Here is a 279,592-nt window from a genome sequence, read left to right on the forward strand (position 1 = left end):
TAAAAGTTTTTTTTTTAAAAAAAATCTTTAATTGTGTTTGTCTGTGTCCTTTATAAAGCTTATATCTCTGCTACCTGGCATTACATTTTATGACACACATGGCCTGGCCCAACAAGATGTCATTTATGTCAGATCCAGCCCTCATAACAAATGAATTAGACACCCCTGATTTATAGATTCAGGTGGGTAGCCATGTTGATCTCAAGCAGCAGAACAAAGTTTGAGTCCAGTGGCACCTTTAAGACTAACAATTTTATTCAAGATATAAGTTTTCGTGTGCCCACACACTTCTTTGGATACATTGAAATGGAAGTTACCAGTAATAGGGAGAGGGTTGAGTACTTTTATTATACTGGGTGCTAATTGTCTGCTCACCCTCTCCCTATATGTATGGACTGGTAACTTCTGTTTCAATGTATCTGAAGAAATGTGCATGAACACAAAAACTTATACTTTGAATAAAATTTTCTCAGTCTTAAAGGTGCTGCTGGACTTGAACATTGATTATAGTGAAACTACCAAAACAGGATACAAAATCCCTCTCAGGGCTTTCCAACATATTTTATTCAGGCCCTGAAAGCAAATAAGAAAAGCTCTGTTTGAAATGTGCACCCCTACCCACCAAAAAGAAGCCTCCAGAAATGTCACAGCTCTTAGTGAAACTCTTTTACCTCCTCTCGAAATTCCTCAGGCATTTTGCCTATGCAAGAACTGAAAAAATTCTCCTTGAATAGACAAAATTTGATAGCAACGGAGAGATATATGAAACAGCCCTAATGTGTTTTCCCCCACTGTGCCTTAAAATTCCTCAGAGAAATGGTCTCTCAGCCAATCACTGACCATGCACTAGGGTTGCCAGCCTCCAGGTGGGGGCTGGAGATCTCCTGTTTTTGCAACTGATCTCCAGCTGGCAAAGATTAGCTCCCATGGGAAAAAATGGCTGCTTTGAAGGGTGGAATTTATGGCAGTGTACCATGCTGAGGCCCCTCCCCTCCCCTCACCCCACCCTCTCCTGGATCCACCCACAAAGTCTCCAGGTAGTTTCCAACCCAGACCTGGCAACCCTTCCTGTGCTACTCTGGGTAGGGCTACCAGGTCCACATTGAGGAAATACCTGGAAATTTTGGAGGTGGAGCCTAGAGAGGATTGGTTTGGTGGACAGAAGGGACTTCAGCAAGGAATGCCACAGAGCCTATCCTACAAAGCAGTCATTTTCTCCAGGTAAATTGGTATCTGTTATCTGGAGATCAGTTATAATAGCGGGAAATCTCCAGCCACCACCTGAAGGTCAACAACCTTAGCTGTATGGTTGCTGCAGCATGCTGGCTTAATCCATACTATGAGTCGTGCTCAGAGACAACTCTGAACACTAGTGAAGGACTTTCAGCAACGGCATAGTATGACCAGTGCAGTGACTCCCAGTAACCTGACTGCTGTATTTTGAACCAGTTCATGTTTCCTAACATATAACACTTCTTGCAGAAATCTCAACTGGACATCTAATGCATAGTTAACAGGGGCATCATTATGCATTTTCAGGAGAGGATGCAGCCGGCATAGGAACCACACTTGCTACCATTTCTAACTATTAGAAGATGGAAACTGGAATGATTATATTTAATTGAGTCATATCTATGCATCTCATGCTGAAATCAGAAAATAATGTTGCTAGGTTTTTGGGTTTTTTTTTAACAACTCAGTGGATGACAAGTCTGGCTGCAAGGGAACAAAAACAAGGGAATCACAGAGCCTTGTGTTTGGAATGCACATTGTCTAGCTCTGTCTAGGCCCCTAGTTTGGATATTAGTGGCAGACTAGTTAGGAAGGGGAATAACTGTATTTGGCTTGGACCACAAAACCTTGAAACCACTGAAACTTAGGCCACAAAACCTTGAAAGCTTTTTTCTTTCTTCCGTTTTGGAATCATTCAGTCCAACAGATATCCAGCCCTTCACAAGAAATAATAACCAGGGCCTTTTTTTTTAGCAGGAATGCACAGGAATGCAGTTCCGGCTGGCTTGGTGTCAGGGGTGTGTGTCCTAATATGCAAATGAGTTCCTGTTGGGCTTTTTCAACCAAAAGCCCTGTGTAGAACAATGGTGACATCAGAGGGTGTGGCCTAATATGCAAATAAGTTCCTGCTGGGTCTTTTCTACAAAAAAGCCCTGATAATAACCATAGCAATTTGAAGAAATGCACTAAGGCAAACAAACTAAGTGGCTATAGAACAGTGTTGCCCTGTGTTCTCCATTTTCTCAAGAGATGAAAAATTCTAGGAGCTGTACTATTGGTGGCAGTTTTCTTTTAATGAAACAGCACTGGAATCTTCTTACGGTTTCTTTGTAATATTTGCTTATTTATAAATATACATCTGAAGGGTGGTGGTGGAAACACATGCCAGCCTTCAGGTAGGGCCTAAGGATCTCCTGGAATTACAGCTCACCTCCAGACTACAGAAATAGTTTTCCCCTGGAGAAAATGGATGCTTTGGAGAGTGAAGCCCTTGTACGCAGGGCTTTTTTTTTGAGCAGGAACGCAGTTCCAGCTGGCTTGGCATCAGGGGGTGTGACCTAATATGCAAATTATTCCTGCTGCAATTTTTCTGCAAAAAAGCTCTGTGTGAAACAATGGTGATGTCAGGGGTGTGACCTAATATGCAAATGAGTCCTGCTGGGGTTTTTCTCTACAAAAAAAGCTCTGATTGTACCCCACTGATGTTCCTGTCCTTCCCAGGCTCCACTCTCCAATAGTTTCCCAACCTGGAGATGAAAACCTTACCCCCATCACCTGCTGGTGGCTGGGGTGGCCTGACAACCCTATGGCAACCCCATGGCATTTTCAAGGCCAGAGACGAACACAGGAGGTTTGTCATTGCCTACCTTTGACTTCCTTTGTGGTCTCTTATCCAAGTACTAACCAGGCTGACTCTGCTTAGATTCCAAGATCTGATGAGACTGGGTTAGCCTAGGATAGCTGTAGATTGGATATTCTACCTATAGAGAGCCAATTTGGTGTAGTGGTTAAGTGTATGGAATCATATTTGGGAGAACTGGGTTTAATTCTCCACTGCTCCATATGTAACTGCTGAAGTGACTTTGGTTCAGTCATAACACTCTCAGAGGTGTTCTGCTCAAGAGCAGTTTCTGTGAGAGCTCTCTCAGCCCCACCTATCTCAAAGGATGTCTGTTGAGGGGGGAGGAAGGGAAAGGAGATTGTAAGCTTCTTTGAAACTCCTTTGAGTAGTAAAAGGTAGAGTATACATCCAATCTCCTCTTCTACTACTACTTTAAAGGTATTTTATCTTTCTGCTACCTTGCAGCTGTTGCTCTGCTTTTAGAGTTGCCAATCTCCAGGTAGGGCCTGGAGATCTCCCACTATTACAAGTGATCTCCAGACAACGAAGATCAGTTCACCTGGAGAAAATGGCTGCTTTGGATGGTAGAAACTATGGCACTATACCCTGCCAAGGTCCTTCTCTTCCCAAATTTCACTCTCCCCAGGCTCCACCCTCAAAATCTCCAGGTATTTCCCAGCCCAGAGCTGGCAACCCTAGTTTCTCTCCAGTTTCTCCCCAAACCCAAACCAGACGTGATGCTGGCATTTCCATTAATGGAGATACTGGTGTTTCATTTCCTTTACATAAGGGGTTCCCTTTTAAACCAAGATTGTGCCAAAAAAGGAAGGTTGGGCTAAGTTTTTTCCTCCACACTGTCTTCCTGATGTGAAACAGTTCTATGGAGCTGTTACTTGCCATGTTGGGGGGGGCATATAAATATTGATGCCTATGGTAGTGTAGGAGAAGGAAGTGAAGGGCAAGTTTATGCTTGGTACTAGACATTGCCACTGACCAGATATGAATCGAGCAGTCACTGCTGTGTTGCCAGCACAGCTGGGTCTCTGGGTCTGGCTTGCTCCCGGCTACTAGCAGCCCACTGGAAGCTTTCCTGGTAAATTAAAGGGCCAACCTGTCCCTGAAGCCTGCTATTGTGTGTTTAATCACTCAAAGCCAAACTTTTTTTTTAAAGGAAGATTATTTTTTTGGCCCACAGTGGCCTTTATTACAGATCAACCATTCCAAGAAGAAACCCCAAAAGATCACAAGCTACAGGAGCACACAGCCCAAAGGCCGCTGGTTTCTGTGATCAGAGAGTCATGGAGTTATCTACAAATAGAATAACCAAGGGCATCACCATGTATGCATTACTTGGTATCATGACCCAAAACCAGATTATGTTTCTATGACAGTTTTTTGTTTAAACAAACACAATAAAGCAGACCCACCCCTATTTTTTAGTGCACAAAGACACGCTGGATGTTTACAGATACCATCAGTCTAGGCTCCTTCCTTCTTAAGAGTAATCCTCCTTAGCTTGCCTCGTGTGCATTGGCATTAGGTGAACAGAGCCATTTCTAATCTAATAAGGGATTATTACAGCATGGAAATCAATGGTAGCCTTCGGGGGAGGGAGGAAGGAGTGGATGCGTTAAGTACATTTCTCTTCTGAACACAAGCCCAGAGCAACCATCAAAGTCTACGCAGAAATTAAATGCTTTATTTCCCCTCCACTCTCCCATATCACTATTCAGCCTTAGATCTGAGTTATGTACTAGTCACAATTGAATGTGTGATTCATGCTTGTAATTATTATTCATTAAAAAGGAATATGAAGGATAATATAAACATCTAGAATTTAAAACATAATTGCCTAGTATTTAGCACTCGGCAATGCATTTTCCTTTTCAAGTGTGCTTCCGGGATCAAGCTCAGGGAACTCCAATGAACTTGTCACGTCAGCTGAGGAACAGAAGTATTGTACTTAATGGAACATCTTGCTTTGAAAGTAGGTGCAGCCCTATATTCATATGCAGAAGCAGCATGCCACTGAATACCAATTGTGGGGGGGGGGGAGGCTGTTTCCTTCTTGCCCCAGTTCTGGGTTTCTCGTGGCAACCAGTTGGCCACTGGAAGCAAACAGGATGGTATATTGAATAGTTAGAACCAGCAGAGCTTTGCCAGTGTTCTTATCTTTATTCTTAACGGATAGTACTTATAGCTATTATTATTATTATTATTATTTAAGATATTTGCATGCCACCTCTTAAGAGCTCTGCTCAAGGCATTTTACAATTAAAATGTCACAACATTAAAAACAAGCCATGGAAAAACATAAAAGCTAGGGTTGCCAGCCTCTAGGTGGGGCCTGGAGATCTCCCTCTTTTACAACTGATCTCCAGCTGGCAGAGATCAGCTCCCCTGGAGAAAATGGCTGCTTTGAAGGGTTGACTCTGGCATTCATTTCTTAAAGGTAATCCCTCAGTGTGTTATTTTGTTATCTTTGTTTTAGTGTGCTTGTTTGGTGCTTTTCTTTGATTTGTGGAAGGATCTGTCTTGTTTGTTCATCATGGCTCCAGTCTCTCAATTTAAGTAATGAATGCCTTTAAGAAATGAATGCCTTTTGTGCAGTGGCATACCAATGGTGGGGGTGCACTATGCCCTTGGTAGGGTTGCCAAGTCCAATTCAAGAAATCTCTGGGGACTTTGGGGGTGGAGCCAGGAGACTTTGGGGGTGGAGCCAGGAGACACTGGGGTGGAGCTAGGAGCAAGGGTGTGACAAGCATCACTGAACCCCAACGGGAGTTTTGGCCATTGCATTTCAAGGGACGGCACACCTTTTTAAATGTCTTCCTTCCCTCCACCCTCCCCTTCTCTGATTTCACCTCAGAGGCGGAGCAGAGTGGGTGACGCCGCTGCACGGCTGCCGCCTCTTCTCCGCTTCACCGTAACTGCTCCTCTGAGATGGGCTCAAGCTGAGCCCATCTCGGAGGAGCAGCTACGGTGAAGCGGAGAAGAGGCGGCAGTGCAGCGGCGTCGCCCACTCCGCTCCACCTCTGAGGTGAAATCAGAGAAGGGGAGGGTGGAGGGAGGCCAGGAGCGTGGCGAGCCGCGAGTCCGGGTCCTAGAAGGACCCAGATTCGCAGCTCGCCACGCTCCTGGCCTGCCTCCATCCTCCCCTTCTCTGATTTTACCTCAGAGGCGGAGCGGAGCGAAGCGGGCGATGCCACTGCACTGCTGCCGCCTCTTCTCCGGTTCACCTTAGCTGCTCCTCCGAGATGGGGTGGCTCGCCACGCTCCTTGGCGCTGTTTCCCCCCTCCCCCCGCTTCCATTTTTTTTGAGAGCGGGGGAAGAGGCTGTAAATCCTGGGGTCCCCCGCCAGAGCGGGAGGGTTGGGAAGCCTAGCCCTTGGTGTCGCTTGAGGAAGGCACTTGAAGGAGAGCCCTTGAGCCAGTATCATGTCTTTCCTTTTATTTTTAAAATGCAGTTCTGGCTGCAGCCACTAGGGGAGCAGCAAAAAGCAGTCTAGGATCAGCTGGACTTTCCTTTCTCCAAGACTGAAGTGAGCTTACTTAAAAGATCCTACACCCCAGCATGCAGTTAGCTGCTACAGTAATTGGCAGCCTGCAGGCCAATGTCAAATTCAAGAGCAAACCTGGTATTGACCAACCAGGAGTCTCTGGTGTGCAGCACAATACAGTTAAGTCAGCAAATAAATGCCATGTTCAGGGCAGAGCCTAGCGATTTTTACTTTACTCGGGAATTCTGGAAGGCACCAATGCAAACACAATTGGGCAAGAGATGAGAGCAAGGTCACAAGTTCTGAGTCAGAAAGCCAAGGGTTCTGTCCATAGGTCTGGGGAGACAAGGAAGACAAGGAATTCAGAATCAAGGCTTGGGTTTCAGCACAACAGACAAGCTCTGGGTTCCCAAACTGAAAAACAAGCATAGGTTAGTAAAACAGGGTTTCAAAGCAGCAAAGCCCAGGCAAGGCAGAAGTCTGTTCGCTAAATAATCAGCTCACAGCAGGCATGGTGGCAAGGTTGCTTCCATACTGGATATCACTTCTACATTGCTTTGCAGTTCTAGCTCCTATAACAACTCTGCGTCAGCAATTAGTGCTGATCACCATTGTTCAATTAACTGGGCACTCCTCTCTCAAACTGTCAAACATACCTGCTGTGTCCTATGCTCAGCTGGCCTGGGAGATTCAAGTGGTGAGTGACAGTCTGACCTCTGTTCAGTTTCATTTGTCTGCTGCCAGAATGAGCAACCCGCATTACCTAATGCATCTTTTGCTGGCTCTGCCTCTAGTTCCAGCTGGTGCAAGACCTACCGTTTCCTCATGCTCAGAGGAGGTAGCTGACTGGCTCACGACAGTCATTTTCTCCAAGAGTTCAGCCTTTTTCTCTTCCTTTCCTTGCACCCAGCTCAGCAAATCTTGCAAAGCAGTAGTTAGGGTGTTGCAGTAAGATAAAACATCCTTTCCCTCTCAATTTCTGTCCCTCTTTTCCATACATTTCTCATTCATTTCTGTCTCCCTTCACCTAAGTTTTCCATGTCTTCCCCCTCTATTTTTAAAAAAACATCTTGGTCTCAAGACCTTCTCATCCCTATCCTGCTTGGTGACAGAATGTATTTAAGAGTAAGACAGTAGCAAACCTTTATTAATATTATGAACAGAAAGCAATGGGTTTGCTGGGCACTGAATATTGCACTGGTTCTGCTGGGCTTCCAGCACCCTCCCTTGCTTGGGCTGTGATCCTGTGCTTGACATCAGATGGCATTGCCACAATGGCACTGCATTCTGCTGGACACTCTGTAAATGCACTGGTACTGTTGGGTACTCTGTACATTGCACTAGTTCTGCTGGGCTTGCAAAAATGCCCCCACCTTCAGTTTCTTCTGCAGAGATTCCTTGGTTTTATTTTAGTCCTTTGGAAACATTGGAGGATGGGGGCGCCTTCTTTGGTAGGGGGTAGTGTGTTAACATCAATTCTGGTGAAGCTTGTGATCACTATTTTACACTGCTTTGGCTAGTGTTATTTAGTAAAAGTTAGTGCAAAGGCAGATCCCTAGTTCTCAAAAATGCCTTGTAGTTGTTTGGGATATCAGCTCTTAGGCTTCGCAATGCAGACCAGAAACCCTCCCAAGTATCTCCACCCCAGGAGACAAATAGGCTAGGTATGTCACTGCCTCTGTGGCTGTTGCTAAGCAACCAGAACAGTATTGCCAGTTGAAGCCTTGGTTTCTGTCAGTAAAAGGCAGGGGAGGGCCTTTCCAGGGCTGTTTTTGGCCTTTGAGGGAGGATTTATTGGGACTAGGCCTGCCAGAAACCACTGGGTAATTTGCTACCACATGACTTACATGACTCACCCAGGCCCAGCTGCTGGCCACTGTTCCACAGCAGCCACCAGATGAAAGCCAGTGTGGTATAGTGGTTACAGTTTTCAACTAGAATCTGGAAGACCCAGTTTGACTCCCTAACCTGCCTTGAGCTTGCCATACGTTCTCTGTCTAACCTACCTGTTATGAGGATAAAATGGAGGAGAATGATGTAAGCTGCTTTGGGTCCTCATGTAAAAAGATGGTGTTTAGATAAAATAATAAATATAACTGAAGATGAAGGGCAGATAAAAGGTAGATTGGTGAGTGGGTGAGAAGGAGAAAAGGAAGAAGGGAAAGGTGAGAATATGGGGGTTGCCAGGAGGGAAAAACAAGAAAAGATGTGCAGATGATGCCAGATGATGTCCAGATCTTGCAGGATCTGCTACAATTCCTCAGGGCCTGAAAGGCAGAGATGTTTCACCAGGCTTTCGATAGAGGCTTTTGACAGAGGACAGTGATGGATAGCTGCCTATCTTCTTGTCCACCCCCCTCCAGAAGTGTTCCTCCCTCCCGCCCACCCCATATGCCCCAACAGAATGAAGGAAATGAATATAATTAGTAAAATGCCATTGGAGATTGGAATTGCAAAAAAGCCTTTGCAGGTCTGCCACTTTTCCATTTGTGAAACTATGCCTGCAGAGTAAATGGGTTGCAGCATGGCGATTTGAAAGGCATAAGCCAAGAAACTCACACAAGGCATTATGCTGACCACATCTATGCTACTAGTTTATGTGAGCACAATCCCACTTAAACTGTCATGGCTGCCCCCAATGAATACAGTTCCCAGGAGTTTGGTGAGATGCTGAGAATTTGTTTAAACCACCAAGTTTTTCTCATAGGACTACTGTTCCCACGGTTCTCTGGGGAGACAGACAAACGATTAAATCAGATTTACTCTATGAGATACATGCCAATGGGAAATACTCTCAAGTAAACCATGGTTTTTAGCCAGTATGTAAACCTTATGGGATAAGGAGTAATCTTTTCTTCAGAGAAGAAGGAACCTTGCCCTGTGCTTCCTGGCATTTATATGGTAATATAATATATGTTTATATGTTTAGAGATTCCAAATGTGTTCAGTTTGAGGTTTTAGAGCCTTGAGGTTTGCTGCTGCAAATATGTAAACAGGATGTTATCTTCACTGGATTGAGAACTCTGACTTTGGTTGGTGGTTGGAAATTGGTTTTTCTGAAGACTACGATATACTTTTATAGCCCAGATAAAATGTTTGATTTGTCACTGCTGCTACTTTAGAATCATTTACTTTCCCTAAGGAAAGCAGCCAAGCAAAACAGGAGTGAATATCTTTTCTGAGAGGGTCACTCCCTTGCTGAATTTGTTGCATTGTTAAATCGCCTGGGGAACGTTCACCCCTATCTCTTTCCTGCAAAACCAGGGAGGCAAAAGAGTGTGGGTGGTGGAAGGACTTGTGGTCACCATATGTGTGAACTGCAGTCGACCAAGGGCTACAGAGAAAGCGGAAAGGCACTGAAGTGTGCATACATGAGGCCCCTTTGAGAGTGTTTGCGTCAATGACCATTTCCGTTTTCTGTTTTATCTTCTGATCTGGACATTTCAGGTTCCTCTCTCCCCGCCCCCTTCACCTTGCCTTGATTTAGTTACTTCTAACACTTGAAGGAGGGGAATGACAACCCAGACTCTCATGTATACTTTTTCATTCCCCTCAATCCATCCTTTATAGAAATCTGGCATATTCCATATTTTCTGCCTCAGAATTTTATGGTCGCATCCATACGGACATTTAACTCTATTGCACCTCACAAACTGCAGTGGGGGTGGAGGAGAGGGGTCTTCCACATGAGATTTTCCTGCAGTCATTTGTGCTTTCCTGCATTTCCCCAAAACCTGATTTGGGACGATCTTTGCAGAAACACCTTACTCAAGGCCGATTTGGTCACCATGCAGACAAGAAGGTGTGGATTTTCAGACTCCCCACTCTCTCATTTACCATCCCTATCCCCTCACACCTACCATTCCTCACCCTCTGCCATTAGCTGACTTTTTGCTGTCTTTTCATAAAGCACTATAGTGATACAGCTGCTACCATTAAACAAGAAAGCTGACTCAAAGCCCAATGGGAATGTTGGATGAGAGGGCAGAGGGTAGGAAAGCCAGTGAGTAATCCTGTGTGGGCACTCTGTGGCTGTCTGTGTATTCACAGTGGTGAATAGTGTGCAATGAGGAATCACCCACATGTGGAAGCAGCTTTAGGGCATGTTCACGGGAACCCTTGCTTTCATTTAGTAAATTTTCAACAAATTTCTGTGCCATTTTCTTTGAGTTTCTTTGACAAATTTTTGTGCTATTAGTGCAGCTGCAGCTTGGAAACAAATATACATGAATATGCTACCACTTGTGAAACAGTTTCCATGAACTGCCTTTCTACATGACTGTGGGTTTTGCGTGCCTAAGCGTACCATTATATGTGTATGTCAGTGCATCAGGGAGAAGATGGCTTCACCTTAGGACATGCGCATCTTCCCTTGATGTCCTTGTGAGCATACATGGGAGTGTGTTTATGCTTGGTGTGTATGTACATATGTGTACACTTGTAAAATATGTATGTAGGTATAATGCCAAGAAGCATCACATTTACAAAGAAGTAGATCCAGTAGCAAAGAGAGGAAAAGAGATTGAACTGGATATGCAGTCTAGTATTCTGCCAGTTTTGAAGATGTGAAGAAATAAAACAATAAGTTTATAGCGGTCGATGGAGAAAGTGCTAGGGGAGTGCAGAGTCAGCCTGCCTTGGAGGGAGTTGCATTCTCTCTGAAGGAGCAGGTTCATAGCTTGGGGATCCTACTGGATCCTGGCCTATAGCTGGAAGCTCAGCTCTTCTCTGTGGCACGCAATGCCTTCTATCAGCTCCAGCTGGTTGGCCAGCTACACATGTTCCTTGAAAAGCGTAAGCTGGCCGCAGTGATTCGTGCTCTGATCATATCCAAGTCAGTTTACTTTAATGCACTCTACATGGGGCTTCTTTTGACAATGGTCTGGAAACTTCAGATTGGTCCAAAATGTGGTGGTAGTGGCACCTGGCCTCTGGAATGCCTTCCCCCTTTAGGCTCACCTCGTGCTAAGTCAAAATGTATCTTTTCACCCAGACTTTTAATTAGAGATTTTACCTTACCTAACAGTCTTACTCTGTTTTATCGATAACTTTTATTAGGGTTGCCAGGTCTGTGTTAGAAAATACCTGGAGAAAATTCCTGGGGGTGGGGTTTGGGGAGGGGAGGGGCCTCAGTATGGTAGAATGCCAGAGCCCACCCTTCAAAGCAGCCATTTTCTCCAGGGGAGCTGATCTCTGCCAGCTGGAGATCAGTTGTAAAAGAGGGAGATCTCCAGGCCCCACCTAGAGGCTGGCAACCCTAGCTTTTATGTTTTTTCATGGCTTGTTTTTAATGTTGTGACATTTTAATTTAAAATTTAAGTATCCAAAGATTTGGTCATGCTGAGAATTAAACATATTGATGTGTTCCAGGTTTGTTTGGGGGGTTTTTTGCAGAAAAAGGCCAGGGGGAGCTCATTTGCATATCAGGCCACATCCCTTGGCACCAAGCCAGCTGGAACTGTGTTCTTGTGCATTCCTGCTTAAAAAAAGCCCTGATGTGTTCTGTGTCTGTAACACAATGAGGTCCAGATAACGTAGATCAGTTTGTGATTGCTGGACGAGTAGTTGGTTGTGTTAGTGCAGCCTGGAGACACCTGTGTGTGGGAAAGGGGAGATAGAAATATTGTAATTGTTTTTAAGTAATATTAATTTTCTACTTTAGATTGGGATAGTTTGGGATATTATAGTATGCACCGAGACAGTGATGTACATGACACCAGTTTATCCACTTTTCATGCACAGGTCTGTTATCCAAAGGAAAAACTTGCACATCTCTTTTTTGAAGGTACAGCTCACAGTATAAGGCCACTTCATGTGGTCATCTGCTTTCCCTTTGGAGAGACTCCAGAAGCATGAAAAGTGAATGTGTTTCTCTCAGCTACTCCTCTGCATTTCCTACAGTGTCTAGTTCAGAAATGCTCAGAAACCTACCAGTTTGTCTCAGTGGCTGTCAGGAAGCCAATAAATTGCCAGACTGTTCATGATGACAACTTACAGGCATCAGACACTGACTCCCAGCTGTTGCTGAGAAATTTAACTTTGCATCTGGCAAAGGGTTTTTTTGGGGGGGGGGTGGGGGGGAGACGGAATCAGAAGCTGGCTCCCAGCTAATTGTGGAGGTAAGCTAGAAGTTGAGTGTAAGTGATTACGGACTTGCTAAGTTGCAGTACGTTTTGAGGAGGGTCTCAAAAGCTCTGCTGATTCTCCTTCTCTTCTACCCTGCCCCCAGCTGTCAGGTAAGGCTGTAGAGAAAAGGTGATTATACCTGTTATCCTCAACCCCAAACCTCGGTAGAAGAAAATAATATGTTCGGTTTGGAGTAGAGAGAAAGAAACAGATTCTTTTCTTCTACCCCAAAACCTCATAAAAGTCTACAGCCAGGCTTCCTTCTGCCAACCACAATTTTTTTTTAAAGGATAGCTGCAACAGATGCAGAAGTCCAGACTGACATGACATCTTACAATTTTATCAACGAACATGTGCATCTTTGAGTTTGTGAAACTCAAAGAAGAGAACTCTCTCTTCTTATTCTATCAAGCTGGCATATTGATGCATTCTGACCAGGCAGTGATTTCACACTGAGTCAGAATGACTGCCACCATATGGCAGCTGTAGAAAAAGCAGCCATAAAAACATAGGTGAGAGATGACACATTGATTTCAAAGCCATAGAAGACCAGGGAATGAGAACAGTTCTGTGCTGTACTCTCAGTCTGTGCAGTCCTTCTCTCTCTCTCTCTCTCTTTGGTGCATTTCTGGAAATATTTCTGCTCTCAATACCTCACCCTATGGGAACTTTTAGACTGATTTCTTAATAAAGTGGCATATCAATGATCACCAGATAGGAATTATTCCGCAGCTGAAAAGAGACAAAACCGAGTTACTGAATTGAACTTCCACCAGAACTAGACAGTATGGTGTGATTTACTGCCTGCATGGAAAGGAAGATCAGCATGACAGTAGCAGGCCCCAGACCTTTGTGTGCTTGATGTTCACACATGTGGAATAACATCTGCACAAGGGTCTATATGCAGTTTCAGTGTACAGATCAGGCAATTTGTGCATATTCCTCCTAGCCTGCTGTGTAAATGTTCCACTGTACATGTGAACATCAGGTGCATGGAGCAGGTAGGGCCTACTGCTACAATAATGAGTCCTTCATTCTCCAATTTTAGGGTTGCCAGTTCCAGTCTGGGAAATTCCTGGAGATTTGGGGGGTGGATCGGGGGGGGCTGGGTTTGGAGAGAGTGTAGCAGGATTTAATGCTATAGAATCCACCCTCCACAACAGCCATTTTTCCTGGGGAACTGATCTCTGTATCCTGGAGATCAGTTGTCATTCAGGGAGATATCCAGGTCCCACCTGGAGGCTGGCAACCTTACCCAATCCATAAAGAACATCTGCACAGGATAATGGCTTCTATAAGTCACATAACCACAAAATGCACCATAACTCCTTTGAATTCTGTATTTGCATGCATAACTGATTGACCATAAGATTCTACTGTTTTAAGTATGCAATCAGAAGTTTCAGAGTATGTTAAAAAAAGAAGTTTCAGAGTAGCATACCATCAACCACAGATATTTTCTATATACAATAACTATCATACATATTTTGTAATGTAGATATTCACATAATGAGGTTTTTTTGCACCTTCCTCCAATACTTAAGATTTGTTTGGATTAGCTCAGTGCCAAGTTTACCTTCCTGCTCTTGTACTATTTTGGCTCTCTTCTTTACTCTGGTGAACATAGCATGTGAACCATACTGCATCTGAGGGCCACTTATTCATGGCTTGTTTTTATATGAATGAAGAAAGCAGCCACAAGGCTTGGTTATTAGCTCAGTGTAACTCAGTCTATGCAACTTCCTTTTATAAGTAAAAATAGAAGTTCTCCCATTGACTGCATGTGGTTAAAATCAACACCCCCTGGTCTTCTGCTTTGTCATAGCATCCCAAGAAGGTCAAAATGCATACATTCAAGACATCACTGCCATGTAATCTTCTGCTGTGTTCTAAGTTTACCTGTCTAAGCCTTCTGTATTCAGGGCACAATCCAATTTTGCATGTGTTAAGTGTTGTCAAGTCCCTTCAGACTTACTGTCACTCTATGAATTATTATCCTCCAAAAGTCCAATCTTTAACAGCCATTCTCATGTATTGGAAGAAAGTACCATTGAATGTAGTAGGGCTTACTTCTGAGTAAATCTGCATAGGATTGCATTGAGAATTATCTTGCTTTTTGTTCCTTCATGCAGGAAGGAGCAGTTTTTCCATTTCTTTAGCAGGAGCAGCTGTCCATTTCTTTAGCAGAGGAAATGTTACAGCAACACACCTTTCTGTCCTTGGTACATCTCATACCTTCTCAAACCACTTAAGCATCTTCTTCTCCTCTTTGGGTTTTTGGTGCGCCTTGGATCAAATAGCCTCTTGTCTGCATTCTACACACCAGTTTTATCAGTGTGTATTATGGCTGCTGGTAATTAAAGGTTTCAGCCACAAACGTCTTAACTTGAAGCTGAAGATTCACTATCTGAGTCACTCACATTGCCCCTGAATGGCGTTTCATGCAACAAAACCTTGGGAGGCTTTTGAAGCTGTGCACAACTTCTAGAGGCAAACAGAAAACTGATATGAATAGAAGCTGACCTTGGGGCTGAGTCCTACATAGATCCTTATCCTGGGACTTTCACTTTGATTGCAGGGGCACCTTGCAGTCAAATTGTGCTCAAGATGAAAAATCATGTGGTAGAAAAGAGTAGATAAGAAACAATATACATGGTCATCAGCTTAACAGCTTCTTTCTACCAGGCCCTATTCCTATGTACAGTATATCTTGACCTGTTTGATGTGACCATGTGGATCCATGCCATGGTAACCTTGATGCTATTGTAACACTCTACATAGGTCTGCCTTTTTAGAGAGCCTTTCTAATGCCCAGGTCTAGGCAGGGGATCCCTTGGTTTTGCAGGTTCCTTCTTGCTACCAGTCAGCTGGCTGGAAGGGGAAGCCCTGCCCCAACCACCACCATGTGCCTTTAAATCTCAGCAGGTTCTTCCCAATGAATGTGTGAATCTGTGAGAAAGTAAGAGAGCACAGTCCCTCCATTTGTTTTGCATTCGTTTCAGAAGTTGTTCGTTTAGTAAAATAGATAGTAAAGACTAAACTAGAACCTGATTGTTGGATGGAGGAATCTCCACCCCTTAGACTGCTTTGTTCCTGACTTTTGTTCTCCTGTGTTAGTCTGAAGAATTGGTTGAAATACAGCAGACTGTTACATCCAGCAACTGAGTAAATTGCCCCAGTGAAATCACAAAAGTGTGGGCATGCAAACTGTCTTATTTGGCTGCTTTGTGAGTATATGTGTGTGTCCCTTAATAAAGCCATGGCAAAGGACTTGCAGGGTTTGACAAATTTCATTTTTTATTTAATGGAAGTGCAGCTGCTGGGGAAGCCTTTGAAGGTAAAAAAGAGGATGAGGAAATGAAGACTGTATTCAGGAAAACTGTTGTTGTATTTTTATTTATTTATTTACAGTCTTCTTTATGTACAGCCCTCCACATTCTCAGCACCTCAACACTCATGTCATTGACCCTCACCAAGATCTACAAATCCTTTGAAAGGTGGGTGAGCCAAAACAAAAATAGAATTATAGAGATTTTTTTTTTAAAGGAAGCAGAATTAGCAAGTGTGCTTACCATTGCAGCCTTAAGCACTTAACTTTGGTTGGTTCTTGCCCATATTTTCTGTCTTGCTTCCTCTGCCTGGTGTACAGCTTGGGGGCTGTCCAAGCACAAATGTCTTGATACCTATCATCAGCTGGTATCTCACAAATGAATGTGCAAACTGGCTCCATCAAAAATTGTTGTGTCTGAAGTGATATGAACAGGGCTTTTTTTTTTTTTAGCAGGAACTCCTTTGCATATTAAGCTACACTCCCCTGATGTAGCCAATCCTCCAAGAGCTTACAAGGCTCTTCTTACAGGGCCTACTGTAAGCTCTTGGAGGATTGGCTACATCAGGGGGATGTAGCTTAATATGCAAAGGAATTCCTGCTACAAAAAAAGCTCTGGATATGAAAGTTCCTGTCAGTGGTTATGTACTTTAATTTCTCTCTCATCCTTTTACCCATTGTCTCTTGGCCCATCCCTAAGGCAGTGTGTTCTGTGATGACTCATTCAATATGGAAGTCATCACCTGATGGAACAATCCTCAAGTGATGTGCATGGATTTGCAAATGGGGCCTGGAAGTAAGACTTTCTAGGTTCTCTTCCTAGTACTACAGCTGAATCGCTGAGTCAGTGGAATGTGGAGCTAGTAATTTCAAAACCTCCTTGTCTACGTTTTTGTTTTTTTAATGTAAACTGGGGATTACCCCAGTTACAAGGCTGGTTTTTGACTCAGTCAATCATTAAAAAAAAAATCTTGCAGTTCTTCAAGTGACACTTCTCTTGGAGTTCTGACATTTCTTCACATATAAAAGACTTTGCTCTAAACCAGATTTTCCTAGTACCCCAAACATCCACACATATTGCTGCTCAGCCTGTTCTTGAAAACATACCATAGAGGACACCCACAGCTCTCACAGGTAAATTATATCATAATTATGGAATAGTCTGGTCACCAGATGCCACAGACAATGATGAGGGCATGGCTACCATATAAACAGATGAGCCTGCTTCATATCAGGTCAGATCACTGGTCCATCTAGCCTTGAATTATCAATGTTGGCTCTTCATAGCTCCCCTGGATCCCACGCCAGGGCCTGTCTTTCCCAGCACTGCTGCCTCACTTTTTTTTCCCCTTCTAAAGATTGAACCAGGAACATTCTGTATGCAAAACATGTGCCCCACCACTCAGCTATATCCCCTATCAATACCATGCTGACAACGTGAGCTTCACAGAGTCTGCTGCTTCAGAGCAGCTAGAGACAGTATTTAGAACACTAGAAAGGGGGAAAGTCTGGAAAACTTCCTGCACGGTCACTATAATATAGTGGGTTCAACGCAAGGAAGAGGTGAGGTGCTAGTGATCATAGCTCTTTATTAGGTACAGCATAGTATAGGGCTGCTGGGGAACTGGGCCAACGGGGCCAACTTATATACACTTTAAGAGGCGAGGTGGTAGTGATCATAGTTCTTTATTAGATACAGCATAGTATAGGACTGCACTCTAAGACTGGGGAACTGGGCCAACGGGGCCAATTTATATACACTTTAAGGTTCCCGCGCTAGCACGCCATTGGATCATTCAAACCAGCAGGGGGCCCTGATTGCAGCAGGGCAACAGGTATTTGGAACCTGCTGTCCATTGTTCCAGGGTCCTCAAGCTCAGTCCATATGGCTCCAATGAGCCAGGCAGAAACACACATAGTAGACTTCATTTGGGTCCACATACATAACAGTCACTTTCATTTTGACCATGGGGCTTTCAAAGGTGTCCTTGAGGCGCACTTCATAGAACTCTGGGATTTGGACAGGGGATCATGTGAAAGGGTAAACACAATGGATCATTTCAGCCTCTGTCTAGTCTTCTGTACTCTACAAGTTTGGCACTCCACCCCTTCACATTACCTTTACAAATCAGGAAGTGGTATGAGGTCGTGGTCTGGTGCTTTCACACCGCTGGCCTTGCAAGCCTGATTGATACTTGGGGGCCTCAATCTCACTATGACACAGTGAAGGAACTGCAGCTTCCTGTGTTAAGGTAAGGTAAGAGATGAGAGCCAGCAAGAGGCTGCATGTTCCCTACTCACTCAGAAGTGATTCACTGTCAACAGCAGAAGGGCTGGCTGTTCTGCATTTGTGCCCAGAATTTAAGAACTACCCAAGTAATGAGGGAGCCTAGACCTCCAAGGGCAGCATTACCATGGCTACTCCACCCTGAGGCATGACTGGAAGACAAAGAAGGCTATTACACAACCAAATGAAGTTCAGGTATTAAATTTAATTTTCCATTGGGGATGGATTGGGGGGCTTAAGAGAACAGCTTTTAAAAGAGATGCTCACTTTGACAGGATTTCAGTGGTTCGTTGATTTATATCTGCTCCGGACAGGAGAAAATCCGCCTAGGGCCTTTTTTCCTCCCTCACTGCTCTCAAAAGTATGGAACTCCCTCTCTAGGCTAGGATTGGTTAACCAAAAATGTAGGCCCTAACCCAATTAAAGTTAGACATGATGGAAAGCCATGGGACTCAAGTTGTCACAGCTATTGAATTCCATTGGTTTTAGCACCACAGTTGACTTTATCCAAACCATGACTCGGATCCAGTAGAATTGCCTTAGGTCTTTCTTCACAGTATCTTGAGGCCTTGAAATTAATTCCTTTGCACCTTAAACTGTGCCTGCTTTGAAGTAAGTCAAGCTAGGTTCAAAGGCACTTTACAAGTAAGTGCAAATAGGACTACAGCCTTAGAGAAATTCATTGAGTTTAGGTTTATCAATGGCTATGATCTACCTTAGCTGAGGACAGAACTTCTCAGTAGCAGTTAATTGATACAGGAGGGAGAAAAAAACCAGGAAGTGCTGTTTCCATTATGCCCTGCTTATGTGGCATAATGGAAAATTACGTGAAATAATGGGGGGGGGGGGGGTGGAGTTGGAGGCAGAATACTATACCTTTTGACTGCTCCACAAAGCTTTTCTAATTCTTATGGTCTGAAGCAGCTTTTTAACCATCATGTTTATGTTTATGTTTAATTCAATTTATACCCTGCCCTCCCCAACGAGGTGGGCTCATCCATGAGACCAGTTCTTGATCATACCTCTGTTCCCTTTATGGTACAAATTCTAAGTACGGCATCCACAGAAGAGCTGCTGAAATTCAAGGGGAAAGATAACCATTTCATGTGAAGCGTTTATGTAAGCAAATGCAGGGTCTTTATTATCTATGTTGTATATAACCATTCTGCATGATATGGCATGAATGAAACAACAAAGTAAAATGTTTGAATGGCAAGTACAAGCTTAAATGGTCAGGAATGGCTGTATTATGGTTGAAATAGGTAAAGCCAGGAATGGGTAATGAGAATCCAAATAAATGTTTTCTTTTGATCAGTCTTGGGAACAGCCCAATTGCATGAAGTTGGATTGGAGATGAAATTTCTTAGTACTTTATACTTTACAGTATAAGCCTTTCCAACTAGGGTTGCCAGGTCTGTGTTTGAAATGACTGAAGACAAAGTAACATGAGCTTTTGCCAGTTGGAATTTTGTAACTGGGACCTTGATGAGTAATACTAGAATTTGGATTGACATTATTTCCTGAAGAAGGGTTTAATCCTGAAACGTTGAACTTATCCGGAAGTCAAGTTGTGTATTATATTTTTATAAACTGATCTACAACTTTCTTCCTGGAACAGGCCCTCCATTTCACTAGCTACTTTGCTTGGACTTTCATTTTCAAGATTGTATCATTCATCAGCAGGAGAAGTCATAGTATATTTCATAAGAACATAAGAACATAAGAGAAGCCATGTTGGATCAGGCCAGCGGCCCATCAAGTCCAACACTCTGTGTCACACAGTGGCAAAAAATGTTATATACACACATACACTGTGGCTAATACCCACTGATGGACCTGTGCTCCATATTTTTATCTAAACCTATTTGGTCTAATCAGGAATGTGACAATGATGAATGTGATTATGCATACAATTATGATATAAATGTTTTCGTAGCATCTTAGAACACAGATTTGGTTTTTGTTTCCTTGTTCTTTTCTGTGTTCTTCTGGTTTTATATCCCACCTCAGGATGGCAACCCTATTTCCAGCACAGATCTGACACCAGGAGGCTGGCATCCCTCCTGCCCACACATCTGACCAGTTCAGGCACCCTTAGATCTGACCACCTGCCGTTAGCTAAATAACTAAAGCAGGATCCTGTGCTTGACAAAGGAAGTAGGTCTCTACTCTGTGGGATGTCACTTCTGAGGCTCACAATGTAGAAAAGACAGAAATCCATAAACACCATAAGTATGCCATACAGGGATGGAGGAAAGGGAGACAGGGACTGGAGATGCCTCAGTTTGGGGACTGGCACTCTTCCCACAGTCAGTATAAGGAAACTCCCTTATGCTAATGCCCCCCTGACCCTTACCTTGTTTGTCATAAGATCTAATCCTTGCTAGTCAGGAGGCAAATGAACTCAGTGAGCTCAGGATATGCTCTGATGCCCAGTGAGCTCTCAATGGTTGTACAGTCATTCATTCCAAGACAGCTTTTACAGTAAAACCTTTCCACTGAAGAGTTCAAATATATAATTACTGAGAAACATAGAGAGGAAAGGAGATAATGCATATCTGCATTATCTGCTGAGTCACATCTCTTAATAAATCCTGCCTATGACCATCTAACCTCCAACTGGCAGATGTATAAAAGAGCAGTCCTGGTGGAGAATGACTGGTAAAGCTAAAGTCCCTTGTGGTTGCCACCCTCCAGGGTGGGGGGCCTCAAGCTCTCCTGGAATTTTAACTCATCTTCAGGCAATAGATATCAGTTTCTCTGGAGAAAATGGCTTCATTCGAGGGTGGACACCATGACATTATACCCTGATGGGGTTCCTTCCCAAACCCTGCCCTCCCCAGGGTCCATCCCCAAATCTCCAGGAATTTCCCAATCCAGAGGTGGCAATTCTGCTTCCCAGAGATGTGCCTATGCTTGCTATTGATATCTATTTGGATCGCCTCTTTTTCTCTTCCTCAGTGCAACCCTCTATTGAACTCTGCAGTCATGAAGACAAGTTCTCAGGTGCTGCTCTACACTTTGTCACTGTTGCTAACATCAGAAGCCTGGCAGGGTAAGACACGATCCATCACCTATTTGAACCCTAGTGTTAGGAGTGTGGGAGGGTAGTGGGGGGTGGAGCACTTTTATTAGCTCCAACTCCTCTGAGCAGTGGGACATTCCATTGAGTGTGTTACCTGGGTTTCATTAGAGGAGAGAACACTCGTATCTTCTTGGGGCATCTTCGCAACCTTTGCTACCTTTACAAATATTGCCCAATATTGTGTATATTATATAATGTACTATACAACACTTGAAAGAATTTTAAATGTGATTTTGTTCGGGTTTATTTCATTCTCTTCCACATTTTTCTCTTTTTCAAAAATAGGATAATATGTGTTTAATAAATGAATATATCAGTAGAATGTAAAATGGAAGCAACATGGCGCTCTTCTAGACCTTGGGGCTACCCTTCATTGGATCCCCAGATAGAGACTCTGCACCCCAGGATGCTTCACCTTCAGCCCTCAGTCTACCTCTCTGCCTAGAGCCCTTTTCAGGCATTATATTTTTGGTACTCCTTACTGGAACAGTGTGCTACGCACAGGTCTCCCAATACGCACAATCACTATTTTGTGTGAACAAGGCAATGACTGGGAAGCCAGGTTTATTGTGGCATCAAAGCCTGAAAAAATTATGTGTGTTGTCCTATTCACATAAAATAGCAACCATGCTATTGTGAGGATTGCAGGTAGCACGCTTCCCGAGTACCAAGGCAGGATCATCCAAAATGTTATTTATTTAATTAATTTATATCCTGCCCTCCCCGCAAGCAGGGTGGGTCACAATGGGTCATTTCACAATAAAAATCATCATTAATATATACAATTTAAATCCAGTTTAAAATCAATTCAGAATAAGATGGCAGACTAGTTTGTGGAAGTCCAGAGTGCCTCCTGCGTGGGTGCTGGCTAGATGGTCAATAAGGCATTCAATTCATTGGAAGATGCTGTGCAGATCTCTTTAGCACTGTAGGGAGGCAAAGATGGATTGGATGTCCGCCGACTTGGCCAAAATGTTAATGCCTGCAACGGACTTGTCCTAATCTGCAACACTTGTCTTTCTTTCTCTCACAGACACATCCTTCCTTCATCTAACATGGGAGATCACCAGGGGTGGAATTCTAGTAGGAGCTCCTTTGCATATTAGGCCACACACCCCTGATGTAGCCAAGAGCTTACAAAAAAGCCTTGTAAACTCTTGCAGGATTGGCTACATCAGTGGGATGTGGCCTAATATGCAAAGAAGCTCCTGCTAGAATTCCACCCCTGGATATCATCTTCTCCAGACTCAGATGGGTATATCCTTTAAAATAAGGAGAATTCCCTAACCATTAGCTCTCGCTGATAAAACATCAGCATATCCTTCTAGGTAGCAATCTAATACAGGAACAGTATGGCTTCAATCAATGGTTTTCAAGCCATGCATAGGAACGTTAGATTCGCCATGCTAGATCAGACCAATGGTTCACCAAAAACACCTGTAAAGATGGCCTGTGGACAACAGTCCTTATGAGCTGATTGCCCCTCAACATTTGACTATAAGAAGCATTCTGCTTTAGAACATAATGTGCAGGAGTTCATGGCAAAGGCTCTTCAGCGGACAAGCTGACATAGAAGGGGTTTAATTGAAGGTAGAATGTTGAAAAACTAGTGGCTTGCATTATTTCATAAAATGAGGTGGCTACATACTTGGTAGTCCTACTCCAATGTACTGCCTGCCTCTTTCTTTTCCTCTTTTCTTTTTCACTTGCACCTGCTGGAATGGCCTTGGGTCAGCCATAGCTCTGACAGGGGTTGTCCTTGAAAGGGCAGCTGCTGTGAAAGTCTTCTCAGCCCCACCCACCTCACAGGGTATCTGTTGTGAGGGAGGAAGATAAAGGAGATTGTGAGCCAGTCAGAGACTCTTAAGATTTGGAGTGGAGGGCGGGATTTAAATCCAATATCTTCTTCTTCTTATCTACATTGAAAGTTCAGGTGGCTGAGGTAATTTCAAGTGGTAGTGGGCACTCTTCTAAAATATTTTCATTATCCCCATTTAGCTCTCTCAGCTTTCAGTTGCCGTGTGCTAAGGACCTATAATGTGGGTTCAATTTTATTTACTTCCATTCTATAAAATTACTTACGTATAGACACCTTTGGTTTATTGAGGTTAGTATTGTCCACTCTGACTAGAGTTCAAACTGCACAATATTGTCCACTCTGACTGGAGTTCAAACTACACAATACCTCTGAATGGAGAATCTTTGTCAGCACTCAGAATTTTGCCCAATTCTTGCTACAAAATAAGCCAAAGGGGAAAAGGGATCATCTCCAAGTTGTCCTGTGAAGTGATGAGGCCATATCAGGTTGGGTACTGCCAGCTTTTCTATTCAGCCTGACCCAAGTCTCCCCCTTACTACACTCCCTTTCTCACACAGCTTTTGTCTATGCAGGTCCCACAATCTTCATCTTAGTCTTCCTTCCTTCTTTCCCAGCTTAGCCTGCCTGCCTTCCTTCCTTCTTTTAAACTAAGCCATTCCATTGTTTTATTCCCAGGCTGTTACAGCTGTAATAAAGAAAGAATGATCATTAGATATAGTCATTGCAGTCCTTAGAAACTGGATATGAGGTAAAGATTTAAAGATATGATTACAAGAAAGCATTATTTAGACTGAACTGAAATTAAACAGAAACAAAAGACATGTTGTAGGTGGCTATATAGGTTGCTCCCTACCCAAATCCAAACCACAAAAGCCATAAGATATCACATGGCTTTTGTACATAGAAACCAGGCGATGATGTGCCACATTTTTTCATTATCTTTGTAGTTATATATACCATGAGTGTTAATGATGGGAATTTTGCACAACCCATTTTTAGTTACACATATATTATTAGTGTAATATATGAATGGAAACATGTAGGTCATAAGAGGTATGCTCAGCAGAAAGCCACAATTGAATGGGGTGCCTTATGCAGTATATAGTTAGTTGCAAACCCACTTTTTTGTCACAGAATATGTGGGAAGACCCTCCATAATTCTGGCTTCTCAAGGTTTGCTTGAAGAGTTTCATATCTTCCATTAGCAGAAGTGACTCTTCATTCAGCACTGAATGAAATATTATAACTGTCAAATATCTTTATTATCTTACCAGGATCCTCAAACCTGACTTGCGTATATGACTCAGTGGAAACTGTCACATGCAACTGGACCCAAAGTCGAAATGCTGCAGAAGCTCAATGCACACTCACCGGTCACGTTGAGTCAGAGTGAGAATTACAGAAATATATCTAGAAACAAATAGCAATGCAGACTTGGTTACTTTACCCAGCCTGATGTCCTGCCATTTACATGGCTAGAGCCATACAACCTACTTGTGAACCAAATGTTTTATTCTCAGGAATATTTGCCCATGGTAGCTCCAGAATCCTTCAAAAACTTTTAATCAAATACCACTGAGCTATTCTTCCTGTTTAGCTACCATATGGGGGAGTAGGAAAAAGAATGAACCACTATGATTTGGAGCCAACTTAAAAGACTTTAGAACCACACTAGAGGGGATGCTGGAATATCCATGTCAAAATCTCTTGGGCTTCCTATTTAACAACCAAAGCTGCTTGGGGGACCCATTAACAGATCTCTTAGCATCTCATCTGATTTGGCTCTCAGTGGATACTCTGAGCCTATGTGTGCATACGGCTCCATCAGGTCACAGACTCCAAGCAAGGGGCTTTCAAGGACAGTGAGAAGGAGAGGCGGTTTGCCATTGACTTGCTCTGCAGTCCCTTGGAGGTTTCCCATCAACATACTAACCAGAGCTGACCCTGCTTAGGCTTCCAAAATCTGACAAGTTTGAGCAATACCATGCTGCCTTCCCTCACATACTGAATATATTTTCTTTGTGTGAAATCTTGCAATTCCTCACCATAATAGTCAACAAGGAATTCACATTTCAATACCATTAAAAACACTAACGATGTCCAGAGAAAATAGCAGTTCAAATGGCACAGCAAATACTAAAACCTACATTAATTGGGTTGCCAATTCCCAGTTAGAGGCAGAGAATCCCCTGGCTTAGAGGCCCTCCCCCCCCACTTCAGGGTCATCAGAAAGGGGGGGAGGGAGGGAAATGTCTGCTAAGCACTCCATTATTCCCTATGGAGATCAATTCCCATAGGGTATAATGGAAAATTGATCCACAGGTATCTGGGGCTCGTGGGGGGAGGCTGTTTTTTGAGGTAGAGGCACCAAATTTTCAACATAGTATCTGGTGCCTCTCCTTAAGATACCCTACAAGTTTCAAAATGATGGCACCAGGGGGTCCAATTCTTTGAGCTCTCAAAGAAGGTGCTCCTGTCCTTAATTATTTCCAGTGGAGGTAAGGCATTTAAAAGGTGTGTGGTCCCTTTAAAAGTGGTGGCCAGAACTCCCTTTGGAGTTCAGTCATGCTTGTCACATCCTTGGTCTTGGCTCCACCCCCAAAGTCTCCTGGCTCCACCCCCAAAGTCCCCAGGTATTTCTTAAATTGGACTTGGCAATCCTGATTGAGCTAGAAGCATTTCCCCCCACCCCGTACTACCACCTAACATCACAGACCTGAGAAAACATTACCTGGCAGCTGAAACTCAGAAGAATAGGCAGCAGGTGAATGGATACAGGGAAGGCAATTCATGTATAAGGCAACAAAACTGAGAAAGGCCCTTTCTCTAGTCGCTCCCTTGCCAGACAGCTATTCTTGTCCTCTAAGCTTCCGCCCCAACCTTGGACAAGGTCTTATACAGGAATGTTTATCACTTGATGACTGTGACACCAAGTGATGGTTTTCATGTATGAATGGATCATCATAGGTACGGTAGAGCAGATATAAGAGTTTTTTTTTTTAAGTGCTACCAACACAAAGCTATGTGCTGGAGGGTTTGTACTTTGTTCACAGCCTTGTTTACAAATGTATCTTCAGCATTTCATTCCTTGATGATTACAGTACTTGTTTACTTCATTTATAGTCTGCCTTTCTTGCCAAGACTCAAGGTGGATTACACCGTTAAAACAATACAATAAGAACAATATAAAACAACCAACCAAGAGTGGATAAAAATGAATTACAAAATTAGAGAACAATGCACTAAAACGGTGTCATGCACCCAATATAACAGCATAAGGTATACAAAAATGCAACACAGCCAGATTTCAAAAGTGCAGAACAAAGCAATAAAACAGGAACAAGAGAATGAAAACCACTTAACATTTCTCAAACTGATCAACGTGGGTAGCCATGTTGGTCTGAAGCAATAGAACAAAGAGTCCAGTGGCATCTTTAAGACCAACAAAGTTGGTATTGCAGTTTTGGTCACTGATGATGAACAGCATGCTTGAACTTCGCCCAAATGACTGGCACCTGAATGTGTGAACTGACTCCACTACAAAGTGTTGCATATGTGCCAATGCAAGATTTAATGCAAGTTCTATTAGTGGTATTGTATCATGCACACATGCAAGTCAACCCTCAAACTCAAAGCCTTCAAAAGCCATCTTGAACATACATAGCTAAACCTAGCTCAAATATACAGCAATCATGTAAAGAGGAATCAAGACATATATAAATATGTGTGAACCACTGGTGTCACTTCCAAAGACTATTTACACATTTATAAACAAAATTATGCCACCACTCCAAGGAACCTGCCTGGACTAGTAAATTCCATCCAAACTATTGATGCTATAAACTTGTAAGGTCCATCTCTCTGATTGTTAACAGAGACAACTTCTGAGTTCTGGTATAAAATAGGCAGCTGGACCTGGACTTCCAACTAGCATATTCTGTTGCATCTTACTGGATGTTCAAATTGTAATGCTGATTTATACTTACAGGGGGGCTGAAAGTCTCACTACACACCATGTTTTAGTCATATACACAGGGCTTTTTTTAAAAAAGCAGGAACGCAATTCTGGCTGGCTTGGCATCAGTGGGTGTAGCATAATATGCAAATGAGTTCCTGCGTGAAACAATGGTAATGTCAGGGGTGTGTGGCCTAATATGCAGATTAAATCCTGCTGCATACACATAAAAAATGCCAAAGGTGGAAGAACCAATAGTAGTTTGCAAATGTATGCACATATAAATACACTTGCCAGGATGTAGAACAAGCTGCAGCTCCTTGGTCCAGACCTGGATAGTCCAGGCTAGCCCAGTCTCATCAGATCTCAGAAGCAGAGTTAGCCCTGGCTAGTTTGGGGGTGGGAGACTACCAAGGAATACCAGGGCTGTGACACAGAGTCAAGCAAAGGGAAAACACCTCTGAATGTCATTTACCTTGAAAACCCTACAAAGTCACCATAAGTCAGCTGTGACTTGACAGCACTTTCCACCACAATAGTTCCTTGAGTGTCCACACAATGGTAAACATAGGTTTGGTATCTCATAACCAATGAAGTCCAAAATGGCTTAAAAGGACTGATCTCAAAGTACAGTATCCCATGAAATCCAATCAGGGGGAATTTTGCAAGCCCAATACAACCAGTTACAATGTACAGAATGCCAAGCAGAACCCAGTGCCACTGGCACTGCAAACTGAAAAGGTCACAACAAATTCAAGTGCTCTATGTAAAAAAATGGGAAGGGCACACAAAGGAACGTTGGCAAGGGGGGGAAACTCTCTTGGAACTGACAAGACTAGTTTGAAAATGACCCTCCTATTGCTTTGAAGATCGAGATTGAGAGGAGACAGTCTGTCTGGAAATATATCTGCTCATGAATCCCAACATCCCTCCACAAACAGCTTGAAAGTTTGTGGAAAGTTTGTGCTGGTTGACCTGCCATAAACTTTGCTTAGTGAAGCATGAAGTATGGCCAAAATCTGTCATGAGCTTTAGTTCATTAGCCGATTCATGCCCATCCCTAGTTTCCACCTTTGGAGACAAGGCAGATGATAACATAGAGCAGGGCTTTTTCAACAGTGGCACCCTGCTTGTGGAATAGCCTTCCAAGTCCCAAGTATTACTTGTTTGGCACTGTCTTGTAAGTGACAAGTTAAAATGGTCTAATTTGTCTGGGTCTTTGATATTTGACTGCAGTCATTGTTCAGCTACCTTAATTATACTGTTTTTGCACTGTATTTTAAGATTTCAGTTTGGGATTTTATATTACTGTTTTTATTCTGCTCTGTAAACTGCCTTGCAGTTTTCAAGATAAATAACGTGTGAAACTTTCTTCAGGTACCAACCCATGTACTTCCAGCCTAATTCATTACCTCCTCAGACATGTCAGCTGCATGGCGTAGGCACCACCATGAAAAACTGCAAGTTGCTCTTTGTCGAAGAGGTGGGTAACCTAATTAGAAAATATTGGCTAATGAGGAAGCCTGTTACATTTTAATTGTTCTCAATGTTATCATGGGATAAAACTAGAGCACATGATGAAATAAGCCTCTGCTTTAATAAATTAGCCTCTAAGCAGGTTCTCCATTGTGTTGCTACAACAGATTAACAAGCCTATTCTTTGTGAATTTCTCTAATACAAAGATTGCACTGCAATAGCAGAGAAAGACTCTCGGTTTTTTAAAAAAACTTTTCAACTTTATTAGGATTCTTGGATTTTGCTGGAATGGAAAAAACTAAAGATGTTTCCATTATTGCCCTTCTCTGTGCCATTTTGGTTTACTTCCTTTCTCTGGGCAAAGAGAAAGGAGATTATGGTAGCACCCTTCAAGCAACAAACTTCTTTGGAGAAATTCAATCAACATTTTTTTTATTTATTAAAGCATTTATAGCCTGCCTTTCCTCATGGCTCAAGGAAGATTACAATATATCATGGAAGCATCATATGTCAATAAACGCCCCATTCCCACCCCTAAAAGCCTTAGACACAATAGGCTGCCTGCAAGCTATACTCCCTTAAGAGTTTTAGTAAACAATGCAAACTTGTAGAGCCTCATAAAAGTTTCCAAGGGCAGTGCCCCCTCACCTGCTCACATAATCTGTCCCATAAAGTGGGAGCAACCACAGGAAAAGCACAGGTGCCTAGGAATACCAGGCAGTGTCAGATCAAGGGCGGTGTTAACAGTTCATATACCAAACATGCTCAAACTACATGCTAGAGCACCTCAGTGTGCTTGAGAGCTCAAAGTGCACATTAATTTTAATAATGAAAGATATCTATGATGTTCAGGTTATGCTAGCCAGCCTTCAATGAGGGCATGTAATGCTGCCTACATCTCTGGGTCTCAGAGATGTGCCTCAGAAAAAGTCATTTACTGTACCTCTGAGCCAGTCAAGCTCTGAATGTGCCTGCTACTAATCGTGAGTCAAAGTGAAATACCCCTCTCCTCCTTTAATTCAGAAAAACCAGATGCCTCAGTTATCAAAAGTCCAGAAAATACTGGGCCTGTATATGACAATTAGGGCACCATCCTTTTCCTGTAATGATAATTACATAATTGATTATGATCACAATACTGTTGTGTTTGTCTGCAGACATACGCCTTGACTGTTTCAGATTCAATTCATCTGGCCGTGTCTTGTCATACTGAGGAGAACTGGAGAAATTATTCAGGACACATAAAACCTTTTGAGAACCGTGAGTTGAAAACACGTGGGTCATAGTTCTTGAAGTTGTGCTTATACCCTCAGATAACTCTTCCGCTGGTTCTCTGCATACAAGCCTCTGCCTCTGTGCAGCCTCTGTGCAGCTCTGTGCAGCCTCTGTGCAGCTCTGTGCAGCAATGATGAAATGGCTTTTATCCCAGGGTTAACCTTAGGACAATATGTGTCTAGCCAGCGGGATGTGAACAAATGGTGACACTTGCTTGTTGAGGTGGTCAACAAGTGGGACTCAGCTAGCATGAGCCAGCCATGAGAATTCCCTATAACAAATGCTACCATCTGGAAATTATGAACAGGAGGACCCCAAAGAGAAGGGGAACCCCATAGCCTAGTGGTAGAATGAACAAGGCTTTATCTCTGATAGCCCTTCAGTGCAATTCTGAATGAGGTTACATAGAACCAGAAGAGTGTAAGACCTTTTGGGATTGCACTGCTATTCTGCTAAGGCTGCAGTGCTATGCTTGTCCGTCTGGAAGCAAATGTAATGGAAACTGACTGGATTTATCAGATGTGTCTAGGATGAGTCTGATAAGAACTAAGGGTCAAACTACACATCACATTTACACAAGTCCCCAACAGGGAGTGATAGCCATAATGCAGCTGCGAGTGCCCTGTGGCAGTTTTGGATCAGGACGGAGCACAGTGGGAGGAGAAGTTCCTGCCTGCCACCTGTACCATTTTCCAGAGCTGAAATGCTCTGTGGATATTATTTGCCCCACTGCGGGCACAGGCACTGAATACTTCCTTGTATAGCCCTGTTCAAGGCAAATACCCCACCAAGGCTATTTCAGCTTAGGAAAATGATGTGTGTGGGGTAAGGAACAGGGTTGCCAAACTGCCCTGGTAGAGTCAGATGTCCCCCACCACCAGGCCAGTCAGCTGGCAAGTGGGGGTACATACCAGGTAAGAATGAAAGGCCCAGGCCTCGTTGCCAGCATTGCACAGGAAATGACATCATCACACCAGTGATGTCTGGATGATGCTCTGATATTTGGCAAAAACTCTGTGGTAAAACTGGTTTCTACCATAGAGTTTCTTCCCAGATACCAGAGTGACACCTTGACATTGCTAGCATGATTATTTAACTTCCTGTCCTATGCTGGCAATGCTCTTGCTTATTCCTGGTAAGTTTTCTCCATCCACTGCTGGCAACCCTAGGAAGGCAGGAGCCCCTTCTCATGACCTAGACCTGATCTCAATCAGTGTCTGTGGGACTTTTACATGGAGTTGTCACCAAGGACTTGCAGATGCCATGTGGCTTCAAGTCCCCATTGGGAACCCATGTAAAATGTAATGTGTAGTTTGGCCTCAGGCAGCAAATTTTGAAAAGTATGTACCTTATTACCTTATGAATGCCGAGTATAAAACCCACTGCTATGCCAGGCTGACAGCAGAGTAAACTAGATCTAATTCTATACACTCAGATCTGTTTCAATAGAAGGAAACTCTTGTCTGTTCCCCTCCTCTTCAAGAGAAGGCTGAGCAATTTGTCTCAGTAAAAACTTCTGTCAAGTTGATCAGGCTGCTCCTTATTGAGCCAGACATTTCGACAGTAAGAAAGACTAAAATCAAGCAATTTATTGTTGATTTACACTTGCTGGGTCTTTGGAAGAAAAAAGGCTTATTCAATTATGAGGTATCACCAGAATGAAATTGCTGCTGTTACTTATCTATGGCCTCTAAAGAAAACAACAAAGTCGGGGCCCATTGTGCAAAGATGCATCAAGGCAGCCATAAATGATGTTCCCTGTTGCTTTTATATTTAAGGGGGGAAATCCATTTCCTCAGATCTCTTTATTTCATAATATAGTCAGTCTTTTGGCACAGATACTCTTGCAGACTGCTTTTCCATGTCACAGGAGATGACAGGCACAGACCAGGATGGAATCTAAGATGAAAGTGATCAAAAAGTTCTGTCCTACAAGGAGTATGTGTCCTAACTATAAATATGATTATTTCCAAGTGCCATTGTGCCATCTACTAGAGTTTCCAATCTCTAGGTGGTGGTTGGAGATCTTTTGCATTTACAACAGTTCTCCAGGTAGCAGAGATCAGTTCAGCACCCCCAAAACTTCCAGATATCTCCAGGCCCAGAGCTGGCAACCCTATCATCTACCCACCAGCCATACACAGATCAACTTCTTTGATACCCACCACAGTGTACTAAGGACAGACTCAACATAGAAAATAGCTTATAGAGCAAACACATAGGGAATAGGTACATTCTGGAAGGTGTCCAGACAGAAGATGGCCATTCTCTGTAGCATCTGACTAAAAGTCCCCAAGACCATGGTAGGGTTATCTATCTCCAAGTAGAGCCTGGATATCCCCCATTATTACAATTGATGATGGAGATCAGTTCCCTTGGAGAAAATGGCTGCTGTAAAGGATGGACTCTCTGGCACTGCACCCTGCTGAGATTCCTCCCCTCCCCTTCAGAACCAGTTTGGTGTAGTGGTTAAGTGCATGGCCTATAATCTGGGAGAAATGGGTTTGATTCCCCACTTCTTCACATGCACCTGGTGTGTCCTTGAGTCAGCTACACGTTGTCAGCACCCCCGCACCTCCCCCCTCCCCGTTGCAGCTCCGCCCCCCGCGCCTCCTCCTCCCTCCTTTCAGACCCTTTCCCACCCACCCCGTACCAATTTCAATGATGGAATTGGCTCTAGAGCCATGTTCTGGCTCTCTAAAGCCCCCCCCCCCCACTCCCTGGCCGAACACTCGAATTGCGGGTAAAACTGCGCTGTGGGGCCGGGCTGCGCTCACTGTCTCTCAGGAACAGCGTCCTCCAGAGGGGAGGAGTTCAGTGGGGGTCGCCCTTTCAGGATGCTGTTCCTGAGAGACAGTGAGCACAGCCCGGCTCCGTGATGCGATGCGGTTTTACCCATGATTCGAGTGTTCAGCCGGGGGGGGGGGGGGGCGGCTTTAGAGAGCCGAAACATGGCGCTAGAGCTGGTTCCGGCATTGAAATTGGCATGGGGTGGGTGGGAAAGGGTCCGAAGGGAGGGAGGAGGAGGAGGCACTGGGGGGGGAAGAAAGGAAAGGGAATGGAGGGGTGGCAGTAGTGGCGGGGGGCAAAAGGCAAACTAGGTGCTTGCCTGGGACACCGGGAGGGGGGTGGGGAGCCCAGTTTTGCGCCCTCACCCTCCTGGTGCCCTAGGCAGTTGCCTAGTTTGCCTAGCGGGAGGGCTGGCCCTGGCAACAGCAGTTCTTGAAAGAGCTCTCTCAGCCCCACCCATCCCACAGGGTATCTGTTGTGGGGAGAGGAAGGAAAAGGAGATTGCAAGCTGCTCTGAGACTCCGAGTGAAGGGTGAGGTATAAATTTAATCTCCTCCTCCTCCCCAACCCCACCAGCCTCCATCCCACCCCCAAATCTCCTGGTACTTTCCTACGCAGAGCTGGCACCCCTAGCCATGTCGGTTTAAAGTGTACATGTGTTAGGTTGCCAGCTCTAGATTGGGAAAAATGTGAGAATTGGGGGGGGTGGAGCCTGAGGATGGTGGGGTTTGGGAATCGAAGGGACTCTAATAGGGTATAATGCCATTGAGTTCACCTTCTACAATGACCATTTTCTCCAGGTGAACTGATCTCTTGCCTGGAGATCAGCGGGAGATTCCAGCCACCACCTGGAGGCTGGCAACCCTCAGGGGAGTTACATTTATATATATGTGTGTGAATCAGTTCTGAAGACAGTCCAGCAGTTCAGCTACCTGGGGTGCATCATCTCCTCAGATGCCAAGATTGAAAAGGAGATTGACAACAGGCTGGCAAAGGCAAACCGTGCATTTGGCCAACTGCACAAAAGAGTGTGGAGCAACAAGCATCTGAAAAAAGGCACAAAGATCAATGTTTACAAAGCGGTTGTGATGACAACCCTCATCTACGGCTCGGAATCGTGGGTTTTATACCGTCATCACCTGCGACTCCTTGAGCGCTTTCATCAGCGCTGCCTTCGCATCATCCTCAACATCCACTGGAGTGACTTTGTGACCAACACTGAAGTCCTCAAGTGGGCAGAGGTTACAAGCATCGAGGAACTGCTGTTGAAGACGCAGCTGCGCTGGGCAGGGCATATTTCTAGGATGGAAAACCACTGCCTTCCCAAGATTACTCTGTATGGCGAACTTTCCACTGGCCATCGAAATAGAGGGGCACCAAAGAAGAGGTACAAGGACTCCTTGAAGAAATCCCTTGGCACCTGTCGCATCAACCATCACCAGTGGTCTGACCTAGCCTCAGATCGCAGAGCATGGAAGCACACCATCCACCAGGCTGTCTCTTCCTTTGAGAACGCACGCATAGCTGGTCTTGAGGACAAAAGGAGATTGAGGAAGAATCGCACTGCTACAGCACCAACCTCAAATCAGACTTTTCCCTGCAGCCACTGTGGCCGGATCTGCCTGTCCCGCATTGGTCTTGTCTGCCACCAGCGAGCCTGCAGCAGACATGGACTACTGCACCCTTCTTAAATCTTCGTTCGCGAAGTCAACCCGAAAGAACATAAGAGAAGCCATGTTGGATCAGGCCAACGGCCCATCAAGTCCAACACTCTGTGTCACACAGTGGCAAAAATTTTTATATACACACATACATCCCTGTTGCTTTTATATTTAAGGGGGAAAATCCATTTCCTCAGATCTCTTTATTTCATAATATAGTCAGTCTTTTGGCACAGATACTCTTGCAGACTGCTTTTCCATGTCACAGGAGATGACAGGCACAGACCAGGATGGAATCTAAGATGAAAGTGATCAAAAAGTTCTGTCCTACAAGGAGTATGTGTCCTAACTATAAATATGATTATTTCCAAGTGCCATTGTGCCATCTACTAGAGTTTCCAATCTCTAGGTGGTGGTTGGAGATCTTTTGCATTTACAACAGTTCTCCAGGTAGCAGAGCAGTGAGAGAGAGAGAGAGAGAGAGTGTGTGTGTGTGTACCCACACACACACACAGAGATGCTCTGCCCATTGAACCATGGTCCCTCCTGACCCTAGATCTTCTTTTCATTATGCACAAGATTCTAACTGTAGGCAGTCATGAAATCTATCACCTTCTGGACTGTATTCTACCAAATTGGTTATGTTCAAATACCTTTCCCAGAATTGCAAATCATAACCTAGGGAGGGATTACCAATAGTTTAGAAACATTGTGTGAAACACCGCGCCCCCCCCCCCAAAAAAGTGTTAGCAAATATTCTTCAAAATATTCGTTTTAACCATTTATAAAGCCCACCTGCTAGGCCTGCTAAATTGAAGTTTTGATTCATGCTGCATGCAGTGCACTTAATGGATCAGGAGACAGTTTGGTTGGAGACAATAATGCTTACAAATATACCCTACAAATACTGCACACAAGCTTCAATTACTTTTCAACTCAATCTGGAAGCAAATGGAATTTTCATCTATTTCACGCAGGCTGAAAGCTTCTTTAACAGGCTATTTTATTACAACTGTAATGTGAGTGTGATACCAAGTCATAGTAGCTCTATTTTAAACAATTTGAACAGACTGTTGCATGAATATCTGCACAAAAAGAAATTCATTACACTTACACAGGGCTTTTTTTGAGCAGGAATGCACAGGAACACAATTCCGGCAGGCTTGGCATCAGGAGGTGTGGCCTAATATGCAAATGAGTCCCTGCTGGGCTTTTTCTACAAAAAACCCCCCAAAGCCCTGCACTTTCACGTTTAACCAGCAGACAGGTGTTCTTTTAAAAATCTGGGTTCAATATAGGATTAATGTTCAAAGTAAAAATTGTTTTCTTCCCAAAAGCTACTGGAGTTAAGACTGCACATAATGGCTGAAAATGCTAATCTGGAGGAGGATTTTGGAAAGATTTTTAATCTTTGTTGCTTGGCTCCTTCCTTGCACTCCCTGCTTGCCTCCCCACATGCACAAGCACAAACATTGCTGCCATCCTCTTCATTTCAATGATATTTTATTTATTTATGTGCATACATGCTATTGACTGCAAGAGAGAATTTAAACTAGACAATGCAACTCCTGCAGTGACAGCCGCAAACAAAGGTAGGGCAGCCTCTGGTTTACTTTTCCTCTGTTTTTCAACCTGCCCCTACTAAACAAATACAAACAAATGCCATTTTTAATGTTCAGAAGCCACAACTGAAAGGCACCATGTACAAGGAGGAAGGCAGTAAAATCCACTGAATGGCCACAAACAGTTATGCTGTTGTGCCACCCTTTGACAGAGCTACGCCAAGAGAAATTGTTCTTTTTAATTATGACCACTCTGGGCAGAGCCAACACTGACTAAAGAACATGTGACAGCAGGGCTTTTTCTACAGCAGAAACTCATTTGGATATCAGACCACACCCCCTTACATCACCATTGTTTCACACGGGACTTTTTTGCAGAAAAAGCCCAGCAGGTGTAGTGGTTAAGTGTGCGGACTCTTATCTGGGAGAACCGGGTTTGATTCTCCACTCCTCCACTTGCACCTGCTAGCATGGCCTTGGGTCAGCCATAGCTCTGGCAGAGGTTGTCCTTGAAAGAGCAGCTGCTGTGAGAGCCCTCTCCAGCCCCACCCACCTCACAGGGTGTTTGTTGTGGGGGAGGAAGGTAAAGGAGATTGTGAGCCGCTCTGAGACTCTTCGGAGTGGAGGGCGGGATATAAATCCAATATCTTCTTCATCTTCTTCTTCTTCTATTAGGCCACACCCCAATGCCAAGCCAGCCAGGACTGCCTTCCTGTGCATTCCTGCTAAAAAAAAAGCCCTGTGTGACAGTGGTGAGATCACCTGGACATCTTTCTTCTGCTTCCCAGACTATAGGCTTGCTTTAATAGCACTCTCTAGAGTAGGGACTCTGCTCAGCTTAGAACCCTTGTTTTTATCGCAGGGGTGAGGAACCTCCATCCTGAGGGCCGTATATGGCCCTCGAGGTCACTTGGTATGGCCCTTGGGGATTGCTGGACCAAACTGAGCCATGTGGCAGCCTCCCAGCAAGGATCACAGGGCCCAGATGTACTGTGCGGCAGCCTCCCTGGGGCCTGGCTGGCCAGCCAGAATTGCTGCAGGACCTGGAAAAGTTACTGTCACAGTTCAGTTTACACTTGATTATCCCAAATGGTGTGGCCTAATATGCTAATGAGTGTGTGACCTAATATGCTAATATTAGGGGATGTGGTCTAATATGCTACTGAGTTCCTGCTGGGCTTTTTCTAATAAACGAATATTTTAAAGAATATTTTTCCTGCTGGGCTTTTTCTATTGAACTGTCATTTTGTAGAAAAATAGGTGGTGGAGCTCATCCAGGGATTGTTATGCAGCTGCACATACTATTCAGTGAAACAGGAGGTGGAACTCTCAGAAAGGTTCAGGAACTGCTTCTGTGAGCTCCCGCTGAATCTGAGGCCTACCTGGACCTATGCATTTGCCTAGGGCGGTGGGCCATGTGTGTGTGTGTGCCAGATTAGGCTCTCCCCACATGACTTCAAATAGAAAAACAATTATTTGCATTAACGTTGCTGTCCTGAATCATTCTACCTCGGCAGAGCACTGTTTTTTAAATTGATTTTTTTAATGTATTTATGCAAATATCCATATGGCCCTTGACAGAAAAAAGGTTCCCCACCCATTTTATAGGAGATTAGCGGTGTAAATCTGACATCCTGCTCACTACATTCCAAACATGGTAGTGCTTTCACTTATTGTAGTGTTGTGCTAAGGCTGTCAACCTTCAGGTGGTGGCTGGAGATCTCCTGGGATTACAGCTGATCTCCAGGTGACAGAGATTAGTTTCCTTGTAGAAAATTTTAATTTAATTTAATTTTTCGATTTATACCCAGCCCTATCCCCGCAAGCAGGCTTTGAGTGGCTTACAACATTAAAACCTTACAGAAACATTAAACAATTTACATCCAGACTAGACAATATCATGATTACAGAATCTGTAAAATTACAGAATTATCAAAGTAGTTTTCAACATAATTTAAGTACCTAGATGGTAAGGTGCAAATAAGGTGCTGAGGGAAGCAATGACTTCAAGGGTCACCCGCTGGCCATCACTTTGGAAGGTGGATTCTATAGCATTGAACCTCACTGAAGTCCCTCCTCTCCTCAAACTCTGCCCTCCTCAGGCTTCATCCCCCAAATCTCCAGCTATTTCCGAACCCGGAGCTAGTAACCTTAGTTGAGACAACTTTGTTCCTGCAATCCAGACCAATGTTTTAGACTTCCCAATTTCATTTGGATGGTGTGGGCAGGAAGGAAGAGAAAGGAAGTTTTATTCCCAATAGCTCCAGACAGAAAAAGAACTGGACTTATTGAACTGTGCTCCTGTTGGAAACCATGCTGCCCACTTGTTTTGGATTCCAAGCATTAAGAACAGAACACTTATCACAATAGGAGTCTGCAGTGTATACAGTTTTACTTCTTGCTGCAGGAGGATATATAATGTTGGAGAGCGTGCCAGCAGCAGACACACAAAGGCCTTCAGGGAGGTTGACTTCATATGCTCAACGGTTTGTTTCTTGGGGGCAGGAGATTGCTTTTTGTGCTCACAGAACTCTATAAACCACAGTCTAAATCACTGTTATCGACATTGATCATGCTGCCATATAAATAAATCGATAAATCGGCTTCACCATCATTGCCATCAAATTATTTGATAGAATATATTCTATAAGCAAACCCCCAAACTACACAGGAGTTTTTGCAGGAGGCCTCTTTGCACTAGGCTTCTGGAAAGCAACTGATCAAGGTGGCCTCATTCTGTTTAGGGCTCTGCTACATAGCTCCACAAGGTCTTAGATACAATGATAAAGAAAAACAGGATGGAGACCCATAGGGAATTGAGGGTAGGGAAGCCGCTGATGGATCTCAAGAATGTAAGACACTCTCCCCTGTGACCCCCATGCACAAACAGAAAGCCAATCATATTAACAATGGCCCAGGATGATTGGACTTTAAATAAGTATTACCACTGTATTTCCATACTATGAATTATATTATAAATTAACAATAGCTACAAAGTACATCAAGGAGTTGAATTAATGAGATGCCTAATCCCCCAAAATATAAGATTTTGTTTGGCCACAGTAACCATGCTCACCCTGAGATGCTCCAGATTAGCAACCAATGGAAATGCAACTTCTTCAATTAACTTCAAAATGAAAACTTTGTGCATGGCTGGAATGACGGGGAGGGGGAAAGGACCAGGAGTGGGGGGAAGAGGGGTGCATCTATATACACAAGGGTTACCAGATGTCCTCTTTTTTGTGTATGTCCAGCCTCTTTGGGGCTCTTTATAAAAAAAAGGATGACAATGTCCTCTTTTTGGGTTGGCAAGTTAGGAAGATTCCTTGTTAGTAGCAACCACAGCTTAAATAGTAAGGGTATTTAAAACTAGATTTGTCAGAGTGATCACTGGTTTAAAGTAGTCAGTTGGGAAAGATGTCCTCTTTTTTGCTTTTCAAAATATGGTAACCTTAACATACACACATTCACTCTTAAGATTCATTAAATTCCTTTTCTTTATAGCCAACAATATATATTTCTATATATATTTTCTTGCATACATACAACTTATCTTCAGTCACACAGGAAAGATCCTTCTGCTGGGGTAGCAGCTGTTGCCAATACAATTTATAAAAAAAAATCTTCACAGTCAGATTTCCAGCGGCCAGTCAGAAGAAGCCCTGCTTGGCAAAAGCTCCACCCACTTTCTTAAAACACTTGACAGGCGCCAGGAGAAGTGTGGGCAGGCATCACCTTGTGGACCCTCCAGCTAGGAAAGAGAAGCAAATAGCCCTGTGTTTTTAACAGAACACTCATAGCACCTAAAAATCATCCCTACTTATGCAGTCCCATGTACCTCTAGGTAGAAAAGTCGGGTGTATGCTGCTTGTTAGCACTGTGGTACAGATGGAACAAAAAGGAGGACATGACAGATAGCCACCATAGTTGAGGAAATTCTGCATTCTGCTGCCTTCCTACATGACCACTATCAAATGAAAAATGCAGGTGGGGTGTGCACATTTTTCTGTTTCTATGGCCCTGGTGCATAAAGATAAGGGGCAAGATGAAGGCCTGTGAACTGAGGCTCCAGGACCCAGGAAACAACCCTTGTTGTAATGAAGAGGGTTTCTGTGCTGCCCCAGGATTTAACAGTTCTGTTTCTGTTGTGCTAGTGATAGTTACAGTGCCTCACTTGCTCTCTTCCTTTCCAGTTCAGCTCAGGCCTCCTCATAGAGTCCAAATGGAAAGTGACAGGAAGCCTTCCTACTGTTTGTCATGGCAGCTCCATAATGTCTCTCATTACTTAGAAGGACTGCTGGAGTATGAAGTAGCTTACAAAAAGCTAGGAGATCTTGATAAGGTGAGTATGAAGCGACACCCTACAGATGGCAAAGACTTGTAAATATTTGTTATTTCTAGGGTTGCTAGCCCTTGGTTTGTAAATACCTAGAGAGGGAAGGGTTTGGGGAGAGGAGGGACTTCAGCAGAATATAATACCACAGAGACTACCCTCCAAAGCAGCCATTTTCTTCAGGGGAACTGATCTCTGCTGCCTGGGGATCAGTAGTAAAAGTAAAAGTAGTAAAAGGAATCTCTAGATCCCACCTGGAGGTTGGCAACCCTAGTTGTTTCTCTGCATAAGTGCAAAGTAGTATTGTCATTGTGATGGAACCGGCCCGATTCTGCCTTCAGACCCGGTCCCGTCAGCTCCCTATTGAGTCGCCAACTCTTGGAGGGAGCTATTTCTCCTCCTGCCCCTTGGGCTCGCTGCCACCACCTGCTCAGTCCCGGGGTTCAGATTGAGAGGAACAGGACTCCCAATCCCCCTTTCCAGCTATGAGGCCAGGCCTCAAGGTCCTCTGCCACCCTGCACTTGGGTTTCACAGAGACCTCAGCGCTTCTTTGGGGCACCCCTGGAGGATTGGCACCTTATCCAACTGCATGCCTTCCCCCTTCCCCGGGGCCCCCTTCTCAACACAGCGTGGTCTAAAGCGGTCTGAGGATCTATGTGGTACAGAGTTTGACTGCCAGTATTTAAAACAGAAAAAACATTTATTTAAAAGAGAAAACGATAGGGAAAGAAAAACAAAACAAAAACAGTTGCCTTTAAAAAGTTAGCACAGCACAGCACACGCACAGCAAACAGCATAACAAAATAAAGGTGGTTTTTAAACGCATTGTCTTGTCCCTGGTCTAAACTTGCCCTGTCTTGTGAATTACTTACTTAGTTTGCCTGCCTGGGGCCTCCCAGGCAGGAGCCTCCATTTCTCACCACATGCTCGCTCGAGCGCTGGCTTCCAACTGCCCTTCTCTTCCTGCTAACACACATGCCAAGAACAAAAGCACTTCCTGCCTCTCTAGGAGATTTCCCCCCTAGCGTTGTTGGTTTGGCTCTGGAAGGGAGGGGGGGAGTGAGGGGAAGGCTACAAAGCCTGCTGAGGGATTTACTGACCCCTGCCAAATGAAGCACCACCACTGACTAAAATGGCGTTTCTCCACAGTCATGTTTCAAAAAGGGGAGGGGGAAGGACATTTTTAGAGTTTAGATTTACTATCAGATGTGTAGATTTGGTGATATTCCACACAATTCCAGTCTGTTTGGAGTTTAGACCTCCAAAAATCTAGGCACTACCAACATTTTCATGAGCCGTCTCAGAAGTGTGCAGAAAATGCAGTTTGGTACAAAATGCATCTGACTGGAGCTTGTTACTTCCACTTTATTGTACCAACTCCTAGCGTTGCCAGCCCCGAAGTGGTGGCTGGAGATCTCCTAGAAGTATAACTGAGCTCTAGGCTACAGAAGGTTAGTTTCCCTGGATAAAATGGCTGCTTTGGAAGGTGGACTCTATTGAATTATACCTTGGTAGGTTCTTCCCCTCTCCAAACCCCACCCTTCCAAGGCTTCATCCCTAATATCTCCAAGAATTTCCCAAACCAGAGTTAGCAAATCTATTTCCTAGTCCACTTCAAATTGCTGGAGTTTTACATATAAAGCCCTAACAAGTTTAGACACACTCTTGTGATCAGCAGAGGTCCAGCGGAGACATGGAGGGGGATAGCATGCAAGGCAGGGCCTTTTCAGCAGTGTCACACAAGCTCTGGAATTCTTTCCCTTGGGAGGTCCAGCTACCTCCTTCCATGACCACCTTTAAGTTCCAGGTCAAGATGTAATTATTTTAGCAGGCCTTTGACATGATATGGTATTCTTTGTAGTTTCCCTGCTGTTGTTTATCAGTGAGCTTCACTGTGAACATCTTTGCTTGTTGTTCATGCTGTTTTTATATCATTTCATTTTCCTCTTTCATTATTTTTATTGTCTGTGCTAGCCACCTAGTGAGTCCCCAGAGTAGTCTGGAAAGGATGGGAAAGACATGGCATCTCTCCTTGTGCTGCCTGGTCCCTGGGACATTCGCCTGGCATCCACTAGGATGACAGCCTTTTTTGTGGTGTCCCCATCCTGGTGGAACCAACTGTCAGATGATACACAGTCTCTGAGAGACTTACCTACGTTTCGAAGGGCCTGTAAAGCAGAGCTCTTCTGCTTGACTTTTAGTTAGTTGGGTTTGGTTTAGGTGGATTGCTTTCTAATTTTATTAGGATTATGTTTTTAAACTGAGATTTGTTAATGTTTCAGCTTCGGGACCACCTCTCATGGTATAATATTATGGGTTTAATGCAAGGAAGAGGCAAGGTGGTAGTGATCATAGCTCTGAACTCAAGACTGTTACGGGAAATGCTTGGGTCTCCTCTTCTAGATGGGGAAATTAGCAACAAGGAGACTTAGGTAGAGCGAATTAGGAGTGTGGATCTTCACTGATTATACGAAGGTCCAGTTCTCATAAATGAAAACTCTGGAGCGAATATATTTTATAATGTTTTACTGAGAAGTAATGAATAAAGCAGGGGTGTCGAACTCATATGTTATGAGTGCTGGATCTGAGATAAATAAGACCTTGTTGTGCTGGGCCATGTCGAGTTGGGCCAAGCCATGCCGGGCTGCACCATGTGTGTACCTATTTAAGATTAGGTAGCAGAGATATAAATTTTATGAAGGACTCAGACAAACACAAATATATATTTTTTAAAAACTTAAAACATGCTTAAAACATTAGCACTCATTGGTTTTAAAGATGCTTTCTTTGTATTCTCCCATGGGATCCAGGGAACTGGGCAAAGAAAGCTCTGGCTCTTTCCTTCCTTCCCCAGGGGACTGGGGGGGGGAGCTTCAGCCAATAGAAGGAAGAGAGGCTTGGCTCAATAGCTCTGCTGTGCAATTGAGAGAACCTGGCAAAAGCAAGCTGTTCCTCCCCATGGGAGGAGCCTCAGCCAATGGAGAAAATAGAGGTTTTGCTCTGTAGCTTCTGTGCAATTGAGCAAGCCTTGCAATGCAAGCTGTTATGCAGAAGGAAGCAAGATATAGGGAGAAGGATGCAGATGACAGCCAGTTGCTTGAGGGCCTAATTGGAGCCCTATGGCGGCCTGATTTGGCCCCCTAACTGCATGTTTGACACCCCTAGTATAAAGGGGTACAATCACACACACAAGCAATAAAACATACAATCAAGAACTAAGAAACTAGAGATTATCGATAGAGAATTGAAGGGTTTGGTTGAAGTTGGTTATACTACCTGTCCTTGAGTGCAGTGAAGAGAAGCGGAGGAGAGAACTTGCCTGACCAGCAAGACATACTCTAGAGACCCAATTACTAAGAGTAACTGGGGGTACAGACTGTATATGGCGCCTTACAGAATGGACCATGGGCTGGGATTTGGACACAGTTCTTATAGGGTTTGGAGGGGTGGGGCCCCTCCTGTAACTAAGGGGGCTTGATGGCCCAGTGATGTGCTTATATTGGTCACTTGAATGGATTTCCAGGCGGATACAATAGGGTGTGTCAACACAGCCGTGTTTGTCCAGATGAGTTAACAATAGGTCAGAGTGAGTTTTAATGTATTAATTAATTTTGGGTGGCACCCTGAGGAAGAGTAGACTTGGAAGATAAAGGAATTCCATAGTGTCAGACATTACCACAGCAGTAGGGAAAGAAGATAGTGGAATTCAGGTAATAAGTCAGGAAGGTGGTGACTTAATCAGATAGCCAGAGGTTAAGACAGAAACAGTACTCACCAGTTGAACTCATAGTGTTATCGCTCAGTTGGGATTGGGGTGAGCAATCAGCACAGGAAATATGTCTATGTTGCAATCTGAGCAAAGCCTCAACATTTCTCTGCTATGTCACATAGAGTGTTTCAGTTGGCCTTTTTATTTATTGATTGATTTGATTTGATTTATATCCCGCCCTCCCCGCCGGAGCAGGCTCAGGGCGGCTCACAACAATAAAATGAAAACAATTAATTTAAAAAATGTATAACATTAATACGACAATTTAAAATTCAATAATTAAAACAATCATTAAAACAATCTGGTGCTGATATCATATGTGGTTGTTTCGCTTCCAATGGCTTCAGTATTCTTACATTTTCTCCCACTATGACGGTAACTCTAGATCAGTTAAAGGCTAACCGGAAGAGTGTGATTTTACAGGCCTTGCGGAACTGGGCAAGGTCCCGCAAGGCCCTCAGTTCCTCCGGTAGCTGGTTACACCAGTTTTCTGATCATTTTGTTTCCTGGTCTTGGGATCCCCTTAGCTCAGATGCCTTTTGGATATTGGCAGGGCTTCTGGCCACAAGACTGAGAACCTGAGCCACCCAGGCCAACTTATATACACTTCAAGGTCCCCGTGCTAGCATGCCATTGGGTCATTCAGGGTCTCGTGATTGGAGCAGGGCAACAGGTATTTGGATCCTGCTGTCCATTGTTCCTGAGTCCCCAAGCTCAGTCCTTGCGTCTCCAATGAGCCAGGCAGGAACACACACAAATAGTCTTCACTTTGGTCTGCATACACAACCCCCAAAGAACATTACGCTCAGTCGATAAGAACTTGCTGGTGGCTGGTGGCCCAAGAGACATCCGGCTGGCCTTGACCAAGGCCAGGACATTTTCAGCCCTGGCCCCAACTTGGTAGAGCTCTCTCAGGGTTGCCAGGTCTGACTCAAGAAATATCTGGAGACTTTGGGGATGGAGCCAGGAGCAAGGTTATGACAAGCACAATTGAACTCCAAAGAGAGTTCTGGCCATTGCATTTAAGAGGCTGCAGACCTTTTAAATGCCTTCTCTCCATTTGAAAATAATGAAGGATAGGAGCACCTTCTCTTGGGGCTCATAGAATTGGACCCCCGGTCCAATATTTTTGAAACTTGGAGAGTGTTTTGAGGAGAGGTACCAGATGCTATGCGGAAAATGTTGTGCCTCTACCTCAAAAACAGCCCCCTGAGCCCCAGATACCCATAGATCAATTCTCCATTATAACCTATGGGAACTGGTCTCCATTGGAGTGCCCAGCGGACATTTCCCTCCCCCCACCCCACTTTCTGATAACCCTGAAGTGGAGGGGGGAGGGCCTCTGAACCAGGGGATCTCCTGCCCCCAACTGGGGATTGGCAACCCTAATTCTCTGCCAAATTAATAACATCCATGCCCTGTGGGACTTAATGCAGTCCACATGGCATGCAAGGCAGAGTTCCGCCAGGCATTTGGCAGAGGCCAGCAACAGCATCCATCTGGAAGGCACTCCTGTTTCTCCTGCCTCCCACCCCCCTACCCCCCTCATGAGGCAATGGTATATTTTTTGCAGCTTCACCACCATCTCATTGGTTATAGGTTATTTTTTGCTGTAATATGATAGGAATTTTAAATATGATTCTCTTACATATATGTTTTATATAGATGTGTATGGTCCTGAGCCCTGTTCCACAGGGAAGGGTAGTTTAAAAATTGAATTCAATAAATCAACTTTTTTAGCTGCCTCAAGACCACCTGGTTGTGAAAGGGGCATGTAAATTTAATAAATAAATTAAACATGACTAAATCAAGAAAAGCAAAGTGTGGAAATCCCATCAATCGACTAATAAGCCCAAGTGGTGAACAAGGCAAATTAGATGAGGGCTGATTTTAGGAGAGGCATCATTACAAGTCTTACTCTCATGGAACCTCTGGACTGGGTCTGGGAGCTCTAGATGTCAGGGCTGTCAAAGAGCCACTTAGGAATCCAGCCAGTGTCATAACAGGGAAACAGAAGCCTGAAGTTTCACCCACTGGATCAAGGAAGTCACAGGATGAGGTGCAGCAGGTACCACAGTCCTTATGTAGAAGTTTGCTCTGCAGATCCCTGTACAGTCTAGAATCTCCTCACTCTAGATATGAAAAACCAGACTTCCATGATCAACACATAAAAGAAACAGAGCAGTTTGAAACAATATTGATAAAACAGTCCTCAGCCTAAGAACAGTCCATAAAACAGCTTTTTTTAATCAAAAAAGGACCCCTTTCATTAAAGTGCAAAGATACAGCAGAAATACCTGGACTCAGAGGTGGTGAGTCCAGTGCTGCAGAAACACACAGACATGAGCTCCTCCAAACAAGGGTAGATCATGAACACATTCAAGTCTGAGTCCAATAGCACCTTTAAGACCAACATGAACACATAAGTTTATACCCAGAATTCAACTTTGTTGGACTTAAATGCACTTCTAGACTCAAACTTTGTTCTATTACTAAATCAACATGACTACCCACCAGAATCTACTCTCAAGTTCAGCCTTTTCAGCACACCTTTAGAATTCAAATACAGTCTGCCTTGGCTATCAGAAGTTTTGCAGAACAGGGATAGGAACGGCACATATAAAACCTAAATCGGAAAAGAACCTACTATGCTCCTGGCCTGGTTCTGACTTACTACAGGACATTTGCTTTATAGAGATGCTACGCAATGTTGTGGTCTGCACTGTTCTGTCTTGAAAACAGCAGTTTGTTTCCTTTGTGCAAACAGAACCCAGGGGTTTTTATTTTTGTTGCATTTCCTGGTTCTTTACGCAAAAATTGTCCTGTGAAATATGGTTAGTATTCAACATGATTCTTGTTACAATTGCATATAAAATGTGCATGACATATGAATGGCTTTAAAAAGCTGTAAGAATGCTGTTGGGAAAAAAATGGATGAATTTGGAACACCAATAATAAAATGAGGTAAAATGAAGAAAGTTAATGACAACAACATGCTATGCTAAAAAGAAATGAAAAAGTGGTACATGTGTACATCCCTGCTCTATACAATTGTTGGACAACCAGTTGCTCAGATGGAAGAAGTTATCTAAATTATGAGATACCCTGATGCGCTAGAAGGCAGCAAGGTACAAAAATGTTGTATAGTGACTACACCCAGTCATCACTTTCCTTTTGACTTCACTGCAGGCTGCCGCAATCTTGCCCATTACTTATGATCAGCAGTGGATAGAAATTGAGAATCTTTCTCCTGGCACAGAGTATGAGGCTGTTGTTCGTGTCAAGGTCCAAGATTACAGTGGTTACAAGAGCATATGGAGCCACTGGAGTACAACGTTAAAGTGGAGAACTTACCCAAAAGGTAGATTTCATAGTCTTTGAAATATATGACCCTTTTCTGGCATTATCATACTAGAAGCATGCATACAGAGAGTGTGCCACCTGCAATTAGGGTTGCCAACCTCCATGTGGAGACGAGGTCTCCAGTTATTACAATTGATCTCTAGATGACCAAGATCTATTCTCCTGGAGAAAACTACTGCTTTGGCAGGAGGGCTGTATGGCATTACACCCTGCTGAGGTCCCTCCCCTCCCCAGGCTCCACCCCCAAAATCTCCAGGTATTTCCTGGCCCAGAGTTGGCAAATCTACTTCCAGTCCTCCCAATATGCATGGCTAGGGGTCATTTCGTAAAAAAAGAGATGCCGGAGCTCATTAGCACAACTCATTTGCATAACTCATTTGCATGTGACACACACCCCTGACATCACCAGAAGGTGTACTAAATTATATCAGCTCAGCAGCTACCTTAAAATGCTTCTTGAATTATAACTGTCACAATAAAACCTTACTCCCATCATACTTTTTCAATTACTTTCTCCTATGTGGCCACAGTAGCATGATGAAGATTTCCATCTGCTTTACATGTTTTGGTTATTTCCCCATTTTTGTGGGGGAAAATATTAGAAAGTTTGTCAAATCTTAAGAGTTCAGCCAAATTCTCACAGGGGGGTTGAACAATGGAGCCCAGAAGCAAGGGTTTTTGTGTGTGTGTGTGTGGGGGGGGTGTATCCAGTATCCTTGCCAAGAAAACCCCATGAACAGAAACAAAAGGCTAAAAGATATGGCGGTGAAAGATGAGCCCCTCAGGTCAGAAGGTGCCCAATATGCTACTGGGGAAGAGCATTCAAGTAACCATAGAAAGAGTGAAGCGACTGGGCCATTGCCGAAAAGATGCTCAGCTGTGGATGTGTCTGATGGTGAAAGAACAGTCCAATGCCGCAAAGAACAATACTGCATTGGAACGTGAAATGTAAGATCTATGCATCAAGGTAAGCTAGATGTGGTCAAACAAGAGATGGCAAGACTGAACATCAACATTTTGGGAATCAGTGAACTAAAATGGATGGGAATGGGTGAATTTAACTCAGAGGATCACTACATCTATTATTGTGGGCAAGAGTCCCATAGAAGAAATGGTGTGGCCTTTATAGTTAACAAGAGAGTGAGGAAGGCAGTAATGGGATACAGTCTCAAAAATGACAGAATGATCTCGGTCCGTATCCAAGGCAAACCATTCAATATCACAGTAATCCAAGTCTATGCCCCAACCACTGATGCAGAAGAGGCTGAAGTGGACCAGTTCTATGAAGATCTACAACACCTTCTAGAATTAACACCAAAAAAAGATGTCTTCCTCATCATAGGGGACTGGAATGTCAAAGTAGGAAATCAAAAGGTGACCGGAAAAGGTTTGGCCTTGGAGAACAAAATGAAGCCGGGCAAAGGCTAATAGAGTTTTGTCAAGAGAACAAGCTGGTCATAGTGAACACCCTCTTCCAACAACCTAAAAAGGCGACTCTGCACGTGGGCATCACCTGATGGGCAACAAAGAAATCAGATTGATTATATACTCTGCGGTCAAAGATGGAGAAGCTCCTTACAGTCAGCAAAAACAAGACCTGGAGCTGACTGCAGCTTAGATCATGAGCTACTCATTGCAAAATTCAGGCTTAAACTGAAGAAAACTGGGGAAGCCATTAGGCCATTCAGGTTTGACCTTGATCACACCCCCTATGAATATACAGTGGTGGTGAAGAATAGGTTTAAAGAACTAGATAGCCAGAGTGCCTGAAGAACTATGGACGGAGGTTCGTGACATTGTACAGAAGGCAGCAATCAGCACCATCCCATAGAAAAAGAATTGCAAGAAGGCAAAGTGGCTGTCTGATGAGGCTTTACAAATAGCTGAGAAAAGAAGGAAAGTGAAAGGCAAAGGTAAAAAGGAAAGATTCACCCAACTGAATGCAGATTTCCAGAAAACAGCAAGGAGAGATGAGGAGACCTTCCTGAAGGAACAATGCAAAGCAATAGAGGAAAATAACAGAATGAGAAGGACAAGAGATCTCTTCAAGAAAATTGAAGAAATCAAGGGAACGTTTTGTGCAAAGATGGCCATGATAAAGGACAAAAATGGCAGGGACCTAACAGAAGCAGAAGAGATCAGGAAGAGGTGGCATGAATACACAGAAGAATTATACAAGAAAGATCTCAATGTCCCGGACAACCATGACAGTGAAATCGATGACCTTGAGCCAGACATCCTGGAGAGTGAAGTCAAATGGGCTTTAGAAAGCATTACTAACAACAAAGCAAGCGGAGATGACGGTATCCCAGTTGAGCTATTCAAAGTCCTAAAAGATGATGCTGTTAAAGTGATGCACACATGTCAACAAATTTGGAAAACACAACAGTGGCCACAGGATTGGAAAAGATCGGTTTATATTCCAATCCCAAAGAAGGGTAATGCCAAGGAATGTTCAAACTATCACACCATTGCACTCATTTCACATGCCAGCAAGGTCATGTTAAAGATCCTACAAGCTAGGCTTCAGCAGTATGTAGATCAGGAACTACCAGAAATTCAAGCTGGGTTTCAGAGAGGTAGAGGAACTAGAGATCAAATTGCCAACATTCGATGGATTATGGAGAAAGCATGGGAGTATCAGAAAAATGTCTATTTCTGCTTCATTGACTAAGCTAAAGCCTTTGATTGTGTGGATCACAACAAACTGTGGCAAGTCCTTAAAGAGATGGGAGTACCAGACCACCTCACATGTCTCCTGAGAAACCTGTATAAGGGTCAAGAAGCAACTGTCAGAACGGGATATGGAACAACTGATTGGTTTAGAATAGGAAAAGGAGTTCGACAAGGATGTACATTGTCACCATGCTTATTAAATTTATATGCAGAGTACATCATGCGGAATGCTGGCCTGGATGAAGCACAAACCGGAATTAAGATTGCCGGGAAAAACATCAGCAACCTCAGATATGCAGATAACACTACTCTAATGGCAGAAAGTGAGGAGGACCTAAAGAACCTCTTGTTGAGGGTGAAAGAGCACAAAAGTAGACTTGAAACTCAACATCAAAAAACCTAAGATTACAGGCCATGGCTGAGTGGCTCAGACTGAGTGGACTGACATTGAATCCTGCGAAGACAGAGGTCCTTTGTTTGGGCCGTCGGGGGCCGGGGGGGGAAATCCCCCTGCCAGCTTTTGGCGGTGTCCCGCTGAGGCCGGCGGACAGGGTCAAAAGCCTGGGGGTGCTGCTGGAGCCGTCCCTAAATATGGAGGCCCAGATAGCAACCACTGCCAAGTCCGCGTTTTTTCATCTTAGACGGGCAAGGCAGTTGGCCCCCTTCCTGGACCCCGACGACCTAGCAACAGTGATCCATGCTACGGTCACCTCGAGGTTGGATTACTGCAATGCCCTCTACATGGGGCTGCCCCTGTGCCGGACCCGGAAACTGCAGCTGGTGCAGAATGCCGCAGCCCGGCTGTTATTGGGCCTCCCAAGATGGGGGCACATTCGGCCGGGTCTTCGGGCTCTGCACTGGCTTCCAATAATATACTGAGTCCGGTACAAGGTGCTGGTCATTACCTTTAAAGCCCTATATGGCCTGGGACCTGCCTACCTGAGGGACCGTCTCTCCCCACACGTTCCCCAGAGAGTACTGAGGTCTGGGACTCAAAATCTTCTCACCATCCCCGGGCCCAAGGAAGTGCGCCTCAAAATAACTAGGGACAGGGCCTTTTCCACAACGGCCCCTATGTGGTGGAACCAGCTACCGGAAGAGGTGCGGGCCCTGCGGGATCTTACTCAGTTCCGCAGGGCCTGTAAGACGACCCTCTTCCGGTTAGCCTACGCCTGACTAGACAAATGTAGCTTTCTAGATCTTAGATTTTTGTGATTATACTGCACAGTTTTAATGTAAAATGTAAAATTTTAAGGTTTTTAGGTTTTAAATGTTTGAATTTAAATGTATTAATTTGTTCCGATTTTATTGTTTTATTATTTGTTGTAAGCCGCCCTGAGCCACTTGTGGGAAGGGCGGGATATAAGTTACGGAATAAATAAATAAATAAATAAGATCATGTCATCTGGCCCCATCACACTTTGGCAAATAGAAGGGGAAGACATGGAAGTAATGACAGACTTCCCGTTTCTGGGGTCCAAGATCACTGCAGATGGTGACTGCAGCCATGAAATTAAAAGACGTTTGCTCCTTGGGAGGATAGCTATGGCGAACCTGGGCAGTATAATAAAAAGTAGAGACATCACCCTGCCAACAAAAGTCCATATATTCAAAGCGATGGTATTCCCAGTGATAATGTATGGCTGTGAGAGCTGGACCATAAGGAAGGCCGAGTGCAGAAGAATAGATGCTTTTGAGATGTGGTGCTGGAGAAGACTCTTGAGAGTCCATTGGACTGCAAGAAGTTCCAATCAGTCAGTCCTACGGGAAATCAACCCAGGCTGTTCCCTGGAAGGTCAGATGCTGAAGCTGAAGCTCAAATACTTTGGCCACCAAATGAGAAGGGAGCACTCCCTGGAGAAGATCCTGATGCTAGGAAAGACAGAAGGCAAAAGAAGAAGAGGACGGCAAAAGATGAGATGGCTGGACAATGTTACTGATGTAACAAACATGAATTTGAGCAGACTTCAGAGGATGGTGGAAGACAGGAGGAACTGGTGTGACTTGTCCATGGGGTCACAAAGAGTCAGACTTGACTGTGCGACTGAACAACAACAAAGAAAGAGCACAATAAAATTTAGAGATTGCAGAGTTCCACTCTTGTAAGCTCCTACCCAAAATGAGGCCTGTACATGGCTATTGTGTTGTGTGAAGAGGAGAGGGGGCTAGGTGTATTTACCATTTGTGTGTGGCCCTAGTGTACATGAACACAAACCTTGAAAATCAGTGGTCACCTCACACACACCAGAGCTGTATGTGCATGATGTTGCCCCTGATCACACAACATGGCAACCAGACATATCAGGGGCATCTATACAAGGTTGGGAGGCTCCCAGTATGTGTGATCATAATGCCTGAATAGTGTTTTTGTCTTCAGTTAATGACTAAACAAAGAGAGGTCAGAAATCTCTCTTCTGCTGATTTGTACTTTGTTTTCTTTCTAGTTATTCCTGAAGAACTATCCTTACTTAGCTTCCTTCCAGCTCTTCTAGCCTTTGGCATCAGTTCAATCTCCATCTTCCTCATTGTTGCTATCTCGCTGGTCAAAACACGGATACCAAAATGGTAACATTGAAATCTCATTTTTACTCTTCTCTTCTGGAATATTTTGTGTTTTTTAGGCAACTGATAGCTGTCCACCACACTGACTGTTCTCAAGAGCCCCTACCTCTGAAGCAGCTGTAGATCCTTAACCTGATTTGCAAGCACTGCTGTTATATGTGCTTGTCCAGTGGCAACCAAATGACTAGTCTCTGCAAACAGCCAACAAACAAAAAGGTGTAGAGCTGGGCTGATATATAGCCAGGGCCAGCTTCATGGCATCTGGTGCTTGAGCCAAGGTCCCGCCCCCCTGCCCCTTGACCCACCACCCTTGCAATGCCCAGCCATTTCATGTTATTCTAGGTTCAGAGCATTTTATATTTTTAGTTTCTGCTGTGACCCTTGTGCTTTTTCTTCATGTTTTATTTTAAAAAATAGCATTGCCAATTCCCACTATTCCCCCACCTTTCCATTTAAAAAAATATATCACAAGGGTTTTAAGCATGTTTATATTTTTAAGTTAAAAATAATATCTTTAATTGTGTTTATCTGTATCCTTTTTAAAGTTTATTGTTAGGGAAACTGCTCTCAAAATGAGATTGGGGAATTAGATTGAGAGACAGCTGGCCCAATAGGAATCTTTGTTATCTGTGTATACCAGGCTCAACCATTCAGATAGTCAATGCTCAATAAACTGGACTCTAATTTAGTAAAATCAATTGTAATTTATTTGAGACAATAGTTCTTTCACACAAGATACAAAAGCAATCTCACATTCACACAGGTCTAAAGAAATATAGAGAGATCGATAGGGGAACATAAAAGGATGGACATACAGGGTGATACTACCTCTCGCAGACTCCAAGGAAGGCTCCGATGGCGACGAATGAGGGAATGGGGGAATGGACCCGAAACTGATCAGGAATCGGGGATGGATCTATACAGCGGAATAAGGGGGTTGCTGAATAGAGAGCACACCTGTGGGTAGCTAGTCCACAGGTTATATAGTGTCACCTTAGTCCTGAGGGAATGGGAGGTGACTGGGAGTGGTAATGGGAGGTTCCGCTGATGACCAAGAAGGCTGGACACCGGCTGGACCAATGGCGAGTCTATGGCGACACCTGATTGGGTGCATGCTTCAACCAATGAACATCACCTTCATCCTGGGCATCCTGGAAACTTCCAAGTTGCGACAGGGCCTGGGGCGGCTCCAATGATATCAGTATGGGAATGGTTGGGTGATTGGGAGGAGATGGGATTAACTGGGAAGGTGACAATAGAGAATCAGATATGGACCTAGGTATTCCGGTGTAGACAAAAGGGCTTGGAGATATCAGGAGAGATCCTTCCTCTTTCTCATCATCTCCTGGGTGAAGCCTGTTGTTCAGGATATTACTTGGCAATCAGGATTAATAGTGGAGCCATTAATCCATTCATAAACGAGATAGGTTGCTTGTGGGCTAGGAATGACTCAAGGTGTGTACGTGTAGTTCCCACTAAGAAGGAATGAAGCCCAACCAGACAGGAAGATGGCTACATGTGGCGTTAGCGAAACACAGTGGCTTCCATGCTTAGCGCTTCAACACCGTTCGCCTGGACAGCTCCGTGGCGGCGTAGCCTCCTCCTCGCCATGGCGGATTCCACGCGATAGCGGGGAAACGTTCGTGTGCGTCTGCAGACACTCTGTGCCTGTCTCAAGCACTTGTATACTTGGTAGTTGGTACACAGGAGTCTTACGTAGTTCCTGGATAGCTTTACTCGCATTCACTGGCCAGGCGGATGCAAGCTCACTTCTCCAGGCGCCCTGGCAACCATGTTTGTGACAGAGGGGTCATTTTCTCACAGTTCCCCCCCTCGAGACTGACGTCACCGTCTAGTGGCAAAGTCTCGTATACATAAAAGATAGAAAAAGAAAAACGGGGGCTACGGTAAGCGGGCGGTGAGCCCTTGAAACGGGGGTGTCTACTAGGGAATACCGGCTACCTGCAAAAAGGTTGGAGCCACTATCTAAGACTACTCAAAACACAATTTTAAAAATGCCAATGGGCCGTCAGATCCTTCCTTGGCGTTCATGCTTACAGGGAGGCCTGTTGGGATACATTGTGCATACTCAGCATTTCATGTAGCATTATAAAATCCATAAAAACACATGGTAAAATCACATAATACAAAGTATTTGAATCAAAGATTACTTAAAAGCAAAATCATGCGCGCAGTCTAGGCCAGCTAGGCTGCAATAGTTGATTGGGTAGGAAATAAACATTACATATTATCAGCGGATCCACGAGGCAAAGCAATCCTTCGGGATCTCCATATTACATTTCATACTCATAAAATCCTAACACTATGCTAATACATAATTCATCTAGCTATTTTCTGACCTTTGGTCTTCAGGCTTCTTCTTCTCCCCCCCCCTCGATAACCTTCCGCGCTGGGGACAGAAGAGGCTTCCCTTCTCATTCGGCTTGTCTGTAGTCTTTTCCTGGAGGGGAGGAGGTTGGCGGCGCCGAGTAGTCTGCTGCGGTTATCCCCCCCCCCTTGTATCCAGGCTGCCCACAGTGAAGCCAAGTTTCCAGCGGAGCATGCTCAACACGGAAACCTCCGACGTTGCTCGGACCCCGTCGGGGGTTCGTCCACATGACCCGGGGAGACCCTATCTGGAGGGGTCTCCCATGCACTCATGCAAATGAAGAGGAAAAAGGATTCTGGGAGAAATTTTCGCACGCTTTTGGTTATGTTTATACATGTTTTGGACAACATTTAGCAAATTCTGGCGAAGCATTTCTACACAACCAGATTTCCTAATGAGTTTACAGTCTTCTATAGTTTGACTTTAGATTGCTTCCTTCAACCTTAAAGCATGTCGCTCCTCATGCCTTCCCGGCTTTGCGGAGGGGGGAAGCATGCGTCTGGAAGTGCGGACCCATGGGTCACCACCCCGAACCGGGGAGCACGGCCGCGGAAAGGCCTCTCCTATTGCTGTAGGTTCGGGGAAGTTGATCCAAGGGTCGCTTTCCTTATTTTAATCGGGAGCCCGTGTGGGCTCCGGAGAGCCAGCTATAAGCATGGCTCTCTTTTAGGGCCTATTGGAGTCCCTCCCTGACTGGGAGGGGGGGACTCCCCCTTTACTTGGTAAAAGATAGATAAAAATGAATAAATAAGAAAAACATACACACAAGAAAACTTTAGTCCAAGTTGGTATTTGGCCTAAGGTTCCCTGCCCGTCAATCAAGGTTCTGACCGGCAGGGGTGGGATCTGGGTTGCATGGTAGTTCCTACTTCCTGTGAGGTCGTGCCCATATCATGATGCCAACAACCCGTCGGTGGGCGTGGGAGATGCAAATGACCCTCTTGAAAGGCAGTTTAGGGGATTTTTCCATTTCCCCACACTAACCTGGCTGTACAGTGGAAATCATGGAGAGAAGTGTGTCGAGTTGGGCCAGTTACTCCATTGGGTAGGCTTCTCCGAACCTACACCATAAGGAGAGGCCTTTGCCTCGGCAACTCCCAACCTGGAGATGCTCCTTGGGAAACCGAGAAAGAGCCCCTGCAAAAAGGGATAACTTGGTTCTCACACCCTCCGTCTCCATACTCCCTGGTTCGGCCCTGCAATTTTTCCGAAAAGCCTGCCCACCCAAGGGCGGGCACCCTTTCTTTGTATAAAAACAGATCTCTAAATATACACACATGGGTATGACCAGTCGAGAACCCCTCTTGTGTTACCCCTCCCGCCCGGGAGATGGCAACTGATACACTGCCACGTCACTTCTTCCGCATCGCACCGCCGTCTATCGGCAGACAGGGCGGTTTACAGAGGCGCCAGGCAGGGATGACATACAGTTTCTTACGCAGACCAAGTGGGAGGCACATATGCAAATATCCTCTTGCTCTGAAGTGGGTCTCTTGAATCATTGTGGGGGCACCCCCTTACAAAAATACCCCAAAAAGGCTTTCGTCACCCTCACATGGCTTTCCTATTATGGGGTGCATCTTTTCCTTAGGGAGCAACCGAGTCACTGTGACTTGGGGGTGTCTCTGTGTGCTTAGCTTTCCCGGTGGGGGCCGGGCTCAAACATTCCGCCTGGGTCCGTGTGCGCCTTTACAAACTCGGGGTGCCCCTGCACGTATGGCACCTGGTGCAGAGTCTGTTCTGGCCCCCTGAGACCCTAGGTGGGCGGAACTTTTAGCTGGAGCTCCGCGCTCCGGAGGGCAAGTGTCACCACCTGCCCTCTTTTAACCCTCAGGGTCGCCTCGGCGGCCCAACTTCTCTGGTAAAAGATAGATAAAACTTAAAATCAACAGTTCATTGCCAATATGTGGCGTTGGAACTCCAAGTCCCAGATGTCCCTAGCCCTGCGCTTCGGGTTAGTGCATGCGCAAAGTGCCTTTATGCAGATGAACTAAGCCTAAGATGAACTAAGCCTAAGCAAGGTATTAAAAAGCATTTTCCAATAAGTGGACCTGGGTTCGGCCCGCTCCTGTGGGAATAGCGGCTCGTGGAAGGGCCACTGTTCAGGTGTGACATTGGCCCCAAAATCGCTCTTCACCTGTGTTGCTTTTAACCTAAAAGATAGTCGATGGACGCGGGGCGCCCGAGGGAGGTGGTTTCCCTAAGCTCCTCGGTTCGGGTGCTCATGCACAGCCTGAGTCCCTCCCACAGTTATGTGGGTAAGGGCTGCACGCTCGGGCGTCCCAATGGGTCAGAACAGAGGCTGCACCAGGTTCCTGATGCTTTGAGTGTCTGCAACTTCTTCCCCTCTCCGTTCCCTGTGTTCCTTCAGGATCACGGAGCGCCGGAAGAGCCACAGAGCTCAAACACTGGACTACTGGGAGTCTCTCTGGGTCAGAACAGGTTCTGTCTCAGAGTCACTTTGGGCCTTGTAGTGATGGATCACTTGGTGGGACTGCAGCGTTTGAGGACTGCTATCTAGACTACCAAGAAGTGATTCAACACTTGCAAGGATACCCTGAGTTTGTTCTGCTCAATTTGTGCTTCTCTCACCCTACCCCCTTGGGCTAACAAGCCCACCCTTTACATGGTAAAAGATAGAACCTTTCATGGGAGCAAAGTGAGGGGCTATGGGATACTGACATTCAGAATTTTAAACTGGCTGTGGGGACTACATTTCCCATCGTCCTCCGCTTCCCAGCCCAAAAGTTGGGGCATGTGCAGAAGAGGTTTATGCAAATGCCTCAAGTTCAGGGTTTCCTGGGAGCGACGGGGCAGTGGGGTTTTCAATCACAAAAGCTTTATCCCTGGGTGAATAAGGAGGGGGAGGTTTCCCAAACCCATAAACATGATGCAGGGATTTAGAATATAGTGTAGGCTGAGTTACCATTTGACTTATTGTGACCTTTTAGTTAGTTGGTGGGATCGAGGCACCAAAGGGGGAAGATCGGGCGGCTTTATCCCGTGACCCGGCCGGTCCCCGCTGTTGTAAAACATGTGGGGCTGCAGAACCGGGGGTCTCAGCGGGTCAGTTGAACTGAAGCGCCTGGCACAATCCAGTTCAGATGGGAGCCTGAAGTCGCACGGCTGACCCCGCGAACATGCGGGAGTCTTCCAATGAAGACTTCTGAACCCTCGAGAGGCATCTCTTGTCCTCCCTTGCAAGTGCTACCTTGCCACTGCTGGTCCGCAGTCCACGGTTCGGTATTGTCGCTTTTCCCCTCTCCCCTTCCCCTGGGCTACACAGCCCTCCCTTACAAGTAAAAGAAAAGCTCTTGGGAAAGGGAATAAAAGGGGGGAAACCCCCCCCCCCCCGTGAGTGGGGAGGGGATTCAAGGAGCTCTTAGGGCTTCTCAATGACGAGGGGACGATATCTCCACATGGTTTGGAGTTCGTCCACCTTCTTCAGCTGCTTTCTCAGCCAGCACCCCAGGACAATTATTACAATACAGAGAATAATTTGGAAGACCAAGATAACTACAATAGGGTGCAGGGCTACATTTAGTATGGCTGACCCAGTCGGACTCCAGCCAAGAAGCGTGTCAAGGAATGAATGTTTTCCCGTGTCCTTGATTTGTGTTAAAAGGCTGGAGATTTCATGCCCATCGTGTTTAACCACCATGGCTGCTGTATCTCCACTCCTCTTAATGTCTTGCAAGGTTTGCTTTAAAAGGGGATGAGACAACAAGGATCTAATCGCTCGTAGCCCCATGCCCAGAAAGACTGGTTGAATAAATTTAAATAGGCTAGGGGCCAACAGGATTTCTTCCCTAGTCCATATGGGGACTGTGAAGTCTATGTCACATCCTACAATGGAGGATAGGTTGCAGAAACATCTGTTGACACCTGGCAACATGGGTTGGATGTGGAAGGTATTTATGATGAGATACTCACAGTGTGTCCTCACGCAAGCACACCCCCTTCCTAAATACACAAAAGCGGAGGCATTCTCTTGCCTAAGCGCATATTTGCATTCTCGAGGAAAGTCCCTTAGGGGGTTCACACAGGGGTGGTGAGTTTGTAGAGTCTGCTCATCACAAATAAATCCCAAGTTGTCTTTATGCACACACGCCTGTAAATCTACTGCTTCCCAACTTCCGTTGTCATTCCTAGCCCACTTATCTGAGTCTGAGGAATACAAGACTTCGGTTGGCCCCACTTGCAGCCCTAGCGGCACAACGGGGTGTACATAAAAGAACCTTTTTGCAGTGGGCATCAGGATGAGAAGTCTCCGTTCCTGCCTGTCCACAGAAAAAGATGTATTAACCAGAGTCCACCAGGCTTCCAATTCCAGTTGCGGGGCGGGAATTTCTGGTCTAATTAACTGCTTGATTTCTAAAGGAATATTTCCCTCCGTGGCCTGTCTGATCATGCCCATGGTTACTGCCAAATTCATAGCTTGAGCCTGGGTGCACGCCAGTGCCAAAGAAATATTGACCTGTAGAGATTGAGTGCCTTTCAACAGCAAGGCAAAATCCCTTTCGATTTGGTTTTCCCAATTTACTAAGATGGAGCTGATAGAATGCTGGACTTCAGAGATGGTGTGGAAAGAGTCATTAATGGGTTTTCCCAGCTGAGAAATATAGGAGGTAGCATAGGCAAATTTATTTGCTAGCGTTTCTATATTAATAGAGTCTAAGACCGCTACTCCTCCAGCAACTGGTGCTACCCAGTCTCCTACAGATCGTTTCGATCTGCGAGGTGTGTTCCCCACCCATAACTGCAGCCAAGCTTCCCAACCCTTTTTACTGGGTTCCAAGTAGGGAGCACATTGTGGCAACTTTTCGACGGTATTTAATCCCGTCAGGCTGACCCTGATTTCCTTTAGTACCATCTGTGGGCGAATTAAAACTTGCTCCCTTATATCTCGCTTAATCACATGGGAGCCAATTATATGAGAGTTGGCATTCAGAGTGGTTTCAGCGTCTACGATGAGAGGATTAAATTGGAGCTGAGTGAGATTTCCTATAAGGAGGGTGTAGTTTCCTTCCTCCGATTGAAGTTTTGTACTGAAAATACCTAGTTTAGTAAATTTCGTAACAGTCATTTGCCCCTGCTGGCATAGAGGGTCTATTACCATAAACCAGTCGGGGGGTCCCTGTGTTTCTAATTCTGAATCAGTAACAACCCAATTTCTATTTGTCCATGTAGTTAGCTGGTAGTGCTGCGTCTCTCCACTAGGTGTCTGTATCGAGAACGCAAGTGATTTTTCTATTCTAGAGCCAATGGATAATATAAATTTGAAAGAGTCTCCTGCTTTCCATACTGCGGTCGACACAATGGCAATTTCACAGTATGGCCCCATATCCTCAGTAAACCCTTTAGAGGCTGGAGTAGCGCTAGGAGTTATCTTAGGAATTGTTGTCAATTTCCGTGGGCCCTTTGGAACATAAACACAATGCATTGGCACTAAAGGTCTCATGGTATCCTCATGAGAAAAGCAGTACAATTCCTGTGTTAACATTCTGGTACCAGCACATAGCAAAATCATATTTGGTGGTCTAACCCATTCTTCGTCACAGCTGCAAAAGTCATAGCTGTTTCTGGGAAGTCTGCTGTCATTTTCCCCATAATTAGACTTTATGACCTTACATAGCATGACTTCTTTGGGATACTTTGGGAGTTTTACATCTCCAATGAGAGAATGGGACTATGGTGGGCAATACTGCCCTATTAGCTGTACATTCCTTGTGCATTAACATTACATATATATAATACATTGTTCCCCATAACAACCTCACCTTTGTATTCTGGTAATCCATATTGTGTACCTAGAATAAAAGATAAAATTGTGCTGTAGACCCTTATTGCTATATCTACAGGCTTAAAGGGGTTACAGTACTAAAGCAAGGTTAGGAGAGAGAGGAAAGGAAAAGAGCAATTCACAGAAAAAAAACTTGCTGCAATTCTAAAATTACATGGTTGTGTTCTGTGTTCTTGTCTCTTATACCCCCCCCCCCCCTAGATTACTGTGTACAGGTCTCTGTCTCAGGAATCTTTTCTATTTTTGACTTGTTCAAGTTACACCTAGAGTGAGGAATGTGTCGCTTAGGGAGAAATCTACCGGTTCGGGGCATGGCATAACAGAGATCTGTCGGATTTCAGTTCTTTTCTGCGGCGGTGCCGCCTCAAGTTGCTGAATCGGGTTAGTGGTGGCGGGAGCAGTCCCCTTCCATTCCTTGAGTTGGGAACAGTGGAAGTACTTTCGCCAAGCTTCTCCGTTCTTTTTCTGGATCTCCACTTGGTAAACTGCTGGACTGATCCTCTGTGTTATTGGGACCGGACCTAACCATTTGGCTTCCAGGGAGTGCTCGTTTTGCGAGAATTTCCTATATAGCACTAGCTGTCCTGGATCCCATACCCGAGGGTTTTTAACCCAGCCTAGTCTTTGATCCATTGCCTGTTGTGTTTTTCCTAGTTGTTTAGCTACCTCTAGGTGGATATTGTGGACCTCCGTGACTAGTGATTGCACCCACGCGTCATTCACAACCACCGGCATCCAGTCAGATGTAAGTTGTGTTTTGAGCCAGAAGGCTTCTGGCAACACCATTTTCCTTCCTGTCATGACCATATGCGGTGTGTGACCATGGACGGCGGTAGTTCCCCTCAGCGCCATTAGGATAATGGGCAGCTTCTCGTCCCAATCCCTGCCTGTGGATTTTACTACTTTCCGTAAGGCTTCCTTGATGGTCCGGTTTGTCCTCTCAATTGCTCCTGAGGCTTGGGGGTGTCCAGCAATGTGAAACCGCTGTTCCACCCCCAAGGCTTTGCACAATTCCTTCGTGACCTCTCCGATGAAGTGTGACCCCAAATCCGAGTCCATGACCCTCGGGATCCCCCATCTCGTCCATAGGTGGTTGAATAAAATTTTAGCAGTTGTAGCAGCAGTGTTATATTTACAAGGGAAAGCCTCCACCCATTTGCTGAAAGGATCGATCACCGTGAGGCAGTATCGATTTCCTCTTGCTGTGCGGGGAAGGGGGCCGATAAAATCAATTTGTATTCGAGCCCAGGGTCCCTCTATTCTTTGGTGTTGGATAGGAGCTTTGGGTCCTGATGTGTCGGCATTAACCATAGCACACGCAAGGCAATTAGTCACCCACTGTGTGACTTCCTGGCGCATGCCCGGCCACCAGCCCGTCTCCCTCACCCGTTCCAAAGTTAGATTTGCACCGCGGTGTCCCTGCTCGTGCACGAACTTGATTAAATCCCCTCTGACCTGCAAAGGCACAATCCAGTGTTGCTCGCCCTGGCTATCTACTGCCCAGTAAATACCATCTTGCTGAATAATGGTGTATTTCCCAGTTTCATCCTTCTGGGCCTTGGCGAGCTCTAGGATCTCTGGGTCGTCTTTCTGGAGCTCGCCCAAATCCATCAGAATTTCTCTCCCTTTGCTCCGGTTCCGAGTGGTGACCGGATGCAGAGGAAAGGTGGGGGGTGAATGGAAAGGATTGGTGTCCGCGAATGCAGCTTCCTTGGCAATAGCATCTACCCTGTTGTTCCACATCCCTTCCTCTGTATAGTTTCTCTGATGTCCCTTGACGTGCGTTACATAGGTAGAGTCAGTTCGCGCTTCTATCCTTTCAGCTATTTGCAGCCATTTCTGGGAATGCGCGACCGGTTTTCCCTCGCTATTCAGCCAATTCTGTTTTTTCCAAATGGGTAGCCAGGCTGTGATCGCCTGCACCGTCCAATGGGAATCTGTAAAAATGGCTAAGGGCACATCCAGGGGCTCAAAGCAGAGGATGTTCAGTACCGCCTCCACCTCGGTGGCTTGGCTGGAATGGGGGCGGACTGTTCCTTTAAGAACTAGGGAGTCCTGCACCCTGATGGCTCCGTAGCCAGTTCGAGCTGAGCCATTTACATGGAAGGAGGACCCGTCACAAAACCAACAAACAAGTTCTTGTTGTCGGGCTTCTGCTAAGGTTATTCCTCCATTAACCGGCCAGGGTATATGTTGTACCACTGGCAGCGGGCACTCATGCTCTTCCCCTTCAACTACGAGGCCATAGGGCGAGGGCGGTTCCTTTTGCTCCTTCTGGAAATCTACCCCTCTGTTAGTTAGCGCCAGTGTCCACTGGGCAATCCTCTGGTTCGAAACTTGCCCATCTTTAACTTTCCCTGAGAGGATATACTTAAGAGGGGAATGAGTGGTTTGAACTATCACCCTTGCTCCTCCTATTATAAACTCCCAATGGGTTAGACTCCAAACCAGAGCGAGGCAGACCTTCTCACAGGGGGAGAATCTTTCCTCCACGGAAGAAAGGTTCCTGGAGGCATAAGCCACCACCCGCTGAGATCCCGCCCTTCTCTGGATCAGAGTAGCCCCCAGACTGTGCTCCGAGATAGCCAACTGAATGAAAAACGGCTGGGTAACATCGGGGTGGGCGAGCGCCGGAGCCTTTGCGAGGTCGCTTTTAAGCTCTGCAAAGGCCCGCTGCTGTTCCAGTCCCCAGTACCACTGCACGTCCTTCTTCAGGAGCTCATAAAGAGGTCGGGCTTTCTCGGAGAACATTTCTATGAAATCCCGAGAAAAGTTAAAGGTGCCTAACAGGGCTCTTAGTGAATGGGAGTCTGTGGGGGCGGGGAGTTTGGAAATCACTTCTACCCTCTGCGAGTCCGGTGTTCTCCCTTCTGCCCCTAGTGTGATGCCGAGGTACTTCACCTCGGTCTTCACTAGCTGGGCCTTTTCCCTGCTTGCCTTAAAGCCAGTTTCTTGGATGAGGTTGAGGACCTCCTCAGTGACCTCCCGGACCTTCTCCTCTGTTTCTGCATGGATCAGCACGTCATCTACATAACTGAGCACGCAATCCTTTGATCCAGGTAACAGTCGGTCCCACATCTGTACGACATGTGCGTGACAGATGCTTGGGCTTGAATGGAATCCCTATGGGGTCCGCTTGAATACGTACTGCTGGCCGCGGAAAGTAAACGCGAATTTATACCAACAGGACTCATGCAAGCAGATCGAGTGGAACGCGTTGGCCAGGTCCACCACGCTGTAAAATTTAGATCCCGCTGCAATGGCTGCCACTATCTCGTTATATTTGGCGACCACCGGGGCCACCGGGGGAGTCACTGCATTAAGGGCTCTGAAGTCTACCGTCATCCTCCAAGTTACTCCATCTGCCTTAAGGACCGGCCACAAGGGGGCATTGCAGATGGACTGCATTGGGAGGATGACGTCCCACTTCAACAGACCCTCAATTGTTTTCCCTATTCCTGCTTCCGCTTCCGCGGGATATTTGTACTGACGCTGGGGAGGAGGATCTTTGCCCTCTATGAGAACACAAGCGTTCCTCACAGTCCCACACTCCGCCTTGTCATTAATCCATACCCCGGGGAACTTTTGGGTCCATAGATCTCCGGTTACTGAAAACACAGGGAAGGGCGCCTTTAGGGCAGCACATCGGTGTATGGCATTAATAAAGTCCGGGCCTCCTGGGATGTGCCACAGGAGTCCGTTGGCCAAATCCACAGTTAAATGGTTTTTCTTTAGGAAGGGAGCCCCAATCATTCCATCATCTTCTCCTGCATTAGCGCAGGCTGTAGTGGAGGTTTTAAGTCTCCCTATAGTAATGGGAATCTTCTTCCAGATGTGCGAGAGGTGACTTCCTCCCGCATACCCAGCCAGTTCCAGAGTTCTGTCCGTCTGAGTTCCTTGTGTAACTAACTTCGGGTGGAGCACGCTAATCGACGCCCCTGTATCCACTAACAAATTGGCAGATTTCATCCTCCCGGGAGCCCCAATGCCTGCCTGTACCATTGGTCTCCCCCAGGTGTCTGGCTTAAGCTTAGCCATTACTCCCTCGGGGAGATCAGTGGGTCCCGGGCACCCCTAGCGCAAACCCTGGTCCTCATATTCAGGATCGTTGCAGACCACTTGTTGAGTAACTGCGGCAATTGGTGCTGGATACAATTGCACCGTGGGTTGCATTGGAGGAGGTGGGTTCTGGTTTACGACTGCTATAGGTTGTGGAAATCCTTGCGGTGCTGTAAAATAGGGTTGGGTTGGCGGAGGTGGGAGCTGGGTTATAGCGGCTGTGGGTTGTGGATACCCTTGCGGTGCCGCAAAATATGGTTGGATCGGCGGTGGTGGGGGTGCCGAGTGCTGCGGGTTTCCCCACCCCTGCACTATCTGTTGTTGCCTCTCTATCAAGTGTGCAGTTGGTGCTCGATCCAAATCGCTCATGTCACACCCCGCATTAGCTAAAAAGCTCCAGACTGCTTTACGCTGGGCCTGTTCTTCGGGTGACAGGGAGTTCCAAAAACGAGCCCGTTCCGCCCTTCGCGAGTTGGAATTTTTATACCCTCTCCGCTGGTCCTGAGGACCTGGGTATGCCTCTCCATACGGACCCGCCATTACATTGGAATGTGGGGCCGGATATGGCTGTGTCATTGGTGGGGGTAAGGGAGCCGAAGGCTGTGCGGGTGGAGGGAGAGCTCTCTGGTGGTAGCTGGGGTTCCCTCCTTCCACTCCCTGTCTTTGCTTGGCATTTTTCCCGTTATTTCGTGCCTGAGCATTCCTGTTTTGTACTACCGGAGGATTTGTTGCCATTTGCTGAGGATTATATGGGCTGGGATTAATTTCCCTCTTCTGGTATTGAGAGTGCGGGCCGTTGTTAGCATAAGTGACAGTATGGACTGCCTCCTTAGCCCGGTCCTTTTTAGTACTCTTTTTCCCCTGCCCAAACGTGTCTATATATCTACTAAGATTTTGCAGGTTGGCATGAAGTGTGCTCCACTCGGGGTTAGGTGCATGGGTGGGTCCCAATAGCTGCCGCGTTTCTACATTGAGGCCCTTAATGACATCTGTGACAAAATCGGTGTCATTGTAGTCGGGAGCCTGACCCTCCTCCTCCGGGAATATTACCTCGGCGGCTAAGGCTAAGAATTGTTTTTTTGCTAGATAGACCAAAGGGTCCTCATCTGGACCTTGCACGGTCTGAGCATATACATATTTAATATTCTCTTCATTCCAAGTGATTCTTAATAGTTCAGCCATCCACTCCAAGGTGGTTACGGCGTCTGCCTTTGAGAGTATCAATTTTTCTCTCACCTTCTCTACATGAGGGCCGGTTACGGCCAATCTCAAAACCTGATTCAACTCCCTGATTGTTATGTCCGGGTATTCGCGGTACATTTGCATCATCCATCGTATAGAAGTTTCCCGATTATATGGGCCGAGAATTTGGTGGGCCATTTTAATATCTTCGGTTTTCCAATCTTTAACCTCCTTAGTTACCTGCACTGTCTCTTTGCCGTTCCCTTGTCTAGTGGTGGTTTGTCGGGTAACCACCGGGCATACTGGGGCGGGAACAGTCTCACAGGGTTGTACTTCCTCCTCATCCTCACTTTCCTCATCTGATGTAAAATCATAGAGGCCAGAGGGCGAGACGGTGGCTATAAGAGCATTTTTGCGGTCTATCTTATTCTTCAGGAGAGCGATCTCCTTTTTGCATGCCTCATGATTGGCTGCTTCTCTGGTTTTCTGGCTCCTTTCGGCAGCGATTTCAACGGCATGTTGCAACTTATTATTGCGGTCTCTTGTTTGCTCCAGCTCCTTGTCCAATGCTTTTAACTGCACTTGGGCCTTTTTCAGAGCGGACAGGGCATCTTGATGCGCTAAGGCTAGGGTGTGTTTTTCTACCTTAATCTCCTCTATGGTTCGACTCGCATGTTGCCAGTCGAGATCCAAGCTATTGTTTTCCGCCGCCAGTCTATTTATCTCTGCGGCGTGTTTTCTATGCAATTCTGCTTTTTCTGCCTCATGGGTCTGGAGTATGAGTTCCTTTTCCGCTGTATGCTTCCGGAACTCATCCTCCAGCACCTCTGCATGTCTCTTAAGGCTTGCCTCCAATTCTTGTTCCTTCTTTTCTGTCTGCACCTCTTTTTGTGTAAGCTGTTCCTTGAGTTGTTTATTCAAGGTAGTGCTATCCCGCAGGGCTTCAAACAAGCCCCACGTGGCAAAAAGATCTCTCTTGCCGGTGCTAATTGTTTTGTTGCTGCAACCCTCTTCAAAAATGTCCCTGAGGGATTGGAGGGGATCAGAGCCTTGGTTAAAGAGTCCCTTTTTCCAGGGATTATCTCCTTTCTTTATCAGCCACTTGTCCAATTTGGGGATCTCTTCCTTTTGGGCAAGAATATCCATTGTGGCGTGTGGGAATTTCTCTTTTTGATTCCCTTCTATTTCGCCTACCGCCAATCTCCAATTGAGCTTCGGCTACAAAAACTAAGATCAACGAGTTCGCCAACGGCTGGGTCTCGGCCAAACCCTAAAATCCACGAGTCAGCGTAAGGCTGCAACTCGGCCAAAACTAAGATCAACGAGTTCGCCAACGGCTGGGTCTCGGCCAAACCCTAAAATCCTCGAGTCAGCATAAGGCTGCAACTCGGCCAAAACTAAGATCAACGAGTTCGCCAACGGCTCGGTCTCGGCCAAACCCTAAAATCCTCGAGTCAGCATAAGGCTGCAACTTGGCCAAAACTAAGATCAACGAGTTCGCCAACGGCTGGGTCTCAGCCAAACCCTAAAATCCTCGAGTCAGCATAAGGCTGCAACTCGGCCAAAACTAAGATCAACGAGTTCGCCAACGGCTGGGTCTCGGCCAAACCCTAAAATCCTCGAGTCAGCATAAGGCTGCAACTCGGCCAAAACTAAGATCAACGAGTTCGCCAACGGCTGGGTCTCGGCCAAACCCTAAAATCCTCTCCAACAGTCTGATCACACTGGTTTTGTCACCCCTGCGTTCTCAGGCTTGTCGGGTGCCTTATACTCGCCTTGGCCTAGGTTCGTGTAAGGACTTAAGATGTGTGTGTGTGTGTGTGTAGGTGTCTGAGTGTGTATGTAGTGTGTGTGCGTGTGTGCACTAAGCTCTAAAGAAAAGGGAGAAAGGGAAGGGCGCTCTTTCCAGGTCTTAAACAATCCTAGCCTATCCTGACATTCCCTCCCACGATAGACGCGTTTAGAAGGCCTCGGGACGGCGGCCAGACTTCACGGGACTTCCCCCTTGCGTTCTATCGGGCTCAGTCCTCTTGCGAGGTGTCTGGCCTCCTAGGTGCGGCTGAGAAGTCCAGTTGAATGATAGAAATGGGGGCAGCCCAACCCACAATTTATAGAAATGCTCGCTAGAGCCGTTCACACAGAACTCATTCACTCAATCACTCACGCAATAGCCTCGCTAGCAAGACTTTCTGAATGGTGCAACCTTACGTCTGTCTGTATGAAGACACGCGTGTCGACTCGCGTGCGTTCACACAAACAGGATAATGCCCAAGCTTTCTCCACCAATTTCTGTTAGGGAAACTGCTCTCAAAATGAGATTGGGGAATTAGACTGAGAGACAGCTGGCCCAATAGGAATCTTTGTTATCTGTGTATACCAGGCTCAACCATTCAGATAGTCAATGCTCAATAAACTGGACTCTAATTTAGTAAAATCAATTGTAATTTATTTGAGACAATAGTTCTTTCACACAAGATACAAAAGCAATCTCACATTCACACAGGTCTAAAGAAATATAGAGAGATCGATAGGGGAACATAAAAGGATGGACATACAGGGTGATACTACCTCTCGCAGACTCCAAGGAAGGCTCCGATGGCGACGAATGAGGGAATGGGGGAATGGACCCGAAACTGATCAGGAATCGGGGATGGATCTATACAGCGGAATAAGGGGGTTGCTGAATAGAGAGCACACCTGTGGGTAGCTAGTCCACAGGTTATATAGTGTCACCTTAGTCCTGAGGGAATGGGAGGTGACTGGGAGTGGTAATGGGAGGTTCCGCTGATGACCAAGAAGGCTGGACACCGGCTGGACCAATGGCGAGTCTATGGCGACACCTGATTGGGTGTATGCTTCAACCAATGAACATCACCTTCATCCTGGGCATCCTGGAAACTTCCAAGTTGCGACAGGGCCTGGGGCGGCTCCAATGATATCAGTATGGGAATGGTTGGGTGATTGGGAGGAGATGGGATTAACTGGGAAGGTGACAATAGAGAATCAGATATGGACCTAGGTATTCCGGTGTAGACAAAAGGGCTTGGAGATATCAGGAGAGATCCTTCCTCTTTCTCATCATCTCCTGGGTGAAGCCTGTTGTTCAGGATATTACTTGGCAATCAGGATTAATAGTGGAGCCATTAATCCATTCATAAACGAGATAGGTTGCTTGTGGGCTAGGAATGACTCAAGGTGTGTACGTGTAGTTCCCACTAAGAAGGAATGAAGCCCAACCAGACAGGAAGATGGCTACATGTGGCGTGAGCGAAACACAGTGGCTTCCATGCTTAGCGCTTCAACACCGTTCACCTGGACAGCTCCGTGGCGGCGTAGCCTCCTCCTCGCCATGGCGGATTCCACGCGATAGCGGGGAAACGTTCGTGTGCGTCTGCAGACACTCTGTGCCTGTCTCAAGCACTTGTATACTTGGTAGTTGGTACACAGGAGTCTTACGTAGTTCCTGGATAGCTTTACTCGCATTCACTGGCCAGGCGGATGCAAGCTCACTTCTCCAGGCGCCCTGGCAACCATGTTTGTGACAGAGGGGTCATTTTCTCACATTATATCTCCACTGCCTGGCATATTTTATGACATGCATGGCTCAGATCCACAAAGTCCCACTTGTGTCAAATCTGGCCCTTGTAACAAATGAGTTCAACACCCCTGAGTCCTAGAGGTATGCAGTAGTCTTTTCAAAGCTTAGCACGTGTGGCCTGCAACTATGGCATGGAGAGACAGTCTGTAGCCTGGGATCATGTGCTTATGCCTAGTGATGCTACATTTTCCTAAATTTCTGAGATTTTAAGTGGCTGCCCTGATGGCTTTCAGTCATTCTAATTCACACACGCCTCTCCCCCCTCTGTTGCATTTTGGAGGTGGAAATGTCATGTCCTGAGACTTTATTCATGCTGTTGTGGAGCACTAGGCTGAGTATTTAAGTAGCTCCTTCTACCTCTTTATCACAACAGCTGTCACAGCAGTGCTGTCTTCTGTTTGTACAACTGCTTTACAACCCTTCTTCATAGTTTGTTTTGGTTTTTTTGTAATGCTTGGTGGCTGTTGTTCTTCAGAGCTATATTAATTCCCAAATTCTCCCTGCTATAGGCTTCAGAAGGCACTAAAGATCCATTTACCAGACCCAGTCAAGTTCTTCCCCTCTCTCACAGCTGTCCATGGAGGAGATGTTCAGGTAAGGAGGCTGGACATTAGGGAAATGAGGATAACAGACCTAACCAAGAAGAGGACAAGGAGAATATAGATAACTGGAAACCTGTCTTCTAGGGTTGCTTGCCCCCAGCAGGGGGTCCCCCACTTTTGTGAGCTTAATTTTCAGTATTTTGTGGGGGGACATTGCACAGCAACACTCTGGTTTTGGGACAAACTCTATGATTTTGAAAGCAAAAAACTATAGAATTTTGCCCCAAAATCAGAGCGTCATGCACCTTGACACCTTCCAGGCGATGTCATTGTATCAGGGATGGCATGTGTGACTTCCCACCCACCTGTGGAACAGCTCCCTAAATCTCCCTGCTGTTACTACAACCCTACTGTCTTCCATTATAGGCTATGGCACTAATGCTTGTAGGACAGTGTTACCAAGCCTGCCTCTCACAGGGATATTTGTTTAAACTTGGTTTGCAATGGCCTGCCACATTTAGCTAAGTTGCCTTTAGTTGTAGAAGCTGAAATCTCTTCTCTGTGTATGGCTGTGTGATAGGAAAGTTTCAGGGTGACAGGCAAATCAGTTGTGAACTCAGGGAAGCTGAGGGCTGATCTACACATTGCAGGAAAATCCAGGCTCAGATCTCCTGCCATGCTTGTAATTTTAAAAAGCAACCATGGATGGAGAAGACAGTGATCAGGATGCAGGAGGAGGGAAGCTTTAACAATCCTCCATTGTAGCAACACCAATTCCCAGGCAACTTTTATTACCCTTTATGGCTATCCAGACCAAATGGCCTTCTAATTTGTCACATTGTTCCACCATGTGATCCCAGCTTTGTATCAGTTTGCCCTCTTAACCCACCAACTACATCTATTTCAGCCCACTGTACCTTATTCCCTCATCTGAAGAAGTGTGCTTTTAGCACATGAAAGCTTACATTCTGAGTAAAACTTTGTTAAAACTTTGGACTTAAAGGTGCCACTTGACTCCTGCTTTGCTCAAATCCTTCATTCTGCCATTTTCCTGAAAGCAGCGCAGGAGCACATGATTTTATCAGGAAAAATGCAAGGGGAAAGAGTTAACCTACCCCCCCCCCCTTCCTCCATGTCACCCTATTTAAAAAACCCAAGTCTCCTCTCCTGCCTCTGTCTGCTTTTGAATATTAATAGAAGAAACACCATGCTATAAGTCAATAAAGATTAATTTCATTCAATATAGTGGATTTTTAATTTTTAAACTCAATGCACAAATTTCTGTATGGACAACTCACTGCAATAAGCAAGAGGTATTATCATAATGTATACAGAGTTCTTTTCAAGAGATACAAGAAAATCTTAACACAGCTCCAAATGGATACCGCAGTTTCTCAAAAGTCCCTTGTTAGTTCAAGATGCATCCGAGCACTCAACACCCTATTCTGGAATTGCAGGGGTTTCTTAATCTTCCTCAGGACTGCATAATTCAATAGCAGAACCAAATCCTTAAACCATTCAATCTGACATAGCAAAGTCACTTTTTCCCAACTGCAGCTACTGCCTAGTCAATTTCAGATCAGCTGTAGGGTTCTTGCCCTCCTTTTATCTCTTTAACAGCAGGATTGCAAACCATGCTTCAAAACTAGCTTTCAGTCTGGGGGCATGAAGTAGCCATACCTTGCCACTTTGGATGTAATGGCAACTTATGATTTGCACTAAAAACAGAAAACAATAAATTGAATCTGAATCCAAAGTTGAGGAAAAGGGAAACTTGCAAGCACCAGACTCACTCTTCAAACAGTACAGTGGAGTTATGTGTGAACCTCATGCTGAAAAGAAATAGTGGAAAAAGCAGAAGAACAAGGGGAAGCAGCTGCCAGGTAGAAAATTTGGGCCTGATGGATTAGGAGAAAACCAGGATCTAAATATTTTAAATTTGAGGGTGTGCCGCTGATAGCGGAGGACAAGGTCAAAAGCCTGGGGGTACTATTGGAGCCCTCCTTAACGATGGAGGCTCAGATAGCAGCCACTGCCAAGTCTGCATTTTTTCACCTTAGGCGGGCAAGGCAGTTGGCCCCCTTCCTGGAACATGACGATCTAGCAACAGTGATCCATGCCACGGTCACCTCAAGGTTGGACTACTGCAATGCTCTCTACATGGGGCTGCCTTTGTGCCAAACCCGAAAGCTGCAGCTAGTGCAGAATGCCGCGGCCCAGCTGTTGTTAGGGCTCCCAAGAAGGGAGCACATCCGGCCGGAGCTCCGGGACCTGCACTGGCTGCCGATAGCTTACCGAGTCCGGTACAAGGTGCTGGTTATTACCTTTAAAGCCCTATATGGCCTAGGACCTGCCTACCTGAAGGACCGTCTCTCCCCGCATGTTCCCCAGAGAGTACTGAGATCGGGAACTCAAAATCTCCTAGATATCCCCGGGCCAAAGGAAGCCCGCTTAAAATCGACAAGGGACCGGGCCTTTTCTATTATGACCCCCTCCTGGTGGAACCAGCTGCCGGAAGAGGTGAGGGCCCTGCGGGACCTCGCCCAGTTCCGCAGGGCCTGTAAGACAACCCTCTTCCAGCTGACCTATGACTAGCTGGTACAAGAAACTGAGCGTAGTTATACTGGATGTCTGCTGCCCCCAGTGTTTTAAATGTTTTAAATGGTTCAATGTTTTAAATGGTTTAATGTTTAAATTTAATGCTCTATGTTTAACGCCTATTTATGTCAGATTCCTGTGTTGTAAGCCACCCTGAGCCACTTGTTGGGAAGGGCGGGATAGAAGTCATAAAATAAATAAATAAATAAAATAATTATAGCCTCCCATGTTTAGACTCTGTCAGGGCTTTTTTTGAACAAGAACGCACAGGAACGCAGTTCTGGTTGGCTTGGTGTCAGGGAGAGTGGCCTAATATGCCAATGAGTTCCTGCTGAGCTTTTTCTATAAGAAAGCCCTATGTGCAACTATGGTGACATCAGGGGTGTGGCCCAATATGCAAATGAGTTCCTGCTGGGCTTTTTCTACAAAAAAGCCCTGGACCCTGTTAAGGGAGCCAGCCCCACATAGCAGTGTCTTTTCTGAGACTTGGTTCAGCAGCACAGAGCATCTGCAAAGCCTTCTCTCTGTCATCAATGCTTCCCATTCACTTTTAGTGTCATTCTTTTGGCCAAAATACTCAGTACAGCTGCATTGGAACACAGAATGAATTCATTTCATTCTTTCATTAATCTTTGAAGCGGTCATTGTTACAGGTTCTTAATTCTGTGATTCGGCAAAAGCAAGGAAAAACACAGCCATGTCCACACCTCAATAACCTTTCAGCATTTTTGCTCTGCTAGCTTAATTCAAGTCTCTAATACCAGATATAATAGAGGAATTGGATTACTGTAATGCCCTCTACTTGGGGCTGCCCCTGTGCCGAACCCGGAAGTTGCAGCTAGTGCAGAATGCCGCCGCTCGGTTGTTATTAGGGCTCCCTAGACCGGAGCACATTCAGCTGGAGCTCTGGGGACTGCACTGGCTGCCAATAATATACCGAGTTTGGTACAAGGTGCTGGTTATTACCTTTAAAGCCTTATATGGCCTAGGACCTGCCTACCTTAGGAACCGTCTCTTCCCATATACTCCCCAGAGAGTGCTGCGATCTGGCTCTCGAAATCTGCTTGTAATCCCCGGGCCAAAGGAGGCCCGGCTGAAGTCAACTAGGGATAAGGCCTTCTCAATCTCAGCCCCTTGCTGGTGGAACCAGTTACCGGAAGAGGTCAGGGCCCTGCGGGACTTTGGACAGTTCTGCAGGGCCTGTAAGACAGTCCTCTTCCGGTTGGCTTAAAACTGACCGGCATTGAAATATTCTGAAGGAAGATTGTAAGATAGCACACTGACATTGACCGATATTGATATTTTAGTTGTTTTAATTATGTAAATTATTATGTATTTTAATTCTTAAATTCTATTGTTAGAACTTCTATGTTGTAAGCCGCCCTGAGCCCGCCTCGGTGGGATAGGGCAGGATATAAATCAAATAAAATGAAATGAAAATGAAAATGAAAAGAAATCTTGAAAATGCTTCCCAGAGATGCTCAGGGTTCATTCATGCTTTGGTGGACCTGAGGGTCCAACCAGCCATGAGTTAGGAAATCTGTAATTATTAGAATCTCCCTGATCATTTTTTAACTAACTAATGGTTCCATCTAGCTGCTTTGAGGACCAGAGCACTGGAAGATGTTTGACCCTTTTTCCAATGTTTCCTAGTCTAAATCACCATCTTCCCTTCCCCTCAACTGCTATTTTTTTCCCCCATCAGGGAAAAAGACAGTGGCTATTGATACAAATACCAGCTTAGATAATGTACCTGTCTCCCCACTCTCCAGGCTAATATCAATTTTGGAGAAGACAATGATTTAGATTAGGAAAATTGCAGGGCCAGAAGGCATCCCCCTGCATAGTGGCCAGGGGAACTTGGCAATCCTACCCAGCAGCAGGGCTTTTTTTGAGCAGGAATTCACTGGAACGCTGTGTCAAGGGGTGTGGACTAGTATGCAAATAGTTGCTGCTGGGTTTTTTCTACCAAAAAAGCCCTATGTGAAACAATGGTGATGCCAGGGGGTGTGGCCTAATATGCAAATGATTCCTGCTGGGTTTTTTCTGCAAAAAAAGCCCTGCCCAGCACCATTCTCTCAGTCTTCAAAGCATAAGACTGATAATTAGCAAACAAAAAGGGTGTGGGATTCTAATTATGGATCTTCTATGTCATATCTAGTTTGAACTCAGAGAGGGAAAGAGTTCAAGAGAATATGTCAAGGGAAGTTATTGTCTAAGGCAGGGTGTGACAGATTTCAGGTGCCAGAAATGTGATTATGGCATCTAGTATTTTCAACAATGATTTTATCATAGTGTCTCTCAGGATTTCTATGTTAATAGAAAGCTTATTTATCATTTTGCACCAAAAGTGTTGCATGACATTAAAATAAACATGCATGAAGCTCTTACAATTGCTCATTTATATGTACACAGACATGTATCCCTTTCCTTAGCAGTCAGTGAATTAATTTATTAATCCCATATTTGATAAAATAGAGCTTTTAAAAGCAATAATGGGATTTTAAGAAACCGTGGGGAAGTTAGGCTAGGGTTAGAAGTCAGCTTTTTGTTGCAGTGATGATAACCAGGCTTACCCCTATCTTACTTGTATACTGCAGTACATTTGTTGTAGCATTAATAAAATTACAAGAAACTGCAAAGAGGTTAGGATTAAGTTTTGTGGTAGCAATAATTTAGAAATATGGTCTTTAAAAAAACAAAGTTCTAACAGTTGAAAAACAAGTCCAGTTTCTAAATTGTTGGACCAGTTTCTAGGGACAAGGAAAACTTGTCAAGGTCTACTGTGTGGGAATATCATGCAGCAGCATTATGACAGAGAGTTCTTAAATCTGAGCATTAGTCTTGAGATGTTTTGAAGGTCATCTTTTGTATTTTGTATATGTTTCCCCCTTAAACTTCACAGAAGTGGCTCTCCTCTCCATTGTCCATGGATTCCTTCCACATCACCTCTGCATCCTCAGATGTCTCTATGCTTGAGGTACTGCAGAAAGGCAGCCAGGATCCTTGCCTCCTCCTTCCCAAGGATTGTTTTACTTCTATGGATGCTCCAGAGACCAGTGGACATTCCTTATCCAGCTGTTTTATCAACCGTGGCTACTTTTTCTTCCACCACCTTCATTCCCTTGAGATTGAGCCCTGCAAGGTGTACTTCACATATGACCCTGTTGCTCAAGAAAACAGTGGCAGTGAGGATGGTGACTCCTACCAAGCACTCCACACAACAGACAGTCACCCAGTACTGCCTTCCTACAGCCTCATGGGGAGCCAAGAGAGTGTTTCACTGCTGCCAGAAATGAAGGACCCAACTCAGAAGGTTCATCAGATAATCAGCCCTGCATCCACAGGGAGATCCTCACCTGTATTGGCAACAGAACAGGGTGAGACCCAGAAAGAGAGCAAAGCCATCTTTCCGGGCTCCATTTCTCTGTATCAGTCTTCTATGGGTGTATCAAGTGTCCACAAGCAGCCAAGCAGCAATGCTAATGAAATGGAAGCAACTACAGACGGAGCAACTCACACCCACTGTGTAGGAAATAATACACTTTCATTTCTCCAGCCTATGATACTGAAACCAGGCAAAGCCAGTGATGTCTGCAGAACTGAATCCTCTAGCCAGAAAGTCCCTAACTCTGAGGCCTATTTGTCCTTGAAAGAACTCCAGAGCCAATACATCCATCAGTCTGTCTGAATTCTGTTGGAAATACTTGGCCACTTCACTGCTGACTTCCATTTCCAGATCATCTGTGAACAAATTAAATAGCGCTGGTCCTCCTAACAGCGGGCCAGAGCAGTTTCAGTTCACAGTTTGTGGTTGCCATAGATGAAATGCAGATAATTTTTGTGTATTTGTTTAGGGTTTTTTCAAGCTGATTTGCGCATTGGTCGCGATTTTTGCCCTGACCTAGATGGTCCAGGCTAGCTCAGTCTCATCAGATCTCGGAAGCAGGGTCATCCCTGACTATTATTGGGATGGGAAACGACCAAAGAAGTCCAGGGGTGCGGTCACACTCACCATTAAATCCATCTGCAACACGCCTGTATTATAATCCGCACAACCAATTTTCTGCTCAGACAACAGCCAGGCTCTCATTCTATCCCATGTGGGTCCCGTCGCTGGTCGATCAGATTGCTCTACCGGACCTCATTTCATGAGACGTCAATCTGCATTAGCGCAGGTGCGGTGATGCCCGCTATCTGCAGCGCGTCGCTTTTAAATGGGTCAGATCATTAAAGTTTTGCTAGTCCGTTGGCACTACTTTTCCAGCACGAGCACTACACGTGCAGAAAAGAACCCAGGAATTCAAATCAGTTCACATCTAGTTCACATCTACTTCCAAAAGTGATTTTTGTTTCCGGACATAAGGGCGGGTAAACGATTTATCGAGCCAACATTTGCTCGTTCATTCACTGGTGCAGTGATATCACTTGCAGGGGCTTTGGGAGGGAAGCGGTGGTGCGCTTCCGACGAGTCGCCAATGATGGAGCGTTCAAACAGAGAAACTCCGCTCAGGAACCGTCAGAAGCATTTCGTTCCTGATTTAAAGCAGTATCAAATTAGTCCGCGCCCCAGTCGTCTCAACGCGGGATTCCAACGAGCTAACTACCATTCGCAGATGCTGACGTTTGGACAACCGCTTAAAATCCGACATGCTTCCGGACTCCACTCATGCTCGTAGCGGGATTTTATGAAGGTCTGACCTCACCCCAGGTTTGCTATGCAGAGACAGGCAATGGCAAACCATCTTTGAATGTCTCTTGCCTTGAAAACCCTGTAGGGTTGCCATAAGTTGGCTGAGACTTTCCACCACTAGGAACCTTCCTCGTACAAGGGCTTATGGCCCCAGATGACAAAACTTGCAAACAAATTTTTCACACTCAAAATGCATAATATAAAAAAGACCTCAACCTTTAAAAAAAATTGCAGTAGAAAAATTGGGAAATTTTGGAAAATACTGGAAAAACATACCCTCCCATGAAATATTTTTTTCTTTTTGTGAGAAAATCTTGTTTAAAAAATTTCCAGTGGAAAAACTGGGAAATTTGAGGAACACGGGCGGGAAGGGGGAACTATTCTCCCCCCTTTGGAATGGAATGAGTAAAATAAAAGATAAGAGGCATTTCCATATGTGTTATTGTATCAGTCCTGTCCCCAAACTGCTTTTGTGTATTGCATTGCTTCAACATGTTCTCTTCAACCATTAGTTTTTACTTTTGGAATCACTTTTATAACTGATATTTTCCTAACAACCAGTTTTGAGCCACATTTATTCCCGTGTGTAATGTTTTCTTGCATTTTTGTTGGTTCCTCCCACTTTCCATGCAGTTTCTGCAGACTGGACTGTGGGGTAATCTCACCCTATACTCTCCCCCTCCCTGGTTTTGGTAATATATAATTTTTATGCCTGGTGCCCGGAAATTTTTCAAGTATTTTAAACCATTCTTGCCTGATAGCAATATATTACTACAAGAAGACACAGAGATACTTGTTGCCCTTGCCACAATTGGTACCTCCCCGCCCCCACTCTAGGGGGGGGAAACTGCTGCAGACATTTGCTTTCTAGCACTCTCAGATTTCTTTCAACAGTAACCAAAACCAAAACAAAGTACAGATATGTAAGAAGGCACAAAAGCACTTGTTGCTCTTTTCAGCCAGTCATTCCATTCTTTACATTTGTGTCTGACTCTCTTGATACACCCTGACCTCCCTTTCTCTCCCAAAGAACTTTTTGCCTGGTGTAGAAAGAAAGAAAGAACTTTTTGCCTGGTGTAGGCAAGTCTTTGATTTTTCATTTTTAAGAAACCACCACTCCCTGATAGAGATATATCGCTATAAGATGTGCCTGTGCCTTGGCATCCATTCCCCCCTCCCATTTATTACCTTTTTCTGTGTGGAGGGGAATTTAATATCATATGGGTTTGGGGGTTATTTATTATCATTTTATATTTTGATGAATAGTGTCACAGATTGGCCCTCTGGCCTGCTTCATTGTTCTCAGCCTGATATTTATATGACTAAACTGGCTGCTTGAAAGCAATTGGCTAGATGGGTGAGCCATTGACTCTTCTCTGTTTGGCTGCCATTTGTTGACCAGAAAACTTGCTAAAACCAGTTTGCGGCCCCAAACGTTCAAACATTGAAGTGAATCTTAGAGTGGATGGCATTTCTCCATAGGGACAGTATGGCTATTCTCATGGATGCTCAGGGAGAAGGAGGGCCCCTCTTCTCATGGTAATCAATAAAGTGCACGTTCATTTTAAAGAAAAAAGCAAAAGAAATGCTGATGATGACAGCAGCCTCACTCAGAAAACCTGATGAAATTTAAGAACAAAAAATTAAACAGAAGTGGCAGCTGCTATTGGATTGACAGATAAGAAAATGCAGAACAAAAACTGTCATGTAGAAAAGCCAACATTTCTACTTAGAATGCATAGTATTTTTAAGACAATCTGCAGAATTAGGTAATTGTAATCTCTGTGTTTACTGTAGACATGTACAACATTGTGATATTTTTAAAAATGTAAATAATTTTAGCAACAGTGTGTTTCATAATACATTGAAGAGTTCAGAGTTTTCAATGCTATTTAGTTTAGATTAAGATGTAGACATACTGGTAGGTCTATTGATTGTGACTGTATCAATCCTCAACCTTTATATTTCCCTACCTCTCAGATAACAAAAACTAATGACTGATGTGATAGATGTGCTATGGTAGCAAAGGGTGCAGCTGTTTGGAATGGTCATTCAAGTAGTGGGTACATTTGAAATTATTCTAAGATAAAATGTAGACTTTTACACTTCTAAATCCCATAAATATGCCAAATAGTATAATTATATATGCTATTAATAGTGCATTTTATATTGTTAAATCGGTAAAATAAGTTTCAGTTTGATAGAAAAATAAATATTACATATATTTCAATTTCCCCCAAATTTTTTGTTCCCCCACCAAAATGGGGAGGGGCGGCAGGCTTCACAAATTCCCAGAAATGTTAAATCTATAGTTTCATGTAACCTTCACAGTGCTGCTATAAGGAATTAAGTGAACTGATACACCATGAAGTCATCTTCCTCTTCTTTGGGATTGCTCCATCTTTTGGCTTAATAAGGTAGTTCACTAACATTAATATATTGAATGTTCTGAAGCACTGATGAACATTTTGATAAAGTAAACTTTGAATTATGGTTGCCAACACTAGGTTGGGAAATTCCTAGAGATTTGGAGTGGAGCTTGGGTAGGGCAGAGTTTGGGGAGGGGAACAACCTCAGCAAGGTATAATGCCATAGAGACTCCACTTCCAAAAGCTGTAATTTTCTCCAGGGCAATTGACCTCTGCAGTCTGGAGATCAGTTGTAATTCTGGGAGATCTCCAAGCCCCATCTGGAGGATGGCAATGTGGATAAACTAACTATTGGATATTTGGCTGAGGATCTAAATTTGGGATGCAGTATTGACAGACTAAGGGACTTTTTCCACTGATTGATGAGCTAACATAAGTATATATTTGATAGGTTGACTAAGATGAACTAATTCCTGGGTAGATCCTCTGAGAAATTAATTACCTATCTAAATTAGTCATTCATAAAGTAACTTTTTAACTTACTTAATATCCTGGAATCTATAGAGATAATATACTGATGCATCAACTTTGGGGTGATAAATGTACTTATCAATTCATTATGCTGTGTACAAACTAACTTTTTGATGGTTTGACCTATTATTTAAACTACATTTTGGATTGATTAATTAATTATTTAAGTTTTGGATTGAGGAAGTAATTGACAGATCACATATTGATGTGAAATTTAAGTGATATACCCTTGATTTTATTTTAATCAAATATAGCAAGTTATCATGTGCAGTTATGAATATATTATCACACTGAAGATCTAGTACTATAATCAACTGATTATTACTTTTTGATGCACTGATTTTCAGTGCTGCTTAACTTGCTATTTTTAAATCAAGTTCAATGAGTTATGGAGACAAAGTATCATAAGAAAAATTGTGTCTTCCTTGGGAAAAATAGGGCCTAGAAAAGAGAATAAAAACTAAGATCAGAGAGTTGAGCACACTTACATTTAATATAATCACAGATGTGCTGAAATGAGAATTTATCAAATTTAAGGAAATTAGCTTTTAGGTCTTGAATGTAAAAAAAATATTAAAAGATAGAGTTTTTAAAAGAGAAAAAAGAAAAAATAGGGGGAAAGTTAATAATTAAGATCAGGTAAGAGAATGAAAGAGCAAGATAGGAGAGGACTTGTGAAAAAAATTATTTTGGATCAAGTAAGATTTAATCTTAGGCTCAAAAGTTATTGAGAAAGGATGAGGCAAAGACTGGGGGACAAGCCTGTCCTGCATGTTTGATTAAAATTTGCCTGGATCTAGACATTTATGAATCCACAGCAGTGGCCCTCCAAGTAACTGCCAACTTTACTTAAAGGCAGTTGCACTGTACAAATGCTTAATTTAGCCTTATTCCTGCCAGGTTTTGGAAGCAGTCATAGCCCATGCCCCTGATGCCCAGGTGCTCCCTTTGGAGTGCTACTTAATTACTAAACCTCTATAGGATGATATTCCTTCCATGATAAATGAAACCCCCAGAAATAAAAGTCTTGTGATTTATAAAATTTTAAATTAAAAAAAACCCCTCTACTAGCAATAAAACCTATACTGAATATCTTTCCATGTCTGAGTTCAAGAAAAGGTTTTTGCAATAAAAAGTAACCTAATTTCCTATTATAACTGGAGCACTATAGTGATGCCTACCGGCTCTTTGCCTTGCAGAACAAAAATAAGCCATAATTCGATTATGATATGATTGCTGGGTAGTGCAGCTCATAGCCTTTGCTAATGGAAAATTGTCTAATTGATACTGCCTGTAGCTTCCCTCATTTGAGGTGATCATCACCTAATTGGCAGCAAGAATGGATGAATGAGTTCATCCAAATTGCTATCTTTGCCAAAAATTAATTTTCAAATTATTTATTCCAATCCAATAATAGTTCAGTTACTATCTGCCCTGCTTCTTCCTTTGAGGCAGAGATACTGTGACTGCAGGTACAGCAGTGCAGAAGTACTACATTTACACTGATTCAGCAAAGAGTGGGCAAATGGCAAGAGATCATTCTCAGATCTATTCTGTCATCCAATTTCTTTGTTTCTTGGTCTTCTGCACTCATGTTCAGACTTGAGGAATCGCAGTGCTAATTCCTTCCATTAAAGATTTTCAAAAATATATCAGCAAGGCAAAGTTCTGAGGATCTTCTGCAGTCTTTTGGGGGCATGTCTCCCAGTTTTCAGAAATCTACACAACTTCCACTTGGCGACTGTGCTCATTTTTAAAAATTAAGTTGCTCAGAATTATCTGTATATTTATTTGTGTTAGACTCTTGCCATGTAATATTTGTCTACTGAATTTCAGTTCTGAAAGGGAAAAGAAGATACTACAAAAGACAAAGAAAAAGAGTTTGTCCTGATTATAGAACAGGAAACTATGACATACCCAAGCTAAGCTATGCTGCCACCTCAAAAATGTTGCATTGGTTGGTGGTTCTCAGTCTAATATTGCAGTAGTCTGCGTGCAAGGCAAACCTCACTTGTTTGGTATGTTCTTTGTTTTAACAAAAACAGGAAATGAATAAAATCTTTTAATTGTTTATTAAATGATCTGACAATGAGATACACTGTGTACAGGTCTGGCTTCATTTTTGTTTGCATTTCTGCTGGGCTGTCAAACTACTATGGGCCTCTAGACAAAGACAACCCTGGTGGACCCTTCTCATTCAGAACGACACACACAAGATGCTTGCCTAGAACAGACTTTCTGTCAGTGTCCCCCAGGGGAATCTATCCTAGGGTTGCCAGGCCATACTTGGCAACCAGTAGATGGTTTGGGGACAGGGGTGGGGGTGGGGTCTTGTATGTACCATTATTTTATTATACTGATACTGTGTGCACTCTTCATCACTTCCAGATTTTCACCAGGAGTGATGTAATGGCACACACAATGCCACCAGGTTTTGTGTGTGCTTTTTTCTCTTGTTGCTACCCCAAACCTTTGTACATGGCTATCTGCTGCCTTGGAGTCCCTGAGCTGCTTGGCTGGTAGCTTCATTTCTAGTGTTCTTCCTAGTTTATATTTTATTTCTGGGACAGAACAAACTTTAACAGGTTGAGGTAGAGATTAACTTGGGATATTTTTCATTACTCAAAAGTAATTCTCATTAAAGGTGGCAACCACTGCTATAAATGGCTTGGACTAAAGTATAACGGTTTGGAGGAGCCAGAGACTCTGACAAACAAAAGGTAATGTTCTAACTGACTGCCAGTATCTCCTCAATGGGACTTACAATAGCTCTGTCTAATGGCCCACCAGTACTTTGAGAGGGGTGACCCTCCAGGCTAATGAAAGGGGGGTAGGTGTGTGTTTTGTGGGTAGTTGAGAAAGAGCAATTGTACATTCTGGAATGGAGAGATTCTTTTCAGACTGCCTTTGTATTCCATTGTAGTAACTGGTTGCTGGTCTCTGGAAAGTTTCTGCCAGTCAGAATAAACAGTATAGGGATAGTTGGACCAATGGACACACTTAGTACCATAGCTCCATACCTCCATAACTCCATATGAGTTCACTATGAGTCCTTGCATCCTCTCCCCCACTGCTGGTGGAATCTGACCTAACTGTTGCCTGCTAGTTTCAGATAATGCCCTGGGACATCTGTTGGAAGGATTTGGACACTCATCATTTCTCCAAGCAGTGAGATGTTTCAAGGTTAGCAGGGTTTTTTTTTTTTAGGGGAAAGCACTGGATATTTCTATTCTTTTGCAATATTTGCTTTATTTACAAAGTATACAAGTGGAGAAGAGATGGAGGCAAGGAGGAACTCCAACAAGCAGAGAATCTCCTACCATATACTAGATCCCAGAGGGCGAATCCAGACAGGCAGCCTGTCATAGGACTATATAAAAAAAGTTTGTGTCCAGAGGCAGCTTTAAGACCAACAAAGTTTCATTCTGGGTATAAGCTTTTGTATGCATGTGCTGTGTGGATTCTCACTCACTGCCTTGTTTCAATATGTTACCTATCAAACACAGTTGTTGCAGTATCTGCTTGCATAGTTAAATCAGAACAATAAAAAATTACTTGATGGTACAAAGAGACGGTGAACAAAAAACAAGCTAGCATTTTATAACTGTAAATTTAAAGTTTAAGGGAAAAACCACAACCATATACAGTAAGCAATACACATGCACATTTAGACATGCACATTACATTCCTCTGTGCATCAGATTTGGAAGTCTACTTCCTCCCCCCCCCCATATACACACACACACACACACAACCCCATACAGGGCCTGCTGGCCAGTGGTGGACTGGCAGGGTGTCAGCTTGCTTGATGGCAAGTGGGCTCTGTGGGCCCCTGATGAAATGGCCCCCCTTAAAAAATAGACAATGTGTTAAAAGTTAATGACCTTTTAGTAGCTTGAAAATATAATAGAAGTTCCAGTATTATTACTGTAATCCAACTAAAATTTATACTGTATTTAGGGTTGCCAGCCTCCAGGTGGGGCCTGGGGGTCTTCCACTTTTACAACTGATCTCCAGTTGGCAATCTGTATTTACATTTAGTACCTACTGTATACTGCCAGTAATTGTACAATATATGTACACTGTAAATACGAAAATATATTTATTTCTCAAAAGTTTTAATAGTATCTTTTCCCACTTACGTATTTTTTGAAAATTTTATTTATTTCTTACAAAAATTAAATGATAGCCTTATAGTTGTGGGTGGCCCTCCTATGTCTCCTGGCAACCAATATTTTTAGTCCTAGTCCACCACTGCTGCTGGCCCTAGGAAGCAGGGTGGCCATCTCACTACTTCAATTCTGTCATTACACTGCACCTCTCAGGAAGACAGGAAGCAACAGCACATGCATGTCACCCCACACACAGCACATTAACTTCAGAAACTGCTTTATTTCTTCCACTTTCCATCATGGCAATCTGTGGAACATCTACTAACACCAGATATGATACACTGTGCAACAATTGAAAGTGTGCTAATGATGCAGCACCAGTGGTTTAATAATCTGTCAGAAGACAACCAGGCAAACAGACAACCCTTCAGAATACTACCACAGTGGGAGAATCCATGCATGACTCATCAGGAATGTTTCAGCAGATGTCCTCCAAGTTCTCTGTTACTGGAGCCTCATCACAAAACAGTTCTTGGGAAAGCACCTCACAGAAGAAGCTGGCTTATAATCTTCAAAGGTGATGCTGCATGCCAGTCTCTTAGGCTTCATACTGGCATCTCCTTTCAGGATGCTATGTCACTCCCTATAATAGGGATACGCAGTTGGTGAATTACTAGACCATGAAACTTGAACTACCACTTGCTTGTACTCAAACCACAATGTTTTTTGTGTGGCATCCCTTAGGTGTCCACTTATGGCCATCTCTGGACATCTCCTCTGAAATTCTCTCATAACACCTATAATTCCTATGAAAGGATCACAGGGCTTGCTGGATTCTCTCTTCTCTCCAAAATGCAAGGAGGTCAAGAGTTCCTGCTCCTTTCAAGCTCCTCACCCCACTCATCCCTCTCACAGCTGACAAACAAAACTAGCCTCCCAGATAAGCACACAAACCACTCACCAACTTCGACCCACAGATACAAAAAGTTTGCCTTTTGAAAGGTTTTGCCCAGGTTCAATAATGAGACTTCTTGAGTGGGATCAAAAGAAGTTTTAATGCTGATACTTAAAGCAAATATTACATGGTAAGTGATCACTAGCCCAGATCTTGCCAGACTGGAGTACAATCAAAAGTTATCAACTATTCTAGAGGAGGTGGTGACAGCTACTCACTTTCCTGCACCTGCCAAACATCTTTTGAAAGTCTTTGGGAATACTATACAGTTCTTTCTCAGGCCTCAGTAGTCAAAGTCACATTCTCTCTTCAGTGGGTGCCTATGAGCATTACCCAGGGAGACCAGATTAGAGTTGTTTCCTCACAGCCTCTTCCCACCTGCGAGGCACATCACACAACATACTGAATATTCAGAAGAAGGCCTAGTGATTGTTAATAGCTAAAAGCAAGTCTACACAGATAGTATCAAGTAGAATCCAAAATATGCTATATTTATTATGAACATTAATAAGCAAGGATAATAAGACCATAGCAAAAACATTAGCAATCCCAATGAGAGGGAGGCATCCAGAAAGGCTTCTAAGCTCTTCACAAGTGGCCTTGTATTAATGGCTCACTGTCAAGGACTGGAAGATCCCCCCAGCTGGGATCCCCCCAGCTCAGCCACAGGACTTCTGCCTTCAATGGATTTAGTTTCAGCCGGCTCTGTTTCAACCAACCAATCACAGACTCTACCCTTGGCCAGATAATCTGCGGTGGCATTCAGCTGGCCATCCATCAACAGATACAGCTGAGCGTCATCAGCATATCAGCTGGTCAAGGAGTCACATATAGATAGTACTGGGGAAAAGATTGCCCCAGGGATTCCACCAGCAGTGGGAATAGTATGCAACAACTCATAGTGAACTCATAGTGAAGTATGAGGTATGAAGCTACAGTACTAAGTGCGTCGATTGGCCCAACTAGCCCTATACTGTTTATTCTGACTGGTTGCAACCTTCCAGACCTGCTACTTCAAACCTTAAAATCCTAGAGATGTCAGAGTTTGGATCTTTTGCATGCCAAGCTAGCATGCAGTGCGCTACGGCCCCTTCTTGGCATTCTAGAAAGCAAGGACCCTGAAATCTGGAAAGGATGTCATCACTAAAAGCCAAGAACCTTAGTGCCTGAATGCTGTCAGTTATGTCATATCGAAGTTTCATACATAAAGGCCCCAAGGACTCTAGCCCTTTCAGGATACAACAGAATGAGCAAAACTGCAAAGAGGAGGACCATGGCACAATGCCTCACTGTCCTTGTCACCTTTGTTTTCAACACAACTGTAGCACAGAATAACAATTCCAGAGACGGGTGCCTCTATTCATTTTGAGACAGGTGCAGTACAGGCAGAGGCGGTGTGGCCTTCCCATTTAGTAACACCTTGACATCTTTGCCAATGTCCCTCGCTGGTGGTTTATTTAGTGACGTGCAACATCCCCATGGAAACATGGCTGTTGAGAACCAAATTCAGCTCCAGTGGGTGGGTGCAACTCCTTTGCAATCAGGTCTAATTTTGGCCTGTTGTATCCTTGTCTTATTCAGATGCTCGGATGCCATGGTGATGATGATGAATTTGGTATGAATGTTTAAATGGATTCATTTTTCTTTCCTTCTTCAAGTGGCAAAGCCCAAGAAAGAATGAATTCCATGAGAAAACGTCTTCTGGGGAGTCGGCACACATGCCTGGCAGGCTGTCAGCATGGAGATCAGTTTCTTCCTTGCTCTAGGTGAGGTTTTTTTACAAGGTTCCAGTCTGTTAGACAAGAGATGGCAAGTATCAGCTCCTGGCCTATATATTTTTATTTATGTAAAACATTTTCATCCCATCTTTCTGCCCAATCAGAGCTATTGAGACAGTGAACAGTTAAAAATATATTAAAAATAAACTTTCAAGGCAAAACCTGATATCTGTCTGTCTGTCTGTCTATCTTCTTCATCATCCCTATCTATCTATCTATCTATCTATCTATCTATCTATCTATCTATCTATCTATCTATCTATCTATCTATCTATCTATCGTCTGTCTGTCCATCTGTCTGTCTAATAAAACAACAGGAAGGAGTAAAGGAATGCCAAGTTTTAAAAAAAAAATCTTCATCCATTAATGGAAAATTCACATCATTTCTCCCATAGATCCATTTGGCTTCCATGGCCATTCATATTTCCCCAGCTCTCTGAACAGCAATAATTGGCAGAGTCTGTTTTGGACCGGCAGAACATTGGAACAAAACTGTGCACAACTGAGATTTAAAAAGAAAACACTGCTGAGGTTTCCCAAAAGATGTTAGGTCAATTAAGATAAGGTTGTGAGTCTTGTTCAACTGAACTAGAGAAGCATTTGACAGAAATTAGTGCAGCAGATAATCAAAGAGTTGAAAACTGAGATGGCACCAGCAGTGGCACTCCAGGGGCTCTGGCACTGAAATACAGATACCTTATTTGTTGTAGAACATCTAGATTTGAGTTCAGTAGCACCTTAGAGGACAACAAGATTTTCAGGATATAACTTTTTGAGAGCCAAAGCTCCCTGGAGCTTTTACTCTGGAAAGCTCATACCCCCAGAATCCTGCTGGGTTCTAAGGTTCTACTGAACACAGATATAGTTGTTCTACTTAGAGTTGCCAGGTCCCCTTGCCCATCCAGTGAGAGGATTGTGGGGGCATTCTGGGGGTGGGCAGGGACATCAGAAGTGACATCATTGTGTCAGGGACATTGCCAGGGGTTGTTTTGTAGAAAAATAGGAGCTTATTAGCATAATCATTAGCATATGCCACCACCCCACCAGCCAGCAGCAACCTGACACAAGAAAGGAGAGCCCTGGGTGAGCAAAGTCTGCTTGGGCTGACTAGAGATCCAACCAGCCCAAGCAGTCCTTGCTCACCAGGGGCTCTCCTTGGCTACCCACCCCCCAGTCAAAAGGCCAGCTGCCGCCCAAAATTGCATAAGTGGAGAAAGGATGGCATGGGCTTCTACAGGGGTTAATAAGGGCTGCTGGGGTTGTGGGAAAGCTCCTGGTAGCTGGCTGACTGCCCACTCTCTTAATCCAGGGATTGTTATGCAGCTGCACCTACTATTCAATGGATAAGATAGGGGAGGGGGAAGGGGACATCAGAAAGATTCAGGAGCTATGTTCCTGTGAGCTCCTGCTGAATTCAAGGCCTGGATGTCTCACTGTGATGCCCCTGTTTAGGGGAGAGGTTTCTCCCGATGGCTGGCTGGTCCATGGTGGAGAGGAGCCCCCAAAACTGGAGGATCTCTCACTGGGACCTGGGGGCTGGGAACCTCAATTCTACCCCTGAATGTATTTGTTGTGGCAGCTTGCTAGAGGAGGAAGCTGCTTGTCAGCACTCTTTAGCACCACAAGTGCAGATGGCCAGAGAAAGTATTGCAGCTATCATCTCAGGATGGGTCTGGTGATGTCCATTATATGCATTATGAAATCTGTATATTTTCTGAACAAGCATGCACAGTAACAATCTAAAAGTAGCCCCTCTGAGTCAGACCAAAGTCCCATCTAGCCCAGTGTCCTAGTTCCTGCAGTATTCAACCAGATGCATTCTAGAACCCTGGAAGCATGACCTGAAGATAACAACCCTCTCAGCAACAGCCATTCAAGGTATGCTACCACTAATCATGGAGGTTTTTATTTAGTTATTGTGATGAACGATGGCCATCAAGAGGTCTCCATGAATTTGCCTAAGCCTTTGTAAAGCCATCTAAGGGCCAAACCAGAGAGTACGCAGGCAGATCTGTGAGTGGATCTCCGCAGCATTTTCAAAAGGGGAATAGCAAATGAAAAGGGCCTCAACTCAAACTGGGCATAGTATATGAAGAGAGAGGGATAAAGCTTCTGCCCAAAAGCAATTTGGTCAGGTAAAAGTGACACCCTGCCAAACTCTCATTAGTCCTGCAGGGGGGGAAAGACAGGTGGCATCTCTTAGCCTGTCTTTTTCTTCATTTCCAGAGATAATAACCACACTGGGGTTATTAGTTCCCCAGGAGAAAATGGCAGCTTTGGAGAGTGCACTGTATAGCGTTATGCCCTGCTGAGATCCCTCCCTTCCCCAGACTTGGCTGTCCCCAGGCTCTGCCCCAAATATCCAGGAATTTCCCAAACTGGGGTTGGCAACCCTAAGAAATACTTTATCTGCTGTATTTCTGTCAGCAAAAAGGAGTACATCAGACCTTCAGGCAATTTCCAAAGTTCTCTGAAATAATTATGCTGTTGCAGGTAGTCCATAAATATCATGGGGAACACAAATGATTTATGGCAATTACAAGGTTATTTTGGTGTCCTCATTCAGGTTGCATCTGTCAGTTGAATAAGAAATAAGAACAGCAAACAGATCTCATACATGATAAGTATATCCAGGTTTTGTATGTAGAATGGAAAATAAGAACAAAGAAAGCTCAAAAGCAAAATCTAGAGGGGCAGAGTTTGGCCCTATTCTTATCTGTTTGGTCTGTTAAAATGGCACTCTGTCTGCCTGTGGTTGCCGGGTCCACCCCACCACTCACCCCACCACACATATTTCCTGCTTGCATCCAGTCTTGCAGAAAGACTGCCATCCTTGTCCTGCTTCTCATATGGAACAGGGTTGTTGGCTCTGGGTTGGGAAATACATGGAGATTTGGGGGATAGAGCCTAGGTTGCCAGGTCTGGGTTGGAAAATATCTGGAGACTTTGGGGGTGGATCCAGGAGAGGGGAGGGGCCTCAGCATGATACAGTGCCATAGAGTTCACCCTTCAAAGCAGCCATTTTCTCCAGGGGAGCTGATCTCTACCAACTGGAGAGCAGTTGTAAAAACAGGAAGTCTCCAGGCCCCACCAGGAGGCTACTAAGGAGAACCACAACTGTTATAGTGACTAAGGAGAACCACAGTGGTTATTGTGATACGGTACAAAAAATAACTTTTCAACATCATACTTTATAAATTGCAAATTACTAATTTATGCACTAATTGAAGTGGAGATACTCCAATGTGATCTAATCAAACAAGGTTCAAGAATCACAAAAATAATTATCTAAGTCCTCAGTATAGAAGGAGTGTTTTCTTGCTGAAAAAATGTTTTCTGGTTGGAGAATTGTTGCCATATCAAGCTATTCTTCCATATCAAAAGGGTGAATACACCTCATAGCATGGGATGAATAATCCCAGGAGATCTCCAGGCACCTCCTACAAGTTGGTAAACCTATGGAAGACAGACATTCTAGAGATGAAGTCTTTCTCATCCCACTATCTCCATGTTGGGGAGAGCTGCATGTGTCAAATTTCCATTTGACTCCTTTGGTTGAGAGATGGGGTATAAAAACAAGCATATAGTTTCCTAGCACAGAGATGCACATTTCTTGCACAGGAGGTTTTTTTTCCCATCCCCAGTTCAATTTTGGCTTTATTCCCCTGAAACCAACAGGTGTAACTAAGGCAGGGAAAAGTTGCTGGGCAACTCAGTCAGCAGCCCTTGAGGAGGGGAGACCAGAGGGAGGAGGGTGGTGGAGGAGGCAAACGCTGTGTTAGCCTTGCTCTTCCCTGCATCCTTCACATCCTGCGAGCCATTTCCCTTTGCTCCAAGCCCTCCCCTCTTGATCGCCTCCATTTGGAAAAAAATGCATTTCCTGTTTGGCACATAGAACTGCAGCAATGTTTTCACCAATCCTAAATAGGTAAGAGAATTAATGCCTTTCAGTGGCCAGATTTCAGATGTCTTCTTTAGACGGAGCAGACCAGGATATCCTGTCTGGGACTTGCGAAGCTTTCTGTGTATAGCTGCAAAGGGACAAAGGCCAACAGAAGAGGGCAGAGCCTCAGATTATTGATTGCAGCAGAGACCTTAGGCCTGAGTAAATAAATCTGGTCCAGTATTTGCGTGTGGTTATGTGTCTCTGTGTGCTTTTGCATGAGCCCACCAGGCCTGGTCACAAAGACAGTGGAGGAATCAAAGGTAGGCCTGTAATTTTACCGCCTTCAGATTTTTTCCCCCTCTTGTGATAGTATATGGTCAGTGGATGTACTATTTGTGTGGTATTTTTGGTGACTGTACAGAACAGCCCAGCCTTTTTCTTACGGCTCCTTCGGGGAGATGAACAGTCGAGGCAAAATAGAGGTCTAGGCATTCTAGGGTTGCCAGCTTCAGGTTGAGAAATACCTGGATATTTGGGGGGTGGAGCCTGAGGAAGGCAAGGTTTGGGGAGTGATGGGATTTAATGGGGTATATGCCACAGAGTCCATCTTCCAAAGTGGCCATTTTCTCCAGGGGGACTGATTTCTGTCACTTGGAGATCACTTCTAATAGCAGGAATCTCCAACCATCGTCTGGAGGTTGGCATCCCTAAACTTGGGAAGAGAAGAAAACTGTGTGGTAGGTTCCTACTGGGAGCAATAGTATTGTTGCTTCAGGCTTGTGTTTCTGCTTCTTTCATGTTGTTTGCAGTAGAAACCTCTGGTTAGTTAATTATTTTCTGACTAAGCAAAGAACTGACTGGGCAAAATGAAAAGTCACTGAAGGGGAGTGAGTGATTGATATTTCTGCCTTTTGCTGTTTTGGCACACTCCTATCTTGCATTTATTTATTGCATTTCTGTTCTATGTAAATAAGGTTTCCAACTCTATGTTGGGAAATTGAGGCTGCCAATCCCCAGGTGGGGGCAGGGGATCCCCAGTTTGGAGGCCCTCCCTCCGCTTCATGGTCATCAAAAAGCAGGGGGGGAGGGAAATGTCTGCCGGGCACTCCATTATTCCCTATGGAGATTGATTCCCATAGGGTATAATGGAAAATTTGATCCATGGGTATCTGGAGCTCTAGGGAGGCTGGCTTTTGAAGTAGAGACACCAATTTTTTAGCATAGCATCTGGTGCCTCTCCCCAAAAGACCTTCCAATTTTCAAAAAGATTGGACTGGGGTTTTTAATTCTATGAGCCCCAAAAGAAGGTGCTCCTATCCATCATTATTCCAAATGGAAAGAAAGCATTTAAAAGGAGCATGGTCCCTTTAAATGTGATGGCCAGAACTCCCTTCGGAGTTCAGTTGTGCTTGCCACACTCTTGCTCCTGGCTCCACCCCCAAAGTCCCCGGATATTTATTGAGTCAGACTTGGCAATCCTATGGGAAATTCCTAGAGATTTAGGATGGAGCCTGGGGAGCGTGATGTTTGGGGAGGGGAAGGAGCTCAGCAGGGGGGTGACCTCAATCCACCCGCCAATCCATCTCCAGAGGAGCTGCTCGTTGTAGTCTGGAGATCAGTTGTAATTCCAGGTGAACTCCAGACACCACTTGGACACTGGTAGCTCTTATCCTACAGCAACTGAGCAACCTAACAACAACCCTACAAAGAAGATTATGCTTAGACCACTCAATGCAACGGAGTCGGGATTTGAACCTGTATATCTCTAAACACCATGAAGCACTGGCTGGGAGTCAGATGCCTTGGCATTCACGCACTCACAAATGTACGCCAGCCAGTTTTCATGCAGTCACATGACCACAGTCACCTCAGTAGGCTTAATGTTACCAGGGCAGCCAACTCAGTAGGCTTAATGATACCAAGGCAGCCAACTCCGGGTTGGGAAATTCTTGGAGACTGGGGTTTGGAGCTTAGAAAAGGTGGAATTTACGGAGGGTAGAAAGCTCAGCATAAGGTTGCCAGCTTCCAGGTGATGGCTGGAGATCTTCCAGGATTATAATTGATATCCAGGTGACAGAGACCAATTGCCCTGGAGAAAATGGCCACTTTGGAAGATGGAGTCTATGCCTAATCATTAAACTAAACTCCCTCCTCTTGAAGGAGTGTGGTTTATTCAGGATCAGGTAGTAAGTGAAGTAAAAGACCTCTGCCAGGGACCTTGGGAACCTGATGCTAGTCAGAGTAGACAATACTGATTTTGACAGTGTGATCACCCTAGCCCCTGGATTTAATGTGTACATACATCTGCCCCCCAAGGCCTGCCCATCCTTACCTTGCCATAGGACGAGCTGGGACCAGAATAAATAGCTGCCAAGAACTTCCCAGTAGCAAATAGCTGAAGCTCACGCATGACGCATTTCTTGGCCATCTGAATGGCCAGGGCACGCCATGTAGGTGTCCTGCACACACAGAAGCAGTGCAAATGCTCCTCTCAGTGTGTATGCACACCGTGCCTATCGTGGGGGCATCTGATCACCATGGCACGCCTCAACCCGAGGCGGTGTTTTGAAAGCAGGGAGACCTCCCTGGCTGAATCCCCATCTGATCCCACCCCAAGAGTCTGACTCAATGTTAAGGCAGCTTCTTGGGGAGAGAAACCTTTAATGCAGGGTTGGTCAAACTTGCTTAACATAAGAGCCACATAGAATAAATGTCAGATGTTTGAGAGCTGCAAGACAGGAAGGGAGGGAGGAAAGCAAATAGATGGGGAGGGGGAGAAGTGGAAAGAAAGCAGTTTTAACTTTAAATACATTCTCTAAGTGCTAGCTGGCTTTGTGAAGTGATTTAAAGAGAGAGAAATGCCTTCTCCAAGCCGATTGATGGGGTGGTGGGGGCTTCAAGAGCCACACAATATGTGTGAAAGAGTCACAGTTTGGCCACCCCTGCTTTAGTGTGTGCACATGCCACAAAGGGTGACATGCATGCTTCCCACCTCCTGATTTAATCAAACTGGGCCATGAAATAGAAGCTCAGCTGTAGATAACAGAACCTGTTATTGGATCCCTGTTTAACTAGATTCCCATGATGGAAGGTGAAGACCAGGAGGAGGAATCAAAAGAACCATCTCGAGATGAATACACCTACAGACGGCGCAACTGCCGACGCTACCTCTTGTTCTTGGTTGTCTTGGTGTTGTTGGGTGGAGCTGGAGCAGTAACCTGGTATTTCTTTGGTAATTATTATAATGTTTTGCTTGTTCTTGTTGTTCTAATGTTTTGATTCTGGGGAAATGAGGTCAGGATCAGCAGGCTGCTAAAAATCTGACTGCTCCCAGAGACAGGAGGATTGATTCACTGCATTTTTTTTTGCCATTAATTAACAGCTGACTTCTGGTGACCCATTGAGGTTTTCAAGGCAAGAAACGTTCAGAGTTGACTTGCCACTGCCTGCCTCTGTGTAGTGACCCTGGACTTCCTTAGTGGCCTCCGATCCAAATATTAACCAGGGCCAACCTGGCCTAGCTTCTGAGATCTGATAAAATCGGGCTAGCCTGGATTAAGAGAGAATCTGCAGACTTGTGGGTTGTTGACTGATTCAATCTTTTCCCCTTATGATGAAGACTAATGTCAGATGCATCAAAAGTACACCAAACCCACTCTGATACTCAGTGTGGCTGCTTTTGTTGCCTTACGTCATTATGTACAATACCAAGATTGGCTCTTATGTTTCTTACATCACACTATAACAAGTGTTATGGTTTTGTATAGTTTGTTATGGGACTAAAAGAAGCCAAAGAATATCTGTTCTTGCCTGTTGCTTGTAAAGATATTCCCATTCCATAATAATATTCACAACTCTGGGGTGCTCTCTGAATGAATGTGGCCAAACTTTTTGGGGGTAATTGGACCCTGCAAAGTATCCTAACAATGAAGACTAAGACTGATTCTGCACTCACCTGTCTCCAGGGCAGGCTTCCGTTTCTGGGCAGAGGAAACTGGCAATTTCGCACCAGTTGCTCCGCGCCGGCATTTTGCGCGGGGCAAACCTGCGATTTGCCCCGCTGCAGTGTAAACCTGTTTTTTCAGGTTTACACTGCAGCGGGGCAAATTGTGGGTTTGCCCCACGCAAGATGCTGGCACAGAGCAACTGGTGTGAAATCGGCAGTTTGCTCCGCCCAGAAACGGAAGCCTGCCCCGGAGAAAGGTGAGTGCGGAATCAGCCCAACAGTGTGATCCTATGTGGAGCTGACTTCAGTGGACTTAGAAGGGTGTTAATTCTATTTAGAAATGCACTGTTAATTATTCAGGAGAGATAGATCCAGGTGGGCTGCCATGTTGGACTGAAGCGGTAGAACAAACTTTGAGTCCAGTGGCACCTTAAAGACCAACAAAATTTTAGTCAAGGTATGAGCTTTCGTGTGCACACACATTTCCTCAGATAAATTAAAATGGAAGGTAATAATTCAAACATATAAGCAGAGGCTGACCCAGCAAATTAGTATGCAACATGATGATGTTTTAAGATATACAAAGACAATACAGGAATAACAAGCTATGTTTATATGGTCAACATTTATTTGGATTTAATTAAGGGAAGGAAATAATATGTCAAAATAGGAGATAAATGTATAAAAGTATCCTTCCTAATTGTGGGAAGTTAAGAGTTTAACATTCGTCTTCTCTCAAACATGGAGGTAACTAATAGCATTTTTTTTCCTTTGGGGTTGGTACAGTGTTATGTCAGAAAAATACATTTCAGTTTCCATTTTTTGTACTGAGGAAGTGTGCCTGCACACGAAAGCTCATACCTTGAATAAAACGTTGTTCTTAAAGGTGCCACTGGGCTCAAACTTTGTTCTACTACCTAGGACAGGACATTGAAATCAGGGAACTTTCTCTTATTTTTTTGTGAGGTGCATTCTACATTTTGTCTACATTTTCCCACCTTTAATGTCTAATGCAGATTATAAACCACGTTTTTGGGAGTCAGCTTCCCTGCATTTCTACTCTGGTAGTTTGAGGATCCTCAACCGACAGTATTCCATGGATCATGGGCGGATGGAATCCAGAGCCTTCTGGACAGAGACGGCCAAGACACAGAAGATGGTGGGGCACTGCTTCCTGAGTTGCAGAGAGTATTCAGTGTGAGGGTGGCTAGCATTCTTATTGGCCCAGCTCCTGTGTCTCGCTCAGCAGACAAACGCATAGAAATAAAGCACATATCCCCTACTTTGAATCCCTTCCAGAAAAAGTTTCCCGTGCTATCTGGATGCCAAGTGACAATGACATGGAAGCACAGTCAGTCAGAAACATGGCAACTTTTGTGGAAACTAAGTGGTTCTGTGTACTGAATGATATAGCTAGAAGAAGAAGAAGACCGCAGATTTATACCCTGCCCTTCTCTCTGAATCAGAGTCTCAGAGCAGCTTACAATCTCCTTTATCTCCTTCCCCCACAACAGACACCCTGTGAGATGAGTGGGGCTGAGAGAGCTCTCAGAGGTTGCCCTTTCAAGGACAACCTCTGCAAGAGCTATGGCTAACCCAAGGCCATTTCAGCAGCAGCAAGTGGAGGAGTGGGGAATCAAACCCAGTTCTCCCAGTTAACTACTACACCAAACAAAGAGCAGGGAGGGGTATCCCTCTGTGATGCTGATGGTAATCATTGACGATAATTTCTTTATAGTTGAAAGAACTCATTCATGCCACTGAGCTGGCTCCTTACTACAACTCCAGCACCGTCTATGCCTTTGGGTGAGTATTACTTTCACACCAATTTACTTTGCATAATTATTCAGCTATTTGAATGTTACCTTAGATATTGCAACCTGTTCATCTAAAAACACTAAACAAAATTCCTCTGTGTGATTTGCTGTGACTCTGTCATACTCTCTTTGCTGGAAATGTTTCACTGCTTCTATTAGCATCTACAGGATATGCAAAAGAAAATGGACAAGTGGCAGTAAGGATGGTTGTTTGTCTTCATAATAGGGAGGGATCTTTGACCTGCTTCTTCTGGTTTGCCCTTCAAGTCCCAAAAAGCTATCACAAGGAGATGACTGCTGAGAAGGTGAATACCATGCTGTATAGGACACTGCTTGTCAGCACTAATCAAACAGGCCACTTTGCCTATCGGACTGAGTACCAGATTGAGCCGAAATCTTTGGTTCTGCTAGGTAAGAACTGGCCACCGATATGCAGTAGATATTTTTAAGGCAGGTTGAAAAGATGTGTCCATTTGCTATCAAGGGAGGAGAAGGAGCACGCAAGGAGAAAGGATATATGGTGCAGAGCAAAAAACAGTTGATTGGCAGAAAAGGGGGATGGAGGAGGAACTGTGATTCTGACCACAAATGAAGGAAGGATATTATGTAAAACAACCTTTTGCAATTAAAGATCCAAACTGCATAAACATTCAGAGCAAGTTTTTGCCATTATTTATTTATTTATTTAGTAGATTTATAGTCCACCCTTCCCCATAATAGGCTCAGGACAGATCACAAGCACGATAAAACAGTAAAACAGTAAACATCCAACAATAAAACCATGAAACAATCAACGAACAATCAAAATATGCAGCATGGATGGTACAGTGCGTTATATAAATTAAGATATAAATATCATAGGTGTCATAGATGTCATAGCTGTAGGCCCGATATCTAGCAGTCCAAATAGTTGGTCAGCACAGGGAAATCTGTTAGATGATATGAGCAGTAAGGTAAGGACGCCCACTTGCCTCAACCCAAAGCCTGGTGGAATATCTCCATTTTGCAGGCCTTACGGAAGGATAATAAGTTCGGTAGAGCCCGAATTTATGTAGGGAGCTGATTCCACCAGGACAGGGCCAGGGCCAAAAAGGTCCTGGCCCTGGTTGAGGCAAGCCGGACATCCTTTGGGCCAGGGATGGTCAAAAGATGTTGATTTGCTGATCGTAGCAATCTCCGGGGCTCATATGGGGAGAGGTGGTGTTTGCCTTCTGTGGGTATTTGTGTGAGAGGACATAAGTGATACAAAAGGTGGTTGGCACAGGAGACAGATTTTGGCAGTGCAGATTTTCTGTTAGATTGAATTGTTTCCCCCAACAGTGGCATCTTTAAGAACAACAAAGTATAAGAAAGTTTGTGAAACTAAAAATATACAGCTTAACATTACTGATACCTGACATGTTTATTCACAATCCTTAAAGTTTCTGCAGCCCAAATACTGGTTGCTGTCAGTGTTTTATTAGGAAGTGACACACACACACAAAGGCTCACAATAAGTAACAAATTTACACAGGAGCACCCTGCACAATCACTTTACTGCACTGGCATAAGTTTCTAGTATTTCCTTTTCTGTAAAGCATCTCTAAGAAATCATTAAGTTTTATAAAAATCTTTTCCTACTGTTTCCTTCACTTACCAGTTATTCTACTGTTTCCTTCACTTACCAGTTATTCTTACCCCTATAATATAGCTTTTATTATTTGATTTTCATTTTAAAAGAGCCATGTTGGTTCCATATTGAGCTACATTTGGCTCTATGAACACAGGCTGCAAACCTCTGTTGTAAAGAGATGACTTCTTATGAGTCCCAATTAATCACAAGAGAACATTGTAATACTCCCCCCCCCTCAAAAAAATAAATAAACACATGCTCATAGAGGCAAGATACTACATGAGGCATGATCCAATCAAACCCTTTTAAGACCAATTGATTTCAATGGGAAAGTATGTACTCCTGTTTATGTGAATATAGTCTGTACCAGAGGCGGCCAAACTGTGGCTCCAGAGCCACATATTGCGTGGCTCTTGAAGCCTCCACTGGCCCATCAGCTGGCTTGGAGAAGGCATTTGCCTCTTTAAATCACTTCTCCAAGCCAGCCAGCAGCTTGGAGAATGCATTTAAAGTCAAAGGTGCTATCTATCTATCTATCTATCTATCTATCTATCTATCTATCTATCTATCTATCTATCTATCTATCTATCTATCTATCTATCTATCTATCTATCTAATCTATCTATCATCTATCTATCTATCTATCTATCTATCTATCTATCTATCTAATCTTCCTTCCTTCCTTCCTTCCTTCCTTCCTTCCTTCCTTCCTTCCTTCCTTCCTTCCTTCCTTCCTTCCTTCCTTCCTTCCTTCCTTCTGGCTCTCAAGCATCTGATGTTTATTCTATGTGGTTCTTACATCAAGCAAGTTTAGCCACCACTGGTCTGTACATATTGAAAGCTCTTTGGGTTTGGAAAAAGGAGGATGTATTATCTTTCACAAGGAGATCAGGGTTGTTTTCATGATTCTCCCTTCTCTCATTTTCTCTTCACAACAATACTATGAGGCAGGTTAAGCTGAGAGAATGACTGGCATACAGTCACCCGGTGAGCTTCACTGAGCAAGATGTAAAACTGGGTACTAGAATAAAACACTAACCAGTGCGCCACACTAACTGTAATGAGAATCTGAATATAACATAGGTGTCCTCTCAATGTTTTGAGGTGGTGTTTGCCTTCTGTGGGTATTTGTGTGAGAGGATATAAGAGATACAAAAGGTAGTTGGCACAGGAGACAGATTTTGGCAGTGAGTGCAGATTTTCTGTTAGATTGAATTGTTTCCCCCAACCAGTGGTCGACTAGTTGGTCAGTCAGATGAATTTGAGAATATGTTAGGGGATATTCAAGGGGTCCTGATCCACTATCTGACAAAGGAAGCTTTGACTCTCAAAAGTTTATACCCTGAAAACCATGTTGGTCTCTATGGTGCGAATGGACTCGAATCTAGCTCTTCTACTGCAGACCTACATAGCTATCCTCTGAACTTGACCCACCATGAATCATTCACATGTGCAGATCACATGGGGGTGTCTTTTTAAAAAATCCCAATACAACATTCTGCGCTGGAGCACATTTCTTGATATGGATTACACTAACATGGTCAGGGTGCATATAGATAATCTAAAGAACTGTTGAATCTTTTTGTAGTGCAGATTTCCCCTAAAGTGTACAATCTCTCTTGCTGTTGCAAGTATCATGTCAGAGTTAGCAAACTTGCTCTTATGATTGCCTTTGTTAGCTCTTTATCTATTAGATGTTTGTTTCTTTGGCTGTTCTCTCTGTAAGCAAATGATTTTGGGGTTTTAATTTCTCTCTCTGAGCATTAATGAAAGTCCTGCATGAGATCAAATCGATCATGCTACTCAAAGTCTCTCTCTGCCAATAGGCTACTGTCAATCACTATTTTTTATTTACAGCTTCCCTCCCATTTCTGATGTCTCCTGCATGACAGTGCTGTGCTCTAACTAATTTGTTCATTACAATATTGCAAATCAACTTTGACAAAGACTAGAAGAGAACATTTGAACTGACCAAAGTGGCAAAAGCTTTGCATTGACATGGAGGGGCATATAGTTAAGTCCCAGAGTGATTACAACAGATTGCAATTACCAATGCATGTAAATGATCTTCAGGGGTAGCCCCATATAAAGTTCAATGCAGTAGTCAAACCTGGTCTTAAAATTGCTTTAGACAATATAGTGAAAAAACGTGAGGACCCATGTTCTTTCATTTTAGCATTGAACTTTTAATGTATTGAAATCTTTCTTTTTAGCATTTAGCTTCTAGGCCACTTGCATACAGTTGAATACATATGAACATACAAAAGTGCCTTATAATGAGTGAGACCACTGTTCTATCAAAGTCAGTATAATGAGTCAATATGATCTCCTGTGGCTGCTGTCCAGGGTCAGGTAGAAGTATTTTGTGTGACCTCCTATTTGATGATTTTAACCAGAGATGCTCGGGATTCAACCTCAATTTTCTGCATGTGTAACGTCACCTTCTTGTGATTTGCTGCTTATCTCAGAGTGCCTCATATAAGGGCTATCATTAAGAGACTACAAAATGGTAGTACACCTCCTACTAATTCTCAACTGAACTGTCCATTCTGCAGATATATGATGTTACCAACAGGGTGTATCGATTAGAAGTTTAGACAGAACTTAAACTTTTAAAGAGTAACGTTCCTCTGACGAGGAGTTGGATCCAGTGCAAATCTTCCACTTGTGCTGGAGCTCTTGAGCAAGTGAAAATGCAAGAAAATGACCACAGTAGCTGCTTTCACTAAGCCAAACTTACTGTAACCCCACTGGTGTTTCCACTTGTGCAAGACCTTGTTCAACAATTTATGGGCACTTAATATTTAGGGAGGAAAGCACTGGGTGTCATACAAGATCTCGTGCCAGCAGAACTGTGCTAAGCCCTTTTACGTTTTTTGCTTGTGTACTGCTGGATCCCAGCCAGTATGTGGGTAATGTCTACAGCTAGGTTCAAGTTTTAAAGCAAAAGCTTTAAAGTCCAGCTTGCTGCCTCTTCTACTTTTTTGATTTTTTTCAGAATTTATCATATGCAGTATTTATGCCTTTACCTGCACTCTGGATTCATGTAAAGGCAGGTAGTAAAAGCAAATATTAAAAATGTGATTTCTTCTGCCTTCTATGAATTTAGATAAGAAACAGAACCCATATATCTATTTAAAAGCCTCTTTCCCAGCAGCACCTAAGTCCCCTTAAGGCTTCCTCTTGTATCCTCTATATTTCTATTAACCATGGGAATGTACATTCATACATCAGCCAATCAAAACCTGCAAGCTTTTATTGGTTCATGTAGTTATGAGGGCCCTTAGCAGCCTTGATAATAGACTACAGTTCTTTAACTGTGCCCCCCCCCCTTTAGAAGATGCTCAATTAGAACAGGTGTTCCCCTGCTGTCCTCCCATCGCTCTTTATCTGGGTCTGTGGCAACCTGAGCCCTGGGAATTTTGCATCCTTAATCTCCCCTCTCCTGGCAGCTCTGGTTAATATACATATTCCAGATTGAACAAATAATGACCATAACCCTTTACTTCTTTGGATGTGGCCATGATTGTAGCACTTGGCTAAGTGGTTTAGAGTTCATGAAAGTCAGGAGGAGGAAGGGAGAGTGGACCAGATCGCACAGATCAGCTAATGATGGTGCCCTGGCATTGGAGGAAGGCACCACTATCAGTGACACTGTAATGTACTCAGTGACGAGACGTGTTGAAGGCAACATACTTTATTAGTGGGTACATCACAAGAGAGGGAATGGCGGGCCGGGTCCCGATTATATGCATGCCCCGGAACAACCCTCAGTGAGGCCAGGTCCAATCCTGGTCAGTTAAACTTCCCGCCACAGATCTTGATTGGCGGTGTGTATTAGCGAGCTACATCCGGGGACCAGTGGGGTTCCACTGGTCGCCTCTGTAGCGTGCGCTGTGCTGTACATAGGGATTAGAATGCAGGCTATAACAGTCACTGAACTATGGGATCCCGTCTCTTCCCTTAGTGTAACCCAGAAGAAGCTTGACTGCGTCAATCCCTCTCCTAAATGCTTGCAAATGGCGAACTGGGGATGATTGAGGTCAAGAAATGACAGACGTTTGTAAAGTTGTTCCAAGAAAAGTATCCAAGATGATACATTTAGGATAAACTTGAATCACATGTATACTGAGACATAAATATTATGAACATAGGAGCAACCTTCATAAATACAGGGTCTTCAGTAACCTTCAGCCACAGTACTCTGAACAGAGGCTAATTCTAATAGGTGGTGTCCAGTAAAGCACAGAAGGAAAACATCCAAAGTATTCACTTACAGGAATTATGTATTTATTATTTATTTCACTATTTATAGTCTCACTGAGAATCAAAGTGGATGGCACAGCGTAAATCGATAACAATCCATATGAAAAGACATCTAATAAGCACAGTGAAGGTCAATACTGTCAGTATGATGTTGACAAGACATCAAATTAACAATGTACTAGGACCAGAAATACCAAAATTTGACTGAGCATAGCATATTAGTTAGATGTGTGGATATAGTGAAAAAAAAGTACGACATCAGTACACATAAAACTGCTTTATACTGAATCAGACCATTGGTCTACCAAGGTCAGTGTTGTCTACACAGACTGGCAGCAGTTCTTCAGGGTCTCAGGTAGAGGTCTTTCACATTGCTTACTGCCGGGTCCTTTTTAACTGGTGATACTATGGAAGGAATCTGAGACCTTCTGCATGCAAAGGAGGGGCTCTTCCACTGAGCCATATCCCCTCCCCCTAGAAAGAAAACAGTGAATCGATAGTAGGGTGAAATGTGCAGCTGGAATGTGAATCTCAAATCTGGCAGGGAGGATAAGGGAAGTTTACAATTCCAATGCAGCTTCATTCCATTTGTATGTAGGGCTGCCATCCTCCAGGTGGGGCCTGGAGAGCTCCTGGAATTGCAACTGATCTTCAGACTACGGAGAAAAGGGCTGTGTCAAAATGAAAGGTAGAAAACAAGGCAGTAGAAATGAAAAATAAATTGAATATCCAAAACTACAAATGCAACAAAAGAGAACTGAAGTGGGGGGAAACCTAAACACACATACAAAACCTTTTCTGTTTCTCCCAAACAAAAAAGCATCACTAAGCAGGCATGAAGTCTTGCCTTTTTCTTTGCTTCCTCCCATCTTTTGCTCCCTGTATTCAACCAGTTGCATCATTCTTCATCAACCAGTTGCACAGTAAAGGCCATGCACATTAGTGATGCCACATAAATAATCATACTGATGTCTAAAATGCTGATGAACATGGTAATAAATGCTTTCCTCCTTGACTGGGTGTAGAGCAATCTGAAACATTAACTGGGGATGGGTTTTGAATCTCATATGGCAGGTGGTACAGAAAACTAATTTCAGACAGCAGATTTTAATGCCCTAAGCACTTTTGAACTAGGGAGATTTGTCCTGCATTAACTCTCCTTATTTTGATTTTTAAATCAGGAACAGGCATATCCATGGCAACAAAAAGGGACAAAGAAATCCAAGCTCAGTTCTTATGTATGTTCCAGTTGTATATAGTCGTTGCAAATCCAAGTTGCTTCCTAAGAATGCTAAGTATGCAAATGCTGAACTATCCCGGGAGTACTCCAGACAAAAGACTGGGATAGATTCAGGCCCAGAGCAGATGTTGTAGTAATCATGTAGCTGCTGCAGAAAGCAAGAGCAACAGCCTGTGTCTTCATGATGCTGCCTATACCAATGATAATGGCAGCATGTGTGATTTTACATCATTGCATTACAAACTTCCCCATCTCCACTGAGTGTGCCCTGACCTGGGCAGCCCAGGCTAGCCTGATCTCCTCAAATCTCAGAAGCTAAGCAGGGTTGGCCTTAGTTACTATTTGGTTGGGAGACCACCCAGGAAGTTCAGGGTTGCTAAGCGGAGGCAGGCAATGGCAAACCAGTTCCATTAGACTCTTGCCTTGAAAACCATATAGGTTGCTAGAAGTTGGCTACAACTAGATGGCACTTTAAATGCACAGCACTCAGTGTATTGGTTGCCATTTTCTGGGCCAGGGAAACTTGCAGCATCGCTCATTTTGAATTATTTGACATTAATGGAGAGACAGGAAAAAGCTGTACAAGGCTGCTGTTTTCAGTGGCGGCCACATATGCCCCATAATGTTTCTGTATGGCATAAAGGTGACCAAATGCAAAGGAGGCAAAGCTCCTCCCTACATTTTCTTCTGCAATTGTGAGAAAAGCTGCATCTTCTGAAACCTCTCTTTCTACACACCATTAAATATATGTGCCCTGTCTTCCTTTGCATCTGTTTGGTATTTTATAGCTCTGGGCAAACACAGAACAAATAGACTTCTATATCAGGCACAGAAGTCTGCATCCAGACAATCCTAATATCCAGCCAAAAGATAGGTACACTTGGGTGTGGGCAACATATGGTGAAATCTTCTTTGGAGCACAGGAGGGCTTCAGTGCCATATATTTTCAAGATAATAGAAACAATTGAATACCAGGCCAGTGTATGCAAATAGGAAAGGCTGGCAACCAATGAGAGGGTAGCCCTCACTGGTGATGACATTACCTCACTGAGCAGCAACAGGTCTATCAACAACTATTCACCTCTGGTAATAGATGAAATTTCCAAGTTCAGAATCAGTCCACTTCTGATGACTAGATACTGGGGATACTCAGCGCACACAGTTTATGTTGCAGTCTAAAGGTCTTTCCAGAGAAACATGTGTAGGACTAGGCCATCAGGTCCATATGCCTGATCATGTGATGAGAAAAGGCCCCTGGTGCCCAGTGGAAGATGAAAAAAGTAGATAGGCAGGGAGCATTTTTGGTTTTAGCTCTTGCATCATCTCATGTGTTTGTTTTTCTTTACGTATTTTCTTTTCTGACAGAATCCAGTGTGAAAGACATAATAGTGCTGAAATCCACATTGGGTAGGCTGTTTATTTCCCACTTTTTTTAAAAAAAAATTGTTATATTGGGATGGAGTCTAGGTCATAGGAAGCTTGTAAATGAATGGGGATGTCAGGAACTGAGGTGAGCTCTTCCGAGCATTCATGCTTGCTGTACCTCAGGACCAGCACAGACATGGTGAGGGAATGTATGCAAGGCACAGGCTCTTTTTAACATCCGCTACCTGAGGGAGGATCCCTATATGTACTTTACATGCTTGGAGTGCTAGGGAAATGGCCTGTGCTCATATAATATGCTGAAATGCATACATATCATATGCATATCCAGCAGTCATTGCTCTTAAATCTCAGTCATATGCCACTGGAAACCAGGCTATTTTCAGGTGTCTGGTATATTATCCTCTCCTAACAGGGCTTTTGGAACAAATAGGGGTACACATAAATGCACATTATGGTTAGGGCTGGTTCAAGGTATTTTGTCATCCCAGGCAAGGTGCATGCATTGTCTTCTCCTGTGCTGCTTCTGTCTGTGTCCAAGCCTATAACAGCACTTGGACCCAGCTAACCGTGAGGCAGCTCCAGGAACAATGCCTGTCATTTCCTGCACTGTGAACAGCCGGGAGCAAACTGAGCCCTGTGGCGAGTCGGTGCCTACCTTGTTGTGAAGCCCAAAGCAGTTTCTTATGTCGCTTGCCTGATTAATGGCCAAAGTCACCCTCATGTGTGCTGCAGGGAAAAACTACTTGCATGTAAATATCCATCCCAACAGCCCAGGCTTGAAAGCTGTATACTAGAGAAGACCGAAAATTGCCAGTGGGAGATTTATTTCTAAAGAGAAACACTCAGAGAATTTGCAATTAGGAAAGGTATCTATTGGACTGTTTCATACAGTCAAAGGTCTAGGGGATTGCTCACATGAAGGGAGTTGCCGTCCATTTTGTCTGTCTGAGTAGTATCAATGGCACATTGTGAAATACCTAACTTAATGGTATTTACACTTTATAATTTTAGGGATATAGATACTTTAAAAAATACGTAAGGCGTGCACCGGAAAAAAACCTAATGCGTGAGGCAACACACAGATGAACAGACATATCCAGCCACAGTTAAGCACTTCAATATTTGTGTCCAGTAGAAGTTCTGATAGGGTTGCCTATTCTGGATTTGAAAATATCTGAAGATTTGAGGGTGGAAATCGGGATGGTTGGATTTAGGGAGAGGAGGGAACTCAGTTGAGTGTAATATCATACAGTATGCCTTCCAAAGCATGCTTTTCACCAGGAGAAGTGTAATAAATGTGCTAGATTAATAAATACTAAATAAACAATCTATGTAGTCTGGAGATCAGTTGTAATTCTGTGAGATCTCCATTTCCCACCCCACCCCTGGAGACTGGCAAATCTGGATATGTGTCTCTCTTTTCCCTCAGAATTAATGGGCCTTAAATGTGTTTAACTTTGGGCTGGATCATGTACAGAATTTGAGAATGGGAGGGGAGCTGATTAGCAAGGCTCTAGCTAGTAAGAGTAGACTGGGGCCACTGTGGAATGGGCCATATCAACAAGATACAACCACAGTACAATCAGCTGGCTTAATGCAGAACTTCCAACATCACTGTATCCTTTTGCCTTGATTCCTTGTATTGATGGGGAGAGCGTCTGAAGGAAGATCAGAGCCTTTTCCTCCAAGTAATTTTTTTTGTGCTTTAGCAGTGCTGTGTGCAACTCAGTTTGTCTTGTCTGGTCAGGTTGCTACAGATACAGCTACATCATTGCAGACAAAGCCCTAAAGCTGAAGCGCCCAGATTACCTGGCCTCCAGTTGTCTGTGGCATCTTCATGCTCCCAGAGGACACATGATCAAGCTGCGCCTGGAGTGGACCCTCTCGGAATGCAGGGACCGGCTAGCTATGTATGACGTCGCTGGACCACTGGAGAAACGACTCATCACTTTGTAGGTAGCCTTGATACTGTGGGGACATTCCTGGCAACAGGCAATAGAGTCCCAAGTGCCTGCTCTCCAGTTTTCCACTCACACATAGAGTGCAAAGGTGGAACCATGCATGACATGTTGTTCTGTGAACATTTTAATAGACATCTTTCTTTTAATTTGCAGAAGTAGTTGGAGAAGTAAAGGGCTTTTTAACCCTTCCCCATGCTATTCCCCATCATCTTCCACTATTGGAAAAATATGGGTAAATTTCCCCTAGCATAGATATAAGCAACTTGAGCGTAGCAATTTTCAAATTGCAGGAGGGTGGAATCTACATTAAGAGCCCTTCCCATTGATGTCCCCCTGGAAATTATTGACCTAAGAGCTGTAATCTTTAAGTGGGGGTGGGGTGGGGAGAAAACATCCTTTTAAACAATTGAGGAACTCTCACTTAGGCTGGTTCAGGCCTGATTTAAATGGGAACTTGCCAGGGCAGAAGTGGCCATGCATTTTACAGATAGCCAGTAGCAGATTGAAATTGGGCATATTTATTTATTTATTACTTTAGATTTCTATCCCGCCCTCTCCACAAGCAGACTCAGGGCAGCTTACAGTCAGTTCAAACATCTACAAATACAGTTTAAAAATGATATCTACAAATGCAGTTTAAAAACAATATTTAAATATGGCTGCAGTGTTAGAATGCCAGCAATGTGTAGCCTGCATTGGGTTGATGTTGCACCTACATGCTAATGTTGCACACCTTGAGTGCATAGCAGTCTAGTTTAGGTCCAGTTAAAGCAAAACTTTGTGTATGTGCAAACCCAGACAAGCTACCAGCATCATTTTAAAATGAAGATGCAGTGCTGTTCTCCCGCTGTTCATGGTTGTTTATAAATATATGATATAATTCTCATAGTTGACCCAAAGACATGGTTTATTCCACTGTGAAGCCTTATTGAAGAGAAGGTCTGTGATTCTTTAGGTCAACATTAATAACAGGATCTAGTGCTTAGAGGAAAAATTTCCAAATCAAATGTGATTCTCTGTTTGGAGTATTTCCATATCTGCTCGATTAATACTTTAATTTCAGTTCAGACATTTGCAACTCCATATAATTTAAGTATTTCCTCTTCATTGGTAATGATTGGTCGTTTTATTTATTTCATTATTTAAAACATTTATATACCTCACACTTCAGTAATTTTCAATCATAGTTAAAAAGACAAAACAGTAAAGATGGCATAAAAATCAGATTATGGACGATAAAACCAGCTCTAAAACTTCATAGTTCATAACCCTCAAAAGTATTTGTGAATGTAACTAAATTACAATATGCTAGGTGAAGGACTGGCTCTTTGCCCCACAGGCAAGCTCTGCAAAGAATTTGGAAGAACATGATGATCAAGTGGAATCCTAGGAATCTCAACTTTAATAAAATAAAATAAAATTCTAGCCTTTAATCGAACAAAGCAGGAGTCAAGTTGCACCTTTAAGAGCAACCAATTTTTATTTAGAACGTAAGCTGTTGTGCGCTTTTAAGCACACTTCATCAGACGAGGAATCCAGATGAAGTGTGCTTAAGAGCACACGAAAGCTTACGTTCTAAATAAAAATTGGTTGGTCTTAAAGGTACACTTGACTTCTGCTTTGTTCAGCTGCTTCAGACCAACACGGCTGCCCGCTTGGATCTATCTAGCCTTTAATGTTTGAATTAAGAGTTGAAGTTTCTATATCTAGTATAACTACATGTGCCTCCCTCATAGTTAGCTTGTTTGTATTCATTTATAGACTGCCTTCCAGGTCCCAAAGGTGGTTTACAACACAATTAAAATACAAGAAAAAAACAAATAAAAGCCAGTAAAATAGCATAAAATTTCATTTAATTATTTTAATTGTTGTTTTTATGCCTTGGTATGTTTTTTGGCTCTGGTTTTAAATGTTTAATGATAATGTTGCTTTTTTTTGGTTGGTTGATTGGTTTTAATGATTTTAAAATGGGATTTTTCTATGTATGTTTTAATTTGTTAAGCTGGCTTGGTAGCTGTTGTGAAGGAAGAAAGGCAGGATAGAAATGTTGTAAAATAAATACATTAATTAATTTGAAGTACAGTAAAAATCAAGACAGTGCAATTTCCAGTTGTGCCACTCCATTTCTTACGAAGCCAGTTTAGAGGCTCTCTAGGAAAGGCAGGTCTTCAAACACCCACCGCAGGTGGCTGTTTTCAGCTTCTTAGGGAGAGAGTTCCCAGATTGGGCGGCAACCCCTGGGAGACAACACCTTCCCTCTGCTAAGGCTGGTTCCTGAAGGAAGGCTTTCTGGTAGGGGTACCAACCTCCAGGTGGGGTCTGGAGTCCTCCTGGAATTACAGCTGATTTCCAGATGACAGAGATCAGTTCCTCAGCAGAAAATGTTTCATTTGGAGGGTGGACTTATACTTCCAAGTCCCCTTCATCTTCTCTTTAACTCTTAACAGCTTGTTAATACAAAATGTTCCTATGTTTTCATGTTCTGCCTCAGGCTGTATGGCTGTAGTCGTCAGGAACCCGTGGTAGAAGTGCTTTCTTCAGGACCTGTCATGTCTGTGGTCTGGAAGAAGGGGATGTACAGCTACGATGATCCTTTCATACTCTTAGCCCAGGCTGTGCCCTTTAAAGGTAAGAAAAGATCACAGTGACAGAACGACTAAAGCAGATGAGGGCATGGGTATGTAGAGATGGCACAAAGAGAGCATTTATCTAGCTATTAGCTCCCCTTGCAAATCATTGTATTTATTTTTACAGTCTGTTTTCAGCTACCAGTATTATAGCTGAGATTTCACAAACTGATGTTTAGCGCAGTGCAGCAAGGTTACACATGCTATGGGAATTCACTCTTCTCTGGAAGATAACACTAAGATAGGGACAGCCATTCAATACGAAGACAGGATATCTGGTTACCTTACACTAAATCAATGGGCAAGATGAGAGTGACTTTCAATCCTGTGCGTGTTCAGGGCTTTGCATTTCACGTACTGTTCTGTCATCGCAGCAGGTATTATCTTTCCAAACTGGCATAAGGATACATATTTGCTGAAAGGAGAATAAATGGACTTCGGGCCATTCCTTCATTACTTAGTGGTTTGCTTTATTTCTGTTCGCCAGAAGAGAACACTGCTTCCTTTTTGGCTGTACTGATAAGGAAGGTTGCCAGCTTTTAAGTGGGTCCCTTTAACTGTCCCTGTAATATCAGTTTGATCTGCAGCACATAGCAGGGAATGATGTTATGCTATGAAAAGCTTCAGCTGCCCATTTCCATGCATTAAATTGTAGTTAAAGGGACAGGACATTTTTCTTTTGGCTCTATTGCAGGGGTGGCCAACAGTAGCTCTCCAGATGTTTTTTGCCTACCATCAAACCCAGCCAGCATGGCTGATGGCTGAAGCTGATGGGAGTTGTAGGCAAAAAACATCTGGAGAGCTACTGTTGGCCACCCCTGCTCTATTGGAAGGAAGGCTCTCCATACCTCCTGCTTGCTGAACTGGGATGCAAAGCTGGGAAATGAGGGTGCTGAAACAACAACCTTGCTTCTGTATAAGTTTAAGAACATAAGAGAAGCCATGTTGGATGAGGCCAATGGCCCATCCAGTGCAACACTCTGTGTCACAAAGTGGCCAAAAAATTATATATATTGTGTGTGTGTGTGTATATATATATATATATATATATATATATATATACACACACACACACACACACACACACTGTGGCTAATAGCCACTGATGGACCTCTGCTCCATATTTTTATCTAACCCCCTCTTGAAGCTGTCTATGCTTGTAGCCACCACTACCTCCTGTGGCAGTGAATTCCACATGTTAATCACCCTTTGGGTGAAGAAGTACTTCCTTTTATCTGTTTTTACCTGACTGCTCAGCAATTTCATTGAATGCCCACGAGTTCTTGTACTGTGAGAAAGGGAGAAAAAAACTTCTTTCTCTACTTTCTCCATCCCATGCATAATCTTGTAAACCTCTATCATGTCACCCCACAGTCGACGTTTCTCCAAGCTAAAGAGCCCTAAGCATTTTAACCTTTCTTCATAGGGAAAGTATTCCAACCCTTTAATTATTCTAGTTGCCCTTTTCTGCACTTTTTCCAATGCTGTAATATCCTGTTTGAGGTGCGGTGACCAGAATTGCACACAGTGGGCATTTTCGCACTGACCTTAATCGGCAGCGACGCCCCTCTTCACCGCGCAGGATCTGCGCGGATTTCGCACCAATTGAGCGGAGCACCCGGAAGAGCCACAAAGTCCCGCGGCTTTTGTGGCGCAAATGGAAACCACCAAAAACCAGTTTCCGTTTGCGCTGCAAAAGCCGCGGGACTTTGCAGCTCTTCCGGGTGCTCCGCGGCAATTGGTGCGAAATCTGCGCAGATCCTGCGCGGTGAAGAGGGGCGTCACTGCCGATTAAGGTCAGTGCGAAAATGCCCAGTATTTCAAATGAGACCGCACCATCAATTTATACAGGGGCATTATGATACTGGCTGATTTGTTCTCAATTCCCTTCCTAATAATTCCCAGCATGGCGTTGGCCTTTGCACACTGTCTTGATATTTTCAGTGAGTTATCTACCACGACCCCAAGATCTCTCTCTTGGTCAGTCTCTGCCAGTTCATACCCCATCAACTTGTATTTGTAGCTGGGATTCTTGGCCCCAATGTGCATTACTTTGCACTTGGCCACATTAAACCTCATCTGCCACGTTGACGCCCACTCACCCAGCCTCAACAGATCCCTTTGGAATGCCTCACAATCCTCTCTGGTTCTCACCACCCTGAACAATTTCGTGTAATCTGCAAACGTGGCCACTTCACTGCTCACTCCCAACTCTAAATCATTTATGAACAAGTTAAAGAGCATGGGACCCAGTACTGAATTGACTGAATTGACTGTCAAGGGAAAGCTGTTCCTTGAGCTTCACAAAGGGTGTTTTCGCACTCACCTTCAGCCGGCGCCGCGACCCTCTTGACGACGGAGGATCTGTGCTGATTTCCCACACGAAGCGCTGGAGCAACCAGAAGAGCCGCCAATTTCCGGCGCGAAGCCCGCTCAAGCGTTTTCCTGCTTCCTGGCGATTTACGTTTGAGCGGGCTTCGCGCCGGAAATTGGCGGCTCTTCTGGTTGCTCCAGCGCTTCGTGTGGGAAATCAGCACAGATCCTCCGTCGTCAAGAGGGTCGCGGCGCCGGCTGAAGGTGAGTGCGAAAACACCCAAAGAGAAACACACCAGTCTGCTTTTCAGCTGAAGGTTTGCTCCCGATGACAAACATTGGTAGAAAAAAACCTTCCTACATTCTGCAGGGCCTGTAAGACCGAATTGTTTTGACAGGCCTTCGATGCCTAAACTGAGAGAGAGCTGCCACCTGACATCAGCTAGAGTTCCCAGTGACCAACCCTCTGAAAAGCAGAACTGCCAACATAGTAATGGTATAGCACCGTGGAATAGTTTTTAAATTTTAATTGTATTAATGTTTTATAGATTTTATTGACTTATTGTTTTAAATCATGTAAACGACTGTTGAAAGCCGCCCTAAGTCCGCTTGTGGAGAAGGAGGGATAAAAGTCTAATGTAAATAAATAAATAAACACCCTGGATTCTGCCCAACGTAGGACACGGAGGGTGTTGCCTAAAGTGAAATTTTCACACCGCATCCTTAGAAGCTTCCTCTGGCTGTGAATCAGGAGAATAAACAAGCAACATGTTTTCTGCAGTTCATCTGGCGTGAGAACATTTCTCTCTTTTCAGCCTGCCAGACGAATCTGATGCTGCGGGAAAGCCTGGAAATTCAAGGGAACATCAAGACTCCCTGCTACCCCAGTTACTATCCGCCCAACACGCAGTGCACTTGGCACATGATGGTGAGATCTCCTTGTCCCTTTTCCACACAAAAATAGGCTGTGTGTGTACTTTAAAACATAGTACTGTACCAAGGAAATCATCATTTCATGGACAATCTACATTATACACTTTTTAAAAGGTTCCTGTGTTTCCTTAGCACTTTCCTTGGCATATGAAGGTGCCTTACATGGAGAGTCAGACTGTTTGTCCCTCGTGTCCTGAAAGGTCCATTCTGGCTATTCAGGGTCTTCCCATACCTGCCCCAGAGATCAGCTGCAGACTGCTGGAGACTGAACTCAGGGTCTTCTGTAACACAGGTGCTTTTGAACTGTGGATCCTCTCCTTTTTAGACCTGCTAGACAAATGTCCAAGAAAACCTGGTGTTGTCTGGAGCAGCGCCTGACAACCACTGGCTTGGACTGTGTCTCTATATTCAGACCTTGCAATACATCAAACTGCGATCAGGCACAGACGGAGCTTGTTCCTGCATGCTCCCCTCGCTCTTCCCCTTCCTTCTACCTGGGTGAACTGGAGCTTGTTTCCCCTAGCTCCAAAGTGGAAGCCCAATTTGTGGGAAAGAATACAAACTGTAGTTCACTCAGGCACCTCTGTTCTTTAGACAACACAGCAAGCTTGACTCACGGCTTCCCAGAAACCTTCACTTGTGTTTCATGGAGTGAAGAAAGTGTGCAAGCATGTGAACATGTTGTCTGAACGGTGCCACACATGAACTTTCCACCTCTCCTTTATGAGTTCCTCTTATGTCTCTGTGTTGTCACTGGGCTGAATGGGGAATACTCCTCTTGGGCACTGTGATGTCTACTCCAGTCTTGGACATTTCCATTTCTGCAGGTTCCATCTTTGGAATATGGAGTTGTCCTTTGGTTTGATGCTTACACTCTCAGCAGACAGAGAAGTGATCATCCATGTACACAAGGACAGTGGACCATCCAGAACAGAAGGTATACAGATATCACTTTGGCATGCATGCTTAACGGTCCTTTAGTGAAATGGCCTTCTTCACGTACAATCCAGTTCATATCTTGGTGGGATGGAATTCTCTCTCAGGCTTCTGTATTTCTTTTATGTTTATTAACCGTCCTTCAAGAAGGCAGCTGCTAGGAAATGGTCTCTCCATCTGCTCCTACTGCGTCATCTCCTGGGTGTTTTCCTTTCTGACTCTGTTCTTTTAAGGGCTGCATGGCAGACAGACATTCAAGAGATACAGCTTGCCCTTTCCTTGTCCAAAGAAATCTGCATTGGTTGGATTTCTGCCAGCAGTGCTGCTTTTTAGAGGCATCAGGCTACTGTTGGGAGAAAAGGGGGCATCCTTGATTGCATGATAACCTGGAAAAAGGAGGTGCAACTAACTGAAAGCTTTTGGTCTTCCCTTCGTATGTTTTTTTTTTTTAAAAAACCAAGCCAAGCGGTGCAGTCTTATGTAGAGTTTCTAAGGTTACTGAAATCATTGGGTTGCATCCAGATTGGCAATTTTCACAAATTTACCCTCCCCATTGCAGACCCCCAGCCCAGCCCTTCCTTCAAATTCCTTATCTCCAAAGAGAAGCATTTTGTGAAGATCAGTGAGCTGCAATGGGAAGAGGAGGCAGGAAAGTTCCCTCCTGACCTGTGTTCCCTCTAAGCTGAGTTAGTTTGAGCTAGCTCACAGTTTTTTAGGCTCCGGAAAAATGGCCTTGGAACAAACCGATCTATGCAGTAGCTCACAACTTTAATGCCAGGAGCTCATGAAGTAGAATTTTTGCTCACTAGACTCCACAGCTTAGAGGGAGCATAGTAAGTCCTACCAGTGGAAAATTTCATATAGATCCAACCCAGTGTGTTTAAACCAACTCTGCACAGGACAATGCTGGAAATCCCTTTACATGTGATTCTGTCCTGAGAGAGATCCAAACTGGTGCCCAGTTTTGCTGCCAGAAGCCCTGGGTTCAGTCCTGTTCCTTTGCCATAGATACCCTCCCAATACAAGAAGGCTTTTCCTCCTCTTTCAGGGCAAGGCTACACTACAAGTTTCAGCTCCTGTTTTTCAGATTGAAAGTCCATGCTATGCAGGAGATCCATGACCAGAAGATTAAAAGCCACAACTGATACGATGCTGGAAGTTTCATATCCCCATCTTTCAAACTAAAAAAGTAGCAGGGTCCCAGTTCAGATCAGGGGGAGGGGGGGCAGGGTTGGGTGCAATCTGTTTTCATGACCTGAACTGGCCCCATAGAGCTGCTGTAAGGAGAAAGCACACTGGCACTCTCTATGCTGTCTGTGTGTCTGCCCCAGTGAGGTATGTATGCTAGATTGGCAGGGTCCATTTCAGGTCACCAAAATGGTGCAAGGAGGGAAGTTTAAATCCTGTATGCCTGCTGTTTTCAAAAACTGCCTTGGAGCTCCAAACATGGAACTCCAGGCATCCTGTCAAGTTTCGCACTTAGCCTCAAAAAGCACTGGGGGGGGGGGGGGTAGCTTCATAACACAGCTGTTGAGAGGAGTGGCATTGAGCTAGGAGAGAGGGAGGGAGATAGTGCCAGTGGTGTAGTGGTTAAAGCATAGCTAAGATCCAGGTTCAAATCTCTAGACTGCTGTGGAAGCTCACTGGGCCACACACAGTGTACTGGTGTAGTGGTTAAGAGCAGCAGCCTCTAATCTGGAGAACCAGGTTTGATTCCCAGTCTTCCACAGGCACAATACAGGTAACTTATTTGTTTTTGCTTATCCTAAAACAGCCTGGGGTGGCAGCTGTGATTTTATTTATGTGTACATTTTCTTCCCAGCCCCTGTCCAGGGAACTCAGATTGCTGCACATTGTCCTCCTCTCCTCTATTTCACCATCATAGCAACTCTGTGAGGAAGGTTACACAGCGTATGTGATCCAGTGAGCTTCCATAGCAGTCTAGAGATCTGAACCTGAATCTCCCAGATCTTAGCAGTTCTTTAACCACTGCATCACTGGCACTATCCCCCTTCCTCCCTCCCTAGCTCAGTGCCTCTCCTCTCAACAGCTGTGCTTTGAAGCTAAACAGACCACCCAGGAGTCTAATAAAACCTGTGGCAGCGGATGAGCTTTTGTGAGTCTGAAGTGAGCAATGGCTCACGAAAGCTCATCCCCTGCCACAAATTTTGTTAGTCTTATAATAATAATAATAATAACAACAACAACAACAACAACTTTATTTTTATATCCCGCCCTCCCCCGCCAAGGCTTTAAGGTGTTGCTTGGATTCTTGCTCTTTTTTGCTCCTACAGACAGATTAACATGGCTGCCCATCTTGATCTATATCCAGGAGTCTGTGCATCATCTACAGCATCACACATAGTTTAGCCGTTAACCTCACTTTTACACAACCTGTACATCTTCAGTGTCGCAAAATGTTAGATTGTAGTACAGTCGCTCTGTTGTGTATGTGAACTAAAGTATGGATATCAACGGTGTTCCTGCCTGGCTTATTGGAGCCTGAAGGACTGAGCTTGGGGATTCGGGAACAATGGGCAGTAGGATCCAAGTCGCAGCTGCCCTGCTCCAATCACGGGCCCCCTGCTGGTTTGAATGATCCAATGGCATGCTTGCACAGGATCCCTGAGTTGCATATAGTTGGCCCAGTTCTGCAGTCTTAGAGTACAGCCTTATACTATGCTGTACTGAAATAGAGCTATGATCACTACCACCTCACCTCTTCCTTGCGTTAAAACCACTCTATTATACACTTCTTAAAGACCAGCAAGATTTCCAAGGTACAAGCTTCTGAGAGACAAAGCTCCCTTCTGGGTCAGGGCCAGGGGGCTTTGACTTTCAGAAGCTTATACCTTGGGAATCTTGCTGGTCTTTAAGGTGCTGCAGAACCGGAACCTAGCCTTTCTACTAAAGACCTACACAGCTACCAACCTGAAACAATCTTCATTATTATTACTATTATTATTTATTGGATTTATATCCTGCCCTCCCCGCCAAAGCAGGCTTAGGGCATGTTGAAGAAGAATAGTAGGTGTTTATATCTGTGGCGCAGCATGGTAAACTGCAGTACTGCAGTCCAAGCTCTGCTCAGGACCTGAGTTCAAACCCAGTGGAAATTGGGTTCAGGTAGCTGGCTCAAGGTTGATTCAATTTTCCATCTTTCTGAGGTCGGTAAAATGAGTACCCAGCTTGCTTAGGGGTAAAGTGTAGATGGATGGGAAAGGCAATGGCAAACCACCCCCTAAAAAGTCTGTTATGAAAACGTCCTGATGTGACGTCACCCCATGGGTTGGTGATGACCTGGTGCTTGCACAGGGGACTACTTCTACCTTAAGGAGTCTCAAAGCAGGCACTTTGTGTGGAGGGCTCAGAGAGTTCTTCGAGAACTGTCACTGGCCCAAGTCTGTCCAGCAGGCTTCACATGGAGGAGGGGGGAATCAATCCCAGTTCTTCAGGTTAGAGTCCGTTGCTCTTATCCACTATTCCCATGCATCTTGAAGGCAAAAACCACTGAAAGCCTCAGGTATTTGTCCTACTTTTGTTTTAAAAACTAGGCTGTGCGGCCTGCGGAGTTTGCAAGCCTATGCTGAAAGGATTCCTGTAGTGTCCAGTGCTGGCATCACCATCAACTTTACCTCTCAGATCACCCTTACTGGGCCTGGAGTGCAGGCTGCTTACAGCCTATACAATCAATCAGACCGTGAGTACTACCTCCTCAAAAATGCAATTCAGCTCAGTTCTGTGAAATATTACAGAGCAGTTAAATCACACCCTGTTGTTACGAGTTTGGCTGTCGATTAGTATGAATCAGGGGCCTGTTGCCGTGGTTGCACCTGACAGACTAATGGGTAGTATGGGACTGAAAAGAACATTAATATTCCTTAATGATGAAGGACGCCTTCTTTAATGGCCTGGAAAGCTCTTTTCCTTATGTTAGGAATGTGACTTTACTGAGAGCTACTGGGAGAGGCTGAGAAACTCTCTGCAGCAAGTTAGACTCAAGGAACAGCAAGTGTGGAAAAACTGTGGGTTCAGCTGGGCTGGAAACAACTGGGAGAGCCATGGGGTGGGGGGCTGCTCTGTTGCTTTGAGAATCAGTTGTAAGATCGGTAGCTTTACCACCTGTATTTATTTGCTTTCATTTTTTCTCTGGTTATATATTTGTAAATACAACATATATTCCATAGAGTTGTACGACTCCAGTGCTCTCTCATCTGACTAAACTGTATAGTGCTACCCCTATGCCAGGGGTCACCAATGTATTATATAATCAGAGCTGCATTTGAGACATGAAAAAATGCTCCTTCCAATGCATACTCAGACACACCAGCATGTTATCAAGTTTATTCTGTTCCAGAAACAGAGCATGGGCTAAGAAAAGCACTAGCTATCAGCTAAGCAGCACAAAGAAAAATCCAATGAAATAAATGCTTTTTAAAAAAGTCTTTAGCAGACCTTTCTGCAAAGCCCTCCTGGGCCTTCTAAGAGATTCTTGAACCATTCTGCAGCAGCTGGCAAGCTACTGGCAGCTCATCATAAACCTGTTGGAGATCCTTGCCACAGCTTTTCCACTACTTGGAACAGGGAGAGTGGTTAACCTAGGTGGGAGGTTTTGCTATTTGGTCATGACCAAATGTTTGAGGAGGTTAGAGTCTTTTTATCCACATTTGGCATGCTGATTCAGCACTTGTAAATTCTGATATTTACAAGACAGATATAAGCAGTATTGATTCTTTGACCAATAGCTTGTCCAATAGAGGCAGGCTCAGCCATGATCAGTATAGGGACATGACTGCTACCTAGTCACTGAGGTCCCCAAGAATAACAGGTACCTCTGTTTGAGGTACAACCAGGTTTAGTCTGCCATTGCTGGGGAACTTGAAGGCTGGAAGAGCTCTCTGTATCAACTAAAGTAGATCGAGGGTCCACTTCCTAGATTATATATTTAAGGTCTATACCTACAAATGTAAAGTATGGTTTTGACTATGTACTGTAATGGTTATATAATCATCCCTGCCAGTGCATGGTGCTGTTGCAAATTTAAGTGTTTGGAGTGGGTTCTGTATTGTTTCTAGTTGTTATTCCATATTCTGGAAGAGTTGACTGCTAACCAGTTGTAAAATCTGTGCTGGAGATAAGGTTACCAACTCTGGGTTTGGAAATTCCCAAAGGTTTGGTGGTGGTACTGGGAGTGGCAATATAGTTTGGGAAAGGGCAGGAGTGTAGCAAGGATATGATATCATACAGCCCACCCTCCAAAGCTGTCGTTTTCTCCAGGGGATTCTGGGAGATCTTCAGGCCCTACCTGGAGATTAGCTACCCCACTCAGAAACTTTTTAAAATTAAAGTTGGTCCCTTAAACCAGGGGTCCCCAGCCCCCGGGCTGCGGACCAGTACCGGTCTGTGGCCTGTTAGCAACTGGGCCATGAGTTGTATAATTATTTTGTTATATATTACAATGTAATAATAATAATAATGAGACGACATTGGATTTATATCCTGCCCTCCACTCTGAATCTCAGAGTGGCTCACAATCTCCTTTATCTTTTTTCCCCACAACAAACACCCTGTGAGGTGGGTGGGGCTGAGAGAGCTCACCCAGAAACTGCCCTTTCAAGGACAACTCTGCAAGAGCTATGGCTGACCCAAGGACATTCCAGCAGTTGCAAGTGGAGGAGTGGGGTATAAAACCCGGTTCTCCCAATAAGAGTCCGTGCACTTAACCATAACAACAAAATAAAGTGCACAATTGTATCCTCCCGAAACCATCCCGCCCCCCCCCCCAGGTCCGTGGAAAAATTGTCTTCCATAAAACCGGTCCCTGGTGCCAAAAAGGTTGGGGACCACTGCCTTAAACCAGTGTGTCATGGAACACCATCCAGGAGCTCTTGGGAAGTACACACTCAGTGGCCAACCAAAGTTTGTTAGTATTGTGAAATGGCACTAAGAGTAAAACTATAGATTGGAGTCCCCTTGTCCACAACTGGATCCCCCATGGTAGTTTCAAAAGTCTCAGTGAGAAAGGTGGGCTATAAATGAAGTAAATTTAAAAATATATATCTCATGGCATTCTGTGTAGTATAGCCAGAAGATCTGAGGATTGTCTGGCTGTCTGAAGCTCTAACTCTTAATTGGGCTTAAAGCATAGAGTTTGCCCCAAAACCAGAGTGTGTCTTATGTGACATCCCTGATGTAACGACATCACTTCCAGTTGATGGGGATGTTGCATGGCGACATCCCTGTTTAGGGGATGGGTTTCTCCCACTGGCCAGCTGGTCCACAGCCCCCAAAACTAGGGGATCCTCCATTGGGATTAGGGAGCTAGCAACCCTAACACCAAGCTCGCTCTCTGAAGTAAATAAATAAAGTGGCATCAGAGGAGCCAGAATGAGTCTTGATACAGTGCATTTGTGACTCTAGGATAAGAACAATAGACTGTGAATTATTATTTCCAGGGGAAATCTAGCCTTCTTGGGGTTCACTTGCAGGTACTGAACACACAGCAATGTAAACACTCCAACTTGGGTCTGCTAGAAAGCTTCTTCAAAACTAAAGCTAGTTATGTGTCAAACCTGCTCAAGACCCGTTTAACTAAGTGTAAACGTTAAATTACATCAATGCAGTTTATCATAGTTAACATATATTGGTCATCACCACACTCTTCAAATGTATTTTAGGCAGAAAGGTCTTAATTCCTCAACACAAAAGGCAAAAGTTTGCCAGTTTGATATTGTCATGCAATGCAGGTGTATTTTGGAAAGGCTGTGAGTCCAACTTTCATTCTCATGCCTCCACATTTTATAATGGATGTGCTTGCTGTGCAAATGGAACTTGAGTAAACGACTCTAAATATATATACGATGCAGCTATAATGCCTTCCAATTATTGCACTGATTTTTGATTTAGCAAACTCCCTCTCTCTCTTTCACTTTAAAGCATGCCCTGGGGAAGCCCTTTGTTCTGTGAATGGCTTATGTGTCCCAGCTTGTGATGGGATCAAAGACTGCCCCAATGGACTTGATGAAAGAAATTGCAGTAAGTGACCTCTTGCTGGGTTGGATCTAGCAATGTGCAAGCAGAAATATAAATGGGCTGGGCTCAGTTCTGCCACTGCATGATCTTCATCTAACCCTTTCCTCCTTATATGTTATAGTGCTGAAAAATGTGTTGCACAAGATCTTGCAAAAGCAGAAACACAAATGGTGGTTATAGTACCTTTGACTTAGTACAAGTTGCTAGTGCAGTATTCTTCCAATTCCTGCTTGCTCAAGAGCTTTTGTGCAAGTGGAAATTTTGTACTGAATCAACACATTATTTCCATTATTTCCTCATAACACTTTGATTGCCTTCACTAGCAAATGATTCAGTTTATCTTTGGACGGAAGTTTTGGCCTGCTAGACTCAGGAATAAACCCTAGAAGAGAGAGAAGAACTTAGGAGAGGCTGTCTCAGAGCATACCATTCCCACGTCTCAGGTTCAAGACCTGGCTTCTCCAATTAAAATAGACATTCGGAGCAGGTGCTGGGGAAGAGATGTCTGAGATGTTGGAGAACCACTACTGGTGAGAGGATACTACTTAGCCAGGTAGTCCAGTGGTCTGGCTTTGTATATGATAGCTTCAGATGTTGTACATATAATTTGAAGAAGACCATCTGCTCCATTCAGGAAATGGTACTTGCTGTTTGCTGCATCTTCAATCTGTAACTAGCAGAATATTGTATTTTTTCTCCTATTAAACTGAAATGAAGGAACTTGGACTCAGTGATCCTGGCTTGTGCAAGGCCACTCTGTGTGTCTGAGAGTGTTGTTTTTTTTATATGGGTGGGTTAGCTTCTGATCCCATCCTCTGCCCAATAGCAAACTAGGTGAGTTGACCACTACACATGCTTTAAATTGATCCATGCAGTGCTGGCAAGACCCACCCACTAGATCAAAATCTTTTCTTTCATTGCTTCGAGGACTGCTTCCATCTGTATCATACAGCCTGCTGGTTGTGATTGTTTTCTCCTGCTTTCTCTGCCCCCACCTGAAGAGGTGATGTTCTGAGTCTAGCTGCTGCTGGAACAGGCTTTCGGTGTCAGGTGGCAGTGCCTACCAAAGTGCCAATAGAAACAGGGTCAGAGGGAGTTTCAGAAGCTCCGTGTCACCAACAGTTCAGGAATCAGGTTTACCAAGGATCAGTCAAGTCAGTGTTGACAAGCTGAGTGTCTAATGAAAACGTTGCATCCATGCCCACAAGCTCCAATCATGAGACTTTATAGCCACTGACCAAAATGGCAATGCACACAGCTAGCTTCTCAATGAAGCTCCTGTGACAACTCATCCTCACTGCCAGCAGGCAGCTGGTACTAAGCCAAGAGGCAAGCACTCCAACACCCAGCTTGTAAGTTTTTTCTGAGCTTTCTCCTGTGTCATTCCAAGGGTGCCAGTGACTCTGGAGAAAGGTTGCTGGCCTTTGGCTCCCAAGTCAAGAGGACTGAGATGACTCAGCAGCAACACACAGCTGCAAGTCAGGGTACGCCTGAACCTCATTCCCCTGCAGATCAGCTTTTGTTGGCTGCAGGCTGGCTACAGAGGGTCCCTCCTCCTCTGAAAAGTCCTCACTGTCACTGAGCCCTAGCTGGTTCACAACAGGTAAAATGGCAACCAGAGATGGGGCTTTTTTTAGTGGTGGCACCTCATTTTTGAATGCCCTCCCCCTCAAGTCTTACCTGGCACCGTTAGACTCCAGGCCAAAACATTTCTCTTCAACCAAGCCTTTAACAAAAGGGTTTCAACTTTTAAAGCTTTTTGTTATTGTTTTGGTCCTAGCTTGAGGACTTTTAAATCAATATTATTTTAAATTGTTCTGTTTTGGGGGCTTTCGTTGACATATTTTCATTTGACTTGCTTTTGTTTCATTAACTTGTTTTTATTGACCCATTTTTATTGTCTTCATTAGTTTTGTTTGTTATTTTAGTTCTCAGTTGCCTCAAGCAGGACTGGAAAGGCAGCACACACATTTTCTCAATAAATAAAAAAAATCCAGAAGCTGCCATATGTGAAAATATCCGTTCTTATATTCTCTTGAATGCAGCATGATACCTTTTGATTTAAAAAAAAAAAACCTGAGGCATCATTTGTGATTATTATTTTAAGAATGGTCAGGCTCATGGTGCAAAGGTGTAATTCTCAACTAGGGTTGCCAAGTCCAATTCAAGAAATACCAGGAGTCTTTGGGGGTGGAGCCAGGAGACATTGGGGTGGAGCCAGGAGCAAGGATGTGACAAGCATAATTGAACTACAAAGGGAGTTCTGGCCATCACATTTAAAGGGACCGCATACCTTTTAAATGCCTTCCTTCCATAATGAAGGATAGGGGCACCTTCTTTTGGGGCTCATAGAATTGGACCCCCTGGTCCAATCTTTTTGAAATTTGGGGGGTATTTTGGGAAGAGGGGCACTGGATGCTATACTGAAAATTTGGTGCCTCTACCTCAAACCGCCCCCCCCTCCGAGCCCCAGATATCCACAGATCAATTCATTATTTTCTATAGGAATAAGTCTCCATAGGGAATAATAGAGTTTCCAGCAGACATTTCCCTCCCCTCCCCCGTCTTTCTGATGACCCTGAAGTGGGGGGAGGGCCTCCAAACTGGGAAATCCCCTGTCCCCACCTGAGGATTGGCAACCCTATTCTCAACAAGGGCTCCTAGTTCAGACTATTTAGTGCCTGTTAGTCTAGTGCACAGAAGCTCTCCATGGGCTCACACAGTGGTCCTTAAAGAATGCATGGTATTCTACCCAGAGCTTTCTTTTTAGCAGGAATAAAGTTCCGGCTGGCTTGGTGTCAGGGGGTGTGGCCTAATATGCAAATAAGTTCCTGCTGGGCTTTTTCTACAAAGAAAATCCCTGATTGTACCACTGCTGCCTGTGGTCCAGAGATGACATGGGTTTGCCTCTTAACATATAACCATGTGTGATAAAAGTGACCTCTCTCTAAGCAAGTTGCCCCAAATTTTTCCATCCAGGACTTTTTTTTGTAGCAGGAACTCCTTTGCATATTAGGCTACTACACCCCCCTGATGTAGCCAATCCTCCAAGAGCTTACAGGGCTCTTCTTCAATATCAATATCACACCTTTATTGGCATAACAGAACTCTTCTTACAGGGCCTACTGTAAGCTCTTGGAGATTTGGCTACATCAGGGGTGTGTGGTCTAATATGCAAAGGAGTTTCTGCTACAAAAAAAGCCCTGTTATGATTCATTGTCAGAAAACTCTGATTTTCCCTTTGTTCCCTTTCTCAGGTACTCCTCTCTTTTTGTGTTTCAGTATGCCCTGCAAAATTCCAGTGTCATGAGGACAGTACATGCCTAGAATTTTCCCGGGTCTGTGATAAGCATCTGGACTGTATCAATGGGAGTGATGAGGAACAATGCAATGAAGGTACGTGGTAGCTACTAAGTTTATGCCATTTGCATTAAAGCTGTGTGGGGGGGTGTCAGAGTCAGTGAAGCATTCCTCAGAATGTACTGCCTTGCATTCAGGGGTTGTTTTGTAGAAAAATAGGTGGTGGAGTTCATTAGCATCACTCATTAGCATATGCTGCCGTCCCCAACCAAAAGCAACCCAATGCAAGAAATGGGAGCCCTGGGCAAGCGAGGCCTGCTTGGGCTGGCTGGAGATCCAGCCAGCCCAAGCAGGCCTTGTTTGCCTGGGGCTCGCCAGTCAGAAGGCCAGCAAGCCACCTGCTGCCCAAAATCACATAAGAAGTGGAGAAAGGGTGGTGCGGGATTCTCCAGGGGTTAATGAGGGCTGCTGAGGGCGTGGCAAAGCCCCTGCTGTCTGGCTGGCTGCCCACTCTCCTAATCCAGGGATTGTTATGCAGCTGCACCTACTATTCAATGGATAAGAGAGGTGGGGAGGAAGGTTCAGGAGCTGTGCTCCTGTGAGCGCCTCCTGCTGAATCTGAGGCCTGCTTGCATTCAACATAGGCTGCAGAATACATTCTTCTGAGTCTGCTAATAGGAGAATTCAGATGCCATGAGTACTCCATCTGGCCATACCAGCCTTATGGTAGGCTGGAACCAGAGAAAGACTGGGTGAAACCAGAAACTCAGAAACAGTTAAATGAATTCTCAATATGGAAAAAAAAAAGTTGGAATCAGAACAAATCCAGGGTGTGTTCTCAAAGCACACATCTTTGGAGTGTGAACAAGGAAGGTAAATTACCTTAGGTAATATCCTGTAGGTGACATATGTTTTGTCTATCCTCAAGTATCAAATCAGGGCAGTCAGAAATAGCATACTAGCCTGGTTGTCCGATTTGGAATGTTTTCATATGTAACATTCTAGGATTAACCCAAACTGGACTTGATAATTTTCTTTGTATCCATTATCCATTCCTTTAAGCATCAGGAACTCTTATATACTTATAAAAATGCTCTGGAATAAGCCTTTCTCATTCATTGTGTTGGGGCAGGGAGGGGTATCCATAGGGTGACCATAATGTCTGAAGGCCAGCCAGGGACACCTTGGGGGGGGGGGAAGGTAGGGGTGCGCATGCGCAAAGCGCGTGTGGCGCCGGAAACAGGAAGTGACGCCACTTCCTGTGACATCATTTCCCCCACGTCACCTGCCGGAAACGGGAAGTGACATCACTTCCTGTGACATCACTTCCCCCAAATGACATCATTTCCCCCAAATGCCACTGCCGGAAACAGGAAGTGACTTCACAGCACTTCCTGTGACGTCCCCAAAAATCCCCCAAATATCACCGCTGGAAACAATTTTGTTCTCAAATCCTGCATATACTTCATCAGTATATGGGATAAGGCACTTTCTCAACTGTGCTGCATAATGCAGCCTATTTATTTTGTCCTGTTTGCTCTGTTGGCTCTATCTGCGCCACCTTCATCACTTTCGGGGTGTGGATCCCCCAGTGGGGTGGTCTCCCGACTCCCTCCACCGGCTATTTCTGATAGCCCTGCGCCCCCTCTTTCATTTGATATGTGTCCCGTGCGGGTGCCACCCTCCCGCCAGGAGATGCCGCAAAATGAGCCCCCTTGAGGCTTATGGCGGCAGGGCTCGGGGGAAGCGAGCTAGACTGCTGTTCTTTTGAGGGGTTATAGAGTGTTTCGAGCCCATCCCTGTGGCATTGGTCCCATCGTTGTGGGACCCAGGGGGCCGGCGCAGCGGCACGCTGAAGCAGCCTGTCACTAATAACACAGGTCGAGATGCAGGACAGGAACCCGGAAGTGACCGACAGGCTGCTTCAGAGACTCTGGAGGGCCTCCAGCGACCAGCGTCGAACAGCGGAGGCCTCTCTGCGGCCTCCGCTGGTCCCTGGAAGCCCTCCAGAGACTCTGGAGGGCCTCCAGGGACCAGCGGAGGCCGCAGAGAGGCCTCCGCTGTTCAACGCTGGTCGCTGGAGGCCCTCCAGAGTCTCTGGAGGGCCTCCAGGGACCAGCGCCGGCCGCTCCGCGGCCTCTCCGCGGCCTCCGCTGGTCGCTGGAGGCCCTCCAGAGACTCTGGAGGGCCTCCAGGGACCAGCGGAGGCCGCAGAGAGGCCTCCGCCACCGCCGCCGGGCCCCGCACGCGGGCGGGAAAGGCGGCGAGTGAGGGAGCGTCCCTGCGCGTGCGCAGGGGCGCTCCCTCCCTCACTCGCCGCCTTCCCCGCAGGCGCCCGCGGCCCACCGCCTCCGGGGCTGGCTAAACCGGGACCTTTAATGGTCCCGGTATAGGCAGCCCGGGAGGCGGGAATTGGTGGCCAGAACCGGGAAAGTCCCGGGAGACCGGGACGGTCTGGCCACCCTAGACCAGAAGTGTGTGCTATCTGCAGTCTTCTGTTTTGTCTGAACAGAACACACACATATCTTCAGCTTCAGTACATGCTACAGAAAATGTACAAAATATCTATTTTGGCAAAATGATGTCTGCATGTATATGGAGGACCATGGTTACTGCATGCTGTCAGTACACATTGCATACAACCATGTGTATATACCCTCCAATATAATTTTATTTATTTATTATTTATTTTTCATATTTATATCCCGCCCTCCCCACCGGAGCAGGCTCAGGGCGGCTAACAACATTGAATATCAATAGTAAAACAATAAAACCATAAAACAATAAAAACATTTACAATAATATCAGTTAAAACAATTTACAATTTAAAATTATTAATGCAGTTTTAAAACAACAGTTTTGGCGCTAAATTCCATGCCATGATATTGGGCATATATGTACTTTGGTTGAAGGCCATTCGAAATAACGTTGTTTTGCAGGCCTTGCGGAATTGGGCAAGGTCCCGCAAGGTTCTAACATCATCTGGGAGTTGGTTCCACCAGTGGGGGGCCACAATAGAGAAGGCTCTTTCTCTGGTAGCCTTCAATCTCACCTCCCTCGGCCCGGGGATTTCTAATAGATTTTGTGATCAAAATCTGAGTACCCTTTGGGGAATATATGGGGAGAGATGGTCCCTAAGGCAGACAAGTCCTCGGCCATATAGGGCTTTAAAGGTAATAACCAGCACCTTGTAATGAATCCGGAATACTATTGGCAGCCAGTGCAGTCTCCACAGCCCCGGCTATATATGGTCCCGAATAGAGAGACCCAATAGCAGTCTGGCTGCCGCATTCTGCACCAGCTGCAGCTTCTGGATTCGGGACATGGGCAACCCCATGTAGAGGGCATTACAGTAGTCTAGTCTCGAGGTGACCGTTGCATGAATCACTGTTGCTAAGTCACTGTGTTCTAGAAAGGGAGCCGGCTGTCGTGCCCGCCTAAGATGGAAAAAGGCGGATCTTGCAGTGGCTGCTATCTGGGCCTCCATAGCTAATGTGGGCTCCAGTAGCACCCCCAAGCTCTTGACTTTGGACGCCGATATCAGTGGCATCCCATCAAAGGCTGGTAGAGGGATTTCCCTTCCCAGGCCACCGTGACTCAGACAGAGGACTTGTGTCTTCGTTGAATTCAGCTTCAGACGACTCAACCTGAGCCACTCCGCCACCGCTTGTAATGCTGGGGCCAAATTTTCTGGGGCGGAGGCAGGCCGGCCATCCATCAGCAGATAATGCTGATGGCAACTCAGTCCAAATCTCCTGACAATCTGGGCAAAGGGGCGCATATAGATATTGAACAGCATCGGGGAAATCACCACCCCCTGAGGCACCCCACAATTAAGCGGATGCCTCAGGGATGATCGTCCCCCCCCCAATCGCCACATTTTGTCCCCGACCACAGAGAAAGGAGGAAAGCCATTGCAAGGCCAACCCCTGAATCCCCACATCAGCAAGGCGGTGAATCACCAACTGATAGTCGACCATGTCAAATGCCGCTGACAGGACTGCTGACCCGCCTTGATCCAGTTGTCGCTGGAGATCATACACTAAGGCAACCAGCACCGTCTCCGTCCCATGGCCCGAGCAAAAGCCGGACTGGTGTGGGTCTAGGACGGAAGCCTCCAGAAAGCTCTGCAACTATAGCGCTACTGCCCTCTTGCTAATTTTACCCAAAAAGGGTAAATTTGAGACCGGCCAATAGTGTGCCAATTCGGCCGGGTTTAATGTTGTTGTTTTTCTAGAGGGGATGGACTATCGCCTCTTTAAGAGGTCTTGGGAAAAGCCCATCCGAGAGGGACGTATTTACAATATCCCGGACAGGATATTGAAGCTCCATCCGGCATGCTTTAATCAGCCAGGATGGGCAAGGGTCCAAATCGCATGTTGTTGGGCATACAGTTGTGAGGATTCTGTCAACTTCCTCCAAGCTGAGTGTTGTAAAGCTGTCTAAAGCCGATCCTGAAAACAGGCACAGAGCCTCGAGTTCACTTACTGTTTCAATTGTGGCAGGGAGGTCGCGGCGGAGCAATGAGACTTTATCCGCGAAGAATGTTGCAAAAGCCTCACATCCTATTTCCAATTCCCTATGATTTGGTCTGCCTTGTGGCAGAGTTGTCAGAGTCCGAATAATACTAAATAATTGTGCCTGGCATGAATTCGCAGATGCAATCTTGGCCGCAAAGTAGACTTTCTTTGTGGCTTTGACTGCCATCTCATATACTCTCTATAAGACGTTCTGGTTGCTTCGTCGTGAGTTCGCCGCTATTGCCTCTCTAATCATCTGAGCCTCCATTTCATCGATCACAAATCTGCGTTGTACCACGGTGCCATCTTTGCACGGGGGCACATAGGGCACCGAGGAGCGATCTCATCAATGGCCATGGTGAGCCGATTTTGCCATAACTCAACCATGTCATTGACCGAGTTGCCAGGGGGCCAGGAATCTCGCAGTTCCCTCTGGAACCGTATTGGGTCCATTAGGTTTCTTGGGCGAGCTAAAATATGCTCGTCACCTAAACAGGTTTGGGGTGGTACATCCATTCGGGCCTTCAGGACATAGTGGTCCAACCATGGCACTGCATTGGCAGTAATTCGGGTCACTGTAACCCCTGACGCAAAGATCAAATCCAGCATGTGCCTGGCCTGATGTGTGGGTGTAGATACAAATTGAGAGAGTCCTAGTGTAGCCATGGATGACACTAGGCCCATCGCCCGATTGGAGTTCACGTCATCGGCATGGACGTTGAAATCGCCCAGGATTAAAAGCCTTGGATGTTCCAATGCCCAGCCTGTTGCGGCCTCCATCAGGGACAATAAGGCACTGGCTGGTGCGTTAGGTGATCAGTACACAGCCAGATCGCCAAACCCTCTGCCACATCACACTTCAGACCTGCACATTCAATGCCGTCGACCTCTGGCGTCGGTAAAGTCCGGAAGGAGTAAGCCTCCCGTATGAATAGTGCCACTCCTCCCCCTCCGCCTGCTAGTCCGTGACTGGTGAAAGACTGAGTATCCTGGGGGGGCTACCTGGGAGAGGGCCACTGTCTCCCCATCACGTACCCAGGTCTCAGTCACACATGCCAGATCCATATCCTGTTCACACAGGAAGTCCCGAAGGCTCGAGATCTTATTATTTATGGACCTGGCATTGCATAACACCAGTGATGGAGGCGAGTAGTTCAACCTGTCCCCACCCCGTCACCATTGGGATGGGACACAGACTGGAAGGGGGCCGAGCACCCACATGTCTCCGCCACTTTTCGTTACATTTCTGTCTGTTCCCACCAAAAGGGCCTATAAAAAAAGTACACATCAGCCTTTGATACTGATTATAAGGTCTTTGGACAGTACTTATGTGATTTTCATATTTACAGCAACTAACAGTGTGTGGTAGCTGAAACAACAATATGAACAAATTTTGAGTCCAGTGACACCTTCAAGACCAAGAGAAGTTTATTCAAGATATGAATTTTCATGTGCAGGCACATTTCCCCAGATGCATAGAAATGGAAGTTAACATTTCATATATATATAGGCAGATAGATGCCTCTACATAGGTGAACCGCAAATTAGCATAAACCTTTTGAAGATGTTTTGACATATGTAAAAACTAAATAACAAAAACAAGCTAGGTTTATAGGTCACAACATGTTTGGATTTAATTATGGGGGGGGGAACAATAGAGCAATAAATATGTCAAAGTAGGAGACTACTATGAAAAATACAAATAACAGTTATACCAGAATCAGTAACCAGACTCATGCCTCTCCTCATACATCTCCAGGAGTTTTCTGCAGCCCTTTCACCTACCAATGTGCAGACAAGAGCTGTGTAAAGAAACCCAACCCTCCGTGTGACTCTGTTCCTGACTGCAAGGATCGCTCTGATGAGATGAACTGTGGTGAGAATTTAATGCACAAGGATGTACTTGTTTAAGAGAAATGTCATCACTATATCTAAGACTAAACCTAACAGCTCAAAAACTTGCAAATCCAAACTATTCACAGACCATGTAGGGCTTTTTACATACTCTGAGAATTCTGCAGGAATACAGAAAAATGCAAAACAAAATGGAGGAGTAGACAGATGAGGACTAAGTGTGATCCAGGAGATAACGAGCATGGAGAACGAATGAGAGTCAGTTAAGTCCAGTGACATCTTCAAGTTAAATCAAAAAGCAAGGGTGGGAGGATTAGTACCTGAGAGCTTGTAGAATCATGGGGAAGTGATTGCCAAATTGCTTCTCCCTCTGGGAGTTCCTCACAGGCCTCCAACCTGTAGGCAACTAACAATGAAGTCCTAAGTAGGGTTAAACCCATCAAAGTCCACTGAAGCAAGTGGGCTTAAAACTAGGGGTGTAGTAGGATACGTAGGATTGCACTGTGTAATAGAGACATTCTAGAGTTGGCAACCTCCTGGTGGTGGCTGGAGATCTCTCCCTATAACAACTGATCTCCAGCTGACTGAGCTCACTTCACCTGAAGAACATGGCCTCTTCAGAAGGTATTATACCCCACTGAAGTCCCTCCCCTTCCAAAACCCTGCTCTCATCAGGCTTCATCCCACAAATCTCCAGGTATTGCCCAACCCAGAGTTGGTAACCCTAAGAAGTTTCCATTTCTTTTAATGGTAGTGGTAGAAAAGCAGTATAAAAAAGCTCACTCTATTCTAGGCTGCTGGAATCAGACTCCTAGATCATGATTGTGGATTGCTGTTGGGATGAGTCTTCCAGGACATCTGGGGACCTTCAGGTAGGCCACACTGACCCACCTGCTGGGTCATGAGTAGGGCTGCCAGCCTCTAGGTGGGGCCTGCTATTGCCAACCCAGAGTTGGTAACCCTAACCCACTTTTACAACTGATTTCCAGCTGGCAGCAACCAGCTCCTCTGGAGAAAATGGCTGCCTTGGAGGGTGGACCCTATGGCATTGTACCATGCTGAGACTCCTCCCCAAACCCTGTATTTCCCCAGTTCCACTCCCAAAGCCTTCAGGTATTTCCCAACGCAGACCTGACAACCTTAATCATGAGCACTTATAGAGCCACCGTTTTGTTGCTACTTTTTAGAAACAGTTTACCCCCAGGGTCATTTTATAAATAGCAGCACATCTTCTGGCCCCTTTTTGCATGACAGCTGAGAGTAGTAACAGGACAGCATGATGACGGCACTCAGTGGTGTAGTGTCCCTGGGGCTGCCAACCTCCAGGTGGAACTTAGGGATCTCCCAGATTTCCAGATGACAGAGATCAATTCTTCTGGAGAAAATGGCTGCTTTGGATGATGGATTCTGTGGTGTCACATCTGTGGGCCCTTAATTCCCCAGGCCCTGCCCCTCCAGACTCACTCCCCGCAGATCTCCAGGAACATCCCAGCCTAGAACTGGCAACCCTAGCCCCTTGTCTTGTTGTCACATGACTCTGATGTCACAAGGTTGTGATGTCATCTTACTTCCTGTCACTTCCAATTCCAAGGTGGGCTTTGGGTCTGGAAAGGTTGAAGGCCACTGTTCTAGTAGATATAGTGGGTGAAAATCAAGTTCTCATGATGGAGCGGATCCAAATGTAATGCTAAATTTTATCATTATTGAACCCAATGTATAACTGATGCAGAAAGCTTAGGCAAAATGTACTTCAGTACCTTCTGTGAGAAAAATATATAGGAATCATGACCTGATATATAATTAGGAACTGGTTTACAAAAGAGAGCTTCCATTCTAAATTTTAGTGCAAGCGTAGGCAACCTTTATGGGATTGAGAATCGAAAAATGCAACAGTGGTATGCTGAAAAACAAAACACTGGCTCTTTTAAAAATACTTAATGTTCTATAGGAGGTCCATTTTCAGTTCAGGAACAAGACTTCTGCAATTAGAAAAGAGGATCTCTTCCTATGGTGAAGAAAGATTATTATTAGAGCACATAAGGGAGGTGGTGAGAAATGATGGCATGCCCTCTCCTCATTTGTGGTGTCTGCTCTTTTGCAGCCAGTCGTACCTTGTTTCCTATACCCTCCTCATTCTGAACACACAAAGACACAAGAAATTTGGTGTGGCAGTATCCCAGCTCTGGAAAAGCTGGTTTTCTTTGATCTGCGCAGTGGCAATCACACAGCCCCCCACCCTGCTGCTGGGTGAGGCAAGGGCTGCATACGCACAAGAAAATTTCAGGCTGCTAATGTGCATGCCGGGCAGGTGTGGGGCGGGTGCAGCACATGCCTGGCAGTTCAGGCAGCCAAGAAATGCACCCTGCATACATTTTAGAGGTTTGCTAGTGGAATGTTCCAGTAGCTATTGAATCTAGTCCCAGCCCATCCTCAGACAAGGTGGATATGGATGGGACTCAGGGGGCAGATGTGTGCATGTGATCACACATATTAAATCTGGAGGGGAGACGTGGCTAGGTCAGGCCAAATCTCTCATGTGACTGCTCCCCATGTGCCCCATTGGTTATAAGTAGAAAGAACCTGATGTGTCATCCATCTTTGGCAAAATACTACTGTGCTTTTTCAGAGGCCACAAAGATCTTCACCTCCTTTTGACTCAGTACTCCATGTAGTATTCCTCCAAGAACATGCCAGTGTCATGATTTCCATATTATAGAGGCAACACTGAGGGATAGTGGCTTGCCTAAAACCACCCAATGGGTTCATGGCTGAGGTGAATTTTGAGTTGGGAAATTCTTAATTCACAAGACAATTTCTTATGCATTTCATCAACTCATTTTCCCTTTTACTGCTCAACATTTGTCAACATTTTGCTACCTTTAAAGCACATCCCAAATCTGCCATCTGTGACAGGGGCCTCAGCCAGGCTTACATCTAGGGACAGTCCTGGTAACCATTAATTTTATTTAATGAAGTCACAAAGGAAAATTTGAACTAGATTTTTCTCTAGCTGTGACCTTTGAAATCCCAAATTGCTTCTGTTATAAAGGGCTGAGAAACAGATGTCAAACAATTAAATTTAAAAATGTGGAATTCCATCCTGTTCCTTTTGTACTTGCCTTCCTTCTAGAGATCCTTCCCTTCTTCTAGGGTTTCTTTCTGTTTCCTCAGATTGTGGACTGCAGGGTCCAATTAATCGGATTGTGGGGGGATTTGATTCATTAGAAGAGGAGTGGCCCTGGCAAGCCAGCCTGCAAGTTCGTGGGCACCATGTTTGCGGTGGAACATTGATTGCAGACCGCTGGGTGATCACCGCTGCACACTGCTTCCAGCAAGACAGGTGACAGTGAGAAGGGGAACTGAGAGGATTTTTGTTTGTTTCATGTATACCCTACCTTTCTCCCCAGTGGGGACCCACACACACACACACAAGTCTTTATTGGCATATATCAGATTATAAATGAGGCAATAAAGAGATACAGAAATGACAAAATAAGCCAGTCATATATAGCTATACATTGGACAATCGATCCTTGATTACAAGACTCAAGAATAAAGTAACCTTTTCAGTTATTTCAGATGGCAAATCATTCAGAAGATGACATACCTTTGCAGCAGTGGGCACCCAAATCCCAAATTAGTTTACATCCTTCTCCTCTCCTTCATTTTATCCTCACAACAACAGTGTGAAGGTTAGGCTGAGAGAGTGTGACTGGCCCAAGGCCATCCAGTAAGCTTCCATTGCATGAGTGGGGATTTAAAACTGGGTCTTCCAGATACTAATCTGACACTCTTAGCCACTAAACCACCCTGGCTCTCAATAATCTTGAGTACTGTTCACAGTGCTTGCTGAGTTCTACTCAGGCCCATGATATGTGGGAGATCTTTAAGGCTTCCAAGAAACTGTGAGAGAATTATAATTAGATCAGAGGCATAGTGCTGGGTGGTGAGGAGGCTGATTCTTTCCCCCATGCTGTTGTTTTAATGTCTGTCTAGCACATTTCCCTACCACCATCTTCCTCAGCCAATATGTGTATGTGGTTCTTGGTCCCCCACTTTTACCATCTCAACAATCCTGATAGGTTGATTGGACTGAGGCTACACTTGATCTTAGTCATAAGACCAAGAAGTGAGAGACTGAAACTGTGTGACTGGTGTGAGAGCTGTACCTCTTCAGAATGCAGATGGAGATACACGACTGTGTGCACTGCTGTGCATAGAAATTCCCTCCATGTAGAAAATTGGCTTGTCAGGGAGAAGATTAGATTGGAATTCATCTCCTTGCATTTTCTATGTGGAAGGTTTTGTTTTTTTAAAAAAAATCATTTATATGACTGGTAGAGTCCAACAGACCACCTCAGCGAGAATTAGATCTAATTAGGCAATTAGTATAATGCTCCAAGCATTCAGTTCTCTTTGATGAAACCTTTAACATTTACAGCACTGGACATTCATAATATCATGAACAAAGCCCAGTGATAACCACACATAGGGATACAGTGTTGATTTCTTAATGGATAAGCTTTGGTGAAGAAGGGAGTATTTCAGGAGGGACTGAAGGCAGTTCTAAGAAGACCTGAGGAATATATTATTGCTTATCATGCATTACTTGTTTTACAAGTATTTTATGAGGTCCTTCCCCCACCCCCACAATCACTCTGAGAAGTGCCAGTTGTAGAACCTTTCTCCTGTGGAGATACAGATACCAGCTTTTAACAGTGTAAAATGGTGCCATCCCAAGCAGTGCTACACCTTTTCATAGGCTTGGAAGAGCTTAACTATGGCTTGGATTGCACTATTAGCTCATTTTGAGAGCTTTGGGGGAAAAACAGGATCCAACAGATTCATGGAAAGTAGGCTATCAGTGACAAATAATCATAATAATTAAAATGGAACATCCATGCGGATGTACAGTGGACTGCTGATTGCTGATGCTAGAACAAACAGCTGCTGAGGTCTATCACCATCCTGCCAACCATGTTCCCAGGGCTATAACAGTAGCCGCCATTGTATACATAGTCCTTGGCTAACTGGACCTTAGTTCTGATCCCACAAGGCAATTGTGCCCAGTAACCTTCTATGCCATAGAGCTTCAAGGACAGAAGCAATCTAGAGATCATCTGTGCTGATGCATTCGTAAGAGGCAGTCTCACATTATAGATTACACAGGTTGGATCTGGATCTTCACCATGTGTTGTTAACACAATCCTATGTGGTTGTGGATTCTCCTCAGTTTCCACATGTATAGTGCCCAATTTGATGCAGGGCTGTGGCCCATGTAAAGAAGGGGGGGGGGGTGCTATTGGGCTTGTTGGGAAAATATGTATCTCAGGATACATAGGTTTCCCCAAACAATGTCCTCCCAGGATTGTTTTAGGTTTAGAAATTGGTATGGGGTAGATGGCTGAAGCCCCTTTTCCACAAGCCTTGCAGTTCTGATCTTAACCAGGCACTGCATATGTGAGAATTAATGAGAATCTGCAACTCACAAGTGATTGAGTTACATCTGACCCAACCTGTGTACTCTGTAAGGTATGATACAGTGTCACATGGTCCTGTATTTTCTCAGGCACCTTATAGGAGGATTGTGCTGAAATCTTGGCCTCCCCATTATACCTTGCAGATTGGCTTCTCCCACAGTCTGGACGGTCTACCTGGGCAAGTATTTTCTGAATGTCACTAGCCACAATGAGGTCTCCTTCAAGGTGAGTCGCATCCTGCAGCATCCTTACTATGAAGAGGACAGCCATGACTATGATGTGGCTCTGCTTCAGCTAGACCATCCAGTTGTCTACTCCTCTTCCATCCAACGCATTTGCCTGCCTACCAGCTCCCATCTCTTTGAGCCTGGCCTCTTCTGTTGGATCACCGGCTGGGGTGCAGTCAAGGAAGGAGGTATTTGCAGTGTCTTTCTCAGTTCTGTTGATGTACCCTGACCAAAAATGTCCTCATCTGAAACTAACCTGTCTTGAGATGCTGTGTTGGTCTAAGCTTTGCAGATCATGGCGTCTATAATAGCTACGCTGTTTTGCCTGTTCAGTCCAAAATTAATCCAGCATCATGAAGTCATAGATAGAATGTTGCAGCTTCTGCTTTGCAGCAAGGTGCTCTTTTGCTCCTCTTAGTGGCTCTTTGTATAAATTGCAAAAATACCCATATATTTATGTTTGTTAAAACTATCAAGCTTATTTCACAGTCAAAATATTTTAGCCTGTGAATCCAAATCTTTGCCGCTCAGTTCTTCAAAAGAAAGTTCCAACTTTGAGAATGTTATTTTAAAAAAAAAAAACACACACACACAACAGACTTCTCAATAGCTGATATTTTGACAATAAAAAGCCATTTAGGACATTTTAAGCTGAAAAACTAGGAACATCAAAGCAAAAAAAAGAAAAGAGGAAAATCTGAACATTAACCTATGACCTTCCTTTGACAGATATTTCCCACACTGATTGGAGAATACCATGACCTGCATTTTTAAGTCTCTTCCTTTTGCCTGAGGCAGGGATAAACATTCTGGTGTTCTTCAGAACCAAGTCTGAAATGCTAGTCTGGAAATATATTGGGCAGGCCTTGTAGTAAAGTATCTAGAGATGAGTCACATTATGTGTTCTTTGAATGAAGCATGCATGGAGGGGGCAATAGGTGCTGCGCAGGCCCATTGAATTAGGGTTGCCAATCCCCAGGTGGGGGCAGGGCAATCCCTGGTTTGGAGACCCTCCCCCCACTTCAGGGTCATTAGAAGGTGGGGGAAGGGGAGGGAAATGTCTGCTGGGAACTCTACTATTACCTATGGAGACTTATTCCCATATGGAATAATGGAGAATTGTTGCACGGGTATCTGGGGCTCGGGGGGGGGGCTGTTTTTTGAGGTAGATGCACCAAATTTTCAGTATAGCATCTGGTGCCTCTCCCCAAAATACCCCCAAGTTTCAAAAAGATTGGACCAGGAGGTCCAATTCTATGAGGCCCAAAAGAAGGTGCCCATAGCCTTCATTATTTCCTATGGAAGGAAGGCATTTAAAAAGTGTGCAGTCCCTTTCAGTGTGACGGCCAGAGCTACCTTTGGAGTTCAGTTATGCTTTCACAACCTTACTCCTGGCTCCACCCTCAAAGTCCCCAAATATTTCTTGAATTGGATTTAGCAATCCTACATTGAATATGCAGAAAGATGTGTGTTGTGAGGAACTTCACATGAAGGGGTTGACAGTCTTCAAGTGGTGACTGGAGATCTCCTGATATTGCAACTGATCTCCAGGTGACAGAGATCAGTTCCTCTGGAGAAAATGGCTGCTTTGGAAGATGAACTCAATGGTATTATATTCCATTGAAGTCCCTCCCTTCCCTAAAGCCTGCCCTCATCAGGTTCCACCCCCCCCAAATCTCCAGGTGTTTCCTAACTCGGAGCTAACAACACAAAGTGAATTTACTCTTTTCTTTTTCCCTCCTAATCTTGTGTCCCACACCCAGGTCCCACCAGTAAGATCTTGCAGAAGGCAAATATATCATTAGTACAACAGGATATCTGCAACGAAGCCTATCATTACCGGGTCACACCCAGAATGCTTTGCGCTGGTTACCATGATGGAAAGAAGGATTCTTGTCAGGTAACTTTGAGACCCTACCTTCTCCATTCCTAAATAGCTTGTTGGGTCCTGCTCAACTGCAGGTAACCCACAGCAGAGGCCAAGCATATATAAATGTTTCTTTCCACTCGTCTCCTTCAGAAAAACCCATTTCTCAGAGCAGATGAGGATTGTTTTGCTTCTTTTCTAGGGTGACTCTGGAGGACCTCTTGTCTGCCAGGAGCCTAGTGGCAGATGGTTCCTGGCTGGTCTGGTGAGCTGGGGCCTGGGATGTGCACGCCCCCATTACTATGGAGTCTACACCAGAATAACCTCAGTGATAGGCTGGATGAAACAGGCCATGATGAGCTAGACAATGACCCACCCCCTGTCTTTAACCTACAAGACTAAATAGGCTGCATGGAGGTGCCACCTCTAGGCCTCCACATGCCTTTCAATGTTTTGGACTCCAGGGACATTCCACATCAGACCAAATCCCATCTCATTGTCAAGGGCTGAATGTCAATGTGGTTTCAGTGTAGGAGCAGGAGGGGCCTTTTGAGGCCAGTAAGGATGGATTTTTTAAAAACATTGAAAGACAAACAATTCTCACAATGAGGAACAATTCTGAAGTACAGTTCTCTACCATTATCAATCAGCCTTCGTTCTGCTACCAAAAAGTTGGCAATCATGGTTTGTTTATCAGGTAGTGAGGACTGAATAACCAAAAGACTTTGGAAAGGAAATGTCTTCTGATATGGAAGGTGGAGATTAACTGGAAGCCCTTCTAGCCTCCTTTGTAGAAATAATCTGTGTTTTTTAAAGTTGCATTTATAACATGTGGTTAGTATGTACAGTGGAAGATAAGGGTAAGGAATACTCTGAGCAGGTGTTAGGGTGTGTGTGCATGTGGAAGAAATGAACTTCATGTGAATTGTGTGTTGCAATTATTCAGTTTTTAAAAACCATCATGGAGCTGCCTAAAGACCAGGTGACAGCCCCTAAAGGACCTTATGCTCCTCAACTGAAGGCCTTCTGAAAGTTCCTTCTTGAATACATACCTGAAGCCGACTGAGTCAGACCAGTATTGTTTACTTGGACTGGCAGCAGCTCTCGAGTCTAAAGTCTTTCACTTTATCTGCTACCTGATCCTCTTAACTAGAGATGTTGGGGGATTGAATCTGGGACCTTCTGCATACAAAGCAGATGCTCTACCACTGAGCCATAACACCTTCTTGTAATTTCTGCTAATTCATATGATGCTGCAAACCTGAATTAACTTATTTTCAGGTTTGGGTCTCCATCCATCACCATTGCACCCTTATCTCCATCCAGCTAACACGAATATAGGTTCTCATAGTCATTTTTGTGTGCAAGTGACTTTCTGCCATTACCTTATTATGGAGATTTTTTCCTGTACTGGACCATGAACCAGTGTTTCCTCCAAACTGAGTTAGTGTGAGCAAGCTCAGAGTTCTTTAGCCTCTGGCTCACACATTTTTGGCTTAACTCAGGAAAAAAATGGCCCCAGAGCAAACTAATTTATGCAGTAGCTCACAGCTTTAATGCCAGTAACTCACGAAGTAGAATTTTTGCTCACAAGACTCCACAACTTAGAGGGAGCATTGCCATGAATTTACAATTTAAGTTCTAAATGAACAAGCTTCTTACTAAAAGGAAATAGCATTAATACTAACATACCAGCACTCTATGAAAATCACTTTGCACAGAAATGGTACTGCTTGTAATGTAGTTTGACCTTACCTCTTTGTCATGGTATTGACGATGGTAATCCATTTGTATGGCCTGGCCCTGTCATGTTTACTCTGAATGCTCAAAGTGTTCAAGAGTTTGTATTCAAGGTCAAGTGTGCATTTTAGGACTGCAGCCTATTCATTGTTTGAAAATGTGATGAAATAAAAGGTTCATCAACCTACAGAGATATAAAATATCGTTGTACTGTATTGATATGGGAAATGTGAAAAATTGTTTTTCTGTGACAAGTCCATGTTTACATTTGTTTAACTGTCATGGCTCCTGAACAAGGAACAAGTGAGATATGTAATTCCATGAAAGGGCACCAGAAAAATCACAGCATCCTTCATCTCCTTACCTCCAACACACACAATCATTCTCAAGGTCTTTGTCAGAACCCATTACAATTAAACTGGTTTGAACCTGGTGCAAGTGTAAATTTAAATTCAAAAATTATGTTAGATTTTTATGTGTTGTGAGCCGCCCTGAGCCACTTTGGTGGGAAGGGCGGGATATACATTTAAATAAACTTGAAACTTACTGACCATGTGACAAAGAACTTTATATCATCACAGACAACAATGTTGGTCTTCTGCACCCAAGAGGAACTGGTCATCTTCTCTCACATTATAAATAAAGCTAAGACTCACAAGAATATTGTTTAATCTGAGCAACATCTGCAGCATCAGAGAACCTTCCATATGCCATTCCAACATGAAGGTAGGACCAGAACCAATGAGTTGAAATTAAATCAGAGTTTCCAGCTCAACATTAAGAAAGACTTCTTGACAGTTAGGGCAGTTCCTCAGTGGAACAGGCTTCCTCAGGAGGTGGTGGGCTCTCCTTTCTTGGACATTTGTTAAACAGAGGCTAGGTGGCCACCTGACAGCAATGCTGATCCTGTGAACTTAGAGGAAAGTATTTGTGAAGTTCCTGCATTGTACAGGCAGTTGGACTAGATGACCCTGGGGGCTCCTTCTAACTTCACGATTCTGAGATTCTATGAAATTTGATCCTGAATGCAAGTTCAAAACATGATCAGTTCCAAACCTACCATAGTTCCAAAGTTAAGCTTATCATTAGTTATATTCATAATGGAATCAATTTGTGGGCTCCCAGGTGAGAATGGCTGGGAGCAAAAGTAATCAAGGCTGACTGTGAAGAGCTCCAAGGGTGAAATTCAATGTTGGTAAATGTAAAGTGATGCACACTGTGACAAAAAAAAATCCCAACTTCAAGTATAGGCTAATGGGGCCTGAACTTGCTGAGACTAAGAGTGAAAAAGATCATGAGGTTATAGTGGCTAGCTCCATGAAAGTGTCAACCCAGCATGCTGCAGCAGTGAAAAAGGCAAACTCTTTATTAGAGATTATTAGGAAAGAGGTTGAGGATACTGCAGAAAGCTTCTACGCTTTCAAGGCAAATGACGCTTTTTTACATTTAACTCATTATTAATTACCTCCAAAGTATTCTATCATTGAAGAATATGATGATGATAGTGGATTTATATCCCACCCTCCACTCCGAATGGCTCACAATCTTCTTTACCTTCCTCCCCCACAACAAACTGAGGTAGGTGGGGCTGAGAGAGCTCTCACAGAAGCTGCCCTTTTTCAAGGACAACTATCCGAGAGCTATGGCTAACTCAAGGCCATTCCAGCAGCTGCAAGTGGAGGAGTGGGGAATCAAACCCAGTTCTCCCAGATAAGAGTCGGCACACTTAACCACTACACCAAACTGGCTCTCTTGACAAACTTGCTCGAGCCTTGCCAACTAAGTGTAGGGCAGACAAAATGGAGACATTCTCTTCCACTGTCATAGCTAGACTGAGAAGGCTGTGATGACAGGAAGTTTCTAGAAGCTACAGCACAAGCTGAGGAGACTAAGCAATCAAGGTTTCCAGGACCTATAGCCAGGCTGAGACACAGAAGGAAATGGTAGCCTTTATTGACAGAAGACATACAAGGATTGTGTATCTCGTGGGATGGAGATTTTAATATATTCCAGCTTTACCCACGCCTCTGTAAATGAAGTGTATGGGGATGTGGAATTTGTGTCCCACATAAAAACAAAGGTAGCTGCTGAGGATCAAATAGCTTTATGGAATGAACTGTTCCCAGGACAACCCCTGCCATCCCACCTCTACCTGCAAAACTGCCAAAGCCAAGAAGACAATGAGACCATAGTAATGCTTTGTGAAATTTATTCAGGACTTTTTACATAGAATCCTCAGGCACAATTTTATGGGTCTGTTGTCCCAATACCAAACAGGTCAGCGGGCATCACCTTAAATTGTAGGGCATCAGTCTTTTCCTCACTGCTAGATACTCCAGAAATACCCTTTCCTCTTTTCCAGTGATTGAAATAAAGCCACCTTATTGGAAAGCATGTGTGTTTCTTTTCAAGTTTGCAAGAGACCGCTCCCTCATGCTTTACATCTCTCACTTTACATCTTTCACAAGGATAAGAACAACATGGCAAGAATATTTGCTTTCAGCAAAAGTAAAGGAGCAAATAACATAGCTATGTTCATTCCTACAGCTAGAGAATATCAGAAGAATATTCCTATCATGCTCCTGTGCTCTGCTTTGGGACAATCTTTCCTGAAAAATCACAGTCCAAGTGAGTTTCCATGTCACGTGGGAAGGAAAGTGCACATTTTTTAGCCATTGGTGCCACTTTGCTGCTGTCATCCCCCATCCCCTTATAGCAGGGGTGGCCAACGGTAGCTCTCCAGATGTTTTTTTTGCCTACAACTCCCATCAGTCCCAGTCATTGGCCATGCTGGCTGGGGCTGATGGGAGTTGTAGGCAAAAAGCATCTGGAGAGCTACCACTGGCCACCCCTGCCTTATAGCCATGACTACCCCCACCTCCTGAATCACTACAGGGCTTTTAAAAAAATCAATAGTTGTTAATAACGCCATAGTGATATATAGCAACTACTGATTTTTTGAAGCTGGCAAAAAGCCCCTCAATAGAGGGACCCCCAAAGTATGACCAAAGAAAAAATCCCCCCACCCTAGTGGATGCCCGGCTGCCACCGCAAAAGCCTCTGCATTTGTTGTGGCAGTGACTGTACAATAGGGAATCATAACCACGTGAAAACAGCCTTGGATGGAATCACAGATCAGTTTGGGCATGGCTGAATGCTGCCAAATCCCACAATAAGGATTTTCTTCTTCATGACATCCTATACAAGGGCTGAACAGATAAGGGACATTGGATCTGCTCCCCAATCAGGCCTTCCTGGCTAGAAAGAACTCCACATCAAACTGCAAAGTGAAGACTTCAATCTACCAGCACATCTCCTGAAGAGTAAGCACCCCAGCCTACTCCTTCACACTTTGGAATGTCTTCTCAATTCATCTATGGTGCTACCTAACTCAGAACTGCAAGCAGCAACAGCAGAGTATTCTGGGAGAAGGAGGGAGTAGCTTACCCCTCTTCTCCCAGAAGAAGACTACATTGCTTAATATGTCCCTACATTCTGAAACATACAACAGCAATGGCATCTTCCCCAAAAAACCTCTAAGAACTGTGGTTTAAGGTAAGATATGAGGAATACTTAGACCCCAGGGCCATCCCTGCCAATAGGCAAACTAGGTGATTGCCTAGGGCACTGGTCTTCTGGGGGTGCTGAATTGGGTCCCCCCCCATGTGACTTGGTGACATTATCAGTGCAGGGAGGGGCACCAGAAGTTAGCCTTGCCTAGGGTGGCAGACAGTCTAGGACTGGCCCTGCTAAACCCTTTGCAGAACTACATGGTAGCATGAATGGGAACTCCTAACCTGGTTTGGAACAGATTTAAGTTTGTAAAGCAGGCATGCTTTTAGTTAATTTGATTCTCAGACTTCCTCCTACTCAGCAAGCATGGCAGGAAAAGTAAAGACGAAACTGCAGCTGGTATGCTTTATTCTCCCTGGCAGAAGTTGCTGTGACAATTTGGAAGGCCAGATCTAAGGCAAAGATGAAGAAAGAACACACATTCCCCATCAGCTTCAGAGGGGATGCCTAGTGACTGTAAACATTGGGATCTTAAAAATATTTTGCCCCAACCCAAAATGTTACAAATGGAGGGGAAGGGCAGAGTTAAAATAACAAATTGCAACGTTACCCAAACTCTGTCCCTAGCCATGTTTTATTATTTTCTTTCAAACACACAATACAAAAATAAAGATTTAAAAAAAATAAACACACACACACATAAATTGACCATCAGCATTACATCCTGAGATTTCCGGTTTGTAACAGCTTGAATCAACAAGAATGAACAGAGCCGGAAGACCGAGTGAAGTCAAGTGAAAAGGAAAAAGCAAGACTATGATAAATTAAAAAGGATGCAGAAAAGGAACACACAGTGGGTGGGAGAACAGATGCGAAAGAGGAGGGGAAAGAGAGGGAGAAAGGAGGAGAGAAAAAAACACTTTTGTGAATACCCAGCATTGCAATTCTATAGAGCTACATTGTATTCAGGCTCCAGCTGAGAGCACAAAAGTTCCTGCACAGGAGGGGAAAGGTGAGCCACCCCCTAAAGTGGATCTTCCACTCTCCTTCAGCAGGAAACAATATAAAAGTACCTTTGCAGCTATCCCAGAACAAAGCCCTACCTGCACCCTGGTTCAACAGAAGTGGCCAGCATGGCTGTAGGGCATGCTTCACAAGGTCAGAGAGCTACAGCTCCTTTAAGTCAGCTCTGACAATTTATTTTTGCATAGAGAAAGGAGACCAGCGGGAGAAATGTGGACATCTTTATGCAAAACGCCAGCAGTCTCTCACTTGGCAGCCATGTCCAGGAAGCCCTTTTGTCCTGGGTATGCTGACAATGACTGTCTGCTACACTCTCCCTTCTGCTTTGGACCTCCAATTGAAATCAATCGTCTTAAGTGCACTTAATTCTGTACTGGACAGTGGCCAGCACCTGGACTTTGCTGCAACACTTAGCTTATTGAGAACCCCAGTTCTGAGTCTTACACAAGAGGATAGGCAATACCAACGCGGTGAGGACTGAGTGGGGGAGGTGTTTCTACCATGTTCTACAAAGCCTTTCCCCTTCCCCCCACTCTCTATTAATGTCCCCAAGTCCACACTATCTGCTCTCTGCCAATCACTCTTAAGAAAAGCAACCACAGCTTATGAAAATACAAGCAAAATGTACACCTACACAATTTATTCTAGGCAAACAAGTTTGGGAGATGCAAAACTTGGGGGGGGGATGTTTGTTTTTGCTTTTAATCACACAATAAATCAGCCCTCTTTGCCATCTTGGGTCGGGCCATCACAACTAAATGTTGAGTCCATGCTTTTCATGCAGGCCCAGCTTCAAGCCCTAGCTTCCCCAGCTTAAAAAAAAAAAAGATCTTGGGTAGAGAAAGATAGGAGTGGGCTAGATGGACCAGTAGTCCATCTCACTATAAAGGAAGCGCCATATAATTGTTTATGCCGTTTTCCAGCTACTTTCCCCCTTTCTTTGCCCCCCCCCTCTCCATAGGGGGGTTACTCTGGAAGACAAATTCAGTACAAGGAGTCAGCCCCCCTATTAATACCTCACTAGAAGAGTCCATGAAAAGGGAAGGAAGTAGGAAATCAATCATACAGGCCTGAGAATGAAATTGGAGTGGCACCTGCATAGGAGAAAGGGGAGGAGGAGGAGGAAATTTTGACTAGGGAAAAATACAGGATTCTAGGCATGGGAGTGAGAGAGGAGACAGGAGCTCAGGCTTTACAGAAGGTGAGGAAACAGGCATCGCTGAGCAAGGGAAAGAGTGCAGAGCAGAGAGAGTGCAAGCCAGGTAAAAGGGACTCCAAAAAGAGACGGAGGAGATCAGGAGACAATCAGCAGAACCCTGGTTAGATGACCTTGTGACACATTAAAACATAAAAGCCCCTTTGCACCAAAAAGCAGCAGCTGCCCAAAGGAAGCTACCCTCCCCCGTCTCTCCCTGAGCCTTTGGCCCCGGCGTATTGCTTGCTCCCCGCAGAGGCCTTCCCAGAGCCCCCCCTCTCAGAATGCTTCCCTGCCACTGGCTCTCACCCAAAGGGAGCAGATGGCTTTCAACTTGTGTTTGTCTGGGTCATGATTTTCCTCAGGGATTTGCTGCACCTTTCTCCTCCGCTGGGTCTGCCTCAGCCTCAGCTTCTGTCTCCTCCTCCTGTTCCTGCTCTTCCTCCTCCTCTTTGTGCTGTTCCTCCTTCAGCTCTGGATCCTCCTCCTCCTCCACGCTCTGCATCCCAGCATGCAGTACAAAAGGAAGAGAGGACGGGAAAAGCTTGCAAGTCAGCCTTTGTGCCTCTAGCTCATCCTTAAAACCAAGGGCACAAACTATTGCTGTCTTCAGTGGAGTTACACCCTCCTAAGACCACTGAAGTCAATGTACTTAAGAGCGGTGTAACTGTACTTCGGGTTGCAGTCCCTCAATTAACACACTTTTTAAAAACCCATAAGTGGTTAAAAAACATGACCCTAATTGATTGGGCAGGCAGATTATTATTATTATTATTATTTTAAAAAACTGGTTTTAACCATTACTTAACATAAACTGTAGGTAATAGACACCATTTTAAAAGAGTCATTCCCACATACACTACTTTCAAACTGGAAAGCAATACTGTTCTAAGATAGAGTATAATATTAAAGCATGAAATATCTGCATAAAGCTGTGCATGTCATATATACATCTTTCTCCTCATTTTCATATGCAAAAATTTATACTGATTTAATAGACTAAAACAGATACAATTAATGGACTGATATTTGTTCATTTGGCAACAGCTGTTAAAAACAAGTGGTTAGACCTGCACTTGGGAAAGAGTTTCAGTTCATGTTTTATAATTAATGACGGCTTTGTCCTGGAACACCAGCAAACATATCCTATGCAGACATGCAGGAGATGCTTGCTTACCAATCCGATGTGTGTGTGTGTGGGGGGGGGGGTGGTATCTTACCTAATAAATTTCCACATGTTTCAAAACAGGTAGCTCTCCCTTTCTCCCTACTTCTCCTGTCTTAAGGTGACAACAACCTTGCTTCCAATGATCAAACCTCAGCAGAACAGATGCCATTCATGCTCTCCAGAAGAAGTCAAAAGGAGAACATGAGCAGAGCTGTCAAAGAGATATTCAAAATATTTAGGGCACCTGTGTACCAATGGGACTGCAACATGATGCAGGTGGAGAATAGATTCAGTAGTGACACAGAAAAACTGCAGATGCAACATGATTACCTTCAGAACATAAGAGCCTCCAAGTCTGGTCAAATGAGAGGTGTATCTATCCTAGCACCCTGGCTCAGAGAGTGATCACAGGACACCAAGAAAGCTCAATGTGTATTCATCACATGTGCCTCATGCCCAGCTTAGTCCTAAGCTGATGGACATGCAGGTAGCTTGAAACACTGACTGAACCCCTCTCAATCTTGCCCTTCCCCAAGAGATCCTACATTTGCTACTACTACAATAAACAGCACATATAGCTGCCTCTACCTCTAACCAGGGAGAGATCACCAAGCATTGCAGCACTGAGACTTCCCATTACTGAAAACATTAACTGACAACTTCACAAGGCCAGTTCAGAGGACTGCCAATGCAATCGGAGCTCTTTTTTCTACCTAATAGCAGCTTCCAACCTTTGGGTGGCCAGCAATATGCTATTCAGAAGCACAATACAATTACAGAGTGAATTCATGTTGAGCTCCAGGTTTTGGCAGCCAATGGCTCCAACATATCTTGAGATTGATATTAAACTTTTAGTTAGCAATCACATCAGCCATATCCTGTATGTAATCCTCCATGAGCAGAGTTTATGAAACTCTATTCCATACCCTGGGCCTTCCCCATCTGAAAGGAGAGGGTGCCTCAGCAGCCAGAGTAGAGTCATGTGACTTTACATGTTTGCTTAACAAGCAGGTAATTAAGAAGACAAGGATGCTGATAACAGTTCTCACCTTGGCTTTTCGACTGGGCTCACAACCTAGGCCATGGGGCGAGCTGCACAGTTCCTTGGAGACCACACACAGGAACTCTGACTGGTCCTCATTCCCGTAATTATAAGACGACCCAATATTCACCAGCTGGGAAGCATAAGGAAAGAATTTGTTCATCTTTTATCTACTGCAGGGGTGGTCAACGGTAGCTCTCCAGAAGTTTTTTGCATACAGCTCCCATCAGCCCCAACCAGCATGGCCAATGGCTGGGGCTGATGGGAGTTGTAGGCAAAAAACATCTGGAGAGCTACCGTTGGCCACCCGATTTACTGTATTTCTATCCCACTCCTCAAAAAAAACCCCACCAACTTTCAAGGAAGTATACAACACAATATAGGTTTTTGGTTCCTGTTTGTGAACACTCATTTCCTTTTCTTTTATCTAATACATATGTGCCAAATATAAGATTCCTGAAACCAAGAACATTTGGCTCAAATGCCAGCATGCAAATACAGCATGTACTTGCACATAATTAATCATGCACTACTAAAAATTCCACAGAACACGATGGGGAAATTTGAACAAGTTGATAAGCTGAAACCCAGTTCTTCTCTGCCAATAAAGGAACTCCTGATTGTACAACAATATAAAATGTGGTGTACTTGCATACTTAGCATACAGTGACCAACTGTTAGATCTGCTTTTTTGTGGAATTTCCTTTCCTCTCTCCCTTTTAATTAGATGCTAGACTACAACTGAGAAAAAGGGGATGCAGTGAATGATATCTTTAGTGATAACAGATGTGTAGGAACGGGGAGCATACTTAGTGGCAACTTATTTTTATTTATTTTTATTTGATTTGATTTATATCCCACCCTCCCCGCTGAAGCAGACTCAGGGCGGCTCACAATATAAAAATCCCAACAACAGTTAAAATTAATAAATATTAAAATTACACATTCAAGAATAAAACAAAATTCAATAGTTAAACAGTTAAAACAGAATATTAGTTTGGTGCTATTTCAGTGGTGACGGCCTTCTTCGGCTTCCCTTAAATACAGGTGCCATATCAATTAAACACCAGCCGGAAGAGGAGAGTCTTGCAGACACTGTGGAACTGCACAAGGTTCTGTAAGGCCCTCACTTCGTCTGGCAGTTGGTTCCACCAGCAAGGGGCTGAAATTGAGAAGGCCCTGTCTCTGGTTGATTTTAATCTGGCCTCCTTCGGCCCGGGAATTACTAATAGATTTTGTGATCCCTATCTGAGTACTCTCTGGGGAACATGTGGGGAGAGATGGTCCCTAAGATAGGCAGGTCCTAGGCCATATAGGGCTTTAAAGGTGATAACCAGCACCTTGTTAATGAATCCGGTATACTACGGGCAGCCAGTGCAGTTCCCGCAGTCCCGGCTGAATGTGCTCCCACCTGGGGAGCCCCAGTAACAGCCTGGCAGCCACGTTCTACACTAGCTGCAGCTTCCGGGTTCGGCACAAGGACAGCCCCATGTAGAAGGCATTACAGTAGTCCAGCCTCGAGGTGACCGTTGCATGAATCACTTTTGCCAGGTCGCCACGCTCCAGGAAGGGGACCAACTGCCTTGCCCGCCTAAGATGGGAAAACGTAGATTTAGCAGTGGCTGCTATCTGGGCCTCCATTGTCAAGGCAGGCTCCAGTAGCACCCCCAAGCTCTTGACCTTGTGTGCCATTGTCAGTGGTGCATTGTCAAACGTCAGTAGGGGAATTTCCCTTCCCAGACCGCCACAACTCAGGCAAAGGACCTCTGTCTTCGCTGTATTGAGCTTTAATCTACTCAGCCTAAGCCATCCATCCAAGCCATGGCTCGTAGCACCAGATCCAAATTTTCTGGGACACAGTCAGGCCGGCTATCAGTAGAAAGAGCTGGGTGTCATCAGTGTACTGGTGACAGTCCAACTCATACCTCCGGGCAATCTGGGCAAGGGGGCACATGTAGATGTTGAAAATATCGGGGGGAGCATCGCCCCCTGAGGCACCCCGCAATCAAGCACATGCCTCTGAGACAGTTCACCCCCAATTGCCACCCTTTGTCCCCAACCATCCAGGAAAGAGGAAAGCCATTGCAAGGCCAACCCCTGAATCTCTGCATTGGCGAGACAGCGGATCAGCAACTGATGGTCAACCATATCGAACGCTGCCGATAGGTCGAACAACATCAGTACCGCTGAGCCACCTTGATCCAGATGCCGCTGGAGGTCATCCACCATGGTGACCAGCACTGTCTCCATCCCATTACCTGGGCGGAAGCCGGACTGGTGAGCGTCTAGGACAGAAGCGTCATCCAGAAAGCTCTGTAACTGTAGCGCTACTGCCCTCTCAATAATTTTACCCAAAAAGGGTAAATTCGAGACCGGCCGGTAACGTGCCAATTCGGCCAGGTCTAATGTTTTTTTCAAGAGAGGGTGGACCACAGCCTCTTTAAGAGGTGTTGGAAAATGCCCTTCCATGAGGGATCTATTTAAGATATCCCGTATAGGATATCTAAGCTTCCTCTGGCAAGCTTTAATTAGCCAGGAGGGGCAAGAGTCCAAACCACAAGTTGTTGAGCATACAGCAGAGAGGATTCTGTCAACTTCCTCCAGACTGAGTGCATTGAAGCAATCCAGAGCTGAACCAGAAGACAGGCACAGGGCCTTGAGTTCCCATACTGTCTCCAATGTGGTGAGGAGGTCGTGGCTGAGCGATGAGATCTTATCTGCAAAAAAGTTCGCAAAAGCCTCAGTCGATCTCCAATTCCCCAAAATTTGGCCTGCCTTGTAGCAGTGTTGTAGGGGTCTGAACTGTGTTGAACAACTGTGCCGGGCGCAAAATTGCAGACGCAATCTTGGCTGCAAAGTAAGTTTCTTTGTGGCTTCAACTGCCATCTCATAGGACCTCATAAACTCTCTATAAGATGTTCTAGTCGCTTCATCTCGAGTACGCTGCCATTGCCTCCGTAGCCGTCTGAGTCCTCGTTTCATCTGCCGCAATTCCAGGTTGTACCACGGTGCTAGCTTAGAACGAGGGCGCAGAGGATGCCAAGGTGCAATCTCACCAATGGCTCTGGAGAGTCTGTCATGCCAGGACTCAACCAGGTCATCCAGGGAATCGCCAGGGGGCCAGGAATCCCATAGAGCCATTTGGAACCATTTCGGGTCCATCTGGCTCCAAGGGCGAGCTAAAATGTGTTCACTGCCTAAACGGGCTTGGAATGGGACATCCACACGAGCCTTGAGGGAGAGTGGTCCAACCATGGCACTGCTTCAGCAGTAATACCGTCCACTAAAACTCCCGCTGCAAACATCAAGTCTAGCATGTGTCCCACTGGTGAGTGGACATTGTAACAAATTGAGAGAGTCCCAGTGTCACCATGAATGACACTACGTCCATCGCCTGACTGGAGGTTGCATCATCGGCATGGACATTGAAGTCACCCAGGATCAAAAGTCTTGGGTACTCCAATGCCCAGCCTGTTACGGCCTCCATCAGGGATAGTAAGGCGCCAGCTGGTGCGTTTTGCGGATGATACACCATCCAGATCGCCAACCCCTCCCCAACATCCCATGCCAGACTGGCACATTCAATGCCATTGATTTCTGGGGCCGAGAGGAGTAAGCATATGAATAGAGCCACCACCACCACCACCCCCCGCTAGTCCATGATTGGTGAAAGACTGAGTATCCTGGGGGAGCCATTTGGGAGAGAGCTACAGTTTCCCCGTCTCGCACCCAGGTCTCAGTCATGCAAGCCAAACTTGATGTTGAGAACATGGATAGGGAACGTTTTTCTCCTCCTGTAATACTAGAACTTGGGGACACCCAATGTAGGCAATGGGCAGCAGATTTGAGATGGACAAATGGAAAGTACCTGTTCTCCAAAGAAGTAACTAAATTGGGGGATTTTCTGCCAGTGGACACAGTGATGACCATGACCACAGATGGCTTTAAAGAAGGATTAGGCAGATTCGTGGGGGAGAGATCCATCAGTGGCTACTAGCTATGGTGACTAAAGGGAACCTCCACATTCTGAGATAGCAAACCCCTGGATATCAGCACTAAGAGGAAACAGCACAGGAAGTCCTGGTCTTGCTTATTAGTCCTCCAGAGCCAGTGGTTGACTACTGTGTGAAAAAAGGATACTGACTAGATGGAGTCACTGGTCTGATCCAGCAGAGAACCTACAGTTACCAAGTCTGCTGCTTCCTGCAGCAGGGGACTTTCACACATGCCCTTTGCACGTGCATGCCGCAAAGATGTCACCCGGAAGTGATGTCCCCGCACGGCTGCTCTAGGCGTTTCCAGGAAAATTCTATGGTTTTTCTGGTCGCTCTAACCATTTGAGATGGAAAACTCTATGGTTTTTCTGGTCGCTCTAGCCATTTGAGGTGGAAAACTCTATGGTGTACCATAGTGTTTTCCCTCCCAAATGGCTAGAGTGTCCGGAAAAAAACTGAGTTTTCCTGGAAATGCCTAGAGCAACTGCGCGGGGATGTCGTCGGACCAGGGGCTTGGCAACCCTAAGAGAAGCTCTTGTTCTAAATGGTTTAAATGAAAAATATATTTCATTATTGCTAATGGCATTATGTAAATCTTCTAATTTATATGTGGAAAAGTTGGTAGCTGCAAGGTATTTTTTTAAAAGCAAATCTGGGAAAATGAACCAGTGGGAGAAAGTTACAGTACATTGTAAGCCATCTTGACTTGTGTTCATCAAAAGTGTTCAAATAAATACTCTTCCTGTCTAAGTTTGTCAGTTAATCCATGGCATATTTCTGACCCATAACCAAGTACAGAAGACTCTATTTAAATGTCAAACTACTGGAATCTAAATTTCTTTGCTGTATTACTGTTGCCTAGAACTTGAGGTTTATGCAGTTTTTACTATTTTCTTGGCTTTTATAAATGGCAAGTAATAAAAATGTAATGTGTGCACAATCTTAAAATCTAAATAATAAATGTTCCTATAGCAATTAGTTCCTCATGAGTCATCTGACAGTAGCTCCAGATGATTCAACTACCACATGAGTGGAGTGACTGTAGTTCCCTGTTTCAACACAGATGACAGTTATGGATAAACTTCCTTCATCTAACCATCTTGGTCATGGAATAGGTCTCTCCCTTTTAAGAAACCAGCTTCAGTCCAGGTACACAACTGATAACACAGTGTTAATCAGAATCTGCCCACATTTTCCAGTTCCACTGCACAACTTGGGAGGGGGCAAGGTAAAAAACAAAGCATAAATCTAATAAATCTGAGATTCTGTGGTTTTGCTATCTACAGTGCTTCACCTCCTAGAGACAAGTCAGAAGTCATATGATATTGCCTCAGCTGGTAGCCCTATCCACTAGAAACTGTTACAACCCATGGACCTTGGAGTACAATTAATACAGGGGTGATTTCTGCTGGGCTCATAGCAGCCCATATAAGGAAAACCATTGAATGGAAAAAGCAGGTTAAAAATATAATTTTTTTTAAGTAGATATACAGGAATGCTAGGGGAAAGGAATTTTGCTCCCCATTGTCTCTCTTCTCTATGTAAATTACCTGGGAGATCAACCAACCAAAAGGTGAGGCATAAACCTTTAAAAAAAATTCTAGGGAAACTATATTCAAGATGCCCCCTCCATTGGTTTGCACCGACCACCATTTCCTGCATACCTGTTCAAAGCGCCATCCATCAGACATAGTGGAAACCATTTGGGTGAGCTCCTCCTCTTGACATTGAAGAACTCGGTACACATGCTTTGGAGGCACCTAGGAGGAATGGAAACAGCACTTCATGTGATAAGGCAGCCTTCCTCCCAGGCAGACTCTCCAGGTCTGAAGTGCCATCCTAAGCAAAGTTATACTTTTCTAAGTCCAAAAGTCAGAAGACTTACACTCTGCTTAAGATGGCGCTGTCCATCACAGTCCATCTATAGCTGGCTATTAGTTACAAGATATAAATGGAACTCTCTGTCTGGAGCAAGTGATGTTCTGTATTCTTGGTGCTTGGGGGCAACAGTGGGAGGGCTTCTAGTTTCCTGACCCCACTGGTGGACCTCCTGATGGCACCTATTTAAGCCACTGTGTGACAGAGTGTTGGATTGGACGAGCCATTGATCTGATCCAACATGGCTTCTCTTATGTTCTTATTCACAACCTTAGCATGAAGGCAGATCAGATCCCATCAAGGGGAATTACAGGTCTTCAAATAAAGATGAGTGATTGCTGGCTGCAGTAGCTATACAATTAATGAGCAGGACATCATCTTTCAAACCTTTCTAGTCAATTCATGACTGCCAGCTCCAGACTGAAAGGCCTCTGTGTCTTTTACAGGAAGATGGCACTTAACACATGTCTTATACCAAGTAATACGTTGGTTCATTTAACACAGTAGTATACACTCCAACTTGAATTCCTTGGGGACTCAGGTTGAGACAGGTCTTCCCAACCCTTGTTACAAGAGATACCAGGCTAAGTTCCTGGTACCTTGCACATGCCAAGCATATGCTACTGAGATATAGCCTCTGGGATGTTACAGCACAATTTCCCAGTGTTTGTTTCCCATGATGATATTCCTCCATTCCCCTCTCCCCAAGACATACACAGCCAGGGCACTTCAGGCACATTGACCAGGCAATTGCCTTTCAACTTTGAAACAACCCACATATTTAAAACTGTAATCAAAGATAGCAAACTCAAACTATGCAGCATTCTTCTTTTTCTTCTCAGGGGACAACCCCTACAACTTGTTTCCTCCTGCAAGATTGACCATGGATACCCACCACTGTGGAATTCAACATTTTTGGCATCACCAGGGAGCTCAACGCCCCTGAATCTCCATCTTACACTCCATGTCCCTCTGCTGTTATCCCATTTCTCAAGTAGGCCTTCTGTAGCCACATCCCATCACACCTGTGTTACAGTGTAGTCCTTCTCCTCCAGTCTGTCCTTTATTAGTCTGATTAGAGACCCAATGTTGTAGAATTCAGCTTCTTCCAGAACCCCTAGAAATACAGGCAGAAGGCACAAGAAAGACTATAATGAGCAACTCTGCCTTGCAAGCAACTGAGCTGTTTCACTGCTGACTGGGTACAATACAAGCACTATTATCTAGTCTATATACTTTTATGGCTTGTATGTTCATATAAGTAGGAAAGGTACGAAGATAGTTTCAAGACCAACTTTCTGGATCTGCTCTGTATTATAGGATCTTTGAAGGGTGAGCTCAGAGGGAGAACACATTGCACTGAACTTAGTAGGATTTAGTTAGTGGCATGGAGGCAGTGATTAGTGGGCTGAATTATTCAAAGTTTCACTCTGCCATGAGGCTTTCTATGTGTCCTTGAGCCAGTCAACCTAAGTTACCTATTAGGACTGTTGTGAGGAAAAACAGAGGAGGCAAGAGGTATGTATACCATCATGAATTCCTCAGGAAGAGGGCAGGGTTTTAAAAAATGAAATATATACTATTTTATTTTAAAAAAATAAAAGCAGAGGGGGGAAAGCATAATGTGGCTCTCATCAGCAAATTCAGACTCATGAGAATGGCAGCTTTATTTTTTGAAAAGGGAAAAACAAAAACAAATTTAGTCTTTTGATTATGAAAGTACAAGTGAGGGACCTGCAAAGACTTGCAGGGGACATCTCAGTTTATCCTGTACCCCCTTCCCCTATTTCCCTTCCCTGGCTGCCCCTGCAGCCATGCCCTTTTCCTGTTTCCTTCTCTCCTTCGCACCCACCAACCTTCCCCTTCCCTCCACCAGAAGAATTTCTCCAGGAAAAATCTGGCCAAGATGTGCAGTAGCCACAGGATGAGTGGGGTTGGTAGTGAGTCTCTGATGGCTGGATGTGTCCCTGGTGAGTCCTCCATCAAGGGATGTGACAAGAGAGGAGGATGGGACTTTATCCAGGACTATTTTGGTTTCTAAACCCACCCCTTCCCTTCTGCCATGGCTTTGCAGAAACCAAGTCTTGGAAGGCACAGCAATATCACTGTAGTTGCCTAGCAACCCCCAAAATGATCGCTTAAAGCTAGTGGCAGTCATTTTTTAAAGCCACAGACTTTGTTTCTACTATTTGGGGGAGTTTTAATCCCTCTCTCTTTTTTTATTTCAGATTCTTCTACAAACCTGGGACTTCCTTCAGGTTTGTAGAGAAATGCGCCCCCCCCCCCAATCTCCTAGCTCCATTTTGCGGAACTACTGATCATATCCTCTATGGAATGTTTCAGAAGTAAATATATGATGCATACTGTCTAGACCAGGGGTGTCAAACATGCTGACCAGGGGCCAAATCAGGCCCCCAGAGGGCTCCTATCAGGCCCCTAGGCAACTGGCTGTCATCTGCTGCCTTCTCCCTCTCTCTCGCTTTATTTTGCATCACAGCTTGCTTTGGCAGGCTTGCTCAACTGCACAGGAGCTACAGAGAATAACCCCTATTTTTTCCATTGGCTGAGGCTCCGCCCTTGAGGAAGGGGGGGGAGGCAGAGCCTGTTTTGCCAGCAGAGCTACTGAGCCAAGCCTATTTTCCTTCTATTGGCTGAGGCTTCTCACCCTCCTGGTCCCTTGGGGAAGGAAGGAAAGAGCCAGAGCTTCCTTTGCCCAGTACCCTGGATCCCATGGGAGAACTACAAAGAATGCACCTTTAAGACCAATGAGTGCTAATGTTTTAAGCATGTTTTAAGTTTCGTAAAGAATATATTTAATTGTGTTTGTGTCCTTTATAAAGTTTATATCTCTGCTACCAAATAGGTACACATATGGCTTGGGTCAACATGGCTTGGCCCAACATGGTCTCATTTATGTCAGATCTGTCCCTCATAATAAATGAGTTTGACACCCCTGGTCTAGACTTTGGCTGTTGAAATTGCAGAAGTCAAAGGACTGGATAAGTGAAGATTTCTAAAAGTCAGGGATGAGACTTTAGAGTCCCACAGCACCTTGCTGCTCCCTGTGACCAGATGAAGCAGAATGTGAGAATGTGACACTCATAAATGCAGCAGAATGAATGGGGTCCTTTTTGCAAGCTTAGATCATGATACTGCCATCTTTGATGCTCTGGGTGGCTTAGGTACAACCCAGGCAGAATGACAGCACAAGCCAAGCATTCTGTACCAACACAAGAGTACTCCACTAGGATGAACCAGAGAGTCATCCAGTCCAGCATCTTGTTCTGAACAATGGCCATCCAGATAGCTCTAGGAAGCCCTCAAGCTAGAAATGAAAACACCCCACCCCCCACCCCCAAGTTCTTTGTCCCCAGCATCTCCTGATCAGAGACCTCTGAACACAAGGTTTCCATTTAACTATTACGACAGACTCCCAAAAATACTAGGGCTCCGTACTGGGTCCCATGCTCTTTAACTTGTTCATTAATGATCTGGAGTTGGGAGTAAACAGTGAAGTGACCAAGTTTGCAGATAACACTAAATTGTTCAGGGTCGTGAGAACCAGAGAGGATTGTGAGGCACTCCAAAGGGATCTGCTGGGTGAGTGGACGTCAACATGGCAGATGAGGTTCAATGTGGCCAAAGGCAAGGTAATGCACATTGGGGCCAAGAATCCCAGCTACAAATACAAGTTGATGGGTTGTGAACTGGCAGAGACAGACCAAGAGAGAGATCTTGGGGTCGTGGTAGATAACTCACTGAAAATGTCAAGACAGTGTGCGATTGCAATAAAAAAGGCCAACGCCATGCTGGGAATTATTAGGAAGGGAACTGAAAACAAATCAGTCAGTATCATAATGCCCCTGTATAAATCGATGGTGCGGTCTCATTTGGAGTACTGTGTGCAATTCTGGTCACTGCACCTCAAAAAGGATACTATAGCATTGAAAAAAGTCCAGAAAAGGGCAACTAGAATGATTAAAGGGTTGGGACACTTTCCCTATGAAGAAAGGTTAAAACACTTAGGGCTCTTTAGCTTGGAGAAACGTTGACTGCGGGGTGACATGATAGAGGTTTACAAAATTATGCATGGGATGGAGAAAGTAGAGAAAGAAGTCCTTTTCTCCCTTTCTCACAATACAAGAACTCGTGGGCATTCAATGAAATTGCTGAGCAGTCAGGTTAAAATGGATAAAAGGAAGTACTTCTTCACCCAAAGAGCGATTAACATGTGGAATTCACTGCCACGGGAGGTGGTGGCGGCTACAAGCATAGCCAGCTTCAAGAGGGGTTTGGATAAAAATATGACTTTTCTGTTTTGGTAGACCTATCCTACATGAACAAAGATAGCTATCTGTATGTGCGGCCCCCCATGCATCCATCACAAAAGTTACTGATGGCTTCTTGCTAAAAGGCCCACAAAAACCTAGAAGTGGTCTCAAAGCAAACTGGACTCCAGTATCGTTTCCCCAGCTATTGCCACTATCCCCAAGCCCAAATATTCCAGTTGCATAATTTATCTGGGACTGCTACTCTGCTCTTAGAGAGAAGAGTGGTTCCAAGTATGAGTAGTTTCCATTTAGTCATCATGGCTAGCCAACCAGGAAGGCGCATGCTAGCCTTTCAAGAGCCAGTTTATACATTAATATTGCCACTGCTACAAATCCTATCTTTTTTCCTGGTCCTGGAAGCAGGTTTACCTCAGGCAGGTAGACTGAATCAAGTAAAAACTCCCCCCACCCCGAAGAGCTACTGATATAGAAGCTACAACGCACCAACCAGACTGGCTTATAGGGCATCCAAACAGATCTCAGTCCTGGCTCTTTGCCTGTTACAAATTAAAGATGAAATCCTGAATTGGGAAAACCAAAAATCCTTGGATTCTGTTGAGTGACAGGTTTTAGAGGCATCTGTGAGACAAAACTAAGCTGGCATCCAAGTAAAAGAAAATAGGAAAGAGCTTGATATTTATGCCAACACCAAGGGGATATAGATGTTGAATTCTAAAAAGAACTAGGCACAGTTACGGATAGAGACTGAAGGGAGAAAATATTTATTTCTTCAGTCTAGCATCCCTTGAGTTATATAATTTGCTTAAGGCCACAGTCCCACAGCATGATGGAGTTCAAGGCACAAAAGGAATTTCTCTACATTCAGAGAGAACACAATTGCAGTCAGCATAATAAGCAGTGTGATGCCACCTGCAAGAACATAAATTGATTACATATGGAGATAGGAAAAGTGGAGAGAAGAATATGATCTTGTAGATGCTAAACAGAGTTGATTTTGGTCACAAAACAGAACAATAAGTGGGTGTGCAGCTAAAAAGAAAATATAGAGGGGGAAAAACTAAGATGAGGGAAAAGAAATTTAACATGGCAGCAGTGTGAAAATATCACTGCTGATAGCAAGGACTTGCAGGCAGCATCTCAATTTACACTGTAACCCCTCTCCCACTATTCCCTTCCCTACCAGTCCCCGCAGCCTCTCCCTTTTCCTGTTTCCTTCTCTCCTTCCCACCCACCCACCAACATATCAAAAGGACAACTAAGGCAAATGGCATCAGAGAAAGAAGCTCAGAAAGGCCCAGAAAAATAGCTGAAAAATTCAGAGGGAAAGCCTACCCCTCCCTGGCCTTTTTTCAATTTTTCTAATAGAAAATGCATTGAAATGTGGGGAAGCACTAAAAAGACCTCCTATGAAATATTTTTACGATAGGTGAAGTGCTTTTTAAGAAAATGTCTTACTCAAAATATGTAGTACGAAAATTTATGTATCATAGTCTACAGCGGTATACTATACAATGATAATACCTATACCTACTATAAACAATCCCTGAAGTGGATGGCCCAGGCTAGCCCAATCTTGTGAGATCTTGAAAACTAAGCAGGGTCGGCCCTGGTCAGTATTTGGAAAGGAGATCAATAATGAATGAACTACTCATGAATAGCAGGGTAGAGGCTTGCAATGGCAAGCCACCTCTGAATGTCTCTTGCCTTCAATATCCCACGGGGTTGCCATAAATTGACTGCAATTTGATGGTATTTTCCACCACCATACTACAGACAAATATTTTCAAAAGCACCTTTCACTTCTATATATTCTGTTAATTTAAAGTTTTGACTCAATCCAATGGATTGGGTTTGTTTCTATATCCTTGGTTTAATTACATTTGATGTAATGATACTTATTATGCTTCACCTCCCTATTTGCAATAACTTTATATTGCAAAGGGATACTGTACTTGGTCCCATTTTTTTAAAAAAAAACTAGTATTAAAAAAATCATTGTTTTTAAATATAGACAGCCCACTTTGAGCATGGGGAGTGGGCAACAGTCAGCATTCAGCCTGAAACCAGATGTGGATGTCTTGAGAACAAATACTGAGGAAAGCAAAACTCAAGCTGCATGAAAAAGGAACCACCACATGCCTCCCTTTCCATGTTCACTTGTACACAGCCTGATACTGAAATACAATTTTAGCTTTATCAGCGCACCCAAATCTAATGGATAAGACAGACCTCATCACTCAAAAAACCGAGTGTTGCCATATATTCTAAGGGAGAAACCAACCTAGATACCTGAATACTTAAAAAATCAATTTCATTTTAATTATATGATGGGTAGATCTGAGGGTTATCCAGTATCTCTGAATAAATATCAAATGGAAAAAGAAAGAAAAATCAAAATGAAGGGAATGGCTAGTAAGGACGCAAATTGGTACAGAGAGAAATAATGCTACCAATATATCAAGAGAGATGGAGACTGTTAAACAACACATGACAAACAAGAGAAACAGCATATGTTTTAAATGTGGGATGTTCCAAGTTCTGTCCCTGGTACCTGTCTTAGTCAAAAGATATCAGCACTGGGGGGAAAATCCCAGCCTAAGACTCAGAAGAGTAAGTGCCAACTGGAACAGACCATGCCTGCTGAGTCTGTGACCCATCAAGTTGATCACAGCAGCACATCGGAAAAGCTATAAACTTTTTGCTTGCTTGGGACTGCACCAAGCATCCAATAAAATTATGTTTAGCTTGGTGAATCACTAAACTGGAATAGATGGTGCTAGGCTAGAAGCGGGGTGGGGGTGGGGAGAAACACATAGACTGAACCATGCCAGCATTGTGAGCTGTAGATCTGGGGTCACCAATAAAATGCTATCAATGGAGGGGCAAACGGTCCCAGGAGATTATTAGAAGGTACAGGATATAAACCCCTTGCAGAAGCTAGGCTCCAGGCTTGGTTAGCATCTGGATGGTCATCTTCATGAAAACCCTATGTATACTGTCCCCCACAGTGAAAAGAGCAAGATAAAAGCACATAAAAAACAATAAATCTGTTCCAGAATGTGTTAGAAGCAGAACGCTTACAGAAGGGGAGCATTAATATCACTGCAGAAGACAACTTTTGAATACTGTATCCATATTTAGTCACTCCGTTTAAAACAGATACAAGGAGGCCTATTTGAATAAACAAAGAAATGGGATGGTTCCAGCTATTTACATGAATGTGAGATGTGAAAGAGTAGCTAGAAGATGTAGAGGGAAAAGAAATTGCAGTTTTTGAACACACATTATTTAGGAACTAGTATCAGAGGAGGTGATCCATTTCAGTTAAATGAGAACAAGGGAATGTACAAATGTCCTATTATTAGATTCTGGATTAATGAGAAGAAGATGGCTTCTATGTATCTGAGGAATAAAATGCTGCGACTGTCTGTCCTCCCAGGGGCAATCATGATATTGAAGAACTCAATCAACACATTTAATTACTTCAAATGCAGTGGAGTCTTATGAAGTACAGAAAGTGGTTCCCCCTGCTAAAAACTTTTCTATCATAGAAGATAAAAAGTTTGAAAACATGGAAATGGGATATTTGACCAGGAACTACGGAACAGTTCATTTTGGCTAGCTGAAAAGCTTTCTGTCCAAACAGCCTGATCACCATGTTTTGTGGAAAGTGGAGTCCTCTGTCCCCACTGTATGAAATGCAGCCTGAAGACCTGGATAGGGGCTATGAGGGTACATTCCTCTGGTAGTGTTAAAAGCATACGTCAGTTACATAACCATTATGGATGCATTTTGGTTAAGCTTATCCTTCAGGGATTTCCATTGTTCATCTCTGGCTTCCCTCCCACCTCAACCTCAGCTCTCAAATGACATCTGGATGGTCCTGGATGATGCCCTTATATTTCATAGGCATATTTGATAACAGATGAACTTCAGGTGCATTTAGGAGGAGGCATATTGCTCTCTTGAAGATCTATCTTCTTCCAGACAGTATGGGAGCTGAAATTAGGGGGTCTCATTCTGATTCACTGAAGGTTCACACCCTTTAGCACAAACTCAGTAAAGGAACCGTAACAACAGAGACTGAGAGAAGCTCCTTCTCCAACTGTTGTCCAGTAACAGTTTTCAGGATAATGCTTACATTGAAGTAGGTTTGCCTCCTTCTTTTGCTAATTTGCATCCTGCTTCTCCCCAAGGGCACACATGACCATCTTTGCTTGCAAGCAATGGGGATAGGCAATTAATGAACTCACCAAGGAATCAGAGTGCCTAGGAACCAGCATTCAGTTACTGTCGAGAATCAATCCGGACCTGCTGTCTGATCTGGAACTTTGCCCTCAACACATCTCAGTCAACTGGATGAGTAAGCAACTATGGCCACTATGAGCTTGAATCCCAGCAATGGAGGGAAGGGGGAGTACAGAAATGAAGCAGACTTCTATGTTTTGACTACCACAATGGCCTTTCTGTTCTCCCCCCCCCCCCCCCCCACAGCATTCCAGCTCCCAGATATGGATGGAGATCACTCAAACTAAGAAGGCCACACCCAGAAAACCAGGCAACTATTTAGGTCAGGCAACGGCAAGAATCTCTTCCCCACACTTCTCGCTTTGTGATACAGGAAGTGAAGCAAAAGCAGGAATGGAACAATTTGTGAGGAAGGGAAACTGATAGGACTGGAGACTTCGAGTCATTTGTGTGAAACCCCAGATGTGGTATTAAAAACAAGGGATGCCAGCCGTAAAGATCCTCCATCTGTAGACTATGAAGCTACTGTGCTTTGGAATAAAGGGCGTACTTTCTGGTTTCATGCTGTGGCATTTGGGGGTTAAGAGATAGCTTCCTACTAAGAGACAGAACTTTGAAACGTTCAAGATTCTAAAATTTATTATACTTTGTTTATGCCTTCTCCCAAAGTGTCCAACATCCTCCTCCTCTCCCCCATTTTTCCTAACAACTCTGTGAGGTAAGTTAGGCTGAGAGACAGCGAATGGCCCAAGGTCACCCAGCAAGCTTCCATGGGCAGAGTGGGGAATCAAACTTGGGTGTCCCAGATCCTAGTCTGTCCCTTGAGCCACTATACCACACTGGCTCTCATGCGCATTTCTCAAGAATCAAAATAACATATTGCCTCAAGAGAGTGGCACCATTCCTTCTCTTCCCTTCACACCCACATCTCTTAGCCCATGAAGCCTGCACTCATACTGTATTGACTGTAAATGCTGCACAGCATTTCAAGAAAATCTTTATTTCTCAGAGGACATGACATGGCCTATTTCAGCCAGCTTCTAGAACCAACCCACAGCTCCAGGCCTTTTACGCATTCCGCTGCCAGCGTAGGCAGCTGTCCATTCCAAAATTCACAGACTTGAAGCCTCACCTTCTTCAGCCATGTCTTTATCTAATACCAGCTTTCCATGTCGGAGGAAATTCAGGATGGGCCCAAAGTAAGTGGGGTCCCGATCGATGAGGTAGGCACCTGTCTCATCCTAACCAGAAAGCAAAGAACAAAGAGGGAATCAGGATGAGTACCCTTGTGACTAGTCACAGGATTCAAATAACCAAAAAACCACACAACTAAGACTTGCCGCTCACTTGCCCACAGAGTATCACCTTTCCTGTCTGACTGTGTTGCCACAGGATATGCATGACCAGTCTAACTAACAGAAGAAGGGCGAGTCATGAAATGTTACTGTGGTGAAGGAAATAAAAATGTTAACCTGGATGAGAAAGGAGCTTCCCACAGAGTTTAGGGTCAAGTAGTGTTTGTGTGTTGAGTGGGGTTTTTCTGACTTGGAACACAGAAGGTCAAGAAGAAGATGCCTACATTGCAAGTAAAACTTTGTTGGTCTTTAAGGTGCTACTGGACTCCAACTTTGTTCTACTTCTTCAGACCAACATGGCTGCCCACCTGCAAATATCTTATTGTGAATTAAAAATAGGGGCTCAATATTGTTGATAGGAAAGGATGGGGAAAAGTAAAGACAGCTGAATTCTGTATATCGGTTCAAAGCAACTAGCCAAATCTTTAGTTACAATTTGGGTTTCACATTTTTTTAATATAATGTGCATTTTAAAATAATGTGCATTAAAGCCCAGGTCTCACAAACACCACTGTGAAAGTGATGAACTGAAGTATAGAGTGCTTGACTCCAGACTGCTGGTGGGACTCCACCATAACTGAAGGCTGTTCCCTAAAAAACCACTCACCACACACGGAAACAGCATATTAACCTTCCAAGAGCAGAGTGGTCTTTTCATGGGATTGAGTTGGTATTATGTCTCCAAAGACTCATGTCTGAGGAAGCACTTTGCAACAGGAACTAGAATTTTGTAAGGGAAGAAGGGCTCTGGCTCATGGGCAGAGCAGCTGTTTTGCATGCTGAAATTCCCAGGTGCAATCTTGTTCAAGCAGGATCTTTTCAAAGTAGGGGATGCAAAACACCTCCACCTGACACCCAAGGTCAGACTAGACAATGCTGACCTTGACGAGGGGGGGGGGGCGGCGGTCTGGCAATGGTTCTCAAGATAAACAAGCAACAGGGGGGAGGGGTGTTGCTTTTTTGGGGGGGGTAAGACACAATCTCTGTGCTCACAAGCTTCCTCAGGAAGTCGCAAGCATCTGAGATAAGAAGGAAAAGCAGCAAAACTACTTTCCCCGGGGAAACTGATCCTTATTGCACTTGGCAAGAGAGCAATGCTGCTGCAGCCGCCCCAGAAGTAAATATTTTGCACAAGACGTGATGCACTTCACTCAAAAACACAAGGATGCTCCAAACAGATTCCTTCTAGAGTAAGGATGCTGCTGTGGGATTGGGCTTCTTAAGCACTTGGGCGGGCACTGTAAGAATTAATGTGATCTCAGGATTCATAAGACTTCTAAAACACCCTGACTTCGCAAAGAAAAAAAACAGAAGGGAGAAAGTGAACGAGGCGGGCTCCAGCGGCCCTCGACAAGGAGGCGTTCCTCTGCGAAAGCCCCAGCACTGCAACGAGCACCAGCGGCTACAACAGAAGGAGGCCGAAGGCGGCTTCGCACGATCCGGACCATCCACGCAAGCCCTTTTGTTCTCTCCCCGCCGGCAAAAGCGCTGCTCAAGGCGCGGGCGAAGCGCGAGCGCGCCGCACATGTCTGCAAAACAACCCGGGTCCTCCCTCCCTCCGGGAGCGCCAAGATGCGAGCCCGGCTTACCCGATCCGACTGCAGCTCCTCGCCTTGGCACAGGCGGCAAAGGAACGATTTCTGCTCGCGGCACAAGGTCTGCCTGGTGGTGAGGAAAACGGTCCCGCCGACGTTCAACCGCACCCATTTGCTCCGGTTGCTGGAGGCGGGTAAGGGCGCCGGGCAGCTTTCCCACGCGTAAGAAGCCCTCTGTCTTTCCTCCCCTCGATCCATCCTCATCTCCTTTTCTCTCCGCGTCCCTCCTACTTTTACAAACAGGCGGCACTCCATTCGCAGGTGTGGAACGTGCGGGAGGATTCTGGGACTTGTAGTCCCCCCCAGAATCTTCCTTGGAGGTGTGTTTTGTGATAGCAGGTAACTCGAAACATGCGTGAGGACTGCTTGCAAGCCCAAGGGGAGTTATTCTTCAGGTCTCCCATTTTTGTGGGGAGAGGACGGGAAGGAGATTGTAAAATGCCTGAGACTCCGAGAAGGTATAAATCCAATCTCTTCTTCTACTGCTTCTCTACAGCGTCCCTCATATTAGTTCTTCTAAGATGTTAGGCTTTTGGTGGTGACAATTCTTGATGGGGAGTCATGCTAGCCTGTCAGCAGCAAAATAAAACAGGAACCTAGTGGCACCCTCAAGACAATATTTATTCCAGCATAAGAACATAAGAGAAGCCATGTTGGATCAGGCAAATGGCCCATCCAGTCCAACGCTCTGTGTCACACAGTGGCCAAAAAATCCAGGTGCCATCAAGAGATCTAGCAGTGGGGCCAGGACACTAGAAGCCCTCACACTGTGCCCCCCCCCTGGCACCAAGAATACAGAGCACCACTGCTCCAGAGAGTTCAACAATACGCTGTGGCTAATAGCCACTGATGGACCTCTGCCCCATGTTTATCCAATCCCCTCTTGAAGCTGTCTATGCTTGCAGCTGCCACCACCTCCTGTGGCAGTGAATTCTATGTGTTAATCACCCTTTGGGTGAAGAAGTACTTCCTTTTATCAGTTCTAACATGACTGCTCAGCAATTTCATTGAATGCTCATGAGTTCTTGTATTGTGAGAAAGGGAGAAAAGTATTTCTTTCTCTACCTTCCCTATCCCACGCATAATCTTGTAAACCTTGATCATGTCACCCGATGTTTCTCCAAGCTAAAGAGCATCAGCTTTCATAAGTTGGAGCTCACTCCAGCAACTACATGCTCATATGCTCTTCATGCATCCGATGAAGTGACCTCAGACTCACTAAAGCTGCTAGATTTTGCCTCTGAGATGCCACCAAACTCTTGCATTAGTTAACTAGGCACATGAATTTGCTTATTTTTGTACTGCTTGCCCTGACTGCAATGTAATGTAGCCACAAGTGATCTCTGATGACATCATACATTTTTATAGGGACATCCAAATTAAACATATTCCCAGCAGAAGAATCAAAATTGGTCAGGGCTTCTCAGTGCAAGTGCTTTTGCAATCATGTGACATCCACAGAATCTGTAGTTTTCAACTCACCACAAGTTATGCATTGCACCAGGCATTACAAACTGCAGGACAAATATGCACCCCCATGCAGGCCCCCAGAAAGCGAGTCAATGGACTTGTTAAGGTTTTATAGGAGTTTTTGTTTGCTTTCCTTTTTGATTCCAGATGTCTTTCCAGCAATGCTGACAGCACCAACAAAGAGACAGTTAACCCCTTTGGGACTGTGGTAGATAGACCAGTCCACTGCTAGCCCTTCATGACAATGCTGTAACATCACTTTCACAATTGCTATAAAATGACATAGACTCATGTCTTTAATTTTAAGGTTATTTGCAGGACAAAAGAACACAGAAGTGAACTGCTGATTCCTAAAGCAGGAAGGAATTGGCTAGGTCAGTTACAAAAACTGGGAAACTCATGTGCTTCAAGGATTAGTGACCACAAATGTATGCTCTGTCTAAAGTTCCCCAAATGCTAACAAATCTCCACTCTGGTAGTCAGCAGCTGGGCACTGGTAGTTTAGTTTAGTGCTTTTGGAAACAAAAGAATAAACAGACCTAGTTGTTAACAATGTTGAAGTTTCTTCCTGGTCCTTCCATGATAAATGTTGCAACACAGGCTCTAGAAAACACACACACCATTCTGTTGTCATGCACTCAAATTTCTCTTGAGGATTAACCTGGGATGAATTTGCTCAGTTAGGAGTGTGTGCTAAAATTTTGGCTTTAGTTTTCAAGGCATGGTTTATTTTGCCATTACACATTCATTTTTTTAATTGTCTTCCATTTCATTGGGAAATGTTTCCAGATGCAACTCATTCCCATACACCTGGATGAAATTCTCAGGGACTGAACCCACCCACCCGAGCTTTTCTCTCTGTCAAACCTCAGGCAGGTAGGAGAAAGTGCTCCTGTTTCAACATGCCAGTTAAAAAATTCTTGCATACAGAATAAGAACAGCAAATTTCCTGGCAATCCAAGCGGGCAAACATTTGTGCACAATAATATATAATCAATTGGGGGGAGGGGCCAAAGTATTTATGTAAGTCTGCTATTTGCCTATAAAGAGAGACCTGTTTTAAATAAAACAAAGCATAAGTGAGGAGTGCTAAACCCTGCTCCTCCCCTGCCCCATCTGCATCTTCCCATGTGGCACCATAATGCTTCCTGTCCAGCTTAGATCCTGGATATTAATTGCACTGGGAAAACAAAAGCTAAAAGGCATGAGATGAGACAGAGTTTAGGTCTCCCTCATGCACACATCATTATTGTTTAAAAATAGCCCACCCCACCCCCAGTTTAGACAAGAAATGGAGGCCACTTAAATACACACAGGCTGTGATCACACACACTAAATAATGCACTTTCAACCCACTTTTCAACTGGATTTTGCCAGTTCACACAGTAAAATCCAGTTTGAAAGTGGATTGAAAGTGCATTATTTTGTGTATGTGACCACAGTGACAAATTCCTATCCTGCCGCCCCCTCAATTTGGGCATGGAGTGGGAGCGCATTAACCCCTACCAAATGACACCCACATCCAGCACTGCCTATTAAAGATAGCTCATAGCTTTTAAGAAACATTAGAGATGGCTGGTGCCTTTGTTCACCCATGCAGCTGGAACTTTAAGGGTTGACTAGTGCAATGCGGCTATACAGGGCTACTTTTGCAGACAACTGGACTGCTGCCTCTTTGTTATCTGGTGACAGAAAGCAGCCCATATACAATATGCATTGCACTCATTAATATACTGGTTGGTTGTTTCTAGATTTAATTCAAGATACTGGTTTAAAACATTAAAGCCATTAAACACCTGTGACAGTGTACCTGGGGGATTGTTTCTTCCAGCTATGCTGATGTGCCAACTGAGATCAGGTTTACAAAGCTTGTTCCACCAGGTAAGAAGAGCAGTTGCAACAATCGAGGCTTTTTCTGGTGTTGGGCCCTTTTCCTTGGAACCCTCCATCTGAGGAAGTGCCACAGTGATCTTGATGTGTCACAGGATCTGCAGTTCATTTTTATTTAGCCTGGGACTGGTGAACAGGGCAGCTGATCTGTAATCTAAGGCGGGGGTGGCCAACGGTAGCTCTCCAGATATTTTTTACCTACAACTCCCATCAGCCCCAGCCAGCATGGCCAATGGCTGGGGTTGATGGGAGTTGTAGGCAAAAAACATCTGGAGAGTTACCATTGGCCACCCCTGATCTAAGGCTTTTTAATCCCTTGTGATATGGATGAAAGTATTATTTTCATGATAGTTCTGATTTTTATGATACTTGTAATTTGTTTTGTAACTGATTAGTTTTATCACGAAACTGCTTTGGAATGAAAGAAAGGTGATACATATATACAATTTTAATAAAATTAATGCCAAAATTATCTCAAAATTTGTCCAAGAAAGGGTCAGGAAATGTATTCCCACTCTGGCCTTGATAAGACCTAAGAGTTCTGTGAAGCTTTAAAGCTTGCACGGTTTCTCCCAGCCCAACTCAGTGAGATGCTGTCAAGCCATGAGGACCAGGGTAACTTCTCCATGTGAGCTTTTCATCATTTACTGGCCTTTCCAATAGCCAGTAGACATCATGGGGACTGCAAAGGTTCTCATCTGTGGCATAATTTATCACCTCGCTTATCTTCAGGAAACCCTGGGCCTTACCAGCTAGCTGTCTTTCTTCTGTCCTGGTCTGGCCTTTTATTTCTCCTGCCGCTCTAGGGTTAGCGCTTACCCAGTAATGGCAGGGGACCTCCCAGTGATGCACCCTGTGCCTGTAAAACCATAGAGACTTCTGAAAAATCCTAGAGTCATAATCTTATTTCCCATTTCTGAAACAGGAAGTAACTTCCAAGAAGTCTCCTCCCATCTAAATGCTCCTGGGAATTCCCAGCCCACTGCTGGCATCCCTATGCCACACTCACTCCCTGTCTTGGGCTCCTGCCTTGTCCCTCTCTTGCTAGCTGAAATGCAGCCTTTGTTGCAGCTGTTCTTGGACTCTGCAACTTCACACGCTGACCTGGGTGTGACAAATATCAGTGCAGCCTGAGCAGATTTACACCATTCTAAGCCTATTACCTTCAACAAGCTTTAAATGTTTTATTTACATCCCACCTTTCTCCCCAATGGGGACCCAAAACAGCTTACGTCATTCTCCTCTCCTCCATTTTACCCTCACAACAAATCTGTGAGCTAGGCTAGGCTGAGAGTGTGTGACTAGCCCAAGGTCACCCAGCAAGCTTCTTTGGCGCAAGTCTCCCGTACCCTTGTCCCATGCTTTTAAACCATTACACCACATTGGCTCTCAGTACATCTGCTCAGAGTGTATATATGTATAGGATGGTACTGCATCATTCTGATAGTTCAGTTTATGTGGAGCAGCACAAAACTGTGTAACTTAAGCTGTGGTCTACAGCATGCAGCATCATGACAATATGCTTCAAAGTCTGATCAACTAAAATGAGCAGAAACCTGATTTCAGTTTTTGGAGGAAGATATTGTTATTACGATGTCAAGAAGACAGGCACAACTTGACCAAGTGCAAGATTAATCTCATCCCCAACCCTGCCCCGATGTATACCCAATGTGGCTGGACCTCTTAATCCTATGTTCAATCTGAAATTTTGTACACCATACTGTGACCCAGTGCACTTCCCCCAACCCAACAATAATCTGCTGTAGAGAGGAAAAAAAGACATTACTTATGCCCAGCAAAGAAGAAATGCAGAGGACTATACCCCCCATGTCAGCAGATTCACTGTCAAAGACACTTCACTGGACAGCAATAATATTTTCTGACACTTATTACCAGGCAACCTTTCTGCCCCCATCACGGCAGGAGGCTGCCCCTCACAGGCTCTTCCATTTTCTCTCTGAGATGATGTGTTCCGGCAGTGCCCGCATGAACCACTCCACCCAAGCTCCATCATAAATGGCCACATCAGGCTTGCCACAAAGATATGCCCCTAGTGCCACATGGCAAGCAGTGACTCCAGAGCCACAAGTGGCCACAAGGGGTTTCTTGAGATCCACTTTCTTCTCCTGAAATAAACTGTGGATGTCTTCTGGACTCTTCTCCATGCCATCCTCAGTAAGGAATTCAGTGAATGGGATGTTCACTGAACCAGGGATGTGGCCAGGTTCAATTCCTGAGGGGACAAGAAGAAAGAGAAAGAGGAACAATATGAACTAGAGTTCAGGATGTAGCAATACCAACAACCCTCCCTTCTGCGGTTATTGAGGGTAGGTACAGTAAAATCCCCTACCCAGAAAGGTTATGCTCTTATACCCTAGGGGAGTCTGTAGAGCACATGTACTTCAGCTGTCCACTCTACAGAGAGGTTCATCATGGAATTATCACCCCATTACTTGATATGATTCCTGGCCACAAAAACACAAATAAAGTAAGGCTTCACTGGTTTTTATCTGATAAGAATTCTAAGATCACATGTGACGTTGCTAAATTTTGTGCATTAATTCTCAAATTACAGGAACTGCACCTCAAAAGTTTTCAAAATTTTTACCATTGTATTACTATTGTATTTTATGCCTGTTTGAACTGTTTGCTGGTCTAAAGACTGTAATAAACAACAACTACTACTACTACTACTAATACCAACAATCCACCATCTGCATCCTGGCTTGGTTTCCCTGGTGCTTTGATGGTGCAAAGCGCTGTCAACTCACAGCTGATTTATGGCAACCTCGTAGGGTTTTCAAGGCAAGAGACATTCAGAGGTGGCTTGCCATTACCTGCCTCCAAGTCATGCCACTGATATTCCTTAGAGATCTCACATTCAAATACTAGCTGGGGCCATCCCTGCTTAGCTTCTAAGCTTTAAGGCCTACTTCACAGAAACAGCACATTAAGTGGCAATTTTTTTTCCATGACAGAACCCATTCAGATTACAGGAAGGACTTGAATTGGCTGAATGAAAATGGTTCCAAAGAGAAGTCGCTGAGATTCCTATTTAAATAAGATGCTTGATGGGTAATATCTTCTTGCCTGCCACATCATATCTGTTGTAACAAAATAAAGATGAATCTTGTGGCACCTTTACACAAGCTGCTGAATTAGAGTTCATCCATCAGTGTGGATTTCTCAAGGACCTATCAAGGACCTGAGATGACTTAGCCATTATGAAGGTTAAGCAGGTTAAGCAAAACAAGGGAAACTGCATTATCACCAGTTACATAATCGCATCCCACTCTGTTCTTGCTTGTAAATTTACATAATCCCATCCCACCCTGTTCTTTCATAGCTTTGTACATGCATCTGACAAGTGATGACTGACTTTAAGTGAATCCATAAAAGTTTATGCTAGAATACAAATTTCTTAATCTATAAGGTGTCACAAGATTCGTGTTTTCTGTTACAGTATCATGTACTGTATGTACTGTACTCTGTTCCTAAGGCATCCAGGGACTAGCAAGGCATCCCAAGCAATAAGATCCAGGATGTACCATGCTGTATATTAGCACAGTCATCCATAGGGGGCATATAGGCGATCTACTTTTTATCAGTGACTTGACCTCTGCAACAGATATTTATGACTCTAATTTACTTTCCAGTTAACCGAGAAACACAGTTTTTTCAAGCAACCCTAGCTTCTGGACATCCACAGCTTCTTCTAATTATTTTTGCTTGGGAGTAAGTCCTATTTTGTTCACAGCGACTTACTTCCAAAGGAGTGTGATTAGAATTGCAACCTTGGTCTTCCGTAAGTGATCATATTTAGTATCTTTGCACAGGTAGAATTCTTTGTATTTCCTCTCTAAGCAGACCATATGAAAGGCATTCAGGTTTCCAAGGGTTTGGGGTTATGCCCATAGAAGAATCCATTTAGTTGCAAACAGATGTATTTGAATTGTTATAGCAACCAGTTAGTACATGTGTTTGTTTAGAAAACATATATGAATTTCAAAATGGGAAAAATGGTTTAAATAGATCTCTTTCCTTGAGGATTTTAAACCATTGATTTAATGGCCTTGATTTAAATGGGGGTGCAAGGTACCTGAAATACTATCTGTGGGACTATAATCAGGATTCAAATCTTACGTATGAAACTGAGTCTTGTTTGCAAACCAAGAACCTAAGAAAGCCATTGCTAAAGAAACATAATCCTTCTGCTCTGGAGGTCAACAGATGCATTACCTTCCCGGGGCTCTTCCTCTGTCCCTTGGAACCGGCCCGCTGACCGCGCATCCACAACCTGTAAGCAGCATGATTCAATGTTATCCTTAATGTCCTCATGAGTCTTGACTAACGATTTGTCCAGATTGGCATGGAATTCTGCAGGCACAGGTCTGCTCTTCTCGGAGGTCACCGGAAATCCCTCCCGCATCCAGTTCTTCAGCCCGCCATCCAAGAGAGACACAGCATCATGCCCAAAAGCTCGGAACATCCACCAGACACGAGGGGCAGAGAACAACCCCTGGTCGCTTGCATCATACACCACGACATGGGAATTGCTGCCTACACCCAGCTTGCCCACGTACTCTGCAAAATCCCCTGCGCTGGGTAGCATGTGATCATACGGCGAAGTGCGATCACTGCACTGGTCAATGTCAAAGAAGGTGGCTCCAGGGATGTGGCGCTCCTCAAATTCACTCCGAGGGTTGCGCTTCATTTTTGGGAGGTACCAGGATGCATCCAGGACCTGTACAGCCAACCCAGTTTGAGAAGATTTGATCGCTTCAGAGACCCACTTCGCTGACACCAAAGCCCGGTAGAGAAACTGTTGAGACATAGCGCTTGTGTCCTGTCCAGATTTAGATCTAACCAAGAACAGAAGTTTAATGTTACCTAGCAATAAGGACTCTGGGTTTTTTTCTCCCAAGAGCAAATTCACATATTTGGGGGTTACCCAATGAGCGATCAATGGATATGCATGTGTGAACCAGCCCATAGTTAAGATATTATACCTGACAATAACTGACCACTACGCCATTGTATTCCCATGTTACATTACACTGTTGCTTGTGCACAGTAAATATACTTAGAAATCTGAACAGGAATGGCTTGAATTGGAAGAATCTCTGATTTTTTTAGGTTGTCACACCAAGAAAAGGGGAATAAACTGTTTAGCTAGCCCCTCTCTCCAGTACATAAGAACATAAGGGAAGCCATGTTGGATCAGGCCAATGACCCATCCAGTCCAACACTCTATGTCACACAGTGGCGAAAAAAAACCCAGGTGCCATCAGGAAGTCCATCAGTGGGCCAGGACACTAGAAGTCCTCCCACTGTGCCCCCCCTCCCAAGCACCAAGAATACTGAGCATCACTGCCCCAGACAGAGTTCCAACAATACGCTGTGGCTAATAGCCACTGATGGACCTCTGCTCCATATGTTTATCTAATCCCCTCTTGAAGCTGTCTATGCTTGCAGCCGCCGCCACCTGTGGCAGTGAATCCCATGTGTTAATTATCCTTTGGGTGAAGAAGTACTTCCTTCTATCAGTTCTAACCCGACATTTTAAAAAATGCCTGAAAGACAGGGAACAGTTTACACAAGGCTGCCTTTCTCCACCAGTGAGAAGTCACATTTGGTTCCAAAAGTGATGATGTTCTAAAGAGGAACCAGATTTTTTTAAAGTTGAAAATGTATGAGTTTTAACCTGCATCAGTTTGCACAATGAATACTTTCATCCCCTTCCAGATTATGCGCATAAATATTGCAGCAGACAATATTTCTGGAAAAGTCAGTACTGGCCCCAACGTCTTGCACAAGGCCACCCACAATGGTCCCTTTCACTTGGAACAAGTGGGACGTGCAAAACAGAAAACTGCTTTCCCGTTGCCTCTTTGACCTTCTTGCCTACTCTCTGAAAAGGGAGGAAATGTGTTTCTGCTGTAGTACTGATTCCTTTGCTTCTCTCAGAACCCCAGAAAATGCTCAATCTCGCCACACTCTGGAGCCAACCCTGGAAAAAGCACTTCTGGTATACGAAAGGAGGATGTCTCTTCTAAAGTGGTGTTTGACAACTATGAACTTCATTAAAGCTATGTTCTCGTGGGGTTTTTTTTTAATGTTCTGGGACACGTTCTTATCCATTCATCTGACTGACCAATCAAGTTGTTTAATCTTAGGCTTTGGGCCTGTTTGAAAATGTTCCTTTGACCAGGAAGCTCTTTTCCCCTATACTCAGATAAACGGAATATAGTTCTGATGACTACACCATCAGAAATGCCCTCTGCACATGCTCTGCTATGTTCAGTTTTGTTGCTTGAGTCACACATGCAGGACAACTGCTTTGGAATGAAGTGACAAAAGAGCTCAGGCACTAGAAAGGACTACTGTACTACTTCAAGTGGGGTCCTGGGCATAAAATGCTTCCTGCCATAATAAAACCATTACACCCGGAAGAAAGGCTGGCTTTCTATTTACAGAAAGGTTGTTAAATAAAAAAGCATTTTACAATGTGCTCTTCCACTTACATTCTGCAGTGGTGCAGCCTCAGCATTCTCACAGCTGAGGCCCAACTTAATCATGACACTTTCCCCCTCTCCCCTTCCCTAATACAGCTTGCAGAGCAAAGGGGGGAGAGTCAAGAGGTCTCTGTTTCTCTGAGGGGCACTTAAGAAAGGGGTGGGGGAGCAGAGCTGCTGTGACTGCCCAGGCGAAGGGGGGGGGGGGTTAGCTTGTGGAACTCAATGCAGTTTACAGCGCTGAGAGCCCAGGGCCACCAAAGCAGGTGGCTCACTGGCCACCTCAAACAACAAATCCTGCTGTGGGCCCCACCAAGCATGAAATCCTGGCTACAGCTTCTAGACCGGGCGAATGCCTGTGCAATGGGCGCGTGTCACTCGTGTTCTTCTCCCCAACTTGCACGCTCAGTAGATTGAACAGTAGCGTTCGCCAAAGTTTAGGTTGCCTGCATATCTCGGCCAGAAGAATTTCTAGCGGGATCGGAAGACCCCTGAAGGCATGTAAACCCCTCCCTCCCCCTGAAGCTTCCACGAAACCCGGCTCTAAGAAGTCTCGTCGGGCTCCTCCCGCGGGGTACCTGTGCGCCCGCCGAACGTCCCTGCCTTCTGTACCGACAGTGGCGCGCAAAGCTGCTGGGAATCACAGGCCAGTTTCTTCCACTTCTATTAACATTCGTCCACCCGGCCACCCCTTCCGTGAAGTCCGGGGAGGAGCCCCGCGTCCCATCCCACTTCCTCAGCCAGTGGCAGACGGGCTCGCCGGGGCAAACCAACTTGCGGCAATACAGGAGGGGAGGCAAAAACACAAACTCCCGGACTTTAGTGAAGCTTCCAGACCACTTTCACTTTGCAGTCATAGAACCAACTTCCTTTTTTTTTTTTTTGGTATCTTGAGCTAAGGGGGCGGAGAGTGGGCGTTTGTCTTCTCCCCTGAACATCTCTTTTGAGAATGCAGGAGTGCCTTGCTCCCCTTCCTTCGTGTGCTGAACCTACAAGAGCCAGGCGGGGCTGTTAGGTCTAAGAGGAAAGGAACAGTTTGCGCTATCGCGCGTCACCATCGACACAGGAGTCAAAGTTATGGCTCTAGTCGTCACCTTCGGTAAAATGCAGCTTTTCTGGCTGTGCCCTGAACGGTCTGAGACTCTAGTTATGACTTAAAGAAATTAAAAATCAAATCCTCCTTTCTCCCCATTCAACCCCCTCTCTTAAAAACCCCTGACTTTGCGCACAAATTGCGGAAAGCGCATCAGTTGAGCTAAAGAAAAGGCGAAACAGCCCCACTGATGGCGTCTTCATGCCTTCAACGGTAAGAATTAAGAAGAATGGGATATCCAGAGGACGGAGTAGAGCGGGGGGGGGGGGGAGGCTGTGGGACAAAGCTGCTTTTGAGAGGGCAGAGGACAAAGGCTACTACTCCAATAGTTGCCTTCTACTAGTTAAAGCCACAGGTGCATAGATTCCATTCTTTGCTCTGCCACAGATTTCCTCTGTGACTTTGGGTGAGTCCTTTAATATTACTGTATAGTAGGGTGCTGAAAGCGAATCTACAGATCACAGTTTCATAACTCCATAGAGTGGGTGAAGACACAGTGGGTTTTTGTGTTCTTGGTTCAAACAAGAGCTCCAGCAAACTCTAGTGCTGGGCAGCATCCCCTGGTTTTGACTGTGATGTTATCTTGGCTTCATTTTGACTGTAGATTGCTTTGAAAAATATGTATACATACATATGCTTGGGCCTGTAAGGAACTGTGGGAAGGAGGAGACAATTCAGAGTTCCTGATTTTGCAAAGCCCTCAGCCTTTTCTGAAGCCCATTTTTTCAGCTTCCATTATCTTCACAGAGGGCAGCCAGTTTACTATTAGATTTTTTTTGTGGGTGTTTCATTTATTTACTTCATTTATAGTTTCAGTGAGAAAGGCAGACTAAAGTGGATTACATTTAAAAATGCAGTAAAACAGTGTAACATATGCAATAAACAATGTAATAAAACTGTCCTGAATTTTTTACAGATATTAAAAATCTACACTTCTCCATACACACTACACGCATGCACACACATGCCCACATATACATGCACAGAGGAGTTACCTTAGAGGAGGAAAAGTTGTATGAGGAGCCACTATTTCACTGTAGTTACTTAAGAATGTATCCTAATCTCTTAGGATGCTAATATTACCTCATTTGTATGGACATGTAATTTGGAAGCAGAGACAGGGAAGATGTTGCCGTAAACTGGAACTAATAAGATGTTGTCAGGGCCTGCACAGCACTTAGCAGACCTTTACAGAAACGAATGACATAAGCAATGTCCATGCATTGGCAGTACCCCATGAAGTACTTCGAAAGCCTTGTAAAAAGGTAGTCCCCTGGACAAGCACCAGTCATTTCCGACTCTGGGGTGACCTTGTAGCAAATCAGAATAGGTTCTGAAGTTACCAGGGTGATATCCTGTCTCCTCTTATAACTTTTCCTCCTGTGGTTGCTTGGGACTCTTCACTCTGTTTGACCCCACATTCTTAGCCTTCCTGGGGCTCATCTTGCAGTTTCCACTTTCAGGTTCCCATTCACCCCACTGTGGAGGAGCCAATCATGTTACTGGCGCGTCAGCACTTACTGTGGAGCCCGAAACATTTAGTCTTGTAACAGCACGTCTTCCAACAGCTGTCCTTGAGAGGTAGGGAGGTGAGGGGGAAAGATACAGGAGTTTTGGAAGAAACTATTTGGAGAGTCTTTTGTTTTTGCGGCTGCTTCTGGTTCAGGCTGTCGAAATCTATCAAGCAATGGGGAGGGGGGAGTATCCTGGGGCTGGCAGTTAGTTGTAGGAAGACCTGTGTCAGTCCAAAGTACAGGCCGGAAGACAAGGGCATGCAGTCTCCTCCCCGTGCTAGTTGATTGGCGGAGAACCAGACACCAGAGCTTGGCAGCCAGCTCTACAGTTCATTCTGCTGCAAAGGTCTCTGTCAAAAGATACTTGGCTAACATGGTGCAGCAGATCCTATACAGAGCTCTGGTGTCCAACAAATGGCTTGCAGAATGTGTCCGGGCCAATAAACTCGGACCTGATCTGCGTGTGCTGGACACATCCTGGTATGAACCAAGGCAGAGGGATGCCAAGAAAGAATTCAGAGAACGGCACATCCCTGGTGCTTCCTTTTTTGATATTGAGGAGTGCAAAGACAAGTCCTCTCCTTACGAGTTCATGTTGCCCAGTGAAAAACACTTTGCTGACTATGTTGGGCACTTGGGCATCAGCAATCACACGCACGTGGTAGTGTATGATGGAGATCACCTGGGCACTTTCTATGCACCACGAGCCTGGTGGATGTTCCGGGTTTTTGGGCATCGCACTGTCTCCATCTTAAATGGGGGCTTCAAGAATTGGGTGAAGGAAGGTTATCCTGTGACGTCAGAGTTCACCCAGCCAGAGCGAGGTGTGTTTAAAGCCACCCTGGATAAATCACTCCTGAAGACCTATGAAGAGATGGTTGCCAACGTGACCTCCAAGCAGTTCCAGGTGGTGGACTCCAGATCAGAAGGAAGGTTCCAAGGAACAGAACCTGAGCCAGGGACAGCAGGTAGGATTAGTACCTAGAACTGCAGTCAGCTACAAGGGATGTTTACTGGCACTGACTTGTTCAAAGACAGATGTTATATGGGAGATCTAAGATCAGATATCAAAACTTAAAAATTTAAGCAGCTACTGTGGGCTCTAAGCTCAGTCAAAACAGGAGCACTAGAGGAAGGGTGTTCAAAACTTCTGCTGTGCCTTTTTCCCAATCTAAATCATGCCCCTCCCATGAGACTGCTGTTAGCTCCACAAGGACAAAACTACAGAAATGTGCTTTGACCTAATTAGCAGGTTTTAAATAAAAATCAAATGTTGGAAGATTAATTTACAAATCTCCCAAGTTCAGTCTGTTCTGGCCCTCTGATGTAGCTGTTTTATCATCTTGTGCTGATTCCTTTATAGTGCCTTCCTAAGCAGAATTACATTTTAATAAGCCCATGGACTTCAATAGATTTAGAATGATCCAGCTCTCTTTAGAACTGCACTGCTACAGTTAAGTCTTACAAACACTTTATTGGGAGAAAGCTTCATTGAACAGACCTCAGTAAGTTTCTTAGTAGACCTGTTTAGCATTACTCTCTTTATGCTTTTTGCATGATTTGGGGTATAGGGAAGAGTCCTCATGGGCATACTCAGAGTTCCTTGGAAGTCTGGAAATGTTTAGCCTTAGGGTAATTTTTTCAGCTTGTTAGAAGGGTGTGGGTGCCTTAAAAACTGCTTCTTGGAAGACTGTTTTAGCTCTTTACACTTTGCTCTCCTCTTTATGTGGCTTAAGTATGTGGTTCTATACATTTACGGTCATGGGTCAAAGGTTCCATATTCTTCCACCTGGTCCCATATCTAGTACTTCCACCTAACAGAGATTGCTGCTAGCAGATGCAAGGGTTATAGAAATTCATCCTTTCCAGTAACTCTATCCAAGAAACTGCAGGACAGTTTAAACATTTGCTAGTAACCTGATTATTATGCTTCTCTTTCAAACAGTGCCAACTATTTTTTTTCTCTTTTTTGCACAAGAATGAGAACCAGATTGACTGGTTCTTAACCTGTGTTGTTCAAAACCCCCAAATCCCATCTCATATTCTTGTATTCTCTTCCCCCCCATCCCCCCACTCCTTTGATAATGCATATGAAATTACAGAGTTGTGACTTTTGATCAACCTGTGCAGGGGGCTAGAGCCAAAATAGTGAGGGGAGGAGAAAAATCACGTGTGTGTTAGGGAGGAATGGCAGTCTGACCTAGCAAAATTCAGATAAGCACCAAGAGTGCCTTCCCTAAGCAAAGTCACACCTTTCTAATCTCTCAGTTGTCTTAGAAGGGTGTAACTCTGTTTAAGAATTTCCCCATCTAGCCAGATGAGTTTCTCATTCCAGACAGAAATCTTAGGTCAGGAGTCTCCAGCCTTTCTGAGCATAGGGATGGATGCCAGTCACCAGGTGAGGGCTAGAGATTCCCTGATTTTTTGGGACTCACCCCTAGATGCCAGCCAACTGACTAGTGTGGGAAACCCTGCCCCCAACCAATGTTTCCTTTAAGCCATGGAGTCTAGTGAGCAAAAATTCTACTTTGTGAGCTGCTAGCATTAAAGTTGTGAGCTACTGGCACTGAAGTTGTGAACTACTGCATAAATTAGTTTGCTCTGAGGCTATTTTTGCCCCAAATGTGTGACAAAAATGTGTGAGCCGGAGGCCAAAAATCTGTGAGCTAGCTCACACTAACTCAGCTTAGAGAGAACATTGCCCCCAATAGTCATCCATGGCCCTGTTCTTTTCTGTGCAAGTGGTGAATTCACTGTTTGCAGGGCAGGCATGTGTGGCTCCTACTCTTTTCAAGTAGGGGCCGCCCACTCCTTCCCTGCAAGTGACAAATTTGCAGGTGTGTGGGGCACCCACTCTATTCAAGTTGGAGCCATGCGCACCTGCCCTGCAATCAGCAAATTTGCGGCTTGTAAGGCAGGCACCTGTGGCACCTGCCTTCCCCCCAACCATTTCAAGTGAATATTCCCTTGAAATGGTTGGGTGAAATTGGAGGGGGGCACTAGTGTGGTACTATGTCCCTAATGTGATGCCATTACTCTGAATGATGTCATTGTGTCAGGGACAGCCTCCCTCCCTCCCAAAACACCCCCTAGATCCCCCTGCTGGAGAGAAGATGGGGCCTGGCAACTCTATTGGGCACCCTTAGAACTCTGACACAGCATTGTGGGCACAACCTAAAATGGCTGCCACAGTTTCCCTTCAGTCACAAAGTGAAGATCTTTTGCTGTGGTGGCAACTACTGTCAAAGCAACATTCTTTTTTTAAAAAACAAAAACAAACAATAACTGCACAGCCAGTGAAATTTCCAATAGCCAAGATGGCCCAAAGTCCTACCTACTCACTTTCTAAAGAGACTTGGTGGACACCAGGAAAGGTATTGGGATGTGCCATGGCACCCACAGGCACCACACTGGGGACCTCTGTCTTAGGTGAAGAGACTGCTTCAAAGCTTGCAAAGCTTTTGGTTTACAAGGAAGGGCTTCACTGTCAGGAAAGACTTGAAAAAGACATGGATGTTGTCACATAGTGGTAATGGTTGCATCCTTTTTGCCACTTAAATGCCAATCTCTGCATGTATGGCTAAACACGTCTTCCTAGAATGCTCAACCCTCATCAGGTCATTCCTCCCTTTCCCTCAAATTCTCAAGGTCCTTAATAAACAAAGCAGAGCTTCATCACTTCATCCCCGTATGTGAAAACAAGTGGTTGAGTCCCCCATAGTAGCTAGAGTGAGCAAAGCAGGAGATGCAGACGAGCCAGTGGGGGACATACTGGGGCACTCTGGGAGAGTGGAGGGAAGATGCACACTGTGCCTATGTCACCTGGAAGTGGCATGGGCATGTCAGTGATGTCAGGGACAACACTCTGGGTTTTGGGCAAAACTCTATGGTTTGAGGCTTATTCTACCATAAAGTAAGAAAAGGGGTGGCAGAAGGGAGAGTGTGAGAGAGGTGAAGGGGGAATGAAGGAAGCAAAGATGAGGAGAATGGGATAGCTGCACTAGAAGTTTCTCATGTGTCCCCGCTGGTACTACCTAATTCTTTCAGCTGAAGATGCCAGGGACTGAACCTGGGACATTCTGCATGCCAATCAGAGGCTCTTCCACTGAGCCACCACCCCTCCCCACAGACAAAGCAATGTGTTTTCATTGCCCTATATTGAATCAAGCTCTTGTTCTATCTCTATCAACACTGTCTACTCAGGCTAGCCACAGCATTCAGGATCTTTAGGAGAGGTCTTTCACATCACCCACTCCCAGATCTTTTCCCTGGAGGTGCTGGGGATTGAACTTGGGACCTTTAGCATGCCAAGCAGATGCTCAAAACATACACGTACAATAATAGGAGTATTATTAAACATATAACCATAACCTTTTATATTACCACAGTACCTGAGCACATGTAGGGTTCTCTTCCCACCACCAATGAACCTTAGCCAGCCCTTGTATACCCAGATTGAGGGAAAAGGCTTTCCTCTCAGCCTTCCTGCTCTCTTCTTAGCATGAGGACAGCAGCCCAGGTGAGAGATGGAGACTGTCAGAGTTCCAGTAGGAGGCCCAGCTGGCCGAAAAGAGAAGGGAGTAAAACCACAGCCTTCACTGTGGCCAGTTTGCTCTTTTCCTGGATGGCTGCTATTAAAGGGGGAGGGTGTTTTCTTTTCTGTGTGGCCTTCTTGTTCTTCTTCTGGCAGCTGCCTGAGTGCTGGAATGAGAGTGCAGTGGTTGCAAAAGAAGGAGGGAGTTGTTGGTCCCTTTACTTCCATCTCTGGCTTGGGAGGCTCGCAATGCAGCTGTTTCAAAGTATAAACCACCAGCCAGCCTCAGGCCCTACAGGGCAGTGGTCTTACCAGCTTTCCTGAAACATGGGCAGGTGTCACATTGGGGAATAATGCTCAGAAGAGCCACAAACGGCATGCCAGAGAGCCACATGTTGCCCTTGAGTAAGTACATTTGTATTAGATAATGCACAGATATCTGTCAACAGCTATTAACTGCAACCTCATTTTATGTACTTTAAATGATGCTGTTTTTCCAAGGAACTCTCAGGTGTTGCCCACTGAGGTTAGACTGAGAGATGGTGACCTAGGGTCACCCAGCAAGCATACCCATGAAGCTGCCTTATGCTGCTAGACCCCTGGCCTGTCAGTAGTGTCAACTCTGAGTAAGTGTATCTGTACTAGACACGCAGAGTCTATCTGTACTAGATAAAGCATAGCTATTTATTGACTGCAATACTGATTTATGAGCTTTTCAGTGATGCCATTTCTCTAAAGAGTTGCACAATTAGGTTAGATGGAGAGATGGTGGCTTGAGGTTACCCAGCAGGCATGCACGTGAAGCTGCCTTATGCGGCCAGACCTTTGGCCTCTCAGTAGTGCCTGCTCCCCCTGCCAGAGGCCCTCAAGGTGTGAGCAGCTGTCTCTTTAAAAGAATTCACAAGAACTGATTAGAATCAGTGCTAAAACAAAAGGTTCAGTTCCATTATCAGGCTAAAAGCCTACTGCAGAAACTTAATAAGCAAGCTACATTATGAGTTAACTCTTTGAATGCGGTTTATGATCATATCCATAAGAGAGCAACTATGATGGTTTGGCAGCTGTGACGGTTCTTCAAAAAGTCTGATCTGGGCACAGAGATCCATGCCCTGATCCCATCCAAGTTAGATTAATGCATTCAAAAATGATTCGGAAACTTCAGTTGGTTCAAAATGTGGCAGCCAGGCTGCTATCAGGGCTTGGTCACAGGGATTGTATCACTTCCATGCTAAAGACCTGCAATGGTTACCCATCTATTTCCAGGCACAATTCAAAAGTCTGGTTTAAGGCCCTGAACAGCTTGGGACCAAGGTACTTGAAAGACCATCTCCTCTCTTTGCTATCCAGCCTACTGGTTAGGATCTGCCTCTCAATCCCTGCTCTGTGGCTCTCACCTTCAGACATGTCACCTTGTCTTTGGAACCCCCCCCCCCCCCCCCCAAAACTCACCTGGCACCTACTTCACTTTTTTTAAAACGTAAAGATAGTCCCCTGTACAAGCACCAGTCATTTCCAACTCTGGGGTGATGTTGCTTTCACAATGGTTTCACTTTTTTAGCTGCCAGGCAAAACCACATCTTTTTACCCAGGGTTAGGGATTAAAAAAAAAATCTTAAGAACATAAGAGAAGCCATGTTAGATCAGGCCAATGGCCCATCCAGTCCAACGCTCTGTGTCACACAGTGGCAAAATTTTTTATATACATGCACACACGCACACACTGTGGCTAATAGCCACTAATGGACCTCTGCTCCATATTTTTATCTAACCTCCTCTTGAAGGTGGCTATGCTTGCGGCCGCCACCACCCCCTGTGGCAGTGAATTCCACATGTTAATCACCCTTTGGGTGAAGAAGTACTTCTTTTTATCCGTTTTAACCTGTCTGCTCAGCAATTTCATCGAATGTCCACGAGTTCTTGTATTGTGAGAAAGGGAGAAAAGTACTTCTTTCTCTACTTTCTCCATCCCATGCATTATCTTGTAAACCTCTATCATGTCACCCCGCAGTCGACGTTTCTCCAAGCTAAAGAGTCCCAAGCGTTTCAACCTTTCTTCATAGGGAAAGTGTTCCAGCCCTTTAATCATTCTAGTTGCCCTTTTCTGGACTTTCTCCAATGCTATAATATCCTTTTTGAGGTGCAGCGACCAGAACTGCACACAATACTCCAAATGAGACCGCACCGTCGATTTATACAGGGGCATTATGATACTGGCTGATTTGTTTTCAATTCCCTTCCTAATAATTCCCAGCATGGCGTTGGCCTTTTTTATTGCAAACGCACAGTCTTGACATTTTCAGTGAGTTATCTACCACGACCCCAAGATCTCTCTCTTGGTCAGTCTCTGCCAGTTCACACCTCATCAACTTGTATTTGTAGCTGGGATTCTTGGCCCCAATGTGCATTACTTTGCACTTGGCCACATTGAACCGCGTTTGCCACGTTGACGCCCACTCACCCAGCCTCAACAGATCCCTTTGGAGTTCCTCACAATCCTCTCTGGTTCTCACCACCCTGAACAATTTAGTGTCATCCGCAAACTTGGCCACTTCACTGCTCACTCCCAACTCCAAATCATTTATGAACAAGTTAAAGAGCATGGGACGCAGTACCGAGCCCTGCGGCACCCCACTGCTTACCATCCTCCACTGCGAAGACTGCCCATTTATACTCACTCTCTGCTTCCTATTACTCAGCCAGTTTTTGATCCACAAGAGGACCTGTCCTTTTACTCCATGACTCTCAAGCTTTCTAAGGAGCCTTTGATGAGGAACTTTATCAAAAGCTTTCTGGAAGTCAAGGTAAACAGCATCTATTGGGTCTCCTTTGTCCACATGTTTGTTCACCCCTTCAAAGAAATGTAACAGGTTAGTGAGGCAAAATCTTCCCTTACAAAACCCATGCTGAGTCTTCCTTAATAACCCGTGTTCATCAATGTGCCTACTCATTCTGTCCTTGATAATGCTTTCTACCAACTTTCCCAGTATTGAAGTCAGACTGACTGGCCTGTAATTTCCCGGATCTCCTCTGGAACCCTTTTTAAAGATGGGGGTGACATTTGCTACCTTCCAGTCCTCAGGAACGGAGGCAGATTTCAATGAAAGATTACAGATTTTTGTTAGAAGATCCACAAGTTCAACTTTGAGTTCTTTCAGAACTCTTGGATGTATGCCATCCGGACCCGGTGACTTATTAGTTTTTAATTTGTCTATCAGTTGTAGGACCTCCTCTTTTGTCACCTCAATCTGACTCAGGTCTTTCAACACCCCTTCCAAAATTAGTGGTTCTGGGGCACAGTGAAGATGGAGGCAAAAAATTCATTCAGCTTCTCAGCCATTTCCCTATCCTCCTTCAGTAATCCTTTTACCCCATGGTCATCCAAGGGCCCCACTGCCTCCCTGGCTGGTTTCCTACTTCTAATATATTTGAAGACATTTTTATTGTTGGTCTTTATGTTTTTTGCAATATGCTCCTCATAGTCCCTTTTTGCCTGCCTGATCACAGTCTTGCATTTGATTTGCCACAGCCTGTGTTCCCTTTTACTAATCTCACTTGGACTGGTTTTCCACTGCTTAAAGGAGTCCTTCTTACCTTTTACAGCTTCCATTACTTTGTTTGTTAACCATGCAGGCCTTTTCTTACGCCTGTTTGTGCCTTTCCTAACTTGTGGTATGTATTTTATCTGAGCCTCTAGGATTATAGTTTTAAATAGTCTCCAAGCTTCCCCAAGGGTTTTGACCATATTTACCTTTCCTTTCAGTTTCCTCCTCACATGCCTCCTCATCTCAGTGTATTTACCCCTTTTAAAGTTAAACGTGGTTGTGGCAGTCTTTTTGGGCAACTTCTTCTTTATACAAACGGTGAAATCAATAACATTATGGTCACTGCTCCCAAGCGGTGAGATCACTTTTACATCTCTCACCAAGTCTTGGGCATTACTTAGGACCAAATCCAGGATCACCCCACCCCTGGTAGGTTCTGAGACCATCTGCGCCATAGCACAGTCATTGAGAGCATCAAGAAACTCAATCTCTTTCTCTCGACCAGAACACATATTGACCCAATCAATCTGCAGGTAGTTAAAATCACCTATTACAACACAGTTTTTACGTTTAGCCGCTATCTTTAAGCCTTCCATCATATTATAATCGTCCTCTCTCTTTTGATTTGGTGGGCGATAACAAACTCCCATAGTTAAATTTCCTTTTGGGCCCTCTATTTCAACCCAAAGTATTTCTAAAAGTGAATCTAATTCTCTGACCTCAGTCTTACTGGACCGTATATTCTCTCTGACATACAGAGCCACCCCACCTCCAACCCTTCCCTCCCTATCCTTCTAATATAACTTATATCCAGGAATCACCGTGTCCCACAGATTCTCCTCATTCCACCAAGTTTCTGCAATTCCCACAATGTCTATGTTTTCTCCCAACACTAAACATTCCAGTTCACCAGTTTTACTTCGAACACTTCTAGCATTTGCATACAAACATATATAATTTCCCAGGCAAGCTAGGCCCGCCACCTTCCTCCTGCCGCCTCGAGACTCTGGCAGACAGTCCATACTGTTTGTCACCATCACAGTGGACAACTCTTACTGGCTTTTTAAATGGCCTTTTTTTCTTTTGTTTTATGGATGGCTTTTATGTTGCTTATGCCAAATGGCTTATTTTTTATATTTTATATTATATTTTAATTGTATGCTGCCTCAAGCAGGCCTCTGAAGAGGAAACACAGAAATATCCAAAATAAATAAATTGCGTTGTGTTCTGTACCATAAACACACATGGTTGCCACTGTTGTTTCTTTTGGGCTTTCCTCCCTGTACACGTCGTACACATACATAGTGCACAGTGGAGGTGTTGGAGGAGAAACCTAAAGTGACACTCAGGTGCTGTGTCCTCTAGGGTTGCCAGCCTCCAGGTGGGGCCTAGAGATATCCTGCTTTTTCAACTAATCTCCAGCTGGCAGACATCAGCTCCCCTAGAGAAAATGAAGGGTGGACTTTATGGCATTGCACCATGCTAAGGCCTCACCCCTCCCCAAACCCCACCCTCTCCCAGATCCACCCCCAAAGTCTCCAGGTATTTTCCAGCACAGACCTAGCAACCCTAGCTCTCCCCACTGATCAGCACCGTTGTCAGGTAAAGTGAAACACAGTTGATTGCCTCTCTTCCTACAATACCTCTGTGCTTAACTATGGAATATTAGTTTATAAAAGTTATTAAGAAGATTGAGGGCACAACTTATTAAAGTATGTTATTTCTGATTGTCTTTGGGCTCTAGCTCTTCCTTTCAATGGGATGGGCACCGGGCTACCTTCTAAAAGTAGTTTATTTATTGCTGAAATAAAGAGCCAGTGTGATGTAGCGGTTAAAAATAGTGGGCTGTAATCTGGAGAACCAGGTTCGATTCCCCATTCCTTCTCCACTTGAAGCCTCTTGGTTGACTCTCTCAGCCCCACCTACTTCACAAGGTGCCTGTTGTGGGGTGGGGAGGGGAGTGCAAGCAGCTTTGGGTCTCCTTAAGGCAGAGGAAAGCAGGGTATAAAAACCAACTCTTCTTCTGAAAGCACAATCTGCCTTAGTGGTATAAAAGCAAGAGTCCAGTAACACCTTAAAGACTAACAAAATATGTGGCAGGATACGAGCTTTCATGAGTCACTGCTCATACATGCCACATACTTTATTAGTCATTTTTTTTTTGAAATTTTAAAGTTTTATTAAGAAGAAATAATACAAATAAAGGAAAAGACAAAAAAATAAAATAAAAATAGACAGAGAATACATAAACAATCATCTCTCACAAACCACAAACAAGATAGATACAAACAATCAACTACAAACTAACATCTAACAACTAACATCTACCCAACCATACACACTGGGAGATGGAGAGAGTTAAGCATCAAAAAAGGCAAAGGGGGAAAAACCCCATGGTTACTCCGATCCGACACCTCTGCTTTTAACCCATTTATAAATAGGGTCCCATTCCTCTTGACATTTTTGCACATTGCCGTTTCTTAATCTTGTGGACATTAGGTCAGATTCTGCGGCTTCCAACAATTTGTTAATAAATTCATCTCTATTGGGAGTTTTCCCATTTTTCCAATATTTGGCATACAAAATTCTAGCTGTGGTAACTATATACAGTAACAGTTTCAATTTAGAAAGAGGCAAGCTTTGTCTACAGATATTTAACAAATACAATTCCGGCACATGGTTAATTTGCATTTTTAAAATTTTTTGGATCCAAATATTAACTTGTGACCAATATTTTTTAGCATGCTTACATTTCCACCATATATGAAACAGGGAGCCTTTAGCTTCTAGACATTTCCAACATTTGTTGGAGTATGTAGGATAGATTTTTGCCAACCTATCGGGCGTAAGGTACCATCTATAGACCATTTTATATAAATTCTCTTTCAGTTCTGCTGGTTTCATCAGTTTTATGTTACGCTTCCACAGTTGTTCCCATTCTTCCAAATCTATATTGTAACCAAAGTCCTTCAACCAACGTATCCATGCTTCTTTCACAACCTCGTCCTGCATCTTAATTTGAAGTAACCAGTCATATACTTTAGAAATTATCTTCTGTTTGGATTCTAGTATAAGATCTAGATCAATTGGTGTGTTCGTAAAGCCCTTTTCTTTATCTTTGCGAAATCTTGACTTAAGTTGGCACTGGAGCCACCAACTTAACTTAGGAAGTTCCTCCTCAATCAGCTCATTCTGGCTGTTTAACAAGAAGGCATAGTCTTGTAAGATGTCCCAGTTGTACAAGTTTGGATGGGTCAGAGCTTCTATTGGAGATAGCCACCTTGGAGTATAAGTATAATGTACTTTAATTTCTTCCCAAGTCTTGTACAGAGATCTTCTTATTTCATGTCTAAGGAACCGGCCAGTTTTGGTAGGAGCATGATACCACATATAACTGTGCCAGCCTTCCCCCAGGCCAGCACCCTCAATAGTCAATAATTTTTTATTGTCTAACTTACACCAGGCTCTCAGCCAAGCAATACAACAAGCTTTATAATACAAGTTCCAGTCAGGTAAGGCTAGACCACCTCTTAGTTTACTATCTTGTAAAACTTTCAATTTGATTCTAGCTTTCTTGCCTTGCCAAATGAATGTCTTGGTCATAGAGCTGAGTTGCTGGAAAAATGATTTGGGTAAGATAATTGGGATTGTTTGAAACAAAAACAAAATTCTTGGAAGAATGTTCATTTTTATTGTAGCAATCCTGCCTAGTAGTGAAATTTGTAAGTCTTTCCATTTGGTTAAGTCATTGCGGATTTCTTTCAATATTTTTTCATAGTTGTCTCTATATAAAGACTTTAAATCGCTTGTAAGCTGAATTCCCAAATATTTTATCTTTTTTTCATGCTTAAAGCCTGAAAGTTGCTCTAATGTTTCGATTTGGTCTTTTCCCATATTTTTCGTTAGAATTTTGGTCTTAGCGACATTCAATTTGAATCCGGATACTTCTCCAAACTCTCTTAATCTTTGCTTTAAAGAAACTATCGAGGAAGAGGGTTGTTCCAAGGTAAACACAAGATCATCCGCAAACGCCATAGTCTTAAACTCTATGTTGTTTATTCTGGTTCCTCGTATTTGAGAATCTTCCCTGATCTTCTTAATCAACGGTTCTAGAGTCAGAATGAAGAGCAAAGGGGATAACGGACACCCCTGTCTGGTACCTTGTTCTATCTCAATTGAGTCAGTCATTACTCCATTAAAGCTCACTTTTGCAGCCTGCTTTGAGTAAACCGCTTCAACCATTCTGGAGTATCTCTCACCACAGCCGACTTCAGACAATGTCGCTTTAATAAAATTCCAATTAACATTATCAAAGGCCTTCTCTGCGTCCACAAAGATGGCAGCAAGTTCTTTGTCAGGATGTTCTCTATAGTATTCAAACGCGTTCAATAATAGCCTCACATTCTGGTTCATTAATCGACCTGGAACAAAACCAGTCTGATCTTCGTGAATTAAACCAGCAATTACTTTCTTCAACCTATTTGCTAATATAGCTGCGTATATCTTGTAATCACTGTTCAAGAGCGAAATTGGTCTATAATTTTTAATTTCTGAAGGATCTGTACCTTCCTTATGAATAAGCGTAATTAAAGCTTCTTTCCAAGAGTCTGGGATCTCAGCTGTGTTGTAGGCATTCTCAACTACTTTCTTGAAGGGTAGCAATAATGAATCTTCGAAGGCTCTAAAAAACTCAATCGGAAGTTCATCCGGACCTGGAGTCTTGTTACTTTTTTGAATTCTGATTACGTCCACAATCTCCTGTATTGAGATGGGATTCTCCAAACTTGCTTGCTGTTCCCTTGTTAATTGCTTCATTTCTACCCCCTTTATGTAATCTTCTTGTTTTGGCAAATCAATCCTCTGCTTTTTATAGAGATTCCGGTAGAAATCTTGAATAATTTCTTTCATCTGGGAGTTTTGAAACACTTCTTCCTTGGCTTGATTTTTCAACATTTTTATAATCTTTTTCTCCTTCTCCTTTCGCAGCCTATAAGCCAGCCATCTACTCACTTTGTTAGCATTTTCAAAATAGTTTTGTCTTGCCCACTTCAGTTTTTTCTCAATTTCTTCCGCCAAGAGAGCATTTATTTGATGTTGAAAAAACATGATTCTGGTCTTCCTTTGGCTGGAGTTTCCGGTTTTCTGTTGTCTCTCGCAATGCTTCAATTTTGTTATAAGTTCATTGTAGGCTTTCCTTTGTTCTCTCTTTCTCTCTGATGAATATCTAATCGCAACTCCTCTGAAAAAGGCCTTAAATGCGTCCCAGATAATTGGGATTTTCGTATCTTTTTCAACATTGAGTTTAAAAAATTCCTGAATCTCTTTTTTAGCCACCTCCAAGAATTTAGTCTCTTTTAAAATTTGTAAATTTAAGGACCACCGAGGACTTCTTTGCTGTTCCTGTAATGTCAAGACAATTGGGTTATGATCTGCATAAGACTGAGGAAGAATATCAGCTTGATTAACTGACAATATCATACTCATAGATATCCAGAACATATCTATTCTTGACCAAGATTTGTGTGCATGGGAATAGAAGGTAAAGTCCATTGTAGTCGGATTTTTTGTTCTCCAGGCATCTACTAAATTTAGTTCTTCTACCATTTTCAAAAAAGAACCAGGTAATAAATTCCGATTCTTCTTCTTTTTTCGGGGGTCATCATATTTTTTGTCCATTTTGATGTCAAATATTGCATTAAAGTCCCCAACAATGCAGTACCTGTCCGAATTAAATTCTCTAAATTTTAGATACAGATCTTGGTAAAATTTGTCCTGGTTTTCATTAGGAGCGTAAATGTTCCCAACAATTGTTTTGAGGCCATTTAATTCCAATTCAACAATGATAGTTCTTCCTTGTTCATCCGAATATAAACAGTTTGACTTAATGTGGTGAGATATATATATAGCTACCCCCTTCTTCTTTTTAAGAGGATCACATGATGAATATAAAGTACCCAACTTCTTGTTTTTCAAATACTTCACGTCATCTGTCCTAATATGGGTTTCTTGTAAACAAATAATTTGCGCACCAGATTTAATTAATTGTTGGAAAGTCCTCTTTCTTTTTCCAGGTTCATTTAAGCCATTAACGTTCAGGGAAAGTATCTTAGTTCCCACCTTAGAATTCATTTTTCTTGGTCAATACTATCAGGTATCTTAGCTAAGTCTTTCTTGCTCTGAAGCCTGGTTTTAACTTTCTCACGTTGTTTTTTGGGGGACTCCTCGTCAAGAGGTTTCTTGGCACCTTCTTGTTCTTCTCCTGAATCAGATCGCTCCACCCATTCTTCCCAAAATTCTTCCATCTTTGCCTCAGTGGTGATGTTGTATCTCTTAGCTTGGTATGTAAAAAAAAGGCCTTGAGGAATAAGCCATCTAAATTGGACTTCATGTTTAATCAGCCAAGTGGACAGCTTCTTAAATTTAAATCTCCGTTGTTGCACACTCCAGGGTATCTCTTTCAAAATTTTGATCTTGGTTCCCTTCCAATTCATGTCACACTCTCTTGCTTTCTGCAAAATTCTCTCCGTGGTTTCAGGGCGGATGAACTTTACTTGGACTTCCCTGGGAAGTTTAAATTTCCTTATATAGCTTGAGGACACTTTTTTGGCCCAAAGGATGTCCTTGGGTCCTTCTTCCAGTAAGTCTTCGTCATCCACTATCAGGATATCTATAATCTTACTAATCAAATCTTCCTCCTTCTCTTCTGGTAAATTTTGAAATCGAAGAATAGTTGCAGCTTTTTCCATTTCAAGCCTCATCACACGATCCTCCAGCTCCATCAATTCTGTTTGGTTTTCTCTAACTATATTAGAAGTTCTCTTATCTCGATCTTCCATTCTCTCAACCTTGGCAGTTAAGTCATGGACTTGTTGCGTGTTAGCCAATACTTGTTTCTGAAAGTCTGCCAGCTGGTCATTGGTTTTCTTAATCTGGAACATCAAGTCTATTTTCATCTCGTTAAGAGCTTCTTGGTTCTTTTTAAAGCCAGCTGTAACAGTATTCTGCAATTTTTCCAAAGCATCATGATCAGTGGCGCCAGGGACTACTTTACCTCCCCCTGCCGGGGGGGGTACCCTGCAAATACTTTTTAACCTTAGTTTCTGTCATGCTAGTATACTGCCACGTCCCAGTACCTTTAACTCAATTTCAAAATTATCGTAGCCAACCCTAGGCAGTATGTACTACAATAATATACACAATCAAGACAGTGAATCTACAAATCAGATCAACAATTCCAAAATTCAAACTCCCCACCCCACATAAACATAGAGCAGTAAGACTAAGCACTTAAATTTAAGGCATCAAAAATTAATTGGGATCAAACAACTTCAATTAATTAACAACAATCAAAGTGTATGGTAGATCACAAGAGACAAATTGCTGAGTCCAAGAAACAACCAATAAAGTTATGTACACAGTCTTATCTTACTTCCTCTTCTCTCTTCTCTCTTCCTCTTCCTTCTTCTCTCTTCGCTTCTCCAGTTCTTTCTTCTTCCAATTCCCAGTCTTAATGTCCAAGTACAATCCACAAGTATAACTCCTGTTTGAGTACCAATTACACTGCCAGTCTATGTCTCTGTTCTCTATTGGTAATAGTTATAGCACTAGGACCCAGAATCTTCAGTAAAGTGCAGCCGCAGCAAAGCCGCTCAGAACTGCTGCTTTACCCTTTAAGTTATAATCATCCCGGAAGTGCTCCAATTGAAAGACAAAACAATCCCCTTCAATAACAAAACCCCTTCCACAACAAAATATAAGGAATAAACAAGTAGAGAGTCAAAACAGCACAGAAGCCGAAAAAAGAAAAACGAAGCAGATCTGAAATAAAGCGTAGGGGTCTCACACAGCCTTAGAATTCAGTCGCTCCCGGTGTCTTCCACTACTTCAAGCTGCTGCCGCGTCCGCCATTACAGGTCACCCACTCCAATCTAGCCCCCACACCGTAGGGACGACGATTGCAACGGCGGCTAAGGCCAGTCCTTCAAAAGCAGGAAGCGCCTCTTCCCCCCTCGCTCTCTCGCCACTTCACGCCCTTGCTTCACCTCAGCCACGTCGATCAGTCTCAGCCTCTGCTTGCTTCCCCTCGAACGCTCGCCCGACCGTCTCTCAGCTGCTCGCTCCTCCGGCGACGCTCAGCAACCGCGCCGCCACTGCATACCCGACAGACCGTTCCCAAACAAAGCTGCATGCTTCTCCAAGTACACTTGAAAGGTAAGGCAACCCTACTAACAAGAAAGCTAGTGGGTATAGTATAGTTAAAGGAGATTAACGGTATCTCTCCGATCTCCCTCTCCGGCGGCACAGTTAGGCACCGAAGTGTTGGTGGGGTACTGGCCAGGAGGAAACTGGCTCTGAATGAGGAACCTCCGTTCCTCACTCACGTCCAGAAGCCCCCCAGGCTTCGGAGCATCTCCTGACAGCCCCTTAAGAGGTGCCTCCCAGCCGGGAAGCCCCCTCAGATTACCCCCCAAACAGAGTTCCCTCCTCAGGCAAGGAAAGGAGCTCCGCGTCACCCGGCCATCTTTCCGGAAACCCATACTTTATTAGTCATTAAGGTCCTAGTTGACTTGTGCTCTTTTCTATTGCCACAGACAGACTAGCATTCCTTACCCATCTTGCCTTCATGGATGTCATAAAAGGTGTGGGGGGGGGGTGCAGAAAGAAATATGAGGCTGGACACATCTGTGGTTTGCAAGTTAGCCATTCCTGACTTAAGGTGTGTTTTTAAAAAATCACTTCACTTTAGTCTCCCTTGATCATCTTTGTGTCTTGCTGCACTCACTGCAAGGGCATGACTAAAGAGTGGATTTTTTCAAGTTCATTCAAGGATAGTAATGATCACCAAGGATTCTTGCGTGATCTTAATTCTTACAAGACAAGAACTATACCTGCCATTTAGGTCAAGGTGTTCATAATTAATTTTCCATTCCACTTCACTTTCACATACCATGCCTGAGTTATTTAAGGAAAGCGTTCGTTGTATATTGACATAAAGTTTCTGAATTAACAGTTGTTCTTTACTAACTTACACATTCCTGTTACTATCAATCCACAGATGCTGAAATACACATAGATAGCTTGGAGATGACAGCAGGGTTTTGTTGGTTATGAGAAAAATCCAATATTTTGTTTCTTTAAAGCCCCATCTGAGAATAAGGCAGCCATATGAAGTTGAAAAAAACCTGAGTGTAACATTTATTCATATAATCTGGCTTTTAGCAACTCTTATAGTGCCATCCTCAGTAGAGTTACATTTTCCTAAACACCCCTCCCTCCTTCTGACTGAGTTCTCCATTCCTGCTTGTGTCTGATGACTCTCAAAGGCTTATACCTTGGAATTTATTTATTTATTTATTTTGTATTTTTAATGTTCATGTGTTTGTGTTTGCACCTGGAAGTCATGGCAACTTCTGGTGACTGACCTCTACTCAAGGCATGGAGGATATTTAGGGAGGTGGCTGAATAAAGCCTGCTCCTGCCTCCAGCTCTGGTATCTCGCATCCTGGTACTTGTCAGTCAGCTCTGCTTAGCTTCTGAGATCTGATGAGATCAGGCTTGTACCCTGGAAATCTTGTTGGTGTCTAAGGTGCCGCTGGAGGTGACTCTAACTAAATCCATTCACTTCAGGGAATTTAGAATGGTGAAATTCTGCTAAGGATTGTATTGTTAATTTGGAGCAGACTGTTTAACTTAAAGGGGAAAACAGTGCTGATTGCCCCTGTCAAGAACTATAACATATTGCTTTTCTAGTTCTCTTTAAAGCAAGAAGGGAGGGATTGCGCAAATCCAAGTTAGTCGGAATGCTTTTCCCTGTGTGGCTGAGACAGTGTCCAGAGGAAGCAGAGCCAGGTCCTGAGGAGCACAGAGGAAACAAATCAGCACTCAAATGAGATGAAAAATGTCCATCTGGAATAGTGGGGGAGCAACTGTGGCAGGATTCCAGTCCAGCTTTTGACAGGGATGGCTGCAGAGTCAGCATTCCTGTATGAAGAAACCAAAGATGTCTCTGGTCTTTGTGGCTTTGTAGCATTATGATGCCATCCTAGTGAAAGAGGGTGATGCAATCGGTGCCCTGGCATAATGCAGCCGAGCCGTGACTGAGGTCACAGTGGGGAGCCCTGGGCAAGAGAAAGCTGAACGTTTGGAGGGACAAAGAACGGCTGGATTCAGTTAAACAGCAGGGTAAAGGTTTTGATAGACTGGTGTGAATATTATGAGATGTCATAGGGCAAAAATCATCCCCCTTTTATAATTAAAAGAGTCAAATGACACCAAAATTCAGAGTAAAAGATTGAGGCAGTATTAAAAAAAAATGTAGAACTGAAACCGCATGGTATTACTAATAATTGGCATACTGATTAATAATCCATAAAGTTTCTTCAGCCAAACACTGGGTGTTGTGAGTCCTTTAATAAGAAGTGATACACACAAGGTCTCCCAATAAGTAATAAATATACACAGGAACACCCTGCACAATATCTTTAGTGCACTGGTATAATCCATACGTGGTTTGTAATTGATTGAGTGGCAACTGTTCACCTTTATAATCCCCCTTTCTGTAAAGCATCTCTAAGGAGCCCTTGGGTCATATAACAGGCTCTGCTTGCCCTTTCTTTACACATATTGGTTATTCTAGCATCCCACCAAATATGCTTTAAATATTCCAGTTTATTTTAAAAAGAGCCATACTCAGTTCTGAACTGTTCCATACTGAGCCAAGTTTGGCTCTAGAACCATAGACTCCTGTCATAGGAACAACTTGTGACCTGTGAAGCCCATCAGACCATGTAATCAGTCCCAGGCTCAACAGGTTTATTTCAATCACAGACAGGCAGCAAAACCAGGTTTTATAGAAGCAGGTTGTTCATGGCTAGTGGGTTCAAAACAATGGTCCTCATACACACACATTCTGTTTTTACCTAGTCACCTGAATCCACCCTAAATATGTGGCAATCAAATAATTGTCCAGCTTTCCCCTGTCTTCAATGTGCTGTTTCCAAACCAGCTTTACATCTTCCATCTTTCTGGAACAAAACACAATCCAAGTGTGATAGAATGCCATATGGAAGGAGTGGGCATTTTCCTGCTCCCACCCACATCGATGCCATTTTCTCACCATCAGCCCCTCATGCCATTTTCCTAGCAATTTTCTTTGGTGTACCTCTAGAGGGCATTGGTAATTGCCATAGCTCCATAACATACTATCGTCACTTCTCTATTCCAAATTTTAGTAAAACTGTTGTAGTCCTCTAGTACATGCATGAAGGAAAAGGGGAGGGTGATAAGTTGCCAAGAGCCAGGGTAGAGTAGAATTGATGTGGAGCATGTCTGGAAGGGAAAAGTCAGCATAAACATGTTTGAAAGCATGTAGAAAATAGCATGTTTATATAAGCTTCCTTTCAATATGCATTCCTTTGCATTTGTGTGGAAATGAAAGCAACAAGGAGAATCTTTGCAATGTGGAAGCAACCTTAGTTTACTTGTTGAGTTTTGTCCATTTATCCCAGGAAATGAACTGTTCAGACCTTAAGCCAAATGCCTTCTATATTGCTTGTGGCTTTCCCAACTAAAGCTGCGTTCCACAGTTCCTTTTCACAGAACCCTGTTTTTACAATCTTTTCATCAGCCTTCTCATGAAACTTTCTCAAGTCTGTATATTTTTAGACAAAAATTAAATAGCATCTTAAATATTAAAGAAGGGTCTTGTGTTGCCTTAAAAAATAACCAGTCTACTGTGCCATAAGCTGTTAAGGGCTAGAACCCACTTGATCAGGAAGTCGTAGTCCACAAAAGCTTATGAATCTCTTAGGCTGGTTTCACACTGTGAAACTGACATGATTTTATCCTGTTGTGAAAAAATCCACTTCAGTTTGAAACGTTTCTGGGCTATCTGACAACCCCTGCTGAAGCGGAAGGATCCCGGCAGCGGTCAGTGGTTGCCCATTCACACTGTTAGTCCGGCTCAACAATGGACCCAGTGTGGAAAGGGCTGTCTTTTTTAAAACGGCCCCTGTGTGTGCGCTGTATCGGAGAAGCACACAAGTGCACCTAAAAAAGGGGTTGAGGGGGAAAAACACCCAACCTTGCCAGAAACGGCTTGGTGTGATCACACAGCTCTTCTGCTTATGAGTCGCCCTGGGATATTCAGACAGTAGTCAATTATGTGACCTACATCCGATTCAGGGGGATGCTACCAAGAAAATTTAGGTAGCTTTTTGATAAGGATAGGAGGCATCTGGAGACAGGGTGAGTAAGGGTGCAGCTTGGAGGGTAGATGTGCTCATGTGATCATGCACTTTTAATCAGAATGGGAGGTGGGGCTAGCTCGGGGCAAATCTCCTGTGTGAAACCAACCTTAGTCATTCAAGTGCCATAAGACTCATTTTAGCATTTGTTGTCTACCACTCTGGGGCAAGGGGCTATGGCTCAGTGGAAGAGGTCTCTGCTTGGCATGCAGAAGGTCCCAAATTCAGTCCCTGGTATCTCCACTTAAAAGGACCAGATAGTAGGTGATGTGGAAGACCTCTGCCTGAGACCTTGAAGAGTTGCTTGCTAGTTTGAGTAGATAATACTGACTTCAGTGGTCTAATTCAATATAAGGCAGCTTCATATATATTTTATATATGTTCAGTCCTCACTCAGTATGCAATCTTCAGATTAGAAATGTACTCAGTGGCTTATTTAAGCTTGACTTCATGGAGTTCCTCTGGAAACCATTTTCTGTCCTCTCTTCTAGAGCTGGAACCAGGCCATATTCCAGGAAGTTTGAACATGCCTTTTTTCAATTTCTTAACTGAGGAAGGATTTGAAAAGGACATGGAAGAGATTCGAAAGATGTTCCAGGAGAAGAAGGTGGACCTCTCAAAACCACTGATTGCCACCTGCCGCAAGGGGGTCACAGCCTGCCACATTGCCCTGGCAGCATACCTGTGTGGCAAACCAGATGTGCCTATCTATGATGGCTCCTGGTCAGAATGGTTTCGTCGTGCCCCACCAGAATATAGAATTTCCAAGTGGAATCGCAACAAAGCATAATGAGTGAGGTGCATCTGCAGTGATTCTTCTTCATGCTCTGAAGTTGAGTTTCTTAATCATTTGTTAACTAAAAAAAGGAAGGGGAAGTATATGAAACCTATAGTCCATAATTTTTTCCAGTTTTCTGATCCACTTGATGTGTTTTTTCCTCCCCCACCTCCTTTCTTAATGAAGTAATTGAATAAACTAGAATTCCAAATTTTTGTTTTATGCTTTTTTTTTATGTTACCATGCGCTGTGGGTGTCAGAACACAGAACTTTCTGTTATACTTCCCATTTATGGCCTGCAAGTGCAGCTCCCACAACTTCCTTGCAAATCTCCCTCTTAGAGTAACACTAATATTCTTAGACACACATGTGGAGAAGTTGGTGCTATTGAACTCAGTTGGACTTACTTCCAAATAATTGTGCAAAGGATGTACACAGTTATGTTTAAAGTAGCTGTACTCAACTTTCATCATCTGTGTGTGGCACAGAACTGTGATAGTCTGCAGGTCCCCAGCAATTTTTTTTTAAAAATCCACAATGAGGCTAGCAACGAGTATAATCTGGGGCTCTACAAATTTAGGTGCTTCAGTTTAGGGTTTGCAGTATGGTTGCCAGCTCTGGGTTGAGAAACACCTGGAGATTTGGGGGGGGGGGTGGAGCTTTGGAGGGTAGGGTTTGGGGAGTGGAGAGACTTCAGCAAGGTATAACATTATAGATTCCACCTTCCAAAGTAGGTGTTTTCTCAAGGGGATCTGATCTTAAATCACCTGTAATAGTGGGAGATCTCCAAGTGCCATCTGGGGGTTGGCAGTTTGCAGAAACATCTGGTTGGTTTTTTAAAAACCTGGTTTAGGATTAAAAATCTCAAAAAATGTTAAGAGCAATAACCTGTGTTCAGACACTGTACTGCCTCCCCCCACCAGAGCGCAAGTGGCATATATTGGCTTGTCATCACAATCAAAAATGGCACCCAATTTTGTGGCAGTTGTCATAGCCAATTCATGGAGGTAAAGACAAGGAGAGTTGGGTCCAGAAGGAAGTGGAGGCAGAGCTACAGTAGGAAGAGTAGGTGTAGGGAGGGAGTACTATTTCCCCTCTTGTTGCAGACCAACACTAATATCCTAGGCACACATGTGGAGATGTTAGTGCTACTGAACCGAGTTGGACTTCCTTCCAAATAAATCATAGAGTTGGAAGGGACTTCCAGGGCCATCTAATCCAACTCCTTGCACAATGCAGGAAATTCACAAGTACCTCCTCCCCTGCCCACACACCCAGTGTCCCCTGCTCCAAGCCCAGAATATGGCAAAAAAAACCCCACCAAAAACTAAAAAAAACCCACTTCTTCGGGTTCCTGGCCAAACTGACCTGGAGAAAAATTGTTGCCTGATCCCAAAGTGTTTTTCCTGGGCATTTCCCTCAAGAGGACTCAAGAACTAAGCACTGATACAACCCTTCCTGCCCTCCTCCTCATGATCTGCCTAAGTTTACAGAATCCAAATCAGAACAACAATTGATATGTGTAGCACCATATAATCATTGACTAATCAGATGTAACTCTCATCCCACAATTCAAAAGAATGAAATTGTATTACAATTATTACAATTACAATAAAGATATCAAATTATATACAGTGTCCAGTGTCTGTCATGTCAATAAAGAATAGTTTCCACAACTTCCTTTGGCAATTTCTTGTGAGTTTCTTCTCTTCTGTTAATGTCAGAGAAAAACCAAAATTGAAAGTCTTTCAAGAAAGCCGAAGTGAAGGGAATCAGTTTTGGTAAATGGACCTTCAGCCTGCAGATTCATTTGCCTGTAACCAGGACTTCACATACCGTTACCTGATAACTCAACATTTGATGCACCGGTCTTAATCAATTTCACAGACACAGTAATCCCAACACTCTATTGCTGTGCAATTGTGCAAAGGATGTACACGGTTACATTGAAAGTAGCTGTACTCAACTTTCATCATCTGTATATGACAGAAGTGTGATACACTGCAGCTCCCCAACAAGCATACATGCAATGAAATAAAAATATGTAACCCTTCAACTCACAATGGTGGCCAAACTCCAACTCAGGAGCCACATGTGGCTCTTTCACACATATTGTGTGGCTCCCAGAGGTCGAGGAACAATGTAGGCTTTGTCTCATGTAAGCATGCTTAGCATCAGGGTCTCAGTTAGCCTCTGAGCACTGACCCACAGGTAGATGACTATTTCCACCATATGTGAAGTGGGGAAGGTGAGGAAAATAGGCAGGCTTGCAAGCTCTTCACCACCACAGAGGTCACCCTGAGACCTAGAGGAGGGAAAGATAGTGCTAGAGCCAAGGGAGCCACTGGAAAGAGGGACGGAATTAAAGAGGGAATGCAAGGTTCCCCCTTAGTTTCATAGCTCTTGTAGGAGCTGTATTTACTAACCTGGGTGTCAAGGCAAAGAGAGATGCATATGATGCAAACAGTGGTCAGTGATTTATATGGTACATGTGTGCTTCCTTCTCCCACTGGTACCAAAAAATAATTCCCTAACCTTTCCTTATGCTGATCCTATGGGGACTGTTATTCCCAGCTTTAAAAAAAAAAAAAAAAAAAAAGTCTTCTAGCATGGTCATGTTGTAAAGTACATACCAGATGTATTTTATCTTTCTATGCAAAGAAAGTATTAAGAATTGTAATAAAGACGTGTGATATTTGTTCATATCTTGTGGCTCTCAAACATCTCATGTTTGTTCTATGTGGCTCTTACATTAAGCAAGTGTGGCATCCTGGTATACAATCTTAACCTGTGACATATAAAGCAACCCACTGTATTCAGTGATTGTTACTGCTGATTCTTTTTCCATTGGCAAATTCAGAGTGACTCAAGAGCTTCTGGTGGTCTCCCATACATATATTATACACATTGAAGCTTCCTTTTAGTGAACTAGCTAATTGGTCTGTCAAGGTCAATGTTGTCTGTTCAAGCTGGCAGCAGCCCTCTTACAGGGGTGTCAAACATGTGGCCCAGGGGCCGAATCAGGCCCCTGAGCAACTGGCTGTCATCTGCTCCCTTTTCTCTTGCTTCCTTCAGCATCACAGCTTGCTTTGCCAGCCAGGCTTGCTCAATTGCACAGGAACTACAGAGCAAAACCTGCACTTTCTCAATTGGCTGAGGCTCCTCCCTTGGAGAGGAAGGGGGGAAGGAGAGCTTGCTTTGCCAGGCACAGCAGAGCGACTGAGCCAAACCACTCTTCCTTCTATTGGCTGAGGCTCTTCCTGCTCTTGGTCCTCTGGGGAAGGAAGGAAAGAGCCAGAGCTTCCTTTGTCCAGTTCCCTGGGCCCCATGGGAGAAATACAAAGAAAGCACCTTTAAGACTGAGTGCTAATATTTTAAGGATGTTTTAAATTTTGTTTAAAAAAATCTTTGTGTTTGTCTCTGCTACCTAATCATAAAAAGGTACACACACGGCGCAGCCCAACCTGACATGACTCATCCTGATAAGGTCTAATTTATGTCGAATTTGGCCCTCATAACAATTGAGTTTGACACCCTTGCTCTATGATCTCAAGGGGAGGTCTCTCATGTCACCTACAACCCAGGGGATTACATCTTCTGGGACCTTCCACATACCAAGCAGATGCTCTGCCACTGAGCCACATCCCCACCCTATTTATCAAGTGCATACCCATGTGATTCATGCATTGTATTATTTTATCTTTTTGCGCTTCAGACAAGTGTTCTACTCATATAGCTTTGTTGTGAGCCTCGAAAGAGTTGAACCACAGCATCTTGCGCAAACTGGGTGGCTCCAAAATGTACCTATAGAGTGAAATTGCTGCAATTCACGTATTCCTTCCAAGAAACCAAGAGAGAAATGCCCATACATAATGTGTAAAATCAGATATGGGTTGGTTTAATTCCTAGGCACCTTTCTAATCTATCAATCAATTGGAGGTTTTAAAAAAAACATTTTAGCCCTCCAGAAAAAAATACATTTTAGCCCTCCAGAAAACTGCAGAACTGAAGATAACCCATTTGTGACTGTAGCAGCAGCAACCCAACACAGAGTCAAGTGTCCTTATGTCCATTGATTTCCAATAGGTTTAAGCATGCTTAATTCTGTAGTGGATTGTGGAAATAAAGCTGATGGATTCCCAACACTTCCATATAGTGTTACTGGGACTCAAGAGCAAAACAAGGCAACAAAATAGTTTGATGTCCCTGAAAAGAAGTGGCCAAAGAAGTTCTAAACAACTGTTATAATATGATGAGAGCCAGGTAGCCAACACTTGTACAATGTGAACTTTTGTAACTCTACAGAAGAAGATAACTCTCAACTGGTACCTATGTTTACTGGGGTTCCTATAGCAACTACAGCTCACAGATGGGGATGCTTGTTACTAAGCAACTGTCCTTGGTGACTCCTCACAGTTCCAACTCTTTATCTCCACTTCTGGACTTCACAAGGACCTGCTTGATTCACCAAGAACTACTTTGGCACCTCTGCTGAGACCATGGAAGAGGTGAGGTACACATTTATGTGGCAGGTTTAACTTCTGAGGTAAAAATAACACCCCCAGGCAGCTACATACAAACAAAGACATTGAGGTAGTATGACCTACACAAAGGAGGCATGATTTTTAGGCATAAGTCAGTACTGTGGACCTTTGCTGCTGTCTTGCTGCTAGTCCAAGCCACATGTGGCAGGCATGTTGGGTTCTCCTTGGCCACCTCTGGCAACTGATTTGGAGCCATATCTGGTTGGCAACCCTGGGACACGCATGGCATGTATACAGTTCATATATAATCATTGTTGTGCTGATCTCAGCCAGAGGTTTTCAGAAAATGGCCAGGCAATATCTGTACAAGCATAAGGAGACAAAAGACTTGCTTCAGTGTCAGCAGGAGCTTGGGGAGGTGAGTTCCTCACTCCAGTGCCAACCAGAGCAAAAGATAGTCCAGCCTTTACCCCAGTACCTACAAGAGCTTGAAGAGGTTAGTCCTGTGCTGCGATATCTGCAGCACCCTGAAGAATTTATTACCTTCTGTCAACAACTATCTCAGCCAGAAGAAGAGGATGTTACCTCAGATCAGGAGTCTGAGGAAATCAGTCCTGTGCTCCAGTATCTACAGCAGGTGGAGGAGTCTGGTAGTAACTTCATCCAAAGAGACAGCTGCCTCATGTCTCCATGCCTGGAAAATGCCAACGAAGTGGAGAATGTGACTCAGGTGAAAATATGTGGGACCAGTAAAGCTATATCAGGATATTCAGGGGAATATCAAAGATAATATTCCATTTCTGGCTTCTGATGAGGAAGGGGAGCTGTTTCTGGTCACCCATAGTGACCAGCCAGTTCTGGTAATAACTAGAATTTGGCAGTATCTTTGAGGTGTCACCTACTAGCAGTACTGTACCAAACTAGACCCCAGCCTTAGAGTCTGAAAGAGACTCTAGAATGTGAGGCAGAATTTCAGCAGACCTCTGGAAGAATACTCTACTCTAGCTTATCTTAATGGCACATGTAGAGGTATGGTAGAATTGTCAACACTAATGAAAATTTGCAAGCTAGAGGGTCACAACTGATTTGTTAATCTTAATGTTGTAATTGTGAAGGAAACAAAAGTGTAGGGAGTTTTGAGAGGTTGTTAGACTCCAACTGTTCTGCAGACAGCTAAGATGACACAAGGACCATTATATTACCATTCCCTTATATTCAAAATTTAGATTTAGAACCTCCCAAGTGACTTTGAATTTAAACACTTGATATGTGTGGAGTGGGATATCCTGTTTGGTTTTTGATTTTTAGCCAGAGTTGTAAGATCACTTTTTGTTTATGTAGTAAAAAAAAAATTCTAAGCAACCATGAAGGCTACACTTGATTTCATTAAATCCATAATAAATTCTAATCCCTAGGTTCTAATCCTCACTCTGCTATGAAGCTCACTTGGGTGACTTTGAGCCAGTAACTATCTTTCAACTTAAATTTACCTCACAAAGGCTTTCTGAGGACACTGTGGTGTAATTGTTGGGCTAGGACCACCCTAACTGATGGGGTTGTTGTGAATATAAAATGGCAAAGGAAGAATTATATATGCAGCCATGAGGTCCTTGGAGGACAGATGGGATAAAAAATGTGAGAAAAGGAATATGAGGTAAGGAATATGAAGCCTCAGAATAAAGCCCACTTCTACTGAGAATTTCCAAAATGATGAACAAATGTTAATAATTGTCATTGAAAACACCATAAATTAGCAATGAATGCAACTTGACTTAGTTTTAAGTGAGAGGTAATAATCTGTCACAGAGACAGAGACACATGGAGGTCTGTGTTGTGACGCTTATACCTTCAGTTTGAAGAAATGCCACAATCGTATGGGATGCTCCTAAAAGAAAGTAAAGCCATATCCCACATCTGGTTCAAGCTCCATGGAAGGCTATTTCAGCCTTAATTCATTGATAGTTCATAAATATGCTTAGCAATGGGATGCTGGAAAATGTGTAGACAGGAGCAATGAGGAAAATAGAGACTGAGAGGGTAATAATAAAAAAGAGTCTATTCCTATTAAAGTAGCAATAAGTGACCCCAGGGGTTTTATCTGGTCTTAGGGGTTCCTCTCTAGCATATGCTTTTCCCAAGAGATTTCTTATGATACTGCTTGTTCTAATGTGAGATAAGGCACAGATAAAAGTATTGCTTTATTCTTCTCAACTGACAGGTTGCCATCGCAATAAACAATCCGTCAAGGTTCTTGTTTTATGTTTCCCTAGTGAATAAGAATAAGAGAAGATGAGATATGTCATAGAAATTGCATAACAGAAACCTGTTGCTGTTGACCCCACCTAGCCTAGTTATGTAGTAGGGTTGCCATCTGGCTTGGGAAATACCTGGAGATTTGGGGGCAGTGCCTAGGGAAGGCAGAATTTGAGAATGGAAGAAAGCACAACAGGGATGTGATGTCATAATGTGTCCTCTGAGGTCACCACTTCCTCCAGAGAAACTGATCTCTGTAGTCGAGATCAGTTGTAATCCTGAGAGAACTTTAGGAGGCTACACCATGAGGTTGATAAACCCTAATTTGGTATATAGCTTGGAGAAGGGGTATACAATCAGTGCTGCTGAGCGCTGACCTATGTGTGTTCTGCAGATGAATAGAGGAGAGGCTTACATGCATATAAATATGTGCATGTAGGTCTTTCAATATGACCAGGAACCCTGGTTTTTTTGATCAGAGAGAGATGTACACGCATAATCCTACACAGCTAGGCTTAATTCTGTCCTTCCACTGGCTAAATGTATACCAGGGATGGGAACTGTCCTTATGACCCTACTCCCCACTCTCACTTGTTCTCCTCTATACATATATGAATGTTCAAAAAGGGCTGAGAGTGTGACATTCATAATGGGACAGGTCTCTGCCCTTGACTCTCTGAGTTGCCAGAAAGAAAAAGATCAGGGACCTGTGCATATATTTGGTCTCACAGAGTAATGTAAGTCAGTGGGTGTTGCCAGTGTTCTTCCTTCAGCCTTGCACAACCCAAAAATATGAACATATGAAGCTGCCTTATACTGAATCAGACCCTCAGTCCATCAAAGTCAGTATTGTCTACTCAGACTGGCAGCGGCTATCCAGGGTCTCATGCGGAGTTTTATCACACCTATTTGCCTGGACCCTTTTTTAGTGGAGATGCCAGGGATTGAACCTGGGACCTTCTGCTTCCCAAGCAGATGCTCTGCCACTGAGCCACTGTCCCTCCCCATATGAACATATGGGCTGTGTTACTAAGCTCATAAAATACAGACCGATTTTGCACTCACCTTACACTGCTCTCACATTTGTCTTCTCAGCACGGCTTTCTTCCGATTTCCCGTTATCTGCCCTGGGGCTGCAGCAAGGATTGGCGTTTTTGCACAGCAAACAGAAACTGGTTTTTAGTGGTTTCTGTTTGCTGCACAAAAACAACGATCCTTGCTGCAGCCCTGGGGCAGATAGTGTGAAATCAGAAGAAAGCCGTGCTGAGAAGATGAACGTGAGAGCGGCATAAGGTGAGTGCAGAATCGATCACAGGCACTTTGGAAAACAATTCCACAAAAAGCTTCATGATTTTATACTACTAGTATTTTTAATAGCTTCTGATCTGTTGTGCGCCCAACAATTTTTTTAAAAAAGCTTGTAAAGGGCACCTCTGTGTTTTTATGCATAGCAAGATCAGTGTTTCCAGATTAGTAACAAAAGAAACCCAGAGACACAACTGATCACTGCTGTCATACATATTCTACCATGATGGCATGGCACACTTTATGCCCAAAAGCAGAATGACACTATACAATTCCATGATTCTTTTTACTGAAGGCTCTCTTTCATTACAGAAATCAGAGGGGAGTGGGAGATTATTTAACCCTTTCCTTCTTAACTATTGGCATATTCAACATTGCTATTCCATCCCCAGCTCGTTAACTTCTATCATCAATATATTGTTTAGTAATTGATAGATTTTAAGGACTGTATTATATTTTAAATTCCTGTATGTTTTAAGAATGTTGTGACTCACCCTAACCCTACCCTGGGGTTTGATATGGGGAAGGAGGGCAAGAAATTGAATGGATGGATGGATGGATGGATGGATGGATGGATGGATGGATGAATATCTAATTCTCAACACAGCCCCATCTATGGATACCTAAATCGAAAGACTGGGGCTATGAATAGACTAGACAGCTCCTTTACCAACCTGGAAAAAGCCCCAGGTTTGTTGAAAAATCTAAAGACTTTTTAAAAATGCATTGGTAGGGTTAAAATACCCCAAAATAATAGTAGTAAATCCTGTAGGTTTAAGAAGTGAATGTCCCCTCAGTGGCCATTGCTAGGCAAGCACAACAGTAATTACAGTCCTCAAGCCTTAGATTCCATCAGTAAAAGGCAGGGAGAGGAAGCAGTGCTCATTCTAGGGCTGTTTTGGCATTTGGGGGAGTACTTATCCAGGTCTAAAGCCCTCCTGAAATTATTGTGTAACTTCCTACCACCTGACTTGCATTACCAGGCTTGGATACTTGCTACTGTTCAACAGCAGTGACCGCACAAAAGTCAGTGTGGTGTCACTGGCAGAGTTTCAGAGTAGGATCTGGGAGACCCTGAGTTCCAGAGTAGGATCTCCATTATGCAGTGGAAGCTCACTGGGTGACTTGGGGGCCAATGACACTGTCTCAGCTAATTTACCTCACAGAGTTGTTATTTGGAGGACATGGATGAAAGGAGAGTGACATAAGCTGCTTTGGTCTCCATTGAAGAGAAGTGGGGTATAAATGAAGAAAATATATAATAAATATAGTTAAAGATGGCAGGTGAGTTGGTGGGTAGGAAGAAGACAAGGAAGCAGGGACAGGTGAGGATATGCAGCTGCTAGAAGGAGGGCATAATTGGGGATACAGGGGAAAGTGAACCTTTGCAGATCCCCCATTGTGAAACTGTAATAGCGTTGCCAATCCCCAGGTGGGGGCAGAGGATCCCCAAGTTTGGAGGCCCTCCCCCCACTTCAGGGTTATCAGAAAGTGGGAGGGAGGAGGGAAATATCTGCCGGGCACTCCACTATTCCCTATGGAGACTGATTCCCATAAGGTATAATGGAGAATTGATCCATGGGTATCTGGGGCTCTTGGGGGCTGTTTTTTGAGGTAGAGGCACCACATTTTCAACATAACATCTGGTGCCTCTCCTCAAAACACCCTCCAAGTTTCAAAAAGATTGGATGGGGGGGTCCAATTCTATGAGCCCCCAAAGAAAGTGCCCCTATCTATTATTTCCAATGGAGGACAGGCATTTAAAAGCTGTGCGGTTCCTTTAAATGTGATGGCCAAAACTCCCTTTGGAGTTCAATCATGCTTGTCACAACCTTGCTCCTGGCTCTACTCCCAACGTCTCCTGACTCCATCCCCAAGATATTTCTAAACTGTAACTACTTGGCATTATGAAACGTTTTTCCAGGGAGAAGCTGCCAAGGGGACGGAAAGGAAGATGGGGGCAGATAAAGGTAGGTTGGCTAGTGGGTGGAAGGAGAGAAGAAAGCTAGAAAATGGCGGCAGCAGTGACCCCATAAAAGATGAAATCGTGGGGGAGGAGGAAATGAGATGCCCTCCTCAAGTCCTTGTGGGTTCTTGTCTTGTAACTGCATAATTTAAGCTTATAATGTATGGTAACAGAAACCATGACGCCCCACATATCTGAAGGAAATCAAAGTCACATATATTAGAATTATTGTGGGTACTGTTTCTTCCTGATCAGGGTTTTTTTGGTAGAAAAAGCCCAGCAGGAACTCTTTTGCATATTAGGTGACACTCCCTAATGTCACCATTGTTTTGCATAGGTTTTTTGTAGAAAAAGCCCAGCTGGAACTCATTTGCATATTAGGCCACACCCCCTGACACCAAACCAGCCAAAAACTGCATTCCTGTGTGTTCCTGCTCAAAAAAAGCCCTATTCCTGATACACAAATCATGTAACAACTGTAAAAAGGCTACGGTCTCATTTTTATCCAACTCTGATGGGAAGTATTATATTTCCCTCTATGGAGTGCTTATTCATTGCCTTATTTGGTATGCATGTTAATTTGATCTCTGCTTATTCTTCCTTAGTTAAACTTAGAGGAAAAGGAATGAGAAAGCTTAAAAAATTATGCCCATGGCAGAAATAATTAAGAGGGATTTGTTGTCCTTCCTTCCTCCCTCCCTCCCTTCCTTCCTTCCTTCCTTCCTTCCTTCCTTCCTTCCTTCCTTCCTTCCTTCCTTCCTTCCTTCCTTCCTTCCTTCCTTCCTTATTATTGTCTGTCTGTCTGTCTGTCTGTCTGTCTGTCTGTCTATCTATCTATCTATCTATCTATCTATCTATCTATCTATCTATCTATCTATCTATCTATCTAGTACTGCTCATACAGCTATTGCCTTAAGCAGAACTTAAAATAAAAATTAAATTAGAAAAGGACTTACTTAATGTTATTTCCTTAGTGTCACAACTCAGAGAGGTATTGCCAATTGCTGCCACCACTCTGGGTTAAGGGTCCCCCTTGAGAAGGCCCAGAGTACCGTCCCAAGCCCTTCAGGTCTCCTTTAGCTTAGGCCAAATAATAGGTGTGAGGACCAGGTAGAGTGAACGAGCTGTGTGTGTGGGGGGGGGGGGATAGGTTTATTTAAAAGATCAGTTCAGTGCAATGTAAACAAACAAGGTATATTAAACAGTAAAAGGGGTGAAGGGAAAATAAGCAAATGCCCTAACACATCTGGACTTACTGTCCCTAGACTGCCTCAGTCAGACCTGGGCCTACTCACCCTTCCTCTAAGGGCAAAGGTCTCTTCCCTGCAGTAGCTATTCCTTGGCTCTGCCTCCAAGGAAAAGAACCATGGCTTCCACCTTCCAGGCCTTTTATTCAAGCTCTCCTCTTTCTCTGATTGGCCCAAAATCGTGCCAAAACATTATATGGCTTCTGGGAGTTGTAGGCCTTTCCCACTACTACCAGCAAAAGGATGACATTTGTGTCCAAAAGTAGCCATGTCACCTGGTCACTTGTATTAAGTGATTCCCCCTTTTTTAAAAAAAATAAAGGGATGATTAAATTAGTCCTCCACAATTTGTTGTATATCGGGTACTATATAATCATATGTTCAATGGATTCTACTTTGTCATATGAATAGCTACATGTTCTATTTGTGTATGGTACTTTATTATATCTACCTTCCAGAACTGTCAAGGGAAGGGTATTAATTCTTACCAGAGTAAAAGGTCTTCTGAGCTTTGGTACAGTCAAATGAAAAAAAATACTTTGGCAGTTGCACTGGCAGGGCAATTCCAAGATAAAGTGTTGAACATACCCTATGTGCCCTGATAGACATACTCAGGGCTTTTTTTTGTAGCAGGAACTTCTTTGCATATTAGGCAACACACCTCTGATGTAGCCAACCCTCCAAGAGGTTACAGTAGGCCCTGTACTAAGAGCCCTGTAAACTCCAGGAGGATTGGCTACATAAGAGGGGTGTGGTCTAATATGCAAAAGAGTTCCTGCTACAAAAAAAGCAGTAGCATCCAGCTTCCTAACACACATTTTTATTTGCCTAATTATATCTTTAGTCTCTGTTTTCTTAACCATGTCATATATTACTCTTAGGCATTTCATTTTCTTTTCCAAAATTAGATCCCACTAGCTATTGTAGTTGTCTGTTTGAATAAGACCAAGTAGAATAAGCCCTCCTTCAGATTTTAAAATCTTTATTTTAAAAATAAATGCCTTCATCAAAGTCTTAGCTTCCATTGATAATTTGCCCAATTCAGCTCTCAGTGCTATTCCTGAGATACATATGGGAGTAGTCAATAAGCATCAGAAGAGATCATTCTGGATGTAATCTGTTTCCTCAGAAGCAGTCTGAATCCAGATATCTGCACCATACAAGAATTGGCTTGAAACCTTAGCATTATATATTTTAGGGCTGAGGGAACAAATTCAACTCCTGCTGTATAGAAGTATATTACAATTGTCCTCCCTAATCTCAAGGCAATATTCCTTGCAAGATCCAGATGCATTTTCCATTTGAGAGATGCTTCAAAATGGGTCCCCAGGTATTTAAATTGATTAACCTGTTCCCCTTTTTTCTTTTTACTAAATATTATAACCCTAGATTTCACTACATTAATGGACAAGCCTTAACAGTTACAATAATACTGGAAGTTTTTTTTATCTACTTATGGAGGCCCAGAATTGATCTGGACATTATCTCTGCATCATCATCATATAGAAGGATTGGAACTTCACACTTAGATAAATGTGGAGGATGACAAGCATCCCTCAGGAGGCAGGATCTAAGATTGTTTAGATGTAAATTAAACAGTAGGGGTACATGAATACATCCCTGCTTAAATCCTCTATCCAGTGTAAACCTCCCTGACAGCTGACCTGACTCCTAACATCTAACCCAGGCAGTAGGGTAGTTGTAAAGCTGTTGGATTAGGTAAAAAAGAGATGGTTCAATGTCATATTTCTTCAGCTTTTTTGATAACCGAGGTCTAGAGATTGTGTCAAATGCTGGTTTAAGACCCATGAAGGCAGTTGCCAACATAGGGCTGCCAAGCTCCCACTGGGGGCAGGGGATCCCCCAGTTTGGGGAGGCCCAACCTGCTGGCACAGAGCAGGCCACTGGGGGGATCCCTGTCCCCAAACAGCCCTGTCACCACGCGATGTGTCCTGCATGATGCCATCATCCAGAAGTGACATCATCATGCCAGGCATGTTGCGCTGCAGGTGCTCTATGATTTATGATAAAACTCTATGAATACCATAGAGTTATTACCATGAATCCTTGAGTGCCAGAGCACCAGAGGGACTTGGCAACCTTACGTCAACATTTGTTAAACATGTTGTTAAATGTAGTAAGTAATTCAGGGTGGGTGTTTGAAATCTGTTCAGGGAGTTCCTTTTGGCTTGCGGTCTAAGGTTGCCATGTCCCCCCTGGCCAGTAGTGGGGGATGGGGGGGTTGGGTTGCCAAATCCAATTGGGAAACTACAGGAGATTTGGGGATGGAACTTGGGAAGGACAGGGACCTCAGCAAGGTACAATGCCATAGAAAGCAACACCCTGGAAAGCATCCATTTTCTCCAGAGGAACTGATCCCTATAGTCTGGAGATGAGCAGGTTTCATGTGGAGGCTGGCATCTCTATGTTGCCCTACAGTCTCTGTAACTGGAAACAGCCAGTGAAACTTTTTCACTACTTGGAGATAAATATTATCATCTACCAGTTGCTAGAGCTCAATATAAAACTACAGCTACAGAGACTTGTTGCAATATCCATTTTCAGAACAGAAACAAGTCCATCCATTTTTCAGAACAAAAATGAGAGCTTTTGTAAGGTAACGTTATAACCAGAGGCAATATAGTTATGTCCTGAAATAATTTATACACAATATATTGCATATAACTCTTACAGTTTTGTTTAAAATAAAATTTAAATCTGGAGATGTCTACAGGAGACATGATTAAGAGAGTGAGCAGTGAGTTTGGTGATGCTGGTTCCAAAGTTCAGACATGAGCTCCCTTGGGGTACAAAGTTACTTTCTCTCTCAGCTCTCCACTTGTGCTGCTGGGAGAAGTGAATGTTACAGGCCGTTGCAAGTACTAAGAGAATGCAGTGGTTCTCACACTGTGAGTTATGACTCTAGGGTTGCCCAGGTGGGGGCAGGGGATCCCCCGGTTTGGAGGCCCTCCCCCCGCTTCAGGGTCTTCAGAAAGCGGGGGAAGGGGAGGGAAATGTCTGCTGGGAACTCTATTATTCCCTATGGAGATTTATTCCCATAGAAAATCATGGAGAATTGATCTGCGGGTATCCGGGGCTCTGGGGGAGCTGGTTTTTTGTGTAGAGGCACCAAATTTTCAGTATAGCATCTATTGCCTCTCCCCAAAATACCCCCCAAGTTTTGAAAAGATTGGACCAGGGGGTCCAATTCTATAAGCCCTAAAAGAAGGTGCCCCTATCCATTATTTCCTATGGAAGGAAGGCATTGAAAAGGTGTGCCGTCCCTTTAAATGTGATGGCCAGAACTTCCTTGGAGTTCAATTATGCTTGTCACAGCCTTGATCTTGGCTCCACCCCCAAAGTCTCCTGGCTCCACCCCCAAAGTCCCCAGATATTTCTTGAATCGGACTTGGCAACCCTACATGACTCACAATTGTTTTGTGAGTTCAAAAGGGCGAAGGTGTGAGGCATTGTGATTTAGGGGAATAGAGTTTGGGTCGGAAGCTCAAAGGCAAACTTGGAGTGGCCTCTGTGTGTGTCAAATAATCTGTTGCTCACAAATGCTATATATGTATAAATACTAAAGATGAAAAGAGATATGTGTTCAGTGCTAACTGATGTGAGATTCCTGCACTTTATGCAGGAGAAAGTGGTACAAGTGATTCCCAAAAAAGTAAATTTAGAAGGGATTCCTGCTTTAAAAAGTTTAAGATAATCCAAAATTTGTTTCTCTTTATAGCAGGTGCCCATGGATTCGGCCTTCCCATTTCCTGCCAGCACACATGAGACCAGGATGGCCGATGAAACAACAGGTTAGAAATCTAATGGAGGGGGGGTATCTTTCTTGTGGCCATTCACACAGTCACAGTATAGGACTACATTGTGACAGGGAGGAACACCCCATTACCTTCATCATTTGATCAGGTAGAAGTCCATTCTCTGATCTACCTGGTCAACTCATTAGGTGGCAATAGTGACCTTTTGTCAGAATAAGTGTACATTGTGTGCATGTGCACAAGCATAGGGATATATATGTAGAAATGTTAGTCCTTTAATATGTCCTTTAATATGGTAGGAATGGAAGATTTTTCTGCCCCTCTCTCCCTGTCTGAATATAGAAAAGGACACACTTCTTTGTTGCTGTTACTGAACTTAGCTGCAGTCTTTGATAAGTAGACAATGCCATCTTGTTCAGGCATTTGGAAGTAGAAGTAGTTGTTTAGTGGATGTGCTCTTGACTGGTTCAAATAATTCCTCACAGATTGAACTCAAAGTGTTGCCATTGGAGACCAGTTGTCATCAGTATGGGACCTGTCTTGTGGTTTCACATGGCACAGTGCTATTCCCCCATTTTATTCAAATTCTATGTAAAGCCCTTAGGACAAGTCTTTCATAGTTTTGGGACTGGCTGTCATCATTATGCTGATGACACCCAGCTCTATATCTTCTTATATAATCTCCTGATGATGTGGTAGAGGTCCTCAATATCTACCTGTCCTCTATCGTTAGATTGCTAAGCTAAATCTTGACAAGACAGAAGTAATGTTGATTGAAAAGGCAGAGATCTTGATGAAAGATGGACCCCTACTTTGACTTGGCCTATTTGGCCACCTGTTTCATGCCATGGTAACATTGAGAGTAGACTAATGTAATGCACTGTACATAGATATCTCCTCAAAGTCAACTTGGAGACTTCAGTTGGTGCAGAATGCCACAGTTCTGTTCGTATTAGGAGCTTATGCTCTTTCTGATAAGCACAAACTACGGCAGCATGTGACTGGCTACTTTATTTTGTCTTCCAGTAGTGCCTGCATATGGAAACAAGGAGCAGGTCACATATAACATGGCTGGGGAATGGGCCCAGGACAAAAGACTACCCTCAAAGAATGCCAGCAGGACTTCATGCAAGACCCCCACAAGCCCATTGGAGAACAGAACACCTCAGCCATCACCTTCCATGCAGCGTTTCCAAACCAGGAACCCCAGCAAACATACCCTCAAGTCCAAAACTCCCTCTGCATTATGCATTCATTCTGTATCACCAAAAATATCTGCAAGCAGAAAGGAAAGTCTAGCTAATGCAACTTCCAAGGGAATAGGGAATCACCAGAAAGGGAGGTCTGGAAATCCCCGTCAGTCAGCCAAGCCCAGCCAAGAAGAGATGGAAGACAGCTACACCAACACAGATGAACTAATGGGCAGGCAATATCGACCAGTAGGGACCCGATTACTGGGATCTCCTCGGAAGACTGGGAAGGGCACCCGTGAAGACATGAAAGATGCTCAGGATGTTGCCAAAGACTCACTGGCATCAAGTGGGCTTGATGTTAAAGCAGAAGGAAAGCCCCTTCAGGAGAAGAAAAGCAGTTTCATACCCAACAATATCAAAGCCAAGTATGGCACCTCTGTGGTGGAAAAACTGATCTCTGAGGAGCAGGTGAAGAGAATAATTCTAATTTTTCAAGAATATTAATAGCCTGAGCCTAAACTGGCCATCACTGGCCAGATTTCAAGGGGGTAAGCTTCACTGCAAAATACATCCACAGGACAAAATAAACAGGACATTAAGGGGCTTATTGTAACCATGGTATAATCATTTTTATTTTTAAAAATTAGCTAAGGATCTGCAAAATAGGACACTATTACCTAATCATCATTATATAGCCTGGGAACATTTCCACATTTTGCTTTTCTATTGCTATTAAAAAGCTATGACCTTCTCAGGCTGATTCTGCACTAACCTTGCTCCGTGCCAGGCTTCCATTTCTCTCCAGAGCAAGCTAGTGATTTTGCACCAGCTGCCCCGCACCACCATTTTGCACTGGGGCAACCCACAATTTGCTGCACCGCAGTGTAAACCTGAAAAAAACAGCTGTGGCATGGCAACGCTGTGGCATGGCAAATCGCGGGTTGCCCCGGCACAACATGGTGGTGTGGAGCAGCTGGTGCAACATCGCTAGCTTGCTCCAAAGAGCAACGGAAGCCTGGCACGGACAAGGTTAGTGCGGAATCAGTCAGTATTGATTGTGTCAACACAGAACATATCAAAGCAGCAAAAACATCACTTGAAGCCCATTATTTATGTGTGATCTGTGGCTGTGCTGTGAGGTTTAATTTCAGGAGGAATAAATGGCTTCACCAGAGGCCAGCCATTGGGCAGCTTAGTCAAAAGAGGAGAGATGCCGCTACCCATCCCTCCATTAGCAGCTACTTCAGGGATAGGCAGTCGTCTCGGCCCAGTTCCCTTATCCTGTTGCAACATCTACATGTAAAGATGTTAGTGCACCAATAAACAAAATGGAGAGACACATTGAAGATTGTACTTGGCCAAGCACATTGCATATGTTGTCTGTAGATCTGTTTCCAGCCTGAGAGTAAGATACTGCAGTGAGATTGCTTGAGAATTCTCAATACAAAACATGAATGATTTAGCTTCTGATATATACATTTAGAAATCCGATCAGATTGCAATGGATGCAGATAATAACTGTTTCATGTCTGGTCCTGAATGAAGTTTCATGAGCAGAGTCCTGATGGGACAGGAGGGCACCAGGTGGAACCTTCACACTCTAAGTTTCACTCTCAAAATGGTCACTCTCCAAACTCTTTTAATTAATTGCTGGCTACTCTATGGACCCAGCCCCCCTGTCTTGCTAGCTTCTAAGCTGCCCTTCCACCTCTCTGCTGTGAACTGAGCTTTGCCAGCTGATCTATAGCCCTGCTTTTGGGATGAAGCAAGAGCCTGTTATGTGCAGAAAAATAACCTGATGTACTGCTGTTCAGCACATGTGCTCAGGCTGCCTGTTCACTCTCCTGGAGTGAGATACTGCAAGGCTCCATCAGTGGGCCTGCTATCATATGTATGCAATATTTCTTAGATAAAGCCCCATGTTTCTCTTTGGAAACAAAGAAGGTGAGGTAGAAATATAATAAATGTACAATACAAACAAGCATATGATTGATCCATGGCATTTCTGAAAGTGTGCCAACCTTGGATCCCACCATGGTGGTAGTAGAAAGTGCCATCAAGTCACAACTAACTTCAGGTTTTCGAGAAGTGAGGTGAACAGAGGTGGATTGCCATTGGCTGCCTCTGCATGGCAATCCTGAACTTCCTTGGTGGTCTCCCATCCAAGTACTAACCAGGACCAGTCCTGGTTAGTTTCTGAGATCCCATCAGATAAAGCTAGTCTATTCCCACTATGGTTACACTCAAGTAGAGGAGTCACAAGTACCTCAAGGAGGCATCAAGCACATAAGGATCTGAGCTAGACTTTTTGACCTGATTGTATTTGCCTTTTCTAGGCTCGCCGGACACTCTGTGAGGCTGGACTGATTCAAGGGCAGAAGCGACTCAGTGACTGGACATTTAAGCCACTAGAGAACCCGATGGCAGCTTCACCTTATGCTGATTATTACGAACTTGGTTACAACTTGAGGTCCAACATTTTCCAAGGTGAAGGACCTTCTTAAACTACATTTTCTGTTCTGTCTCCAATTATAGTCTGAACCAGTCCTGTAGTTCTAAATTTGCAGAAATCCCATCACTAATGCCACTTTTTCATGCTCTCTTTTCTGTAAGTGGTGAAAAAATATATTGCATCTTTCACAGGTTCAGTTTTTTTTCAAGAGGAGTCTTATGTCTCTGTAATAGCCTTGGCCCTGACTTGGTGATAAAGCATCTGCTTTGCATGCAGAAGATCCCAAGTTTAATCCCCAGTAAAGTCACCTCTAAGCTGAGTTAGAGCTAGTACACTGTTTTTTAGCCTCCAGCTCACACATTTTTGTTCTAGCTCAGGAAGGATGATCCCAGAGCAAACTAATTTATGCAGTAGCTCACAACCTAGATGCCAGTAGCTCAAAAAGCAGAATTTTTGCTCACAGGACTCCACACCTTAGAGAGAGTATTGATCCCCAGCACCTTCAATTTTTAGGACCAAGTAGGAGATGATGTGAAAGACCTCTGCACGAGACTCTGGAGAGCTGCTGCCAGTTGGAGTAGACAATACTGATCTTGATGAACTGATGGTCTGGTTCAGTATAAGGCAGCTTCAGATGTTCATATGAATTTACAGGCATACTGTCAGAGTTCCTCATGGCCAGACAGCCACCTAGCTTTCTCTTGTGCCTTTAACAGAAACTTCATATGTAGCAGCCACCAGGCATGAAAATAAAATATCTTCTGTTAATTGCTGCAGGACAAATAGCAATTACAGGCATATCTAAAGAGGTCCATTGAGATGTTAGCAGCAAATGCTTCTCTGTCAACACTACCTTCTTTCCCCAGTCTCATCATAGGATAAAATCTTTGTTTTATTCAGATTCACTTTCTACCACTTTGATATTTCCCAGGCTGGCAGGAAAATGATTGATGTTGGTAGCTGCCCTTTTTAGCAGTTTTATCAGCTGTCTCCATCAACACTGGAGTTGCCACTGTTTCTGCTGGTTCTTTTCACTATTTGTTAACAATCATTTTATTTGCAGGAATTAGCAAGTGATCACATTTAGGAATATATGATCAGATGTCAGACCACACTGAGAGCTGGTGCAGTGTAGTGGGTGGAGTGGTGGACTCAGGGCCCCACCCCCAGACAACCTGGGTTTGAACCCCAACTTCTTCTGTGGAAGCTCACTGGATGACCTTGGGCCCATCACTAGCTCTCAGACTGGCCTACCTCCCAAGATTGTTGTTGTTGTGAGGAAATGAAGGGGAGAAAATGATGTTTTGAATTCCAACAAGAGAGAGAAATGGGATCTAAATAAATAAATGCAAATGTAACATTAAGTGATCCAATAACTAAATTCCTATTTACATATGAATATGTTTAAAATTTTGTATTTTATTGAGTGTATGTGTGTGTAAACTACTTTTACTGTTTTTGATTGTTTGCTGCCTTTGGGACCTTACATTGGGTGGAGAGGTGGCATCAAAATAAAGATTTTTAAAAAATGAAACGCTCATGTTGTTATAATGAAATCAAATTTTAAAAAATGACATTTGATAATATTAGCTAATATTCCAATCTGTTGATTATTTTGGCTGTTGAGCTTAGAGTCAATGGAAATCAGAGTGAGAGGAAATATTGTTACAGGCATGCAACCTTTATTCCTCCTTGCACTTACTCTGAGAGCTGGCAAGCATGAGCCAAGCAGAGAACTTTTCCCCCATCATGCCCATAGCTTGCCCTGGAGCCTTGGATCTTATTTCTGTTGTTTCTGAGCTGTTCTGCCTTGGTGCACCCTGAGAAATGCAGTCTTAGAGTGCTTGACACTAATGATGTTAGGCATCCTGGGATTATATTTCCCACAGTACATTAATGCACAGTGCCTTGGACACATTGGACACAGTGCCTTGGGCACATATGAATTGCCAGTGGACAGAGGGCAATTGTCTATGCTGCCCACTTTGGCTTCTTTTTAAAGCTGATTCAGCAACATTTATAGTGAGTTAAAATCATTCATCTCTGTTCAATCTAGAGGAATGCACCTTTGGTCTTGCTGCAACAAACCAACATGGATATCCCACTGGAATTTGTACTGTACCATAGGCATAGGGCACTGTGTGCATTGCTTTCCTTGTGTCCTACTTCAGTGTGGGTAACAAGGGTTAATCTGTAGGGGCATGCAGTTTGCTGCTTGTAAATGGAACCTTCTACAACTAGCTTTTAGGTACAGAAGTCCTCCCCCTCAGAGATGCACTTCAGAATCATGTAGATTTCTTTCCTTGTGACCTACTTGAGAGTAGGTTACAAGAGTTAATTTGTGTGGGCAACATCTTTGCTCAGAAGTCCTATGAAGTTGTCTTGTACTGGGTCCAACCAGGCAGCCACCTAGCTGAGTATGGGTTATTCTGACTGACAGTGCTTCTCTAGATTCTCAGACAGGAAAGTCTTTCCTCACACTGGAAACTGGAAATGCCAGGAGTTGAACTCCAGACTTTCTGCATCCATGTCATATGCTTTATTTCTGAGTCACAAGCCCACAGCCCCTTCCAAAAGTAACCTCAATTAAGTCTCATTGACTTTAATGTGCTTAATCCCAAATAAGTATGCTTAGAACAGCAGCCTTTCATGTGAGATATATGTATGGGTAAAGAAGGGGGACTCCTGTCCTTGAAACTATACACTCTTCAGAGCCCAAAGGCCCTATGACCTCCTGTCCCATTTTATTATAAAAGAGATAGATATACATGACAAGAAATAAGCACAACAAAAAGAAACAAGAAAAGTAAAACATAGACATATATCAACACACAATCAAACCACGAATAACAATAATACAACACATTTTTTCAGCCCCTTCACTCACTCTTATTTTGTTTTTTAAAATATATGTGTGTGTGTGTGTATACACCAAAGAGTAGATCTGACACTGATGAGAGAACTCAAATGAGGAAAAGCGCTCCTGGAGAATTAGGGTTCCTTTCCCTCACATTCACCTTAGAATAATAATAATAATAATAACTTTTTATTTGTATCCCGCCCTCCCCGCAAGCAGGCTCAGGGCGGCTCACAACATGTAAATACAGTATACAATAAAACCATGTGCAATCAATTATAAATTCATATACAATTTCAGTTATAAAATCATCCTTAAAATCATTAAAATTACATTAGACTTAAGATTATGGTGCTATAATCAAGATCTTTCATAAAATCCAGTGATTAAAACATAAAACATAGAACATATCCAACAGGACTTTTTTGGCTTGGTTTTATGTGAAGGCTGTTTTAAAGAGGTAGGTCTTACAGGCCCTGCGGAATTGATCTAAGCATCGCAGGGCCCGTACCTCCTCTGGGAGTTGGTTCCACAGTAGGGGGGCTGCTACAGAGAAGGCCCGATCCCGGGTGGACTTCAATCTGGCCTCCCTTGGCCCAGGGATATTCAGCTGGTTCTTTCCAGCTGACCTCAGCGCTCTCTGGGGTTCATGCGGGGAGAGACGGTCCCTCAAGTAGACAGGTCCTCGGCCATATAGGGCTTTAAATGTTTAAATACCTTAGAATAAATGTTTAAATAACATCACAATTGGGAATCCAAAAAAGAAAAACTGTATGAAGTTCATAACAAAATGACTGGGTGGGCAAAGGTGTGTGGTTAAATACCTTTGGATCCTCTCCCTGTGTATACAAACTGTGTGAGGAGGTTGATTCAGGACAATAGTCATAAATGAACAACTTTTTGACTTCCCCTGGTTTCAACCTCAATATTCCCTACTTCAATATTATTGCACTTTTGTGAATACTTTGCAAAATTTAAAAACATTGAGCAGGTCCTACTACAAAATGGCTGCCACAGGGGTTGGCCAATCACACAATACCGGAAGGTTTAAAATTGACCGTCCTCATACAGTAGAGACCCCTACTTCCAAGTGAGTGCTCCCTGAAGATACAAAGATGCTGCTTCCTAGGTTCTTCCGAATCACCACCTGCTCCACAGTGATGGAGTAAGGCCAAGATGGGCTATTTGGATTAGTGAAGAAGGGATTGGGCACCATGGCAACCAGGGACACCAAGGTGAGGATCACTGCCCTCATCAACTAGTTTACAGTTCCCACATCATATGATCACCTTTTAGCTTGTTCTCTTTCTATCCTCGGGCCTTATCCCATAATCATGGTAAATATATTTCCAATGATTATAGAACAAGTTGTGTAAGAGTTCTTCAAATTTTCTTTTTTTGCAGGAGGCCCACTGGAAAGCAAGAGCTTGATGAAGGATTCCTATACCCCAGATGTGATAAAGAGGGCAGTTCGTGACCCCAAGCACTGGCACGGAAGGAAAACAGACGATCTAGGTAGGGAGTTCCTAGATTTTTAAGAGCATGGAAGGAACATAGGCAGTAACCATCAATGCAGGCCTCAGAACCCTTTCTCAGGAGTAAGCCTCACTGACTAGACCTGAGCAGGGCTTTTTTTGTAGCAGGAACTCCTTTGCATATTAAGCCACACATCCCTGATGTAGCCAATCCTCCAAGAGCTTACAGAGCTCTTAGTACAAGGCCTACTGTAAGCTCCAGGGAGATTGGCTACATCAGGGGGTATGGCCTAATATACAAAAGAGTTCCTGCTACAAAAAAAGCCCTGGACCTGAGTAGGATTCTGTATAGACCTGTTTAGGATTGGTCTCCTGGAGATGCTAAGCAAATGCTATGTTATTCCGTCCTTGCCCCCCCCCCAAAACTACAATTAGGGTTGTCAACAGGTTTGGAGAGAGAGAGAAAATGCCTTGTCCCTTTAATAACAGGCCTAATGGGTAGAAATTGGCAACTGAAGCTTTTCATGGCAAGTAGCTCAATAACTTTGACTAGTACATAACATCTCATTAAGCCTCTATTAAAGGAATAGGACATGTTTTTCTCCAGGAAGTTGGTAACTGCAATATCAACTCCAACCTGTTTTCTCAATGGTGGATTATGGAGATAATACTTGTGGAGCACTTAGACAAGACAGCTAGATACATAAATACGAAGTATTATTATAATCTAAACATTTGGATTTCACCGGATTTATAGCCTGCAAAACTCATGTCACATGACTGAGCATTTAAATTAGGAACATATGCTGTTGTGTTTGCATTACTGCAGATGATAAACGATTCCATCACATCTGGGTGTTTTAATGCCTACTGAAAGCAATATGTTATCAAATAACCTCACTTGTTCCTTCTTTGGTGCACACAAACCTTGGGTTTTTTCCTGCTCTTTTGGTCCTTTGCCTTTAATGGTTGATCTTCTAGTCAAACCCTAATACATCTCTTTAATGTCAGTGTTCACTGAAGGGCCAATAGTAAACATGAACTGTATTTTGCTTCTCAACAGGGAGATGGTTCCAGAAAAATGCCCTAAACCTTAACCTGCAAAAAGCTCTGGAGGAAAAATATGGGGAGAAGAACAAAGGCAACAAATCCTAAGGACGCATGAAAGAGGCATGAGAGCCTTCTGTCTCTTCCTAGTGCTGGAATAAACCTCCATGCAGCCTCTGATATTGTGTGTGCGGACTATTGATGGGCAGGCAAGCAAAGTCACCAGCTGGCCAGGAGAAATAACAGTCTGGCCTGCTGTTGTGCTTTTAACTGCTATTTGATATGCAGAAATCATCAGGTGAAGTTTTTCAAGTAATCCTATTGCTGCTTGTTTTAATCAAATGACTGGTAAAGGCTTAAGGAGCCAATTCAAAAGCTGGTGGCCTTAAACTAATAATAGCAATAGAAATGGGGAAAATGCAATCTGAGGTAGAAGTGGTTAATTGCGGGGGGGGGGTGCGCCATCTTTTAAATTGCTCCCTCTAGCTGTCCCTTTAATGTGCTCATCTGGAGTAAACATCCTGTGGTGGTATTAACTTCCATCCTGTGAAAAGCTTTGACTGTTTATTTCTGTACATAAAGTCCTCTGTTAAAGGGACAGGGCATTTTTCTCCTGACCAGTGGACCACAAGAGTGGGTGGCTTACTAGGAAAAACAGGTGCAAGGTAGAACTGTTCCACTATTGTTAATATCAGCTTAGCCAGCCATCACCAGCAGGTGATGATGTTTACTTCAATGACATGAAAATCCTCAGCTGTTGTTTGCAGACCAAGCTGCTTTTTCTTCTTTTGGGGAGGTGGGTGGGTCTTACTGGTATCCCTAGCGGAGGATACTAATCTAGTCCCTTTCAACTGTGCCCTCTTCCCCTAGAAAACTTTAGTGTCGTTTCCTGGGATCTCCCCAGCTTTACACTATATTTACCACTTTCGGTAACATATTGAGAGAGCAACTGAAGATGGTCCTCATGAACTCTCCAAGAGGACACTCCTGCACAGAAGAAAAGTGTTATATTTTTCTTTGTGCCACCCTCATAGGAAACCCTGTGCCAGCGCATTTTCTTATGGTATTTCTACACCCCTTCCCCAATATAAATAGGTGACTAATTCCTGCTTTGTGCTCTTACCTCCAAAAATAGTGGGGAAGGTGTTGGTTAGTTTTCCCTGAAACAGGAAGTAAGGAGAGGCTTCCTGGCAGCAGATCCCTCTTGTTAAGAATAGCAACCAACTGTGAAGTACAGCTAAGAAATATGGAGAGTCTGGCAACCTGAGATTTGAATTGGTTTTTGATACTTTCTTGTTTTATTACTCAAAGTAAACTTTATATTAGCTTGATTCACAAATGGCTTTCTCCCATTTTCTATTCTCATTTGATAAATGTCAGGAGCCGGACACTTTCTAGACAATGCAAAGTCATTTGTGAAAATATCCTCAACAGCAGAGTTCTTATACCCACTAAACTTCTTGTAGTCATTTACACATCCATTCAATAGATTATAGATCCTTTGCGCATCTCCCATAGAATTCCTATACACTGTGGAAAAGTCTGGGGCATGTTCTGTGGTGATCTCTCAGTTGGCTGGAGGCAGTGATGAAGTCTGTTGGACACTGTATTTTTGTATGAATACAAACAGTGCACCTAGGCTTGCAGGTCTGTGATGGAAAACACCTGCAGACTTTGGGGGTGAATCTGGGAGAGGGCAGGGTTTGGGGAGGGGCCTCAGCATGGTACAATTTATTTATTATTTATTTTAGTATATTTCTATTCTGTCCATTCCCCATAGGGCTCAGGGCGGAGAACAACATATGATAAAACAATAAAATACAATAAAATACAATAAAAACATTTTAAAAACAGATCTCAACAGCACTCAGAAAAGTTTACCTTATCATCTTATATTGCCCAGCCTGGCCATCTCACATTATGATATTTCATAGAGATGGCAGATGATAATCCATTTTTTAGCACAGGTGACAATGCCAATAGGGGAGGCCAACCAGATCAAGAATAGACGCCCACAGCCTTGACTAAAAGCCTGGCTAATAAACCAGGAAGGCTAATAAGCCAGGTAGGGCCTGGATCTCTGTAGGGAGCTGATTCCACCAGGTTGGGGCCAGGACAGAAAAAGCCCTGGCCCCAGTTGAGGCAAGGCAGGCATCTCTTGGGCTGGGGATGGCCAACAGATGTTGGGAGACTGAACGTAATGACCTCCTGCGCATATATGGAAGGAGACAGTCCTGCAGGTATGTTGGTCCCAGGCCACATAAGGCTTTAAACGTTAGAACTAAAACCTTAAAGCAGATCCGGTACTCAATGGGCAGCCAGTGCAGACTGCGGAGTACCGGCCAAATACCCACCCGTAAAGGTGCTGCAGTCAGCAGGCGAGCCACCACATTCTGCATGCGCTGCAGTTTCTGGATCAATCTCAAGGGTAAGCCAGCGTAGAGTGAGTTACAGTAGTCTAGTCTGGAAGTGACCATTGCATGGATCACTGTAGCCACAGAGTCCACCCTTCAAAGCGGCCATTTTCTCCAGGGGAGCTGATCTCTGCCTGCTGGAAAGCAGTTGTAAAAGCAGGAGATTTCCAGGCCCCACCCGGAGGCTGACAACCCTAATGTGCATCTGAGAACATTTTGATTGTTCCTCTGTAGCTTCTGGGCAGCTTGTCTGCTATTGTTGCTTTTCTCATGGTGGCTTGCAAACAAGGCCAGCCTGATACGTGGCAGTACTTGAAGGTGGCTTTTACTGGTTTTCAGATTCTTTGTTTTCAGCCACTCAGAGCTTCTGCAAAGATGATAGACCAGAGAGAAGATTTGCTGTACTTTTTCCAGAGGACTCCACCACAGCTGGACTTTTGTACCTAGATCTGGGGAGTCTTCCCATTGTGGATCCATTTCAAACAGGGTCTCAGAAAGAAATTCCTTGTTTGTGCTAAACTATGTTTCTTCTCCCAGGAAAATGACTCTGAGATTAACTCTGCACCCTTACTGATGGGAATGAGGTTGATTTGTCTTCTGCATAGTTTATGAGAAACAATACACAGTAGCAAAAATATACTATGGACAATGGACCAGCCTTGGGACAGGAGGGTTTGTTGTGGACTGCAGCCTAATTAGCAATATAATCTGTTACAAAAATGCGAAGTGTTTGCAATTCAAAGGTGTGTTTGCAGATTCTCAAGGGCAATTTCACACAGCATTGTGGAAGTATCCCAGATCAAGCTGATCCAGGCGGCACAATGCCATGCTGAACATTTAAGAATCTCTTAGCAGCATGTATTGTTTGCAGCAGCAGCAGCTGATGGAGGTTCATTCCAGGTCATGCAGGTTCATTCCACGTCTAGTTGAGTCAGAAAGAATCAGGTCATCTGCTCTTTTTGAATGACTCCCAGGCAGTCTATATGTTAGACTGGACCCTGTACCAATTTGACTTGAGTTGTAATAGTGAAATTGTACCAGGCGCAATATGGGTGCCATGGACTGAGACAGTTGTGGCCATTGGATCCAAAGGGAATACAGCCAGGTTGGGTTTTGCAGTCTGCTACAAGCATTTGAAGAACTAACTATTGCAGTGATTACCAAACTTCAATTGGGGCTTATTTTATATAGTGCTGTTGGCAAGAGAGCATGCAACCCTGATATAAGAATTAGACCCAAGTTGGGTCTTTAAAGATGATGGTTTAGGTAGTGTTTTTAAAAGAGCATGGATTAGAATCAAGCTAGCTGAGGCTGGACTCAGTGAGCAAACTAAAGATTTTGGAGACAGATAATGGAACTGGGAGAACAAATTTATTTTCTGGATGGGAAATTATTATTTTTAATTTTTTTATTATGCATTTATTTTAAAAAGCAAGTATCAGTAGAAATAGATCACTGACAGAACAATCCAGAGTCTAGGTATGACTGGTACATATCAATATCCTAGAGAATTAACATATACTTTTAAAAAACCCAAATTTATAGAATCTTCAGATAATCTAATGATTATGCAAGCTTACATCAAGATGATTCCTGACCCTGGGTTGAGAGTGATCCCCTTCATCAGAAGTACAGAAATGTATTATTGTGCACTCCTTAGAAAAACTATATGAAACTCTTTTGTTTTAAAACAAAGTTGCAAATATCAAAGACTGTCTTTGCAGAGCTGGATAAACATTGAAAAGTACCACTAGCTATATATATCATTTGGGGTTATATGCCATATACTTTGGGATTTGCATACCCCAAACTATGTACCAAAGTCTGTTATAACTGGGTCTGCACTTTGTACAGGCTCAGAGTTTATAAAGAACCTTTTGCTGGCTAATAGGAGGGATGGAGAAAGGGGTGGGTATGAATCACATCCCAAGCATGAAGCCATCCAATGCCATGGAACAGCAAGTTACTTTAATCAGGAGAAAGGACAAAGGCAACATCATACCTCACTCTTAGTCACACCTAAATCTACCGAGTTTGGGAGGCTAAAAGAAAAGAATAAGCCTTTTAGAACTGGAAGAGAAAGAGGTTCAGAGGGGTAGGCAGAAGGGGGAGATTATAAAAAACCCAGACATGAGGAAGAAGCTATCCTGTCTCTTAAGCAGCCATTTATCATGAGGGCATTCGGCAATCTCCTTTCTGTACCTGGAATTCATCTTCAGCACGTATGGCTGAAACCACAGAGGGAGAACTCCAAACAATGGAATAATGTAATGGAGGATTTCTATATACTTGTAATTCCAAGAATCAATGACCTATCCTAATGTTCCATCATTTAGACTATATGAGAGTTAGGGTCAGAGAACTGCAGTTTTATTGACATTTCTTTTGTCCTTAGTCTGTTGGGTCCACAGATGTGCTGTATGCCCTTTATCTTCTTAATAAATTTCCTTTCCTTTGGAATGCAGTCAGCCTGTGATCTAGACTAACCGCTGTTTGATCCGTGAGTACCAAAAGGATGAGAGGTGGAGGAAGCAGCAGCTAACTCTACTCCCTTAGCACCTTCAGCCAGGTACATTGCGCCCCCCCCCCCCCTTTAACCAGAGAAAGAAGTGGGGAGAGCTGCCCATAGAGCAGAGCTTCTCAGCAGCAATTCAGCAGAGGGTAACTGAGTGCTAGTTCTCATAGTGCCCTAATAACCAACTAGCTAATGCAAGCAAAAGTTACCCTGAGAGAAAATGAGATATCAGGAGTGAAGAGAGAGGGCCAGGCCAGGTAGGTCACCCAGGTAGGCTAAGTAACTTCCAAACTTCCATATGGGCAGAAGTGAAGGTATGCAAGTCCCACTTTCTCACATCATCATTATGCATACATTTCAGAATCTCTTTTCTCTGCTTCTAATCTGGGCCTCAACAATAGGTTTGCATGTGGAAAGCTATTTCAGACCAAGATTGTTGGACCCAATGATTCTGATGTCATTCCAGTTTGGGGCCGCGGTCACACTCACCATTAAATCCATCCCTAACCTATCGCTATTATACCCCGCAGCGTTTTTACAACGAATTTCCTAATCAGACATCCCTCCATTCTTCAGTTCTAAGCAGCGTTGGTCCCGTTGTTGGTTGATCAGAGGTCTCAACCTGACCTCATTTTTTGAGATGGCATTCCACACTCACACAAGCGCAGTACCATGGGATATCATGCTTGACTTTAAAAAAAAAAGGTGCCAGAAAAGGTGGGCAATCTGCCCCCCCCCAATTTAAACACCCGGAAAGGAAGGGGAAGCCCAGGAGTTCTCTTTGCTCTCCACCTGGCGGGGAGACAGCAAAGGTGGGGGATCTTCCTTCCTCCCCATTTAAACGCCCCACCGTGGTGTTTAAATGGGGGGGGGCACGGCAACTCTCTTTGCTGTCTCTCTGCCTGGCGGGGAGACGGCAAAGGTGGGTCATCCTCCTCCCCTTGTAGGGAGAGAAGCAAAGGTGAGCGATCTGCCTTCCCCCTCCCCATTTAGGAAAGGTCCCCTGTGCAAGCACCAGTCATTTTCGACGCTGGGGTGACGCTGCTTTCACAAAGTTTTCATGGCAGACCTTTTACGGGGTGGTTTGCCATTGCCTTCTCCGGTCATTACACTCCCTCCCCCCCAGCAAGCTGGGTACGTATTTTACCGACCTCGGAAGGTTGGAAGGCTGAGTCAACAATTGCTGGCACAATGATATCATTTGGAGTGGGCTCTCGCAGGGAAGTGGATGTGCGATTGCGACGAGTCGGCTACAATGGAGCGTTCAAACATAGAAAGTACGCACGGGAGTCGTCGGAAGCATTCTTATTCTGGATTTAATGTACTATCAAAAAAGTCTGCGTCTCAGTCATGGCAGTTCGGGACACGAACGAGCCAACGACCATTGCCAGATGCTGATGTTTGGACAACCGCATAAAATCCGACATGCATCTGGCTTTCATCCATGCCCATCTCGTCAGTTTATGTGCGTCTGACCTCAGCCTCGGATTACTAAATTGCTTGTCCCCAGAACCTTTTGGAACACTTCATAATATTCTTGAATATGAGGAATAATATAGAAGTACAGTCTAAGTAGACTTATACCCTTGTAAATCCTGAACCACTCTTGCTTGCTTCTAGCTATTCAAAATAGTAGCACTCTCTTGTTGAGGCTGTAAGATATTAGAGCTCTTTTGTGGAGGCCAACCAAGAATGTTTGTCCATTGTGGCCATGCAAATATAACATTTACATTCTTTTAAATAGCCCAGATGTACAACAATGGGCACAGCAATGCTAGAACTCTTGAGATGTGGCTTGAAAATGATGTGTTAATTTGAGCTAAAGCATGGATTAACGGCTTTTTTGTTAAAAAAAAAAAAAGCCAGCAGGAACTTATTTGCATATTAGGCCACAGCCCTGACATCACCATAGTTTCACATGGCTTTTAACAAGAAAAGGCCCAGCCAGGGACTCATTTGCATATTAGGCCACACACCCCTGAAACCAAGTCAGCCGGAATTGCATTCCTGCTCAAAAAAAGCCCTGTGGACTAACAATGCAAACCTAAAGATTTACAGCCTTCTAAACCCAAGGATGTCAGTGGACTTAGAAGGGTGTACCTCTTCTTAGGATTGCACAATGGCCACATGAATCTTGGCCACATGAAGTGTTTTTCTGAAGTATGACAGCCAATGAGGATCATCACCACCAGTGGCTGGAGCACCAAGGAGGGATTATGCTCACGCAAAAATGAGATTATGCTCATACGCTGACAGTGCTTTTATTGAGGCACACTCCTCTCTCATACTTGGCAGATATGAGATAGGGTCTGTGGCTCACTCACAACAAATTTGCTTTCATGGGGTTGCTTTGTGAGTGAGTGACTGTCTTCTGCAAGCCTGTGCCCCATGTATCCCTCTTGGGTTTGTCAGAGAGGCTTTGTGCTAGGAAAGAAGCAATATTCACCCACCTGGCCTAAAAAAATGGGGCTTTTGCCATCAAGATTGAACACAAGAAAGTTCTTGTTCTGCCCAGGGTCATTTGTGGATAAAGCATGTCTTTTCTTTGGCATCGATTCCAAGGTACCAGGAAAAGTCTTAAAATATTCACCAAACACATCCTGGGATATTTCTGGAGGAACAGCTGGGGCTTGGTCTTCAGGTGGGAGCACACTGCCTGTTTTCTTCTGGTACAACTCTGAGCTGGAGGGACCATCTGTTGTTTGGTTCCGATGTGGGGCAGATGCTTCTATAGCTGCACAGGTGAGCATCTCTTCCTTTAAGGTCACCCTGGGTGACAGAAGTGATGAGCCCATCTCTGTGTTCCTTGATAGATCTTCAGGGGCAAAATAATCCAATATCCCCTTTTGTGAGTTGTTGTTAGTGCTGGCAGGACTTTGTGGCCTCTGACCTTTGTTTCCACCTTTTTCCAATATGCCACTTGCCAACTGGCCTTCAGATACTTCTTGCCTTCTTCCAGAAAGTGGAAGCTTTCCCTCTCCCTCAGAATGGGCAGTGCAGAGTGGTGGGATTGTCCCTTTCCCTCTTCCCACTGGAAAAACTTGGAAATATGGTCCATGGGGCAGTTCCACATATTGCAGAGGCACTGGTGTCTCCCTCATTTCTAAAGGGGTAAGAACTTCCTGGACATCAGGCAAAGGTGACTCTTGAAGGGACATTAAGTATGGACCATTAAAATCAAACATCTGCTGAGCTAGACCCAGCTCTGCCTTGTGACTACGGGCAAGTGTGAAGTATGGTTTTGTGGAACTCAAACTTTGATCACATTTGGCTTCAGAAAATCCTGTTATTTTTGTATCCTGAAAGACAGTTGAAAGTGGCCTGGTTCTCCCTGTCCCAAGAGAGTTTGAATGTGTAACTGGTATGGGCCTACAGAAGAGAAAATAAGTAAAGAACATTAATCAGTTGAAAAAATTATCTCAAGTTGCTTTCCTAACTACTTCCAGGAAGGATATGGACTGAATACAGCTTACTGAAGACCATGATGTAGCTCAACACCTCAATAACGTGAAAACTAGTTGCCTGCTTGCATTTCAAAGTGAAAGCTAGTTGCCTGCTTGGAAGCCATAATATCATGGTCCAAACCATCTGCCTTCTGTCTTTTGAAATTTTGTAATATCCAGCCTGATTAAGAATTCTAGTGAGCTCAAAAGCTTGCACAATGTGTTCTGTTAATTTGGTCAGTCCTAATAAAAATGGTACCACATGGATTTTCTTGCTTCCATGCTAGAATATTTTTGCACTGTCCAGTCACTGGCAAGTGGAATTGAAACTTGGGATCCTCCCTACACTCTCGCAGCACTGCATTCCCCAGAAAAATCCAGCAATTCTCAGCGTAATATATTTACCTGTCCAATGTGCTGCTGCTGTTGAACTCTTCCTCTTCTAAAGAGCTCTGTTTACTGATTTCTTCAAAGCTGTCTGGCAGCTGTACTTTCTGGGAAGAAAAAATAATAAATATTACTTTCCCCTAAATCAGTGGCATGTAGGAACTTGCCTAGAAGGCAGGGCACAAGCCATACCTGCATCAGTATGTATACTACAACTGGCCTCCCTATGTAAGGTTCCCCCCAGATGTCTCATATTTTCAGTACTGATTCAGGGCATTTCTGTGCTTTTACAACAGGTGGTTGTTTTTCCACTCTGCACCCATGTTGCAGGGTTGCCAACTCCACCGTGGCCACTGGTGGGGGATGGGGAGTAGGATTACCAGGTCCACATTGGGAAACTCCTGGAGAGTTGAGGATGGAGCCTGGGGAGAACCACCCTCCAAAGAATCCATTTCCTCCATGGGAACGCATCTCCGTAGCCTGGAGATGAGCTGTGATTCCAGGGGATCCCCAGGTCCCACCTGGAGGCTGGCATCCTACCAATGTGTGCCCTGCACTTACACATTTAGATTCTCCCTTTTACAACTGCATTAGCTTGTTTGGAACTCGCACACAATGATGTGAATGTAGAAGTCTTTACAGTGAGTGTAATAGCAGCAACTCCTTGGTTTCAAAAGAATGGTTCAAGACACCTGACTAAGTGATTCCATCTCCAGCTAAGCAGGCTTGGACATGCTTTCACCTTTCTGAGAATGTTTTGATCTCCCCTACCTGCAAGCCCCACGAGAGCCACCCAGTTGCATTTCTGTACTTGCACGCTGGAGATGCATGCAAAAGACAAACAACAGGATGGCGTAATAGACAAGAAAGGTCAAGTGTTAGCCTGATGCACAACTCATGAGTGCCTGCAGAATGGGAATCCTCCGCTCATAATTGATCCCTAATAGTCCACAATGTTTCTAAGGCCAAGTCAAAAGCAAACTGAAAACAGGGACCACAGGAGTGCCACAAGGAGCTGCTTGGAAAGGTGGAGAAGGCCTGATGTGGATAGTAGGACTAAAAATATCTGCCTATTGCCACTTTCATGGAATGTTTGCCTGCGTTGGTAGTTTTGTCCAGGAAAGCCACAGGGCACTGCAGAGAGGGGGAAACAGTGTGATGCAACTTTAGACTTGCAACTTTAAATACAGCCTGCCAGGTTTGCTTTGTTGATTTATGCTTTTATTTTGAAAAAGCTTTCTTGATTAGATCTCTTGCAAAACTACTACCAAGGTTAAAGGCACAAAACTGCATTTGTAGAGTTAAAAACAGTGATGTCCACATCTGCTCCAGTACTAGAACTGGCACAGTGAGCAAAATTTATTCTCACACTGGCACAAATGCCAACCCTGTGGTAGCATCTGCTGTCAGAGTTACTATCCTGGTGCCTCATTCTCAGTGCTGCTATAGGACTGCTATCCTTCAGAGGGCTCCATGAGACACTTCTGGGAGCAGATTGCAAGGTGAACAACAGGGTTCCTTCCCCGCCTTCCAGTAAATATCCTATGGGCCTCTTCATCCCATGGAAACTGAAGACATTAGCTCAAAAGTGAACTAGTCCTAAGGAAACTGATGGTGTTATTCTAAAAATGGGATGAAATAACCACCTTATCTGTAGTCCGGATGTTGCAAAACCTGCTTGCTTTCTTACCTGCTGTCCTATCATTTTCTGGCCATCATTAAGGGGAGAGTTCTGTGGCTAAGAACTGGGCAGACCTATGCAGACGAGAGACTTCTGGCAGGGACAGCTTTTCTTGCAAAGAAAAGAAAGCCCTGGACTGGATCACCCAGGCTACCCTGGCCTCATCAGACCTCAGAAGCTGAGCAGGGTCAGCCCTGGTTAGTATTTGGATGGGAGACCTCCAAGGAATACTGGAATTGTGATGTGGAGGCAGGCAATGGCAAACCACCTCTGAACATTCCTTGCCTTGAAAACCCTAGGGGGCCACCACGAGGCAGGTATGATTTGACAGCAAGAAAAGAAAAGCTGCTTACCTCCTTTTCTGTGCAGAGATGAAAGGTACAAGAGCCTTGTCACCTTTTGCCACTGCCGAGTCTAAGAAGTTAAGAGAGCTGTGATTTTACTCTATGGGCGTTTTCGCACTGACCTTCAAGTGGTGCGACCACCCTCCTCACGCCGGCGGATCTGCAGGGATTTCGCACCAGAAGCGCCGGCGCACCCAAAAGAGCCGGCGACTTCCGTCGCGAAACCAGCTCAAACGGAAACCGCCAAGAAGCAGGAAAACGTTTGAGCTGGTTTCGCGATGGAAGTCGCCGGCTCTTTTGGGTGCGCCGGCGCTTCTGGTGCGAAATCCCTGCAGATCCGCCGGCGTGAGGAGGGTGGTCGCACCACTTGAAGGTGAGTGTGAAAACGCCCTATGCATTGAGCCTCATATTATGAGCCAGAGCAATCTGGAACTCTTGAAATGCAAGAAAGGAACCAATCCTCTGAGACATGAAATGCTATAATTCACCGTTGGGGGAAGTGGCAATGGAAAGTTAGCTTGCCTGACTGCCGAAAGAAAAGTTGCTTGGTCTTACAATCCTTTACTGAGTTCAAATACGTAGTGCAGAAACAGGGCAGTTCTCATCTCATTGCCAATGGCTCATTCAGTTGGGGGCAAATGTATGTGATAGAAACACTGCCTTTAAAAAAAGAATTTCTTTGTCTGAAGAAGAATCCAGTTAGAGGTCACTTACCTTAAAATAACCTGGGAGCAGAAATGTACTAGGAGGTCTTGGAATGTTTTTCTCCCATGCCCTTTTCTTTCTGTGGTAGAAACATATGAATTGCATTAATATATCAGACCAAGCAGAGTTTCACCTGCCTCAGAACCCTGTGGCTAGCAAGGGGCAACATACACATTAGAAATGCCACATGGAAACCTGCTAAAACTGCCTCCACATGGAAAGTGTCACCACATGAATCAGCTCTGTCACATGAAGAGTCACTACACCACTGCTAGACATTCCTGGGCTTCAGTGTTAATACTCTCTGTGGGTGATCCTTGTGCTGAGCTGCTGTACTGAGTTCCACAGTCACCTGAAAGCTGTTTACAAGTGGTGTCTGAACTGTATATATTATCTTCAATTTGGAGGAAATATTCAATAGCCTCAGACAGGGCTTTTTTTGTAGCAGGAGCTCCTTTGCATATGATGCCACACACCCCTGATGTAGCCAAACCTCCAAGAGCTTATAGGACTCTAGGGCTCTTCTTGCAGGCCTACTGTAAGCTCTTGGAGGATTGGCTACATCAGGCGTGTATGGCCTAATATGCAAAGGAGCTCCTGCTACAAAAAAAGTCCTGGCCTCAGAGGTTTGTTGATGCCAGTCCAACAACAGCTACCATGACATTTTGCTTTTTTTCACCTGTATCTGTCCACATCTTTCCAAGTGTAGTGGGAGACAGGTCTCTCTCCATGTTATGGGAAGGTTGCTCTACTTGGTGGTTGTTTCCACAGGCTGGGCTGTTCAGATGCAGCAGCTCACTATTGTGGAAGATTTCTTCTGGAACGTTAGTAGTGATATGGTGCAAATTACCTAGTCTGCATGGTGGAATCAGCATGTGAACAGCTCATTTGGTGGATTTCTGCTGCTAAAGTGATTTAAACCATTGTAAGCGGCACTGAATTTTATGATCTGGTTCATTCCCCGTACTTAAGACAAAACAGCTCTTCCCCCTCCTCACCCCAATCTACAAAACATTAATAATAATAATAATAATAATAATAATAATAATAATAATAATAATAATAATAATAATAATAATAATAATATTTTATTTTTATATCCCGCCCTCCCCGCCGAGGCGGGCTCAGGGCGGCTGACAGGCATGGGAATCCCATGAATCATAAAACAACATAAACAATTTTAAATATCAATTACAGTAAAATTATTTAAAAGTTAATACATAATAAAATGGGTGCTAAATGCTATAGTCGTGATATCCACAAGATGACTAGTTGTCCATTCATCAGATTAGTCGGGTTCCATCTCAAAGGCCAGCTGAAAGAGACATGTTTTGCAAGCCCTGCGGAATTGGTTCAAGTCCCGCAGGGTTCGCACCATCTCCGGAAGGTCGTTCCACCAACGAGGGGCTATCACCGAGAAGGCCTGCTCCCTAGTGACCCTCAGCCTGGCTTCTCTTGGCCCAGGGATTGTCAGTAAGTTCTGTGAGCTGGATCTGGGGCACATATGGGGAGAGGCGGTCCTTTAGGTAGGCAGGTCCTCGGCCATATAGGGCTTTAAAGGTGATAACCAGCACCTTATAGCGAACACGGTAGACAACTGGCAGCCAATGTAGATCCCGCAGCCCAGGCCGTGCAGTTTCCCACCGTGGTAGTCCCTCCAGCAGCCTGGCCGCCGCGTTCTGGACTACCTGAAGCCTCCGTGTTCGGTATAAGGGCAGCCCCATGTAGAGGGCATTGCAGTAGTCTAATCTCGAAGTGACCGTTGCGTGGATCACAGTTGCTAGGTCGGTGCGTTCCAGGAAGGGGGCCAACTGCCTCGCTCTCCTAAGATGATAAGAAATACTTCCATTTAAATGGATGCCTGTTTTCGTATGACTTGCAGATATACAGCATATAATACATCTCTCTCTCTCTCTCTCGGCTTGGCTTCGCGAACGAAGATTTAAGAAGGGTGCAATAGTCCACGTCTGCTGCAGGCTCGCTGGTGGCTGACAAGACCAATGCGGGACAGGCAGGTCCGGCCACAGTGGCTGCAGGGAAAAGTCTGATTTAGGGTTGGTCCTGTAGCAGTGCGATTCTTCCTCAATCTCCTTTTGTCCTCAAGACCAGCTATGTGTGCGTTCTCAAAGGAAGAGACAGCCTGGTGGATGGTGTGCCTCCATGCTTTGCGATCTGAGGCTAGGTCAGACCACTGGTGATGGTTGATGCGACAGGTGCCAAGGGATTTCTTCAAGGAGTCCTTGTACCTCTTCTTTTGTGCCCCTCTATTTCGATGGCCGGTGGAGAGTTCGCCATACAGGGCAATCTTGGGCAGGCGGTGGTTTTCCATCCTAGAAATATGCCCTGCCCAGCGCAGCTGCACCTTCAACAGCAGTGCCTCGATGCTGGTAACCTCCGCCCGCTTGAGGACTTCAGTGTTGGTCACAAAGTCACTCCAGTGGATGTTGAGGATGGTGCGAAGGCAGCGCTGATGAAAGCGCTCAAGGAGTCGCAGGTGATGACGGTATAAAACCCAAGATTCGGAGCCATAGATGAGGGTTGTCATCACAACCGCTTTGTAAACATTGATCTTTGTGCCTTTTTTCAGATGCTTGTTGCTCCACACTCTTTTGTGCAGTCGGCCAAATGCACGGTTTGCCTTTGCCAGCCGGTTGTCAATCTCTTTGTCGTTCTTGGCATCTGAGGAGATGATGCACCCCAGGTAGCTGAACTGCTGGACTGTCTTCAGAACTGATTCACCCACAGTGATGCAGGGAGGGTGATAATCTTCCTGGGGTGCAGGCTGGTGGAGAACTTCTGTCTTCTTCAGACTAACTTCTAGGCCGAATAGCTTGGCAGCCTCTGCAAAGCAGGACGTCATATGCTGCAGAGCTGATACCGAGTGGGAGACGAGTGCAGCATCATCAGCAAACAGTAGCTCTCGGATGAGTTTTTTCATTGTCTTGGAGTGGGCCTTTAGTCGCCTCAGGTTGAACAGGCTGCCATCGGTGCGATAGCGGATGTAGACACCATCGTCATCATCTAGATCTACTGCGGCTCTTTGAAGCATCATGCTAAAGAAGATCGTAAAGAGAGTTGGCGCGAGAACGCAGCCTTGCTTTACACCTGTGCCTATTGGGAAGGGCTCCGAGAGGTCGTTGCAGTGTCTGACTTGGCCTCGTTGGTCTTCGTGTAGCTGGATGATCATGCTGAGGAACCTTGGGGGACATCCTAGACGTTCCAAGATTTGCCACAGCCCTTTCCTGCTAACGGTATCGAAAGCTTTGGTAAGGTCGACAAAAGTCACATACAGAGCCTTGTTCTGTTCCCTGCATTTCTCTTGGAGCTGCCTGAGAACAAATACCATGTCGGTGGTGCTCCTGTTAGCTCTGAAGCCGCACTGGCTCTCTGGGAGGAGTTCTTCTGCAATGGTGGGCACCAGTCTGTTCAGGAGTATTCTGGCAAGGATTTTGCCTGCGATGGAGAGCAGGGTTATCCCCCGGTAGTTGGAGCAGTCTGACTTTTCCCCTTTGTTCTTGTATAGGGTGATGATGATGGCATCGCGAAAGTCCTGTGGTAATTTGCCTTGTTCCCAGCAGGTGACAAGTACTTTGTGAAGTGAGCTATGTAGTACTGTGCCCCCATGCTTCCAGATCTCTGGTGGAATTCCATCAACTCCTGCTGCCTTGCCACTTTTCAGTTGCTTGATGGCTTTAACAGTCTCTTCTAGAGTGGGGATCTCATCCAACTCTGTTTTCACTGGTTGAAGTGGGGTGAGGTGGATTGCTGAATCTTGAACTACGCGGTTGGCACTGAAGAGAACCTGAAAATACTCCGACCACCGGTTCAGTATGGATGCCTTGTCTGTGAGGAGCACTTGGTCGTCTGCACTACGTAAGGGACTCTGAGCCTGATATGATGGACCATATACTGCCTTCAGGGCTTCGTAGAACCCTCTTAAATCACCAGTGTCTGCACACAGCTGGGTTCTCTCTGCAAGCTTGGTCCACCACTCGTTCTGAATGTCTCGAAGCTTGCGCTGGAGGTTGCTACATACAGCACGAAAGGTTGCTTTTTTCCCAGGACAGGAGGGCTGAGCAAGATGTGCTTGGTAGGCAGATCTCTTTTTCGCCAGTAAATCTTGGATCTCTTGATTCTCATCAAACCAGTCCTTGTTCTTCCTTGTGGAGAACCCGAGGACTTCTTCAGAGATCTGCAGGACGGTAGTTTTTAGGTGTTCCCAGAGTGCTTCTGGAGAAGGGTCTGTGGGGCAACTGGGGTCCTCAATTCTTGACTGGAGTTTTGCCTGGAAGGCAGCTTTAACTTCGGCTGACTGGAGACTGCCAACCTGAAACTTCCTCCAAGGGATACCTCCTCTCCTGGGTGTGGGTTTAAAGTGAAGATGGAGATTGCAGCGTACAAGACGATGATCCGTATGACATTCTGCACTGGGCATTACTCGGTGTCAGAACTTGAAGAACTTCAAACGAGGCTCATAACTCTGGTTAAAGTCTAAGCGTTTATTGAGAACTGTGTTCCGGTAGAAGACGAGTTGATTCTGATAACGAGTTCAGCAGTGGTCAGATTCTTTAAGCTATTCTAGTTACAATAACAAACTGGTTCCCACCCTTCAGGAGGCCCTGTTCGGTTTCCAAGGCTCCTTATCGTCGGGAGAGGAAAGGGGGAGGCAGAGCTTCAAAGGGTACTGGCAGATGTTTCCCAGGGACTCCCCGTCACCCTCCGATGATCACAGTTCGCTTGGAATGCAAAGCATTTGTACATGATGCTAGATACAGAGCTGGCTATTTCTTAACAGTTACAATATGGACACAGCTAGGCTAAGCAGGCACAACAGTCATAAGGTTCAACAATTACAAGTTCTGATATACTGCCCCCCCTAGGCCCTCGCCGGGGCTTGTGCGGGTACAGTAGGTGGAATTTTTTAAGCAGTTGTGGGACAGACACATCACTGGCTTTGACCCATTCATCGCAGCTAGGGGGGAAGTGTTTCCACCGTATGAGATAGTATAACACCCCACGTTGGACCCTGGAGTCTAGGATTTCCTGCACCTCATGATGGCTCTGGCCCTTCACGCGGGTAGGGGGTGGTTCTGACGGGCGTGGGTGCCAGGACGTGGCCCCAGGGTCTTTGCGAAGAAGGCTGCAATGGAACACCGGATGAATCTTACTAAACATTTTGGGTAGCTCCAGTTCCACGGTGACCTTATTTATCACGCGTTTTATTCTGAAGGGACCCAAGTATTTGTAAGTCAGTTTCCGACACGTTTGGGGAAGGGGAAAGTTCTTGGTGGAGAGAAATACTGAGTCCCCTTCTTTGAACGCCCACTGAGGGGAGTGCTTACGGTCGAAATGCTTTTTATAGTCTTCTTTAGCGCTCTCCAAGTTCGCCTGTATTACTTTCCAGCCCTTCTGGATCCCCTCCCACCATTGTTGACAAGAGGTGGGCTCAGGGGCGTCTCTAGGTGGGGAAAGGAGGGGGAAGGGCTTTCCTTCGTAGCCGTTGATGACCTGGAAGGGGGAAGTTTTGGTGGGGCTATGTAAGCTGTTGTTGTACCCGTATTCTGCAAAGGGCAGTAGTTCCACCCAATTGGTCTGCTGGTAGTTGATGTAGCACCTGAGGTACTGCTCCAGCAGGCCATTCACCCTCTCCGTCTGTCCGTCCGTCTGGGGGTGGTAGGCAGAGCTTAGCCCCTGCTCTATACCTGTGAATTTGCAAAACTCCCGCCAGAAGTTGGCAACAAACTGAGGCCCGCGGTCACTAATCACCTTATCTGGGAATGAGTGGAGGCGGACCACATGATGAAAGAATAGGTGGGCTAGTTTCTTGGCGGTTGGCAACTTCTTGCAGGGGATGAAGTGGGCCTGCTTCGAGAAAGTGTCTACCACCACTAAAATCACTGTCTTCCCTTGGGAAGGCGGTAGCTCCACTATAAAGTCCATCGAGACCACGGCCCAGGGCCTCGCGGCTGTCGGCAGTGGTTGGAGGAGCCCGGGGGGTTCCCCCCCCCCTTGTGCTTAGCCATGATGCATGTTGGGCATGAGTTTACAAAGTCTGAAATGTCTCTTTTCATCCGAGGCCACCAAAACTGCCGCGTTACTAAGTGTAGGGTCTTCACGTAGCCAAAATGCCCCGCTAGGCGGCTAGAGTGACACTGCTGGAGGATTTCCCCCCTCAGGCATTTGGGCACGTAAATCTTCCCATTATAGTACCACAGCTCACCTTCCCCCTTTTCTATCCCTTCGGGCCGGTCCCCTCCCTCCGCTTCCGTCTCGGCCACGAAACGGTCTTTTCCTTTGAGCTCTGGGGCTCCGGTTGTTTTCCCTGATCGGGTGGTGACTCCCCCCGCTACTTGGGTTGGGGGGATCAGAGAGTCTATTACCTCCTCTCTTTGACTGTCGTGCTGGGGCATGCGCGAGAGTGCGTCTGCGAGGAAATTCTTGGTGCCAGGGATGTGTTTCAGCACGAAGTCAAACTTTGCAAAGAATCCGGCCCACCTAATTTGCTTGGCTGTCAGCTTGCGCCGGCCGGTCAATGCTTCCAGGTTTTTATGGTCAGTCCAGATTTCGAATGGGACCCGGGACCCTTCCAGCCACGATCGCCAGGTTTTAAGGGCGAACGTGATTGCAAAAGCTTCCTTGTCCCACACCGACCAGTTTCTCTGCTCGTTGGAGAATTTGTGGGAAATGTAGGCGCAGGGTCGGAGCCCCCCCTCCTCGTCCCTCTGCATGAATATTGCCCCCACCGCGACGTCGGAAGCGTCGCATTGCACCACGAAGGGCTTTAATTCGTTGGGGTGGGCCAGCACTGGCTCGCTGGTGAACAACCTTTTCAGTTTGTCGAAGGCGCGTTGACACTCGGGCGACCAATTGAGGCGTGCCCCGGGTTTCTTCGCTTCCTCCCCCCTCCCTTTGGTTTTGAGGAGCTCCGTGAGGGGCAACATGACTTGGGCGAACCCCTTGATGAACCCGCGGTAGAAATTTGCGAACCCGAGGAATGATTGTAACTGCCGTCGGGTTCGAGGGGGCTCCCAATCGAGTACCGCTTGTATTTTCGCGGGGTCCATCGCTAATCCCTCCCCCGACACTCTGAATCCCAAGTAATCTAGTTCCGTTTTGTGGAACTCACATTTAGACAGTTTGGCATACAATTTGTTCTGATACAGTGTAGACAACACCTTTCTGACCAGGGGCACATGTGACTCGAGGTCCCTTGAGTAAATAATGATGTCATCCAGGTACACCACCACCCCCTTATACAAGTATTCCCGCAGGACCTCATTGATAAAGTTCATGAACACTCCGGACGCTCCTTGCAGCCCGAACGGCATCACCAAGTACTCGAATTGTCCCATCGGCGTATTGAACGCCGTCTTCCATTCATCTCCCTCCTTGATTCGGACGCGGAAATACGCGTTGCGCAAGTCGAGTTTGGTGAACACCTTGCCCTCGGCCACAGTGCTTAACAGGTCTTTTATCAGCGGGATCGGGTAGGCGTTAGACATGGAAATCCCATTAATCCCGCGAAAATCTGTGCAAAGTCTCAAACTTCCATCCTTCTTCTTCCGGAACAATACGGGGGCTGCGTGGGGGGCTGTAGCGGGGCGGATGAAGCCTCGCTTTAAGTTTTTGTCTATGAACTTTTTCAGTTCCGCCTTCTCCGCCCACCCCATTGAGTACAGTTTCGCTTTCGGCAGCTCCTGCCCCGGTATTAGCTCAATAGCACAGTCGGTGGGGCGGTGCGGGGGGAGTTCGTCCCCTTCCCACTCACTAAAAGCCCCTTTTAGGTCTCGGTATTCCTTGGGGATAGATTTCACCTCTTCTATAGTCAGGCATAGCCGCTCGTTTCGCGGCGGGGCTCTGGGCCCCCACTCCTCCCTCCAGTGGTGGTGCTCACATCGCCAGTCGGGGAAGCGAACGATCTGGGCCTGCCATTGTATGTCTGGCTGGTGCCTCGCTAGCCAGCCCGCCCCCACTACCAAATCGAACGAGGATGAGGGGGCGACTACGAACACCTCTATCCCCCAGTGGTCCTCGGTCCCCATAGGCACCGCTTGGGTCTCTTTGGTGCAGGGCTCGCCCTTCATCACCGACCCGTCCATCTGTTCGAATTGGATGGGGCGAGGCAGGGGGGACCTGGTCAACCCTAAGGCCTCTACTAGGCGAGGGGACATGATGTCTCTCGTGCACCCCGAATCAATCAGGGCGCGGGCGTGCATGAAGCGGTTTAGTAAGGTCACTGCCATAAACAAAACGTTCCCCTGTTACGCTCACCGTGACTGGTGCCGACGATTCCCTGACCTGCTTCGCAGCACCCCTTAAAGCAGGTCGCTGTCGTTTCCCGTCGGCTCGGTGACCCGGGGCTTTTTGCCCGACTCCACGGTCGTTATAATATCCTTGTCACTCGCCAGGGACATGGCGATGGTGCCCCGACTGGGCTCCGCTGCTCTCCCCCCGGTTCTCTTCGGGGTGGCGATGAGTGGTTTGAGCGGCGGGGTCGCGGCAGCTGGCCTCCCCGGGCAGCTGGCTGCCAGGTGTCCCGGGTCCCCGCATCTGAAGCACTTCCTTTCGCCCGGTGCCCCCTTCTTGTCGGGCTTGCTCGGGTTAGGGCGCGGCTCCCCCCCTCTCTTGGTCTGTTGCTGCTGGCGGCGGAGTCTTATGTGCTCGAGGTTCGTCTCCACTTCCCCTGCCAGCTGGATCCACCCCACCAGCGTGTCAGGTCTCCCCTGGTGGTAGCACCGGTCAAGGATGTTAGCGTTCAGCCCGTTTTTGAACGCTGTGTACTTCATCACCTCGCTCCGAACCAAACAGGGCCTCCTGAAGGGTGGGAACCAGTTTGTTATTGTAACTAGAATAGCTTAAAGAATCTGACCACTGCTGAACTCGTTATCAGAATCAACTCGTCTTCTACCTGAACACAGTTCTCAATAAACGCTTAGACTTTAACCAGAGTTATGAGCCTCGTTTGAAGTTCTTCAAGTTCTGACATTTTGATTCTGATCCATTTGGAGCTTATTCGAACTGGGAACTTTGGCTAGATGGCTGAAAGGGCGCCAGATAACGGAGAGCCCCCCAAACCGATGGAAGAAGGAGGGCGACCCTGGCAGGATGACGGGGCGCGACCGCCGCCGAACGAGGCGGACCTCTGGGCCTTGATGGATGAGATCCAGGCCAGCCACGTCCAGATCACCCGGGAAATCCGGGAACAGCTGGACGTGATCCGGAGACAGACCGGGGTGCGGTGGGGAGAGAGAAAGAGAGAGAGAGAGAGAGAGAGAGAAAGAAAGAAAGAAAGAAAGAAAGAAAGAAAGAAAGAAAGAAAGAAAGAAAGAAAGAAAGAAAGAAAGAAAGAAAGAAAGAAAGAAAGAAAGAAAGAAAGAAAGAAAGAAAGAAAGAAAGAAAGAACGAAAGAAAGAAAGAAAGAAAGAAAGAAAGAAAGAAAGAAAGAAAGAAAGAAAGAAAGAAAGAAAGATTTGATGTTAGAGTTTTCCTTCTCTTAGGCTGGCGAGGTTGGTTGGCCCAGCCTGCCCATCCGGTTATACCGCCGGATAATTCGGTCGCACCATGACGTAGCAAACTCTGTGAAAAACGGGGGGGACCAGCGAGAAGGTGTTGCTACGGATGCAGTAATGCAGGAGAGGCCATTGCAGTGACCATCTGCCAGGCATAGCCAGACAGTGACCACGCGGCGTTCACTACACCGGGAGAGGAGAGGCTATGTATTGCGCATACACTTTCCCTGAGGGGGTAGGATACCCTGAGGGAGCCCACCCCCCCCCCACCCCAATATAATACATAATTGGCATTAAAATGGCATCAAACTGTGTAAAAAGGCTGCAAAAGAGACAAAAGAAAAATAGAAATTTGCCAAAGAAAACAGGAGATAGTAAAAACCTTGACAACTATGCATGGAAACAAGAGAGAGAGAGAGAGAAAGAGAGAGAAAGAGAGAGAAAGAGAGAGAAAGAGAGAGAAAGAGAGAAAGAGAGAAAGAGAGAAAGAGAGAAAGAAAGAAAGAAAGAAAGAAAGAAAGAAAGAAAGAAAGAAAGAAAGAAAGAAAGAAAGAAAGAAAGAAAGAAAGAAAGAAAGAAAGAAAGAAAGAAAGAAAGAAAGAGTTGTACATATCTAAATGCAGCTTCAGTAGTGGCTATAATATGTATTCACACTCCGAATCAAGATAGTGGAGCTTACAAAGCTCCTCCCTTCTGCCCCCCCCCAACGTGCCAGTGCATCCAGGAGTCCATCCTATTAACAACAGAGGCATACTTGAGTAGATATCTTTTGCTGCAGAAGAGTCCCACCATTGCCAAAATGATACAGGCTGGCACAGCAAGGGCAAAACCCCAGAAAGGCAATTCTGAAACAGAAAAATCACAAAGGGAAATGATGAGAAACAAAAAATGAAAGTCAAAACCATCCTCAATCAAAAATAGAATGGGATGTGAAAATGTAAAATGCTAAGGAATTGTGGAACATGAGACTGGGTGCTAACAGCTGTTTGAACTTCTGAGCAAGTAGAATGTTTATAAACATTCCATAACACCTTGACAGCTTAGTTGACTCAGATGAATATACTGACACCATATTTTGTTTAATAAAACAGCTTTACTCTGCAAATATATATGTTTTGTGTTTAAAGTGACATTAATCTCTCTACACAAAAAGGTTATCCAAAACTGACTTTAATTGACAAACATTGGTTTGTGTGTATAAATTAGCAGATAAATAGTGTGATAAAACATTTTGATCATCTAAAAGATTCTATAAAAATAAATTTAAAAATTCATTACAAATACTTATAAAAACTACAAGGGCTATATTAAACAAGACATAAAACTTAAAAGGAATGTAATGTTTAAGAAGACTGAAGATATTGGATTTATATCCCACCCTATACTCTGAATCTCGGAGTCTCAGAGTGGTCACAATCTCCTTTACCTCCCCCCCCCCCCCCAACCCAACAGGCACCCTGTGAGGAAGGTGGGTCTGAGAGAGCTCTTACAAGCAGCTGCCCTTTCAAGGACAACTCCTACAAGAGCTATAGCTGACCCAAGGCCATTCCAGCAGGTGTAAATGGAGGAGTGGGAAATCAAACCTGGTTCTCCCAGATAAGAGTCTGCGCACTTAACCACTACATCAAACTGACTTACAAGTGCCAGAGCAGAATTCATCAGAGAAGGGGCACTCCCCATCACTCGCATGCAGATAGGGCTGCCAAGTCTGTGTTGGAAAATACCTGGAGACTTTGGGGACAGATCTGGGAGAGGGCAGGGTTTGAGGAGGGGAGGGGCCTCAGCATGGTACAATGCCATAAAGTCCACCCTTCAAAGCAGCCATTTTCTGCAGTGGAGCTGACCTCTGCCAGCTGGAGATCAGTTATAAAAAGTAGGAAATCTCCAGGTTCTACCTGGAGTCTGGCAACCCTACATGTAGGAGTGGAATGCCTCTTCTAAGATGATGCCTTCTTCATGCATCATTAAAAAAAAAACCTATACAACATTTTTTCTCATATGCAAATTTGTATATAAGTTTAGTTGATAACTCAATGAAACAATTGAAACTCAGCCAATGAAAATTTCTTTAATGGAATGATCTCTCTCTTTTTCTCTGACAACCAAGAACCCACAGATACAAGATGAATTTCCACAAGGCCCTTTCTGTGTCTCCCCATTCCTCTTTCAGAAGACATCAGGATGGTCATTTCCCCAAGGGCCTTGTGTCCTCGTTACAACTCTGAAAAGTCATGGGGTGGAATGCACACCCAATCTCCCACCTCTTTCTTCTCACTGCAATGTCATAAAATCATTATGAATATAATCATTTCTTTTTTAAAAAAAAATCTATATTTGATATCTGAAAGACCAAAAATACTACTGGACTCATCAGCAAATACCAGTACAACTGCAGCAAATGGGATCCTCCCAGGGCTTTTTTGGTAGAAAAAGCCCAGCACGAACTCATTTGCATATTAGGCCACATCCCCTGACACCAACCCAGCTGGAACTGTGTTCCTGTGCATTCTTGCTTTTAAAAAAAGTCCTGGATCCTCCATTTGGTTAGTAGGTTTGAACATGTTAGTGGGATTCTGAGAGGGAAAACATTCGCAATCCTGCCTGAATGGAACTTGAACTGAGTCAGTAAATATTTCTTGCTGCCACTGGCTAGGAGACAGTTCTGCTGCTATATTCCTCAGCCAGGCTATCAGCCAGGGGCAAAGGGCAAAGGAAAAGGTTTTAATGGTTGATTAAATCTGAGGATGAAAGAGATTCTAGGAGCACAACCTTCCACTGAAGTCCAGGGAGTGAAATGTGGGGCAAACACTAAGTGCTGAAAATGCTCCTGGTTTCAGGGATATATTTGCATTGACCATTGCTACTGTGTTACGAGGGAAAGGATCAGATAATTTCAGACATTGAGATAGAGGGGTTTTCTGCATTCTCATTTTCCCCTGCTTGCACGTTCCTGTTTCTTCCAGGTGGTAGTGGGGGGGGGGGGGAGTTTCTGTTCTGCATGTGTTTTGCTTTCTCTAGTGGTCAGTTTGATTACACCGGTTTATGACTGGCGTATCTCCCTGCAGATTTAAACTGCCAGACATAAGCCAGTGTAAGACTGAATCAACCACTAGAGGGAGCAAAACATGTGGATAGACACTCCCCCCCCCCACCCCCCAAGGATGTTTCAACTGAGGAAAATGAGAATATAGAAAAGCCCATGGTTCTCATCAGTGCTGTTCTGTCCATCTCCACTTGTGAGGTCCAGGACAAACATTCCCATTCCTTCCTTCCCACTAAAAATGGTTCTGAGGTGCCTCATTAAGAAACCTCTGTTACTTACCACTTTCAGTAACCCATTCACATTCTTTACTGCACTCACTCCATGGGCCATTATAGGCACCCATATGTGCTTTTGCTCGCATCTTTGCCTTGTAACGGGTTCCTGGTTTCAGCGACTGATAGCTGAAGGTGAATTGCAAGACATTTTCACTGATGTTCTGAAGATGGATCTGGGAAGAGAAAGGAGTACATTATTATTATTTTAAAATTCCAGGTCTTGTTCACCTACTATGATGCCATCAACTGCTGCCTACCTTCCCTGGCATGTCAGCCTCCCAGTATAAGACTTGATATATCCTTGGACAAGCTTGATTTGTGTTATTCCATTGCAGTTTATACATCTGGTTGTTTAGTGTTGTCACAGAGAGTTCATTGGGAGGCTCCACCTTGACTAGAAAACAGAAACGGTATCAGGCTATGGACCCATCCATCCAATTACTTTCCCTCACTCACTCTCTATCACTTTCCCACAAGGTACTGATGCAAGGACAAAGCATTGTTCAGTGCATATGAGGGACACAGGTAGCAGAAAACAAGAACAAGTTCTTTTTACAGTGTGGATCATAACAGGCTAAAGGGCTATTGCCAACCTAGTCAGGACAAGGGCAAGATAAACTCATGCAAAGTAAAAATGCACCTCATAATTAGCAATGTCACTAATGTTATCATCTGGTCCAGTGCATGAACATTTCCAGCATGTAATAGGCAGTATTCCATACTGAGTACCATATTGCTGGTATATAAAGTGAACTTGTGAGCTAGCATTGGTTAGGAGTTAACTCTGGATCAGCAGAGATCTTTGGCACCTGGAAATGACATACCTCTGTGCTAGTTCTTGGGATGCTGTTGTGAGCATGCTCAATAGCATCACTGCAAGTGCAAGGAATTTTTTGAGTAGTTTCCAGAATGCCTGATATATCTACTGAGAAAATGGACACTCTGGAAACTATATTTCCCAGAAACCTTAGCAGATGTGATGCTGCCATTTCAGTGACCTGGGTGCTAAGGAAGAACAAAAAGGCCGTTACAACTGCAGCTGCTGTAAGCAGTAGTGATTGGCAGAGAAGAGCTCAGGGGCTCATGGATGAAGAGACTGGAAAATGAAGGAGAGTTTGGAGGCTCAGAGGATAAAACATCTGAGCCCCATTCTAATTCCTAAAGCATAATCAGTTGTTACAAAGTTAGAGTCCAATAGAACCTTTAAGACCAACAAAGTTTTATTCAGGCTGTGAACTTTCATGTGTATGTTTTGTGTCCTGTTTGACAAAGTGTACGTGCATACAAAAGAGGCTCACTGTTGGTTACTGGTACAATCATTTTCTCTTCTTCCTTGGGCCGCACAGTTATAAGGTATTGGCTTAGCCGCTTGGGGCTGGTGACATGGATCTCACAGCTTTGCAAGACATGAGGAGTGCCCGGCAATTCCTTTTCCTCAACTGGAGAGCATTGCATCTCTCTGAGGAACAAGAAATATGACATGAAAAGGCTAAGTCAAAGGCAAGCAAAATAAATCAGGAAATCAGTGGTACTAATAAAATTTATTCTGACATAAAGTTTCATGAGTTAAAGATCACTTCACCAAATATATTCTTGTGTAAAATCCACAGGCCAATGTATATATATACTACACAAATAGGTAGGATTGCCAGGTCTGGGTTGGAAAATATCTGGAGACTTTAGGGGTCGATCCATGAGAAGGCAGAATTTGGGAAGGGAAGGGGCCCCAGCATGGTACAATGCCATAAAGTCCACCCTTTAAAGCAACCATTTTCTGCAGGGGAGCTGATCTCTGCCAGCTGGAGATCAGTTGTAAACATGGGAGATCTCCAGATCACACCTGAAGACTGGCAACCCTACAAATGGGGGCTGGGGGATGCAAGCAGACTCCAAGGCAGCTTTGCTCAAAGAACGTTCACTTACACAGATTCTGGGCTGATTTTGTAGAAAAGCGCAAACATGACAGAACCAGTGTCCTCTCGCCTCACCTCCCAGCTGCAGTTTAGCCGATCTAGGCCATTAAACAGACATCGAAGGCTCTTGGGTTGAGCTTCGTCACCTAGCAGAGACACCAAGGATATTTATTTATTTTAAAAATATTTCTATGCTACTCCTTCCCATCATTCAGGGGGGCTTACAAACAGCTTAAAAGCAGCTTTATGCAACAAAATAAAACCATATAATCCCCCCCCCCGGGGAGGAGGACATAAGAAGAATCATTCTGTCCATAAATGATAAGTGCCACTGAAATCTGCTCAGCCAAATGCTGTCACAAATAGAAAGGATCTGCACACCTTCCTAAAGGCCTTCCTCATTCTCATGGAGAGCCCATTCTATGGGGTCATGGAGAAGGCTCTGGAATGTGTACAGTTGGACCAGCTTTTACTGCACTGTGGTTACTGACAAGAGCACAGGCTCAAACAACCAGAGCTGGAGCAAGGTAGCATATCTGGAGCTCTGATGTGGGACATCTGGAACTTTGCAAATGGAGGGCTGAGTGGCCCTCCCCCTTTCTGTTCTTGTATTGCTGTTTCTCTGCTGCAATCAATAACTCCTCAATTCTGGTTTAACTTGATGAGTGTCTAAAATTAATTCCTGGATCACCTGTAGTGTAATGTATTTGTGTTTCCCCACCTGCATGTTACATACCAAAGTACACTGATAAAACACTGCAAAAAGCACCCTTATAGTAACTGCAAATATGACAAACAGGTAGCATCAATAGTGCATGACAGTGCCAAGTTTACAGCACGTGTCACTATTCAACAGTGGACCCACCATGCCATTTTGGAATGCATACAGAAGCAGGGCTGACCCAGCCTAGCTAGGGCAGAGACCGAGAAATGCTCAAAGCAAGCTGAATGCATTTGTGACTCTAGTATTTCTATCTTTGTGCATGTTCCCAAACTCTGCATCCAAACCATGCCTTGTACCTCAAAGCTATTTTTCATCAGTGATGTTTATTCCCAGGGCTTTTTTTGTAGGAAGAAGCTCAGCAGGAACTCATTTGCATATTAGGCCACACCCCCTGATGTTACCATTGTTTTGCACAGGGCCCAAAGGCGCTCATTTGCATATTAGGTCACACCCCCTGACATCAAGCCAGCATGAACTGCATTCCTGTGCGTTCCTGCTAGAAAAAAAGCCCTGCTCGTTCCTTTTTTAAAATGTTTTTGAGTCATAATTTACCAGAAAGCTTTCTGGTGCACCATCACGTTAACCAGTCACTCTATGTATATTCACATGGTTACCCCATTCTTTTTGTTCTGTGCCTTACAGATGCAAAATGTGCTTCTATGCATTGGGAAAACACCTAGAGTTGCCAGGTCCAATTCAAGAAATAGACTACTGCAATTCAAGACTAGACTACTGCAATGCCCTCTACATGGGGCTGCCCTTATGCCGAACATGGAAACTTCAGGTAGTGCAGAACGCGGCGGCCAGGCTGCTGCTGGGGCTACCTCGGTGGGAACACGTGCAGCCTGGGCTGCGGGGCCTGCACTGGCTGCCGGTTGTGTACCGTGTTCGCTATAAGGTGCTGGTTATTACCTTTAAAGCCCTATATGGCCGAGGACCTGCCTACCTTAGGGACCGCCTCTCCCCATATGTTCCCCAGAGAGCACTGAGATCTAGCTCCCAAAACCTCTTAAAAATCCCTGGGCCAAGAGAGGCTAGACTGAAGACAACCAGGGAGCAAGCCTTTTCAGCAATGGCCCCTCGATGGTGGAATCAACTTCCAGAGATGGTGCGAGCCCTGCGGGACCTGAACCAGTTCCTCAGGGCTTGCAAAACCTCTCTGTTTCAGCTTGCCTTTGGGACAGAACCTGGTTAAATGGATCTGTAGCCATCCAGCCATCTTGTGCATGAATGTGATCTACAGCACTTTATAGCACCGTTTTATCCATCTAATTAACTATGTAATTGAATTGTAACTGAATTGTATTTTAAAATTGTTTGTTTTATATTGTATTTTACTTATATCACGGTGTTCCGTGTCTGTGAGCCGCCCTGAGCCCGCCATCGGCGGGGGAGGGCGGGATATAAAAATAAACTTATCTTATCTTATCTTAATATCTGGGGACTTTGGTGGTGGAGCCAGGAGCAAGATTGTGACAAGCACGACTGGTCATCACATTTAAAGGGACGGTTCGCCTTTTAAATATCCTCCCTCCATTGGTAATAATGGAGGATAGGGCACCTTCTTTTGTGGCTCATTGAATTAAGCCCCCTGATCCAATTTTTTTTTAAACTTAAGGGGGTTTTTTAGGAGAGGCACCAGATGCTATGCTGAAAATTTGGTGCCTCTACCTCAAAAACCAGCCTCCCTGAGCCCCAGATACCCATGAATCAATTCTCCATTATAATGGAGTGCCAACCCTGCTTCCATATGCACTCCCAAAAGGCATGGTGAATCCACTGTTGAGTAGTAACACATGCTGTAAACTTGGCACTGTGTATAATGGAGTGCTCAGCAGACATCCCACCCTCTTGCTTTCTGATAAATCTGAAGCAGTGTGAGGGCCTCCAAACCAGGGAATCCCCTGACCTCACCTGGAGATTGGCAACCCTAACACACCACACATAAAGACCAGTCACACACTTTCAGCCTATCCCATGAGGTTAGAGGGGTTGCAGTGAGGATAAAAGGGAGAGGTAACAGTATAAATTAAGTAAACAGATAAATCAATGTATAAAGCCCACCCTGTTATCTCTGTTGAAATCTATTGCATGTTGCAAGTCTGATGTCTGTTTTTTTCCCCACATGAATTGACATGGTTTTCCAACCTGTGACCACTCACAGCCCACAGTAATATGTGCTCTTTTCTGCCCACAATCTTCCACTTTCCCAGAAGGTTGCATAACACGGAAACTCTGGATTATCCAAACAGCTCAGGACTCTTGGACCCAGATCCTCACAGTAGAGTCTGCCACCATCTAGAGATGTTAGGCATATTACTGAAATAATCTGCTCCAGTCTCCGCACATGTGTGAGATAAAACACTCCAGAATCCTGTGGGTGTATTTTTTTTAGGGGCAAAGAAACTCCACTGTGCCCCACCCACTTGCATTCATATGTCTTGGCAAACTGAAGCTTGATTCAAAGATTCCCAAGGCAGAGGAGAGCACAAGCACAGCTACAAACTGAGGATCAAATGAGATGACACATGTGACACCACTTGGTTGGGGACAGTCAAAGGTAACATCATAGAAAAAAAACATTGCTAAGCACTTCAGAGCCCAGTTTGGCCTGGAAGTGCCATGCAAGGGTGGGGGGGAGAGACAAACTTCAGTCTTCCCTCCTGTGACATTTTCCCAAGCAGAAATGTCCACCGGGAGAGGAGGCTCTGTTTGCCCCACAGTGGAATGCCACATGTATTGACTACAGCACATAGAACCTCATAACAGGGCAAACATGACCAGTGTCTGCTGTCATCATGAACCATTTCTCCAGCATTTTTACCTTCCTTGGTTGTCCAGTTCACAGCAGAGCTCCATTCACTGTAATGACCTGAAAGATTATTGTCTTGGTGTGGTTTGCTTCGCACACGAGCAACATAAGGACTCCCAGACACCAGCTTATCATGATGGACAAGGCAGCGTGAAACATTTGAGACAAACACAGAAGTAGATCTCTGTCAAATGAGAGAGAGATTGGCATGGAAAAGGAATGAATGAAGGGAGAGTAGGAAGACTCTCTTTCATGAGTGAAAGGCACACCTTTGCCTGCAAAGGACCCCAGGTTCAATCCCTCTTGAGTTCATGTAAACGATCTAAGTTCACAGATGTTGGTAAGCAACCTGTCTGCTTGAGAACATGGAGAGAACCATTACTAGTAACAGTAGACAGTCCTAAGGTATGTGAATTCAGTTGGACTCAGTAGAGCAGCTATATACGGCCAAGAAAAACCATAGCTCTTATATTATTTGTATTTCAATCTGTAATGCAAGAATATCAAATATTTTATTCTTTCAGTGTCAAACATTTCAGGAAACTTTGCAGAAATTGGTGGAACAAGAATCCTGTTGAGGAGAGGAAAAAATGAAATGGCACACCTAAGCATTTGTGGGAAATGTGTCCCGGGTCAGTGATGTCTTTCTCAGATTCTGAATGCGGCTGCAAGTTTTTCATGAGCCCCGTGAAGCCAGCTTAGCACTGACGTTTGCAAAGGGGTAGTTGTGTCAGTCTTTTGTAGCAAAACAAAAGTTCTATGACACCTTAAGGGCTAACAACCAAGGCTTTTTTGGAGGGGGGGAGGGATATGGCAGAATGGAGTTCTGGAACCTCTTTGAGGAAACAATTTTTTTAAAAAAATTAAGTTCATGAGGAGCACCCATGTTTCTCCTTCTTAAGAGTTCCTCCTCTTGAGAGTTCCAGCTCCTCTTTTTCCAGACGAAAAAGCCCTGCTAATAACATTAATTTCAATATGAGCTTTTGCTCACTGAAAAAAATGAGTTACAACTCATGAAAGTTCATATTGAAATAAACAGTGTTACTCTTTAATGTGTTTCTCTTTAATAAAAACTCTTTTGTTTTTGTTAGCATTGATGTGCAATTGATCCTGATTGATCCTAAGAGGTGACATTACTCCTTGGCTACCTGCATATTTTCCATGTGGGGTGAGCAGAAGGGAGAGGGAGCTGGTTTTAATTGGGAGGGAAATGGCGCAGGAAAAGGGTTTGACATCCTTCACCTAACTGCTGCTCTGATCAAATTGGCACCAATGGCCTTCTTTCAGCTGAATTCATGGATTTTCTACATATTTTATTGTTCAGCCCAGGGATAGAATGCTCATGTTACCATGGATGAAAGCATTAATCGAAGCAAAAGGATTCTCTTAGTTTAGCAAACTTCTAGGGCCCTTCTGTGCAGAGGTACTCCAGTCTAAGCCCATTGATTTTGGTGGATTTGGATGGGGATAACTGAACATAGGATCAGACCATTCATAAAGTGTTACCAGGAACACCCTAGTGTAAACTCATTATATGCTACCTAGCCTGAAGAGCCCCCATTAATATCAACTATGAGTGCACTCCCAAAAAAAGATGATTATTTGGCCCATACAAAACCAAAGGCATGGGACAGAATCCTACACAAGATCTCTGGACTTTAAAGGATCAGGGATACAGGAACACAATGCCCCAAGAACATTTGACCTCAAGGTGTTAGAGTGGAAAGAAACACATTTTTTTCTGTTCCCATCGAAGTACGAACTCTTGATCAAAGCACAGAATTGATTAAAGGCTCTCTGTACATAGAAACAGTCTAATAGTTCAGATGCACCTGAGATACACTGATCAAAGCCCTCTTTTAATCCACAAAGGTTCCTAATGCCTCGGCAATGATCACACATTACCCTGGTTTTGCAAGACAGTCAAAGCTATTAAGATATTCTTTGCAAATGTGGTTCCTGGACTGGAATAATCTGTCCACGAAAGACTGTTTGATCATCTCTCTGATAGCTTCAGCATATCTGTATGAATCTCAACAGCTACTAAAGGTGGATTTCGCTTGTATATTTCAATCCTTCTCTTTCTATAGGACAGGTGCATTATCCTATTATAGCCCGCCAGTCTCAAGACTGGGGCCTCTGTTTTTGGCAGATGGCTTCCATCTAAACCCATCTTTCCCCATCACTACAGCACTGCAGCATCTGTTCCTCTTCAAGACAGGCGGGCATGATTCCTTTTCCTCCATTATGCTATCTGCTTGCCTTCCCTAATTTAACCTTTCATATCCTCTTTTTCATTTCCCTCCTCTTAGTTCTCCTATTTTCCATTGCAGACTGGTTCATCCTACTACATTTGGCTCCTTCCTACTGAATATAATTCAGGGTCTCATTATCCTAAATTCCATCCCCATTTATCCCTCCACACCTTCTAGTCCCATTTCTGAGTTGATTTGACTAGCCAAGCAGGAAGCACATAATTTGGATCCTAAAGATAACTTTAATTGGGAACTTTGCTTAAAATAACATAACTACATAGTAGGACATCATAAACTGATTGTCTGTATTTGGTTTCTATAGTACAACTGTCTACATATAAAATCAATAGAACCAGTTAGTTAAAACAAATTGCAACCCAATGACATCCTTTAAGTTTACAACATAAAGCAGAGATGTTCCACCAGCCTTTTGCCCGAGGACAGTGATGGTTGCTTTCTAGACATCAGGAGTAGGGAATCCCCCCCTCCTCCTCCACTTACAATTTGGGAGACCCAGGTTCAAATCCCCTCTCTGTCATGAAGCTTGTTAGATTCCCATGGACTAGTTTGTTCCTTCTCTGCCTAACCTAGCTCACAAGGGTGCTGTGATGATGAAGTGGAGGAAAGGAGAAATATATTCATTTTCTTCCTCTCCTTTCTCTTCTCCTATTTTCCCCATGTTGTCTCTTGCTGTACCGGCCAGGGATGCCCGTTCTGGGGTGGGAAATTCCTGGAGATTCTGGGGATGGAGCATAGGGAGGGTGGGGGTTGGGAAGGGGAGAGACCTCAGCAGGGCATAGTGCCTTACAATCCACGCTCTAAAGCAGCCATTTCTCCAGGTGACCTGATCTCTGTAATCTTGAGATCAGCTGTAATTTCTGGAGATCTCCAGGGTCTACGCGGAGGTTGGCAGATCTACATGCACTCACTGCCCATGAGCTAACATCCTTCTCTACTGGAGTCCAGTAGCACCTTTAAAACCAACTAAGTTTTATTCAGAATGTAAGTTTTTGTGTGTATGCACACTTCATAAGAGGATGAAAACTTACATTCTGAATAAAACTTCGTTGGTCTTAAAAGTGCTACTGGACTCCAACTTTGGATCATCCTTCAACCTGGACTCCAACCTGCTTCTGGACTCCAACCTGGATCATCCTTCTCTTCTCCAACAGCTATTCCACAACCACAGTAACAGTGGCACCAATGCCTCTTGTACCTAAACGGAATATTGTATCCTGAACATAGATTCAGGATAAAAAGTGGAGGCATGCAGTTTGTGCTGTTAGACTACTATAAGGCTAACAAAATGAAAGATGATGTCTATAGCTCTCTGCCATTTTCTGTGTAGACTGGATACTGATATTAAAAAGCATGAAGTGATGATGAAGCAGTCTATATCGATGAGATAATTAGTTATGTGTACCATAATTCGTTAGTTGCAAAGGTGTGATAGGATGCCATTTCTCCTGCAATTCCTCCTGCAATAAACCAATATGACTGCTCTTCTGGAATACAAACAAACCTTCTGATTGCTGGAAGCCAATCCAAATGCCCTGTCTGGTCTTTTGTTGAATACTATATAAAACTGTTGTTATCCATATAACACACAAATGGCAACTGGAATGCTGCCATAAAACTAAATGGTTGCAAATACCTCCCAGGGTTCCCATTCCCTTTTGTAGACAACTTGATAGTCCAGAGCTTCATCCAGCCAGTGGCTTCCATTTGTTCCACCACCTGCATTCCATGTTAACAGGAAGTCACCTTCTTCTGTGAGGCTGATGTCTAGATCCTTTGGTGGAGGAAGCTGGACTAAGAGGATGAGAAAGAAGTGCACGGATCAGTCCTTTGCTATTAAAACAGCAGCAGCAACAAATGTTTGGTGGATGTTCAAATCCTTGAATTCTGTGTGCAAAGGTGTTTGTGGAGGGCTGAGCTACACAACTTTGAACAAGTTTTCTGCAAACTGTACCTGAAGGTTATCACAAATAATTGAGGGCAGGGAACCTGACTCTCTGTAAGTTGTGCACTATGGAAGACCCAGAACTGTAAACGTACATCTGAAGAATATGGGTTTTTTAAAAAAAAAAACCATGGGGAGAATTTGGTGGGGGAACTGGCAAGAGGAATATTTGTAAGGTGAGTGTCTGACCATATGTCTACCATAAGTTGTGTACCAAAAAAAATCATCTTGCGAAGGGAAAGGCAGTTGTGTGTAAATTCCAGGACTTTTTTTGAACAGTAATGTACAGGAAGGCAGTTCTGGCTGGCTGGTTGGCAGGGGTGTGCCCTAATATGCAAATGAGTAGAAATATGTGAATTTGTAGAAAAAGCTGTTTGAAACAATGGTGATGTCAGGGGTGTGGTTTAATATGCAAATGAGTTCCTGCTGGGCTTTTTCTACAAAAAAAGCCCTGGTCAGTTTATATAATGTTCCTGGAAAACTTGAATACAAACCATTATCGAAGAGGCTGACATTCAGTTGGACTTCCAGTTTCCGATCTGGTTTGAAAGTGTAGTAATCTGCTACTGAAGCATCAAAAAGGGACTGGTTTCTGTAGCAGTTCCAACTTTGAGAGTCTGTACTTGGGGAGCAACTGGTCATCTGTTTCAAGCGCCTATAAGCACCAGAAGAGCCCAATTTTATTTATTGATTTCAGGTATGACTCCAAGGAGTAGCTACTACTCCTCCCAAAGATTTCCTTTATACTCCCAGCTTTCAGTTACAGTATATTAAGCTCCTACAGCATGGATTACAATGCCTGCTTGCCTCATCCATTCACCCTCCTCCTCCACCCAAGCAGCAAGCAGAAGCTAACATACCTGCTGCGTCTTCCAGGCCAGCAGCAGGGCTGGGAGCATCCATCTGAGATTCCCCCCATCTAGGATCTCTGAGTTAGGGTAAATCCCTAGCAACTGATGGATTTGCAGTTCCATTCTAGGCAGAGTTACAGCTTGACAACAATGGACTTAGAAGGCTGTAACTCTGCTTAGAAGGCACTGTTGATCAAGAAGTAGTGGAGTTGCTGAATTGAGATTTAGCAGGAAACAGAATGTGTATGTGTTAGGTTGTTTTATTAGGAAGCTTGATTTTCTGGGCTCTCACCACCTTGGAAGAAGAATAAGAATAAGATCATAGTCAAGGTATGGCTGGTGGAGGTGGGGATTCTCGACACAAAATGCCTGGAGATTCCTTCTCTTCCATGCCATCCACAACCAGTTGCCTTCTAGCAAACTTCTAGCATCCAGTTCTAGAAGGGAACATTATCAACATCAAGGCCTTGGCCCTTACACTCTGTTTCTTGACCCTCCATGGCAACTGGTTGGCCTCTGTGTGAAAAGCTGGACTAGATAAAAGCCACCATGGGTGTAATCTCGAAGGTGTCTTCTCATGTTCTTACAACACTGCTAGATCCAGGTCTATTTTGAGATTGAACATTTTATTCAATATTGTTGTATTAGGAACAGGAAAATCTCATGACGGACAATGAAACAGAGCCTTTCATGTTATATAATGCCAGAGGGGAACTTGTGCTTAGGGTCCAGCTACACATTACTATGAAATCTTCATGACTGCTAGAGAACAACATGAGGTTTTGCATCACATATACAATGGGTGTTCTGTTCCTTACAGATACATCAGATCTTTTCTGCTTGCAGTCACAGCAGCCATGGATAAATGTCTTTAGGACCACTTCCTTGCTATTTTCACATTCTCCGACAGCTCCAGGGAGCTCTATTAGCTCTGCTGTGAAACTTACATGCACCTTAAAGCCTAATGAAATTTTATGAAAGTCAGCATAAATGTTTTTGACTTAGATCCCCTTGAAAGCTTATGGTGGAATAGAACTGTGTTAGCCTTCAAGGTGCCATAAGACCCTATTTACGTGGGGAGGAATTCCTCTCAGGGACTGAGCCTTGAGTTGAGCACAGAACATTCCTGTTTTAATTGACACGTTTTGGAGTATATTGTTCTCCCTCTGATCCCAGTGCTAACATTTCCTCCTCACTACTCTTTCCTTTTTTATTTACTCCTTGCAAATGGCAGTTTTGCTTTGGAAAATACAGTTGGGTAAACAAAAGACACAACACTTCATCTTCTGGAAGAGGTCAACACTCCACTTCCCTGTTTCTTGCAGACTCTTCTCTTTATCCTGTGCCTACTCCAAGATACAGTAGAGAAGCTTCTCTTTCACTTCCCTTCTTTTGATTGACTTTTCCAGCTTGTACTTAATAGGGTTGCCAGGTCTTACCAGGCTGCCAGAACAGGGATGTCCCTGTGCGCACTTTGTGTGTGCAGCACAATGACATCACCCAGAAGTGCCATAATCAGGCTGGGCGTGTCGCACGGTGGCGGTCTAGCATTTTGGTAAAAAGCTCTATGGTGCCGTAGAGTTTTTTAACCAAATGCTAGAGAGTCCCCACACAATGTGCCTGGCATAAGTATGTCATTTTCAGGTGACATAGATCAAAGAATCATAGAGTTGGACGGGACCTCCAGGGTCATCTAGTCCAACCCCCTGCACAATGCAGGAAACTCACAAATACCTCCCCCTAAATTCACAGGATTCTCATTGCTGTCAGATGGCCATCTAGCTTCTGTTTAAAAACCTCCGTGACGTCCTTGTGCTGGGCACACTGGGTACTGACGGAGCTCTTTGAGGGCAGGGCTCCCCACTGGCCAATCCTGTGCCCATGCATTGGAGACCCCAACTTTAGGAAACCCCACCCCCAGTGGGAGGCTGGGAACTATGTATTGTACTATGAATTCTTTTCCCAATGAGATAATGGGGGGAGATGCTGATGGGACCCTTGTGCCAGAAGTTGATGCATGATACATAGAAAACCCAGAAGATTGTAGTTCTGTGAGGAAAGCCAGCAATCATCAACACAGAATTCTCCACCTATCATCAATCTACCGCTTCCAGAATTCTTTGATGGAAGCCATGACAGTTCAACTGGTATAGAATGGATATACATTTTGTAACATATGTTGTAGAGAGGCAGAGTCCTAGGTCTCTTCTCAGCCTCACCCACTTCCCTTATCAGGGACAAGAATGTTAGTCATATAGTTAGACTGGTGTCAGCAGGAGTTTTGAAGATAATCATGAGAAGGAGCCCAGTCTCTGGAAACCCCCTTGACCACAGCAGCCTAGTTTCTCCTTGTTATTTTACAATGGCTAACCATTGAGTCACCCTGACCTGGATAGCCCAAGCTAGCCCGATCTCATCCAATCTTGGAAGCTGAGCAGGACTGACCTTGGCTAGTGAGACCTCCAAGGAATATCAGGGTTGTGATGTGGAGGCAGGCAATGGCAAACCACCTCCAAAGATCTTGAAAACCCTAAGGGGTCCCCCTAAATCAGCTTTGACAGTAAAACAACAACAACAAACAGTTGGCCACTCACATGTCTAGATCAGTCTTATAGAAAAGGTTCATCTTGACAAGCTTTTTTACATCTTGGCTCTCAGACCAGGTGCAGGATACAAATGATCTGTAGTCATTGATACATTGGAGGGATTCCATGAGCTGAGTCTCTGAAAACCAAAAAACAGCTTTCCTCATAAATTAAATTATAACTGATATCTTGTAGGGAAAAGGAGTACAGTAGAGAATTAATAGAAAACAACACCAGGGCAAGCTGGACCAAAGTGGAGTGTGGCAGTTTAGCCTGAAGGAGTGACACAGTTTGGCCCTGGAGAAAGGCAGGAGCCCAGGGGTGACAGAGGCTGATGGGACAAGTTTGGCTGTCCTAGCTGTATCCCAGGTTGCACCCCAACTTTACTCTATCAGCCTCTGTTGATGGTGGGTTGGAATGATTGAAATAACTAAATAAATCCCACAGCACTTGGTATCAGATAGTTGCAGAGGGTAGCTGTGTATGTTTGCAGTAGACCAGTTAGATTTGAGCCCAATATCACCTTAGAGACCAACAAGAGTTCTAAGGTGCAATCTTTCAAGAACCAAAGCTCTCTTTGCCAGACACAGTAGAATCACAGAAGTTAGTGGAAGCCAATAAGAATGGAGCCATCCTGTACTTGCATAACCCACCCCTTTGTATGCATGTTCTCTCCCTGGTTTCCATTTCGTAGAGCAACACTAGACAGAACACTAGGAGCTAGTTTGCATGTCTTATGGATAACTGCACACCTAACAGTATAACCAAAGAGATGGACACTGTTCAGAATTCTAAAGAGTGAATGGAAAGAAATAGGAAAGGGAAGAATAGAGAGAGCAGGGAAGAAACAATGCAAAACTCACGTTTAGCTTCATAAATATGCAAGATAAAACTCAAAGTCAGGAGACCACTGAAGAAACTCATATTCTTCCGTTGCTTTTCCTCTGGATATATGAGGTTGAAGAACTTTCCTTGTTTTGAGTAATGACAGCTGTTCACTTTGCAACTCTTTCTGTGTCACCTAATGAATAGGGGAGGAAAGTGTTCACTGTGAGAAATACTAACCCAAAACTGCCTCATTTCACAAAACAGTGGCTTTCAAATGTTCTAGCTGGAGGGAGCCTAAGACATTGACTTTTTCTACTATGGTAACCCAGGGAACTGCCATTTGTTGCAGAGGATTCAGTGATATGTGCATAGCCAGCTCAGGGGGTCACTCCCTAGACCTGCTAGGCCTCACCATCAACTGGGGCTGCCGAGCTCCCGGGCTGGGTGGGGTTTCCCCCACCCTGTAGGTTCCTAACCTGCTGGCCCACATTTGGCCGGCGGGGGGGGGGATTTCCTCCAACGTCGTTGGCGCAATGACATCACCCTAGGGTTGCCAAGTCCCCACCTGGGGATTGGCAACCCTACATCACCCAGAAGTGACATCATTGTACTGGTGATGCCGCTGCTCTAGGCATTTCCAGGGAAACTGTATAGTTTTCCCAGACGCTCTAGCAATTTGGGAGGGAAAACTCTATGGTACAATAGGAACCGTACTATCACCACATGGGAATCCTACCATCACCACATGGGAACTGAAAGCACTACTGTTAGGGTTGCCAAGTCCTACCTTCTTCATAGCGTAGGGTTGTCAAATGCCTCTTGCAGATGACATTTTTTATGTGTGCAATGACATCACCCAGAAGTGACATCATCGCACCGCCACACACAGGCTGCTCTAGGTGTTTCCGGAAAAACTCTATGGTACCTAGAGCAGCCGGCATGCGGCATCACAGGCGCAATGACGTCACTTCCGGGTGACATCATTGCACCGTTGATGTCAGGAGAGGTTCCCTCTGCTGCCTCAATGTGGGCCAATGGGTTAGGAGGGTGGGAGAACCCCCGCTTGGCCCAGGTGCTTGGCAGCCCTATCCTAGCAGGACTTGCTGGGAGATTCTACTGTGTGTGCTGTGTGGACATGACATCATCATGCCACTGATGTTTTGGCAAAACCCTATGTATGAGTCCAAATTTACCATAGAGTTTATATAAAAACTAGAGTGTTGCTGTGCAACATTGGTGGTACAATGATGTCATTTCTGGGTGTCATCATCACGCCACGTTTGGGGCATTTGCAGGCAGCATTCCCACCACCACCACTGGCTAGCTGGCCAGGCTCACCCAGACTGGGGGGCTGACAACCCTAACTACTGTACTGTAGTAGGGAACAAGTTGAACAAAGTTTGAGTCCAATGACACCTTTAGCACCAACAAAGTTTTATTCAAGATATAAGCTTTCATGTGCACATGTGTACTTCTTCAGATACGTTGAAATGGAAATTAATAGTTCGTACATTTAAGTAGAAGGTGAACAGGAAATTAACATACGACAATGAAGATGTTTAATAGATTCAAGGAACGAACAGGAATAACAAGCTTATTCGTTAATATGATTATTTTGGGGTTTATTTCTGGGGGCGGGGAGACATAGTGAAGGAAATAAATATGTCAGAATTGGAGCTTGATGGGCAGATGTATCCGTAATTATGGAATGGTGAGGCTAATTAACTGAAACTTTACCATTATGTTCCATCTGTCTCCTCTCAAGCATGAAGGCAACCTAACAGCATTTTCTTCTTTGAAGTGGGATGATTGGCTGTATAGAGTCATCTCCATGTCCCCAGACTAGAGAACTTTATTCCAATTTACCATTCCAAATTACATTACATTCTACTATTCATTACATTACATTACTCTCTATTATTCTAATCTATTATTCCAAATAAGAAATAAAGAGGACATATGGCCCTTCTGGGAGATTGGTGAGAATACAGATGTAAGGGCTAAATGAGATTTGCATATGTAGTAAGATTTAAAAAAAATAATCCCTGTTAAATCCTGGGGATTCCATCGTTCTAAGTGTTGTAGTAACTTGCAACTCAGCAATTTTTCTTTCTAGTCTGTTCCTGAAATTCTTTTGCAATAAAACAGCTACATGGAGCTCATTGTATGTCCTAAAAGGTTGAAGGTTTCTCAGTCTTGTGATCCCTGATGTCAGATTTGTCTATTTAGAAGAAGAAGAAGACTGAAGATATATACCCCACCCTTCTCTCTGAATCAGAGACTCAGGGAGGCTTACAATCTCCTATATCTTCTCCCCCCACAACAGACACCCTGTGAGGTGGGTGGGGTTGAGAGAGCTCTTACAACAGCTGCCCTTTCAAGGACAACTCCTGCAATAGCTATGGCTAACCCAAAGTCATTCCAGCAGCTGTAAGTGGAGGAGTAGGGAGTCAAACCCTGTTCTCTTCAGATAAGAGTCCGCACACTTAATTAACCACTATACCAAACTGGTTCTCCTTTATCCTTTGGTGTAGGGTTTGACCAGTTTGGCCTATGTAGAGAACCAAAGGGCATTGTTGGCATTTAATGGCATATACAATGTTGGAATATGAGCTTGTTGTTGTCATCAAATGTCGTTTCTCATTAAGAAACAATTGCCAAAGTTCCAACACCCACCAAGATCTCCAGAACACTTTCAGAAAACCACCAACATTTTTGCCACTTACTAAAATGATTTCCAGAAAGACCAGAGCAGAGGAAGGGCCAAATTTCCACCTCTGCGCTGATGGGGAGCATAATCTGTACTCTGGTTTCCTTTCACATCATGTACATCTTTCTCCTTTTATAAGGAGAAGTGAGAAGAAGAGACAAGGTGATTCTATTGACCCAGGGTTATTTTCCATCTTTTGAAAAGCAAAAAAGAGGACACACTTCCTGACCGACTACTTCAAATGAATGATCACTATGACAAATCTAATTGTAGATACTCCTACTATTTAAACTGTGATAATTGCTATTAACAAGGAATAGTCCTAACCTTCCAACCCCAAAAGAGTACATTTTCATTAGCTTTTTAAAAAGAGCCCAAAAGAGGATGAACATCAGAAAAAGGACATCTGGTAACCCTAACTGAGCCAAAGTAGGAGCTCCCTCTCACCTGCTCATTGTGGAATTTTCTTATACTGAGCTCAAAGAGAATCTGGCTCCCAACCCTTGACGGGGGGGATGCCTTTGGTACTGGTGACAAGGGTGAAGAATAGGTGTTATCCTGGATTCTGGATCCCTCCCTTCTTATGGAGTCCCAGGTTACCTTGGTTGCAAGATCAGCCTTTTATTAACTTCAACTGGTCAAGCAACTGGTTCCTTATCTCACTCCCCAGGACCTTGCTGCAGTGATCCATGCAATGGTCTCTTCCATACTTGATTATTGTAACTCACTCTATGTGGGGCTGCAGAAATTGCAGCTGGTGCAGAATGCAGCAGAACCAGTGGTGGGATTCAGCAGGTTCGCACCACTTCTATGGAACCGTTACCTAATGCGCTATCGGTTCTATAGAACCGTTTGTTGGTCGGGCACCCTCGGATCAACGGGGACTTTCCCCTCTAAGTGCCTAAAACTCACCAGTTTCTTTCCCCCACCAGACTGCAAAAAAGCCCAAGCGAACAAGTTAGACGCGCGCCCTGCCAGGAATTGCGTCTCACTCCCTCCAGCCCCTTCCAGCTTCACCACTCCCACGTGTGATTAAAACCCAGGCGCCGAGGAAAAAGCAGCTCAAGCTAACCACTTTGGCGCCTTCTGGGACTCGTAGTCCTTGCGCTCGGTAGCGCAGCAGGCAGGAGGCTCGAAAGACTACCAGACCCGGCATGCCCCTCGGCAAAGAAGGGCTCCGCTTGCTCGTGCGCGCTCGCGGAGTCAGGAAGCCCCGCCCACTTTCATTCCTGGAAGGATGAGTAGGCGAAGGTCTGTGGGCTGCAAACGCTTGTGGGGGCGTCGGGCTTGTTTGGTTTTTTTGCAAATGGCAGTCAAATTAGGTGACAGATTTTTCTTTTTGCAGAGAGATAAATATTGGAGCGTGTTGCCATGTATGAAAAACAAGGCTTGATAGCTGGGCTATTCCCCAGCCAATGGTTGATCTGTTCAGATGGGTTCTGTGGCATGCGTTTGGGAGCCCCAACTGTAGTAGCTTTCAGGTGATGGTAAAAAACCCCTCTGCCTGGACATGTGAGTCCTCCACCCGTGTTTGCTCAAGCTTGTATAACCAGCTTTGGTTGGCACACTGCTTTTTTAGGGAGGCCAGCCTTTTAAGCTCACATTGCCAGAGTGACACTTCATTCTGCAAAGCCGGGGTGTCAACCATCTGACCTGGGGGCTGAACTCAAAGTTGAACTTGTTGATCTTCTGACAAAAATATGTAATCTTTCATTGAAATCTGCCTCCGTTCCTGAAAACTGGAAGGTAGCAAATGTCACCCCCATCTTTAAAAAGGGTTCCAGAGGATTTCCGGGAAATTACAGGCCAGTCAGTCTGACTTCAATACCGGGAAAGTTGTTAGAAACCATTATCAAGGACAGAATGAGCAGGCACATTGATGAACACGGGTTATTGAGGAAGACTCAGGGTGGGTTCTGTAAGGGAAGATCTTGCCTCACTAACCTGTTACAGTTCTTTGAGGGGGTGGACAAAGGGGACCCAATAGATGTTGTTTACCTTGACTTCCAGAAAGCTTTTGATAAAGTTCCTCATCAAAGGCTCCTTAGAAAGCTTGAGAGTCATGGAGTAAAAGGACAGGTCCTCTTGTGGATCAAAAACCGGCTGAGTAATAGGAAATAGAGAGTGAGTATAAATGGGCAGTCTTCGCAGTGGAGGACGGTAGTGCCTCTCTCCAAAATACCCTCCCAGCTTCAAAAAGATTGGACCAGGGGGTCCAATTCTATGAGCCCCAAAAGAAGGTGCCCTTATCCTTCATTATTTCCTATGAAAGGAAGGCATTGAAAAGGTGTGCCATCCCTTTAAATGTGAGGGCCAGAACTCCCAATATGGAAATATCTTCAATAAATCTTTCTTTAAACATAATCTAGTTGTCTTTACCTCTTTTACTGTTCTTATTGCAGTATTTAATGCGTGAATTATTAAACTACCTTTCGGTATATCTTTTGATATAGTTAAAATGGTCATTAGGACATAGAACCTGTTGTTAATTTATTTGAATCCCACCACTGAGCAGAACATGTATTGATGGTGATATCTGTGTAGGCTCACATTCAGCCAGTGCTGCATCAGCTGCATTGGCTGCCTATAGAATATAGAATCCAGTTCAAGGTTCTAGTGCTGACATTTAAAGCTCTATGCAACCAGGCACCTGCATATCTCAGGGACCATCCCTTCCCATATGTGCCCTGCAGAGCTTTGTGATCAAGCAACCAACACCTTCTGGTTATCCCTGGCCCAAAGGATTTCTGACTGGCCTCAACCAGGGCAAGGGCTATTTCAGCCCTGGTCCCAGTCTGGTGGAACAAGTTCCCGTCTGAGATCAGGGCCCAGCAAGATATATTGCAATTCCACAGGGCCTGTAAAACAGGGCTTTCAACTGAGGCAACAGACATCCAGATCTCCATCTTTTGGCCTCCCCTGCTATCTGCTCAGCCTAGTGAGCTCAACATCCCATGACATCACCCAAAAGACTTCTATTTGTCTATGTTGTGTATGTGCCTTAAAGTATGTACTTCCTGCTGGCTCATTGGAGCCAGGAAAGCAGAGCTTGAGGACTGTATAACAATGGGTAGTGGGATCCAAATACCTACCGCCCTGCACCAATTACAAACCACTGCCTGTTTGAATGAACCAATGGCAGGCTAGCGCAGGAGATTAGAGTTGTACATAGGTTTGGCCCACAAGCCCTTAATCAGTCTATGTTAGAAGCAGCCTTCACCAAGCTTTCCGTAATAAAGAGCTGTCCTCACTATGATCTTGTCTCTGCAATACTTTGAACCCACTATATTATAGTGGAAACGAAGGTGGGATCCTGGTAGGCGATGCAGCAACCAGCAACGCACCACACATCGCAGCAAGCTCCAGCTCCGCGCATCGCACCGCCGTTGCTCACAAGTGTCGCCACGCCAGGACAGGACATGAGTCAGAGCCAAGCTTCCAGCTCCGCCAGCATCTGGGAAACAGCTTCTCCAAGGGCCAATCCCGACCAGGCCAAGGCGCCAGGCCCCCATGGGCAACTGCTGGAGTTCAACCCCAATCAACCCGAAAGGTGGGACCACTGGGTGAAGCGGCTCAACTTCTACCTCCTCAACCACGACGTCAAAAGCAAGAGGAAGCAGAAACAGCTTTTGCTCAGCCTCTGCAGAGAAGACACGCTAGCTCTGGCAGAGAACCTGATGTCGGCAGTGCGGCTAACAGATGACGCCACCACATACAAGGTCATCATGGAGAGGCTCACTGAGCATTTCTCACTCAGGCCAACACTCATGGCCCTGTGACTAGAATACCACAAGAGGGTACAGAAAGCCGGCGAGACCGCTTCGACCTTCTTAGTGGAGCTGCACCACCTGGCCCAAGATCGTGATTTTGCGAGCCTCGGTGAAGTGCTATTGTGCCGTTTCATGACAGGCCTCCGCGACGAGAAGCTGCAGGCCAAACTGACAAGGCACAAGAAGGTTATGCTGGCAGATGCCCTGGATGAGGCGGCCACCTATGAGAAGTCGCATAAGGAGCGGCGTACCAGTGCAACCAACCAGGTCTCCAGCGGGTCCAACTTGGAAGACGCCAATGAAGAAGACGCACTTCAGGCACGGCAGGCCCCGAAGTGCTCACAGCCATATGCCACTGACCCTACCTCGACCGGGGGATGTGCCAGCTGTGGGGAAGCCCACAAGCGCTGTTCCTGCAAGTTCCGGAATGCCGTGTGGAAGAACAGGGCACCTTGCACGGGTGTGTTGGTCAAAGTCGCAGCGGCCTGGCAGAAAACCGTGACAGAAAGATGGCCACCACCACAAGGTCACATTCGTGGAGGACATCCAGACACTCACTCCAGGCAAGTACAAGGTGACTGTGCTCATAGCGGGCAGGCCCTGCCCGATGGAAGTTGATTTAGGGGCGGGCCAGACGGTAATGTCGGCCCAGACATTCAGGTAACTGTGCCTGGAGAGGGAAACCCAGTTGAGCCCATCTCCCTTTGTAGTCCGGGACTTTCAGAAGAGGGAGGTCGCAGTACTGGGAGTAGGAAATGTCCATGTCAAGTACGGCCAGTTTTCCGGCTGGCTGCCCCGACAGTAGTCGAGGGGGAACTGTGCAGTCTACTGGGGTGGTCCTGGTTCAAGGCCCTGGGAATCTGGGTAACCAGCATCCATCACGCGCCCACGCCCTCCCAGACTAATTTCCAGAGCGTACGCGAAGAATTCCCCACCATTTTTAACAGCAGCCTGGGTACCTACACAGAAGAACCCATGACCCTACAACTAGACCCCAATGTGCATCCTTTTAGATTGAAGGCCCAGCAGGTGCCCCTGGTGTTAAAGCCCAAGATAGAGGAGGAGTTGGACAGCCTCGTGGCTCAAGGGGTACTGGAGCCGGTGGTGAACACCAAATGGGAAACCCCCATAGTCACTCCAGTAAAGCCCAACGGCAGCGTACATATTTGTGCAGATTACAAATGTACAATAAACAAAGCATTGAAAGGCCATGCTTATCCGGTGCCGTTGGTGGGTCACATGTTGGCCTCGCTGGCAGGAGTTAAGATTTTTGGGAAGCTAGATTTGGCTCAGGCTTATCAACAGCTTCCAGTAGACACCGCCACTGAAGACACAGACTATTGTCACACACAGTGGGGCTTTCAGGATCAAACAGCTGCAGTTCAGCATCAGCGTGGCCCCGGGGATCTTCCAGAACTTAATGGACTCTCTCCTTAAAGGCATTCCTGGGACCCAGCCGTTCTTTGATGATGTGCTGATCGCCACAGCCACGGAGGAGGAATTTGCATCCCACCTCTGAGCAGTATTACAGAGTTTTGACAGGGTGGGTTTGAAAGTCAAGAGGGAGAAATGTAAATTGGGGGTTACCAGCATCGACTTCCTGGGGTGCAGGGTGGATGAGCAAGGGATTCACCCAGCAAGGGATTCACCCAGCAAGGGACAAAATCAGGGTGATTTGTGATGCACCAGCCCCCAGGAACAAGGTGGAATTACAATCATTTTTGAAGCTTCTCAATTTCTACCACGCCTTCCTTCCCCACAAGGCGGTGGTAGCAGAACCTCTGCACTGCCTACTGGACAAAAGGGCTCCGTGGGTTTGAGGTCTTCAGCAAGCCTTGGCGTTTCAGGCGGTAAAGGACATTTTTACTTCCAACAGCTTGTTGGCGCACTTTGATGAGCGGCTGCCAGTTGTCTTGGCCTGCGATGCATCACCATATGGGATGGGGCGGTCTTAGCTCACATGCTGCCGGACAGCCGCGAGGTCCCAGTGGCATACTATTCCTGAACCTTGCAAAAGCCGGAGCACAACTACACGCAGATTGACAAGGAGGGTCTGACTATAGTTGCAGCGGTAAAGAAATTTCATAACTATTTGTACAGCCAGTCCTTCACAATACACACAGACCACAAGCCTTTGCTAGGACTGTTTGCCCCCGACTGCCAGAAGCCGCAAATGCTTTCACCGTGGGTCTTGCAGTGGTCCATCTTCCTTGCGGAGTACCAGTACAGCCTGTGCTACCAACCAGGGCCACACGGATGCGTTGAGCCGACTGCCGCTGCCTTCCATGGGCCCAGATCCTGCCCCGGTATACCAGATCATGTCATTGGAGTCCCTTCCAGACTACCCGGTACATGCTACGGACATTGTCCAATGCTCCAGGAAAGACAAGACCCTCTCGCGGGTCCTGGACTGGGTGTGGAGGGCTGGGTGGGTTCAGTATTCTCTGCGTTTGTATTCTGCTGGGACAAATTGTCTGTACACAAGGGGTGTCTGTTGTGGGGAAACAGGGTGGTGGTACCCCCTGTTTTAAGGCAGCAGGTCCTCAATGCACTACACGAGACACACCCCGGTATTATGCGCATGAAGGCGCTAGCCTGCAGTTATGTCTGGTGGCCAGGGATCAATGATGCCATTGAGTCCTGGGTAGCTCGTTGCCAGCCATGCCAGAAGATGCAGCCAGCTCCGCCTAGAGCCCCAGGTCAACAGTAGGAACACACATGAAACCTCTTGTCCCGCCTGCATTTAGATTTTGTGGGGCCCTTCCAGGGACAGGTTTTCTTCTTGATCATACATTCCCACTATAAGTGGCTAGAGGTAATACCGATAGCATCCACTTCCACCAGGGTGGCACTAGGGACGCTCCGAAGGGTTTTCGTCACACATGGGTTGCCAGACACCCTTGTCTCGGACAACTGGACGGCATTCACTTTGGCCAAGTTCCAAGACTTTTGTGGCCAAAATATAATAAAGCATATAAGATCAGCCCCCTTCCATCCCACCACAAACGGCCAAGCGGAGCGGATGCTGCGGGCTACCAAAGAATCACTCCGCCGCACCTTCCAGGGCAACTGGGAAGCCCGCCTAGCCAAATGCCTGCTCGCCCAGCACTATACCCCGAGAACGGTAACTGGCCGAAGCCCAGCAGAACTGCTTATGGGTAGGAGGCTTAACACATTACTAGAGCACCTGCACCCAGACCGGGCCCCAAACCTACAGGAGGTACCGGAGATGGTCCGGGCACCCAGAGGGTTCGACACAGGGGACCTGGTGTTCGCTAAAAACTTTGGAGGGGGAACGGCATGGATACCGACCCGAGTCTCCAGGGTACTGGGGGCCTTAATGTATGAGGTCACCTCAGAAGAGGGATACTCCATGAGGCAACATATAGACCAGTTTCAGCCCCACGAGGCACCAGAGGGCGGGGTAGCAAGCCCCAATGCCTCACTGGCTGGCAGTCCGAGTCTCCAGGGTACTGGGGGCCGTAATGTATAAGGTCACCTCAGAAGTGGGATTCACCATGAGACTACACATAGACCAGTTACAGCCCCGCGAGGCACCAGAGGGCGGGGTAGGAAGCCCCGATGCCTCACTGGCCTGCAGTCTGGAGGTGGAGATGGAGATGGAGGAAGCAACTGCCCCGGCAGCCGTGGCTCAACAGACACCCACACCGCAAGAGGAACTGGAACATCCAGCCAGGGCCGAACATCAGGAAGACCCCGAACCACTGGCCGAGGCTACAACACTACCAGGCCCCCAGCCTGCTGCACTCGAGGCTGAAACCTCCTTGCCTCAGGCCCCGGAACTCAGAAGGTCAACACACGAGCGACGCAAGCCAGCGTACCTACAGGACTATGTACAATAGGGCCTGCGAACTTAGGGGGGGAGGGGTGTTGTGTATGTGCCTTAAAGTATGTACTTCATTGGAGCCAGGAAAGCAGAGCTTGGGGACTGTATAACAATGGGTAGTGGGATCCCAATACCTACCGCCCTGCACCAATCATAGACCCCTGCCTGTTTGAATGAACCAATGGCAGGCTAGCGTGGGAGATTAGAGTTGTATATAGCAGGGGTGGCCAACGGTAGCTCTCCAGATGTTTTTTGCCTACAATTTCCATCAGCCCCAGCCATCAGCCATGCTGGCTGGGGCTGATGGGAGTTGTAGACAAAAAACATCTGGAGAGCTACTGTTGGCCACCCCTGGTATATAGGTTTGGCCCACAGGCCCTTAGTCAGTCTTTGTTGGAAGCAGCCTTCACCATGCTTTCCGTAATAAAGAGCTGTCCTCACTATGATCTCATCTCTGCAATGCTTTGAGCCCACTATATTATAGTCTATGTGTTTTAGTGGTAACTTCTACTGTAGTTTTAATATTGATTTGAAAATTTGTCTGAATGTTAAACCCTGTGAGCTGCCCTGAGCCTGCTTTGTGGGAAGGGCAGGATAGAAGTCAAAGAAAACAAACAAACAAACAAATGGGAAAATTCTGTAATCAGGTTCCAGCTGACACATCTTAGCAGCCTTCTCTTTCACTTCATGTTGCCCCTGTACTGTGCAATCCTAACATTTACATCTTTTTAAACCCATCAACATCAACAGACTTGAAAAAGTTTGCTTAGCATGGTACCTCTAATACGAACCATGACCTATCCATGTACAATTTTATGCAAACAAGTTCTGCCTATGAGGGCTATGTATTATTGTTTTTATAGTAGACAGAATATATGAAGAGAGGTTATTTTCATACAAAACTATATTTATTTATTTGATTTATATCCCGCCCTCCCCACCAAGGCGGGCTCAGGGCAGCTTACAACATAAAATCCAGAACAATTAAGATTAATAAATATTAAAATACATATTCAATAATTTACAATGTATCAGATTTTATATGTATAAAACCTGATGAACACTAAATTTTGTACAGTCTTGAACCCATCACTATCACCCTTGGGCCATGCACACTGAAGCTGAGCACAAACCAGGTGTTAAATAGTGTTCACTCAATGTTGGGTTCTTCCTAAAAATCTACCATATATATGTAAATAACCATCTTCCCCTCTACAAATAATTTAACAGTGTTGTCTCAGATCACAGTTTCATTTCATTATTGTGAACTCTACCCAGTGATACTTTTCTTCTATTCTCCACTTTCTGATCTCTGCTGTGAAGTTCACTGGATGACCTTGAGCCAGGCAGTCTCTTTCAGTCTAGCCTACCCCAATGGGGTTGTTAGGACTGGAGAATAACAAAGAGGACAGAGCCACATATGCCATCCAGTACATGTTGAAGAAAAAGCATAATTTTAAAAAAATATATGATAGAAGAAGAAATTTAAATTACCTCATTTTCAGGAAGCTGTTTGAGGTTACAAGAAAGACAGGCTTTCATTTACACAAGCAAAGTCTACTCTGAGAGATGAGGGAACAATTCTGCAGTCCCACGAACCTGGGTGGCCAGCCATTTTCTACTTCCATCTTTCATGAATCTGTGAAAAACAGCTTCTCTGAGGAGATTTGGAAAGAGGCTCTGTAGCTGGGATTTTGGCCTTGTTTCCCATGACCCACTGGTACAAAGGCTGTTCCTCAGCAGTAAAATGGGGAACAGCTCCTGTCTCATTGAACAGGAGAGGCTCAGACTGGAAATTGGGGAAAACTCCTGTCATTTTCACTCACTGTTTCATTGGAGGAACTGAGAAGGAAATCTCTGCATTGGGGGACAGGAATCCATTACTGTGCCTTCCCCAGAACCCAAAGTTCTGTCCAAGAAGTCTGAATCAACATGCCCCGCCCCATTTATGCCTTATTTCAATCACTGGCTGTGGAAGGCTGACATAAAGAAGTTGCTTTGCTACTTTGGGATTAGTGGGATAAGTAAAACTGCTAAAGTTTGTGTACTTGCTGAGCACACCATATGTTCCACTCAACAGGTGCTTTGGTGTTTCTGTATTTATGTTTTATATATTTAAATTTGCATTACAAAGACAAAAAAGTAATATAGAGTGATAAACACAAATAAAGAATTAAATTTTATTCCCATTACTTTCCAAAACAATTTTTGTAGTCTCTATATTGAAGGTCCCCCATACATAACATCTTTTTAACAAGTTTAAAAAATGGTTGAATATTATCTTGAAATCTCATATTCCAATAATCAATAAAATCCATTTTTCTACAAACTTGTCAGATGATTCTTTTTTTAACAGAATTTAAATTATGTCAAGATAGAAATAAATTAAAAGCACTTGACTAGACTCTTCTAAACTACTCTACCAAACAGAGGAAAGATTCTGATTTTCCATAAGAAAGTGATAAGCAATTTAGCAGAGGATAAGAAATTCATCATTAATTTTCAGTCAGAGATCAGTTCCTCACTAGCAGTTGCTTCATCCCCGAGTTTCTGCTTTCCCCAGTGCAAGTGATTAGCTCCCCACCAGTTGCTGCATGGGTGCATTTTGATCCACAGCTCCCTCCAATTTCCCTCTCAGCATCTGGATCTCCAAAAAGCAAGATCCTGTAGCCATGAGAGAAATTGGAGGGAGCTGTGGAGCAAAATGCGCCCGCACAGTAACTGGTGGGAAATTGATCGCTTGAGCCAGGGAAAACAGAAGCCTAGGAACAGAGCAACTGCTAGTGAGGAATTGGTGAGAGAGTCTCTTATGTGCCTGACTGTGTCTAAAATTTCTTTCCAAAAAGATTTAATCCAAGGACAAAGTAGGGTTGCCACCAGTCTCCAAGCGGGATCTGGAGATCTCCTAGAATTACAACTCTTCTCCAAACCACAGATAACAGTTTCTCTGGACAAAATGGCTGCTTTGGAGGGTGAACTCTATATGGGGTTGCCAGGTCCCCTTTGGCCCCCAGCAGGGGATGGGGTGGGTAGGGTTGTCAGATCCAGGCAGCTTGAAGACCTGGAGATGGAGCCTGGGGAGGACAAGGACCTCAGAGGGGTACAATGCCATAGAGTCCAACCTCCAACGCATCCATTTTCTCCAGGGGCACTAATCTCTGTAATCTGGAGATGAATTATCATATCACGGGAGTCCCCAGGTTCCACCTGGAGGCTGGCATCCCTGAAATTAGCATTATAGTTCATCGAAGTCCCTCCCCTCCCTAAACTATGCCCTTCTCAGGTGCCAAGCCCAAAGCCTCTGGAAATTTCCCAGTCCCAAGCAGGCAGTCATAAAGCCAAAATAGATATAACAAGTCTGCATATCCATTTCCACAATGCCAATTGTTGTTTCTGCGTTCAAATAGCAAAACCACCCAGAAGATCCTCAGCAATGGTATGTGGTCACATCAAATTCAGCAGTGGATCCCAGTTTTCCAACTGTCACCAGAGTCCTAATGCCCAGGATCCTCCTCAGCCTCAAGGTCTAAAGACATTAGACTTTATGTGTCAGAAACACTGATTTGCCAGTAAGCAGGTGAGTTGCTTAGGCGGTCTATTAGCTTCTTGAATATACTCTCTTATAATAATGTTCAGTTGACCAAACAGCTTTGAAAAAACACATCAACTCCCCCCCCCCCCCGCCCACACACACACACACAAAGAAAAATCTACTGACCTTGTCATTATCAGAGTTACCTCAGAGTGACAATGAGAGACATCGTTGCCGACGCTGGAGACTGAGACCTCCTGGGCCTTGTTCACTGCCTGCTGGTCATAGGATCCTGCCAATTCCCCAGGCTCCAAATCTCCCCTTTCCTGAATGAAAATGCTATTTTGCATACAAATTGTGGGTTGTTCTCTCTCTGTCTCCACTTTTGAATTTTATTTGTCTTTCATAATCATTTCCTCTTCTGGTGAATACACATATCTCCACTTCTCAAACAGAGGAAGGAAGTTACTTTGTTTGCATTGTTTGCACAATTTCATTCTCTGGAAAAAGGATGAACTTTTAAAAATAAAAACACTGGCAACAGAGACCCCCTTATATCTCCTTGCTTCCCATCAGAGTGTCCTGTCCTAAGTACTTTGAAAGGGAAAATAAGGTTAAAAATGTGAAAATGGGCAGCTGAAGTTTTCCAAGGCCTGGAAATAAATATTCCTTTAGGTCACTAGGAAAGGAATCTGAATTTTTACTCAAGGGCAATTGTCAGCTTTATCTAGAATATTAGGGTTGCCAGGTCTGTGTTGGAAAATACCCAGACACTTTGGGGGTGGATCTGGGAGAAGATGGGGTTTGTGGAGGGGAGGGGCCTCAGCATGGTACAGTGCCATAGAGTCCTCCCTTCAGAGCAGCCATTTTCTCCAAGGGTAATGATAAAGACAACTGAAACTGGTGTCAATAGCAAACTATATATAACAACCACCAGAAGCAATGAAACTCTCACGCAAATCATGTATAAATGCATCCTTTAAGCGTAAAATAAAATAAAACAGAACTAAGGAACACTTAATACTTGAAATTTCCCCACACAATCTCACATCAGTCTTTTAAGAACAACTGCTTCTTCAAAGTCAATGTAGTGTAGATGTGGGTGGAGTCTTTAAATCTCTTAGTGTTCCACTCGTGAAAGTATAGAGAGAATAAGGATCCACTTTTGAAAGGAATCCTCACAGTTTTATAAGTTCTTCTTCAGTCTCTTTCTCCCAATGTCACACGGAGCTGTTATCATACATTACATAAATATTTGTGCAATTACAGTGAAATATCCCTCAATACAAAAGTCACAATGCATGCATACCCACAGCTCTATCCTTTACAACATGGATCAATGCATGCTCTCATCTGTGCTGGCAGGGACAATAACAATAAATCACATTAAAATTTATAAAACTATAACCCCTAACAAGATGATGTTCAGAAAAATGGTGTCCTGATAGTATTCAGTTATAAAGATGGTAAATGCCCTGCTTTCTGCCATCAGAAATGATGGCAGTAGCTCTAGGAATCACTGGAAATTCTATGGTAAAACCAATCAGTTCCTATGTAACCCTACCCTGCCATGACCTGCATCTAAGGTTAGCCTAACACAGCTGCACATATAGGCACACCACTTCTGGAACTGCCCAGTGTGTCCCATTGCTCTTAAGTCTGTATACAGTCCTAAAAATGGACAGAAGGAGAATCATGGGAGCTAGTCTCACACCAAGGACCCTGAAAGGCTGCTGAAAAGCAGAACATTTGTCTCCTATAATGGCACTCTTCCCCCTCCCCACATCAAGTAAATGCCAGCACTCTAGCAAGTCCCAACCCAGGCATCTCTCTCTCTCTGCCCTGTTTTCTCCCAAGTCATTAGAAGTGTTCTTCGTATGATATGATTCTTAAAATATCTATGACTTTCTGCTTTTTGATATTGCCCATAACCAGGCCTCAGATTCAGTGGAAGCTCACAGGAGCACAGCTCCTGAACCTTTCTGAGAGTTCCATAGGGTTGCCAAGTCCAATTCCAGAAATATCTGGGGACTTTGGGGGTGGAGCCAGGAGACTTTGGGGGTGGAGCCAGGAGACTTTGGGGGTGGAGCCAGGAGACATTGGGGTGGAGCTAGGAGCAGGGGTGTGACAAGCACAATTGAACTCCAAAGGGAGTTCTGTCCATCACAATTAAAGGGACCACACAGTAGTCCAATGAGATGGTATTGTTTCTGAATGCTCCTCCTTGCACAGAAAAAGGGACTTTCTGCAAACACAATACCAGCAGCCCAGGGAGAAGAGACTGAAACCCTCCAGTCCAGATTTTTTTTTGTGTAAAGAACCCCCTCCACTTTTTGTCTAGGCTATCATCCCCCAACTGCTATCATGCACTTGTTCTCTGAGGTGGTACAGCCTTCCCCACAAAGCACCTGAGGACTCTACCACCACCCCCACGCACTGGGTCAGGGGTGGCCAAACTTGTTTAATGCAAGAGCCACATAGAATAAACATCAGATGTTTGGGAGCTGCAAGCCATGAACAGCAGATGTCTGAGAGCTGCAAGACAAGGAAGGGATACAAATAGATGGAGGGGGAGGGAGGTAGAAAGAAAGTAACTTTAGTTTTAATGAGGCTGTGGGGGCTTCGAGAGTCACACAATATGTGACACAGTTTGGCCACCCCTGCACTGGGTCAACCCAAGGAAGGCCACTCACCAGCTGCTTAAGGTCCTCCTGAAGGCGGGCCGGCCGGCTGCTGCTCGAACTCATAGCGGGTGGTCTTGGCCACCAAAACCACCCGAGAGGGGCAGAAGTGAACCCCCCGCCAGCAGCCTTCGAGGGGAGCTCGGAGGAAGCATCCACACTGAGGTGCCGTGGCTTCCTCAGCGGCGGCTCTCCCTGCGCCGCCCTCCGCTCCCTGTTCAAATTCTCGCGGCGGCGGCAGCAGCATCACCATCAACAGCGCTTCACCTTAACGTCTAAGCTTCTCCTCCTCGCCTCTGCCGGGCGGTGAAGCGCCGTTGATGGTGATGATGCTGCTGGCGCCGCCGCGAGGATTTGAACAGGGAGCGGAGGGCGGCGCAGGGAGAGCCGCTGCTGAGGAAGCCAGGGAAGCAGGTCATAGCCCCAGGGGCTTCGGAACGTCCTGCGGGCGCCGCCGCCGCCACAGACCGAGGCCAGACAGCCGTGAGCCGGCCGGCCTGCCTTCCCTCAGCCTGCTCCTCAACTGCACGGCACGCGCTCTCGAACGGAGCCACTGCGCATGCGGCCCGCCCATTCCACTTCAGAGGCGGAGCGGGCGATGCCGCTGCGCCGCCGCCGCCCCCTCCCCATCCCAGCTGCTCCTCCGAGATGGACCCAGCCTGAGCCCATCTCGGAGGAGCAGCCATGGTGAAGCGGAGAAGGGGCGGCTCGCCACGCTCCCTCGCACCGTTTCTTCCCCCGCTTCCGTTTCTTTGGGGAGCGGGGGAAGAGGCTGGAAAACCTGGGGTCCCCCGCTAGGGCGGGAGGATTGGGACCCCTAGAGTTCCACCTCCTTGTCCATTGAATAATATTGCAGCTGCATAACAATCCCTGGATGAGCTCCACCATCTGTTTTTCTACAAAACAACCCCTGCCCATAACCCTTTTATGTCTCTGAATTCCTCCATGTTTCTTTAGTTCTATTTGAGTGCACTATTTTAATGGTTTTGTCTGTATACTTTACATTTGATTCTTCAATAAAACCTATTCCTTTTCCCAATTATGTCTCTTCATTTGAAGGCTTTCTCTCGGAACTGACCGTGGTATTTATAGGTGTCCAATCCCTCTGTACCCCTTTTGCCAACTTAGTCTCTTAATAACAATAATATTTAATTTGTATCCCGCCCTCCCCGCCGAAGCAGGCTCTTGCTAATTACCACATTCTAACAGAGACAGGCAATTAGGGTAACATCTAGAGCTACCACCATGGCTTCCAGTGACATAATCACACTGGCAGTGGCACCCCCCCCCCACCCACACCATGTGCCTGTCCCCCCACTCGTCAGCCAGTTGTCAGGCTCTTCCGGGCAACCCTAGTGACTGACAAACAGAATGTGAGCCCAACTGGTGGATGTTCGAGCACCCCTCTTTCTGAGTATTTTTCACACATTCAGTAGCAGATTCAGAACATGGGGACACTTGAGTGCTGCTTGACCTCTTATTCTAATATTACAAGGGAGTTCAGTTGTACATATATTTCTTCACTGTAAAAGATTTAGTGGAAAACAGAGAGCATCATAAAAGGCAAACTAATTAGTTGTGGAATTAAATTTGCATGGATTATAAGGGCCAGCGGTTTTGCAATTAGGAGCAGGAAGCGTTGCGCACACTCCTGCCAGCAATGGTGCCAGCCAAAGGTTATTCAAGCAGCAAGAAACTGTCTTTCCTCTTCCATAGCACAAAACCCATGGGGGATGAGGCCTTCTCTTATACCTGAGCTCCCTCCCTCCCAAGTGCCTAGCACTCTTGATGGCACTGTGGAATAAGGAAAGGCTTTGTGGGGAAAGTGCACATAGAGCTTGATCCAGCAAAACACTTAGCCCATTTATAGCCAAGAATATGCACTGTTCC

General features: G+C 44.6%; 7 protein-coding genes across 12 annotated transcripts; 4 read left to right on the forward strand and 3 right to left on the reverse strand.

Annotated features, from left to right (window-relative positions):
* Positions 1-39,764: 39,764 nt before the first annotated feature.
* Positions 39,765-76,348, forward strand: IL2RB (interleukin 2 receptor subunit beta). Its single transcript, XM_060244434.1, has 6 exons — positions 39,765-39,813; positions 39,913-40,061; positions 47,012-47,183; positions 52,318-52,426; positions 69,964-70,048; positions 75,500-76,348. Exons 1-6 carry the CDS (start codon positions 39,765-39,767, stop codon positions 76,283-76,285), a joined length of 1,350 nt encoding a protein of 449 aa, XP_060100417.1. The 3' UTR covers positions 76,286-76,348.
* Positions 76,349-90,849: 14,501 nt separating this feature from the next.
* TMPRSS6 (transmembrane serine protease 6) lies at positions 90,850-140,175 on the forward strand. 2 transcript variants are annotated; one of them, XM_060245506.1, is made up of 18 exons: positions 90,850-90,960; positions 93,994-94,150; positions 95,881-96,023; positions 96,603-96,670; positions 96,908-97,092; positions 105,165-105,206; positions 106,933-107,137; positions 109,638-109,774; positions 112,902-113,014; positions 113,847-113,956; positions 117,510-117,655; positions 120,892-120,990; positions 124,270-124,383; positions 130,567-130,683; positions 133,833-134,001; positions 136,285-136,556; positions 138,132-138,268; positions 138,438-140,175. In XM_060245506.1, the coding sequence occupies exons 2-18, from the start codon at positions 94,000-94,002 to the stop codon at positions 138,597-138,599; spliced, it is 2,370 nt and encodes a 789-aa protein (XP_060101489.1). In that variant the 5' UTR covers positions 90,850-90,960; positions 93,994-93,999; the 3' UTR covers positions 138,600-140,175. The 2 variants fall into 2 exon arrangements, with proteins under 2 accessions (XP_060101489.1, XP_060101488.1); XM_060245505.1 differs by lacking the exon at positions 90,850-90,960 and adding an exon at positions 91,146-91,238.
* Positions 140,176-144,104: 3,929 nt separating this feature from the next.
* KCTD17 (potassium channel tetramerization domain containing 17) lies at positions 144,105-165,549 on the reverse strand. 2 transcript variants are annotated; one of them, XM_060245509.1, is made up of 6 exons: positions 165,274-165,549; positions 163,462-163,570; positions 154,815-154,906; positions 153,576-153,671; positions 147,924-148,049; positions 144,105-144,302 (listed from the first exon to the last, which is right to left on the reverse strand). In XM_060245509.1, the coding sequence occupies exons 1-6, from the start codon at positions 165,532-165,534 to the stop codon at positions 144,279-144,281; spliced, it is 708 nt and encodes a 235-aa protein (XP_060101492.1). In that variant the 5' UTR covers positions 165,535-165,549; the 3' UTR covers positions 144,105-144,278. The 2 variants fall into 2 exon arrangements, with proteins under 2 accessions (XP_060101492.1, XP_060101491.1); XM_060245508.1 differs by having other exon boundaries at positions 144,105-146,205.
* Positions 165,550-170,199: 4,650 nt separating this feature from the next.
* MPST (mercaptopyruvate sulfurtransferase) lies at positions 170,200-177,872 on the reverse strand. Of its 2 annotated transcripts, none has more exons than XM_060245510.1 (3): positions 177,769-177,872; positions 172,879-173,501; positions 170,200-170,872 (listed from the first exon to the last, which is right to left on the reverse strand). In XM_060245510.1, exons 1-3 carry the CDS (start codon positions 177,783-177,785, stop codon positions 170,574-170,576), a joined length of 939 nt encoding a protein of 312 aa, XP_060101493.1. In that variant the 5' UTR covers positions 177,786-177,872; the 3' UTR covers positions 170,200-170,573. The 2 variants fall into 2 exon arrangements, with proteins under 2 accessions (XP_060101493.1, XP_060101494.1); XM_060245511.1 differs by lacking the exon at positions 177,769-177,872 and adding an exon at positions 175,733-175,793.
* A 60-nt stretch (positions 177,873-177,932) lies between these two features.
* TST (thiosulfate sulfurtransferase) lies at positions 177,933-199,071 on the forward strand. The gene is made up of 2 exons (XM_060245512.1): positions 177,933-178,729; positions 198,574-199,071. The coding sequence occupies exons 1-2, from the start codon at positions 178,135-178,137 to the stop codon at positions 198,870-198,872; spliced, it is 894 nt and encodes a 297-aa protein (XP_060101495.1). The 5' UTR covers positions 177,933-178,134; the 3' UTR covers positions 198,873-199,071.
* A 4,165-nt stretch (positions 199,072-203,236) lies between these two features.
* CIMIP4 (ciliary microtubule inner protein 4) lies at positions 203,237-223,095 on the forward strand. 3 transcript variants are annotated; one of them, XM_060245515.1, is made up of 6 exons: positions 203,237-203,368; positions 213,855-213,927; positions 214,918-215,552; positions 217,421-217,571; positions 221,798-221,908; positions 222,932-223,095. In XM_060245515.1, the coding sequence occupies exons 1-6, from the start codon at positions 203,360-203,362 to the stop codon at positions 223,021-223,023; spliced, it is 1,071 nt and encodes a 356-aa protein (XP_060101498.1). In that variant the 5' UTR covers positions 203,237-203,359; the 3' UTR covers positions 223,024-223,095. The 3 variants fall into 3 exon arrangements, with proteins under 3 accessions (XP_060101498.1, XP_060101496.1, XP_060101497.1); XM_060245513.1 differs by lacking the exon at positions 203,237-203,368 and adding an exon at positions 203,473-204,074; XM_060245514.1 differs by lacking the exon at positions 203,237-203,368 and adding an exon at positions 203,473-204,074 and having other exon boundaries at positions 213,858-213,927.
* A 7,035-nt stretch (positions 223,096-230,130) lies between these two features.
* On the reverse strand, positions 230,131-262,103 carry CSF2RB (colony stimulating factor 2 receptor subunit beta). The gene is made up of 13 exons (XM_060244435.1): positions 261,950-262,103; positions 260,344-260,473; positions 257,393-257,553; positions 256,590-256,747; positions 252,693-252,864; positions 249,155-249,290; positions 248,517-248,690; positions 248,056-248,104; positions 247,236-247,404; positions 244,668-244,758; positions 234,414-234,483; positions 231,693-231,781; positions 230,131-231,213 (listed from the first exon to the last, which is right to left on the reverse strand). Exons 1-13 carry the CDS (start codon positions 262,101-262,103, stop codon positions 230,253-230,255), a joined length of 2,514 nt encoding a protein of 837 aa, XP_060100418.1. The 3' UTR covers positions 230,131-230,252.
* Between the last annotated feature and the right edge of the window lie 17,489 nt (positions 262,104-279,592).

The sequence above is a fragment of the Heteronotia binoei genome, chromosome 8 (genome assembly GCF_032191835.1).
Source record: "Heteronotia binoei isolate CCM8104 ecotype False Entrance Well chromosome 8, APGP_CSIRO_Hbin_v1, whole genome shotgun sequence".
NCBI lineage: Eukaryota > Metazoa > Chordata > Lepidosauria > Squamata > Gekkonidae > Heteronotia > Heteronotia binoei.

Excerpts from the sequence above, each read along its gene's own strand:
- IL2RB (XM_060244434.1), top strand. The coding sequence starts at position 39,765 with ATGAAGGCCTGTGAACTGAGGCTCCAGGACCCAGGAAACAACCCTTGT. Across the intron at positions 40,062-47,011 it reads AGCTAGGAGATCTTGATAAG|GCTGCCGCAATCTTGCCCAT; the intron begins GTGAGTATGAAG and ends ACTTCACTGCAG. Across the intron at positions 70,049-75,499 it reads TCCATGGAGGAGATGTTCAG|AAGTGGCTCTCCTCTCCATT; the intron begins GTAAGGAGGCTG and ends TAAACTTCACAG.
- CIMIP4 (XM_060245513.1), top strand. The coding sequence starts at position 203,544 with ATGTGGCAGGCATGTTGGGTTCTCCTTGGCCACCTCTGGCAACTGATT. Across the intron at positions 204,075-213,854 it reads AAGTGGAGAATGTGACTCAG|CAGGTGCCCATGGATTCGGC; the intron begins GTGAAAATATGT and ends TTCTCTTTATAG. Across the intron at positions 217,572-221,797 it reads GAGGTCCAACATTTTCCAAG|GAGGCCCACTGGAAAGCAAG; the intron begins GTGAAGGACCTT and ends CTTTTTTTGCAG.
- KCTD17 (XM_060245508.1), bottom strand. The coding sequence starts at position 165,534 with ATGGAGTGCCGCCTGTTTGTAAAAGTAGGAGGGACGCGGAGAGAAAAG. Across the intron at positions 163,571-165,273 it reads AGGAGCTGCAGTCGGATCGG|GATGAGACAGGTGCCTACCT; the intron begins GTAAGCCGGGCT and ends CTTTCTGGTTAG. Across the intron at positions 146,206-147,923 it reads AGCCCAGTCGAAAAGCCAAG|AGCGTGGAGGAGGAGGAGGA; the intron begins GTGAGAACTGTT and ends GCTGGGATGCAG.
- CSF2RB (XM_060244435.1), bottom strand. The coding sequence starts at position 262,103 with ATGCCGGCTGCTCTAGGTACCATAGAGTTTTTCCGGAAACACCTAGAG. Across the intron at positions 252,865-256,589 it reads GGGAATGGGAACCCTGGGAG|AGATCTACTTCTGTGTTTGT; the intron begins GTATTTGCAACC and ends CTCATTTGACAG. Across the intron at positions 248,105-248,516 it reads ACCAACAGTGAGCCTCTTTT|TGATGCTATTGAGCATGCTC; the intron begins GTATGCACGTAC and ends TTGCACTTGCAG.
- TMPRSS6 (XM_060245505.1), top strand. The coding sequence starts at position 91,194 with ATGAGCCCACCAGGCCTGGTCACAAAGACAGTGGAGGAATCAAAG. Across the intron at positions 109,775-112,901 it reads CCAGGCTGTGCCCTTTAAAG|CCTGCCAGACGAATCTGATG; the intron begins GTAAGAAAAGAT and ends CTCTCTTTTCAG. Across the intron at positions 124,384-130,566 it reads TGAGGAACAATGCAATGAAG|GAGTTTTCTGCAGCCCTTTC; the intron begins GTACGTGGTAGC and ends ATACATCTCCAG.
- TST (XM_060245512.1), top strand. The coding sequence starts at position 178,135 with ATGGTGCAGCAGATCCTATACAGAGCTCTGGTGTCCAACAAATGGCTT. Across the intron at positions 178,730-198,573 it reads ACCTGAGCCAGGGACAGCAG|AGCTGGAACCAGGCCATATT; the intron begins GTAGGATTAGTA and ends CCTCTCTTCTAG.
- MPST (XM_060245510.1), bottom strand. Across the intron at positions 170,873-172,878 it reads AGAGGAAGAGCCCCGGGAAG|GAATTGAACCTGGCCACATC; the intron begins GTAATGCATCTG and ends TTGTCCCCTCAG.